This window comes from Adelges cooleyi, unplaced genomic scaffold (assembly GCF_023614345.1).
Source record: "Adelges cooleyi isolate 19-005CV unplaced genomic scaffold, UGA_ACOO_1.1 ACOO_flye_CR_arks_rails_tigmint_CR_PRNA_376, whole genome shotgun sequence".
NCBI lineage: Eukaryota > Metazoa > Arthropoda > Insecta > Hemiptera > Adelgidae > Adelges > Adelges cooleyi.
This window is the reverse complement of record NW_026096053.1, coordinates 14,599,335-14,887,692: the sequence shown is the minus strand read 5'-3', so window position 1 is coordinate 14,887,692 and position 288,358 is coordinate 14,599,335. Positions and strand designations below refer to the sequence as shown.

Sequence of the window (288,358 nt, the reverse complement as noted above, 5' to 3'; positions counted from 1 at the left end):
TAATATTGATATTGTCTACAAAAAGTTTAGTCATGTTTGTCTTGTAAATCTATTGTGGTTTATCGTAACATACAAGTTGACACCATATTTTACACTAGTCTACGTATGTAAAGGTGTTTTTAAATATGTATATTATACCAAAGTATTATTATGTACTCAATTGTCAAGAACAAATAAAGAAACAAAAAAACACGGTACCGCCTAGACTACCTACAAAAGCTATGCATGTGAGCACCAAGAAATAATACCCTGTAGAAATAGTGTTACTAAAGCATGACGCAAATGGCAATGTTATTTAAAAATAACAGAACGTGCATGTTTTAAAAAAACACGTGTGCCGGATAAAACATTCGTTAGCAATAAACAATTTTGTTTAGCGTTTCAAGAAATAATTGTCAAATATTCCTGATATTTTTTTAGCACAATAAATCAAAATGTTAAATTTATTATTATACCGAGCTTTAAGTCAGAAAATCATTGATGAATATGTTTTTTATTAAAAGCAACCCGTTCAAATAGTAAAATAAGTTGGACACAAGATGGACTGTGTGCTACCTATAAATTAAGATGATAAGTGACTTTCCCAAACATACAAAGTAGGTACAACGAAAACCATGGTTTATGTACGGGTACAATACATTTCTAGTTGGGCTGAGTTATTAAAAATTGTATCAAATTTTTTTCCAGTATTTTAAATATTAATTACTGAACATTAATTATTTTTAACACGTTATAAGGTACATTTCCATTAGGTTTTTTAGTAACGCTTTCGATTTTTTTGGATGTATGCCAAAGCAGACAAAAAAAATTAAATTAAAAACCAAAAATGACACCTACTTGAGTATGAAAACTTAATAGTGTCATTCTGATTGAAATCTCAATGTGTACAAAAAGATTAAGAAAAAATAAAAGTTAATTTCTTATTAAACCCTATGAGATATTGAGTTTTACACGATAAAATTAATATCCTGTATATGTATATACTCGGAACATCAAAGGCCATTAGGTGACGTTTAACACATTAGTGTCATATTTAAAGGCTTTAATTATTAAGTTTCGTACTATTTTTGTGCCATTTAAATAAAATATTTAATTTTTATTTTTATTACTTGTTTAAAAATGATTCTATACTATTAATCAAGCTTAATCATTTCCACAATCTATGTTATGATATTAAAAAAATTATGATTTTTGGAGTTAAATCCAATTATTATGTTATTTTTGCTTAGAAAATATGTTATTAGGGTTTTATAAAAGTAAGAGATATACTATTTTTTCAATATTATATCAATTATAGAAAATATGAGGTTTGATTAAAACCAAATTTAAAAAAGTTTTTCATCTAGTATGTTATGTCAATGTTATGGTATGAATCATAAAAACATATTCTGTTTTCAGCTTTGATGAGGAGCAAAAAGTTAGGTATTAGATTTACGATGATGTACTTTATTTGCTTCGTATCTGTACCCACGATAAACTACTCATTTATAATTTCGAAGCAGCATATTAAATCAATGTAAATTAAGATAAAATACATAAAAAGGAATTTCGCAGCCAAATCCAACACGATATGTTATTTTTTAAAAATAAATTCAATTTTAATACGAATTTTCAAAACATATTTTTTCTCGTAGCCTACGTGCATAGCTCGTGTAGGTACAAAAACACCAAAGGTTGTTATGTACATATGTAGGTTATTGTAAATATTGTCCACCTTTATACTATTATAAGCCACAATAGCTTTACAAGTAAAGCATGATTTTGTAGATAATATCTAGATTATATTACTATTGAAATGTATACTTGCTAAATGATTTGTTCTTAATATGGTATAAACAAAAACTACTTCACCCTCAAAATCGGAAAACCCCAAAAAATTTGATAACAGCTGTGAACACATTAGCATAATAGCTAATGCTTGATAAATATCTAAATAAACAATTGACACAACAATATATTTTGTTATTATAGTTTTGATGATTGTCCTATTCTATGAAAAATGTTCTACTATTTACCTTAAAAAATATGTTATTATAATAAAACATGTTTTTTATCAAAACACTTATTCGCCATAAAAATATGTATTACTTTACTTTACGCCAAAGTATTGTTTCAAAATAGCAAAAGCGTTCTAAAGCAAACTAAAACTTTTAATAACATACTGTTGTTTGATAAAATATTATTTACATTATTAGCATGTTATTCTTCGAGAATGCACTATAAATATAACTTACCAATCGATAATAAAATTACTTTTAGCTTTTTTAACTGAAATTTAAACACGTACTTTAAAATACTTACGAAGATTAAAAAAAACAGAATATGAATATAAAATACATTTTGGTTTTGTGTTTTACTATACATTTCTTGGGTCAAACTGTTGCGTACATGCGCACAGTTCAAGAAGCGGTAAGAATCATGCAAACTGAATAAACGGTTAGGTTATTATCTTCTTATAAATTGTATTTTTTTTTTTAATTAAAAATATGGTTAGGTTAGATTTTTTTCGTTAAGTTTCCTTTGTATGTAGATTATTAGCTTCGATGCAAAGCGAGAAGGTATTTTAAATTTTACCTAGAATTGCGTTGTATGTTTTATTATTGTAAGCAAAGTTGTGCATCATTCAAATAAAATGTTCTCTAAATAATCATCTAGATAACAAATAAATATAAACATATTAAAAGTTATTCGAAACATTTTTATTATATTTATAACAATTGTAGCGTTTAAATTTACTTACCTTTTAAGACTTTGGGTTATACCCAGCTATAATTTTTAATGATGTGTTTCAATGTTTTTCAGCTTAGAGACGATTCAGCAAGAGACCGTTTTGTAATAAGTAGTAACGATAATTCAAGCCAGAGAACTCCTCTTACTGTGGCTCAATTATTGGAAATTCTGGGAGAGACAAATCATGTGGATGAATATCTCAGAGAAAATGAAACGCCAAGGACCGCGTTAGGTAACCATTTAATTTACTACATTTAGCATATAATAAAAGCTTTCTCTAGAATTTATGCAAAGCTGTGGGGCAGGAGATTTTAGGAAGTATTTTCATTCGAAAAAAAAAAAATGAAACATACATTTTACTTTTTTTTTATATAAAACTTGATAAATATTATTCTAAGACAAAATTTTATCACTGTAGGCCGGAAAATGTAAAAAGTAGTAGAACGATTCATATTTGAAAACTGACTTTTGTCAACATTTTTCTTGGGAAACTACTTACGAGTTTGCTTATTAATACATTATGAACAGACATTCAAAAGTTACGCAGCTAAATTTTACATTATTTGTTGTAATAACTATGGTTATCTTAACTGGATTTTAACTTGTTATAAAAAAGGCCAACAGCAATCATTTTAATTTAGTTTATGCCTTTTTCCGACATAAAACATTGTTTTTAAAAATAAACGTTGTATCTATGGAGAACGTTAACATAGTCATATCAGAAAATCCAAATATTGCTAATTAAATAATCGTTACTCAAACAACATTCCACAGCTTTTATCTGTCAAAAAATATTTTTATTAACTATTTCTCAAATAAGTTGGTTTTATTTTTAATTACAATTTGGGTGTTAAAAGTTACTCTGGCCAAGTGTAAAAGAGAAAAAATGTGTTATGTAGATAGTTAATAAAGTAACTCTCACTCTAATGTTTAAGGCCAATGTATGGTGGGTAGTGTAACTATGGTTCTTTAATCATTTTCCTGGATACTGGATACATTGTAATGACTCAACAACAATAGTGTTACCTATTCATTGTTTGTTTTAGATACTGTAAATAATAAAATATTCGGGAATATCCTGTTTTACATTTGCGGCAAAAAGAGAACGACAATAAGAGAATATTTTAAACTTTTTTATTAACGCATAATTTTGTAAGTATAATTTTAGAAATATTATTCGAATAAGGTTTTACACAATTCTAAATGTAGGCAAACCATGAAATAGGCAATTTGCTATTAAATAATAATAATAAGTAATGCATTGTTAATAATAAATAGTATAGTATAGGATATATCTCTGTATATCAAATAGTATAGTAAATTCATCTTTGTGTCTTAAGTATTTTATTTTTTTAAATAAATTAAATAATGATTATTAAATTAATTTTGAATAAGTTACTTTGGTTAATTTTCTATTTTCGATTAACTTATTCGCAAAAAACATACTTAGGCCATGAACCTAGCATAGATTATAACACCTAACATCTATAATATTATTCATTCGTGGTTTTAGATCAATTAAATAAAGTAAGGGCGTGTCAGTAGAAGATTTTTTAGGACCGAGACAATGATTCAATACGTTGTGTTGGGCTATTATTTTTGTTGCTACTGTTATTATAAAATATTAATTTTTAAATCGTTTAAGAAATTATAAAATGTAATGTACTAATAAAATATAATAAATATGGGTTGAAAATATAAAATTGTTTTTTGTAATTATTTGAAATACAACCGGGATGGTTACTTTTCCTCTTATAAATATCTTCGGGTTTTTTTAAATCCGGTAGCCCATAAAATTAATATTTATGTTCGCATTGCTCGATAGGTGAGTACACCGACAACTAGGCACAATGACATGTTTTGAGATAATAAGAAAAGACCGGCTTTTATAACCTAAACACTAATGAATCCCTCAAAAATATATAGAACAAAATACTAGTCTGTTTTGTTATAAAGGGCTGTCGCCAAATTTTTACCGAGCCTACAGAAATAATCGGAAAAATAAGTGACTATTTGAATACAACCAGTAGAAACTCAAGCTTGGATCTAAAGTTTCTCATTTACAAAAGGCTAAAATGGTATGCTAGTAAGTATAAACTATTAGGCAAAAACCATTCAACAACACGATATGGTATTTTTTTTAAATAAATTCAATTGTAATAAACATTTTCAAAACATATTTTTTCTCGTAGCATATATGCAAACCTTGTGTAGTTAGTACATGCGATTTAACAGGTTTTTTTGTTTGTTGTTTGTTTCGGACCACTGAGTAGATGTTAATACTTTAACAAAACATACACATAAAAAAACACTTTAACATACGTAGACAATTGTAAATATTGTCAACTTTATATTATTATAAACCACGCAATAGCGTTACAAGTAAAACATGATATTGTAGTTAATATCTACAATCTGGATATGTCTGGATAATATTACTATTGAAATGTTTACTTGCTAAATGATTTGTCCTTGTGGTATAAACAAAAACCACTTCTTCAATCTTAAAATCGGAAAACCCCAAAAAATTCGATAATAGTTGGATAGAGTCGAAATTAATGAGCATAGGAAATTCGTTTTTATAACAGCAATTTTTATTTGGATTGCAATGGATTGCTAACAGGATACCAATCGAAATTCTTTAATTTTTAAAAAAATAATCTAGCTTTTACAATAAGGCGGTTAATATGAGCTAACATCTATTGAGAATGCACTATAAATATAACTTACTAATAGATAAGAAAATCACTTTTATCTTTTTAAACTAAATTTTAAACACGTATTTTAAACTACTCAAGAAGATTAAAAAAACAGAGTATGAATGTAAAATACATTTTGGTTTTGTGTTTTACTATATATTTCTTGGTTCTAACTGTTGCTTTCAATAGTGGTACAGCTGATAAAGTGGTAAGAATCATACAAACAGAAAAAACGGTTATCAACTTGTAAATTGTATTTTCTTTTTGTTTTTAATTAAAAATATGGCTAATAGATTTTTATCTATAAAGTTCCTCTTGTATGTAATTTTTTTAAATTTTACCTAGCATTGGGTAGTATGTTTTGTTATTGTAAGCAGAGGTGTGCTAAAATATAACAAAGCTCCGGGCGAAGACATGATAGGAGCCGAACTATTAAAAAAAGGAGGGGAACTAATTATTAATGATAAGAAAAAACTAAATATATGGTGTAACGAGAGGTAATCAATGAGATCAAAACAGAAGTTTAGAGATCTAAATAATCATCTAGATAACATATACGTTCTACAGCAAGCTAAAATGCTTAAAAACATACTGTTGTATGATAAACATTTATTTTCATTATTAGCATGTTATTCTTCGAGAATGCACTATAAATATAACTACCAATCCATAAAAAAATAACTTTTATCTTGTTTAATTGAAATTTGAACACGTATTTTAAATCGCTAAAGAAGATTAAAAAAAAAGAATATGAGTTTAAAATACATTTTGGTTTTGTGTTTTATAAATTTCTAGGTTCAAACTGTTGCGTTCGGAACTCCTTCAGCCGATGAATTGGTAAGAATCATGTAAATTGATCAAACGGTTACTTATCATCGTGTAAATTGTATTTTCTTTTTTTTTTTTAAATTAAAAATATGGTTAATATGTATTTTTTTTTTATTAAGTTGTATGTAAATTTTTGAAATTTTACCTAGAATTGAGTAGTATGTTTTGTTTTTGAAAGCAGAGTTGTGCATCATTCAAATGGAATGTTATCTATATAATCATCTAGATAACATATAAATATAAACTTATTAAAAGTTACTTGAACAATTCATATTATAGCGCTTAAATTTACCTACCTCTTAAGACGTTAGGTTATATCCGGCTATAATTTTTAATGATGCGTTTCAATGGATTTCAGGCTATAAACAATTTTGTAGCACAAAGTAACCAACATTCAGGCCTGATAAATGCTCTTACTACGGCTGAATTATTGAATATTGTGGGCGAGAAATATAAAAATTATGTGCATATTTATCTCGGAGCAAACCATAAGACAAGAGACGACTTAAGTAACCATTTGATTTACTACATTTATCATATAATAAAAGACTTCTCTAGAATTAATGCAAAGCTGCCAAGCAGGAGATTAAGGAAGTATTTTCATTCGCAAAAAAAAAAAAATTAAACGTATACATTTTTAAAAAAATTATTAAAACTTGAATGAAGTATTATATTTACAATATTTTTAATTATTCTTCTTGGCATAGAGATTAAATTTTCACAAAAAACATACTTAGGTTATAAACCTAGCATAATAGATTATGACATCTAACATCTATAATATTTATCAATGATGGTTTTAGATCAAATAAATGATGAGCTATTCTCGAATATGGTGAGATTCATTTGCTACCATAAAGCCATGCCAGTAAAAGACTTTTTATGTACGAGACAATGATTCAGTACGTTATGTAATGGGATATTATTCTTGTTTCTAATAGTATTTTAAAAAACTTATTTTTAAATCGTTTGTGAAATTAAAAAATGTAATGTATTAATAAAATATAATAAATATGGTTTGAAAATATAAAATCGTTATTTTGATTTATTTGAAATATAACAGAAATGGTTACTTTTCCTTTTATAAATGCCATATGTGTTCCAGGTTTTTTAATTCCGGTAGTCCATAAAATGTATATTTATGTTTGCATTGCTGTATAGGTGATTACATCTACAACTAGATACGATGAAATATTTTGAGATAATAAGAAATGTGCGGCCTATATAACCTTAGCACTAAGGAATCTCTCAAAAATATTTTAAACAAAATACAAATTATTAAAGGGCTGTTGTCAAATTTTTACCAAGCCTAAAGAAATATTAGGAAACATAAATGCCTATTTGAATACGACCAGTAGAAACACAAGTTTAGATCTAAAGTTTCTCATTTAGAAAAGACTAAAATGGTATGCTAGTAAGTAATCAACTACTTACACTGTGTCATGATGATTTTAAGCAGAAACCATTTAACCATGAACGACAATTTAAAAAATAGAAACTAAAATATTAGAATGTTTTTTATTTATTTTCAACTGGACAGAAAAGAAAGAAGTTCCAGCCCGCCTCTCAAAAAAATCATCCTATCAAAGTGAATATATCTATACACTGTGGCTAAGTGTGTTTTATGGCTCATACAGTAACTGTTCAAGGGTTAAGCAATATAAAAAAAACAGATGTATGAATATATTTTTTTTATTAAAAACAAACCCAAAAAAGTGTCATACTATTAAAATTACTTAAAATTTTTATTTCACCTAAATTATTCAGTTTTAAGATTTAAACTGCGCTAAAAGTATAGGATGCATAAAGGTGATAGTCATTTATTTACATTGCAATAGTCATTGTAAGAAACAACAAGTTTTTAATAAAAAGTTAACAATATATAACTATACAAATTGTGGGAAAATATTGTGTTCAGTTTTAAAAATTGTATCGTTAATCGTTTTGTGCAATTAAGACATTTAAGCTAAATAAGTTGAATACATAAAATATTAATGATCAGAAATAAAATAGTTCAAAGGTTAAATTCCAAAAAGAAACCACAAAACAAAATACGTTAAGATTAATAACTTGTTTTTGAAAAAAAAACAATAAGTTATTTGAATAAAAAAAAAATAAAAATAAGAACTGTTTTTGAAAATTATGCAGATTTTTATGATTTTAAAGTATGTGATATCCACAGGAATTAATCATTTGTTTTCATTACACCAGTCGCTGTAAAAATCATTTGCTTATTATTTCAAGATGTTTAAGAAAAAGTATTATGTTCGCAATTTATAATAAGTATAATAGCAAATTAAAAAATATATTTTTAATTATTGTAATATCAGTGTTCTAAAACGCGAGAGAATAAATGGTATAAACATTTAGGTACAAAAATGATAAAACAAAATATTTTTTTTTTATAACGTTTTTATGAACTCACAATCTTGTTTGTCGTTCCGGGTGGAATCTTGCAACTCAAATTTCGAGCACTTCCCGATTAGCTATCCGGCTGAAACTTCCAGGGTAGCTCACAATTCGATGACAATGCATTATTAATCCACAAGAAAATTCCACTCCTAAGGGGGTTAAAATGGGGTCGATTTCTTATCCGTCGTTCCGGGGGAATCTTGCAATTCAAAAAGACTTATTTCTCACCTGTCAGCAAAAATTATGCGTGGTGCGTTTGGGCGTGAACGGTGCTCGGATATGAGCGGTACCAGGTTCAAACCCGTTCCCATCATTAAACTTTTTTGCATTTTCTTACAACTTTTATTCAACTTTTATGATAATTTATATAGTAATTACTACTTAATTTCAACTTTTATGATAATTTATACAGTAATAAATTTAAAATTATAAGCTTTTAAATTGATTACTAATTCTTATGATAATCCTTCTGACCATGCAGCAATAACATTGTACATTTAAATGTTTAGATACGTACGTACGAAAACGAAAAAGAACAAAATAATTGAAGTAGATTAAAAAATTAATCTAAAAATAACGTTTTTATGCGCCTTTAAAAGTATAAAATAACCCTCCGGGGGTCTTGATAACCAAATAGGACAGATGAACTAGAAAAACGTGGGGCGCATCTTTACTACTTTACACGTCTGAGTATATAACAACATTCTCTTCTCATTAATAACTACCTTAACTCATAATTCATGCACAATCATCTTTTCTCTTCTAAATAAAATAATACTTAATGACATGTCATGTAAAATTGAGCACCACATTACTTTAAATGTTAAGCAAGTAGGTAGTTAACTAAAAATTGAAGAAACCTACATAAAACAAACTTTGGAGAGAATAGCAATTAAGTCTTTTCAATTTGCAATGAAATTTAAGGCAAGTGGCACGGAAATCCATTAAATTTCATTCCCAAAAAAAGTCATACTATCACTTTCTGATCCGTTCGGTTAGAGAGACAACTTAATGCATTAGCATGAAAGCTTAGGTTTTAATATCTAAGTAGAAAGATGCGCCCCACGTTTTTCTAGTTCACCTGTCCTATTTGGTTATCAAGACCCCCGGAGGGTTATTTTATACTTTTAAAGGCGCATAAAAACGTTATTTTTAGATTAATTTTTTAATCTTCTTTAGTTATTACTTTAATAAAATAATATACTTAATTTTTTTGAAACAAATTTTATTTTGATGCTTGTGTTTGAATGCATTTTAGAATGTCATTGTTATAATATTTGTGGCGAGTACCTATTTTTTTTTTTAATTCACATACAGTTAATGTATTGCGTTTTCGAAAATGTCTTATAATTATAACTTATTACAAGAAGTTTTTGTAAAATCATTTATCGTCTAAATTGTAATCCAATATTGTATTATTATTTTTTTTATCAAAACTAAGCTGCTTTTTACAGCGATTGTTGTAATGTAAACAAATGGTAAGTTCTTATAGGTATCACAAACTTTGAATATTATAAGAATCTTCGTATTCTATAAATACAATTTGTATAGTTTTATTACTTATTTTTTACCGAAAATCAGTTGTTTTTCTTAAAATATTTTGTTTTGCAGTTGTTTTTGTATTGAAATGTATGACCCATTTTATTTCTTGCACGGTAGCATCTTGATGTTTCAATAATCATACAAAGTACACAACAGACTGTTGAAATGTAAACAAATGACTGATAACTGTTGGCCTACATTTTTAAGTTTTTACATAATAAGAACAGTTATGTGTATACTATACAGTAAAACATTTTATAGATTTTATTCTGTTGTTTGGGAAAAATAAGTTTTTTGTTTGAACGTATATTATATTTCCATTTTAGATAATAAAGGAATCTCTGAATGTACCAACACAATAATTATAAAATGTGTTAATTAGAAAAACAAGATGTCCATAGTGATGTAATTTGGATTAGATTACATAATTTTTAAACATTCGAATATTCGAATAATTGTATAATAATATACATTTCGAATAAAATTGTAATTCCTACTTTTATTGATATTCAATAATGTACAAAACCTAAATTATAACTATTTTTATAATATAACTGGGTGCTGTGATATTTTAGCTTTGTATTTTCAATTTTTTTTTTGGTATTTCGAATGTTTTACTATATTACATGGTGCAATGGAAGAAAAATTATAGTTTAAACATTTAAGTACACAAATAACAAAACAAAATACTTTTAAAACCAGCTTGTTTACGAAAAAAAAACTATATCATTTCTGTAATAGTAGTTTTTGAAATGTTAAAACTTAATAATGTACGAGTATGATACCTACAGTTGGTTGTCATTATTTATACTACAACAGTTTTTGTGAAAAACAACTAGTTTTCGAAAAGTTAGAAAATAAAATTATAGAAATAGTTGAAAATGTATTGTATAATGTAAGAAAATAAATCGTTAAAAATTTGTGTGAACATACGGATAAAATAAACTTCATAACTCATGTTGAACGCATATTATATTAATGATTAAACTTATAAGGGTTCTGCATGTATTTTTATGACTAAAAGGGTGAAATAACATCATTTATATTATTATGTTATGTGGTTATACCTTATCCTCAATTGCTCAATAATCTACTGAGTTAATTAAGAAATTTTATTTTTATTTTACATAAGGTTTTTATGCAATAGAATCTTAATATTTCATCATTTTTTTTTTACACCCCCCCCCCCAACATGGGTTTTTTGTGAATAACTCTGTATATATAAAATTATTGAAAATGATGTGCTTTAAGAATTAGCGGATAATTACATTATAATGTATAATTATAAAATCATCTAATAATTAGGAAAGGTGCAGTTTAGTATTTACATTTTTATCTGCGCGCACTTCCCTTCTTATCCTACCTTTTGAAATCTTATAACACTAAAAATAGTTGTTAAAAACTGGTCATACAAATTTAGTACATTAGTGTGATGTTTAGATGCTTTAATTATATATTTTTGTACTATTTTTTTGCCATTCAAATAAAAAATGTAATTTGTATTTTGATTATTTGTTTAAAACATTTTCAATACCATTAAACAAGCTTAATCATTTCGATGACCTATGTCGTGATACAAAAAAAGAATGTTTTTCAGAGTAAAATTATCATGATAGTTTTAGCTCAGAAAATATGTTATTAGGGTTTTGTAAAAGTAAAAGATGTACTATTTTTTCAATATAAAATATAAATTATAGAAAATAAGTGGTTAGTTAACAACCAATCTAAAAAAATTAGTTATCTGGGGTGTTTTGTCAATATTATGGTTTTGTCAACCATACAAACATATTCTGTTTTTTAGCTTGGATGAGGAGCAAAAAATTAGGTATTAGATTTACGAAGATGTACTTTATTTGCTTCATATCTGTACCCACAATAAACTACTTATTTATAATTTCTACATTGGACAATGCCGCACCATACGCGTAGCTGTACAACGAACTCTTTACCGACAACATTTGATAGCTAGGCTAAGCTAGCCTTTTTGACAACTACGAGCCACGCTGCACCGCCCGTGGTTGATCGCTGTGTATCATAAATATTCTATCCGCGCATCTTACCCTAGTACCAACAAGTTACAATCTGTATATTACCCTGACGGAAACAACACAGATATTGATGTGACAGGTTGTGAAGAAATGACTATGTAAAATATACTAAAAAATTACGCTGAACCAATTTTGACGGTACCTCTGTATTTTTCATAAGATGGGCTTCAGTCTATGTCAATACAATTTTGTTATTTATATTGTCATCACCTAACAAGACAAGGGTTAAGTTTAAAGTTGTTTTATCTAATAATTTTATTACTATTAAAATGCAAAAATAATAATTATATTATATAAGTAAAATTATAATGTACAAGTAAGTATTTTATTAATTAAATAAAGTAAATAAGTAAAATAGAATAGAAAATTAGAATTAGGTAATATACTTAATATAATATTTTATAATATGTATATTGTACATTTTGTAGACCGTAACAAAAAATGATTAGGTAATTATTTAATAAAAAATTATAAATGAAATTTGAATAAACAGTGATGGTATAAAAAGATAAAAAAAATAGAACAAAACCAAAAAAAATTGTTTTCGTTGATTTTAATTGTTACATTGTGCTTAAGAAATAAAATTGTATCCATTTAACTAAATTAGATGACAAGTGCACGACATCGACAAGTGAGTAACGCAGTACAGTAAGAGACGCTTACAAACTGGAGTTCCAATCCGTTTAATCCGAAAACTTTTTTTTAGTTTTTTCTCTCTTTCCTTTCATGTTATTTCTTTGTGTGGTTAAATTTAAATAATTAACAACTACATATCATTGCTATTACAAAAAAAAAAAAATAGGTATATTTATATGTTTAGGCCGTAACGTAAAATAAATAAACTGTGTTCGATTCCGATTCACCTTAAACATATTTTTGTAACATTTAAGCTATGCCTAACACATACGCGGAACAACAAAACAAATACGAAGAGCGCCATAAGGCCAGAAAAATAAGACTGGAATCAGCTTATACCATCTTGTACCAAGTACCATCTACGAGTGCAGTGTTCATACAACATGATTCTCAAGAGAGTAGTAAGAAAAAACATTTTTTAATTATCTAGTATAAATTTCATATTTTATGCAATAAGTAAATAAGTTGATTAGAAAACCAAACATTGGAAAACTAGATCGTTACATGAATAAATAATAAATAACTTGGATTTCGATCCCGTTTCACACAAAAAAACAACTTTTGTAACATTTTAGCTATGCCTAAGACAAACGCGGAGAGACAAAAAGAATTCAAAGAGCACCAAAAATCTATTTTCAGAACTTCTCAAGTAGCATCTACTAGTACTTCAACTACATTGTCAATAATGTATCCTCCAGATATATCCCATTCGCCTTGATAAATGTTATCAACTTCACCAGAACTTGAACAATCATTAGAAGATAGAACTACTATTGAAACTTCAGAATATATCACTGTCGCCTCATATGATGAACATTATATACATTTCAAAGCTCACGCTCAATTTAAATCGAGGTTCTTAAACAATAACTTTGGTGCTGTATGTAGTGTATGTGATAGATTGTGGTATGATAACGATTTAAAAAAACCTCCACTGCTCCACATTGTTCAAAATATATTCTTTTATGTGAATTTCCTGGTATTAACATCGAATCATCTCTTGTATGTAGTACTTATTATGCCACACTTAAAAACTAAAAATGTTTACACATAACTATTGTGAGTAATAACCACGGCTCACTCGGTTTTTTTTATGATAATAAAAGAATTGAGAACTTCTAGAATATACCGGCCGATTCTTTACACCAGTTTTCTCTTAAAATTGTTGAAATTTAGTGAAGTTTTTATTTTTAAAACAATTTTTTAATATTCAAATTTTTATACTTGCAGTATTTTTTTAGAGCTTTATCGAAATTTGAAACTTAAATGGCAACACAAACATTTCATTAACTTTTTAAATTGAGAATAATGTACTACAAATTTTAGGATAAGAGTTGATTAATCTTAAAAACTTAAGAACTTTAAAATGATTATTCAAAATTGATTATCGAACAATGTTTTTAGTAAATTATTCTTAATTTAAAATTTGAATTAAACACTTATATAGTTAACTAAATAAATATATAGTTTTAAAGGTCGATAAAGCTCTAGAAAATTTCAAAAAAAAAAAAGATAAAAATTTAAACATTGTTCAATATTGTAGTAAAAAATGTTTTCAAAAATAAAAACTAAAAAATTACAATTATTTTGAGAGTGAACTAATGCAGGGCTCACCCGATAAAATAATAAATACATTTTCCTACAATATACCTAACTATATTTATAAGGAATTGGTGTAAAATAATATTTTATAAAATAAAACACAATTTTTTTCATAAAATTTATGGGTTGGAAATTAATCTTAGAAGATAAGTTTAACATATACGAATACGGCACTCAAAAAAGAAAAAGTAACACATATGTTAGTTAAAAACATATTATATACTTATTTATATGCTGGCTAATACTCTAAATATAGGTACATATGTATTAAAAACGGCTTGTTTATATCGTAACTGTTATTATTGATGTTAATATTACATTTGTATCTCCGCACCATTTCAGTGTAAAACAACATATTTCTCCGAACCGTTTTTTCTAATTTTTTCTGTTTCGAAGGATTTCTAACAACTAATACAATATGTATAAACTGTATTCTACGGTTTTTGTGTTGATGGTCGTTGTGTTGGTTGGAACAATGAGCCAATCAGGACTACATAAAGTCATTTGGAATTTGACGTTGGACAGCCGCCATTTGCACTGCAGTGTAGGTATGATTTCCTACCCGGGTTTTGACATGGTGTTGCCTGCAGTCAAAAACCTTGACAGAACTTCACTTATTGAATTTGGAAAACCAAATTTGCCGATCCTGCAGGTCGACACACAGGTAATAAACTTCTCATAGAAATTTAAATATTTTACGCTTAAAAGTTTCTCCGAAATCTATTAAAATATAAAATACCTCTCTTAAAAAGTTATATAAGGAAGAACAAGTCAATTGTAATTTGACGATGGACAGCCGCCATTTGCACTGCAGTGTAGATATGATTTCCTACCCGGGTTTTGGCATGGTGTTGCCCGAAGTCAAAAACCTTGACAGAACTTCACTTATTGAATTTGGAAAACCAAATTTGCCGATCCTGCAGGTCGACACACAGGTAATAAACTTATCATAGCAATTTAAATATTTTGCGCTTAAAAGTTTCTCCGAAATCTATTAAAATATAAAATACCTCTCTCAAAAAGTTATATAAGGAAGAACAAGTCAGTTGGAATTTGACGATGGACAGCCGCCATTTACACTGCAGTGTAGATATGATTTCCTACCCGGGTTTTGGCATGGTGTTGTCCGAAGTCAAAAACCTTGACAGAACTTCACTTATTGAATTTGGAAAACCAAATTTGCCGATCCTGCAGGTCGACACACAGGTAATAAACTTCTCATAGAAATTTAAATATTTTGTGCTTAAAAGTTTCTCCGAAATCTATTAAAATATAAAATACCTCTCTCAAAAAGTTATATAAGGAAGAACAAGTCAATTGGAATTTGACGATGGACAGCCGCCATTTGCACTGCAGTGTAGATATGATTTCCTACCCGGGTTTTGGCATGGTGTTGCCCGAAGTCAAAAACCTTGACAGAACTTCACTTATTGAATTTGGAAAACCAAATTTTCCGATCCTGCAGGTCGACACACAGGTAATAAACTTATCATAGCAATTTAAATATTTTGCGCTTAAAAGTTTCTCCGAAATCTATTAAAATATAAAATACCTCTCTCAAAAAGTTATATAAGGAAGAACAAGTCAATTGGAATTTGACGATGGACAGCCGCCATTTGCACTGCAGTGTAGATATGATTTCCTACCCGGGTTTTGGCATGGTGTTGCCCGAAGTCAAAAACCTTGACAGAACTTCACTTATTGAATTTGGAAAACCAAATTTTCCGATCCTGCAGGTCGACACACAGGTAATAAACTTCTCATAGAAATTTACATATTATTTTGTTTTTAACAGTTATATACCTACCCCACCGACCAGAACTTTTAAGTTTAAAATTAATTTTTGAGTTTAACTCTATCGCTGTATTCTTCAAATGTATTTAACAGGTTGTTGGAACGACCTTTCTGACTGGCATCCGAGAAATGGGCAAAGGCCTATTCGTGAAGGTGTGTTACGCAATTGTGGTCAGTGTAGTAGCTATTTTGCTGCTTTTGGCTAGTATTGTCATACTGGTACTCTTACTCACGGCTATTGCACCTTTGCTACTTGTATTGACTTCTTATGCACTGTTGCTGAAACTTCTGACTATCATGGTATTTCTGCCGATGTTTCTAGTATGGATAATCGTCAGTGTCATTGTAATTTATATTGTTATTCATTTGAAACGTTCACATATCATATAATGTTATCATACATTAACAATTTTCACATAACTTATATTATTATTGTATAAACTAATTGTATATACTCCAAGCAGCTGTACGCCACAGCCATGGTGCGTAACCCGTCTTATACCAACTTGGAACACAAACTACATAATATTGTAAAATAATATGATTTTGTATTTCACAAGTTTACTGGTTTGTTTTTTTTATGCAAATATAATTTGTAGCAATATCGCATGTTATCGGATCGTTTTTATTAATACCGTTATACAACAGAACACATGTAGTGAACCTATTTTTAGATACCGTCGACAATTACTTTTAGCTTTAACTCAATACTTTTACTGACATTTGAAAAAAACGCTTTTACATTCGTCCCGCTTAACCCTACCTGTACCACGTGGTGGCGGTTAGGTTAGTATTAATACCGTACAATAAAAAACATCTTGCCCTGTTTATAATGCTACGGACAGTAATGTGGCAGACCGTATTTTTACGGAATCCATAAACACTCGGACCGTATTGTTACAGACCGTACTAACGCGGAAAAAACAAAACCGTAAAACCACGGGCCGTACTTCTACGGAATCTGAAATGACACTGACCGTATTAGCACGGACCGTACGAATTCGGAATCTACAGGGTGTAGCACATTGGCGCTTCTTCACTTTCTTTAAAGAAGCACTCAACACAAAAAAACAATTGTTTTAAATTATTATTAAATGTTAAATTATTGTAGTCAGAACTATTAAAAACGATTTGTTCAAAATCCGATGCAAAAAAAATTATTATTTAAGGACATATTAGGATATTTAGAATAGCCTCGTGACGTCATTGGGCCGAGCTCGCCATAATTGCCTATCTTACACGTGTAAAGTAGCTCGCTTTACACAATGATTCGCTAACCTATACATTTTATTATTGATATTTCATTTACACATAGAGCTCATACTGATTATTGCTCATTATTTTCATATTGAGCTCGGCCCAATGACGCCACGCGAATTAAACGTTCTTTTAAATTTGAAAAACTTATTTTTTGTATTTTGTGTTTTATTTGATTTGCAATATTTTCTATTTTTTTTATGGATGGAACTAAATTAGACACTTATTAATATTGACTTATTTTTTTTTAATATGGTGTGATTTTAGACATTGGGCATTATTAAAACATAAAAAATAAAATATTATTATTATTATTAAAATATTATCATTTTTATTGAAACTAATTTTGCATTTAATAAATTATTAATATTATAATATCTGAAGCACTGAATATAAATAGCAAAAATAAGAATAATACATTTTTTAATTTATACTGAAATTCAACATCAAAATTTAATTTATTATTTTATTATTTATAGAAGTATAATATAAGTATTCGCTCCACCCTAAAAAAGTTAAAACTCTATAGTTTTGCTATATTTTTTAAAATTAATACTACATGATGAATAATAAAATTATTTTAAAATTTTTAATTATGATCATTTAGTAGGATGAACTGTTGGTTAGCCATCTAAAAAAATATCAATTTATGGATTTAAATATATGGATCAAAAAAATATGAATATATTATTAATTTATCTATTAAATATAAAATATGTCACTACACCATGGCCGGCGTAGCCGGGCACCCCCCTCAGAACCGCCGTGTACTGACATATAACATACTACGAACAAATTTTGTTTCACAAAGGTAAACCATAACAGACATTTAGCCGACTGACCTCTAGACATTCTTGTTACGCTGTTGTCTGATGAGAGATAAGGAGATAAGAGATAAAGGACAAGTATTATTACGTCAGACAATAAATACTTAATAAAAAAATGATCGGTAATTGCAACTGACACATGGGTGACACAACATTGGATATTTAAACATTGTTTTACACAATCTTTAAACATTAAAACACAAAATGTTAACAAATGGCTAACGAAACACCTTCACTCAATGGCACCTCATTATGAAGCGGAAGAACTATCAATAATTTTAAATGCTTTAACATTTACAACCATATATGGACTACAGAAAAAAGATATTTTACATGAGTTTATCACATATTAACATAATTAACCTTGAAGATATTGTCTGTCCTCGCATAGATCAATTACACTCTGATGATGGATACCCAACGTGTTTATTTCACATGAATTTAAGCCCTAAACAACACTGTACTTTTTATAAAATGTTTACATTACGCAATTGGTTTTAAACAATGCATTACCTTGTATATTATTATCAATGTATTTTAGTTAAATAAAAAACATTTTTTTTTGTTTAGCAATTAGTACTGTATTTATTAACATTACGGTTATTGTATCTTATTATACACACATATTATCAAGAATAATATGATTTTAACCAGATGGTTTTACATAATATTTTTTTTTACATTAGATATTATAACAATTTTTATAAAAAAAAAATGTATAATGTTAACTTTGAAGTTATTACAATGCAATGGGGTGGAGTTTGTATTTAAATGGCTTTTATTCATCTATTTACACCACATCACATCAGAAGTGGGAGGGTTCGCCTGCGCAAAACTGAAGGTGTGGTGCAATAGGTACGACAATACAAAAATGCTTAAAGGGACAAAAAAAAAGAATACATGTATATTGTAGTATGATATTGGCAGTAATGCCCTTCAAACGGCAGTGTTGGGCGTAACCGATTAATTTATTATTGGATTACGTAATCGATTACAACATTGTAATCATGATTAAATTAATCATTAATCATTTTATCATTTTGTAAAAGTAATCAGTAATCATGATTATATTTTCAATTGTAATCATGAAAACATTACAGAAAAAAATTGTTTAACCGCCCCAGGCTTATTACAAAATAATAATAATTGTCTAGATGATATTGCAAAGGTCAAATCGTCTTAGACATCCCATATATTTTTTTTTATATATGTATTATGTAATACATAAAACCTATGGCGGTTAAAAAAATATAATCATTAATCATTTCATGATCACATTTGAAAGATTAATGTAATCATGATTACATTTATATGATTGTATTAATCTAACACTATGATTACTGATTACTATTATTAATCGTAATAATTAAACAGATTACATTTGCCCAACACTGTCAAACGGTAGTCGGTAGCCGAAATGTCGCCGGCTTTTCCCACTGGCCCGGCCAGTGACATGCGAGTAAGGTTCATGAGCAACTTGTGGAATGGAGCGAGGTTGATAGGAGATCGCCACAAGAGTGTCTGCGCCACCTCTCAATGCGCCAACAAGAGGCGGCCGGAGGAGAGTGACGACGGATGAGCTAAAGGGTCAAGTACCCAGGACATAAGGAGTGGTGGTTGGACCGATAAAACCGGAGAACTGGAGATTAAAAGCATTTGGCGGACTAGAGGTAGAGTGGTAGGAGGTATCGAAGTCGGAGAAGATGCGGCTAGAGTGGGAACCCCGGCGACCAAAATAAGGGCCTAGTCGGCTTTGATGTGCCGGTATCAAAGCCAGGCCAAAAAGTACATGCACCATTTTATACCCTGTTCGCTAAGAGAGCATGCTGGGTTGGCACGTGTAGACTGAAGACTAAGCCTGGCAGACAGGGCGGACTTCGGGGGAAACGTTAGTCACACTTGGTGCCACGGGGGGGGGGGGTGCGCAGAACGGCCAATTTTCGTTGGGTTGCGGCATGTGACTAACGTTCCCCCGTAAGTCCGCTCTGTCTGCCTGCCTTAGTCTTGCTACTTAGTCTTCAGTCTACACGCGCAAACCCGGCATCAGTGTTGGGCGTAATCGTAATCACACCTTAAAATTTTCATGATTATAAACGTAATGGTAATTATGATTACGATTTTGCCCAACACTGCCCGGCATGCTCTCTTAGCGAACAGGGTATAGAACGGTGCATGTACTGAGATCACTAGAGTGATCTCTAACGCCTACGGCGCCCCCTGGTTCTTCTTGCATAATGTTCGGGACTTTCTTTGGACTCCACCCAGGGCAGATGGCACTGGTGCCCGAGGTGCCCGAACTCCTTGCACCTCATACAAGCATGCATCCTCCTCTGAAAATTATCAAAAAATTGTTTTATTAACAACTTTCCAGGGTGTAATCAACTCTTAAAACTCAGGTTCCATGTATAAATATTTGATAAACTTTTTAAATAAGCGATAACTTGATTAAAAATTTTTGAAATAACAATAAATATTTAATAAATATGGAGAGGGGAAGGAGAATTTTACAACTTTACCGCACTTAACTAATTAAAAGAGCCAATAAAATATACATAGATGTTACCATTTAAGTTTAAAAAGTTGATAGAGCTCTGAGAGAAAATCAGAAAGATACATATTTGAATACGACCTCATATTGTAAAATAACATAAACAAAAGTTTTCAATTGAAAAACTACAAAATTCGAAATAGTTTAATAGAAATTGATTGTCTTATCCATAATGAATCTTCCAGTATAGTCGATTAAATGTCCATGCATTCTAGGGTCGTATTCCCATAGTATCTCATTAAACGACAAATTTTTATTTTTGGTACTTACCTCTTCTCTAACCAACATTTCCATATAACGTCGCTGAAAAAACAAAATAAAGAAAAAATTGATATAATTGTATATTTTAAATTTACCTGTGGTCTAATTTTCAGATTTTTTAAACCCCAAAAACTTCAATTAAAAAACAAAATAAAGAAAAATTATCCAACCCTTTTAAGGAAATTAGTTAATAAGCATTTATGGATTGTAAAAAGAGGGGAAAAAAATTGGCCATAGTAAACTTCTAGTATATTAGACTTACCAAATCCGGCCTTGGTCCTTGTGGGACCTCTTCGTCCTCTATGTCAACTCTTCTCTGTTCTTCTCCCTAAACGCAAACAAAGCTATAATTAATACATTATTTAAATATATGCAAAAAAAACACAAGGTAATAATATTTCTCTACTCCAGTTTTGGCATATTTATTTTTATATTACAACTGTAATACAGTACCCAGCTGTGAGTACCACAGCTTATAAGGCGAACAGTCGCCAAAAGTTTATATTCCACGTAGGGATGCAATCGATAAGGCTTTAAGTTCATACAATATATTTCTAGTATTTCAGACTTACTGTAATAGGTTTTGGTTCATTTGGGTGCGGTTCCAAATTATGTTCCTCTCCCTAAACGCAAACAAAACTAATTAATACAATATTTAAATATATGTAAAAAAACCACAAGGTATTAATATTTCTCTACTCCAGTTTTGGCATATTTAGTTATTTTTTATCACAACTGTAATAGACTACCACAGCTTATGGGGCGCACAATCGTAAAAAATTGTATTTCACGTAGGGAAGTGATTGATAAGGCTACTAGACTGTAACCTGTAAATTTAGGATATTGTTAGTTCAATGGAACGAAGTGTGGTAACAGGAAAGCAAGTGCAAGAAAAAGTATCCGACCCTTTTAAGGAAATTAGTTTATAAGTGTATGGGCTGGGCGTACCTTGGCTTTTGTGGTTCTCCCCAAAGGTGGTCCCTTACGACCACGGACCGACTAGTATCACTGAGCGCTAATTGCGTAATAAGCATATATGGATTGTAAAAAAAGGCAAAAAAAAAAATTTGGCCATAGTCAATTTCTAGTATTTTAAACTTACCAAATCCGGCCTTGGTCCACGTGCGACCTCTTCGACCTCCTCGTCTACTCTGTGTTCTGTTATTGATATCGTTACTCTGTTATTCATATAACGTGGCTGAAAAAACAAAGTAAAGAAAAAGTTGATATAATTGTATATTTTAAATTTACCTATGGTCTAATTTTCAGACTTTTTAAACCCCAAAAACTTCAATTAAAAAACAAAATAAAGAAAAAGTATCCAACCCTTTTAAGGAAACTAGTTAATAAGCATTTATGGATTGTAAAAAAGAGGGGGAAAAATTTGGCCATAGTCAATTTCTAGTATTTTAGACTTACCAAATCCGGCCTTGGCCCACGTGCGACCTCTTCGACCTCCTCGTCTACTCTGTGTTCTGTTATTAATATCGTTACTCTGTTATTCATATAACGTTGCTGAAAAACAAAATAAAGAAAAAGTTTATATAATTGTATATTTTAAATTTACCTATGGTCTAATTTTCAGATTTTTTAAACCCCAAAAACTTCAATTAAAAAACAAAATAAAAAAAAATTATCCAACCCTTTTAAGGAAATTAGTCTATAAGCATTTATGGATTGTAAAAAAGGGGGAATAAAATTTGGCCATAGTCAATTTCTAGTATTTTAGACTTACCAAAGCCGGCCTTGGTCCACGTGGGACCTCTTCGACCTCCTCGTCTACTCTGTGTTCTGTTATGAATATCGGTTCATTTGGGCGCGGTTCCACATTATGTTCCTCTCCCTAAACGCAAACAAAGCTAATTAATACAATATTTAAATATATGTAAAAAAAAAACCCAATGTATTTATAATTTTCTTCTCCAGTTTGGGCATTTTTAGTTATTTTTTATCACAACTGTAATAGGCTACCACAGCTCATGGGGAGTACAATCGTAAAAAATTGTATTTCACGTAGGGAAGCGATTGATAAGGCTACTAGTCTGTAACCTGTAAATTTAGGATATTTTTAGTTCAATGGAACGAAGTGTGGTACCAGGAAAGCCAGTGGGAAGAAAAATGATCCAACCCTTTTAAGGAAATTAGTCTATAAGCATTGATGGATTGTAAAAAAGGGGGAATAAAATTTGGCCATAGTCAATTTCTAGTATTTTAGACTTACCAAATCCGGCTTTGGTCCACGTGGGACCTCCTCGACTTCCTCGTCTACTCTGTGTTCTGTTGTTAATATAGGTTCATTTGGGTGCGGTTCTACATTATGTTCCTCTCCCTAAACGCAAACAAAACTAATTAATACAATATTTAAATATATGTAAAAAAAAAACCCAATGTATTCATATTTCTCTACTCTAGATTTGGCATATTAAGTTATTTTTTATCACAACTGTAATAGACTACCACAGCTTATAGGGCGTACAATTGTCAACAAATTTTATTTCACGTAGGGAAGTGATAGATAAAGCTACTAAACTGTAACCTGGAAATTTAGGATATTTTTAGTTCAATGTAACGCCAGCACTGTGCTATTACTGCCCTCATTATTTTTATAATGTATGACTGATTTCTGTACACAACTAATTTTTATGTCGACTAATAATAATACTAAGGACGAAGAAGGTTGATAGTTTTCTGTTGAGTCTTTAACTAGGGATTGTGTTGGTTTCTCTTTAGGTTGAACATTTGATGTTCGCTTAATTGCATCATAATGCAGCAAAGTATGATGGCGAGCTGAACAAGTGCGACAGTTGCTTGACGAACAACCCTTTGTATTGTGGTTAGGTGACAAACAATTAAAACAGATGCGCGATCCCTTTGCTACTTCATATCTTTCAGAAACCTTTATACTCCGGAACTTGTAACATCGATGAAACAAGTGATCACCGCGACATAATGGACATTGTGAGGGAGAACTTTGAGTAATAAACACAATTTATTCTTTGAGCCGGTAGATTTGTGCTCGTCGGATTTCTGTTAAACACAACAAGTCCTCGCTGACCACTTTCAAACGCGTCAAGTAACCTAATACGAGAGTTGAGAAAAATTTCAAACTGGGAAAATGGAACTACATCAGTTGTGCCCAACGACAGTTCCCATTGTTGTAGAGTCAACCTGTCCAATTTGCTTAACGCTAGCTCAATCAATATTGCATGCCATTTATCTACTGCCTGACCAAGGTTGTTTAATGCTTGTCGATGCTTAATAGAGATGTTATAAAACAGTTTAGCGACACAGAACAGGAAGTATTGAACACAGGTGCCTTAACGGCTGTAAAATAGGCAATTTTATGTGCTCCGTGTAGCCTATTTTAAACGCCTTGAATAAACAAAAAAGAACCAAAGAATGTAATTTTTGTTAGGTTGAAGTAAAAAAAAAAGCAGAAGTACAATTAATAATTTTTATTGTTTACCAGTGCCGAAACTACCGGGGGGCGGGCAGGGCGACGCCCTGCTAAATGGGCACTATAAGATGAATTTTGGGGCACAATTTCTAACTTAGATACCTTCAGTCTAGGTCCTGATTAAAGAACAAAAGCAGTTATAAAAATAAATTTTTTTAAATATTTATCTATTTGTCAAACAGTTCTTATCGATTTTAAAATAGTAGATATTTATAGTAGTTCTCTGAAAATCGATATGCAGCCTAATAACACTGATATTAGTGATTGCTCTGTAGTTAAACCATGGTTACAGTATTTAAAACTGTTAAGACTAACTGAGAAAGTGATAGTAAATTACTAGCAGATTTTGATCCAGTTCTACACCAGTTGTTAAATGAAGACAGGTATAAAATAAATAATAATATATACCTTTCAGGATACGCACAGTATTAGCTTAGTTCTACCCACGCGACCACTCTGAGGCCTGTAAGTTATAGGGACTACAATTTTTGGGGTGAACAGCAGTGTAGCGACTCAATACTGTGCATACCTGTTTTTCTCCGCAAGGAACAATTATTACAAACGCTAATGGCCGGCACGACAATCCTCAAACAATGAATCAACAACATTTGAAACCGACACGAATCTAACGACTAACCTAAAAATCAACAAACCAATTTAATATAATTTTACTGTACCCTGCTAGAACGACACCAACTTAACGTTCCCCGGACTCACTAACGCGTTGTTAGAGTTCAGCGTCTGATGATGAAAATTTATTTTAAACGTATTGGCGCGAGGGTAACTTTTAAGGGTAAAAATGTACTCTGTAGTAGTAAAATATAATTATTTTATAAGTGCTTAGACTTCTTGCAATATAAATTACCATAAGAGTTGAAAAAAAGTTGTAAAAAAATGCAAAAAGTCTTGGGGAGTGGAACCGGATTTGAACCCAGTACCCCTCACTCCCGGGACCGATCACGCCCAACCGCACCACATATAGATTTGCTGGAGGCTAGAAAATAGGTCGATTTAAGATATATGAAAAAATGTGTACATTTCAAAGTAATTCTCCTTGTTAGAAAATGGCTGCTGTTTTTCGTTTACACAATCAGCCAATCAGAAAGTGCCATTTGAGCGCACGCACGTGATAGACGGGCGCGCGCCATTTTGTACGACAACATCAATTAATGTTAGGTATAATAAAATACGTTTAGATTTTTTTATTATTTCTGCACGGCATTTCTGCTAATAAAATAAAATGTAATAAACTCTAAATGTTAAACTTAATATTTGTACTACCTATTATTTTATTATACCAAATAGTAGATACATTTTTTGTAATTAGATCCGAAAAATAAATCTATAATAATATGTTCTTATGTATAATTATCTCTCTTATCTCTTGCAGATTAAAAGTTCTCAACCCGACCTAAAACGCTCGTAAATATATGATATATATATATATATATATATATTCGTACATTCGTACCTAAATACAGGGGCGAAGGTGGTTCAGTAATATTTCCACTTAAGCATTGAACTAATCCCCCCTCCCTTTTTAATATCACTGTTTATAAGTTATAGTCAATACTCGAGCCATTTTGTTGGATATGTCTAATCCACGATTGCGTTAAATGAAAGCGACGTCCGTTTATCTTCATCCGAGGCCAAATATTAATATTTCTGCGATTGTATTGATTCGGGCGCTGTTTGCATTTCATACCGACGATAAGAAGCTGGGCGCAGCTTGTAACATGTAACCTTTTTTAAACCAAATTATAAACGGGGCGCAGTTTACCTAAAGCAAGGTAATTTGGGCGCAGTGGCGCAAAAACTCAATGGATAATCGTTTTCTTGCACCCGGACAGATCCCGGCTCGGACCCGACCTTAACACGTAAAGATTGTCAAGCGGAGTTGTGTGTGCGACCGTTTCCTTAAGTATGACAGTGAAATATTTTTTTAATTCATACGTACCGTCAATCGTGAGCTGCGCCACCAACCCACCGCATATTGCACCAGGCCGTAAGTTCCAGCTCCTGCCACGAACCCTCCGGCCACTAGCGCTGAATTTAACACCATCTTTTCCATATTTTCGCAAAATCAGTTGGATTCTTCAAGTCGATCAAACGGATAAGTTCTTGAGACTTGCTGACAAAAAATAACTGAATACTGTTATAAATAATAGATAACAACAATACCTAATAATAAACAATGATTTCTAAAAGCCAATTTAATTATTTATTCTATTCGGATAGCTTATAAATCGTCTGGTAAAATTCCGAGCTTTTTAAATATCCAAAAATGTTTTTTTTTTAATAGATTTCGTCTATTAACGAGAGTAATTGAGTCAACGGGTCGCAATAGAAGATGCCGTGTTAGACTACAAGACCGAAAAAGGCCGATGGATAAATTAAAAAAATGGCCTCCTGCGAGATAGTGTCGTCGAACCAATACTCTTTAATGTGTCTATACAAATGACCAGCCCATTATGGAAACTACTCGCCGTTTCCTGTATGCCGACGATTTAGCGATAACTGCGCAGGGCAAAACTTTCAGTGAAGTGGAACAGACACTCACACATGCGCTGGAGAACTTGGACAGATTCTATACACAGAACTCACTAAAACCCAACCCAGCGAAAACGGAAGTAAGTGTATTCCACCACAAACAAAACAGGCAAAACAAAATTTTATTTTACTCGTTTAGTTTTGTATCGAAATTTCTGTAAAAATTCAAATTATTCCATGGTACTATTTAACGTCAAAAAAAAACATTGGTTTAAATCATACGATATTGAAAAAGAAAGTAAAAAAACTATGTCATAAGTACTATACTCGTCACTTTTATATAAAAAAAAACTGGTTCGTGTCGCGCGAGACACGCGTTTGGAACGAAGTCCCTTTCGTATGCAGGCTTGGCATATTTAATCATTAACGTGTATTAATAGACCTACAACTTTACAGGTTGAATTCTAAAATAGTGAAAATATACAAAAAAATATACCAAAAGATATGTAAATTTGAAAGTTGATTATCTCTGGAATTAGGACGCATTGGCACAAACGCTCAAATAAGGGTGTTTTTATTTCTCAAAAATAACATTTATTCGCAATTTGAAGAAAATCCGTCACGCCTTTACTGTGACCTCCCCTTCGCAAACTTGTCAAACCGTGTGCCGTGCACAAGCACGGTTGAGTGTACCTACACTTCTCTAAAAATATTGTTGTGTTACTTACGTTTTGTCGACCTGTATTTGTTTCAAATCACTGTCGCTCGCATCACTCTCCATAGTTTTTTTATATTACAATAACACACTGGTACATATACCTATTTAAACTGAACTGAAAATACAGATTGCAAATTTAATGGCCGAGAGCGTTAGCGTCAGAGAGTCAGTGTTTCAAGCATCTCAGTAGATAATTGTAAAATAATTTTGAAATAATTTATTATTAATTAATTAATTTAAATAATTTGGGAATAGATTCTAAATGTATATAATAATTTTCTTATTATGCTATATGTTTTTCTCCGATGGTTTAACAAACATATATCAATAATTACATAGTATTGAAGTTATGGTGTCACGTACGGATAATGTAGGAATAAAAAATAAATATATATATCGACTGTCCCAACGAAAAGGGTCGCATCTCGTTTTTTGCAAACAAACATTCAAATTTAAATTCTTATTCTGTTTTAACACATTTTTGTTGTGTTTTAGGATTTTTTTCAAGATTCTATCGTTGCAAAAACATTGCAGATGTATCCCGATACTTTTCTGGGCAAGTTTTTTCATTCTTAGTATTATGTTTACTTATTATTAGTTGTTACAGCTTGGACAACAATATGATGAGTACTTTAGCTAGATTAAACAGCATTTAATTGAATTTCTTCACATTAAGCTTACAGCTCAAACAAAAATATATAACATGCGATCTGACGAACTACGGAAAACACAGTTACACAACATAATAATGCACAACAATATGTTAATTATACATACTAAATAAATATATTTAAAATCGGTATGTAACATAGCTGTAATGATATGTGTTTTTTTTTAAATATGAAATCGCGAAAAAATGCATGAACGAAATAAAAAAAAATTCTACGATTTCACTCAAATTTCACTCTATTAGGAATCTTTTTTTTTTAAGCAGAATTGATTAGATGATTTAATTAAAAGTGTTGATCAGCTACGAGTGACATTCTTTTTTTTTAAAACTTATCGTTGTAAAGCCAACAGAAGAAAGGTAAAATATAATAATATGTAAACATGACATATTTATTGTACACAAATATGTTTAACCGACAACCGGTTATGCTGAAAATCGGTACCGACTCAATTATTGTGGATTCATCATCGGCTCTTACCGCAAGTTAAGTACACGTAGGTCGTCGTCGTCGAATAAACAAAATGGCGTCAATTAAAACCCTTATGTGTAGTAGTTTCAGAGTTTAGTTATTATCGAAGACACGGTTGTTCTTATTAATGATCTTACACCGCTATCAATAAATCGTGATAGTATTATTTAAACTGGTATAATATTCTATCTTTAATATTGCGCATCTTGCCAGATACAGGCAATATTGGTTCTTATACAAAAGCTCAGTAAAGACTGGAAAACATGAGAGCTAATTTGAGAATCTAAGATTTTCAAAGCCTCCTCAACTCACACAAGTTATTCGACCCATATTTATAGCATTTGTTTCAATTCAATACCGGACGATACACGTTACATTTTTTATACTAAGAAAACACCATTTTTTTTTTATTTGTTCTTTTTATTAAGTTCTTTCCAATACATTGTGAAAATCTACTGTTAATACTGGCCTCACATACTTGTTCATTTGCAAAGCAGTTTTGATGGGAAAACATTTGTAATTTTCCTAAAGAAATGACTGTGATAGTCTAAAAATAAAAAAATGGCAATCACTATGGTTGAAGCTATAAATTAAGATTTTTATGAAAAATTGCTTATACTTTACTATTACCTATTGTGTACAGAGATGATAATATTGTTCGGTTTGTACATTGTTGGAAGTCAATATTTGCATTTTTTTTTTATGATTAATTTTATTCCAGGCAACTTTTGATTCGGTTATGACTTTTTCACAATTATTCAGGCCGGGCACTATTGACTGATATGACTATGACTGCCTGTAACCTAACCGTACCGTAAAGCGCCCGATACCGGTCTTGGCTTATACTCGCGTTTACCATAGTAAATCATCGACGACCCGTCAATCACGGATGGGCCACGTGTCATACGGTTTTATCATCCGAGTTATCTTTATACGTCTTATTCCAGTGTGCAATGTACAGATCAAGTTGGATACACCGTAGAAAATATATAATAATACATCTTCATGTTAGATTAGACTTGGAGCCTGACAGTTCATACACTGTACACGAACGACATAATATGCATAATAATGCACTTAACAATATTCTTAAAAAAAATGTTAACATTGTACCTAAAGTGCAGTAGAATATACACTTATAAATGTGTTTTCATTAATGCTGCGTTTTATATATAAATACTTAGTATACTAATTTGGTTAGGTTAGATTTAAACAAGTATATCATAATATATTAGACCTATGAAAAAAAAAAAATATATTATTATTGTTAATAATAATTAAGAATTTCGACTTTAATGTATACTTAATAAATATGTGTACAGTAATGAGGATGTAATGATACTTTTTTGATTGTCAGACTATCACAGTGATTTCTATAGATTTTATAAGTCTGAAGATAGGTCTAACATATTATACCTACAACAAGTGTAAAATACACTTCGAAACTATTCGCGGTAAAAAGTAGAACAGATGTTATTTAAAATAAAACATTCTATATATTTATATATGCTGGCAAATACTACTAATATAGGTACATGTGTATTAAAAACGGCTTGTTTATAACGTAACTGTTATTACATTTGTATCACCGCACCATTTCAGTGTTAAACAACATATTTCTCCGAACCGTTTTTGCTAATTTTTCCTGTTTCGAAGGATTTCTTACAGCTAATACAATATGTATAACCTGTATTTTACGGTTTTTGTGTTGATGGTCGTTGTGTTGGTTGGAACAATGAGCCAATCAGGACTACAGAAAGTCATTTGGAACTTGACGATGGACAGCCGCCATTTGCACTGCAGTGTAGATATAATTTCCTACCCGGGTTTTGGCATGGTGTTGCCCGAAGTCAAAAACCTTGACAGAACTTCACTTATTGAATTTGGAAAACCAAATTTGCCGATCCTGCAGGTCGACACACAGGTAATAACTTCTCATAGAAATTTAAATATTTTACGCTTAAAAGTTTCTCCGAAATCTATTAAAATATAAAATACCTCTCTCAAAAAGTTATATAAGGAAGAACAAGTCAGTTGGAATTTGACGATGGACAGCCGCCATTTGCACTTCAGTGTAGATATGATTTCCTACCCGGGTCTTGGCATGGTGTTGCCTGAAGTCAAAAACCTTGACAGAACTTCACTTATTGAATTTGGAAAACCAAATTTGCCGATCCTGCAGGTCGACACACAGGTAATAACTTCTCATAGAAATTTAAATATTTTACGCTTAAAAGTTTCTCCGAAATCTATTAAAATATAAAATACCTCTCTCAAAAAGTTATATAAGGAAGAACAAGTCAGTTGGAATTTGACGATGGACAGCCGCCATTTGCACTGCAGTGTAGATATGATTTCCTACCCGGGTTTTGGCATAGTGTTGCCCGAAGTCAAAAACCTTGACAGAACTTCACTTATTGAATTTGGAAAACCAAATTTGCCGATCCTGCAGGTCGACACACAGGTAATAAACTTATCCTAGAAATTTACATATTATTTTGTTTTTAACAGTTATATACCTACCCCACTAACCAGAACTTGTAAGTTTAAAATTAATTGTTGAATTTAACTCTATCGCTGTATTCTTCATATGTATTTAACAGGTTGTTGGAACGACCTTTCTGACTGGCATCCGAGAAATGGGCAAAGGCCTATTCGTGAAGGTGTGTTACGGAGTTGTGGTCAGTGCAGTAGCTATTATGCTGCTTTTTTCTAGTATTGTCATACTGGTACTCTTACTCACGGCTATTGCACCTTTGCTACTTGTATTGACTTCTTATGCACTGTTGCTGAAACTTCTGACTATTATGGTATTTCTGCCGCTGTTTCTAGTATGGATAATCGTCAGTGTCATTGTAATTTATATCGTTATTCATTTGAAACGTTCACATATCATATAATGTTATCATACATTAACAATTTTCACATAACTTATATTATTTTTGTATAAAATAATTGTATATACTCCAAGCAGCTGTACGCCACAGCCATGGCGAGTAACCCGTCTTATACAACTTGGAACACAAACTACACAATATTGTAAAATAAAATGATTTTGTATTTCACAAGTTTACTGGTTTGTTTTTTTATGAAAATATATTTTTTAGTAATATCGCATGTTATGCTTTTGCAGTGTGTGTCACAATATTCTTTCAGCTGTGCGGTGGTACGCGACGGCTCATGATCTTAAGATTGTCTTAAGATACGTCATAGTAATATTATTATAAGGAAATATTGTTTAGAGGAGTTTTCGCTATCATCGCCGACACGACGACGACATGGTGTTTTTTTTTTCATGTCCTGATCGATTTTTCAAAAACAAATCGTTGTATACGTTAACCCGTCACCGGTCTTGTGCAAGTACTTATATACTTGGAAATATATACACAGGTCTACATACAAGTCTGCGCGGTGTCTGGCTGACAAAATATATTATGTATTATTGGATCACGTGTGCCGCGGTGTGCTCATCCGCCGTCAATCGTCGGTCAAGTCAATTATTTTTAAGACGGTATACTTACAAGTCAATCCGTCAAACGTCTTGCTGGAGGTCTCCGGTTTCGGTAAACGTCACTATATTGCCAACACGTGTTGTGATTCACAACCGCCTTGGGTAAACCGAAAAGTAGTGAGACCGGTGCCCTTTGGTAGTTTTAGTCGGTGCTGTAGTTTATTGAGGTACTGGTGTTTATTTTTTTTAATTTAACTCAATTATTCCAAAATTAGTTGACGACAGGCGAATTTTTTTTCATTTTTTCCCCTCAAAATGTCTACATAATAAGTAGTGTGACCGGTCGGAGTCCTATTTTGGTTTTGGCGCCCAATTTCGAAACACAAACGCAATAATCATAATAATTATCACTGTAGTGCACCGGTCGGATGACCGCGTACAAAACACCGTAAACGACCAACGTTTGTAACGGAAAACTAGGAGTAGGTTTTAATAAGTTGAACACTTTTTAGTTAATTGTAATATATATATATATAATAATAAATAAGAAAAGTATTATAGAGTAATTGGTTAATATTACAATAAGTAATCCAATACGTTAGCAATATAATAATGTTTAATAAATTTGAAGTTAATATAATAATAACTGCGTAGTGCAATCACTACTATTGGTAATCGACTATTGACTACTCGACGCCGTCACTCTACTCGAATATAATAAAATAATGCAATTAAAACAAAAGTATAATTAAATTATTCGAAGGGGACACCCATCGGTCACGTCTTAGTAACAATGCATAGACGCAAAGGAGGACATGCCCTTTTAGAGACACATGTGCAATACGTGGGTTTACTACATCACCGTCATTATATCACAATAGTAATTTCCACGGCTCACTCGGTTTTTTCTCTAATTAGCTGTACATTATGATTTAAATAAAAATTAACTTTTCTGGAACATAGAAAAACAAAACTTTAATAAACTTTTTTTCTATAGAAATTATTAAAGTGCTTTTTTAACTGAAAATGGTCGATAACCAAATGTTAATGACTACTTGTTAAGTTATTAAGTATTATTTTACACTCGGTGTAAAAATGTTTACAATAACAATTTGTCGTTTGTGTCTTTTTGTTGTTTATTTTGAGTGAGCATCACGAGAGAAATGTACGGCACAAATAATATCAGAAATGACGGATCGTTATCCGTGGTCGTTGTTTTTGCCATATGGCTTAAAAGTAAATCGAATGCTTTCGACATTAGCCAGTAAACTCACGTATACGTTATATGGAACAAAAGTTAACAATCGAGCAAACGAGACAAGTTCTATTGATCGATTGACAATATGGTATTGTACAACATAGCACTATGTTGTATAAACAGGAATTAAAATCAAATTGGAGGTTGTCATAATACGCAACTATTATCACTCGATAAATGTTAAATGTCATCACTATTACATTTGTAGTAGTGTAGTATCATAAAATGGCACATCGGTGATTGGTTGTTACAACATCTTGCAATAAAAAAAGGATCACAGCCAAAAAGGTTTAAACAATTTTTTTAAAGGACTTAAGCGAATCAACTAATTTAGAACTGGCATGAAAAATAAAAATAATCATATTAAACTGGCTAATTGTATTTATAAAAGTTAAGTTAAGATACAGCAAGGTCGAATTTAATAATTACTATTGTTAAAATGATCTCTTTTATTAATTCAAGATATAAAAAACTGTATCTTCACATCTGGCAATCTCATTGGTATACGTAGAATAAGAAATGGACTTAAATAAGAAACAATTGTAAGTTTTTACCACTACATTAATTGTCGTTTATGTTTACTTATAATTAGTGAGTGGCTCTTTTCCATAACGTACCATTGTTAAAATTTAAAAAGTCCACACGTGTTCTTATTGTAAAAATAGTGGGAAAATAAAAATAAAATATCTATCTGAAGATACTCTGGAAAATTGAATGGGTTAAATAAGAATGAAAATGTGCTTATTTTCCAAAATATATCATTACCAAGCCCAAAGCTAAACGTGCCAATGTCATTACAGTTCAAAACGTGTTATTGCCCATGTTGAAGGTATATCAAGAAAAAATATTTAAAATGACACGTGGCTTCATATGTAATCTTCAAATCGTTATTGCCATTTTAGGTCAAAATGTTTTGTTGTTCATGTTATGTAGCTAAGGGGAGAAAAAAATGAAACCAAAATGTCGTTTTACTCCCATAAAAAATATTGTACAAAAATTGTATAAAAATGTATGTACAAAATAAAATGCAACTAAAAAAACCTTTTCATAGATCCGTTTTACTGCCCCACCCTGTATATTAATTTCTTGTTATTTTCTAAAGAAAAATTGAGTTTCTTACATTTAAATTAAAATTAAATCATATACTGATGGAGAAAACAATAAATTTCACCTACATATTTACTTATTAGTTAAATATTACCATTGATTATAAATATTATAGATAGCCCACCGAGACAAATTTCAGTTCTGGACGTCGATACGGGTTGGGCGCTAGTAGTATCGTTTTCAATGAAATTGATACAACTAGAGCTAATCCCGTGTTGACGTCCAGAACTTAAATTTGTCTCAGTGGGTTATCTATAATATTAATAATCAAAGATATTACTAACGTTTATAGCAATTGGCGGCCGGCTGTTGCCTGTTATTTAACAATAACATTTTATGGAGATTTTAAAAAATTGTGTTTTTTTAATAATAGTATAGGAGCAGTATCATAATGTTAAATGTTCACGAGATTTGATCTAGTCATAAAATAAAGTATTATCATGCATGACTTAATTATTATTAAAATATATCTTAATTTGAACATAGTAATAAAATAATGAAATATTTTATACAAAATTAGAGCTACAAGTTCATAAACTAAAAAACTAAAATTAGCACGAAGCAGATTATCTTATATAAGATAATTTCACATTAGTGCATTAGTGTTAAAAAAAGTGTGTAATATAAAATACAATTTGGGGCGGTATACTGCATAAAAACCAACACTTAATCTGAATCCAAAAAACAACAGTCCTCTTCATAATTTGCAGGTAGTTGGACCTTATATACTCATAGTTGACCTTCGGTAAGGTTATATAACGCAGGCTATAAAATAACGAGATAACGACAATGGTTTTGTCGTATCAGAATCATTAAGTGTCTTAATAAGTACACGGATAGGTTTTTTTCCCAATAAATCGATTGTCTACTATAATCAGCTGCACGATTTAGTCGTCTGTGATATCATGTAATAAACACAATATTATGATACCGATCATTGGGCCCTAACCTAATCTAACACGGATAGGCGTTACCAACTGATAGTTTTTAGTGTCTGTTCGTTTCTCCCATCTGGTACACCGGGTTTTTAGTTAAAAAAAAAAAAAAAAAATTGAATTTGTGTAAACTTTAAGTCAAAAGTGGTACTTGAGCACAAAACCTAATAGTATCTAATAGTAATTGTGTTTGATTTGAATGATTTGATCAATTTTTTTTAAAGATTTTAGGTGTTTTTGTTAAAATATACGAAACCTGCGAAAACACAGTTTCCCGGCAATTAAAAAAAAACTGTAGTGCCGAATTTTTTTTCGTTTTATATGTTATAGATACATATGAGTTCCAACTACTGGCAAATTTTCAACCCAAAAGTTTTAAAATTACGGCTAAAAACCCCGAAAAACAAAAAAACTTGTACCCCCCCTAGGGGGGTGGAAAATGAGTATAGTTTAAATTTGACACAACTGACGTGTGCGGGCATACCAAATAATTATTTCTTATACATTTCAACTTAATCTGACTCTTTTTCTTGGAACTATAGCCAGTAAAAGTTCTAACTTAAAAACTCGAACGGTTTTTTTTTTGTTTTTTCAACTTCTGTGAAGAATTAAACTTTTTCAACTTTTACTTCCCCAAAGTACAAACTAGACATAATTTGTGATTTATAGAGTTCCTATTCGAAGGAATTGGTCTAGTTTTAAATAAGTTACAGTGTATACAGCAAAAAAAAAAGCCCACAATTGAAAATATGAATTACAAATCATAAAAACATAAGATATTATTTATAGTACAGGTTTACAACAAGATTGACATTCAAAATATTAAGTACAAATTAAACAATTGAAAATATTAAATACAAATCATACAAAATATTATTTATAGTACGAGCCATTATACAAAGTTAACATGGGTATAAGAAAATAAAGACACGCCAATGTCGATCCGGGAACACTTAAGTTCAACTTAATATGTAGTATTAAGTTAATCTTAAGTCCTAGTTTGTAGGACTAGGACATCCGGATATCGACAGCTTGGGCGGCCACGTAACAGACTGCGGTGGACTTATGCATCCAATGTCGACCCGGAAACACTTAAGTTTAACTTAATACTACATACTAGGACATCCGGATATCGACAGCTTGGGCGGCCACGTAACAGACTATGGTGGACTTGTACATCTAAGTAGAAAACAATATAACGTTGGTAGACACTATAAAATAGGGTACTACCTTAATAGTACAACTCATAGTAACCTACTATGGAATTTATTTCGCCTTATCGCCGGACTTTGCAGCAGCATTCCGCTTGCGACATAGCTTTGACAAAGCGTCAACTTCCTTTTGTAGTGTTTGGACTTTACTCGTCAACATTTCCACATGCCTATTGTAGCCTTTTTTATCAGAGTCCATCTTTTTGCGCAGCTCAGTTTCGGCGGCGAAACGTTTTTCTCTCAGATCAAAAATCTATCAACAAAAAAAAATTCAGGGTATTTCACAAAAGAATCTCCCTCGTTCGTTCGAGCCCTAACCGGAGCGCTGTAAATTTCTACTTACCAATTTGTTTTTGGTCAAAATTTGCGCATCTTTTTGCTTTGATGACTGTTGCATCTTAGCTAATTGTTCTCTTAGTTCAGCAATGGTAGCCGTGCAAGAGGCATGTGGGTCGACGGGTTTGTGCATTTTAAACGGCGGCGGAAGCGAATAATCCGGTCCACCGTCGTCGGATCTGCAAACATATGAGAAAAACCAAATTAAATTTTTTTCATTATTTTCAGAGTTAATCATCAACCGACCTTCCACGTTTTCCAGACAACGCTGGCTTCGCTTCAGCGAGGTGTCCCTCGAAAAACTTGATGTCACTCATTTTTATTATAGGTAAAAATGAAAAAACAAAGGATACACAATTTATATATTATGCGAACAATTTATAATATGTGAAAACACAACCAAGAATAACGGAGTTGCTTAATATGTAACAAACCGTGGTTCCTAAGACACCGGCGCCTTGGCGATCCGAATAATGACAATAATTCGATTACAATAATTATCAATATATACAAAATATACATCTAATCGTAGGTCTTTGGATATTTCACACAAACTATTTAAATGTAGTACTATTTTATTTAAATTAAAGCTGTCATCAATAGTCGAACGTGAAAATAAATCAATATGAAATGTATCGACTAATTCCATACCTCTAATCATAGGAGAATTTCGAATAGTACATATTAAAGTATTTTGTTGTCTAAATATACTTGGCATTACTTCTGGGCCAGGACACATCATGTTTTACAACTTAAGGGGTTTAGATCTTTTAATATTTGATCATTTAAAGTTAGTATACATTTATTAAAATCCACAGAGAGCATGTTGATTGTTATTAAAATTGCTGAACATACCATTCCGGTCTAATGTTGCAACATGTGTGATCTTATATTATAGTAATTATAATGCATAAAGTCATACATTTGTTTCTTTATAATTTAGATGTTGAGATAATAAAACTATAATAATAGACTAAATAGGTAGCAAAGATGAGTATCAGTGATCCCTGGATCCAGAGTGACGTACAATCTCAATAAAGACTTTAGCCAAGTTACACTTAGCCTAAGTAACAGCATCATATCTTGATTTACAAATCGATTAAGTAGTGACAGTATGTGTATAAATAAACACAGTTACTTTATTTAACCCTTTTTTTTAATGACCAAAGTGGTACACTCTGTAACTGAAAATATAACACCTAAATTATTCCATTTGAACGGCGCAATTTTTAGTGTTAATTACACATTTGAGATCATTTCGTCGATGATCTTTTCAATTGCAAAAACATGTTGATAAATGTACCCCTTTCAAATAAGTTGGTTAATAGATGTAGTATTATACCTTGCCTGTCAAAGTGATTTTAAAACGCCTACAATAAAAAAGATAAAGGACAATATTACTTGTGAATAACTAGGCGTTGTTGTTATATTTTGGTGAGTTTTGTGCAAACGATGAATCACCAACATTGTCCGATAGATTTTTTTTTCGCGAGCAATCCAAATGTGTGTTTAAAATATTGTCATAGCACATCAAGTTTTTGAGAAAATAAATTTTAAAATCGACAAAAACCCCTAAAAACCCGCTATTTCAAAAATGAAAATTGTTCTCATCAATTTAAACCGCTATAAAAAAAACATGAGATAATAAACACCCCATAAAACTACAGCATAGATCCTTAACGGGGCTTACAACCCTGAAGATACTAAAAAAAAAAAATATAAAATAAAATACATTGACCAAAAGTAAAAATTTTTTGGTTTTTTGAGTTGAGCCTTCAGTCTATTAGCGTTATCCAGGAGACACCACATGGAGTTTGACTGATTAGTCTCCCAAAAAATGTGTGCTTGTGTACACTGTTTATAAATGGTTAAAAAAATTTTTTTTCAATTTTAATAATTTTTAAAAATAATTAAAATAATGTCAAAATTTAAATAGTTGCTGGTAAAAATTAAAATTAAACCGATTTCACATAGTCAAATCTACTAATTGTTTTTGTTGATGTTTGATAATCTGCTCCCGTAAAAAATGGTTCTTTTTCCAATGTTTTTTTTACATGGTTTTGTTGCATTGCTTCGTATTTTTATGTAGGTATCTGACTGTATGCCCAGAAGAGTGCCAACAAGAATAAAAAAAATTTCGGATGTCCCCAGTGAAACAATGCATTTAACTTTGTATGAAAACGTTCACAACTGTTAGTTGTCCGATTAGTGCTTGCTGAAAAATCACACCGAATTTTTAAGGGGAAACTGTCCAACTTCATTGTCAATGTAATCATCTAAAATGTAATCTGTGAAACTGTCAATTCAAATCACATCACATGGTTCACCATCAAATCTTCCGTGAAACATTCAACTACGTCATTTTCGTTTGAAAATGGCAATCCGAAAAAGTACTTGAGATATCTACTTTTCTCCGAATTAGACTTATATTCCTTAGACAGACCCAACTTCTGAATTTTTCGCCACCAGCTTTACTTTACCAACACCATTTTTCGGGACTTAATTCAATATAGTCCGTCCAAATTCCCTACTAATAATAGCAAAGGAGACTACGCTTACGATCTTATCTACGTAATAAAATCAAACATATTAAGATAATAAACTGGACTCAATTCAAATAACTAAAAGTAGGATGGATTCAATTCGATGTTATCCGTTTAGACGATCGTTTGTTCTCAAAAAAAAAATTGTTTTCCAAAGTTTTTTTTTTAAGGTAAATAACGGCTATCACAGTGTGTCCGTTTTACAAATAATTTTCAATAATATACGGTAATTTTGCGTTCCCATAGGCGGCGGCACGTGGCGGGACGCCCGGCTGGGACAACGCGACGGGGCAGGCGGTCGGCGCGACCAGGCCGCGGCGCGCGCGGAAAGCTCACCAGCCCGTCGCGGCGGCAATATACTATTATCAAAAGATTTCATCGATTATTTAAAAAAAAAAATGATCTATACTTATTCTCCTAAGATATCTAATAGCGACCGAAAAATAACTTTCATTTTCAAATCACATAATTTATTTTTTTACACAGCATGACAATATTAGATAGGTTATAACAATACAAATTCATTTAATACATATTAATAAATTTTACATTTTAACAAAGTTTGAAGTACAACATCACACAGTCACAAGTACAACATAATTAAATAATTGAAAATAATTATATACAAAACATAAAAACACAAAATTATTTATATCACAAAATATTATACAAGGTTAACATGTGTACAAGAAAAAGGATTACACATTGAATTTATATTCAAAGTGTAATCCTTTTTACGATATTTACATATTAGTATATATAAATATCACTACAAAATAAATACATGGTTACCAAATATTTTACGTTTACCACCACGCCGTAAACAAATATAAAGTTGGTAGTAGCTACCCATATGGAATTTATTTCGCCTTGCCGCCACACTTTCCACTCAGTTTGTGGTTGCTTTTGGTCAAAGCGTCAACTTCGTTTTGTAGTGTTTGGACTTTATTCGTTAACATTTCCGCTTTCCTGTTATGAACTTTTTTTTCGGAGTCCATCTTTTTGCGAAGCTCAGTTTCGGCGGCGAAACGTTTTGCTTTCAGAACGAAAATCTATCAAAGAAAAGAAAAATTCAGGATGGAATCTCCTTCGTTCGTTCGAGCCCTACCGGAGCCGGTGTAAATTTCTACTTACCAATTTATCTTTCATAAAAATTTGCGCATCTTTTTGCTTCGACGTTTGTTGCATCTTAGCTATTTGTTCTCTGAGTTCAGCAATGGTAGCCGTGCAAGAAGCATGCGGGTCTTCAATTTTTTGCATTTTAAACGGCGGCGGAAGCGAAAAGTCCGGTACACTGTCGTCGTTGGATCTGCAAACATATAAGAAAAACCAAAACATTTGTTTTCATAATTTTCAGAGTTAATCATCAACCGACCTTCCACGTTTTCCAGACAACGCTGGCTTCTTTTCGGCGAGGTGTCCCTCGAAAGACTTGATGTCACTCATTTTTATTACAGGTAAAAATGAATAAAAACAAAGAATAAACAATTTATTTATTATGAGAATAATTTATGATATGTGAAAACACAACTAAGACAAACTATGTTGCATAATGAAACAAACCATGGTTTCTATGATACCGGCGCCTTGACGATCCGAATAATGACAATAATTTGATTACAATAATTAATACATATATACAATATATACATCTAATCGTAGGTCTTTGGATATTTCACACAAACTAGTTAACTGTAGTACTGTTTTATTTAAATTAAAACTGTTATCAATAATTGAACGAGAAAATAAATCAATATGAAATGTATTGATACTAATTCCATACCTTTAATCATAGGAGAATTTCGAATAGTACATATTAAAAAGTATTTTGTTGTCTAAATATTGTACTTGGCGTTGCCCTGGCCCAGTATTCTTCAGTCTGTACAATTAAACATAAGTATAAAAATATCTGAAAAAATATAAGAACGTCTGATAATCGAGAATTCAAACAAAAAATTGTTTTTTTTACTGTTTATACAATAATAAAATATTTATTTATACACAAAAAACATAGGGGAGTATGTTTTAAAGCCAGTTGTGCCAATGAACTACTATGTACAACAATAATAAATACCTTACAGATATAATTTTGATCTTATCACACACATTACACATAAAAAAAAAAAAATATATATATATATAAATGTTTTATAACGGAAGAATAAAAGTAAAAATATATTATAAATTTAATACAAGAAACAATAATTGATTAAAAATAAACAGTTAAATGATCGTCCCTTCTGGTTTCTTCGGCTGGTGTGACACTGACGCTGGGATCAATTTCTCGCTAAAAAATGTTTTATTCATAATTAGCTGAAAAATGTATACACATATATTATATCTAGTCAGTTTGAAAATAAAGAAAACATTAGTTTTCCAAATTACTAAAATTAATGCCAGACTATATTTCAAAGTTCAACGTTAAGCTAAAGTGGCGAGAATGGTCATTATTGACTAATACTGTCGTTTGGGATATTATTATATTTGTTTTGCATGCTATCTCATTGAGTATTATAATCAATATTGGATTAGGGATAAGGAGTTATGTACTTAGGCAACATATACTGACATGTAAATAAAAATGATTGGTTCCCAAAATATGTATATAACTGAATTGGCTGCTAATAACAAATGGCTTTCAAAATATACATCATAGCATTATGAAAGTTAAAAATGCATGTGATATTAATGCGACATACAAGCACACAGTGCTAAATTAAATTTGAAACAATTATAAATAATCTTTGCCTAAATGTACTATATTGTGGTCAGACTTATACTATTATCACTCTAAGAAGTTCGAATATAAAGAAAGTCACCACAGAAAAATATTCGAGACAAAATAAATTTTTTTTTTTTTTTGGATAATGTGTAATTACAAAAGCAATTACTTAAAAAAAATTGCTACCTTCGTACCAATCATATTGAAATATTATTCTAATACCGTCGTTTTGTGTGAATAAAATAAATAATTCTCAAAACTGCCAAATGTCAATATTAAAAAATTTCATCATGGAAATTTAAAACATACATGTCTAATCAACACCAATCAACTAAGTGTTGTTAAAAACATCTAACTTGAATAATTTGACTATCACAATAGTTATTCATAAACAACAATGGATTAAAATGAAACAGTCACACATTTTGTATAAATGGCGATTTTAAACTGTTGAACGCTCATACTTCTATGTGCAATTTTCAATCAAAATTTATTTTGTAGATGTAATTTTACAAAAGTGGTCTTCCTCAATGTGTGCTGTATCACTTTGTCTAATCTATTGTAACACAATTAAGCTTATCTACTAGCACGCATACTCGCTTATCGACATTATTGTAATATTTGCCAATAAAATTATTTAAATACATTTTACCACAGAGGTCTTTATCATAATGCACTAACAACTCTAATGTATACATCATTATGTTTGTTTAATATTTAATTATTTACTACATTTGTTTTAGCTTTGCTACCAAGGCAGGAGGATATTTTTTTATTTTAAGGTAAATCTTCCGTAACTGTTTTTTTTTATAATAAGCGTACTTTAAGTCTAAATTTGGAATAAACGGAGAAGTTATCTTTAAGAAGACATGACGAGGAGTTAAAACGTGTTTTGTATCCCTATCCCGTTTTCGGACCAATAGATATGTGTGAAGAGAAATAAGTCATCAACTTAAAAAAAAAAAAAAAAAAATATTGTAACTGGCTCAACTACTTTTGGAATAATTGGGTTAAATTAAAAAAAAATAAACACTAGTACCTCAATAAACTACAGCACCGACTCTAAAACGACCAAAGGGCACCGGTCTCACTACTTTTTGGTTTACCCAAGGCGGTTGTGAATCACAACACGTGTTGGCAATATAGTAACGTTTACCGAAACCGGAGGCCTCCGGCAAGACGTTTGACGGATTGACTTGTAAGTATACCGTCTTGAAAAACAATTGACTTGAGCGACGATTGACGGCGGATGAGCACACCGCGGCACACGTGATCCAATAATACATAATATATTTTGTCAGCCAGACACCGCGCAGACTTGTACGTAGACCTGTGTATATATTTTCAAGTATATAAGTACTTGCACAAGACCGGTGACGAGTTAACGTATACAACGATTTGTTTTTGAAAAATCGATCAGCTATTTTAGCTGGTCAAAATTCGTTATATAATGTTTATAATATATTATTTTTCTAATGTTCATAATATTTCTTTTTTTAAAGTTAAATTCTAGTTCCAACCACTCTTATTATTTAAAAAAGTTTTTAAGGTACGATTAGATGCATTCCATTTTGATTTTACCGTGCTACAAAATCCTAAGAGCTTTTGCTCAAGATATCTTTCAAAATTATCTGCTATCTGGTCCCATTGCAGTTTTATATTGTTACAACCGTACAGATTATTTTTTATGTATTGACAGAGAATATTTTGTAATTCGTTAACTAATGTTAAGGTACCTCGAACCCGCAAAACATCAAACAAATCTCCATTTTTTATTAAGGACTTCTTTTGATTACATTCATCTAATATTACAGAAAAAATTTAAAATTACTATCACATTTCATTTATTTATGTCATTATTTTCCAAAAGCGGCGAGATGCGGCATTTCTAATTTAGTAGATTTTATAGAGGAGAAAATTTAGAACATGACCATATTAAGTTACAACCTCTAATAATCCCTAATTTTTTTTGCCATGCTATTTGATTTAAGAAACATAGGTTTTAATACTGCGTTTTACATTATATAAACAATTACCCTTTCATAAATAACACTAATATATGCACCGCGTCGCTCAAAATCGTAATTTTAGTCAACGCTTTACCAATTTTATTGATCTCCATTTTTTGAAAAATAAAAAAAAATTCTAGTACGGTAAATAAAAATAATAATCTCACAACGTCTAATGAGTATTTCCAAAAAAGTGATAAACGATTTCTACATTTTTGTGATATAGTTATGCAGTATACGCGTAGTATAAAAGTCAATAAAACGTTATCAAGTGGTAATTTCGATTTCTAAAACTTATGAAGTGTACAATAATTATACTTAAAAATAATATCAAATTATAGTAAAATTCTATTTTTGGCCAGCTACGATAAGATTGAAAACACTGTGCGTCGTCCTCTAAACAATATTTCCTTATAATAATATTACTATGACGTATCTTAAGACAATCTTAAGATCATGGGCCGTCGCGTACTACCGCACAGCTGAAAGAATATTGTGACATACACTGCAAAAGCAATTACTTTGGGTAAACAACGATTTAAAAAAGTTGTTGTAACAAATCGAGTTTCGTTTGCTTAGAGTTGTTTTCTACTCAAATCTTTAATATAAACACGGCAAGATGTTTTTTAATTTACGGTTTTAATACTAACCTAACCGCCACCACGTGATACAGGGTTAAGCGGGGCGAATGTAAAAGCGTTTTTTTCAAATGTCAGTAAAAGTATTGAGTTGAAGTTAAAAGTAATTGTCGACGGTACCTAAAAATAGCTTCACTGCATATGTTCTGTTGTATAGCGGTATTAATAAAAACGATCCGATAACATGCGATATTACTAAAAAATATATTTGCATAAAAAAACAAACCAGTAAACTTGTGAAATACAAAATCAAACTATAAATATTTACAAAATTATATAGTTTGTGTTCCAAGTTGTATAAGACGGGTTACGCACCATGGCTGTGGTGTACCGCTGCTTGGAGTATATACAATTAGTTTATACCATAATAATATAAGTTATGTGAAAATTGTTAATGTATGAAAACATCATATGATATGTGAACGTTTCAAATGAATAACAATATAAATTACAATGACACTGACGATTATCCATACTAGAAACATCGGCAGAAATACCATGGTAGTCAGAAGTTTCAGCAACAGTGCATAAGAAGTCAATACAAGTAGCAAAGGTGCAATAGCCGTGAGTAAGAGTACCAGTATGACAATACTAGCAAAAATCAGCACAATAGCTACTGCACTGACTACAACTCCGTAACACACCTTTGCGAATAGGCCTTTGCCCATTTCTCGGATGCCAGTCAGAAAGGTCGTTCCAACAACCTGTTAAATACATTTAAAGAATACAGCGATAGAGTTAAATTCAACAATTAGTTTTAAACTTACAAGTTCTGGTCGGTGGGGTAGGTATATAACTGTTAAAAACAAAATAATATGTAAATTTCTATGAGAAGTTTATTACCCGTGTGTCGACCTGCAGGATCGGCAAATTTGATTTTCCAAATTCAATAAGTGAAGTTCTGTCAAGGTTTTTGACTTCGGGCAACACCATGCCAAAACCAGGGTAGGAAATCATATCTACACTGCAGTGCAAATGGCGGCTGTCCATCGTCCAATTCCAACTGACTTGTTCTTCCTTATATAACTTTTTGAGAGAAGTATTTTATATTTTAATAGATTTCGGAGAAACTTTTAAGCGAAAAATATTTAAATTTCTATGAGAAGTTTATTACCTGTGTGTCGACCTGCAGGATCGGCAAATTTGGTTTTCCAAATTCAATAAGTGAAGTTCTGTCAAGGTTTTTGACTTCGGGCAACACCATGCCAAAACCCGGGTAGGAAATCATATCTACACTGCAGTGCAAATGGCGGCTGTCCATCGTCCAATTCCAACTGACTTGTTCTTCCTTATATAACTTTTTGAGAGAGGTATTTTATATTTTAATAGATATCGGAGAAACTTTTAAGCACAAAATATTTAAATTTCTATGAGAAGTTTATTACCTGTGTGTCGACCTGCAGGATCGGCAAATTTGGTTTTCCAAGTTCAATAAGTGAAGTTCTGTCAAGGTTTTTGACTTCGGGCAACACCGTGCCAAAACCCGGGTAGGAAATTATATCTACACTGCAGTGTAAATGGCGGCTGTCCATCGTCAAATTCCAAATGACTTTATGTAGTCCTGATTGGCTCATTGTTCCAATCAACACAACGATCATCAACACAATAACCGTAAAATACAGTTCATACATATTGTATTAGCTGTAAGAAATCCTTCGAAACAGGAAAAATTAGCAAAAACGGTTCGGAGAAATATGTTGTTTTACACTGAAATGGTGCGGTGATACAAATGTAATAACAGTTACGTTATAAACAAGCCGTTTTTAATACACATGTTACCTATATTAGTAGTATTTGCCAGCATATATAAATATATAGAATGGTTTTTTTAAATCACATATGTTCTACTTTTTACCGTTAAAAGTTCCGAAGTGTATTTTACACTTGTTGTAGGTATAATATGTTAGACCTATCTTCAGACTTATAAGAAAGCCAACGCTCGGTTGAGGCTGTACATAAAAAATCTATTACAATTTTGAAATCCCCAAAAAAAAATGTTAATCATTGTCAATGGTGATTTGAAATAATCTATTGGTATGATAGAAGCCCAGTGACACTCAAGTTTATTTTAGTAATATCCTACGGCCGGGGAAATCATCGGTTCAGAAACAATGATTTTTATAAATAAATGTGTGATAATTATTCTAAAAAAAAACCTTTTTGAAGAATGTGCATAATATTCTATTTTTGGACTTTGGTAAGTACAAAGTTGATCGTCTGTCTACAATAGTAACAAGTCACTTTATTTCTAGGAAAATATTAATATTTTGAAAAACCTTGATTTCGTATTCTTTTTGGTTCATATTTTACTATATTTTTCAATACTGTGAAAATTCTTAACTTCATCCCTTATACGTTAAAAGATTAGTGACTTCATTTTTCCAAATGAGAACAACTATTTTTAACTCGATACAAAAGCAGTAAAAAATTTAATTTTACTATCGTCGTTAGATTTTTAATTTTCATTAATCGGGTCGTTACTTATAACGTTTTTAAGTCTTGAAGTTTTGATCAATATTCCTTTGGGATTTCAACACAGGTAGCATTTTACTTGCTGTTAAATAATATTATCAACCCCGTCGTCCGTCGTTAAAACCGATAACCAGACACTAAACACTCACTACATATTTTTGAGATTTGAGATAATAATATGCCCTGGCTACTAAAGATTTGGAAATGTTACCATCATCAATGAACATAATAATATTATTTTTCCAACCAAAAAAATCCATAATCAATGCCAATAAAACCCATATCGTTATTATACATTAAAAACCAAACGAATAGATTACAAAATATGTTATTTTATAAGGTTTGAAATGTTGTATATGTTGTATACTTAACTGTAGAAGAATACAACTCAACTTTAGGATTAATAAAAGACGTTTATTATGAAACGCTATAACAGCAATGACAAGTAATTATTTTCAATATTAGCGTACGCCGTGAACAGTCCCCACTGCGTACACATTAATTAGTGTTATCTGAATAACCATATTATAAATATAACAATATAACAATATACAGTATAACAATATACAACACCTCTCCCCTTACATTTAATTACAAATTATTTACAATTATTTATAAGACATTTTAATCATGATTGAGAAGGTGTGCGAATAAAATGAACAAAGATACAACTAAAAACAATGCTATCTCTTTGTATAGTAATTTACACATAGTTTATACCTAAGAATAACAAGGCTCGTGCTTATAACTAATTTAAACAAAAAAATAACGATAATCGTCTTATTTTCTAAAATCTAACGACTTATAGCGATCAGGCGATCTCCTGACTCTAACCGGGCGAGAATGTCCAGTCGAGCTAGTCATAATTCCCCCGTCTACGTCATCCTCGACCACCTCCTGATCTTGTACCTCCCTTGGTTCGAACGAACTATCATGACCTTCGTCTTCGGGTACCCCCAGGTCCCTATTTGGTATTTTAATGGTTTGGTCTATGTGTCGCTTCCACGTGCCCGCCTCGGTATCTACCTCGAACGCGTGTTTACCCATGGTGTTTGATACTGTCCCCATTGACCACTTGTTATCCCCCCTTCGGTAATCACGCACGGCCACTGTGTCTCCCTGCCTAATTTCGAGCTGCCGTTTGCCGTGACGTTTCACTTGGGTATTCTGGTGATCACTAACCACGTCCTTTGTACTCGGGATTAAGGTATCGAATTGTGTTCGAATATTACGACCTAGTAATAATTTCGCCGGTGTCTGGCGTGTGGCCGAGTGCGGTGTATTGCGATAAAATAATAGACATTTTTGCAATAGTGTAGTACTGGTGGTTTTATTTTTCTTAAAAAAAAGTTTAACTAATTTGACCCCTGATTCGGCTGATCCGTTCGTTTGTGGATGGAACGGGGCCCCTACCAAATGCTTAATGCCGCCGTTGGCGCAAAACGTACTGAATTCCGTTCCTGTGAAACACTTAGCTCCATCGGAAGTAATAACCTTAGGGACTCCAAAACGTGCAAAAAGTTCTTGCATTTTTAAAATGACAATTGTCGCCGTACATGCGCTTACCTCGAACACTTCGAGCCATTTCGAAGTCGCGTCTACTATGACTAAAAAAAATTTATTTTTGTAAGGTCCTAAAAAGTCTACATGTAGGCGCGTCCACACGTGTTCCGGCCACTTCCATGGCGTTAGCACTGCCTTCGGCGGTGCGGGTCTAACCTGCATACAACTTTCGCAATTGCGTGCCATATTCTCGATGTCGCTGTCGATCTTAGGCCACCAAAAATAAGAACGCGCGATCGCCTTCATACAACTCATCCCCGCATGCGTAGAGTGCAATTCTGCTAATAGGGTCACCCGAAATTTGCTTGGTATAATTACCCTGTACCCCCACATCAAACAGTCCTGTTCGGTCGAGATTTCGTGACGACGCGTGTAATACGGTTTAAGCAGCTCGTTTTTATCCGCGTGTATGGGCCACTCACCAATGTTGATAGCCTTAATTACCTGAGATAAGGTTTTATCCACTCGTGTTTGTGTTTTTATTTTGATCCAATTAACGTTAAACGGGCAATCGTCATAAATAAAATTAAGACACCGCGGCGTCGTTAATTCTTTATCTGCCGTGCCTATTCTAATGCGCGATAAGTAATCCGCCGCGTTTTTCTCAGATTTAACGTACGAAATGTCATAATCGAATGCTGTTAGTACATAAGCCCACCTTTGGAGTCTATTTGCCGCGTAAACCGGTATACCTTTCTTTTCCCCAAAAATGTGGTAGAGCGGTTTGTGATCGGTAACTAGGGTAAATCTGCGTGCGTACAAGTAGTCGTAAAACTTTTGAACGCCGTATATAATCGCTAATCCCTCTTTTTCGATTTGCGGGTATTTACGTTCCGCTTCTGACAACACACGCGAAGCATAAGCTACTGGTTTTTCAGCGTTGCCGTATACCTGTGAGATTACCGCGCCGACCGCAATCGAACTTGCGTCCACCATTAATTTAATTGGTACCGACGGATCGTAGTGGTCAAGTACGGGTTTAGACGACAATATTGATTTGATATTATCAAACGCGTCGCCCGCTTCTTTGGACCAAGACCATTTTGCCCCCGCTTTTAAAAGGTCGTACAATGGTTTTAGAATCCGTGCCGCGTTTTTAACGAATTTAGTATAATATGTTACCAACCCGAGGAAGCTTTTTAATTCGGACCGGTTCTGAGGCGCCGCTGCCTCCTTAATCGCGGTTGTGTGTTTATCTAAGGTATGCAAACCTTGTCTGTCTATTTTATGACCTAGATATTCCACCGCTGTCTGCAAAAAACTACACTTACGCTCTCTTACTTTTAGCCCTGCTGAGCCGAGTGCTTTTAAAAGTTGGTCCAAACGTGCATTATGTTCAGGCACCGTTTTACCCGATACAATGATATCATCAATGAACACTTCCACTCCCTCTATTTTTTTTGTGATACTTTCAATTGCTTTCTGAAATTCACCCGCCGATGATTTTAAACCGAACGGAACGCGTGTGTACCTAAATAAACCTTTAATCGTATTTATGGTCGTTAACGCGCGTGAATTATCGTCGAGTACCAACTGCTGATAAGCGTCCTTCAAGTCTATTTTAGAAAAATATCTCGCGCCCGCTATTCTGGCGTAAAGGTGTTCTATCTTGGGCAGGGGATATTCCGTACTGACTAACACGGGATTTATGGTAATTTTAAAGTCTCCGCACAGCCTGACACTACCGTCCCCTTTCAATATTGGTACTACGGGAGTTGCCCATTCACTGTGGTCGACGGGTATCAGAGCGTTGATAGACAACAGTCGATCTATCTCGGTCTCAACTTTTCCCCTTAATGCTAAAGGAACTGGACGATGTTTAAAAAACTTTGGCGTGATCCCCGGTTTTACTTTTAGTGATATTTTGTATCCATTAAAAGTCCCCAGCTCCTCACTGAACACGTTTGGATACTTTTTTAAAACCGTTTCAACGCTATCCTCTGCGCCGGTAAAATTACACTTTAAGTTTAACACGTTATTAATACCGAGCGTTGATAAATCATTTCTACCGAGTAACGGTGGTCCCCCGTTTTGAACAATATACACCCATATGTCGGCTGTTTTATTGTTATACGTGACGGTGAGCGCGACTTTACCTATCGGTGTGATTCTATTGCCGACGTAATCTGACAACTCGACGTCGTTAGTGACAATAACCTTCGGACCTATTAATGATTTAAACATCGATTCGGAAATAATACTGTGCACAGAACCGGTATCAATTTCAAAGGTTATAGGTTTACCTTCGACAGCTAAATTAATTCGATACGGGGCTACTTTAAGCTTATCGTGGGAAATATCATTAAGTGCAAAAAAAGAATCGATTAAATCTACGCAAGAATCGTGATCGCCTGACCGCTCCTTTACCGTTAAAAACTTATTTTGCGCCTTATACTTAGTACCTTTATTTTGTGTACCCCTAGCTTTGCACATAGGGGCCAAATGACCTACTACCCCGCACCCATTACAAGAATAATTTTTAAACCTGCATGATCCGGTGTCGTGGTTGGAACGGCCGCATACTTGGCACTTCCCTTTCCCGTTGGCTTGGTTACTCGTGGCCGCATTCTGGTGAAGTCCACTTGACCGCTTAACTCCATTTCGCTTCGGTGTCGTGTATACTTGACTCCCTTTCTGTTTGGTGAAGTGGAGCGCACTGGTCGTTTCCCTTGACCACTCTTTACTCGCGTTGATGTTTGCCTCCTTCGTGGTCGCCACCTCCATCAGCTTAACCAGCGTGGTTGATGCTACTGACGCATCCTCTTCCAGTAATCGATCCTGGATCTTGCCGGATCCCATTCCAACAACGAATACGTCCCGCACTACTACCTCCAGCTCTGGCCCAAAACCGCATTTAGACGCAAGTTCGCGTACGCGAGCGCCCCACTGGACCACACTTTCATCGTGGTTTTTACGAGCTAGGTAAAACTGGTGGCGGGCGGCAAAATACGATTTTTTTTGCCTCATAGTGATTTTGCAGTATGACCGATAACGACTCAAAAGTCTTACCGTCGGGGTCCTCGGGCAAACACAGACTGAACAGAATTTTATGCACTTCCTCCGAAATCGAGGATAGCAAAATTGCCCTCTTCTTACTCTCCTCCGTGATGCCGTTGGCGGCGAAAAAGTTCTTTAGCCGAGCGAAATATATCTTTACATTCGTCTCTTGATCGAAAATTCCCGGAGTGCCGATGACTTGCGAGTAGATGGTCCTTACTGACGCCGATGATGCTCCGTCGTTGCGTGATGATTGTGTCATGTTAAACGAGTTCGGTTTTTTTTTTTTTTAAATATTTTTTACTAACAATATGTATATAAAATATGTTATATACTAGCAAAGAACAAAAAAAAAAATTTTAAATCTTCGTCGCCAATTTGTTGTATACTTAACTGTAGAAGAATACAACTCAACTTTAGGATTAATAAAAGACGTTTATTATGAAACGCTATAACAGCAATGACAAGTAATTATTTTCAATATTAGCGTACGCCGTGAACAGTCCCCACTGCGTACACATTAATTAGTGTTATCTGAATAACCATATTATAAATATAACAATATAACAATATACAACATTTATAGCAGATTTAAATCCGGCGTTCTTTTTGAGACACCCTATTTATTAAAACTAAAAACGTGTTTGCAGGGCAGCGGCGACAACGCAACTGGATGCAGTAGGCCATGTGGAAATGGAACACGTTATTTGAAAAAAAAAATTTAAAACAAATATCAGACCATTGGACGGATGTGCATTGGTGTGTTAGTTTTTTTATTTGATTGATGAAATTTTTTTTGTTTATAATTTCTGTTATATGACTCGCATGTTAATTATCTAAAACCCATTTGCAATAGTTTACTTATAAAATTGTTTACCTGTGTCACAATAAAATGAAGTATATACCTTTTAGAAAAAAAAAAAAGTGTTTTAGTTACCTTTATCCATTGACCGTCTGATTGATATAATATAGTATCACTATATAAACATACTTCAACCACGCAAATGCGTACACTGTACTTGTCTACACACAACCCAATAAGAAAAGGTGAAAAAAAAGAAAATATAAAAATGATTAGAATAAGAGGTTATAATAATAATAATAATTAGTTTATAAAAAAAAATGAGAGTATTTAGTGTGCAAAATTGAAAATATGATTATGGTCAGCGGTGCAAGTTATTCTGTGGATGGGTGCTGTCTGGTTCGCCTTGTGCCTGTGTCGAGTGGACGCCCCAATCGACTTGAACCAAAGCCGGTATCTCCTATGTATAGCATAGAATAAAAATTAATTACTGTTTATAAAAAAATAAAAAAAATTGACTTACCGCCCAGTTTTGCGTTTCTTGCTTAGCTTTTACACTATTTATGAGTTCACTTGATACTAATACCAACGACGTTTCTGTTACTGAACATCATACTTAAATCCAATTTTGAATTTTATTTCAATAATAATTTTAATTTATTTACTTAATCTCAGTTAAAATAAAAATGTCTATTGACAAATATCAAAACTATCTTGCCACCGAAAAACTTTCAAACTTCAATGAAGTAAAACCAAATAAAGGTTCAAAAATGTATGTGGAAATTACATACAAATCGAAATATATTATAAATATTTTTTTTTTATACAGAAACACTTAAGTAAGATAAAAAAAAATATATATTGTATGGTTTTTGTCAGTACACACGTTAGATGGCAGATGAAAATCAAAATACTGTATTTTGTGCAACCTGCCAGCACTTCGACCGCCGGACAAGGTTGGTAACTTATTCTAGGTTAAGTTGGTATGTGTAGTGACCTAGTCTGTAATTACAATTAGTAGACAACCGTTGCACAGTGGACTCAAGTCGTGGACGTGGATCGAAGAGGTCATGTGAAGGCGATCATCAGCCGGCGTCCAAGCGAGTTAGGTAACCCCAAATAGCTATCAATGAACGATTTTACCTGAAAAAAATTAGGAAAGTTTTGAAACTTGTCAGAAATTTTCTTTGTGATCTTCTGAATGACCGAAAAAAATTCCCCACTCCTCCGAAGACCGAAAGTGTCCGCCATTTTGTTTTTTTCAATTATCATCAAAAATATTAATTTTACAACAAAAATACTTCTATTCAGCATTATCTCCAATAATTGAACTGTAGGGATTTTTGATTTTTATGTTTTTCACCATAAAATTATTATTTTTACTCACTAATTTTTGCATTAATTATTAGTCATAGGCATCCTTAATTTTTCGAAAGATTTTTTTGGTACTTTGGTTTACTATTTTGCTTTTTTTAATTTTTAAGGAGATACTGAATTATTTTCTAGTATTATTGTGTATTAAAAACAAAATAAACTTAACAAAATGCAGTATCTCCATAAAGATATTTTTTAGTATAATAATTTAGTAGAATGATAAACACATAATGGTTATAGTTAGTACCAAGGTATCTGAAAAATCTCAATAAATGTTTTGGTACATATTGTCGTGTCTGACTAGTACCACGACCATTTCTAGATCAAATATAGTGTACATACTGCAAAGCCGTTTTAGCTAAGATTACTTGGTAAATATGCAGTATATGCATTGAGAAATTTAATTACTAATGAAATAAGCAGTATCTCCATTGTATATAGTGCTTTATTCCCTAGGACATGCTACATAAATGTACATACTGTGTTTTTCACTAGTATTTGACAATATTTTGGTCGATGCGACATTTTATAATGCATTTCAAAGGAATTTTTGATGGAGATACGGTGTTTTTTCTAAGCATAAAAAAATACGCAGAATTATCCAAGTATCCATGCATATAATATTTGTAACCTACTGTACATAGCAATATTCAACATACTTTTTTAATACATTTCTTTTACAATAGATGGGATTTTTGGTTAATAAAGTTCTATTCGAAATAAACTAGTAAATGATTTTAATTAATAATTATCACAAAACATTTTTATATATTAAACAATACTTCATACACATTTTTATTATTAATTAATTTTTATAAACTAAATTCTACGTTTAGTTGGATGCTTAGTTATTTCGTTTACTTATCTTCTAAGCAGTCTTCGTCCGAATCACATTGTTCAATGTAGCATGTTTTACACTTTAAACCCTGTTTTCGACAGCTGCATGCTGGTCCATAAGTTTTCATGCACGCACATGATTTTTTTTCCAAAATCATTACACATTTTCACCTAATATTGTGCCCACCATTAAGCATTATAATATACCTAGTTTGCGATATTATGCTAGTGTGGGACAGGAAGTTATTGTTAATATTGTAAATCGAGTAAATAAATAAACAGAATATCGTCTATTAATCCTAATAAGATGTTTATAATTTTACAAATAGTGATGGTACGTCGGAAAACGAAAACGAAGCGCCTAGTACGGTTATCGTCGATCAATCGTTAATCCCAATTGATGAAAATATCATCGATTTCAACAAGTGTTCAATTAATATAATTTCCTAGGGGGGGGGGGGCTGTATGAAATATAAAACCCGTTCAAATACACCTATACACCATTCCCATCCCTCTCATCCCCTCTTATTTATGAACAGTAACGGCAGTGTCGACGATGTAATTAACCGATCAGAGAATTAATGAAGACGATAGTGACGATGACGATAAGTATATTCAGTACCTGCGCTGATAAACTACGTTTAAAAATAATTTCACATAAACTACATTGTTGTTAGTGTAACGTATGCTGTTTAATGTTTATAATGTTTTTGTAATGTACCTAATGTATTCTTGTATTCTTTGTTTTGTTGTGTATTATTTCTTCTATCTTTTCGTACAGTATGTGTTCATGTGTATTGTGTACCTAATACTGTGTTATAAAAAATATTTTTTTGTAAATTAATTGTAATTTGTGTAAAATCATGTAATTATTGTACCCGAATTAAATACTTATTAATTAAAATTGTACGTTGTGTTTACTAGATTTGTTTTTACAATGATGGCTTTTAATTTTTTAGCAGCTCTCTAGTACAAAAATCGTACCTGAAATGGTAACTATATTGGGGAAAAAATATATCAAAAAAAATTTACCCCTTAAAAATCGAGAAAAACAATTTTAAAAAACGTACGTATTTTCCAACTTAATTTTTTTTAAATAGTCGAATTAGTTAGAAATATTTATGGAATATTCTCTAAACACAGTGGACAGTACCTTATCGGTACATTGGCAAGCCAAAAAACAATATCATGAACCCTTTCCCTGGAAGAGATAGAAATGTTTTCTTTATTTCAATTGGATGGAGCCACAGCTCATACGCCCCGTCGTTCTCGGGCTGTTTTGCAAGAAATGTTTCCTGGTCGTCTGATCTCCTATTTCTTATGGGGATACTTCAAAGCTGAAGTTTTCTAACATCGACCCAGAACCATTGAAGAACTAAAGAGGAGGCCATCCGATATGCTGGCGAAAGTGATAGAAAACTTTCGAGAATGGCTCCAAAATGTGCGTCGCTCGTCAAGGCAATCATTTGGACGATATAATTTTAAAAAAAACCTTATATAATGTAGTTTCTATAATACAAATTTTTTTCCCCCATCTTGTATCTTTTTTTTAAAATTCACCTCGGAAATGTGGGAGTCCATTACGCCGCACACTGTATATTTTACAACAATCGACCGTTTTTCGGTTGCGTGCCCGACAAGTACATATTGTTATAGGTATGTATCAGAAAAAAAAATGTCTGGAAGAGCACGTGCCCTTGGTACTCACTACCCACCTGCTACAGCTCTTAAAAATTAAAATAAATAAGTAATAACAATAATAATAATAATAATAATAGTTGAAGCATGAAGACGCCGGGAAACTTAATACGATAACGGCAGATGGATGCGACCACAGTCCATACGTTGAAAATGGCGCCAAATGTTTTTGTTTTGATTAACAGCTGTTGGTGTAAGTAGCGAGCTGTATCCACAGCCATAGGTATACCAAAAATTAAAAATTGTCACATTATTTTCATTATTTTATCAATTATGAAAACTAAATTTATATCCATATCGTTGAGTACTCAACGAGTATTTTTTTTTTAATTCATTTGAAATTCGCAACAGTTATTAACAAGTGACAACCGTTTTTAAAGGTTGTTTAGAACGAGATAAGATAAGATGGAATAATGTAAGCAAAGTCAAATTTAAATTTTCAACTTCCTTAAAAAATGTTTAGACGTCTTTTGGAACACGTCATTTAATTTAATTAGTTTTAACGTTTATAAAATAATAACAATCTGAAATATGGTTTTTGTTTTAGACAATTTCATACCATTGAGACGCGACGCGTATCGCCATTTCTGAACCCGAATTACTGATAACAGGTAACCAAACAAATAGTATTATCTTGTGTGCCAACGGAGAAATGATAATTTTATATTCTAAAATGTTGTTTTGAAAATATTAATTTTATTAATTCGATTGTTTATAAATAGTGTTTTAATAACTCGTAAGTACTTTATATACTATATGTTCATAGTAATTAAGATAGGACTTGTCTTCACAACGCCGTAATTTGATTTTTTGAGTATGTCGTATGGCTGTCGACCGAGTTTATTTATTAAAATTTTAACGAACCAAAACATTAGTAACCCAATTATAAACATTTTTACATATTATAACCATTTCAGGATAAATTTTGAAGTGTAAGTCGTGGATTTTTTTAAGGATTATCACAGTAGTTCAGTTCTTACAAATTAAGCGCAACTGATTTAGATTTATGTGCGACAACTCGAATACGACTTTTTTAATTTAATAAGTATAAATGACAAACAATTATGAACTTATTAGTTAAAAGAGTGTACGACTGTTTGGCATATTCATATAAGCAGTTTTAAGTATTATAACTTATTCTTATTTTTCATTAAAGAACTGAAATTATAATGTTTTTAAAATTGATTAGCTCTAATTAATTTTCAATAATATATATTGGCTCCAAATATTAACCATTTTTGGATGTTTTAAAGCTATTAATTTTTAAACATGTATTTGCCTACTACTGATCTATCTACTTGCTGACAACAAGAATTTTAAAAATGACTTACAGAATTCAAAAATTTGGTTCGGAGAAAAGTTACACTGTGAAATTATTGTGCAATTATGTTCTGAGAAAAAGAGCAGATCACTAAATTGACTATTTTTCTTACCAGAAGCTTAATTTGATTTTTATTACATAAACTAAACTGATTGTCATAACTCAGTTTGATTTATTTATATTTTGTTGTTATTTGTTTTGCAATCAATTTTAAGTTTAAATGTTTTTTTTAGGTTATGCTGAGATTGTGATTGTCGACTGAAATTATGTATTAAGACAACACTGAAGCAGTAAGTTCATCAAAAGCATTTTTTGTAACCAAAATTTCATATATTTTTGTGCCATTTATCAATTTTAATAAATTATTGGTTATTATAAGAACACATAATATATTTAAACAAACCTTATAGATTGTATTGTAAATTATGATTGTACTATGATTTTGTTAAACAACCCAACAACAATGAACAGTTCCGGTCAAAGTAACGAGTCCGTAAGTAAAGTGTGTGGCGATCTTCTAAGTAGTTCGGCATGGAGTGCAGTTATACATCAACCCGCACATGATTCGGACTTGGAAGACTTACCGTCCACGGTAGATATGGACGCTATTAAAAATCCGATATCAACACCACACAATACAATAAGTAGCCAAGTCGCTGATTCTTCTGAGTCGGACTCAGAGTCTGAATCTGAATCGGAAAAAGAAGAAAAATATTGCACTAAAAAATTTGGATATTCGTCTGTGGATGATGATAATATTGACGATTCGTCAGATACTTCGTTGTCATCATATATGCCTTGGTCGAAAAGAAAAGCTTTAGATAAACAAAAAAAAAGTAAAGATTCCCATGATTCAAGTTCGAGTTCTAGTGACGAATCGAGTTCATCATCGAAATCAACAAATTTTCCAATCAAACAGTCGGTGGTCTATGAACGCACATCTAGTGAAGCATCGAAAAAGAAAGACTATTGGCAAGATGAAACGAAAAAAACATATTCTTCCAGTTCAGATCTTGATAAACTAGAAAGCATAGATTCTGAACATTTACAAGTTATCAATCAAGAAGATTTAGCAGAAATATTATCTGATGTTGAAAACCAAAATTTTTCTAATTGTTTTGATGATGTCCAGCCAAAAAATTTAAGTGACAGTAGTGATTCTAGTGACACTGATATTAAAGATCAAGTAGTGAACGACGCAATTATTCGTTTAGATAATACATCAGAAGATGAAACTGAAAAACCTCCTTATTCATCGAAGTTGTTAGAAGAATTTGTTGAAAAGACCGAAGGTATGACACAACGACCAAATCCTAAAACACGTGCGAGTTTATCAGAAAAAAAAGTTACAATTGAAAAACAAAAAGAAAATTTAGTTAAAAGAGGCAGAGGTAGGCCAAAAGGTTCAAGCAAAGGACGAGTGAATTCGCAAATTATATTACCCAAATTGTCGGCCAATTTCAAGCGTGGACCCGGTAGACCGAAAAAAATGCCTCCTCTGTTAGAACCAAACAGTCCAACGGTTAAAATTATAGAAACTGAAACTCCAAAAAAAATTGTAATTGATATTGAAAAGAAAAAGAAAAAACATAAAAAGAAAAAGAAGAAGAAGAAGAAACACAAGAAACCAGCGAGTCCTAAATTTATTGCAGAAATGGAAAATCTCGTTGCCTTATGTATTCAGTGTTTAAACATTTCCAAAATACCTGATAGTATTAGAGGAAAATCCAGTTCATTAAAATCTAAGCAAAGGGACAGATCTAGTAAAAAAAGAAAACTGGAAAAGACAAGTTATAGCGATAACGATATTGACAAAAAAAGAAAAAAAGGTGGATCCCCGGACACGTCGAGAGATTCGGAAACCACTAACGATCAAAGGTTGCCTTTAAAAAAGCGTCATTATCATATAACATCGTCGACTGGTATTGAAGTAGCATATTTGGATGATGTATCTAGAGATGAAAATTCAGGAAGTAGTGAACTAGATAATAAGAGAGTAAAACCGCTGAAAGTAAAATCAGAAACTAAGAAAAAATCTGGCTTACGGAGTAACTCTGCTATACCTGAAGTGAAAACTAAAGAAAATGAAAAAAAGGAAGAACCCAAACCTAAGAAGAAACCGCCTGCAGGAATATTTGTACCGACCGTTGAAATGCCGAGTTTACAATTAAAGAAAAAAGTAGACGATAAAAAATTAAACGACAGTGTTAAAAAGTTGAAGACTATTAAGTCTGGAAAAGAAAGTCCACTTGGAAAGTTGAAGAAGAGGAAAAAGTGTATTAACCGTACTGGTTTTCCGATGAAAAAAAAGAAAAAAAAGCGCATAGAAAATGCAGCAGTTTCCGAAGACGTACACACCAAACTAAAAGTTATCGATACTCATCCAACAAAAAGTGAATTAACCGAACCCGAAAGAAGAAGTAGTCGAGCAGTCGTTCTCAACAAATTAAAAGTAAAAAAGAAAGACGAGAAAGAAGACAGCGACGCGTCCAATGTTAGTATACCAAAAAAGGTAAAATTAGATCAACAAGATGTCAAGCCACAGAAAAAAAAGCTGGATAAAAAACACACTATCCAATCTTGGAACTACAGGAAGTTAAAAACAAATGTGTACTATGATTTTAAGCCAGTTTGCACTTACGAAGCACAAACCTGTAACTGTAAAGTTCCAACAGAAGGTAAAGGGTGCACCGATGACTGTTTAAATAGAATGATATTTGCCGAGTGTTCACAGGATCTTTGTCCATGTAAAGAAAAATGTTCAAATCAACGTCTTCAAAAGCATGAATGGGCGCCTGGTTTGGTTAAATTCATGACAGAAGAAAAAGGATGGGGTATTAAAACTACCCAAGAAGTTAAAAATGGTGAACTTCTATTGGAGTATGTCGGTGAAGTGGTCAGTGAACAAACGTTTAAAGACCGCATGACTTCGATTTATAAGAGCGACGTCCATCATTATTGTTTAAAACTAGACGGAGGATCTGTAATCGACGGCCATAGAATGGGAGGCGAAGCGAGATTTGTTAATCATTCTTGTGAGCCCAATTGCGAAATGCAAAAATGGAGTGTAAATGGACTATTTCGCATGGCATTGTTCGCTCTCCGTGACATACAACCTGACGAAGAGCTGTGCTATGATTATAACTTTTCGTTATTTAATCCCGATGAAGGACAGTCATGTAAGTGTAACTCTCCTAATTGTAGAGGCGTCATCGGGGGAAAATCTCAAAGAATATTGTTACGATCCCCTAGTATCATGACAAATTTACCGTCAAATAGAAATCGTTCTAGGAAAGCGGCTCCAAACACAAATACATCACCGAAAAAATCTACTTCTATTGTTAGTATTCAGCAAAAACTTGTTTCTAACGCTCCTATAGTAATTAATCAAGAAGAAAAGGAATTGATTTTCCTGTATAAAGTATGTTTGTACAGAAATATTATGAAAATAGATAAAATACGAGCAAAACGGAGAGGTAAAGAAAATAAACCCAAACATCCTGAAGTTTTTAGAGCGCAAATGAACGCTCTCACTAATAGTTATTCGGTTAGAACTAGAAGATTAGCAACCGCTCAAAATGATCCGGAGATGGAGAAAAAAGCAAAACTAGCTACTATTTTTAAACAGTTATACGATAAAATTAGTAACTCCAAAGAGGAAACCGGTGAGTTACTTGCCACGCCGTTTGTGGTATTACCATCAAAACGCAAATTTCCAAGTTATTATCAAAAAGTCCAAGAGCCTATTGATTTGATGACTATCGGTAATAATATTGAGAGTGGTGCTTATGATACAGTTATGAGTTTTGATTCAGATATTTTAAAATTGCTTACAAATAATATCAAATATTATGGACGAACTTCGGATTTAGGAGTTCTGTCTACACGATTAAGAAAAATTTATAATTTAGCAAAAGTCGAGTTTGTACCGAAAATCGAAGAAATATTAGAGAAACCAGTTCCAGAAGCATTCATAGCAGAAAAAAATAATCCCGGAGGAGACCAAGACGACGTGGTGAGGTGTATTTGTGGTTTGCACGAAGAAGAAGGTCTCATGATTCAGTGTGAACGTTGTCTAGTATGGCAGCATTGTGACTGTATAAAGGCCGATCCAGGCAAAGTCGATAATTACTTATGTGAGCGATGCGATCATCGTCAAGTCGATTATGAAATACCGTTGCCGACTCCACCAAGCTACGCAGAATCAAATGAAGCACACTACTTAACATTAATGCGAGAAGATTTACAAGTCCGTGTGAACGACACAGTTTATGTTCTTAGAGACATAGTAAATCCTGAAACCGGTAAATCACATTCTTTCAAAACGATTAAACACTTTAAATATTCAGATTGTGATATATTTAGAGTCGAAAAACTTTGGAAAAACGAAGGGGGCGAACGCTTTTCTTTTGGTCATCATTACTTGAGACCACACGAAACTTACCACGAGCCTACTAGAAAATTTTATCCTAATGAAGTCGTCAGAGTTCCTATTTATGAAAAGATCTCTTTGGATCTTATCATGGGAAGATGCTGGGTTCTCGATCCGTCAACGTACAGTAAGGGCTATCCTATTGGTGCCGACCATGAACACTTATACATATGCGAGTATAGAGTCGATAAAGGAGCACGGATGTTTGCCAAAATGAACAAATCGAAAAATCCACCAATTTGTACAAAGAGTTATGCTTTTGAAAAGTATGACCAAAAATTAAAACTATCCAGAACTTTTGCTCCTCATGGTCTTATGGTGAAAGTATCAAACAGTACAGTGACAGCTCGGCCTAAACACTCTGAGGCCATTCAAACAGCTAAAAAATTATCAAAGGCCCAAGTTTCAATTAAGAAACAAAGGTTAGACACGCTTTTGTTAAAACTATTGAGTTCGCTGCCTGAAGAAGATAAAGTTGATATGACATATTTATTAGAACCCGGAAGGAGACATCGGAAAAAGCCTTCATTTCTGGAACTTTGATATTGAGTATTATTATATTGTTAAAATATTTGTTTTGATTAATTGTAACGACAAATTGTAAAGTATGTTAAATTTTAAACTGTTCAGTTCACTTTTTATTTTGTATATATTTCTACATGTATAATGAAGTTACTAATGTTTTATCTTGAGCACTCTTTACATCTTTATTATGACATTAATTATTAGCCTTAGCTTATGTGTATTTTTCTAGTTTATTTGTTAAGCTTAAATATATTACATAAAATTTGTTTTAAATATATTTTTATTATTAATTTAAAATATTGTTCACATCCATCATTCGATTCCATTGTTTTTTTAAACACAAACTTTTTTTGTTAAGTTGTAAGTTATTAAAAAGTAAATAAAATAGTATTTACAAAACTGTATTATTAAAATTAAATATTTTAACTAATAAGTATTACATTTTTTATCATCTTAGATGTTGGCATTTTAACCTAATAGTAAAAATTATCATTAGACTTAAATAAAAATTGTTAGGCTTTTTTTTTATTTCTCATACTGTGCACTCTGCGCACATATTGATTAGGTTAGATGAAGTAAAAATTGAATTTTAAACACAACATTGGGAACCACAAACTAACATTATAATGTATTGAATAAAATATAATGATAGGGATTTCTATTTTCTTGTTATGTATGTTTTGTACAGACTAGTATTGAATGAAGATCCGACATCGTGGGTAATAGGTACAATAATAGCCAGCCAATGGAAACATGTGCAATGTCAATGTTGTCGGATATAGGTCCCAGACCTATTAGTAGTTAAGAAAATGAAAACTCAACTTCCAATGCACTACAAAGAAAATGTTTTAAAGAATGTCGTTGTGAAACTAAATCCGAAGAAAGATGTTGAAGAAGCTGTATTGTTAAATTTTCATTTTGATTCAGTGCCTGCCGGAACCGGTGTTAGCGACTGGGGTGTTCAATGCGCGGTTATGATGGAACTTCTTTGAGTCTTAGCCAAATGCCACAATTTGAGGATACCGATAATATTTTTATTCAATGGTGGGGAAGAAATAGGCTTACAAGTATCGCATGGTTTTATTACTCAACATCCGTGGACTAAATACATAAAATATTTCATTAACCTAGATAGTTGTGGAGCAGGCGGCAAGGAAATTATGTTCCAGACCACTAAGTCGAATTCATATTTGGTGGATTTATATGCTCACTTGGTACGCAGCCGCAAGGCCAAGTTATAGGTGAACAAATCTTCCAGACGGAAATCCTTCCATCGAATACGGATTTTAGATTATTCAGAGATTTAGGAAACTCATCGGGTCTAGATTTGGCTCACTACAAAAATGGATAAGTTTACCATACTAAATATGATGACTTGAATCAAATTGTACCAGCAGTGCTACAAAATACCTATTAGCGCTGAGTATACATTTCTCGTATACAGAACTATCGGGAGTGCTATATAATTTCACAGTTGCTCTGGTATCATTTATTTCTATATTTTTGTCGTTGCGCCAAACAACAATTACAATGAATCATAAAATATACAACTTGCATTTTTAACTATCTTAGCAGGGTCACTTTGTACGATTTTACTTTCTTCTTTATCGAGCGTCTTAGTGGCATATATTCTGGACATGCTGGGATGTTCTACGAGTTAGTATAACAACAATATCAATTTAATTGTCAATTTTGAAATTTCAATATTAACCATATTGTTAGTTACAGTTTTAAATACAGTTACTGTTAAGTGAATATGGTTTTAATAAATCCACAGTAAATATTACAGCATCTTGTGAATGGGTTGTACACAAAAATATCATACTTGACAATGAATTCCAAGAATTAATAAATGATTCTCCATTGTGGGTCCATGTAAATTATGCTGTATCTGTCTAAGGTGTTTATGTATTTGTTAATTGAATAAAGGTTTAAATTATTGTAGATCTACCTATATAAGTAATATTGCTCAATTTTAATTTTGTAAATCTGTTATACATTTTTATATATTTTATTTATAAGAAATGAAAATATATCTTTAAAATTTATCATTAAAACCAAATTGTAAACTGTAAACAAGTACTTGCTCATTATTTTTATTTATCAATACTTAATTATTTATGTTATTAGTATTGTATGTATACCAATTATTCAAACTAGGTAATTTTATATAAAATTTAATTGTATTCATTTTAAGAAAACAATAACCGTTTTTTTCAAAAATTGTAAACAGAACGAAATGTTGTTAACAGTTATATAAATAATGTATATTAAAGTTAAAATTTAATTTTTGCTATTTTATTAATATAGTTTTAATTAAAATAGATAATTTTAAAATTATATTTTATTTTTAGAATCCACATTGTACCTATGAAATATTTATTATTATACACCTTGTCTAGGACATAGGACACAGTTGGCTTCTTCATGGGTGAGGTCTTAGCTCTAGCTATTGCTGATGACGTGATCTAAGTGGCAGAAACGCCAGCGGGTCTCAGTTAGGTTGACGGATCGTATGAAAGAATCAGGCACGAGGTTGAATCTTTCAAAGAGCTAAACTCTTACCATGATACCTTCGGGGAGTGATCATCGAGTGAATGTTACCCAGGAAATGTACTCCGTTTAGGGGTCATTGCAAACATAATAATAACCGCTTCGTTGTAAACTACAAAAATAAAAGAAGACTAATAAGTAATATGCTAACGTTTGGACATAATGACTTTCTAGTGAGCCTAAAATAGATTGTAAATTCATTCGATTGACCAGTCATCTGTATTCTTTCTCAATTGGAAGTCTGAACATTTTATAAAAGACAAATACTATTAATCACAATTCACATCAAAGTAAAGCTTGGAAATTATTTGTATGCAAGAGAAGTCAATTCTACTATGTGACTCATGTTTACGGTTTACAAAGATATAATAAATAATAATTTTGAGTAATCACTAATCTCAATCGAGAAGTTAAATTTTAAACATTTATCCACGGTTAGAAAATATAGGTATGCCAGCAACTCGTGATAACCACAAAATGGCTTCAAGGGTTCTCGCGCTACCGGCGAACGCCACGTTAGAAAATGTTATCACGCAAGTTCCTGACATACCTCTTTACTATGCCTTTATCACGATGAACACTGATCGTGTTATCACTTAACTTTTTTTTGTTACAGATTTTAGATTAGCTGATAACACATTGGTTTAGCAATTTCATGTTTTAATTTATCCATATTGAGTCATAACAGCTCATAGAACTGTATTGTTTTTTTGTAAATCGTATTAAAGTCTTACATATTTACCTATTATATTGTACATTATTACCTAGTTTTAGTTTTAGTTCGTGTTGATTGGAATGGCAGCAATGGATAGTATCCTTTTTATTTACACACAGTCATACATTGATCATTATTATTCAAATGTATAATTATATTATTTAGGATAATTTAAACATACGAATACGGTTCATCGTGTACTTTATCTTTAGGTTCAATAAAAAATTGTTTTTTTCCTATTCACCCAAATAGATCATTTGTTTAACTTGAAATTTGCTGTTAAAGAATTGGAAAGAAATTCAAAGAAATGCGAAAAAGAAGAAAAGGCAGAAAAATTAAAAACAAAAAAAGCTATTCAAAAAGGCCAGATGGAGGTATGTCAACTAACAATTTATAGTTTACTTTATTAGTAAGTTAACCTCCGAGCATTCGTGCTGCGATGTTTAAACCGAAATTTAATTTCTGTATTTCAGTCACGGTGTTAAAACCGCGTATGAGAGCACTTGGAGGTTAACAGACTAGAAAAATTATAAATGTTTATTAAATATAGAAGAATATTGATCTAGCAAAAACTGTACAAAACCCTGTGATTGATAAAAGTTTTGAATTTATACGTAAAAACTAACAAAAAAATTAAAATATTATTTTTAAAGCTAAAACTAAAGTAAAATATAGTGTAGTTTCTTATGGACTTGATAAGCAAATATTATGTCATCATTTTTTGAAATTATTCAATTGCCCCATAATTCACCAACAGCTGCTATGAATATTCGGTGTGTAGTTGTAACTGGGCGTTTTCTTATTTTTGAAGAAGTTATGTAGTTTTTTCTACACATAATTTTTCCATTAAGATATATCAGTTAGAAGTAACAGATTACCTTTTATTCTGCCAATTTTTTTTATAATTAAATAATTTTTTCTTTGAAGGCAAGAGTTGGGAAGTGTGTCAAGAGGGTGTATATGTTATACACAACCTTAGACAGCAAACAATTTAAAAATCATTTTAAAACTAATACCTTTAAGTTTTGCATTGAAGATATAATAACAGCGTTTCTTATTTTTCTATGTATTCGTTTATTCAGAAAAATATAATATTTTTAATTTATAAACTATAATTAAATGAATTAGGATTTAGAAACCGTAATTTCCCTAGCAGTTACATCAATTGATAAATCCTTATTCTAGGTAGGTAGAGTAGCTTTTTAAAAACTTAATTTAAACAAAAACAAATGAGTTGCCCAAAAATAACATCGCATTAATATGTAGGGTACATTTTGTTTTTTTATAGGTTGCACGCATACATGCTGAAAATGCAATAAGGCAAAAAAATCAATCCATTAATTACTTAAGAATGAGTGCAAGAGTAGATGCCGTTGCTTCCAGAGTTCAAGGAGCTCTGACAACCAGAAAAGTATGTTTTATTTTAACATTGTAATTCCTAACCTAACGTAACTTTGTATCGACACTCATTGTGTAAACTAACAGTATTCACTTCTAAACGAACAACAATTCTTCTGCTCATTGTTCATCCGAGCTGAAATTACATTGGCAATTTGAGGATTCTTAGTTTTCATATGGAGAGTTGATACTAAGTACCGATTTTATGTACATATTTATTTTTTTATAATTATTTTTCAAGGATTTGTTTGAAAATTTAAACAATCAATTTATTATAACATACTGAATATACATTTAATTTTAGGTTACCCAAAGCATGGGTGGTGTCGTAAAAGCAATGGATGCGGCTATGAAATCAATGAATCTTGAAAAAATTTCATCTTTAATGGATAAATTTGAAAATCAGTTTGAGGATTTGGACGTGCAAAGTTCTTACATGGATAACACAATGTCTCAAAGTACTACAACTGCTGTACCACAAGGTGATGTTGAAAATCTTTTGCAACAAGTTGCCGATGAAGCTGGGTACGTACAACATTATATTTTTTTGATCATGAACAAATGCGTGTCCAAAAACAAAAATCTTTCAATAATTTTTCATTTATTTATGTTTTAAAGTTTGGAATTGAAAATGGAATTGCCGTCCAATCCAACAAGTGTCAGTTCGCTCTCCACTACAACTACAGAGCAAGATGAACTTACACAACGTTTAGCACGCCTCAGACAAGCGGAGTAACATTATTAAATGATTACTTACAATACTCTTGTTGGAATATTTTTTTATTTTAATATTTATCGTGGTTGTTGAATACAATACATAAGATATTACTATAACGAAACTATATGTACCCATTATTTGTTTATTTTTTATGTATTAATTCATTTTTATTTTTAGTACAACACTATAGTATAATATGAACATTACACCGAAAATAGATTATAAATATTCATAAAGACATTGTTATTAGTTCATACGTGAACCCTGTCGCTTGTTATACATAAGTAATAATTAATAATAACATTGTAAGAACAAGCATAATAATAAAATTAAATAGATATTTATAAACCTAAAGAAATATTACTATTTCCTAATTTCAGTTGACAAAGTCAAAATTGTTGTCAATAATTATATTCGATCAGTTTTGTTTTAGTACTGAGAAAAATTTTAATATTCGCCTACAGCTAAACAAATCTGTGATTGTGCCAAAAGAAAGTAAGAGATGTCAGTATTTATGTTATTACAAGAAAGTAATATTACATTGAATCATTACTTTGACCGCACTGTAGAAATATACACAAAATAATGTTACATTTATGAATTTGTTAAATTTCACATTGGTTTAGTAGTTAAATTATTAAGATTTTTGATAACGAAAAAGTGTGGCCGAGTTGGTAAAATATCATTTGAGCTTTATGACTATTGCTTATATATATATATTTGAAGTGAATTTTTTTTTATAAATAAATGTTTGAAACAAATAAATATTAGTAAATTGGCAAACTAGTTATATTGTCCACAATACATTTTTAACAAAACATAGTTAAACTTATTAGTTTTCAAACGATAGTCAAACAATTGTATTATTATGTCCATATTACATTCATGAAAATACAAAATTTAAAACACAAAAAGAGGTATTATAAATATATTTTTTGCTTTGAATATGTTTTGTACCAACAAATTAGTTTTTTTAAAGTAGTATTAAAATTATTTGTTTAATGTTCAATAACTATTTGTCTTTATAAAAGTTACTAAGTTTAAAAAATTAAATTAAAAAAATCTGATTGTTTCATAAGAAAATAAGTAAAAACCACTTTTTTACAACTAAAAATGATGAATACGATTGTCAATAGATAAAAATTTAACTCACGATCAGACTATTTCAAAATATAACATTCTTCAAATATTTTGAAAAAAAAAATGATTATATACATTGTAAAGTACACGACTAAACTCGTTTAATAAAAAAAAACTAAGTGAAATATTAAAAACTAATTAATTTCTTTACTACAGAAAAAAGTGGGTTTTTTAGTGGTAGGAAAGGAGGGTGCGACACTTTTGCGAAGAGGTTGTTTCTAAACATTGTTTTTTTGCACGAAATTACTGCGCACGCCTATGGAATGATTTTTATTTATTTATAAAATGTTATAATTGTAAAATTTAAAAAGTGAGGGAGTTATTATAAGTTGGGACAAGAAAAATCGATTTCATTGGGTCCACAAATCAATTTTGCATCCCTTTAATTTATTTTACCTAAGAAGGTTTATTGAGCACTAACATACAGTGATTTACTATTTCTCCCTCCTCTGAATAATATTTCTGCACGCGCATATATATTATAAAATACAATTTTCTCAGAGGATAATAATAACTATTGAAAATGTTGTACACCTATAATATTACCATATATGTATCTTAAGATTACTTAGAATATTACATAATTTATGAAGATTACCAGAGATTTTCAAAAATTATATAGATTCCACCCCTTGTTAGCTCTCTGACTTTTCTTATTATATTGTTCCTCTGAAAACTTTTTTATAAATTATTTGTAACTTTAAAATTTTAGTTCTCGACACCCAACTACTGTTGTTTCAAAATAATTTTATATAAATTATAACTTAAAAGCAATAAAAAAATATACACAAATTTTCACACAATTACATTTAAATTTAAAAAAAATATATATATATATATTATAAATATATACAGTATAATTGTTAAATGATTATCGTTTTAATTCGGTTTATTAGATTTTTTTTTTGTAATTAAGTGATCTAGTTGTTTGAAGGGCGACCTCTTTTAGGACAACGAATTGTGGGCAGGTTAAGTAAGTTGAAATGTTGCGTTCCTTGTTGGTTACCTAGTAACTTTATGGGTATTTATGGAATGAATTTTAGTGGCGGTGTATTAATTCCGTTACTGTGCATTTTTCCGGATAAGCTAACTCGAGTTTTAAACAATACGTTTCGTTTGTTTTTAATACGAATGTAATGAATTCTTATCCAAATCTTGAAGCTTCTATACATGCATTTGTAACAAGAACACTGGCAAGTATTAAGTGTATGCCCATTGATTGGCGCGGCCACACGCGGTTGGGAATCGTTACACGTATGACGGGTAACATAATAATAAATGTCAAAAAATGAAAGAATAAAAAGTTAAAAATAAAATACCAAGTAAAGAAATTGAACTCGAGCCACCCCCATACCGAATAGAAACGCTACCGACTCCACCCATTAGAAAAACGCCAAAGTTGAGCAGTCCTGCGCCTCTTAAAATGTGGTACAAACATCCGTGTAAGCATTATTTAGTGCTCTTCAGTGTCTCCGAGCACAACGTTTATTAATTATAAATATATATTATCCAACGCCTAACGCCTTTGATTATAGTAATAATACTTATAGTCAAATGTTATTTATGAATGAAACGTTGAAAATATCTGTAGTTTATTTGGATATTGGGTTCCAAGAGACGCCATGGAGGAAAATAACGGACGTAAATGGTTGCAACACAATAATATTGTAATGATTTTCCTCTCGTTTGGTTCGTGTGCGGTACTTTAGACAGCCCTGCATTTAGGTTTGTTGACAAACGCAGCTGTATTTTACTTTAACAACAACAACAACAACCCAATGTATTGAACGTGCGTCGTAAAAGTAATACAGCACGGTCATAAAATTACAATTTTCATGGTCATTGCCAATTTATTTGTTATACATTCTCTTGTGCATTCACTTTCTTAATCGGGAAAACTCATCAAACGCACAAAATGTTTACGAAATCGATGGCAATGGTACAGTTAAAATATAAAACCGCACCGGTGTTAATGCCGAAGTCAAAAAAAATAATGATTACACTTAACAGAAACATCGCTTCTCTGAAAACCTGGTAAGTACCTACTAAACATTTCTAGTAAATATCATGGGTTTTGTCTAGTCGGTATAACACATTTTAGTGTCAGATAAATCTAAAACAAGTCTAAAAAGAACGATTTAAATTTTAAAGTACCTATATATTTTTAATTTAAAAAAATATATATATTTATAGTAGGGGAGACGGGGGGGGGGCGCGCGTGTAAACTAAAATGTTTATTGTAAACATAATTTTACTTAAATCGTGATTTGTTTTTGGCCCATGTAAAATTAATATACTGGCTATCGGATTAGTGTTCATTATTCGATAATTAATTTTTTAGTTTTCGAATTAAATTGATTATTTTTTAAAATGCCCGACTCCTTGAAAATACCGCGCATCGTTTTTTTTTTTTTTTTAATTATTTTTTAGAACTGGTTAATTAATTATCGAATAATTTACACTAATCTGATGGCCAGTATATTTTTACACCAAACAAAAAAATAAACATCACGATTTGGGTAAATTAAGTTTACAATATACAATTTATTAGTTTACACGCACATCCCCCCCCCCTGTCACCCCTGCTCATTTGCGCGCCATTAGCCAAAATCAATGAGTGGTATTACCCCATTCGATTTTTTCATTAGAATACAAGTGTAGTGAGGATTCAAAATATATACATCATTTGACTATGTATTTAAATTAAACCTGAGATAATGCTCAACTTAATTTGTTCGTGTTGCAACTTGCAATTAAAAATCATGTAACATAATTTAACTTACCTCGTTAAACACCACTATTTTTTTTAGCACATACGCCTTCCCTGACGTTTGGGCTTGTATCCCAGAAAATTATGTTATCAATGTTAACATTATTTTGACTGTTGATAAGTTGTATCAGCTGATCGTTTTTATCTACTATCTAGTATCTAGTAACCAAACGATATTATTGTCATATACGAGATATAGCAATGCGTGTTATTCCCCCAGTCTCCCTATAAAGATGGAAAAACCCATGGGATTTGGGAATAAATAATTGTATCTTGAAATTTAGTTTGTATTAAAAAAGTTATTTGAATAAAATTCAACTAACGATATTTCTTTAATACTATTACTATTGAACACTCGTTGACAATGTGATGTAAGGTCATTAACTCCGATCAAGGTATCGAATAGGTAATGAAAATAACACACAAAGTGAATTAAAATATTATAAACGGTATATCTAGAGAGGGGGCATAATAAAATTGTTTCCAGTGCAAAACTGTGTAATTAATTAGTATTTACACTGTAAATATAATACCCCATTCAAGTTTTAATAATTTTTTAATTAGTATTTAGTTTTTTTTAAATTCAACTTTTGAAAGTTAATAAAGAATCAAGAAACCAATAGGTTAATACTTAAAAAATCAAACTATTGTTTTTCATTAAAAATGATAATATACTTTTGTGATCAAATTTATCGAGAAATAGCGGTCGTTCGCATGAATTGTGATTATAATTTCGTAAAAAATAGTTTATTATATTTATTTACCGTTTATATTTTATAAATGGTACTTGTAATGCGATGACTATCGAGTAAAAAACAGAGAGTTCTGTAAATAAATGTTTTATAGTTTTTTTAACGGTTAGATAACATAATATTTAGAGTGGTCTAAAAAAAATAATGATAACAAATTTGATCTCATACTTCCCTAAAGTTATTCTCTAAAAATTTCTCGTGAATGCATGGAAAACATCAGATCAAATTTGTTGATATTTTTTACACATACGAAGAATATATAAATACAGGGTGATTCACAAAGATTTGACAATTTAATTATTTTTTGTTCTAGTGAATATTTTTAAGATTTTTTAAATTATTATATATTGAGCTATAAACATTACGTTTTCTATGGCACTTAACTGTTTTACTCTTTTAAATTATTTTTTTGTTACATTTTTTAAAAAAAATTCAAGATTTTCTATTAAAACTAATTTGCTGAGAATTTTGAATGGGCCATGGCCAGTTTTGGATAATTACTTTTTAAGTTAGGTTAAAATATAAGACGGGAGGTGGAGTGCGGTAGAGTAAGCCCGTAGAGTTATTTTTAACTGCTCACATTACTCTACCGCACTACACCTCCCATTTTACACTTTGAACTTCAATAACTTTAAAAAATATAATTTTAAATTATCCAAAATTTGTTGTCGATCGGTCAAAATTGTGGGACATCCTTTATATAAATATTATGATTTATAGTTTAAGCTCGTATTATGTGTACAATGTGATTCATTATCCTATTTTATCTAATACGGAATACCGTATGTATAGAAATATTAATATAATACAATTTAATCATGTTATTGACGTGCGGGTCGTAAATTATTATTGTTTTTGATTAGCCACGAAAATAATTATTGTAGAACATAAATAATAATTAATGTTGTAATCACAGTTAATAATAATTGGGATAGAAGGTTGATATTCGATCTTACTTCATTGAACCAAGTCGCATCGCATCCATTATAGTATCAGGAAAAGGTGTAGAGAATTTACTCAGTGTTGAGAAACTAATATCATCATAGCTCGGTAAAATAGAAACCAAAGCAGTTTTTAATTATCAAAGTGTGTCGAAGAATGGAATAATCACCAAAACGATACCTTTTTGACTAATGGGGGATTAATAATGTGTTCTCTTAGAAATGAAATTTGAAAAAAAAATCTAACTGAGAATGAGACGTCTTAGAGATTTGTATTTTTATTCGTTGTAGTCCTCAGAACCACTGGCCACAATATGTGCTCTTAACCATTATTTACAGCATAATTAAATTGTTATCATTAAAGTTATTGAAGTTTCAAGTTTAGGGCAGGTGGAAAGGTGGAGTGTAGTATTATTTTTATCTACGCGCATTACCCAACCGCACTTCCCCTTTTTTTAAAACTCTTATAACAATAAAAATAGCTATCATAAACTGGTTATCGACCAGTCAAAATGTTTAGTACATTATTCTCAATTTAAAAACGTAATGAAATGTATGCGTTACCATTTAAGTTTCAATAGTTTCTATCGAAAAATTTAAGTGGGGGGGGGAGGGAGGAAACAAAAAAAAATGGTTAACATTTTTTTTGGACGAAATCAAATATACTTATCTTGTAAATTGTAAGATAGATTATTATAGGATAATTTACGACATGTTATATTTTGTAAAATTCGTGTTTACTTTCAAGGGGTGTTTCCGGCATGATTTACGGCGTGACTGGTTTTGTCTTGTTATGCTACATGACAGAATGGCGGGCTGTTCTGCAGTACGTGCCCTATTACAACGGCAAGTACGGCGATTTGGTAGAAGAAGAAAGAATTGAAGCTATTAAGTCGAAAGCCGAAGACATAGAACGCCATGATAATGCTGCAAAGGGCTATGCGAATTCGAAAACGGACAAACCGCAATCAGAAAATGACGCCAAGTAGTAATAGGACATATTATTACATACATTTATTATATGTATTTTACATAGTTTGAAAATAACTTAATTGGTCTCTTTCTCATTTAGTATCTAGAACGTAAAATATGTTTATACTAACTCAGTTTTTTATTTTGTTTTAAAATTTAATTTATACTGTTGTATTTAATAATAAATACTGCTTATGTTATTGATAAACTAGTCTAAAATCCGAATGATCCAAATTGATCCGATTTTTTTAAAATTCCCAAGTTTCTAGGTATTCGCTTAACTCGATGTATAACCTTTTTTTTCGTTAAGAGACTGTCTTTTGGTCATGTTTGCCAAATTCTTGGGACCCGTCGATATCCAATCTACTCCAGGACTTAGCTCATCCTAGACTCGTCGTCAAACATATACTGAGTCTGAGTACTGTTTTTAAGAAGCCAAACTTCTTAAGTACTTAGTTCAACATAGAGTACACTTGTGTTGGGTGTGTCACTCAAACTCGTACACTGCAAACGGTAAAAAAAGTTCCAATATAGTATTGAAAATACCACCTTCTTTGGTACATTTTTTCGGTAAAAAAGATATGAGCTTGATTAAATATATTCTACTCCTTTTGGTCGATAATGTTTTCTAATTCTTTCGTGCTAAAGTCCGAAAAATTTTAAAAGGTTTCAAATGGCAACCAATAAAATTAGGTAAAAAACTCTTAATTAATCTATTGTACAAAATGTGTATAGATAATAAATAAAATTAAGTCTACAAAATAAAAAATACATTTATTAGAGAATTGGCTCGCGAAAATACAATATAAATCGACGTGTCCAAAATAAAATTAGAACGACCAAATGAAAAAAAAAAACATGCCAACAATCAACTTGTGTCATCTACCACACATAATTGCACCTGGTTAGGTGTTTAAGGTGTGTTGGTATTTTAAAACTATGCTAAAAAAAATAATTTAACTTTACAAATACAAGGTAGTTTGTAACATAGCCGAATTGTCTATGTTTTACTCGGGTAACCCGTTTTCAAGATGTGCAGCTATGAAGTAATAACAAGGTTTACCTATTTGAAGGTTCATATTATATTTTAGCTTCCTGACCTTTTAGCTAACCTAAGAAGGTGTTTTTCGAGTTAATACACACACGCCTACGGACAGTGATTCGACTTTATTTATTTTAATTTTTAACCTTGACTGAATGGATTGAGTATAATACTTAATAATAATAAAATTTAAAACTTTTTTAAAATTATATCACAAAATTGTGAATTTAAAAATAAAGTATTAATATTTTTTTGAGTTTGACTTGGGAAAAAAATACAAAAAAACATATTTAATTATTAAAAATACTTCTTGAGATTCTAACAACTGTCATATTCAGAAAATATCGAATAGTTGTTTTAGACGAATTAATGAAAAACACTTTTAATTTATATTAAATCGCGTTGAGCGACCTGTTAAACTTACCGAATGACTTCAAATTTTGTTCATCTATTTTTCCCCTTAAAATATTCATTTTTAGAGCACCACCCTAATGAGCATTAGTGATGGAGTTCAAAAATCCGAAATTTTCCCAAAAACGCTATTTAAGCCATTTAAAAATCATGTAAGTATTAAATATTATTACAATGTAGGTAAAGCCGTGTAGCTAAGTATTGAAGTAAAATATGTTTGATTAATTTTTACTGATTATTAAATTACTATTTGGTATGTTTTATATTTTTAATAAAGAGATATTAAAAATTATAATTGGCGTTAGGTTAAAATCGCAAAGGTCGTCTCGGTATTTTTTTAAAATATATATTTGTATTTATAATCGCGAAAAAAAAAGGAAAATTTGATAATAAAGTTGAAATTCCGGAACATTAAATAAAAAAAATATATAAACATAATAAAAAAAGGTATTTAAATTAAGAAAAATAAAACGAGTATTTTCTGATTTTAAATGTTAATTAACATGCGACCTTTGCGATTTATTCCGAAAATAATATGAATGTATCTATCTGTAATTATTACCATTGATTATAAATAGTAATATTTATATAATATAAATTATATTAACTATCATACCTTAAACACAGACATTTTTCATTTAATCTGCGACACAATTGTGTGTTTATATTGGTATAACATAGCTTAATGAATAATGGATACGATTATTAGATGTACATTGAGATTCGAGTTAGCAAATATTTTGGCTAACAAACAACAAATTACCATAATTTATTATTATGAGCCGCAATAACACTTGTATCGCCATCGGTTTTAGGATATACAGATGAGCGGTGCCATACTAAAAAACGGCGACCGATTGTTTGTGGGATTCCCGCTGGCAACGGAGGTACCTTCGTCATAGTTTATCGACGGGGGGATGGTAAACTATGGCAAGGGTACCTCCAATGCCAGCGGGAATCCCACATAAAATAGGTTGCCGGTTTTGTGTATATGACCGCTTACCTGTATAATATTTTAAAATCATAGGTAGGTATCGCCCGCCACCACAGATTAGATAACAACAGCTGTATACACCGCATTATCTACAACGTTCATGGGTGTATAAATGAATAATTACTAATATTGTCTGTTTATACTGTGTATTTAAGAAAAATTAAATCATAAAAAAAATAATATTTCTACTTGTGTCATGCGTGTCGGTACATTAATTATTGACTTGTACTCTGTAGCGTTTTATTTAAATAGGTTCCGTTTATAAATTAAATCTGTTTTTAAATCGAATATGGAAAATCGGATAATATACTACTATAATTTACAACTACATATACCGTTTTGGACGAGGCTTTAATTTCCTTAATGAATCATACGAACAATACCGATTCGTTCCATACGGTGAGTGATTTTTTTTTCTATATTTTATCATTTAACAATATAATAACTAAAAAAATGGTAAAAAGTAACAAAAACAAATCGGTTTCAACCGAAATAAATAAGTAGTGCAATTCTAAAACCATCGATAGATATTTTTTTAACTTGTATCAGAAAAATATGACATTTATCGCATAACAGACAACATTGTTTATGAGTCATTCAGTCATGTGTTTCCATTTTTTCAGATGATAATAAGCTATGTGCCCACCAGCAATATGATAAATCATATTGTACATTGAACAATGAATAGTTGATAACATTTATTTTACTGCCAAGTTGACGTATTACATAATGTATGTTGTGTTTTAGACTAAGTACGGGACAATGTCGCAACATCGAAAGTACGAACCGTACTCGGATAAAGAGGATTCTATACCGATTGGATCACTTAATGTATTATCAGCTAAATACGAGGTAATTAAATAGTTTTACCACTTTTGAGTTGCACACTGTTAATCGTATCGATTCGTAATTTTAATAGCTTTGTATTATTATTATTAAAATTTGTCTTTTAGAGTTTGGATTATGAAGTCGTCGAAAACTACATCTATCGAGATGAAGAACGAAAAAAAGGTTATAAATTTGTCGTTAAGAAAAATTTTGCTCGGTGGGTCACATTCTTTTGGATTGGGTTGTTTACGGCTACCATCGGAATTATCATCGATATATCTATCGAAGTGATTTCCACTTTCAAGTTTGATCATGTCAAAAAAAGTATCCTTTTACTAATACACTGCCAATTTAACTTAAAAACTGTGAAATTTATTTAAGCAGTAGTTGAACAATTTTATTATTTTATGTTTCTGACAATATTTTAGAATTATAAATACAACAAAAATATATTGGCTGTATAATATTATGTAAACCATTTTTAAAATAATATTTCAACTTTAAAACTTAATAATTTAAAACAAATATGTACATTTTTGTTGAATAATTATTTATATTAATTAATTATTGTATACTTCCTTGACTTGGAATTATTAAGGTATCGACAATTGTAGCCAAAATAATTGCCTATGGCGGCCATACCTTATGTTGTTGGCTTTTAATATTGTTCCAGTTTTCATCGGATCAATATTGGTTGCTTATGTTGAAGTAAGCTAAAACTTCATTTAATGTTTTATTTGATTCAATGTTAACTTTAATAATGTATTGTTTTATATTTTCTAGCCCGTCGCATTGGGATCTGGTATTCCTCAAGTTAAATGCTATCTGAATGGTGTGAAAATACCGCGATTAGTGAGAATCAAGACTTTGTTTGTGAAAGTTATCGGTGTCATCACTACGGTGGTTGGTGGAATGTGTGGCGGAAAGGTGAATTTCATTTCTGATATAATTTACCTTGTTTCGTTAATTTTTCATGCTTCCATATATTCACAACAAATTTACTATACTGGCTCTTGTTTTTATTTAAAAGAATATTGAATTTTATTTGACTTGAAAAATTTAAATCCTTACTGTTGAATTGTAAAAATTGTAAAGAAAAATCAGGAAAATTCGAGAGTCCAAATCGGTCAAATGGGATAATATATGGAGCGGAATGTCCCAAAAAACTTTGTTTTTTGTCATTGGATGATTTCGTTAAGGTTTTTTTTTTTTCTTAGGAAGGTCCGATGATTCATGCGGGAGCTGTTGTGGCAGCTGGCATTTCTCAAGGAAAAAGTACAACTTTCAATGTTGACTTTGGAGCGTTTAGTTATTTCAGAGAAGACCACGAAAAGAGGGATTTTGTATCTGGGGGAGCGGCAGCGGGTGTCGCGGCTGCTTTTGGTTCACCAGTCGGTAAGTCTTTTCCTATCAAGATAGTAAGCTAACCTGAACAAGTGCTTATAATAAATTAATATAGACATTTACCTATTGAAATATTGACAAATAAACTTTTCAAGGTGGTGTATTGTTCAGTTTGGAAGAAGGAGCTAGTTTTTGGAATCAAGGGCTTACGTCGAGAATTTTTTTCGCTTCGATGATATCTACTTTTACGCTCAATTCCGTCTTAAGCGCATATCATGGACATCCGGGTAGAAATTTGTATTTGATGACGCCATTTTATTTATTTATTAGCAATAGCTATTGACATTTTTGTTTTTTTAATTTTATTAGGTGAATTAACTTTCTGGGGATTGTTGAATTTTGGGAAATTTACCGATTTTGCATTATCGTATACAATGTTTGAGCTGCCGATTTTTGTTTGCATGGGAATTTTCGGCGGACTGACCGGAGCGTTGTTCTGTCATCTTAATTATAGGTTGACTGTTTTTAGAATGAGGTAAATTATTTCATAATAATTATATACATGTTTTGGCTGTATTTTAACATTTATAAATGTGGTACAAACACTACAGAAGTAAAATGTTTTTTTAATGCATTTATAGGACATTAATCAGTCCTTGGAAAAAAGTATTAGAAGCGGTTTTCGTTTGTGCGTTTACAGCGACCATAGGTTTCTCGCTATCTTTATGGCAAAATGACTGCAAACCGATAGGACTCGATCCAACAAGAGTTCCCGTTCAGGTATTAATGTAATTCTACGTTTTTTTAAATATTTTTATATATGCGAACAGTTCTTGACAAAATCTTCTAGTTAAACTGTAACGATGGAGAATATAGTTCTATGGCGTCGCTGTGGCTTCAAATCCCTGAAGCATCTGTCAGATCCTTTTTCCACGATCCAGCGGGTAAAACAAATGTTAATATAAGGAAATTAAATTTAAAAAAAAAATAAAATTTTTTTGATATGAATGTAGGATCATTTGATATATCTACATTGGTTTTGTTCGCTCTTACATACTATTTCCTATCGATTTGGAGTTACGGACTAAGTGTGAGCGCAGGTTTGTTTATACCTATGTTGGTCACAGGAGCAGCATGGGGACGACTTATCGGAATTGCCGTCCAAAGTATTTATCCGGATTTGGTACGTAACCGTTTTTAGTTAAAATTACGTATTTTATATTCATATATTCATTTTAGGACGTCGGAAGATACGCACTAATTGGTGCTGCGTGCCAACTAGGTGGTGTTGTTCGTATGACGATTAGCCTTACGATTATTCTGATTGAAGCAACGGGCGATATAACATTTGGTCTGCCGCTTATGATTTGCCTGCTTACAGCCAAATGGATTGGTGATTATTTTACCGAGGTAAAATACTATTATTTATTAACAATAGTTATTAAAAATTATTCCTTATTAAATTTGGAAGTTTTGTAGTTCGTTATTTTTTAAATAAATAGTATTTTCAGTTCACATCTTATTGGCAATCAAACTGTAAATGACACATTTGATATGACACCTATGTTAGGTTTAAATATCAAATAGGATACTTGTTAACATATATAATGTATGTATATTTTTTTTTAGAGTATTTACGACATTCACATTCAATTGAGTGGAATACCGTTGATGGCTTGGGATCCACCGCCGTTATCTTCAAATATTTATGCTAGTGAAGTGATGTCTCATCCTGCGACGGTGTTTAAATCAAAAGAAACTGTTGGCAAGATAGTTGATACTCTTAAAAAATATACCTATAACGGATTTCCGGTAGTCGACGATATCTATGTTACTGAATCGGTAGTTGTTTTATACTTAATGTTAAAATTTAATTCAAAAGTTTTTGATCTGTAATTTATAATATATGAAAACGTAGGAAGAAGGTAATTATAAACCAAATGGTCGTTTGCGTGGTTTGATACTTCGATCTCAGCTCATCGTCCTGTTACAAAACAAAGTATTCAACGAGGCACTAGATGCTTGGGACAACGTAACTCCAACGACGTTCAGACACGACTACCCCAGATATTCAAAAATAGAGGTAATTGAAATAAATGACCTATTGTACGTTGACATTTCCAAGGCCGTAAATAACAAACATTATCACATTGGCGTAAATCAAATCTGGACATTGTTTATTTAAATAACAATTCAAATAATAATAATAATAAAAAAAAAAAGTATTTTTAATTAAACAAATACCCAAATATTAAGAACTATTTTTAAGAATTAACTATTTGCAGTAGTTTGAATATTTTTGGGTTAAGATTTGGGTAAATTTTTTGTTTTAAATTCTTTATATGTTACACATTAATTAATTGCTTATTAATTTGTTATTGTTTTTTAGAATATTGAGGTCTTAGACAGTGAGCGAAACTATACGGTTGATCTGTTAAGATTTATGAATCCGTCCCCATACGTTGTGCAGCATGTAAGTTGAATACAAACAACAACTTAATATTATAATCTAACAATTGTCTTAAAAACGAGGCCAATAGTTTATATTGAAACTTTGAAAACATCAGCATATAAACCTTGTATTTATTTTGCCCAATTTAGATGGCGTCTTTACCAAGGATATTCCGCCTATTTAGAGCGATGGGATTAAGGCACATTGTCGTGGTAAACGACTCAAACGAGGTTTGTCTAATTTACTTTTACCATTCCGTCATCATATAATATAGTTTATACGGGTCTCGAAGGCCCAAAGCGGCCGTCATGAGACTATTTCTGTACGAATTCACTTTCGGAGCATGTCATCAGTCTGTCATTATAGAGTCTGTTTGGCGGCTCCTTTTCTCTAGACGGCCAGCAAACAGATAAGAACTGTTTGATCGACTGTCAAACCAGTAGCAGACAGCTAACACACTGCCTACCTTATCCATTCTCTTTCTGCCATAAATATTATTATATAAGATAGAAAATGTTAAGTCTAATATTGGTTATAAATGTTTCTTCATTTTAATTATAGGTTGTCGGGGTCGTTACTCGTAAAGACTTGACTCGTTACAGAGAATGGAGACATCGAGGTCAAATCGGAGTAGTGGAACTTAAAGTGTCTGCTAAATTGTAGAAGTAGTTGTTTATGTCGATAAAACATGTATTTATTCAAAAACATTGACCTAAAGTTAAAATTGTTACCAATTCAATTATCATATATATTATTATTTTATAGTTATCGTATTCTTATATACATTATCAGAAAACTAAATTATTATTCTTTTACATATAAATATAATTATTCCTACTGTGATAATTTTGTTTGTTTCTTTTTAGCTTTAGATAATATTATAAATATATATATATATATATATTTTTATATTCATAGTTATTCACATTCTTATATTTATACTTTGTTGTAAATAATGACTATAATAAAAATAAAAATAAAGTTGTTTTATGATAAATGTTCAACAATTGCTTATTATTAATATTGGCAGTGAATTTTATAATCGATAAAAAATAAAATAAAAGTGTAGATGTTTTTATAGTAAGAGATGACTTGTGCTAACAACATTACTATTGTCATATTATGTAGTGTGACATGGGAATTAAAGTTGTACCAGCCAGTTGTAATTCATTAAGAGTGTTAACACTTCAATAAATACTTATATTAAAATGTATTATCATTTTACATGATTTGCCAAGTTAAGCTCACTATATTGAATGTTCAAGAAAAATTAAATATAATAAGTTGTGGTAAAATTGAGGTGTTAAATGTTAAGATCATTGCTAATTGATGATATATTTGAAATTAAAAATCAATACATAAGTATACATTTAGGGATACAATTTTAATTAAAAATTTGTTATTTTGCTCTCAATAAATAAACGTACCAAAAATTATACATAAATATATATATATATATATATATATATATATATATATTTATAATAAAAAATAAAACAGTTGAACATTAGCTAGAAAATAACGTAAAAGTTATATTATATTCTAAATAATATTAAATTTGTGACGAGTATCACGCCGTTATGAATATGAGTATCATAAAATTGTACAATTAATATTGTAAACTTAATTTAGTATTTTATCGATAATTTAGTTACAATAAATTTTTGTCTAATATATATAATATATTAGGTTAAAAAACATGTTGGGCACATCAAGCCTATCCCACAGTAATGATTTTATTTAACTAATGACAAATACAAATTAAGTATTAATGAATATTTTAAAATTTAGGCAAATCAACTTCAATTATTTTAATAGGAAATAATATGAAGAAAAACAATGACACAAATCATTATTATTTTACCTTTTTAAAAGCGCTTATAAAGACCAAAATTGAAATAATAAAATTAAAGTTACCTAGCAATCTGGTCTTAACAGAATTTCCACCGGTTACCACATTCGTTGCACATTACAAACGTCGTCATAGGTTCATCAGCACTTCTCGTTTGGATTTGATTGTAGGTGCAATTTCGTTTTTTACATTTACCGCATTTCAGCAAGTCAGTTGTCGTTCCTTGAACAGTGGCCAGCTGAGCGTCGTCGATGGTCTCTTTGATGAGTTTGTTTCTTAATGTTTTCATCTCGTCACTGGCCATTTCTTCGGAAGTCATTTTGGCCAACTGAGCAGCTGTAATGGCACCGACAATGAAGTTGTTTCTTAATTGCGGGTTTTTAGCGTCTTTCAAGTTGGAATATCTACTCCTCACTCTGTTCTTATAACGGGCGTCAGTATTTTTGAACTCTAAGAAAATGGCGTCTTCTAATTCGTCTGCAAGTTCTTCAACCGACGCGCAACCACTATTTTCATCCTCCGTTCTTAACGCCGAAACAAGTAGTTCGCGGCATTTTAAACGCACAGCATCCGTCGTCGATGGAGTAGGAAAGACTACCGGCTTTGGGGTGTCTTTCTTTGAATCGATTTTTTGTTCTTTTTCTTCGGATTTTTTTCTCTCTTTCTTTTCCTTTTTGGGTTCTTGCGCTGCCGTTTTGTCACCGCTAAGTAACTTTTTCCAATTTTTAATTAATGCTTTCGAAAAAGTGATTACTTCCTCGTCTTTACAACTCTTCCGAAAAGAATTCACCGTCATTCCCACTCGAGTTTTGGTAAGAATGTCCAAAGTTATAGGCAAATCTTTAAGGGCCTTTAGCAAATCGAGCGCTTGGGTTTGGTCGGCGTTTTCGTCCGACATATTCTGTAGTTTTTGTTGTATTTTTATTATGTCTTTTTCCACCGACATCGTTGTACTTATGTTGTATTCTCAATACAAGTGTGGATTAAAATATCGACCTTACTGATTCCGATAATAGTATCCCGCGTGAAATTAAAATTTAAGTATTTCTACAGTCAAAACATAAGACGGTATGAACGACTTTAGTACGTTGAAAAGAAAAAGCAATCGTGCAACTTCACTTAAAGCTATGGATTTAAATCGAATTGCTTTTCTAAGGTATTTATGTCAAAACAAAAATACGTGATTTGTAAAAAAACAAAGTGGATAAATTAAAAATTAAAATCGAAAAGTTGTTGTCGGTCGTCTTAGGTCCGTGCAGTTCTGTTGATAAAAACTAGGCTTTAGCTCGAAGCCTCTAGATAGTGCTACCAACGTGAAGTCCGGCGATTCCCGACTCTTGGCTACACTGTGTAATGTTACCGGCAAAATGATAATTTTTGTACTCTTATCAGTTTTAACATGGACATCCGACATGATAAATTTTTATAAAAAATTATTTAATTTTCATTTTGATTTAGTTGTAATAGTAATTTTTTTATATTATACCTTATTGGCTTTCCCCTACGACGACGATCTAAGTCCTAAATAAGGCTGTCTTTGTTTTTTAGAACTTTTAATTTACTTCACCTACCTTACACTTATTATTTATTAGAAATCAGTCATTAATGCCGAGCTTCCTTGAAGTCGCAAGTTTTTAAAATTCATCATTAATGAATAGAATTAATAAACATTTAAAATTGTCACATTTAATGGCATTGAAACATTGTTTATTTAGCACTTATAAATTATGTCGTTCGTGTCATACAAAAGTGAGTCTTTTATTATCATAGTAATTTTTTTTTAATAAAGTTTATTTTTTTGTTATTTACAATTAATATACAATGCAATCATTTATCAGGTCAATTGGCATGATAGAATATTTTCGGGTATTCAACCGACAGGCACGTTGCATTTGGGTAACTATTTTGGCGCTGTGTCCAAATGGGTGCAGCTGCAGAATGAAAACAGAGATGTTATATTTAGTATCGTCGACTTGCATTCAATCACCTTACCCTATGTCAGTTCTTAAGTGAACAGTACTTATTTTAACTATTTGGCTATTATGATTAGACAAATTTTGATTATTTTTTAGGACGCTAAAAAACTGGAAAAAAATGTATTGCTTATGACGGCCAGTTTAATCGCATGTGGTATTGACCCCAACAAAAGTGTTCTCTTTTTGCAGTCTCGGGTATGTAAGCATATAAAACTATTTCAGTAACTTTTTTTTCTCTTATTTAATTTTACTATTTGTATTTAGGTACCTGAACATACACTTTTAAGTTGGGTCCTGGGATGTTTGACTACTATGCCTAGATTAGGCCAGTTGCCTCAGTTTAAAGATAAGTCGTCAACATTAAAAGATGTACCACTTGGTCTATATTTGTATCCCATTTTACAAGCTGCAGATATATTATTATACAAGTATTAAAATCATTAGGTTAGTCATTTAAACTACTATACTAAACTTGTATTTGTTTAAGGGCTACTAAAGTACCTGTTGGGGAAGATCAGGTACAACATTTGCAATTAGCTCATTTTTTAGCTCGTACGTTCAACAAACGTTATGGCGTTACTTTTCCTGTACCGGAAATTATTTTACAAAGTAAAATAACTAATAGATTATTATTTTCCAAATAACATTTTTAAAATTTTTTGTTGAATTGTTTAGAGGACATTTCTTCAAGAATACGAAATTTACGCGATCCTACCAAAAAAATGTCAAAATCCCATCCTGACCCACGAAGTCGAATTGAAATCACTGATGCGCCTGATGTAATTAGGGAGAAAATAAAAAAAGCTGTTACCGATTGTACTTCAGAAGTCACTTTCGATCCAGTCAATCGACCAGGAGTTTCAGCACTAATAGCTATGCATTCCCTTGTCACTGAATCTTTGCCTGAAGAAATATGTGAGGAGAATACGTTGTTGGATACCGGACGGTAAATTCTATTAACTCGTTCCCTTGTCATAAACTCTAAGCTTATAATCAATTCAGTACTTGTTATAATATTTTAATAACTGTTTGAATTGATTATGTTAATTTTATATGATTTCAAAGGTACAAACAAGTAGTAACTGAAATATTGGTGGAAAAGTTTTCACCTATTCAGAACGAAATAGTTAAATTGATGGATTCCCCCGACTATTTATGTAATGTGCTTCAAGACGGACAACAGAGGGCTAGTTTAATCGCCGAAGAGACATGGTACGAAGTAGCATCCAAAATAGGCACTCTACCTAGAAGTTCAAACGAAAGTTTAAATTTATTTAATAACAAAAATGTTGATAGATAGTACACAATTTTTTGAATTTTTATTAGTTTTAAAAATACAATACTCCGAAATTAGTTGTTTTAGAACGCTACAACTATATATTCATAAATATAATATGATTGTTATATTATTGTAACATCTGATATAGGAACCGAAATCCAACTATATAAATTCACTTAGTATTTAAATTTTAATGTTTTGTTTTTTTAATTTTTATTAAAATAAGTGTTATTTAAACTGTACGGCGTTTGTAATGTAATTCATAGTAAACTGAAAGGTATTGCATTATTGCAATTATTACTAATTTGTAGTGTAAATTGTTATCAGTAATATTTTGTATACACGCCATTTATCGTTATCAGTTATCTCGTAGCTGCTGGTCGCGAGTTGGACGTAAAACGGCCTTATCAGCTTTCGCGACGTCTTTGGCGTATAAACGTAGGTATTACAGGAATTTCGGAAAAAATTGTTTTTCTGCGTACAATAATAAGTATAAAGGCCAAGTTGTACACATGATATGTGTATTGGTTAAATAAAGAAAACGGTGAATTCGTATTGGTTTTGTTTTTAATTTTGTTTACCGTCTTTTTGCGCTCCCGTACGGTGTGCTTTTGCAACGTCTTTGGACCGGGCAGTGTTTATATTCTCACTGGCGACGTACACCATACGTGTCGCCGACTCATCGACAAAAATCGTTGCATGTGTGTTCGTGTTGATGTTGTACAAGCCGCTACGTGGTTGTGTTCGGCACAAGTGAGAACTGTACGTTATTGCCGTGTCGTCCACCTAAGCCGATTATTCGTTTCGTATGGTTCCTTACGTTAAGTACCTGTCGTTTTCTTGTCACTGATGTACTGTAATTGAACCTGTCCGTTTGTCGTACCGAGCTATTCACCATGGGTTGTAAGTATAATATATTGAAATATTGAAGCGTTATTTTGTTTTGTATATTTGTATTTCGACTTGCCGTAAAATATTCCACTTGATGGTGTACTTTCGCCACTCGTTCAAGTCGCTATAATTATATTTCACTCGAACCGTGTAAACTTCCTTTCGAAAATGTACTCGTGGCCTTTTTTTTCCTACGCCAGAACCGTGTTTTCCGTGTAGGTGTCGATCGTTTTCAGGCATTTTCGGTCGACTAAATACTTGACATCTTTCAAAGTGGGTCAGTCTGTGATCGGAAAACCGTTATTCCCCACAAACGTGTTACGGGAATCTTGGTGTTTAACTGTACTTGCCGTACTTTTAATTAGCGAACCTAATTGGCCAGCCATGTTATATGCTAGAGCCATACTTCAAAGACATTCGTGGAGTCCAATTATTAAATGTTTAATGGTTTTGTTTGTACCCGAGCCAAGTTGTAGAAAATTGTTTCAATTTTATATTTCGTTTCTACTTGTATTAAATGTCACATTTGGCTTATGAGTTACCTACTTGGCCTCGATTGTTAATCTGGACGTTAAAATTTTAATTCACCAAAAACTTTTCAAAATTTTATTTATATTACATATTGATGTGATATGTCTGGTCAATACCAAATACCTAAGTGTTATGTGGCATCAAATTTTGTTTTGTTTGTTCCTTGAAAAAATTACAAACGACCATTTTCAAGATCGTCTGTTAAGAATTCTATCGTTGAAATTCAGTAGTAAAAGTTAGATTTTCATATCACTACCTACTGTTGTGGAGAAATTATTAACCGATGAAAGACTTCCTAATAAAGTTTGACGTTCTGATGTATTGAGATGTTATTTATATCTTATTATATTGAGTGTAAGGCATATTGGGTTTGATTTAGAAGGAATTTTGAGTAAAAGAAAGCGTTAAAAACGGTACACGTATGTAGAAGAGTTGGCTTGCCTAAGTGTAATGCTTGAACTATTATGTAGGTGTTAAAAAGTAGAAAAAAATTGGCAAACTAACCAATTTTATTGCTTTTAAAACGGTGTCTATGAACATAAAATTTCCTTTGTCAATTTATATTCAATGAAACAAACACTCTACAGTATAATCCTATTCGTATGTACGTTTAATTCAATGAATTTTTTTTCGTGACTCGTACTATAATTGTTTTTAGTAACTATTGTATGTTAGGCATATTATATGATTATAAATTAATTCATTGTTTTGAAATAGATATTATTTTTAGTATTCTTTAAAATGAAAATATTAACAAATAACATAATTTGTGTTTCAGTTAAATTTTTAGAAGTAATTAAGCCGTTCTGTAGTATACTACCGGAAATAGCCAAACCAGAAAGAAAAGTAAGTAAAGTATTCAAGTTTTGTTTGTGACATTAATGAAATTACATTTTAATCTTATTTAATTAGTACCTGAATTCCCTTATTAGAATACACAAATAATGAAAAATAGTTAACCCTTCATAACTGCAGTCATTAACTATTGTTAGGCAAATTAATGGAATAACATATTCTTTTCTGATTCTATACTAAATTATTGTAAAATAGACATTTTATATTTTATTTTTTCTTCATTGATTCTGTATTTGTCTACCTAATTTAAAAAATACATTTTGCATGTACATTATCAGAAATTTCTGTGTAACAACTGAGATTTTTATTTGAATAATCTTATTAAAAAGATTTTAAAATGAGAAATTTGATTTTTTCAAATGAAATCTGCTTAATATTAATATTATTTTGTTTTGTTCTAATAGATTCAATTCAGAGAGAAAGTATTGTGGACAGCTATCACTTTATTTATTTTTCTAGTATGCTGTCAAGTAAGTCATTTGGTATTAATGTTATATTTTCTAAATTACATACTAAATATGGTTGTTTTTTTTTTCTAGATACCTTTATTCGGTATTATGAGTTCCGACTCGGCCGATCCTTTTTACTGGATTCGTGTGATTTTGGCTTCCAATCGAGGTACACTTATGGAACTTGGAATATCGCCTATTGTCACTTCAGGTCTAATCATGCAATTGTTGGCTGGGGCCAAAATCATCGAAGTCGGTGACACTCCCAAGGACCGTGCATTGTTCAATGGCGCTCAAAAGTGTACGTTGACATATTAATAATCGTAGACTATTTTTGTTATTGTAGCATTTTAAGATTTGTGTTTTATTATTGTCTAGTGTTTGGAATGGTCATAACTGTCGGTCAAGCTATTGTTTATGTCATGACTGGCATGTACGGCGATCCAAGTGAGATCGGAGCCGGTGTCTGTTTGTTGATCATTATTCAACTGTTTGTGGCCGGTCTCATTGTTTTGTTGTTGGACGAGCTTTTACAGAAAGGATACGGTCTCGGTTCGGGAATATCTCTTTTCATCGCCACAAACATTTGTGAAACGATCGTCTGGAAGGCCTTTAGTCCCACCACAGTAAATACTGGTAAGTTGATCGAGAACATTTCAGTGTCCCGTTGTAAATAACTGTTAAGTCTGTTAAATATTATTTAATAACAAAGAGTTAGCATAATTTACCTTCCTATTAAGAGGAAGTTGTACACCTAAATTTCTAGCGTTAAAACATACGCAGAATGCTTTTTAATCGCTCCATGATGATTTTAGAGCTAAAATACTTAGAAAAAAATGAAAGATGACAAGATTTTGGAAACAATGTTATGTTATTTTTTTTTGATAAACCCAACACATTTATAATCACATTTTTTTACTTTTTTAAAACCACAATAACTTTCTTTTACGTTATTATATTCAAAATCGGATATGACATTGTCTGCAAAATGTTGTTATCATTCAATTTTATAGATGTTTTTTCTCTAAAACCACTATTGACTGAGTAAAAAGCATTCTGCGTAACTATATTTAGATGAAATTTTTTTTTTAAATCACTATCAAGGATGCTGTAATAGTCCGAAAAATAAATAACTACCAAAAGAGATATCTAATTACTGAACTAATGATTGCTATCACAGTTCAAATAAAGATTTTGCAAAAATTGCCTGTACCCTACTCTTTAATAAATATGGGCTTTAACGTCCTCTTAAAATTTGTCAATCAAATTAGAATTTTATATAACTAATTTTCTTTGTTTATCATTTATTTAGGACGAGGAACAGAATTCGAAGGTGCCGTAATAGCCTTGTTCCATCTGTTGGCCACTAGACAAGACAAAGTGAGAGCATTGAGAGAAGCATTCTACAGACAGAATTTACCGAATTTGATGAATTTATTGGCTACGGTTTTAGTGTTTGCCATCGTTATCTATTTCCAAGTAATATAAATCACAAGAGTCATTATACAAAGAATGTGTACTTATAAATGTAATGCTTTACAAATGTTTAGGGTTTCCGTGTTGATTTACCTATTAAATCGGCAAGATACCGCGGACAATACAGTAGCTATCCTATCAAATTGTTTTACACTTCAAACATACCCATTATTTTGCAGTCGGCTTTAGTATCCAATTTATACGTCATATCTCAGGTATATAATATTTGAAATTTGTTCTTATTTATACACTGGTGTAGTCGTAAGTGTGTAAGCTGTGTGTGCGCTAGCCTTCCACTTTTCTATGTATGCGTGTACATATTTAGAAAAGTGACGGTGGGTATGCACAGCATTTACCCCCTACGATTACGCCGCTGCGCAGTACAAATAATTTTTTTTCTTTTACTAACATACCAAAATTATATTTTCAGATGTTGGCTGTGAAATTCCATGGGAACATATTAGTAAATCTGTTGGGCGTTTGGGCAGATGTGGGCGGAGGCGGACCGGCTCGAGCTTATCCTGTTGGCGGTCTCTGTTACTATCTGTCGCCGCCGGAGAATCTTTCTCATATTGCCGAAGACCCGATTCACGCTATACTGTACATTGTTTTCATGTTAGGATCGTGTGCCTTCTTCTCGAAGACGTGGATTGAAGTATCTGGATCATCCGCCAAAGACGTAATACAACATTTTACATTGCGATTAAATTAGGTATTGGTGTGTTAATTCGAATACATTTATATTTATATAGGTCGCTAAACAACTGAAAGAACAACAGATGGTTATGCGAGGTCACAGGGACAATTCTATGATCCACGAGTTGAACCGGTATATTCCTACTGCCGCGGCATTCGGAGGTCTTTGTATTGGCGCATTGTCGGTATTGGCTGATTTTATGGGTGCCATCGGATCGGGAACTGGTATATTGTTGGCCGTCACAATCATTTACCAGTATTTCGAAATATTTGTTAAAGAGCAAAGCGAAATGGGAGGCATGAGTACTTTATTGTTTTAAGACGGCTAGCTCATCGATTGAAGTTCATGAACTTGTCATTTGTTCATCAAGTCCCTGTGGGACAAGACTGTTGTCATAGTCCATGCATGACGAAAACTTCAGAAACAATGAAAATTATTTTGTACATTCAAAATCCAAAACAAAATTATCAATTAATGACTTTCGGCATTTCAAATTAACAGCGTTTCAAAATTTTCTCAACAAAATTACCCCCATACGACAAATTTATATCTTTTTGTTATCATTATTATTATTTTTATTTTATTATTATAATTTTTTTTTTTTTTATGTAAATTATATAAATGTTAGAAAATAGGCAAATTATTATTTATAACGTTTTTTTTCTCAAAGCTAATATATTAATGGTTGCGTTCGCAACATTTTTTTCCTAATTTTTGTAATGTAAATACTTACAGTAAGTTAATTTTCTTAGCAGTAAAAAAAAAGATTTTAAGAATATTTTGAGTAAAATAGTATATATATTTTTTTTATACTCAAAGCCTAACGCGTGACACGTTAAATTATCGTCCTGCCATTTTATTTCTATAATTTAACGGTTCACGATTGTTGTTGTTGTTGTTTAATACAAACAAATTTGTATACTTTTACACCAACTTTCTTTTCTAAGGTACAGTAGAAACACGAATTTGTCTGGTGCGTTTGCCCCTTGTTGCAATGATAATAAATAATTAATAATCATCAAACGTATCTATTATTTACTATCAATTCATTGCCCTAAACGCCAATAATGGTTTTAACTAGTAAAAGGTTTTCAATATATATGATGTGTACCAGTATCGAAAAGGGCCATTTTCCCGATACTCTGGTACACACGTGTGTATAATGAAATACATTTTTTATGTTACAATTATTTTTTATTTGAGAAACTGTACTTGTACGTTTTTATATATATTTTGAGAATATATTTTGTTTATTATGGATTCGTGTTTGGTTTCGTACGAGCTCCGGTAAAGGTATATTACATATCTCGTATGGTTTTCGGTAAAAGCAAGTGTAGAATTGAGGCTATGAGTGCAAACGCGGCCTAACCCATAAATTAAAATTAACCTAAGTACAATTAACAACTTGTTATATACATATATGTATTTAAACAAACAAATTGTGTAAATAAATTAAATACAATTTTTTCAAATAATTTTTAATTTATCAAGTTGGTTAATCGTGTTAACTAATCAATTTTAATTTATGGGTTAGGCCACTTTTGCACTCACGGCCTCAATTATAAACGTGTGTGCAGTGTGGTTTCGAATTGGACGACGTTTTTATTGCAAGTCGAGAAAAGTACACGGTTTTTTGTTTTATTCTAAATGGCCCACTCTCTCCGCGCCCTATCTTGTGGTGATAGGGGATTGACGGACGGTTTCGGTGACACGAGGTCAAGTGTGCCATCTCTGGCGCGTACCATGGCAGTTAGTTGGCCCAGTTACTACGCGGGGCTGACGCGTCCACGCGTGCCGGCAATGGCTAGATGGCGCAATGCATCCGCCGCAGCGCGACGCACCGTCCGTCCTATCTCTCGGTCGGGCGTGGCACACTTTGCGCCTTTCGTTTTTCCGCATCTCGCCGTTGTCATGGGTACCGCATCTACTCGCCCTCGCGTCCCGAATCGATAATAAAAACCGTGTGAACGCCGTCGCCGGACCGGACCGGCAACGTCGCACGCGGAGGGTGAGCCTGTGTGTGTGTGTGTGTGTCCAGCGTATGCTGTGACGGCGGGCCTGTTTGCAGGCACCGCGAGGCGGCCGGCGGTCGCTGCGCGCGGCACCGGACAACAAAACCATGACCTCGTCGGCCGGACGGTCAGCGACAACGCACACGGCAGACGCCGCGGCCGTGTTTGTTAGTCATGTTGTGTATGACGCGCGTGACGGCCGTCGTCGTCGTCGCCGCAGCCGCATTAATTATTGCCACGGCCGGACAGCCGCGGCGCTTTTGCGCGACTTCACGGCGCGGCGCGCCGGGGCACTGTAGGAAGTCGCAGGCGGGACCATCGGAAATCGAGTTGAATCGTCGGCAGCGTTGCTTACGCTTTGGTTGCGGATTTTCGAGTGTTCCCCCGGCACTTTACAGGCAGGGCGAGGAGGAGGAGGAGGTCGTTTTCCGTCGCGGATCTGCAAAGAGAAAAAGAAAAAAACGCGCATTGAGCGCGCTCGATGACACTCGAATAGTGTCGACGTTCGAGTGTTCGGAGTCAATACGGCGAACGACGTCCGGAAAACCTATACCGAGGGACGACTCCGAGGAGTAGTAGTCGGTTAGAGGGACGGAAAAAAAACAACTTTGTCTCGTTACACCAAATTTCGATGAAAATTGCGTTTTCGACGACCGCCGTCACGCGTTGTGGCCGTCGCGTCCCGTCTCGCGCGCGCCGGCCGGCGCTCGAACGCAAGGGCCAGTGGCGTAACTACAGAGGTTACAATGTGTTAACCGTACAAAAACGCCCTAAATTGGAATCGGCCAGTGGCAGCCTCCCCTCCTGCACACACGGTAGCTACGCCACTGGCAAGGGGAGAGGAGACAATGATCGTGTATGATCTAATGAAATTATGATAAATTGAACTTGTAAAAATCTTTATCAAAAATAGTTAGATAATAGTGATTATTCTTATGTATATATACTTGCATTATTCCAGGCAAGTCGAGACCCCCCCCCCCCCCCGAGAGCGCCCACGTTGGCGTTTGTGCAAGTTTGTGGTTGCTATGAACTGCTATTTATCATTTGGTATAGGCGATTTTTCACAAAATCATAGTCTCGACTAAAGTATAAATTAATGCACAGCCAGGGCCGTATTTAGGAGTTTGTCATCCTGGGGCAAAAAAAACGCCCTATTATAATAAAGTAAACATTTAATGCAACATAAAAAAATTTAGCTGCCCCCTTATAATCAGCCGCCCGGGGCAACTATTAAAATGGAGATATAATAAATATAGTGTGTGGGTGACTATGTAATAATGAGTATAAATGACTGTTCATTATAAACAAAGTGTCTTTTAAAATATTTAAACAAACAGCGACCAAGTCGGTCTATTGGTGTCATTTTACTCAATCATTATTAACAAGTCTGTTTTTACATAAATAATTGAGTTTAACGTCCTCTTTAGGGGTAAAAATAAAGGTAAGATTTGTTTTTTGACAAGTTTTAGCTATGGCAATTCGTTAAAAGGAAAAGTCGAACTCGGGGGGTGTTTGAAATGGGCGAAGTCTCCTTCGAGGCCAAAACATATTAATATTACACAGGGACTATAAACCCAAGTAAGCGCTCATGTTAAAGGGTTGTATATTAGTTCTTATAAACAACTTGTCTCTGAGCTATTCGTATATAGTGATTTTTCTATGAAAAGGACATGGCGGGAAAAACGCATGGTTCAATATTCAATATTTTTTTTTAATCATGCGGTTATTTCATTGCATAAAAGATGAGTGTTTTAAGCTTTAGCGCGAAAATAGTTTAGTATCTTTTAACACTTTAAATAGTATCAAAGAAAAATTAATAACCAATTCTACGTATATCTACTACCCATGTCTTGTGATTGTCACATCAGGGGCCTGTTTCACGAAAAAAAAAAAACAATTTTGAAAATTACAAGTGACAAGTAAGTAAGTGTTTTTATGAAACAGGCTCCATGTCAGGTTTACCTAGGGACTGTTGTTTTAGCCTAGTAATTTCATGGGTTCTTAGGGTTGTTAAATAAGGTAGGTATACAATTTTTACATTTTTGGAGTAAACCCGTCGGGTTTGTTTTTGAGGAGGGGAGGTTTTGTGGGTATTGTAAATTTACTACCTATGGAAATAACCGATTAGAAAAATATATTCAAAATTCAAACCGCTAGTCTCCCCCCCCTCCCAAAAAAAAAAGCCTACCTTTTTAACATAGTTTTACCATGATGCCCCCCTCAAACGTTTTTGGGCAGGTTTAGGGAGTGACGGCACCGGCGGCGTTTCGCAGCGTATCCTGCAGAGTTCGCCAACGGTCAGACGCCGCCGTGCGCAACGGCTGCGGGGACGAGATGGCCCCGATTTCCCGACAGGCCGTCCGGTCGGGAGGGGCGAGGCGGGAACAAGGGGAGGAGGAATGCGGCCGCGTAAAATGCTGGGGCACGCCGTCGAGGAAATCCCCGGATTACTTTACGGACTGTCGTCGCGCGCCGTGATAGCGCGAACGTGCCACCGTCGTGTTCGCTCCGGCAAGGAGGAGACGTGTGTCTGGCGCGCGCGTTCGGATCCGCACGATTTCACGAACAACACTGGTGTTCGGTGCGCGGGTTTTATCGGTTCCTCCGTTACTGGACATTTTTTTTTTTTTTTTTTGGATAAAAAAACCGTCGTTGTCGGCCGGTCCGCATGCTGCTGGTGTCCGCCGACGACCGCCGACCCTCGCCGATACCTGCAGTCCACGGTACAACTGCATCCGATTATGTCGCGTGACGCAGACACGCGTCGCACGAGACCGCGGTTGTCGCGACACGGAACGTCGCATCCTCGATCGCCCTGAACTCGCTTCCCCGCCGACCAGTCGAGTAAGTCACGTACGCATTTTTTATGTACCTTTTTTGGCAAGGCCAATTTTAGGGAGGGGCATTACCTCTGGACGGAATAATACAGTTTACACAACTCGTGTATCTTTGGGGGTAGTATCATCCCCAATTTTAAAACGAGCACCCTCTAATGTTTATGTATTTTAAAGCTCTGCTTATGAAATTATTTGTAATATCAAAAAAAAAAAAACAAAAATTGTTGTACAGAGTTTATTACAGTATTATTATTATTATTTATCAATGTTTAGATGGCTATTGCACTTAACATTAGTTCTCTTGTCTTATACGAGACAGGACAGACTTAGAGATTTGCCAACATTATAATATACAGAAAAATATACATAATTAACGTAAACAAAGTCAATGTGACACGTTTGCGGGACATGAAATACCTTTGAATTGTAATATTGCGTACATTTTTTACTATTTTTTTTTTTTATACATATACAATTAAAATAAACAAAAGTGTTGAATCGATACACAACATCCAATTTCGGCTGAACGCTTTTGATTATAAGATGTTAATGTATCATCTACCTATCTAGTACTCGGTTTAAATCAAATTCGAACGATTATAATACTTACATTTGCTCCGTTCGTTGACAATTATTACCTACCGGGGCCGGCTCGGATTTAGCTTTAGCCTGTACACATAGAGAGTCGTGTAGCGGCAAAGTATAATAATATGCCGATAATGTATGTATATACAAGTCTAATAATAATAGTAATAACAATATTCGAGTCGGGCAAACGGACGAAGGGTCCCGGGTTTAATTATACGCCGCACGTGGTCCGCCGCTTGTGTGTAGTCGAGAAACGGTTGTTTTTTTTATTATTACAACTCGCTATGCACAAAACGACAGACGTTATTTGTAGCGTTAACAGAAATTGAATACGGTTGGCAATTTTTGGAGAGTCTAGGTACGGCTCGAGAGGACAAATGTTAAAGAAAAGAAAAAAAAAAACCTCCAATTAACGACAAAAACAACTCGAGTGTGTATCGAAGACGGTTGAAAAACGGAACGTCATCGGAAAAGACACTTGCAAACAAGCTTTTTTCCCTTAGTCGGCCCTTTTCTTGCTAACCAATTGAGAGTCGATCTGTAGTGGGTTTTCGCGTCTTGAAACGACAACGTCTCTCTCTTGTAGAGTCGAGGCAGCCCCGTTCAATGGAGTTTTTTTTTCAAAATATGATGAAAAATTTGTTTCAATCGAACTTTACCTCATAGCTCATAGTACATCGTAATGCGTATTATTTTCTAGACAGGCGGCGACCCCCCCCCCCCCCCAAAAAAAATCTCTTTCCCCGGGACTTAATCTCGTTTGGTCAGTATTTATTGTTTGGCCGGCCTTTAATCCCAACCCGTCAAATCGAAATCCCGTCCGGCTTGGATTAAATATAATACACAGCGGCAAAAATGATACAGCACATCTCGGAATATCTTTGAAAACGTCCCATCTTCAATTATAAAAGTTTAATTCGCATAAAAACAACACTATATATATATATATATGAAGCGGTGGGAACCAACTTTGTTTTCAATATTTGAAGAAAAAAACAAACTCCCACGAGAACACACGTTGAAAATACAAGTTTTTTTTTTATGTAGTTAAATTATATAAAAACCGCACGTACGGCCCCGTTTGATGTGTCACCACTTGATGTATAATACACATGTAGGTACAATTTGAATGTATGGTTCAAACGGAATAATAACACATACTTGTGTATTTTTTTTTTTTTTTTGTTAAACATTTCGATCAACAAGGAAAGGCCAAGACGGAAATACAGAGAAAACGGTCTGATTTTGGTCATAATATTATATTTTCTGTGGCGGCCGCCACGAGTGGGTTGAATACCTTCTCCGTAAGAGAAGTTTGCCACTTTCATCAAGTCGTCTATTTATTTTATATATATATATATATATATTTGTACTTGAACAAATGGTCGTAGAGACCTATTGTAAAGTCGAGAGGTCACCTATTGTTAATTTTACCTTTAAAAATACTCTATATTCAATCGAATTTTTAAGATGTAAACAATTTTTTTTTAAGAAAAGTTATGTACGTCTCATTGTAGCGTATTATCCAATGTTTAATTATAATATATTGTTACCCCCTTTTTTTTTCTAGTAAAAAATACATTTTTAAACAATCATTACTAATCATGGGTTTTCTACGAAATTCAACTGTACAAAAAAAGAGTATTAAATGTTATTCGCCAAACCGACATAAAATAATTCGACTTTAATTTAATGTCATTGGTTATAGTTTTATTATTTTTATATAATAAATTTAAATTAGTTATTTTTATTAGTTTACCAATTTATGTTAAAATTATTCATACGTGTTTATTAAAGTTTCTTTTTGTTCGTTGGCCACTATTGTGTTTATAGTCTATTTCTAGAAAGTTCATTATATCAGATAAGATGCCTATACAGAAAATTTACTATACCTATACTATATACATGTAATATGTTATACTGACATAATAAATTATTATTTTGATATATTGCCTTATCTTATTGGAGTTATCTTTACTCCACCGGTTTGGTAATCATGTACAATTATAGGACATATTTTTTAAATTAAAAAAAAATCCCCCCTTACCCCCCTAAGTAGGGGGAAAATTTTAAAAATTATTTCAAATCTGAATTCAGCGTCCCCAAAAACATATAATTTGATATGTCGTTTTGCTTTTTAATCAAAAGTTTAGGAGCTATTAGTTTCGATCGTCTTTTTTTGGATTCTACACCACTGTGCGACGGTATTGTATATTATTATTACCTATCATTTATATTATATTATGAAATTGTAACGCAATTGTATTGAATTTAACGCGTTAATCAGTTGGTCGTGTGAAACGTGAAAAGACACAAGCTCAAGCATAGGTTCGAAAATACCAACCGTGTGTATATATAATTTTTTTTTTTTTTGCTTATTTACTCGAGAGCGAAATGTACAATAATATGCTGCACATAGCAGTGTAAAAGCGGTGTTTTGTATTTTTTTTAACGCCTCAATAGGTACTCGTACACGTGTATTGCACATATATAGTACATTGCACAGTGCACGTCCGTTGCAACCTATATGCGCATAAGATAATATGATACTTCACTGTAAATAATGCATTTGCCGAGATGGTAATATAACGTCAAGGAGATAACGCACAACGTTCGCTTTTGTAGAAACAATACATGGACATTTTAAAAATATTTTGAAAAAAGTTGTGAAAGCCGATTTGAAGAAAGTTCACGCCTTTAAGTGTTTTCGAGTACTTCTCCTGCCGGCCGACACGAACGAGTCTGTCGAGTTTATTGAATACAGTATTTCATACTTTGATGTCGACTGTATAGGTGTACTTGATGAATCTGACATAATTACAAAGATGTCGCACTCGTCGTTGTCTTTTGCATTGGTACCTGACCTAAATAATTCGAGCACTTCATACTTAGTATACTTGGCAAAACGTGTTGTGACTTCAGATGATATTACTATAACAACAGGACAACCGGTGGTTTTAGTGGAAAATTACATACTCAACCTGTGGTTACATATGTTATTAATTAATTATTTTGGATTTCGGTAAACGGCCAAAGGTTAGCCCTGCCCGAAATCAAATCCTGGCCACGCCACTGAAATTGTTTGTTATTGGAGTGATATTTTTTGTATTTTACATAATATTATACACCTGGAAGAAACTCGGTGCACTTTTCTTAGGGAATTATGCCATCACATGAAATTATCATAACTGAAAGTCATGTCACTTTCCAAAAAACATAAATAACACTTTGTCAGCGTGTATTTATATTTATGTATTTATGTTGTTTAAAACATCCACACGATCAATTAATAATACTATTACAACGCTATTACGATGGTGTACTATAATTACGACGGCGGCGGCGTAAGTAGAATTATCGTAAGGCTACGCGGGGTATACGCGGCGCGTGACGTCCAGGGCGTGTGATGGCCTCAGGTCGGGCGGGCGGGCGGGCGGCGGCGGCGGCAAACGGAGGTTCCGGGACACACGCCCTAGTAGGTAGTATTCATTGACTGGACCCCGCCACCGCAGCAGCCGCCGCCGCCGCCGTCGCCGGTCCGCCGGACCGGCGGGCGGCGGGCACGGGCCGACGGACTTTGTCAGCTGTGTGGCGTTCAGCATCTTGTACCCCAAGCATGTGGAGCGCTCTGCCGACGGCCGCGGGACCGGTGGCGCGCGCGTCCTGGTTTGTTGCCGCCGCCGCCGCCGCCACGCCGTGCCGCATCTACACGGTCCTCCGACACGACGCCGAGGTGGCCCCACTCGAGAGTTGTCGCGCGTTCACGTTCGACACACCCTGCGCGTCCTCCGGTCGACCAACTTGGGGCGTGGACAGTGCAAGTGTGTGCGTGTGTGCGTCGTGTGCGTCGTGTATAAGCCTTGCCTAGAGCGTTTATGCGAACAGCGTGTGCGGTGTTCCGGCGTAGTGGCGTGTCACCGTGTCCGTCGACTTCTACAACCGTTACGCGATGGGCATACACCCGAGCACCATGCGGACGTCGCACAGCGGCGGCGGCGGCGGCGGCGGCGGCAGCGGCAGCGACAGGCAGATGTTCGTCAGGTCCAGGAGGTCGCAGGTACGTCAGGTGTCGCAGGTGTGAGCGGGTGTTGGACGTACACGTTGGACCCGGGGTAGACTGGGCGGCGACAATCAATCCTCGAGTCGTTGTACCGTCGTCAGAGACGGTATCAGTTCGAATTGAATGATGTTAATACGGTTGAAAAAGAAAAAAGAAATTTGAGTACACAGTTTGACACACTTGTAGGTGCATTATACACGGGGGTATGGTATCGCTATTGTATGTATTATTATAGTATCTTGTACCGATGACCACCGCCGGAGCGGGTCTCGTGCGGGAACGCTGAGCGAAGGTGCCCTTTGAAACGGTTTTTAATTTACAGTTTTCCGGTGTCGGGTCAATCCCGGCTAATATAACTTACAATCGACCCGCGTCGTCCCCGTTTCGTCCCGCGGACGAGTACCGTTGCGCCCAATCCGGCTGCCCGACCGGCTAATATTATACGGCGTCCCGTATAGGCAAATCTGGTACATGCACGTCCGACCGTTTTGGAATACTTAAAATTAGTGCTTTTCAAAATAACTTCACTTGATTTATATTTTAAGGTTTCTAAAATCCCAAGCTAAGGGGGGGGGAGGGGGGTCTCTGCTAATGTGAGCGTTATAACGTTTGTGCACTTCAAGTGTTACACTACTGGAAGAGTACGGAGTTTGGAGGTGTGCGTCGAGGTTAATTATTCACCCAAGTAACACGTGCAATATTATTAGAACATCCATAATATGCACTGATTATCCACTGATTATTACTCTACAAACGCTCTGATAATCTGCCGAAAATCTGAATATATTCGCACGTTCATAGACAATAGGAAACATATATATATATATATATATATAACCGACATTTGTTAAACTGGTAAAAAAATCAAAAGACTACTGCCACCGTGTCTACAGAATTAGCGTTGTCGTTTTCAATCGTTAATTTCACCGATTTTTCTCCGTTATCATTGGACGGGTTTGTTATTAGTAAAAATTATCAGGTTTAGTGCCATTTCTAAAGCAAAAATATTGTCATCGTTTCAAATAATGCGCACGTTAAACTATGTTCTGTGTTGCAAATCATTGGCAAATGATGTTTCGGTCCAAAGTAGACTAGTCACCGTGACTTTGTTGTCTTACAAACAGTGAAATCCGATTGAGTCGAAAGTAGTAATATAAGTCGGCGGCGGTGGATTGGCTTCGGAGAATCCATTGTAGTCAAGTTCAGGGGAAGAATATATTATGACGGGTTATTATTATTATTATTATTATTAATACCGAGTTTTCGTCGACGAAACGGCAAAACAATTAACCATTGTCGCCCCCGCAAAGGTACGACCCTAAAATGCTGGTGTGAATTCATTTTTTTTTTTTTTTTTTTTTTAATTCAAACCGTTACCGACCGGACAAAGTGACAGATTTAATTAAATCTGCTTTCTGTTACATTTTTTCGGGGTAAACAATAAACTAGTTGTAATTAAGATTAAACGAAGGCAAATCTTCTTTGTGGGTAGGTAATATAATAATATAATATGTTAAACGGCAATATATATATATATTTTTTATTTTTGTAACCGCATATTGTACTGGCGCTGATGGTATTAATGTCGACCGGTGGTGTACTCGACCGAAACGATAATATCCAATCAGCGATACTTACCACCGCCGGGGGTTAAGTTGGATAGGGGATGGGGAGGTTTTAAAAGCTTTGGCAAGGCCACTATTGCATATTATCATAATAGCGTTACGCAACCGACAGTCGAACGGATTTTCTAATCCCATTGACGGCACAGCTGATCGTTGCCAGTGGCATAAAACAAAAAAAAGACACTGTATTTTTAGTTTTCTACATGTAAACCACCTTTTTTTTTTTTTGCACGATAATATATAGCTTCTGTTTGCTGCCACGATTTCTGTAGAAAATAATATGTCGCTGCAACGTTATATAATATATCTGATATTGAATCAAAAACCACACAATGACAACAAGCGAGCGGGTCACTGTTTTCAGCATTATTCCAAAAGAGCATATAATATGTACTCAAGTATAGTCCTACTATTATTATATACGATAAAACAAGTGATTAAAATATTTATAAATTATCAATCAGTGTTAATTTTGTTAAAAAGATAACAACCATATTTCCCTGGGCTGCAAACCAGAAATTCCCACAATACACTATTGTCAACGGTTTCGACGGTTAATGATTACATTTATAATGTACTTTATTTCATAACAAACTGTCCGCTCAGAGGCACCTGTAAATCAGAAGACACCTATAAATCTGGCCTTTGGTCCGAACCGGATAAATTAATTTTCTAACTTTGTCAATGGGGTATTTACGGAGGGGAGCGGGCAGGTATAGATGGAGATAGATTATATAGGCTTGGGATTCTAAAAACCTTATTTTTATCACAATGAATCTCTCATTAAAAATATTAATTTTTTTAAAAAACGCTAATTTAAGTATAGTTAAATATATGTATATATACTATTTCGGTGTTTTCTATATAAAATTACTTTCGTGTCCACCTGTTTTCTAATTTCGGACATTCTAAATTGTTAAAAATAACTATCACTTGCCATTCGCTACTGTACTTGTGGATATATGATGATGATGATTCAAAATTTAAAAAAAAATACCTCCTCCCAAGGAGCTTCGCGTTAAACAGCAATAAAGGCCTCGTTGTGCACAATAACGGGACCGCGGCCAATGAAAGCAACACACAAGGCGCTAATTACAACGCAACAAGTTTTAACAAGTATTTATACACATATAGTGTCACCTAGGTACGTGATTTTCTCCTCGTTAGGTGGTGCCCATCACGGTATGTTGTAAGTGTATATCCGTATTATGTTTTTCATTATTCCAAAAATAAAAAAAATAATTACAAAAACCGCGGTCGCGTTACCACTCGATGGTTGTTCTCAAAACCACTCTACTCAGGATTGCCATCCGGCCATACTCTTTGAAGCGGTTATTGTACGACCTTTGTGCACATAGTGTGTTTTTCATATTTATATATATATATATATATATATACTATTTTTAAGTATACAGGATACAGGACACAGTCCTGTATCCGCAGTCAAACGGCACAGAATACACCGGAAAGAAGTCACAGAACAACCGCACAGCAGGGATATTATATATTGTGTATTGCGATTTCCAAACGTTTTCCAGTGGCGGGTTTTGTGTGTAAATATTATATATTTTCCAATAGTGTACACACACACACCTTGGTCTTTGAAAGTTTTTTTCGTGTGCAAGTTTAACCAGAGAATGTTATTATGCTATTATGTCGAATGGCAACGACGTAACGGGCACGTTTATATTTGTACACATAAAAGCCAACGGCATGTCGAATGCACAATGGGGATGTATATAGGACAGGGTATAAGTGGTAAATGTATAACATATTGTCGCGGGTGTGATAAATCCAATTATATTGAATAATACAATAAAAGCTCTCTCTCTCTCTCTCTCCCAAGGAAGTCGGTGTGTACTCTGCTCTGTCCTATCTACACCTATGACCGTATCAATTACTTAGGAGGGGGGGGGGTGGCTCAAGTCAAAAACTATACAAACCAATAAAACGTTCAATTATGACAATGTAATTAGTAGTGTGAATCGGTTATAATATTGTTTATCGTCAAATTTAATCATTATATAATATACACGTTTTTAATAATTGGAGAAAAATTACCTTTATCAAATTATTCGATTACCGACGACGCTCGAGCGACCTTTCGAAGGAACCGATTAAATTATTTAAATTATTTTCTCTGATCGTTATTATAAATTAAAAGTCAATAAAAAAAAAAAAAAAACAAAAGTGAGGGGAGAGTAGTAATTAAGAGGTCAAAAGTATTTATGCCGAATTAAAATTGGCTGTTGCTTCATTCATATAATACAAATATCATAAAACGACAATGTAATGTAGAAACAGAATCTATAATTTATTTCACAATAAGGTATATAATATATAAAAGTACAAATATATTATTGTAACATATTTGTATAAAACATAACAAAGTGAAAATTATAGTAGAGGCAACGATTCATTAAAAAAAGTATGAAAAAATAAAAAGGAAGGCAATTAATTAAACGCAAAAAGTTAAAAATATTACATTGTAAGATAATTACACTGTATTAACCTAATCAATCATTTATTATTTTCTAACAAAAGAAAAACGCTTAATTATTGTTGTAAAATTGTATTTGTCGTTTTCAGTATAATCGCATTAGACCGTTGAAATTGTATGAATAAAAGGTGAAAGGGCGAGACACTAATAGTGTTATCTTGTTGTCTTATTGTATTAAAGACAAGGAGGGGTAGGTGCTTGTAAACAAGTAGGGTAAATGATAATGTGATTTATTTAAAAAAATAATCACTTCCTTTTTTTTTTTTATTGAAATAATCTAATTAAAAGACGAGAATGTATCAAACGCACTTGTTGATATTTTTGTCTACAAAACGATGGTAATAAATGCTTGAAATTTCATAAATCATAACTAGTTGTTTTAAACTTAACTTTATACAATTAGATAATTAAAAAAATTACCATAAAAGCTTTATGACTTTATTAAAATAGTTTTGTGTATCTGTAATCGAACAAGTGTTTTAAATTAAACAACTGCGATAGTAAATACATTACACATCATGGCATTAAATTAAAGAGTAAATTAATATTTTTAACAATTATTGACAATTTACGGATGGACTTTAGAAATTGAAAACAAAAATAAATGACAGTAGAAAGTACTAGAAGAAGTACAATTATTTAGCACAGTCGTTTTTTTTCTAAAGTTTATGTATGTACCACAACTGTATGATCTATGTGTTCAATTTTCATGACAAGTAAAAAATAAATATTTTATGTGTGTAGTACAGTAGCTATGTGTACATGTAGGTACTATCGGTAGTGATATTAATCCGACTTTTTTTCTTTCTTAATACTTTGTTTGCACCTGGACTTGTAAGTGTTACGGGAACGATGGAACGGCGGCGACGGCGTTTTAGGCTCGTGCTTGAAAATACTATAAACCGTCAAAGGGGTCCAATGTTTAGTAGCCCTGACCGTGATGTGTTCCCGTGACGTCACGGGAACCGTATACACTGCCATCGATCGTGGGCGTTGTTAAAACAGCCACACGGATCAGCGGGGTTGCGGTTTTATTAACATACAGCACTATACCACTGGGTCAGTCCTCTCCTGGAGAAACTACTCATCTCACCGTGTGCCGTTGTAATGGGGAAACTTATTTTTTAAACACCCACTCAAACAAACAATGTCTCCCTGGACCCAAATGGGTCTTGACCGAGAAACGAAAATGTATTCTATAGAAAAGCCCAAGGTGGGGGGGGGGAGGAGGGAACGGTTGAACAGACGGGGTCATAATATCAAACGCCTAAACGGTGAACTGGGAACTACTATTAAAAAAAAAAAAAAACGGTTCCTAATAAATGCTAAGATAATGAGATAATTTTGAATATGTAGTTTAGATAACAATATGTCATTGTGATTTTCCCGTTTGTAAGGACAGACATATCGGTTCAGATGGAAACCAACGTTTTATGATTAATTCCAATTGAACCCGCTGAACAAGATCAAGATGTTAACAACATGTATTCTGTCAAAGTTAAATAGACCCAAAAAAAATTGCATGCAAATAAATCCGACCGGGTCATAATTCTATATTTCTGTATAACATATTTTTTTGTTTTTTATGATCGGATAATTTAATTAACTAAAACGTTTATTCAATTTGAATGTAAACATTAGGGGAAATTAACGGGGCAAGTAGCGTGTTTGCGTGCCAATCAATCACAACGGTTTATAATAATCCAACAGCTGCGAGGATATCGAGTTAGTTAATCTTAATGAGTGGATGCCGTGTGTCTTTTCGATCGGACAGTACTTTAACCGTGTACATTATTATATTACAAGCTATTTATCATATATTTTGAGCTTCCAGAACTTGCAAACCTGTGTGGAACGGTGTGGATTGTTAACGTGTTCCGGACGGGTGACCTAGCATTTAAATTTTTTTTTTTTTAAATAAAATTCCTGGGGTTAATTTTATTTTTAAATTAATTGTTGTATTTGTCGTCGACCTCTGGGGGGGATAAGGCGTTGAACTTATTGGTCCGTGTACGCCTACGGCCAAACGGAGGTTATCCACCCACGTCTGGCAAACGTCTTGCTCACTCGTCGAGATAACGTTTTATAACGATAAATTGGGAAGTACTTAATAATAATATAACCCTACGGAAAATTATTATAATAACAATTTTTAACAGAAACTATTTTCAAACGGGGTTAGGTTAGGCAATAAGTCGATTTTTTTAACAAATTGTATTTATTTATTGTTAAGTTGTATATATACAGGGTGTTTCAGCAAGTAATAGGTGATTCGACATCTGGGAAACCCACAAATAAGTCCCTCGTTTTCATTTTTTCAATAAGTCAAAAATTGAAGGTTTTTTCGACGGTTAAGTAAAAAAATAATGACTTAAAAAAAAAATTAATTCCACACATCATTTGCAGTCCCTTTCGGCCCCTTACTCTTCTCTTATCACTTATCATACCTTCTTTTGTTACCTCTAGTCTCTAATCATTTATTTCTAATCTCTCATCGTTTATCTCCTACCAACTATTTCTAAATCATTTATCTCTCATCATTTATCTCTAACCTCTCATCGTTTATCTCTTATCAATTACCTCTTAGAATTTATCTTTTATCACTTATCATTTACTTCTTATTGCTTGTCTCTAATTATTTTTTTGAGTTAGGGACTGAAAGAGAGTAAAAATGATGTGACTCTTCTTTTAAGGTGAGATTTTTGCACTGAATAACAGGGAATAATTTTTTTTTTTAAGTCATATTTTTTTTACTTAACTGTCGAAACTTTTAATTTTTGACTTATCGAAAAAATTAAAACGGGGGGCTTATTTGAGGGTCCCCCAGATATCGAATCACCTATTAATTACCTTTCATGCTGTAACACCCTGTATATATGTGTATATATCATGTAAAAAATGGCATTTTCGCGACAATAATTGAAAAAGTTGCTACAAGAAATTTGTTAAAGCTTTGTGGTTTTAAACCTGTTAACTTTATGTTTTAAGTGTTTTGTTTAAAAATGAATATTAAACAATGTACGTTGGTTGTATGGCCGTTAAATTAAAAATTTGTTTTTTTTTGTCAACAGAGAATGGGGGAGGACGGAGGAGGGTGGTGACCAGAGCAGACGCAGGGGTTGGACATGGGCAACAAACTGAGCTCCTGCGGACCTCTAATAAAAAAATCGTACAGGTACGACGACGTTGCCGGACCATTCCAAAGCTCATCCAGAAGAAGAGACGGCCATCTTCTAAGGTACGGTAGAAGCGGTTTATATAACTAAGATTACAACTGGCCAAAAGCACTAGCCAGGGATCAGACATTTGGGCGTGTAGCTGTTGAAATCCGGTTAGGCCGTTTTATTGTGCAATAAACGCGATGTAGATATTATAATATTATTTGAAAAACATTGTACTTAACCCGCTGCGCAGTGTGTGGGTGTGTGTGTTCTAGATGTGTTTCGATGGTGAATAATTATAAACGAGGGGAACAACCGCGGCGGGTTTAGCTTTTCGACTTTCATTAGCCATTAAAGAAGATGATTACTATTCGAGGCCCGGCGCGTCCCCGAAGGGTTTAATTGTTCGGAAAAGCTCAACTATTCATAATGTGTGTTTGTGTATAGAATAAATATGCGATGCGACGACACGAGAGAGGCATAAAATAAAGCATAATAATATTATTCCACATTAGATTCGGGCAGAATGTAATTTCGCCAAAGCGTTGGAACTTATTGAGATGAAAGAATTTATAAATGTATATACAATATTGTGTTGCTGGCGACCAAAGTACCGAGCCCGGTGTTATACATAATATTATACTCATTATGTCGTAAAAAAATATAATCGTAAATACTTGTATAGGTTATGGGCCGAAGTGTTCCACGTGAGCGCCAAAGGAGAGGAAATAAAATGGCAGCAAATATCCGAAGACCTCGTTCCTGTGAATATTACATGCGTACAAGACGCGCCCGATTATATTTTCCACATAACCGCGTACAACAGTCAGGTGGAGAAAATTATGGACATCCGCCTGGTGCAGCCCGGTATGATTGCAAATATAATAATAATAATAAAAAAAAAATGCCACTAAATTTTTACACGTTCCACTTACTTGTGTTCAATGTTTGTTTTCAGGCACAAAAATAGGTTTAGCTTCGGAATGCTTCGCCTATTGGAAAGAACCGCACACCAACGACACGTGGGGACTTAACTTCACGTCGCCGATCGACGCCAAACAGTTCAAAGAATGTTGTGTAAGTATCTGTAAGACGATAATAATAATAATGATTTATATAGGTACACCGACCGCGGTCTGTTGTTTGGCGGCCATTTTGTGATTTATCAAATATATGATAAGAGTTATCATTATCGTGTTATCATCACCCAACACAAATATATATATATATATATAATATTTATATATATTATTTTACATACACACATAAATCCCACAAAAATGGCGGACGTCGACTTCCATTCTTATCATTGGTTAGCAATCAAGTTTGGTTCGCCTAACATTTTTATGATTTATCAAATTTGTGACTGCGTTACAGGCGGTGGCCATATGATAATATATTTGAAGTGCTATTATAGGTTGACACGCTGTGTTGCCATATTACTAATAATTTACTATTGTACACAGATTTTAATGGTTTAATATGGTCGTACCTAATCAGTAAATAATATCGCATATTAAATTATTCTCGTCGTGTTATACTATGCTGCCATCTAGTTTATTGTTTTCGACTAAAGGTTGTAGGATTGCCGCCATTAAATTATTGGTTGATTCATATCAAATTATACGCTAGTAGGTATCGACAATGGCCTGTCCTTATATTACTTACTCTATGCGGTGTTATCATCGCCTAACCTAACATTTTAATATGTATCATGGAAAAGTAACTGAGCATTTTTACTTTCCATGAAATCGGTACACAAAATGGCTGCAGGTCGCAGGTCGGGATATTTTTTAATCTGAGCACCCGTTTCATATAATATCGAGCTCAGTGATTGTAATGTATAATATGTTTTTACCGCCGCAGACTCCATCGATGAAATTGTCCCGCAAGTCGTCGTCGTCGTATTCACTGAAATTGGACACGTCCAAGAGGCAAAGCACGAAAGTCCGGAGGAAACCGTTGTCGACCCCGACGTCGCCGAGCCGGTCGAGAGAGCCTCAGTGCACTTGCATGACGGCCGACCAGTTCAACAGGCTGAGGGCTCAAGATCCGCGGTACAACAAGGAACGATGTAAGTCGATGGCCCGACAATGAAGCAAGCGTAAGTACAATAATTTTTTTTTTTTTTTTCAGCATCGACCTTACCGCGTTCCCACACCAGACAATTGTCTCTCGGCGACGGACCTTCAGACCCGGACAAAAAGCTGTCGGCCGAGGACACGACCAAACAGACCACCATATCCCGAAGCTCAACCACGAGAGACAGAGAAACTGCCACGCCCGGTGGGAAATTAAACATCACCGGAACTGGGTCACAAACGGAACAGGTAAGCGGATGATGATGTCAATCGATATGCGACTTCATAATATATCGATTACAGGGTCAACAACAGGACAGTTGCAAAAGCGAGGCGGTTCAAACGGTCGGCGCCAAGACCACGACCACCACCGGCACGTGCACCCCGCGGATGTTGTCTAAAGACTATTCCGAAGGTTACGGAGTTAGGATTTTGGAGACGGACTTGTTCAAGCCCATCAACGTCCCGAAGAGTTCGAGAAATCAAAACAAAGCGTACAGAGATGATTATCGGTACAGAGACGGTGAGTTGCTGTCACTATGCCGCTATCTCTTTGAACGAACAAACAAATAAATTAATATCAAGACCTCTGCAATAATGTCATACAGAACAACGATAGGCAAACGTAGCAAATCAGATTTGACGTTATTGCTCCCAAATTGAGGGTTATGGTTTTGCTTTTTATGCTAGACCAGTGTATTAAATTTTACTTTTCGTTTGTTTTCAGGCATGGGCACAATGAAACGCACGTTAAAGCCGATGCCGTCGTTGGAAAGTCCTGCCACCTCACCTGAAATGACCAGGAGACGTGGATACAGTTATTACCATCAGGCGCCGCCGGCCTCGACAATGAATCTGCCTATGCCACATTGTTCAAGGCAAGCGCAATCCGAATCCGAGTCTTCGGCCAAACACAGAAATTCGCGCTTTGGCACTTTGGGTACGTTCATTTATTATTATTTCACCGTCATTTCGTCAAAGGTATTTTACGGTTTGTGTTTGTAATCTAGGTTCCCGGTCGTCGTATGACATCGGCCGAGCCGAACAAAGCATGAGGGATCATCCCAGAGGACTTTACTTGGAGCTAGACCGCAACGGTCGGCCTACACAGCCGGCGGACGGTTCTCCGCTCTCTGACACCGTAATGTTTGACAACCAGTGTTACGCGACGACGCCCAGCTCGAGCAATGGTAATTCTGACCAGGACCAATCTAGCAATAATGAAAACTCAGGTCCGTAAGGGCATGGTCGATAGAGTATTGATAAGCATGTCTGCCCAAGACACGTGGTCTTAGTAGGTAGAAACGCGTAACGAAAATTACGGGGACGGGGGATTCATAGCTATCACGTTTTGACCAAACTCTAGAATCGCTTCATACCTAGTTATCAGAATAATGATATGTAGTCAAACGCTATAACGATTAGTCGAACAACCGTAGTGTGGTATTGTATAATGTTATTTAGTGGCTCAACCAGTGGAAGGGGGTTTATTGTTTTGCCTGCTTAAAATTGAACAGAGGATGTGTGTAGTGGAGATGAGAATGTTCAGATGGATAAGTGGAGTGACTAAGGTGGAATAGAAAGTGATATGAAGATAGCTGGGATGATTGAACGAGTTGTAGAAGATCGAGCTCTATGGGGGGTGTGGGACTAGGGTAGCCGATCCCATGTAGTTGGGAGTGTAAGGCGAAGATGAAGAAGAAGACTGTTTTACCTGCTCCTGAATGCAAATGTTGGTTGTGCCACTGACGAATGAATGTTTAGAGCGGTTGTCGTTGGCTAACCACGGTGCATTGTATTTTTGGACAAATATTGTATTTTAGCGACTAGACTATGTTATCTCGTCCGCACCTAGCTACAATAGTTGACTTTGCAATGTAGGCCGTGGCTATCAGAAACACGATAACCAAGCTACCAGCACCCCGGGCTCACCGACCAGCCGCTTGTTGCTCGAATACGAAATGCACTTGCGGAATACCTTGGCCCGAGGCATGGACGCCGAAAGCTATAGTCTGCACACCTTCGAAGCACTGCTGACACAGAGCATGGAAAATTTAGGTGAGCACAGCGACCCAAAGAGCCTCGGACTGGCTAATGTTTATTGAGTATTTGTGTTTCTATTTGCAGAAATGGCGGAACAACTACCTCCGTTGAATTCTAGAAGTCCGTACCCGACGAGAAGGCGTAAGTCCGGTCGAATCACATTGTCGACGACAGCAAACTAAACTGTGTCTGTGTTGTATTGTTTTCTTAGGCCCGATGAGCGCCGGAGGAAGCTTCAACAGATCTTCCACGCTACCGCATCGTGTGGAGAGATCGTCCAGTGCTACCAGAGAAGGTTACTATAGCGATCGGCAAGATGCCGCTAGGGAACGTGACCGGGAACGAGGATATTTGTCCGACCACGCTCCGTCCAGGTAAACATTATTCATCTAAATGACACTCGTTCAATGCAGTTCAAATCACTAAGCTACCGCCTAAGAACAAATAAAGTTGACTAGTTTTTTTTTACTTCTAACAAAGTCAAACACCTGCATTTAGGTATGCAAAAAGTCTCCTAAAGTCAGTACACTGTAGAGTAGGAGATTTTACAAATTTCATTTCGCAATAGACCCATAACTATTGTAACCCAGCAAAGGCATCATTTGCCATTAATGTATAACTGAAAATTTACCAGATCCTAGTTTTTAGCAGACGAAAGAGCAATATTTTGTAGATTTTGCGTAGTCGTTTAAACTACTAAGGACCTGTGTTTTTGTTTACAGCAATCGCTGTGCTAATTGTTGGAATGAGTCTGCACGTGCCCATTGGTTTAGGCATAGTGATGGATGGCGTTGCGGTTCATCAACAATGGGAAGTGGTACATCAAGTATCAACTGCGTACCACCACACAGCTCATTCGACTATGTACATCACCATACGCCACCAGGAAAGCAATCGAAGAGATCAGCTTGGGAGTCTTTACCGTCTCTCCGTCACGAAAACAGCCTTGCAGCTGATAATGCCTGCAAATATAATAGAAATGATTCTTTTGAGCAAAGGTAGTATCAGGAACTAGTATATAATTATTATTATTATTATTATTATTATAACTATAATCGCTTTAAAAATAAGAGTCATTAGGTTAGGTGTTTGTTATGATGGGTTTTTATGCTAAAAAGGTTGATACAGGTTATTGATTTATAATATCTTATGATATTATTAGGAATTTGTATAGAAATATACAAAACATTTATGTGGTAATAGTAGACATAAATGTATATGACATACATGAAAGTTAATTTATAGTACAAACTGTAAAAATGAACAGGTTAACACATTTAACGGTTATATGAGAACCGTTGGTTGTCTGAACAACACAATGCGGTAAAGTGCATTGTGGTCTTAGACTTGTGATTGTCATAATACGTGGAAAGCTCATAATTATTATGTATTACATTTAAAAACGGTTTTTTTACCTACCACCTAAATCTGTGGTACGTCACATCAGAACCAAGGGCAGAAGAAGAAGAAGAAGAAGGAACATGAAGACATATTCATGGTCCAATGTATTTCCTTCAAAGGAAAAACTAACGATTTTTTTTTTTATTCCTGTGACTATGATCTACACAGAACATGTCTTATCATTCCTATCGCCATCTCTTTATGAAATTTCTTCTAGAAATGGTTTCCTCAACCTTGACTGATGTTTCTGGCTTTAGTCGCACATCAGTCCTCATTTCTTATTCTTTCCAACCAGACAATTCTCTATACTCATTTCCTAAAGCCCCATTTCGTGGAAAGAATATTTTTTCCACTTATTTGGCGATCCAAAAACACTTATACTTCAAGTTTTAAGAATCCTTTATTTTTTTTAAAAATCCTGTCCTTTTAGTTAAAAGGACAGGATTTAAATTTTAAAATATTATATTTTAATAATATTTACTGCTTATTTTTATTTATATAATTTTATTTATATTAAGTTATTTTACCAAAGTAGATTATCTTTTAGTTCCTCCATTACTGTATGATTTTAACCTTAATAATATTTTTATATTTATTTATATTTATATTTTCATATTTTTATTCTTATATTTAGTTATATTAGGTTTTTTTTCCAACATTGATCATCTGTTATTTTCTCCATTACTGTATAATTTTTTTTGGCCTTAACATTTTTCTACGTTAATGTTGGTTTGCAAGAAATTTTATTGGTTTCGTTCAAGCCAGCATAAATGTATTATTATTTTATTTTGGTTTTTTTATGTATTATTTAAACAATTTGAAGAGTTTTGTTGGAATTCCAATGAAACGTGTGGATTTTCGAAATCCTTATTACACAAATTTCAGACAGAGAGAAGAAGAGAGAGAGAGAGAGAGGCGCACTTCCTAGGAAAGTAATAACAATTTTAAAATTTTTTATTTATGTTATTTTACAATATCGTTTAAAAATAAATTTAGCAGTTTTATAATAATGTACAAAAAAATAATCCAATTCCTCAACTTCTACAATTGTTATTACTTTCTAAAAAATGAGTGTCTTTGATTAAATCGACTACACTGTATTTGTTCAAATCGGTTTGATGCGATTTTGGACTAATATTAAATTGAACAAATCGAAGGCATCTCAACTTTATAAATAGATCAGGCGAACAACAGACGATATTTCTCAACAGATTGTATGCCATTTGATAGACAAAGAAAGGACTTGTTCGGGGTAGTAGGAAAAAAGTCAAAAGCAACACGAACATCATAGATGTACTAGACAGTGAAGACATTTTGACGGATTTACAAACTATACAGTCTACAAATGACTTTGCAACAGGCGTTGATGAAACAAAGGCAATTTTGGCAGATTTAAAAATAACGTGTAATTTGAAACAATAAGTAATAATGTATTTCAAATAAAAATTTACCTGATACAGTTTATACACAAATAATTAAAATAACGTGGTTTTTACAACTAAATTTTTGAAATCAAAAATAAAACACCGTTTCTATAAACACTTAAAAATGATAAAGATTTTTGTAAAAATAGAACCTCATAGATAATGAAAACTGTATAAGCTTATTTTCCAGAAGCAGCTTACTCCACTTAACTTAGTACCGTATATGCCTTAGTCGATTTTATTTTTAACACAAGTATATTTAAAAATGATGTTAAAGTTTTAAATTTAAGGCGGGAGGTAGGGTAGAATTATTAGTTTTATCTGCGCGCATTACTCAACCGCACTCTACATCCCGGCTTAAATTATAATCTTAATAAATGGAAAAGTAATTATCCTAAACTGGTTATCGACCAGTCAACGATTTCAACAAATTAAAAAAGTTAATTAAATATATATATATATACGTTACTATTTAAGTTACAAAAGTTGATAGAGCTCTGGAAAATAATAAAAAAGTAATAAATATTGTCATTTTTGCCTATTTTGAGTAGTTCATTGAATTTCACATGAAATGACCCTGTTTATGAAATGTTTTAAATTTTTATAAAATAAATAATAGATCAAAAATAAAATAATGTAGAAGTCTGAATAATTGTTTATTCAGACAAAAAATTGAAATATTATTACTATAAATAAAAATAAATGTATTTTTAAAAAAAGTATTATAAACATTTATAAATAAATATATAAAAAATGTAACTATAGCAAAAATACAATTTTTTTTTATGTGCTAAGTAAAAATGTAGGTATTTCATTTATCTCATAATTTACACGGTTTTACATTATTTGGGTTAGTTTTATCCAAAAGTTAAAACTGCCACAGCTGCCTGGTAGATTTTTACACAAATATGTGTTTTGGCCGATTAAAACATTGTTTCCAAACGCCTAATCGTATACGAAGATGGATCAACAATAAGATTAAAATCCAGAATATAAATTAAGATTTTGGACACTCTGGAGCAACATAAATACTTAAGCCTGGAAGACCACCAAATACTGCTCAAGACAATTTCGTGCGGATATTTCGACAGAACATTTAATTTTCTTTTAAGTTAAGTTAAGTCAAAATTCTGTAAGGAAAGGCGTGGATCCAGAAAATGGACTACGCGGCCTTCACCTTTTCCATTAAATTTTTTTTTATTCAATACCAATCACATTTACACTTAGAATGAAATAATAACTTTACTTTGAAATCAATTATAGCTTAACATATTCACATTTGACAAAAAATATACATTTTTCAGCCGATTTCGTTTATAACAGATTTCTATCGGTTTCGTTAATTTTTTTTTTTTTTTTAATTACTGGATCCTCGTCTAACCTAATAGATTTCCACAGTCATCATTTGATTCGGCAAGTAACTATATCGAAACAACCGGTGTCAATACTAAGACAAATTACTAATGCTAATGACTGGAAATCGTTTTTGTAAACGTTTTTTGAGATCATACGTAAGTATTCAACAGGATGTTCGAACGACAAGACAGTGGCAGACTGGATTACATGAATGAAAGAGCGGCCAGGCACAGTTTCAGTGGAATCACACAACAAGCTTCAGTCGAAAGCACCGATTCCCGTCTGTGCTATTTAACGTCGTCCGAGGTGAGTTCAAACCGATCAAACCATATAAGTAGTCTGCAAAATATAGACAGTGCAATAAAATAACGAACAAAAAAAAAAAAAATTGTCCATTTGTTTGTCGTTTTGTTGTGCTCGTCGAGTAGTGCCGTTAGAGTACACGTATAGCTGCTCAATTAATTTCAATAGAAAACCTCTGTAAGACCCCACTAATGGGGTTGTTTTTGTTGGAGACAAATTTCATACACAAATTACAACAAAGAATTCGAATGTTGTACGTTCAGCAGCCGTACTCGATTGTACAGCGTGTAAGAATAATCATATTTTTTTTTTTACCAATTATGTCATAGTTTGTAGCCACGTAATAATTACTACTTGACATCAGCTTATACAGGGTGATTTTAACGCATAGAGCGCGAACTAAATGTTCACAAACTTTTAACCTAACCCTCCCGAGGTTACATGTCGATAACCAGTTTTTGAATAATTTTTTTTTTTTTTTTGATGTTATTAAAGATTAAAGTTGCGGACGGGAATAAGGGGGGAGCATTTTCTTATATGCGCGCATTACTCAACCGCACCCGTCCTAAATTTTAACTCTAATAACACATTATAAAAATATATAAAAACACTAAGGAAAATACAAATTACTTAGACCCCAGATATCGAGTGGATAACTTTAAATAAGTCACCCTGTATATCACTATATATTAGAATAGCGATGTAAGGGATAAAAATAATAATAGGAACAATTTGTTAAACTAGAACATCATTTTCGGTATGACGTTGCTGTATAGGTATAAAACGAGGTGATTTGCCGTTAGGGTGTATATTATTAGGTAATGATACATTTATAAGGTTGTTAAAGACAAAAATTTGGTGTATATAATAATATGGTACATGGTAATATTCTGGTGATTTTTATATCCATAAATATTTGGGTCCGGTTTGAACAATTATGTAAACCAGGATGGACTCTAACGAGGTTAAAATGTACAAAAAAAAATTTTGTTATTTATTTTTTTGGTATAACGTGATGTATTGTGGACCTTAGGAAGTTAACTGTGTAAATTATTGTGAGTTATTTTTCAAAGTGTGAAGTGTTTATCTCGTTTATTTATAGTGAAAATAATTATTTTCGTTATGACAGTACAAAACAACTAATATTCGTTTAACTGTTGTACTTTAAAATTTCTTAACGGTTGAGTGGAGTACCTAATTCAATTCAACAATACAGTGCATAAGAGGAAAATATGTTGTTTCTCTAGAGAAGAGAGAGTCAATCAGAAACAAAATGTTGGTTTGTAAAACAGTACATTTACACAAACACATTACTAAAAGTTTTTATTAATGTAGTAATAATAATTGGTAATTTCTCAATAGTAATATTTTTTAATAATCCCTTTATTAACTGTAAACTGAAATAGAATTTTCCATTTTAACTTAACTACGATACTGTTTTATTTTTAATTTTAAAAATAACTGATCCAAGTTAATAGATATTTTTCTTTTAGTGAACTTAATTATATTGTTTTGTATTAACTGCAAATAATTTGATAATTGTTATATTTTTTATACTTTATGTTTGAATATAAAACCGAACAGTTCAAATTTAATTATTTTTAAAAATTATTTTCATATTGATTGTGTTCACATTATTCAAGACAGGTAAACCATCTCTAACGTCGTGGTCACATTGGCAATGTCTGAGAAGTTACTTCGGCCAGCGGTAAGTCACAATGCTTGGGGACGAGCCAATTAAACTTTTAAATTAGTCTGCCTGCCAATTAATAAAGGGAAAAAGAGAGCGAACAATTTTTCTGATAGACATTTTAATATTCAGACTAGGTACAGGGTCCCTCGAGTTTTACCGTCTTTAAGGTGATAATGATATTCTTAGGACGTGCCTTCTTTTATAAAGACCTTCACTGGGGTTTGTCTACTGTTTCATATTATTCATATTAGCACTGAAATAAATGAAAATATTTTAAAATGTATTTAATTCAATAAAGGAAATTATTAATAACGAGATGGTAGAAATGGAGTGATCTATTGCTATAGTTATTAACCGTAATACTTTAGGTACTTAAAATAAAAATACATTCTTTCTTACCCAATTACTGACTTAAAGTCGAGTAGTTAATTACTTTACTATATGCAATTACTATAAACACAAAAGCACATTTATTTTTTAATTTATTGTTATTATATAAAAACAGAATCTCTAAGAAATATTAATTACATGTTTAAAGAATAGATAACCTTTTTGGTAGACCATTGTGCATTGTTTAATACAATTTTTACAAATCAAAACATGTGTTATTTTTTTAAAATAGGTGTTTAGCTATAAGTTGATGTAGAATACCTTAAAAAATTTTCGACTAGACTTGTATATTGTTGTAAAGGAAGTTATCTTGAGTTACGGACGTTCCAGGGAGAGAGTTGAGGGACGTGTTTTTGATATCTAGCTTTGCATTTACATTTTTACAACCAAAACAAAGTGGGGAAATGCACTTGTAAGGAGTTCCGGTAATCAAAGCGGAGGAAGTAAAAAAGGAAGTGAAGAAATCAAGAAATTGAAAATATATTCAAATTATCGAATATATTAAGAAATTCTATTAAGAACATTACTTGGAATGAAATAGGAATTTTCCATTGAACATGTCTCGCTGATCCCCGACTTGGTCTTTTTCGTTTTGTAACATTAAATATGTACTAACTTACATTTTGAATTTTATTACTTAATATTTAAAATCATTTATTGTTTGTATAAAATAGGATTTCAGATTAATCAGCTGTCATTGGTTTCATGTCTTAATTATTTTAAATGAACAGGTGAAAAAAAACTATGAAACGGTTTTCTACTCTTCATAGGCCTTTTGCACACAACCGGAAGTTATCAACGCTGTCAATTGTGTGAGTATCAAATTATACATTATTTACAATTAAAAAATTGGCTTAAAAAAAATACCCATTCTGTTTTTTATAACTTGACGTTTATGACACTTTGAAAATGTGTTTACAGTGACATTATTATACAGTTATATTATATGCACTAACAACTAATATACATTTTATTTATTTTTCATTTTTGGAACAAATTGTTTTGGTTTTTTTTCATTATTTCTTTATTAATTAATTTTTCAAGTACTTTGTTTACACACATGTTTTATTTGATTACACACATTGAAAATTAGTTGGAATTCCAACGGTTACCACCAAATGTTGTATCCAGACATGACAAATGAAGGCCACAAAGTTTCCAGCAAATATTTACACACCGTTTTAATTCTTTCACAGTTTCAAACAAACTTATAACTTGTACACAATACATACAACTTCTAACTGTGTAATTATAAAACGCAACGCAATTACTCGGTGTTGTTTTTTTTTTATTTTGAACCTTTAAAACTCGTTATACGAACAACTGCTCGTAAATTTGCCCATTATTGTTTTGAATGGTGTGAACAAATTCTATCTATTTAATAAGAATAACAACGACACGCGTTAACCCTGCTGGATCCGTTTGAACACAGATTTATTGATCCAGCATTGGCATTCAACTAGGCAACGGCGAGGATCTAAGACTGATGGATCACTATGCCAATGACGTCAAGAATAAAGCCGAACGGGCGAGCAAACGTTTATTGATTGTTTTGAAGTTAAAAAACATCATTGTAACTCTATATGATGAACCAAGGTCGTGTGGTTGGCGGTAAACGAGAATCAGAAATAGAAAACCACAATGTAATGCAGACGTTATGATGTATTATTTTCAACCGCACCACAAAATCGACGGCTATTGAATTTTGGGGAAAACATTGTAGAAGAAAAAGAAAACCGCATTTTCCAGTCATCATCGTTTATACAAATGCCTGACGTTCCTGACAAAAGCCAGCACCGCCGCATTGTTTTTTGGGATTTAGCACAAAGGCCGCGCACAAAGGTTGTAATATTATAAATGATATTAATTTAATCATATCAAATGTCTGCGGTTCCAGGTTTGGCTTGCCGTGAATTATTATCCAAGTTGCAGATATATACTTTGGAACAATTTAAGTAACGCTATTACTTCTTACATACATGCTTGGAAGTTAACATTTTATGTTTTTGCTTTGGCACACAACCGGAAAAACCAACAGTTTTTGTTATCATAACGAAAAATATCAGCTGATTTATCTGATAAGATAAGAGATAAGAGATAAGTTTTCTTTGTGAGGGCCGCCCGACCCGTCCGTCCCTTTGGACGCGGTCACGCGGTTTTCATACATCAACGCCGCGTATGGACGAAGCCATTAAACATACATATATATATCCCGCGTCGTGTCGGCCGCTTGGCCGCTCGTCCCGGCAGAGGGCGCGATCGGGGCGCCGGGACGCTGCGGACGCTCGAATACCTACGCCCTCGTGATACACACCCTCGTCGTCCCGCGAGGGTAGTCTGCCGACGGAAGCTGAACGATCGTCGCGCGTCGACCTCTCAGGCAGTGTTCGCTCTCGCCGTTACCGTCCGGTCAAACGCGTTCGGCCAGCCCGTTTTTTTTTTTTTTTTTTTTTTTTGGAAGATAATATACACACACTTTTTCCCGCGTCCCGCGGTTGATACATGTGCCGGTCGCGGTCGGAATCGGCGGCGGCCGCCAACGGCCGGACGGCCGCGTCGCGTCGGCATAACGACGACGGGCCGCCGACGGGTACGGTCCGCCGATGAAAATGGTCGAAGGCAAAACGCGGTCCTCGTCCGCCGTCACGGCCGCCGCCACCGCGCAACAGCAGCAACCGCGGCACACCAAAACCGTACACTTCGGCCTGGACGTGCCGGCGTGCGACGACGGCGAAGACGACCATGTGGTCGACGACAACGGCTGTAGCGATAACACTGCGACCACGTTCGACGGACGGCAGTACGACAGGCGCGTGCTGCGGCTGTTCGCGTTCATCGAGAACGCGTTGAGCGCCCGGGACGACGACGCCGACCGCTTTGGGTACGGCGTGGCCGGCCAAGACGACGACGCGAGGTCGTTGAGCGACGACGAGACGGCCAGGCGCAGGCCGGCGACGGACCGGTGGCGGCGGTCGAGCAGGAAGTTCTTGTACGGCGCGCGGGCCAGTTTCGAGGACGGCGTGGACCGGGGAAACGCGTCGTTCCGGCACGGCCACTGGAAGACGACGGCCGGCACGTGCAACAGAGTTTTCCTGAAAAAGGTACCACGAGAGGACGGAGGGGAGGGGGGGGGGTAGGGTGAGAATTGTTGTCGTTGTAACGCCGCTTTTAGCCCCGCGGTAAAGTTACCTTGTAATTTGTAACGAGCAAAGTTTTTACCGTTTCGTCAGCGAAAACTTGCCCGGGACGTCGATTCGTTCGGGCGAACGTCTGTAGCAATATATACAGGGTGATCCGTCTGACGTGAGACATTCATTTTGAAATTTTCATAAACGTTGTTAAGTATCGGTACAAATATAATAAACCGTGTACACCTAAGTGTGTGGGGAAAAAAGTAATTTTCAAAATACTAATTTTTTCCAAAAAAAAATGAACGTCTTAAATCATATGGAAGACCCTGTGTGTTGTTAATGGTAGCGCAGTGTAGCATTATAGCGTGCAAGGGTGCAGTCTGCAGACGGCAATACTATTAATGTGGCATTTTGTCCGGAAATTAAAAACGTTGTCTTTGTTTTTTTTTTTTTTTTTTAAATCGTTTACACTGCAGAGTCGGAATCAAACTGACGTTTGTTTGTTTTAAAGATTCTTAGGGTTTTTTTAAAAAATTTTTTGTTAAAAGCCGTGGCGACCACGGTGTGTGTGTTGGCCTTGGCTTTATATGCGATTGTTTACCCGCGTTGACGGTCTCTCGTTAAGCCTGGTCGGATTTCTTTTTGTATCCAAGAAACTCTCATTCATTACTCGGTCGGGTCGCAAACGCCGGTGTTGGCAAAAACAAAAGGCAACACACAGCATACGAGTCAACGTGTGCACAAAAGTCAGTACAATACAATAGAAAAATATATTCAAAACGGTAAGAAAACGGAAAACAAATGTTTAATGCGGGTCTGGTTACCGTACAGAAAATGAAGGTATTTTTTATACATGAAAAAATTCAATTTTATTAAATAACATCCGACTGTTGTTTTAGTGGGCGGTGCCATTGGTAAAAAAAAATACACCGACAATGTGTAAATTAAACCCACGCAGGCTTTGGGAGATGTATAATTTTGTATACACATAAACGTTTGTTGTTATTCAGCAGTGTCTGTGCATAAACGTACATTGCTGCAGATTTTCCAAGACGTTTTGCTGGCAATGTTGCGGGGGCAAACAGCGCTTTTCTTGTACGGATAATTTATTCAAACACCGGCTCTGTGCAAAATCGTGGGATCCAGTTTATCCGGCTGTGTGTATTTGCCCAAAGTAAACCCAAAAGATCAATACACGAGCCTGTCGTTACATAGTATGTACTATGCACATTACATGCTAATCGCGCCAGGTTTCCAACAGCCGTGCGACCAGACGTTTGTGGAGGACAGCCAAATGGTTTGTTGAATTGATTTCGGATATTCTCACCAATAGGCGCAAACACGGGTGCCTGGACCTATGGCAATGTTATTGGCAGTGTCTACTGCAATAGTAAAATTGTGCTAATTATGTTACCCGAAACGTGGCTGTAATACAACGACCGAACCGACCGACTCAAAGGGGTTGTCTTAAAAAAAAAAAAAATAATAATTGTTTTTTTCTAAAAATAACGAGTTACCTATCCTGTTGTGTTGTGCTTTCTTAAGATTTTTCGAAAAACCTTTACCGTCTTTGAGAGTTCTATTAGTCACACAAATGTAACACCACCAATTGGCGTGCTTAACTTGCCATAAAAAATAAAACTTCCATTTAAGTTTAACAACTTAACAAGCTGACGGCTATAAACGTTAAATTTAATTTGCCATCTAAAACTTTTTAAATACAGCAAACGGCTGGATAATAAATAATGTTCAACGCTGACATGTTTAATACCGATATTAAGCAATAACACACAATTAGAAGTTTTAATACATTTAAAATGTTTGCTCGACAAAAATATAATCAAAATATAAACTTTGTGAATTATATAACGCGATGGAGACCGTCCGTCTTGAACAAACTAATCTTCAGTTCATCATTAATATATTGTGTTCAAGAAGTAATAAAAAAAAAAATATATATGTATATATATATTTGGTGTATTACACTTTCCGAGGAAGTCTGGCCCTTTTACAGAACAGGATAATAACTCAATTATTATTTGTCTATATATATATATACATAATTGGCGCACAAGCGAGTAATATTAAAGTACAAACTAAAGATACTGTCAAAAAATATTTCATCATCAGTTTAATTTCAAATACAGCGACTTACAATGTTGCATTAAGAAAATAATCTTTGTTTCAATTTTCTCATAATCTTGTTTAATTATAACAGCAATATATATATATATGAATGGTGATCCATTAAGGGTAAGACATTGGTTTTTTTTTTCAATAACTGCAATGTTTCTTTTTGAACACATTTTTTTCATGTTTTTTTTACAATATTAAAAAGTTATTAAATATTTACCTTTTTTTATTTTAGTATATTTCTGAGCTCTGTCAAACTCTTCAAACTTAAACGGTAAAGTATATGTTTTGTTGAATTTTTTTTTTTAATTAAGAATAATTTGCTGGAAATGTTTGCCTGGTCGATAATCTGTTTTGGATTACTTACTTTTAAAGTACTGTAAACTTTAATGACTAAGTAAATAAGTAAGTTAATAAGTAGCTATTTGTTCGTGGGATGGTTGAGCATATAATTTCATGGAATTTTTTTGGGACACCAATTTTTAAGACTCTTTACTTCTTGTATTTCGGAGGGTAGTATTGTGGAGCTAATTTTTCACAATAATTAAATTATAAAAAGTCTTTTTGTTTTGTTTTAAGAATAATTAATATTAATAAAAGACTGCGTTTCGTTAAATTATATCAATAGTTTACTATAGCTGTAACAACTGAATTGGATTAATCAACGATAGCTTTAGTAGAGGGAAATGAAAGAACTTTAGAAAGAGAACACAAACCCGGTTTATTGATTTTACTCACAATGTATTCTGTTTCATTTTTTTTTTGTGTTTACTCCTTATTGAAAATGTTACCGAATCCGATGTATATTATAACTAAAAAACTATAAGATCTGAAATTTGGATTTAACGTTTTAAAACCAGTGACTGGTTTGATTGTCAAGTTAAATATTATGAAGCTGCAGCATCTCATCACGGGAAGGTATTAGTTTTGGGTGGAGGAGGAGGGCAATTGTCTGTACGATTACATAGCAGACTGACTTTGGTCCTGTGGACTTTGCATCTGTTAGAATAATACTGAATACAAACACACACTGTAGATTATTTACATTTCAGGTCAGGTCTTGTGGTACACTGCGACACAGGTGTTTGCAAAACCGTATACGGTCATATTATAATAATTATATATATATACACTATTGTATTAATATTTATATAGGTATGAGGAGTACCTGTTTTGGATAATTGGGTGGTAGGTCGGCTCGAGAAAAAAATTCCCCCCAAAAAAAAACATGTGAACAGTGTAAACCAACCGAAAAGGTGTTGGCAGCTTATACCGTCGCTTCGGGGTATTATAAATTATTATGGTTTTTTTTTTTATCAGTATATTGAAAATACACACGGGAACGGTAAGTTTATAAATATATATATATATATATATAATAAAACGAACCCAAATATTGTGCCCCAGTGACCTAAACGGTGAATGAGGTTGAGTGTATATTATACAAAAAAATATCGCTTTGGTGGTAAAAAAAACACAGTATTATTACATTGATCGGTTAGGCGTTCGTATCCAAAGTTACAAAGCCAAATTGCAAAATATAGGATTCCACCATAAGATATGTGTATAACATATGAATATATTACTGTGAATCATAAACATACCTATTAAACCGTGAGATTTCCTCCAGTTCCAGTAACTATGAAATTGGTAATCATCATTACATTACTACAACAATAAGCCCCATAAACAATAATGATAAAACATTATCGCTTTGGCGTTAACAATATTCTATTTTAACTTAATAATGATTATCGATTCGGAGTACATTAATTAGCTTGTCGAATAATAATAATAATAATATAAAGTAATAAAGGAAATAAAAGAACAATAAAAAACGTCTGTGAAAAATAATTTTTGTATTATTTTAATTTCTATTTTTTTTTAATTTTGATAATTTAAACTGCTATTTTTCATATCTTAAAAATTGTTTTTTTTTTGTATTAAAATAAAACAAAATCAAAAAGTTTTATGTCTTTTCAAGTTTGGTATTTTCATTTATTGTTTTATCATTCGAATGACTTTTGTCTTATGTCTACCAATAAAGGTTTTTAATACTGTTTTTAATAATTTTTATTATAAATATTCTGTGGAAGCAAGTAAGCATTAATTATAAACAATTTTATAGACTTCTAGAATTAGCCATTTTAATTCATTATTGTCTAATTATTATAATATTCTCAATTTTTTATGTTTAAAAAAAAATATATTTTTCATTTAACATAACGTTATTCACGAACGACTCTTTTTAGTTAAAATATTATTATTTTTTTAATTCAAAATTTACATCAACTATGTTCTGTTTGACATTAAATTGTTAAATTTTACCGAACTGTGAAAATGAGTAATGTATTTTGGGTATACTATGAACGTTTAAGGTGTAGATATGAAACTAAATCGGATATTTCAAAACCGTGTAATGGAAATTGAGTGTAAAAAAAGCATACTCTTATTAAAACAAATCAATATTTGTTTTGTTTATGCGTACAAAACGTTGCACAGTTGTTAAGTTTTTATTTCTCAAGCAGCTTAAATAATTATGTATATTTACAACGCCAACAGATCTAAATACTTTTTAATATTCCTAGACTAATGAGATAATATGATAATACATAAGTGTTCACTTCCTATATAGATCCGATAGCGATTACTTAATCAAGTAAACAAGTAAGTATATACTTTAGTCGGTCTACGGTGAACTGTAAACATGGAAGTGCGTTACCGGAGCATGTAAGTACCTCTAGAAGTTTATTCCATAATACGGTTTTCGGTATCGCATATAAATTTAATAAGATTTTATAAGACTATACTCGAGGAAATTAACAGATAAATTAATTATTCCAAGTTTTAGTAGTTCAACACGGTTTTAATTAAAATTGTAAATAAATCATTTCGGCGTTACAAAGTGTTGTTACAAGAACAAAATAGGTATTGTGTTATATGATTCGCTTGGCCTGTTTTGCTTTATATTATATTGTGTATAAGACATTGCATGAACTATACCAAAGCGTGGCAAAAACATGTACGAAATGAAATAAATAATAACGTCATTATTTCATCTTGCACACTTAACTGTTGTGAAAACTTATGGAGCGGTAAAGTTGCAATGTCGACTTTTGGTTACCATGGAAAAAACAAAAATAAATTAAAAAACATTCGTTATTTATAATGGACCCAAATAAATTGCGGATAATATATTCTGTACTGTAAAAGTTCGGTCGAGTGTTGGCCCAAAGACAAAAACAAATTACTACATGCAATAATATTTTACCCCAATCTTCACGCCCAAAATAATAAATTGTACTTTTAATCGTGTATTAGGTTGAATTATTGTTTTTATTTTTTTTTACATACTGTCGAGGTCGTTTGAAAAACTTGCATAAGTTATTTAAATCCGTTTTGTGTCCACTAGTCCCTCATAATACATATTATATGTACATGCACGTTTTGTTTTCTAGCGCTATACTGTAATGTCCGGTTGCACTAAACTTGTCCTTATCTATTAGTAAATTATTTAATAAACTAACTTTTGTTAAAATTTATCTTTTGTTTAATTAACACGTGTTGCTCAACCGTTGTTTTATATTCAGGTTATTACCAGTGTACTGGTTATCGAATAAATAGTATCAACAGTAGGAGTTAATATTATTATCATAAGGGGTCTAATCAATGATAAACTGATAACGCACAATTCTATTATTACCACTTAACGCAAAACATTGATAACAACTACACATACATTTTTACACAGCGCTAAATGACCCTGTAAATATTTCACTCGTGATAAAATAAATGTTTAACAACAGATAAAGTTTAAAACATGGTTTATGCAACAGAATTTATTTCAACTCCAGTTAACCGAGTTTATGTCTGTGTAAATATTTGGTGCAACCCGGCATTAGTGTATTATTTTAATTAAATTAATATCGCATAGTTAGATTACAACCGGTGTACACATATGATATTTTTATTGAAATATATTAACTATACGGATGATGGAATCAAACCGAGTTCGGTGTCTTTTTTTTTTTTACATGTATTTCAAACATTTGGTTCTAACCGTTCATTATTTGCAAAAAAAAAAATAATATGTATAATTGAAATAATTTAGTTTGTGTGTTTTTTTTACGATTATATCATTTCTAAATGATTGTATTTTTTAGCGTTTTCCACAGCAATCAACTTGGAACTTAAACGGTAACATTTTTATTTTGTTATATATTTTTTAATGGAAATGGTGTGCTATAAGTGTAAATTATGATTATATATATTTTTTTAAATAATTGTTACTTCTTTTAACCCTTCAATGCCCAATTTTTTAATTTTATGATGTACAATTCTAGTTTTGCAGATTAAATTAACAGCAATTTGGGACAAATAAGTAAAAAAGTATATATTTTAAAACAAATTAACTTTAGAGCTCCACCTAAATTAAATTAATTTTTTCTAACAAAACAAAAATTATATAACAAGCATGTCACGTTTCTGTTACAATGAGCACTGAAGGGTTAATTAAATTGAACGCCGCAGAAACTGCAGCCATCCCGCAAATCTTGGTTTTGGAACAATTCGATATCTTACAAAACGATTTTTTTTTTGTTTTTTTAAATTTCTTCCATTCTGTTAGTCATAGAATATATCGTTTAAGTAAACGGTCAGACAGATAACAATATAAGGACGGTTGGTTTTTACAGCTGTACGTTGCTGCGCTGTACCGTATTCGATATTGGTTTTGTTGTTGTAATTTGTGCGGGCGGTCCGACTTGTAAATGAACAAACGCTGCTCTGTATTATACTGTGCACGGATAGCCCTATATAGTTTGCTCGGGTGATAATGTGTACCGATTAATTATTGCATTGGCTCATTATGGTTCTGCTTTTGTTGTTCGCAGATATCCGACGACGACCGCATGTCTTTGACAACCGCCATCAGCGACGAAGACGACGGCGAGAGCAATCAAAATTCGCCGTATCGCGGCAAACAAACAGGGAGCGCAGCCGCCTCGTTTAATTGCACGGGAGCTGTCAGAAAAGCAGGGTAAGTGCCACGTTAGATATAGATAATAGTATGCATTTAAAACACCACCTCTGTTTGCTTCCGCGCCGACCCTTGACCGTGTACAAACAAAAAACAAGGGCAAACGATATACCTATATATTGACTTACTATAACGGTTCCTATAGCCACAGACTACACGCGGAAACAGATAGAGTGCACTCCGTAGGAAAACAATAGATTTTCAAATAGCGACTTTTAGATTGGTTTTTCAACTTAACGCGGTAGTGGCAAATAATTATAATGCCCGGAAAATATTGTACACACTGTTTACAGTTGAAACGAAAAATGATAAGAATTACTGATAACAAGTCACAGTCAATAAACGGTGGTTGATGGTGATAACGGCATAATAGATGATTGGTAACATTTTTTTGACCACACTGTACAACAGAAGAATTATTTTTTTCATTTTTCGGTCACACTGACCTGAGTTTATTAAAGTTTGTTTAAGAGTGCACTATCTGATTTTATTTAACCTTTGTTACTACGATATAGCCACAGACTATATGAAAACTGATAGCTTATTCGGCATGTAAACAACAAAAACCATGACGCCACATGACTCAAAATGAAATCAGTGTGACCGCAGGTTTGAGCATAAAATTTCATAATAATATCACGGATTAGATAAAGAGAAATTACATAATCTGTGATAATCACAAATATAAGTATACAGTAAACTAGATACGTAGCTAAGTGTACATGCCGCTAATAGAGATAATTGAAGTTTTACTATTTTCCGCCATCTTTGTGGGAATTAGAACCTTATCACATGTTTATAACTGTTATCGCTGCTTATAACAATTACAAGTTAAGCTGATCACAGATATATATATACTCGTATATTATTTTATAGTTTACACACACATAAATCCCACAAAAATGGCCGAAGTCGACCTTCATGCTTATCACTAGATGGCAATCTAGTTTATTATATATATCTGTGATGATAATATTATCAGTTATCATTTAAATCTTCTGTTTGATAAGGAGTTTGTACAATAATATTCATGCGGCTACACTGATATCTTCGCGGGTCCTTAATAAGTCTTTTTAAAAAATGTATTTGTTTTCGTCCGAATGAGCTGTCTGTTTTCATAATATAATCTTACGGTGTAGCTATTACACAACGGCCCGGACAAACGCAAAGTCATTAAAGACGGTTTTCTTGGTCCCAAGCTTAACAAAGAAAATATGGGTTCGTTTATTCGACTTGCGGACAATAGGCACTACTAGCTGCTGGCACATATAATATAATAATAATGTATTAGGTGTTGGAGCTAAAGTCGTGGCCGCATAATGGAAAATCGTTCCCAAATTCCGGTTGGCCCTTTTAGTTTTTCTATACAGAGTGATTCGTTAAGGGGCGTTATATATACTATTTATCGAGGAGTTTGGTGTAAGAAATTGGTCGCAAAATCTCAATTAAAAGGTTAAACTGTGATGTGTAATTATATGGTTTTGTTAAAAAAAAAAAACCAACTCGACTTGTGCCTCCCACTAGTCGGTCTCGTGTAGTACTCATAAGTAGCTTAGGGCTCTTTTTGTGTTGCACATTTGATAAATTAAAAAAAATTGAGGCAAGGGGTTTACCTATCCCCGGTCGTCGAAGTTCTTCATTCTATTTTTCCCTGTAATTCTCTAAGAATTACAGGTTTCCTACCTCTTACTAAGCTTACTACTGACCCAATTATTCTGAAGCCGTTAAATTTAATTCCAAACACATCTTGTGTGGTAGAATCTCATTTACTCAAACTACATCATTCACAAACATTAGACATTAAAGTGCTTCGCCCTGTAATCTGTATTGTCTATAGTAAGTTCGTCCATTACTAACGCGGTACGGGCTTAATTCTCAGCACGTTGCACACTTGGATTTATTACTCTTCTGTTCAATCATTGTTGTTATGTATAACTCCGAAGAATTCTTTTCTTCCTCGAAACCCCGTACAATACTTCCATAAAATAAGTGTTAATAAATTAACCGAAGAACGATTAATTGATTTTTAAATTACATTTTAAACCTATTGCTAGTGAAATCAATTTTAGACTTCTTCCAGTATAGTGTTGTTTTTTGAAATAAGTATTATATACAGTGTGCATAGAAAGAAAATATATAATGGCTTCAGACTTATTTCTCTTTTTGTCACAGTGTCTTATTAATATGAATAGTGGCAGGTTTTGGTTTATTCAGACGAGGGACACCAATAATAGTGTAAACGTGGATGAGCAATTACATAAACAGCGGATTCGTTATAAAAAACACTATGTAGGTATGCCTACAGTGTTGTTAAAGGGAATACATTTAAAATATCGTTACTAAGCGATATTCTCTATGACGCCATTGTTGCCATAGTAACACTGGGCACAATATGCAGCCGACAGATCCTAATAATATGAATAAAAAACGAAATTAAAGCATTATTATCATTGTAATATATTCCGACTGAATAAATATCGCAAAGGAAATGTTTAAATTAAATGCCTCTCGCTGAAAAAGCTCGTTGAAAACTAAATGTTTGTTCAATAAAAAAATGTACAGAATGTAATACATTGGTGTGTTCCATTTGACACTCGTATGGAGTTGATACAATAATAATATTGTCCCTCGAGTTGTGTCGGAACTAGATTGTATACGATTTAAATAGATCCGTAAATACTTATTTGAACATATTGCTTTTTGTAGTTGCAAAAACATTCTTTAACAAGTAAAAAAAGCTTAAGAAATATTCAGTTAGTGAAAAATATTGTGCTTTCTTGCATTGAATACAGATAAACAGTACCTATATAATTATTATTGACAGTGGTTAAAGCTGTCAGTTTTCCTCGAGGGGACAAATTAATGTTGAATTGAGAATGGAGAAATAAAATCGTCCGCTTAAGCTATACTACAGGAATGCGTTGGTGACAGTTGTATAATATCATAATAGCTGATAGTGAAGAGGGTTAGCGCGTTTTAGACAAGGCGGTACCGCTATGACTTGCCTCGCCCCCAACCCTTTGAAAACTTCCAATCGTACAACTCCAGTTAAACATTGTATAAATTATTCATTGCGTGATAATTGTATTTTATATTAGCATAATATATTATTAAACATGCATAACACAATACACCTAACGCAGTTTTTATTCACTTTGTATGCGATTAAATGTAGCAATAATTATAACACTATCAGCCGGTTTCATAAACTATTATCAAATACACTCTTAACATAATGTTAGTTAACAATTCATTTAAATTTAACATCTAGTTAAATTAAGTAAGTGTTCATCATAACAATTTTGTTATTAAATTCTATTTGTTAAGTTAACAAAATGTTAGCTGGGTTACCAAAGCGGTTACCTTGATTCCAACGTTCTCATTGGTTATCACGAAATGTGATAACTAATAAGTGATATTATAAAATATTATATTTCTTAATCAAATCTCAATTAGTAATGTGTAATTAGATCTATGTCACTTTAACATGCCAATTAACTTTTTAACAAGCTGATTAACTTAACAATCATTATTTTTTTCTCGACAAAGTTTACCAAAGAACTTCACCGGATCGATCTTGTTATAATGTTAATAATTAAGGTATGCTTGTTGAAAAAAACTTTTCGAGAATATTCATAATGACAATTATGCAAATAAGTTTTACATTCGAAGAGCACATTGTTATTGTTCAGGCGGCAACTTTGGTCGTTGTATAGTACATGTATAGCAGTTGAGTTGTGAACTCTGACGGTAATATTTTAAAGGTAATAATAATAATAATAATAAGAAGAAAACCAGCGCCTAATTTTCCAGAGACGTTTTTTTCCCCCAACGATACGTTTCGTCGTCTTCGAATTTGGCGACTTTATGTAATTGAAGTTTTATTTTTGCACTGTCAGTGTTTTAAGGACAGCCTTTGCGGTTTATCCCTTCGGGTGAAATTAAAGTCTACCTGTCGACGAGGCCTCGGACCACAATAGAGAGGATTTGCACCGTGTCCGCAATGTATTATCCAGATGAAATGGGGATATAATAATATAGTCCGTCTCTGTTGTACGTCACTGGTTAGGTCCCTAAGTACACAATTTACTCGAGTTGGCATTTGTCCGTATTATATATATTTTATGCGCGGTTTAAACAACACCGAAAAAACACATTTGTTAAATTATTATCCTGAGTATGCGCCATGTCGTCGTGCAGCTAAATCATATACTATGCTGTGAAGCACTCAAAAATAGTATTTTTAAGAAATTGATTTCGATAAATATTATTTGGTTGCCGTCTTATGTATTATATTATATTGCTGTCGCCTATTGGCAAAGAAACACATAGTTTATGGCCCGTAATGTATAACAAGTCGTGAACACGGTTTTTTTTTTTTTAAATATTATGTTGATTTATATTTCACAAGACCTCCTGAATCTTGTGCGGCCACCCAACCGTTTTGGGGGTCGTGCAAGGGAAATACTATAGCAAAACTTCCAAGATGACTGAACTTCTTATTGTGCGTACATGGGCAATAAACAAGCTGGTCGGGACATTTTTTTGCGGGTCGTTTGAAGAGATTTTTTTTTTTTTATTATGAAAATTAACTTGCTCTTCAAGTCGAGTGTTTACCGTTTATACTGTGCGGCGGCGGCGGCTGTGACCAAAAGTGTTTACATATATATATATATGTATGTTTTCACTGCAAGAAAAATAATAAAAGTCGAGTCTAGTCGAGTTTTTCGTTAAGCAAAGTAAAGAGCATAAGCCGGCAGGAAAATAAAGTCCCTGAAACGGAACGGGGTCAGAGCAATAAAACAGTTTCTTTCACCGGTGCTCATAAATAACGGATAAGACGCCGGTCTCGACCGACGACAGACGTGGGGCTTAAGTACAAGGTGCGTTTACTGTAAGGTATTTTTTTTCCCCTTCATTTTGGAACAACACCAAATATGAAACGTGTTAGCGGTGGCCGACCGGTATTGATTATACACAGACACACGGCCAAAGGTGGTTTTAATTACTTGCAATCATCATCATAGTAATAATTATCGTTGGTCGTTTAATTTACCAAAAACGATTTCCGTCGACGAGTACATGTAAAGCCTTTGTTTTTAATACTAAAATCGATTAATTTTTTATAATTCAACTTCACGCCTTGTACACTGTACATTATCCATAGAGTATTAATATAAAAAAGCGAACTAACATAACATAGCATGCAGCATGTGCGCGATAGTCAAGTGAACAAAAGGACTAAACCCAGTATGACCACACAAAAGAAAAAAGTCTCCATTGTCGAGCGGTTGGTACTCTATATGATAAAATAGGCTTTTAACCCACCTTATCATTAAATGTTATTGTTTTTCTTTCAAGCTACTGTTATCATTGATATCTTATCATGGCGGTATATTGAACGACTATAGCCACCCCCTGATTTAATACACTCAGTTATTAGTTATTACTGTTTAAGAATTCAGTTTGTACAAGATGACAATATAGTTTTGGTGATTTTAAATAATTACTCAACGGTTAAGTTGATTTCCGACAGCAGGTAATTACTAATTAACAACACCCGGACTGTAAAAATTAATCATTTGTCGTTATTAATGAGCCCAGAAAAACAAGATGATTTTGATGAAAGTACAAGTCAAATTTTACAAAAAAAAACTACAACTTTGTGTACTATTACGTGTTTTGCTTACTGAATTCAATATTACCAACAGCCGCTATACTTTGATTATAATATATGTCTTTAAAAAGTATTTGACCTAACACAAACAAAAACTAATTGCGCTTTTTTTTTGGTACAAATATTATTGTATATGTTTAGCTTAAATAAATCAAAGTGCGCATTTTCCGTTTTCGTCGTCATCCTGAAAATTGTAATTTATGACTAGTATATAATATATATGTATTTTTTTACCGAAACCGTCCAATCAAGATACTTTGATATTCGCATCATGTTTGTGCTTTGGGGAAAAAAAAGTATTAACCACGAAAAATCTAAATAAATATTTTTTGCAAACCTAATAAAACAGTCAACCTCGGGCAAAATAATAAATATTATGAATCGTTGTATGTTTTTTTTTAATCTTTTGTCAATGATTTAATCGCGACAATCAACCGGGTGATGTATTATTCTGAATAAAAAGCGACTCTTGCGGCGCTGAATTATAAAAACTGCGAAATTGGCCGTTGTTTGTTGAATTCGAAATTATCAAATATGAGAGAGGCGAAAAAAGGAGTGTTTTTTTTAAAATGTTTTTCTCGTGACAATGAATGATATTCAAACTTCATTTATACAATTGTCCAATACTAAATAACACTGTAGACAAGGTCGGGAATAAATATGAATAATTTTCAGTGAAACGTTTGAACCCAAAAACTTGATGTAAGTACTATGGCTTCTTTTTTTGTTTTTACATATTTTAATACTTAAATTTCCAGTTATAAATTGTACTTTTTCATACACTCTATTTGTAGAGTATTTTTAAAAAAATGTTTTAGCTGCGATGCCAATTTGCGGAGGTATTGGTTGTATAACAATGTGTTTTTATTATTATTATTTATATTCTTTTTTTTTTATATACAATTGGACCCACTACAACTTTTTAACCGACCGACTGATTTCTCTTTATGTTATATATATATATATATATATATGTAGCTGGTGTATAAATCAGACAATTCGTTCCCCGAGGGCCCTTGAAATACGGACGAAAATTGAAAACCTTCTCTTCATAATCGAAAAGTGCTCTGAAAATGACAAGTTTTAATTTTCCCCGAAAATAATCCTAACACTACCGAAATTCGTTCAGGGTCTTTCTTTAGCTATATAAATGTACTTTACAATGAAGTGGGTAACACCCGTCACACCACTTTTTTGAGTATGTAAAGCATGTCTTGGGCTGTGAACTCTTCTGGGAAACTGAGCAGTTACAGCGCATACTTAACTTTGAATTTTAACTTGAACAATATAGTTTATTTTTAAATAGTGAAATTTCGCATTTTTCAAAAGCTTTCATTGAAAGTGTCTGTGTAAAAATGTATACAAACAATTAAGTTTGTTCATAGATACCTATTTCCAAAACTAATTACCAACATTTTTTTAAACATTTTGGGAAATCAGAAAAAAATTGTTTAAAATAATCATTGGCAACATGTATTTGTTTTTAAATTCTCTATATTTTAAGTTATAATTATGTATATATATATATGTATAATATTATGTAGATAATAAGTTTTGATTCAACAAACGTTTAATATTTTATGTTTACTATTGCTGAAGAAAACTTTTGGAAACTTATACATTAATATTATCAGTTTATGAGAAATAAATTACCGTCAAATCCGCTAGAAGAACGTTTTGGAAATACGGCTACATATTTTATAAAGAATATTTTTATCAGAGTAACAATGCGTTTTGGAAAACTATGGTTTGTGTGGTATCACAAGACTTTGAAATAATAATATCAATATTAACTTTGTTGGAACATAATTGGTTTTGGTAATAGGAGCTACTCATTTTTGGTATGAAAAAAGTGGCCGTATGCGGTTGTAAAAAGCAAAAATAAAGACCAAATTGACTCCTTTTTCCTATGCGTTAATATATTATGAGTCTTACGGTAAACTTTTTAATAAATAATTGGGTTTGGTGCCTTATCTAAACGTTCAAGCCCTAAAGTCCTGATAAACTTTTTCCCTAAACCAACTTTTTTTAAAAATATTTATAAATCTTATTTTCTTGTACATATACCGATTAAATTATTTATACTTAATAATTTTATCACTTTCATTTTTCACAATAATTCCTCCGTCCATTAAGTAAAATATTTTGAAGTAAGCGAAAATACGAGCTGCAGTGTAGCCACAATGACGAAATTGCACATTTCTCTGGTACACGTTTTTAATTCGTTTCGCTACTTTAACCATGTGATACAAGACATGTGACTTGTCGGTTATAATATATTATCACATCATCGTATGGAATTTGAATTTTACCGGTATTGATCTGTATAGGCGATAATGGTTGCGATACTGCGCAGTGTGTAACGACATACGGAAAAAAAAAAATGTATTTTATTTTCATTTTAAGCGGTCAGGACGTTATAATATTATTATCATCAAATCCTTTTGGTGGTATAAAAAAAAAAAAAAATCAACTTCTCTGCTAAATCTCTGCGCGTGTATACGAATATATTACAACATGTAATGTATCTCATGTAGTTTGCGCGAACTTAAAACGCATACGGTCACACTGGAATAACAGTATTTCAATGCGACATCGTCATGGTCGATAGAACTTATATTGAATAACGCCGAACGCCGTGGGAAGAGACGTTGCTGCCGTCTTATGATACAAATCGGCTGTGCTTTCAAAACTCTGACGTGACCCCCTCTCCTCCCATTCCCCTCCCCTACACTTTATGGTCGACGCTGAGGTAAATCACGTACTTGGATCCGACTTGGAACTGCGACGTTTGACTTATTACGGTCCAATTGCCTTCCCTCCCCCCCCCCCCAACAGCCCACAAATAGTTTTCGTATCTAATTTTGACAGTAAGACATAGAATTTTTTCCGAGTTTCTTTGCCGGAGCTCGACTGTCAATTACAAAAAAAAAAAAAAAAACGTTTCCATGATGTATTTCGCGCAATGTCGGAATCGTCAAAACCGGCAAAGTATAAAATTGAGTTTTTTTTCCGCTCTCTTTTCCGCAGTTCCACACACACACACACACAATACTATATATAACATAGCAGCAGCTACACACAACGAATACTTACATATAATATATATATTCTGTGATTTTAGGTCAGACGACGTGGCAGATTATTTTTCTTCCCCTTTGCCGCCAGCTAACATTGTAATATTATGCCACCGTATATATATATATATATATTTTTTTTTATTCCCGCAGTTTAATACCGTCGACTTTCCGCCTTCTTAACGGCTTGTACATATTGTATTTATACATTACAAACATTATCATATTCAACCGTGGTGACGCACGTTACCAGTTCAAATATATAATATTACTCTATCGTCGATCGACTCTACTAAAGGGTCTCTACACAATAAAAAAAAAAAAAAAAAAATGAAACGGTGTCGCAAAGGGATATAACAGAGCGATATTTACATATTTTTTTATTATTCGTTCGCTCTCTCTCTTGAGAGAGAGAGAGAGAGAGAATTCGTATTTCTTATTCACGGCGCGAATGCAATACAAATGTCGCGAAATAATATGAATATTTTTCACTTGACCGTTGCGAAAGAAAAAAACCGACTACCTTAATGCAAACATAAAAATCCGTGTAAATAATATGTTTTTTCGAAATTCAAATGGTTCGAGAAAAAAAAATATAACCATTGATATTTCTTATCACTTATCGCACACCTCTAATCTCTTATCTCTCAAAGTAAAAGCGTAACGCGAGAATGGTGACATGAAATTTCATATATCCACCCCAATAAAATATCCATGTTAATAAAATATAATTTATTCTTACAAGTAATATATATATATAGAGAGAGAGAGAGAGATACAATCTTTGTTAATCAAATATTGGCGAGCTACCCAATCCGTGGGTTGCCACAAGCACACAGTCTGTTTCTCAGTATATAGTTTTTTTAGTTGATAATAAAATAGTTTGAAAATTTACAAGTACTTTTTCGACCAGAGTAGGGAAAAATAACACAATAAATTGTGGATAATTTTTTTCTTCGAATAATATTGTTTGTAACTCGTTAAATAACAAATAGTTGGCTTATTCTTTATATTTCATAAAACAAAAAATACCTTATCAGCTCCGCATTGAAGCTTAAACATCCCCGGATAATTTCTTATGAATTTGATATTATATTCATTCTTAAAAAAAAAATAATCATAATTTTTATTTTTAAGGAAAACGTCGTCTAAATTTAAAATTAAATACAATTTTCAAATAATAGCCAACTCTCTACTCGGCTTCTATTTTCTAAATTCCGTAAAAAACTTGACTCGCACTGTTTAAAAAACAATACACTGCACTGAAGTATTCTTTACTCAATGACACATTCTCTCTTTGCCATTCCACCACCTTTGTTAAAATTTTACATAACAATATAGTCTTTTTTTTAAAGTGGAGTATTATAAGACTCGGAAAAAGTTTTACAACAAAAAAGTATACTATATTGTAATTTAAAGAGGTACGAAATTACTAGCGGACAAAAATTACTATTATTTTTTTTCTTCCTCAATGAAAAACAATTACTTACAAAAGAGTCTCGGTGGCATTTAAAGATTGCAAACGTGTATAAAAAAAAGTTTAAGTTTAACTCTGTGCAAAAAAAAAGGAATACAATAAATTTCAACACTCGAGAACAGAATTTAATCAACGGGAAACAATCATTTTTGGTATACATTTGATTTTGATTTGGTTGTTTTAGGTTTTTGAGCGTTAAAAAATGGCTGTTGCGCAAAAAGCACCAAATCGAATTGGCCAGGAAAAGGGGATGGAAAGGATATTGGGTGTGTCTGAAGGGCACTACGTTACTCTTCTATCCCTGCGATTCCAGAGAAGGTCGCAGTGTCGAAGCAGCGCCCAGACACCTGATCATTGTCGACGGTGCCATCATGCAGCCTATCCCGGAGCATCCGAAGAGGGACTACATATTTTGCTTGAGCACTGCTTTCGGAGACGCTTATCTGTTTCAAGTAAGTTGAAAAAAAACACCGTTTTTTTCTTTGCATAATCCCTTAAAATAATTTGTATTATGTAAATACGGTACTATCGCCGTACCGCAGTCGAGTTGGACAAAGGCGGTGTAGTCTAGCAGCACCAAAAAATAACTGTATAAACGTCAGCAATGCAGTTTACAGAATATGCAAATTGTATATATTTTCCATTTGGAAAGAGTTCAATAAATGAAATGAAATAATTTCACGGAACGTTTCATAAACGGTAGATGTATTTTTACTGCTTTGCAGGCACCTTGTCAAGTGGAATTGGAAAATTGGGTGAACAGTATACATTCGGCGTGCGGAGCGGCTTTTGCCAGACACAGAGGGAAAATAGGAACACTGCATTTGCTCCAAGAAGAAATTTACAGAATCGAGAAACAAGTGGAAGCGGTAAGTGCATTTCAAAAATAGTTGTATAAACATTTTTAACTTGGTTATCTAGTGACAAGCATGTCGTCTGAACACAATTTTGTTTAGGATCAAAAACTCAAACACATGGCTGAAATACAAGTGGAAATGCTTTCGGATCCTGACACTAAAGAACAAATATTGAAACAAGTTTTAACTTGGGAAGAGAATTTGGAACGACTACACTGTGAACAGTTTAGGCTCAAGTGCTATATGGCAAGTTTACAAAACGGGGAACTTCCTAATCCAAAGGTAGAGTAAAATATATTTAATATTTATACTATTTTGTATTGTATATTTTTTCCCACGTTAAGTCCTTTTAATACTTATGATGATCCGTTACCTTTTAGATTCTCTTAACGCGAGTGTCTAGAGCTACTAAAATTACTTTGAACAAGCTGGGTGTATTCACTGTGTCCTCACTGCACGCATTCATTTGCGCCCGTTCGCCGTCTTTGCTCAACAATCTTTTGGCTGGACGAGGTGCTACCAAGAGAAAAACTCCAATTCTATCTCGATCAAACAGCGGTTCTGGTAGGAGGTCACTGCAGACATCCACGTCACGAGAAGAACAAGAGAGAACTGTCAAAGTGTCATTGCCCGATAATCAGGTAAATTACTTGTACACAAATGCACCATAAACGACTTAAACGAAGCATTTTAAATGTTCAGTCCCGAAGTATCTAATTAGGAATTTATAATCTCTTTATCTTGACAGCTTCTTCTTGACCTCACAATAGAATAACAGAGCGCACCAAAAATATGAAAACTGTATTTGACCCTATAATCGTTGATTTTTCTTGTTCATGTTTGTTTGGCATCGTCAAGTGCCTTGTGTCCTACGTTTAAGCCTGATGTGTATTGAGCTTTGTCCCACATTATTAGTAGCGACTGTGAAAACCCAAAAAAGGCTTCAAAGAATGTGAAATGAGTCGAGGGGGGAATGAAACCTACACCAGCCAGAAAAAAACTATTAGCCGGGCTCTTATTACCAAATCAATGACTACTATTATATGTATATAATATTTATCTTATTATGAAAATTGGTCGATTTTTAAAAACCGTTCATGTTAAGTATATTTATATACATTCATTTGTATTCCTGCAGTCAGTTCAGATTCATCTACGCGAAGGAATGACCGTAGAAGAGTACTTGGCGTTCTCGTGTTCGAGGAAAGGACTCAATCCAATGGAACACTTTGTCAGGGTCAAAAAGAGGAGAGATATGGAAGACCATAATTATTTTGTGCCCCCTCGAACCGATAGCATCGAAACCTATGTAAGTGAAATTTAAGTCAATATTGAATGTAGTCATTACGTATGAAACGGTCCGGTCCATTTGTTTAGCTGCACACCCACGAAGTCGTTGAAGTAAGGGCGAAAATTCTCTATCAGGTTGAACTGGAGAGAAATACTTTAGACCATATGTGGGGATTTTCGGTAGAAGCCGAGCTCATTGAAAACTCTGACAGGCAAGACGAGCTGTGCTGTTACGTTAGCCGCGTCGAAGACAAAGGAATAGCTATACAAAACGGTAATCAAATGTACAGCTGTGGATTTATTATATGCTTAGTTTGTGTTGAGGGAAATTCGTTCAAGCACAACAAGTAGTAGCAACTATTATACGTTTTAAAAAAATTATTGTATTAATGGTCACAGGGATAATTAAAGGTGATGAAATAATGGTAATCAACAGCGCTATCGTGAGCGATTTGGATATGATGTACTTGGAATCGGCTCTCCAGGAGGAGTTATCCTTGAGTATGATGATGAGGTCGTCCAGGACGGAACCGCCACAACTGCCGCCGGGTTCCAGAATTGTGTCCAAGACCACCGATGATATTATTCAATCGTTGGTTTGTCCTCCGCCGCCAACAGACCCGCCTATGATCTCGGAAGAGATGATCTCCGGCTTAATTGTGCCTGCGCCCAATTGGAGTAAGTGATAAATGCACGCACATGCAATCATATTATGATGTACTTGGCTTAAATTGAAATTCGCGTTATCTTGCTATTATTAGACAGAGAAGGGCATTACGATATGGACACGACCAGTGCAATGCAAGATTGCAAACTCGCATCCAGAGGAAATTCATTCGAAATCGAAAACCTGATTAAAGTAAGCGATACACCAAAACATGTCTTTTCCCGAATGGACAGCAGCAATGACAATATGCATTATGTTACATCGTTTCCAGAGTGCCGGAGAAGTGACCGGGTTCTGCAGGTCACCGGAACCGGCCAGAAGGATCAGCCCAACTATAATACCTGCAACTCACAATCCAATCTTGACCATCGGTCGTCAGCTGACAGATGCAGAAAAACTGAGAAAAGTTATTTGTGAACTAGTAGACACCGAAAAGTCGTATATTAAGGTAAGCGTGCATAAATCTAGTACTTATGTAGATTTCAAATGTATAATTTTAAGCAAAAATGCTAACTCCACAGCATCTGAACAATCTGTTGGAAAACTACTTGGAACCGCTTAAACAAGAAACGTTTTTGAGTGGCGTGGAAATAGCCGTCCTGTTCGGCAACATTCAAGAAATAGTGCAGTTCCAACACCAGTTCTTGCAAAATCTCGAAGAACCCATACGCCAAGAACCGAATTTTTACAAATTTGATCAACCGGAACAGTTTAAGGTGAGGGATTTTAAAACAGTATACTATAGACGGCTATAAAACTGTAATGTTTGACTTAATATTATTTCTTTATAGAATATTCTATTTTCAATCGGGAGCGCCTTTTTGTACTACGTGAATCATTTTAAATTGTACAGTTCATTTTGCGCCAGCCATTCGAAAGCTCAAAAAATTCTCAATCCGAGTAAGTGCTACAATGGTATTTTTTAAAATCCAATACCCTAACACTGGGAACGTTTCTTGTTTTTTTTATATAAACAGACGAAGGTAATCAAGCATTACAGGAATTTCTTTGCGCAAGAAATCCTCGTCAGCAGCACTCCTGTTCGTTAGAATCGTATTTAATAAAACCCATACAGAGGATACTGAAGTATCCATTGCTTTTGCAGCAGCTAAGGAACCTTACAGATCCCACTTCGGACCAACATCTTCATCTCGTTGGTAAGTTTCGCTATGTGTTTAACTACATTGTACTACACAGTCTATGTGTGATGTAATTGTTAACCTAATATTTTATGTGTGTTCGCCGCAGAGGCTTTGAAAGGGATGGAAAATGTTGCTGAACATATCAACGAAATGCAACGAATACACGAAGAGTACGGAACGATATTTGATCACTTGTTTAGACAACACCAAAAGTCGTGCAAACAGGTAAAGTATAATTTGTAATAATATCTAACATATTATAATTGTTTTACAGTTAAATGATATGGAGTTTTCATTGAAAGCAATGCGTTTATATGATGTTTTCCAGGCTATTGATTTGTCGCCCGGCGATTTACTCTATTACGGCGGCGTCGAGTGGCTGAACATCTCGGACTTTCTTGGTAAAATCAAAAAGGGCGTAGAGCTACACGCCATGTGTTTTGTTTTTAAATCAGCAGTGGTGTTCCTATGCAAAGAACGCCTGAGACAGAAGAAAAAATTAATGGTCAGTATACTCGAAACGGTATTGTTACAAGCGCAACTAAGACAACATTTCCGTATTCCGGAATTTAGAAATCTCTCTTTTTTAAATATAATCTCAAAGGTACTTGGAAAAATGTCGATTTAGTTGCGCTTACGGTCATGACGTTAATGTAGTAAAATTTTAATAAACGGTTCCACTGCTGTTTGATGTACAGAGCGCGTCCGGCAAAAATGAGATGGAGGTAATTAGATATCAGGTTTTGGTTCCTGTAACCGAAGTACAAGTTCGGGCGAGCTCGGCCAAGGACATGGAAACTCATTTCTTGTGGGAGCTCATACACTTGAGGAGTCAGGCGGCCAGGAGACCCGAGAAGATTTACGTGCTATCAAATAGGTGAGCTATAGTAGAGCTGGATTTAAGCTAAATGTCGAGTAGTAGTATATTTCGATCGATTAATTGCTATTTATCATTTTGTTCAGTACTACCGAGTTTAGGAATGCGTTTTTGAAAACTATACGCCAAATAATCCGCGAAAGCGTCCGGAACATGAGCATCCCCACTGCCAAACCCACGACCAATTCAGCGTCACAACTAGTTAGCAATACGGCGACGTTGGGAAGACAAACCATCAGTGCCGGAAGTGAGTGACAAAATTCTCGGAGCTTGCTCAATGGCGTTCTTTTTTTTTTGAGGGGGGGGGGGGTTGGGCTAAAGGAGTTTTGGCGGATCAGATCTATAAGTTTTGTTTGTGCATTTAGCTTCGCAGCACAACAAAATGGAATCTTCGAAACCGCCCACCACGCCCAGCGTACCTCAAGGGTCTCAGACCCTGGGAAAACCCAAGAAAATTCCTCCAAAACCACCTCAGCGACACTCGTCCGGTAGCACCACGGTGACCAAGGTCGAGTTGCAAAGCCAAGGGACGTCGTCTACCGACTCGACGACGGACACGGGGGCAACGCAAACGGTTTTGCCGAATTACAGATCCCGGATTAAAGGTCGGTGTGGATAAATAATTACTGCTCCGAGTATAACAGCGGGGATGAATGACACCACTCTCTTAATGCGTGTCCGTAGACGACAAAAGAGACAGTCAAAAGTCCGAAGGGGAGGATGACAGCGGCAGTCATCCGGGCCCGGCCAAGAGTGTTCAATCGCGCGGCAGTCTGGGCAAGACGCCCAACTACTTAATGCTGAGCACCACGTCCACGTTGTCGGCCAGCAGTACGGGAAGCCAAGCAGCCAGGCTGGTGGAAAGATCACAACAGCCAGAAAACTATCAGCCGCCTCAGGTGCAGGACCTCGGTAAGACGGATCTGCACCAGGATTACTAAAAAAAAAAATATTCGTGCAACCCACTGACGACATAGGAGGTTAGACCCGTTATAGTGTTAGCCCAGGCACAGAGAGGGTCGAACGTGGCAGAGTGAACTCTGCAAGAACTCACGCGACCGGCAGAGTTCACTCCGCCAAGGGGCCGCACCGTCGTTTTGTATTGCATGTCGACATGGATATGTTTTAGGGCTGATTACGGATGTTGATAAGAGTCTTGTGATGAGAAACCGTTGATTATGAGCGCTGACGATGGCTGCTGATAAGAGACCAGTTGGGATTAGGATGGATTTAGAAATAATTTTTTTGGGGTTAGATAGGTGAGGTTAGCGGGTTAGGTCAGGAAGGACGAGGTAAAACATATCCATGGTTCTAGGTTTTTCCGTGTAGCGGACAAATCTTTGCTATTTTTATTGATAAGGGCTTGTCGAAGGTGTAGTGTTAAATTCTCAAATATAGCAGCCGCTCACTCGTTCCTTGTTATTTTTTTTCTACACAGGATCTCCAGTGTGGAAACCCAGGGAACCAGGCGAATCGTTAACGTTGCCGAGAAAAAAGAAACCGGCTCAAGATAAATTCGAAACCAGGACAATGGTGAGAAAATGCGACTCCAAGAAAGACAAGAAGTGAACACACACGTGTACGGGTCTTTTTTTTTTTAATAATCCTCTAGCGTGGACGTTTGTACGCTGTATTTATTGTGAGCAGACGGTTGGGGTATGATCTGCGGACCGGGGCAGTCGAAGGAACATCATTATACTACTGATGTTGTTTCGAATCGACAAAGTTTAATTGTTATTCTTAAATACTATTTTCATTGCGCTAAGTTCCTACTTTATATTCGTTAGGCATTTTATTTCGTTCATTTGTGTACATAATAATAATTTAATATAATATATAAATTAATAACGTCCAGGCGTTGTGTGTGTGCCAAAAGGAAGCAATAGGGATTGCTCACTTGTTACACACACACACACATGGCCTGGATTGTCTAAAAACAAGAGTAGATCATACTCGGGTCGTTCTGTACCTCTGTCGAATGCGATCACTTCGACATTATGAATATCTTTAAGTATGTGTACTACTTTGCTTGATTTCGGTATTGTATCCAAAAGTTAATAAGATACTCGGTTATAAGACATTGGTGGCATACTATCCATTCAAGTGAACCCAAAGACACCACTTTTGACCACCCGAACAGCTTTGAAGTAATTATTTTGAATAATAATAATAGAATATGTAACATTATAACATTTTTAAAACACTATTCCAATTTCGATTAGGTGTGTGTTGGGCGCAGAGTAAAATAACATAATAATATGGCTGAAAAAACGCTTTAAAATATCAATAACTTTCAATCGAGTCAATGCTTTTATAGCTGTTATTAGTTGGGACAAATTTAATATATTATAACCCCATCCCTTGTGTGTCGTTAAAACTCTTAAAGTTGATCAAGTTTAAAGTTTAGGACGGTAGAAGGGTGTTTTTTTCTCTTAAATTTTAAACAGCGCGCATTACTCAACCGCACACCCCCAACCGTCCTAAATTTTACATCAATAACTGGTCCAAAAAACTGGTTAAAAATGTTCAGCAAATTATTCTCGATCAAATTGATCCACATTGAATGTATTAAATTTTGCCAACTAATAACTTAACCGCAATTAATCAGTCAAGCCACCATTTGATCTCATTAGTAATATTTTTAATCGGTATACAACCATGATATTCTAACCAAAACAGCATACAGAATGATGATCCCTATCAATACATAAAAAACATCAATGTACAGTACAATATTATTATACGCCTTATTTTATTTAGCGCCAAGCTCAGCTTAAGTCGGTCAAACGATATTATCCACGTTGAAGTGTCTCAATAGATCAAAATTAATCGAACCAAATTAACGATAATGTATAATATTTAACACCTGATAATCTCACATCTCGTCAGCTTTTTTTCTTGTATGTTATGTGCTCATCGTCTTGGGGTCTTGGTGCAAGGAATTGATAAATCAACGTGGGTTGACGATCGATGGATTTGACGGGCCAACGATCGACAATTCACCACATTGACATAATGTCAATGTAACAATAATAATATTGTTACTGGCTATTTTTTAAATGATTACACTTTTTCCCACCCAACTCTGCTCGTATGCGACACACACAAACGCTCACAGAGGGGCCAAGGGGAGGGGGGGGGTTTGAAAAAAGCTTCTTTTTTTTTTTAAAAGTGCACCAAATTCAGCCGATTACCTCTCTGAATAGTCCATAAGCAAACAAAACTGTTGTTGTTGTTGCTTGAAAACAAATGTTCTAATTAAAATATGTACACTGCTTTACACTTACTAAGTATAAAAGAGTTGGTATATGGTTAATGTCTAAAAAAAAAAATATCAAACAATTTTTTTTCCCCACAAAAGGTTAGGTTTAGGATATGATAATATAAGCTTGTTGTATATTGTTATACTTTTAAGTCATATAATGGAATAAACTAAAATATACCAAAGCCCCATCCAAAAAAAAAATAAAAACTCACTGTACCGTTATTATTATTATTAATTCAAAGTTCATTAAAAAAAGAAAATTGTTCCAGCAATAATTTTTTTTTAATTTTGGCCCCTACTCTTATACTTACATACAAAACCCAGTTACATCATTGCAAAACACACCGTGTTAAATGTATTGTAAAAAAAAAAAGAAAACGGTTATAACCGTTTGTATGTTTGCTCTTTTTTTTCTCTCTTTTTTTCCACCAAAACGAGTAAAATAATTATTGTAATAGTTTCAAAAAAAATAAGAAATTAGCTCATAAATTCCATTTTTTCAAGTTATTCTTAAATATAATAATAATTATACCTACCAAAAAAAAAAAAAAACTATATTATATTGTACATAACACTATATTGTTGAACACGGTATGTGTTGTATATGTGCCGCCGCATTAGGCCGACAACCTAATGTACGTATTTTTTGGGTTTTTTTTTTGTTTTTAGTACATCTGTTTCATTTTGTAATAGTTTTTATCTCGCTGAAAAAATCAAATAGCCTATTTTAACCTACATAATATTGTACACATTTTATAAACGGCATATAAAATTGTTATTATTTTAACATTATACTATAAATTATAATTATAAATCTCCAATTCAGACGTGAGACGTTATTCTGTGTTGTATTCTGTTTTTCTGGCACCAAAAAATAATCACAGTTAATATTGTCACAATATACACAATTATTATTATAATTGTTATTTAAATTTAAACTGCTAATTTATTAGGTTGGTACACCTTGTAAACGTTTGTAATTAATATGTCCCGCTCACGTGTAAGAGGTAGGTGTAATATTATGTATCTTAGTTGTATCTTATATTAGAGAGTAAGTCTTTTTGTTTTTTTTTTAATGTTGATTAAAAAAAAACCACCCGGTTATGTTTTCAATTTAGTACAATCGTTATCATTAATTAATTTTTAAAAAAAATATTACTAATTATATTATAATATAAAATAATATTATTATTATTATTATTGTATGAATTTAACGAACGTTTTTTTTTTTTATTTCGTTACTATTACAATATTATAATACGTACGTTTATCATACAACATTATAAACTTATAGTACGAATATTATACGTAGAATATTACATATTGTATGATTATTTTACTTTAGACCCACCGCACAACGTAAAAAATAAAATAAATATATATTATAAATAATATAATACAATACGATATTATCGAAATTTTATTGTTTTTTTATTAGTTTTTCCGTCAAAACAATATAAATGTATAAAAAAAAACAAAAATTATTCAAATAAAAAATATGTTGAGATATTATTGTTGTGTTATTGTATTTGTAAATAAAAATATAAAAAAATAATAAAAAATAATAAACGTATTTTTGTTTTTTTGTACACGCTATTCTATTGATACATTTTCCATGTCTGTCGCGTAAATACGTAAGCGCGTTTACAAAACGTAATTGACGGCCGAGTGTTGGACGTACGACGGTGCGGCCGGGTGGTAGATGGCGGCCGGCTGCGGATAGGCGTAGTGCGCGGCGGGTACGTAAGGCGCCGGCAGGTGCACGTAGGCCGGTTCCGACGGGTAGTACACGTGCTTGAACACGGGCTCGTGTTGCTGTATCACGTACGGTTGCTTGATCAGGGTGACGTCGGGCGAGGCCAAGTGCACTCTTGGAAGCAACACCGGCGTGACGTCCGGGGCGGGTGCGGCGTACGCGGCCGAAGCCATCAGCACAACAATTGCCTGGAATAAAGCAAATATAATATAATATTATTTGATTAAACAACACACTTGTTACGCTGGGTGTCGAATGGCTTTTCAAACAACCAATATCTCCTAACAACTTATCATATCTTATTGTAAATAAGATTATAATATATTAAATTGTATCTTATAATAAATCTAACTGCTCATTCTACTTATCTAAATGTACTTAAACGATTTTTACATGGGTGTATTCCTTATTTATTCGAGCAACCTGACGTCGAATCAGCAAGTGAGAGTTGTAAAAAATAATGCAAGCAGTTTCTGTTATGAATCCGAGTAAAAAAACTTACTACCAACTTACTACACTGACCTTGATGTTATAATAAAATAAATACACATTAAAGCTAGCTGTAAATATCATAATAATGTATAGCCAATATAACCTCGTAGCTACCGGTTTATTCCTAAATGCCTAAATTACATGTATTCATATTGACAACGAATCTGACTTGCCTAAAAACAAATGTATCAGTTTATTAAGAAAAAGTAACTATTCAAACGACACCTTCTTGATACATTTTATCTAAATTAAATGACAAATACATATTTTATTTAATACCTTATTATCCGAAATTTATCACAAATTAATTGGTCATTTTTTATACGTTTAATACAGTGATTATTATTTGTTACTCACTGATTGTTTTTATTAGTTTCAATAGGTTTGAAGGATTTTTAATACTTTGATGTATAAATAATAATAAAAAAAGAGTATTAAAAATAATTGTTTAATTAGAAGAAAAAGTATATTGTTTATTTATTTTATTATTATAAACTGTATTTATTAATTAAAAATAAAACATTTTAACAATTTTTTTTTTATACTAATAAGTTTGAACTTATCTAAGTTAATATTTTAATAATATTGTTAGTTTTAAATAATAAATATAAAACAATTATCTTTAAAGTTATATACCGTGTTATTCTTTTAACGCCTGTTTTCTTTTAAAATGATTGATATTTTGTATTTTTTCGGTTTGAAAAAACTTTTCACTATATTACAATATTCAAATTTAGTATCATCTAGAACTTTTGAAACTTTTGAAACTTAAATAAAAAATAATTTGCTGAAAATAGTGATGACCAATTTTAGATAAACGAGTTTAAACTTAAATAACATTAAAAAAATGATTCAAAACCGAATACTGACCGGTCAAAATTTTCAGTACATTATTCTCAATTTGAAAATTCAATTAATATATATATATGTTCCCATTTGGGTAGATTAGATGTTTTTAGTATAATCTTAACAAGTAAAATTATGAGAAAACCCTACAAATCCCCACAAATCTATCACATTTGCATTGTCAAATAAAATAAATTTGTACTCACCAGAAATTTCATTGTCGGACTCAACTCAAACTTGGACTGCACAATTTGAACGTGAAAACCACTGTAGACCATCAAACGCTAAGGAATCTATCTTTTATATGCCCCACACACATAATATTCGTACCCCTTGTTTCTCAGGTATATTAACCTCTTGGCCACTCCTCCTTTCACAGCGGACATCCTGGCAACGACCTCAAGATATTTCCAATCAAATATAATATATACATTTTTTTCTTTTTATCCGTTTGTGCGATTGAAGATGCGTTATTTGCGATTGGATTGTAAATGAAAAAAAAAAAAACAACAACAACAGTAATAATAAAAATAGTTCAGTCTGTCGAATAAACAATTAATAGTGCATAATGTAAGACACAACCACATTTGTATTGTTTCAGTAATCATAATGGCCGTATGATGATCAAAACATAATATCAATTCTAATGTACATTTCTTCGAGGTCAACAGGCGTGTGTTTTTAAGATTAGGTGATTCACCTTTAAACGCCATCTACTGTCTGCGCTAGCACAGAGATTTATAGTTCCCATTTAAACCCTGGGAATGTGTCATATATAACCTTTGTGTAGAATTACAATTTCCAATGGGTATGGCCAAAAAAGTTATACTTACTCTCAAGTTCCACCGAATTGTCAAAGGGCAAAGATGGGACACTAAAATCTGACTCTGGGAATGTACAGACAAGGTAAAATACATTTTCAACAAAGATAAACTCAAATGTACTCAATTAAAACGTCTAGTTACATTGGTTGACAGTTTAAAAAATATCTTTGACTACATCATATTGGTTTGGAGACACTTGCATTAGGTAAATGCACCTAGCGGTTGCTGTATCCACCGCACTGTTGTCGATGATGTTCCTGTTGTACACGTCCCATGTACGTGTGACGTTTGAATAGACAAATATTGATGTATTCAAAAGAACAGCCGAAGCGATTATCTCTATTTTGGTGGCCCAATCTAGAACGATTAAAAAAAAAAAAATGGATTTTTTGAACAATAAAGACGAGATTAGGACGTTCCGTTTAACAAGTAACGATTAATAAATACTATTTTACTCACTAATGTTGATCGTGGAAAAGCTAATGAACTCGTTTGTTTCGTACAGTTTTTGAATAGCACGATTAAAAAAAATTTCCTGAAATTAAATAAAACCGACAAGAATATTCTGAAACGGCGTGAGATTTGAATAACCTTAAAATATATTTGCAAAGATAAAAACCTTTATCATATTATTATTAAACTATCGAGCACTGTGTTCAAATAATTTCCTACACAAATTTGGAAATCAATTTATACTGTAACTTTAATATTTAACTTAAAAGAATCTGTTTTTTTTTTTTTTTTTTTAGGGTACATTCCTATTAATTCTAAAGTCAATTGTGGGACGACTGAAGCTAGATGATTATTCGATTAAACGGTTCTAGTATTTACCATGGCTACATATTTTCGCATGAGTTGATGATGGTGTTCTGTGCCGGTCACACAGTAAGAAAGTGCTCTGAAGAAACAATTCTTGCCTTTTTGTATTTCGACACATTCCTTCGGAGTACTGAGAATTGTCGGTGATCGATTAAACTGGAAAGGCTTTTCTAGTGACAATTTCCATTTGTTACACATATTGAATTGCCAATGTTCTTCGACAGGATAAAAGAATCTGATTTCTGCCGGTTGACATCTTACTATTGGCAAGGTGTTTTGTACGACTATTCACACAAAGAGGTAATTTATATACAGAATTATTTGAATTTTTAGAATATTAGGATCGGCATTTTAGAGCAATAAAATCAATTGTAGAAAAAAATTATTTTGTAAATCTTTGTAGGTTGAGGGAAATTAGAGGTTTTCAAACGGCCTAATGAACTTTAAGAGATAGACAGCCGGTTTCAGCAACATTTGTTAAGAATTTAACTTATTGTCAGTTATATTTAACAACTAATGAATTACACATTTGATGAGGAACTTCTTTAAATTGTGTGTTTAGAAAACAATAGAAATGACAACTTCGATAACCCTTTATAGGGGTAAGTAGAAGATGTTTTATGTAAGTAGATCAGGTAAAAAGGAACGGCACAGACTTGCATTATAGGATCAAATATCATAATTTATTGTATTTATTATGCCTTGCCTGTCCTGAGTAAATTGAAATAATTCTTATCACTAGCTACTTTTTTTTTTTTAGGCTTTCGAAATAAAAACAATTATTTTAATGACAAACTATTTTTAGAAAGGTGTATACTATCTAAACAGTGTGTGTTAAAAAATGATGTATAAATTATTATTTATATAAACCGAAACGTTAAAACTTAAAAGAAAGTAAAATAAAATATCAAATAATAACAAACTGAAAAATTAAATAACACAATCACTTATCAGTTATCACATATCTCGATAACCAATGATAACGTTGGAATCGAGGTAACCGCTTTGGTAACCCAACTAACGTTTTGTGAACTTAACAAAATATAGAATTTAACAATAATAACGTCACGGTGAAACTTATTTCATTTGACCAGATGTTAAATGTAAAATGAATTTTGTTAACTAACATTGTGTTAAAAGTGTATTTAGCAGTGTATTTAGTTGGTGTAAAAGTAATTTATTTATAAAGAAAAGTAATTTCCACATCACAGTGTTATCATATTGTGTTATGTATACAAATAACAGGATAGCAACTTTAATTACCAATAAATTGTTACCAAATGATAAACTAGGATTAAGTACTTAATATAGTGATATTTACCTTGATCGGATTTCACGTCCGTCACTAAATTATAATGTATTTCCGAAACATGCTGAAGATAAATGAACTTATCGGTTTTCTTCAGTGGACCTCTGTGTGTTCTGTTCTGGTCAAATAAGACCCAAGCCTGTTTAAGGTTTTCATACACATATATCGGTGTGTCCAGAAGAAAAGTGGACGCGATAATTTCTACTTCTGTTGCCCAAGCTAAAACACGATTTAATGATATTTAAAAATCTTCACGAGTTCAAGTTCAATGTTCACGATAATTGTACACAATTAAATATATGACCTACTGTCATATGATAACCAAATTAGGTGTTGGCGATGATAAATGTCTTCTAGATAATTCTTAATACGTACATCCTTCTTCACTATCTGTAAAAAAAAAAATTATTATTATTTTAGGAAATCAATAATTGTGTCTGTGCGTGTGTCAAGTCTTTGAAGAATAATTGATAATGGCTGTATACTTAATGCCCAATAGAAAATAACATTATATTTTATGCCACGCATTAATATTATGCGTTTTAAATTGTGTTGTGATAATAGATACTTTATATATTTATTTTTATGTTAATTTCAATATTCTAGTTATTACATCTTCTACACGTTGTCGAATGGTCTGATGGTGTTTGTCCGTGCCAGACATCCATTGAGACAGCGCTCTGTAAAAACCGTGTCTGTCTGGTGTAATTTGAACCCACTGCGATGGAGAATTGAGAATTTTCACCGTTTGATTAAATTGGAAATAATTCTCGAGTTTCACTCCCTCGAATTGCCTACACTTTACGTACTGCCAAAATTGATCGACAGGATTAAAATATAGATCTCCATCTGGTGTTCTTGGTCCCACAATCGCTAGTTGGTTATTACTTCCACTGCTACTACTTTCGGCTACATCGTTTTGAGAATAAATTCGTTGAAACTCTTTCCTCATCCTCGAGTCCATGGCCTTTGAATTTTCGTCAACTGCATTTACCAACAGCATTGCAGGAATATGAAAATACCCTAAACAAAGTAATACTATACAACTGCTTGGATACATCTTAAAAATTTAACGTTAAACAGTAAAATATGCACTAGACAACTTGAAAGTTTCCAAACGCGTTAAGAAACAATGTATTTGTATTTATATCAACTATAAAGTATCCTTGCGTTTGGTTAGTTTGTATAAGCTAAAATCAACAAAAAAACACTGTGCACACATTTTTTTGGCACTGTTCTAAAGTATAGAGCTGTTTTTTTTCTGCTAAGGTCGGCGCAAACTAAATAATAACGATAAAATCACATTTTCTATTACACACCAAACGAATGAATACGAATTTAACACATAGTGTGGTGCGATTCTTTTAAAATATTCTACAATATTAATTTTTCAGAACACCTATTATTGTTTTTAGAAATACTCGAATTATTTACATCTGCGGTTTTACCGCTTAATTCATTCGGTCGTTATAATTTTCTTGTTAGTTGACTTTTGTAGAAAAAATACTTTAAGAAAACTACAAAAATATGTACAATATGCTTGATCATTTTAGCAACGCTATAGTGGACTTATATTTAAATCCAACAAAAATCCATATCTCCAAATCTTACTTAACCGTTGAATTCTTAAATTTAACTATAAAAGACTGTACGACTAATATGCCAAACATAGTATATTGCTGATTTATAATTAAATAATAGAATTAGTGATGATTAATAGGCATTGAAATTGACTGTGTCAAATACAGGCATATTATTAAAAAAAGATAATTAAAGACAATGTCAATTATCATACTTCTCTAGTTTCATGTGTAGTGTAATATACTAAATGATCAAAAATAGTTTGATAGACTTATTTTAATAGTCTAACAACTTTTTAATAGTCAAATAGCAGTTAAGATAATTTTTTAATTGATAGACATGAGTGAGCACTGTGCAAAATAACTTATTATATATTTAATTTTATAAAAAGAAACGAAAGCTGACCTAAGAATATAATATGATGGCCTTTCTTTAATAAATGCTATTTGTTATTCATTTATAACAAGTCCAACTTATTTCATCTCATAATCAAATCAATCTATTTTGAACTAAAATTTGTGGTCATTTATTAAACAATAAACGTGCTTAAAAAATATGAATCTATAAAAAAATGTATAAACATCAAAAGTCGTTCAAAGCTAGGCGGGTTATAGCCATACTCATATCAAAATATTTACATATATTAAACAATACTTAATTTTCAAGCTGAAGCCACGAGAATGGTCATTAGTTATATTTGAATAAATTAACTGTTATTTATAATTTTCAATTTTTAACATTATTGTTTGTCAGTAAACAGGATTTTAGTTATATACATTTTGAAATATTGTTATTTTATTTTCTAGATCTTATGAATAAATTAAATTTAATGTAGCATTCAACCTATCAATATTTAACAATGATATGACGTACAACAAAATATGTTCTCATTTACAACATCTAGTTATAATAATTGGCAGCATCAACAAAGTCCAGTACTTCTTCAACTACATCATATTCATTTGGAGACTTTTGCCTTAGGTAAATGCACTTATCATTCATTATATCCATTGGAACATTGTCTATAATGTTCTTGTTGTATACATCCCAAGTTTTTGTATCGGGTGAATAGACAAATATAGATGTATTCAAGAGCACAGCCGAAGCAATTATTTCTATTTTAGTTGCCCAATCTGAAAAAATGAATAACAATTAGTGATTTGATCCTTGAACATCAAAAATATGTTTGGGAGATTCCATTTATCAAGTAACGACTACGGTTGATACTATTTTACTCACTAAGCCTTATCGGATGAAAGCTTATGAATTCATTTCTTTTGTACAATTTTTGAATGGCACGATTAAAAAGAATTTCCTGAAAACACACTAAATATAATAAAACCGTCTGAAATATTCCAAAATGGCATACGGTTTGAATAACCTTAAAATATATTTTCTTAAATAAAAATGGTTATCATATTAAACTAGCAGCCCGGCCAGTTTATGACTTGCTAAACCCAAGTTAAATGAATAATACTAATATTTCCTTGGTTTTTGTTGGGATCGGGACGTACCAAGTTGCAATTTTGTAGTCTACCTTATTGACGGAATTGGGATGATATTAATTTGCATAAGTAATATTATGCATTTTGCAACAAAAAAAAAAAAAAATTATTTTATTTTCCAGATAGGTGTCTGCTTTTGAATCTTATTTTATCAAATTGTTACAATAAAAATAAATATGTTGAATGATCGATAACCTGTTTTAAATAAATACTTTTATAAAGCGTTTAACGTTTACAGTTATAGCTAGAAGGAATAATATATAAGTCCTTCATGCCTACATAATATATTGTTGAAAAGATACAGAACGTAAATTATCTCAGATGTAAACTGTAAGCTAGATGATTATTCAATTATCTATCCAAATGGTTCTAATTTTTACTTCAGCTACATATTTTCGCATGATTTGATGATGTTTTTCTGTGCCGGTCGCACAGTAGGAAAGCGCTCTGAAGAAACAATTCTTGTCTTTTTGTATCTCGACACATTTCTTCGGTGTATTGAGAAGTGTTGGTATCCGGTTATAATCGAACCGCTTTTCGAGTGACAATTTCCATTTATTACACTTATCGAATTGCCAAAGTTTGTCGACAGGACAAAAGAATCTGATTTCTCCCGGTTGACTTCTTCCTATTGGCAAGACGTTTTGTACGACTATTCATACAAAGAGTAATTAATATACACATTTATTTAAATTTTTAGCATATCAGGATCAACATTTCAGAGTAATAAAATCAATTATAAAAGAAAAAAAAATATTTTGCGAATCTTTGAAGGCTGGTGGAAATTGGGGGGTTTCAAACGGTTTAGAGAATTTTAAGAGATAGAGCATGGGTTATAAGAAATGTAATATTTAAAAAAAAAAAATAAGTAATTAAATTAGGTAGACTGAGAATAGGTTAGTAAATTTATGTATAAAGTAAAGTAATTTGCTCAACACAGTGTTAACATATGTTATTGGTAGGTATACAAATAACACGATAGCAACTTTAATCATCAATAAAGTATTCAAATGATTAATTAGGTTTAAGTACTTATAGTGATTTTACCTGGGTCTCGGTGGGATTTCACGTCCGTCACTAAATTATAATGTATTTCCGAAACATGCTGAAGATAAATGAACTTATCGGTTTTCTTCAGTGGGCCTCTGTGTGTTCTGTTCTGGTCAAATAAGACCCAAGCCCGTTTAAGGTTTTCATACACATATATGGATGTGTTTAGGAGAATAGTGGACGCGACAATTTCTATTTCTGTTGCCCAAGCTAAAACATTAATGTTTAATGATGTTTGAAAATCTTAACAAGTTCAAGTAATATTCACAATAATTGTACAAAATTAAATATTATTTATTCTTATCTTTCGACCTACTGTCTTGTGATATCCAAAATAAGTGTGAACGATGCTTTATTTCTCCTAGAAAATTCAAAATTCGTTGATCAGTCCTTACTATCTGTAAAAATATATATTATTATTTTAGGCAATCAATAATTGTTTTTGTGCGTGTGTCAAGTCTTTGAAGAATTGCTAATGGCCATATGTTTAATACCCAATAGAAAATAACATTACATTTTATGCCACACATTAACATTATGCGTTTTTAAATGTGTTGTGTTAGATACTTTTTAATTTAATTTTTGTTTATTTCAATATTCTAGTTATTACATCTTGTACACGTTGTCGAATGGTCTGATGGTGTTTGTCCGTGCCAGACATCCATTGAGACAGCGCTCTGTAAAAACCGTGTCTGTCTGGTGTAATTTGAACCCACTGCGATGGAGAATTGAGAATTTTCACCGTTTGATTAAATTGAAAATAATTCTCGAGTTGCACTCCCTCGAATTGCCTACACTTTTCGTACTGCCAAAATTGATCGACAGGATTAAAATATAGATCTCCATCTGGTGTTCTTGGTCCGACAATCACTAGCTGATTATTACTTCCACTGCTACTACTTTCGGCTACATCGTTTTGAGGATAAATTCGTTGAAACTCTTTCCTCATCCTCGAGTCCATGGCCTGTGAATTTTCGCCAGATGCATTAACCAACAGCATTGCAGAAATATGAAAATACCCTAAACATAGTAATATTATACAACTGCCTAAATACATCTAAAAATTGTTATTTTAAACAGAAAAATATGTTCTATTTAATAGTGCCCTAGACAACTTCAACGTTTCAAAACGCGTTAAGAAATAATGTTTTTTTATTATAGCTATGATATATCTCTGCGTTTGGTGTGTTTGTATAACCTAAAATTTAGAAAAAAAAAACACTATTTACACATGTTTTTCGGGTTGTACTAAATTGTAGAGACGCCATTTTTGTATGTCTGCGCCAACTAAATAAAAAACAAAAATCAAAGGCCATAATAGGTATTATTTCATTGTTCATCCATCAATATCATACACTGTATTTTTAATAAAATCACTAGTAAACAATGTCCATGTGTGAGTAGTTTTATTGACAATGGTATTTCTGAATGTAGTCCGTTTTGCCCAGTTGGCTCTCTTATTGTTGAGTTATTGCCTACACTCCATATAATACGGGCATAAACAAAAATTAAAAAGTGTTTATTTGAATTGATATTGAAACAATCTGTTATAGGAAAGTTAACACATTTTTATCAAAATATAACACTTATATTAGCGTGTAAGCGTTTTACAATATTGCAAAAACTCCGTATTGAAAAATCAAGGTAGGTATAATATTATGTACTCGTGTTCCATGTTGGTCTGTAATATACCATTTGTGTATACAAGCGTCCCGCAGATTTCAACGTTTTCCAAATGTAACTAACAGCTTAAAGTAAAAATGTTTGAAAAGAAAAATGGTCGTGCCTCCAATAAATAATAAATGAACACTTATGCACTGTACAAATAGTAGAAACAGAGTGCTTGACTTTTAAACGGCATTTATCAAAACCGAAGGTCTTTCGAACAAGTCAATTGTTAACATTCACATATTATTTATAACAGGGTTTTCTTTTTGAAATTTTGAACCATTTATGTTTGATTTTTTTATTGCGTTAAAAGGAAACAATAGTTATGAACAGATTTTTAAGAAAACCGTACATCATAGTATAGTCTTATTTTAAATTAACATTCGGTCTAATTTTTAAAACTTAATTAAAACTCGCGTTTAAACTCGCGAATAATTAAAATAATATTGTTTTAAACAAAAACACGCCGTATTGTTGTTAATTATTAATAAAAAAATATGCTGTATCGTTGTTAGATATGAATACCTCATTCTCTCATGACCAAATCACAGGAAATTTTAAGCTATTTCTTTTACAAAATGTACAAATTTGCATCAACATTTCCTTAGTTCCGCATGAACGCTTAGAATCGTGTAATAGATGTTTCTAAGATATTCTTTAATTGTTAGGAAATATATTAGTTAACGTATAACAGATAATTTTTATATAAAACGACAAATAGCGTAACATGCTTGAAGTTAAAAAATACGTGTATTATTAGGAAAATGTCTGTATTTTAGTGGGAAAGGTAAACTTGTTTAAATTTGTCTATAGATTTATGATTCTTATTTATAATACACTGAAAAATTAGTTAAACTAAATTGAATCAAAAACCAAAACGAAAATCGGGAACAAGTTTTTAGATATTTATTTTGTGTTTTTGTCGTTCTCGACGGTGTTTCCTAAAATCTATTTAAAAAAAAAAATATCGGGCTGTAATTGCTTAATACTAAAGTTTACTCACAACATTATTGTTAATCGGTAAACTAGATTTTAATAAATACATTTAATTTTAATACAATAAAATGTAGATACATACATCCTATCAATTTCTAAAAACGATAAACACAAAATTGTTTTCAATTACAACCTCTAGATATAATAATTGGCAGCATATTCATTCAGAGACATTTGCCTTAGGTAAATGCACTGGTTACCTACTGGTTTGTGTATCCACTGGACCATTTTCTATAATGTTCTTGTTGTAAGCATCCCAAGTCTCTATGTCGTATGAATAGACAAATATAGATGTGTCCAAAAAACAGCCGAAGTGAATATTTCTATTTTTGTTGCCCAATTTAAACAAAAATATCAAACCGGATTTTTTTGAGTTATCTATCTTGTATAACACAGCTGTTTTGTTTATATACTTATGTCCGAGTATACTCTTGGCCTCTAAAACAGTGGTTTACAAAATGAAAATAAATACGACTTTACCCCAAACCCACTGTGCTGGCTGCATTATACTTAATTTGTCCTCGAAGTTGTTCATGCCTTTATTGATGAAAAATAACTGAATATAAAACAAAAATGTTTACCTTTATTTTTAACCTAAGACTTTACCCATCCGTTGCAATAGCATTCGTTTTGTAGATGTTCAAATGTGTTATTGATATATTATGACATGTAGATACGTTTTATTAATTTTCTTTACCTGTTTTTTTGCTTTTAAAGAAAATTTCAAATTATATTAAACGCAATGATATAATACGACCTTGTGGCACCGCAACTGGTAGAAAATAAGGCGCCTGTAATGTACTATGTAAATGAGTGCATTCGTTAAAAGGTATAATAGGTTTTTCAGAAAAACTACTGGAATGCAAATGTTTTGACAAAGATAAATAAAAACTAGACAGTTGCGTTTTTTGAAGGGAGAGTTCTACAGCTAGAACTTTCTTTTACTTGGAATTACTGAAGCAGATCCAGTATACAGTATACAGAATACAGTAGAGTTTAAGCTATAATTTTAGTACTGCTTAGTTTTTAAGCTAAAGCTATGAGAATGGTAGTTAATTTTTATTTGTTATAATTGTTTAAACACATTTTCGTTAATAGGTAAACAGGATTTTAATAAATATATTTAATTTTAATACGATAAAATGTAGCATACAGCTTATCAGTACAACTTAACGATTTCTAACAACGATAAAGACAAAATCGTTCTCAATATACAACCTCTAGGTACGTTAATTGCCAGCATTAAAAATTCGGCTATGCTCTACATCTTGAACTCATCATATACATTGGAGACTTTTGCCTTAGGTAAATGCACTGGTTACCTACTGGTTTGTGTATCCACTGGACCATTGTCTATAATGTTCTTGTTGTATAGCGTCCCATGTCTGTGTGTCGTGTGAATAGACAAATATCGACGTGTCCAAAAAACAGCCGAAGCGAATTATTTCTATTTTTGTTGCCCAATTTAAACAAAAATATCAAACCGGATTTTTTGAGTTATCTATCTTGTATAACACAGCTGTTTTGTTTATATACTTATGTCTGAGTATACTCTTGGCCTCTAAAACAGTGGTTTACAAAATGAAAATAAATACGACTTTACCCCAAACCCACTGCGCTGGCTGCATTATACTTAATTTGTCCTCGAAGTTGTTCATGCCTTTATTGATGAAAAATAACTGAATATAAAACAAAAATGTTTACCTTTATTTTTAACCTAAGACTTTACCCATCCGTTGCAATAGCATTCGTTTTGTAGATGTTCAAATGTGTTATTGATATATTATGACATGTAGGTACGTTTTATTAATTTTCTTTACCTGTTTTTTTGCTTTTAAAGAAAATTTCAAATTATATTAAACGCAATGATATAATACGACCTTGTGGCACCGCAACTGGTAGAAAATAAGGCGCCTGTAATGTAATATGTAAATGTGTGCATTCGTTAAAAGGTATAATAGGTTTTTCAGAAAAACTACTGAAATGCAAATGTTTTGACAAAGATAAACAAAAACTAGACAGTTGCGTTTCTTGAAGGGAGAGTCCTACAGCTAGAACTTTCTTTTACTTGGAATTACTGAAGCAGATCCAGTATACAGTATACAGAATACAGTAGAGTTTAAGCTATAATTTTAGTACTGCTTAGTTTTTAAGCTAAAGCTATGAGAATGGTAGTTAATTTTTATTTGTTATAATTGTTTAAACACATTATTGTTAATAGGTAAACAGGATTTTAATAAATATATTTAATTTTAATACGTAATGTAGCATACAGCTTATTAGTACAACTTAACGATTTTAACAATGATAAAGACAAATCTTCTCAATATAAACCTCTAGGTACGTTAATTGCCAGCATTAAAAATATCCTCTATGCTCTACATCTTGAACTAAATCATATACATTTGGAGACTTTTGCCTTAGGTAAATGCACTTCTCAAATGAAGTGTCCACTGGAACATTGTCTATAATGTTCTTGTTGTATACGTCCCATGTCTGTGTGTCGTGTGAATAGATAAATATCGACGTATCCAAAAGAACAGCCGAAGCAATTATTTCTATTTTAGTCGCCCAAGCTAAAACAAATTGATAAAACTTAATCCTTGAACAATGAAGACGATTCGGACATTTCGTTTAAGTAAGTATACAATTAACGTAGAGTATCGACTTGTATACTATTTTTTTACTCACTATTTTGTATATTACAGCTTATGAACTCGTTTTCTTTGTATAGTTTTTGAATAGCACGATTAAAAAGGATTTCCTAAAAAAAAAAAAAAAACACTGAAATTACTAAACCGACTAGAATATTCTATAGAATGGCATACAATTGGAAAAACCGTTAATCTTACTCGAGCTACATATTTTCGAAAGATTTGATGATTGATTTCTGTACCGGTCACACAATAAGAAATTGCTCTGAAAAAACTATTTTTGTCTCTCTGCATTTTAACACATTTCTTCGGAGTATTGAGAAATGTTGGCATTTGGATATACTTGAAAGGCTTTTCCAGTGTCAAATCCCATTTGAAACACTTGTCGTATTGCCAAGCCTCGTCGACAGGGTAAAACATTCTGAATTCTTCCTGTTGACTTCTTTCGATTGACACAGGGTTTTCTATACCACCATCAGGCGCTGCTACACTCTCAGGATTCGACATATATCCTTAATAAAATAGTTTAAAGCAAATAAACATACACCTACCTAAATAGAAAAACGGGTAAATCTGTACAGGATGATTTTACCTTGGTCCTGATCGGACACCACATCCGTCACTAGATTATAATGTATTCCAGAAATATGCTGAATATAAATGCACTTGTCCGTTTTCGTCAGCGGGCTTTTGTATTTTTTATTCTGGTCATATAAGTCCCAAGTGCGATTTTGTTGTGAATAAACATATATCGGTGTGTTTAGGAGAAGAGTGGCCGCGACAATTTCCACTTCTGTTGCCCAAGCTAAAACATAGTTCGTTGTATTCAAACTTGTTTTCTGTTCAAATAATGTTCATAATAATAATTTTGCAAATATTTTTTAACCTACAGTTTTGTGATAACCAAATTAAGTGTGCACGGTAATTTTCTTCTCCTAGGTATTCCATAATACGTTGATCGGTCCTTACTATCTGGAAAAATATATACTATTATTTAAAACGGCATATTATGTACAAAGTGATTTATTTAAAGTGGTCCACTCTTAAGTCCTCGAAGAACTGTTAATAGTAACACAGTATACTTAATAGAAATTAATGTTTTATTTTATGCCACACTAGTATAGCGTGTTTAAAGCGTGGTGTGTGTTGGATAGATATGTTTTAATAACATTTATTAATTTCAATGTTCTAATTATTACTTCTAATACACGTAGTCGAACGATAAGATGATTATCCTCGGTGCCAGACACCCAAAAAGACAATGCTCTGTAAAAACAGTTTTGGTCTGGTGTGACCGCGACCCATTGCAACGGAAAATTGAGAATTTTCACCACTTGATTGAATTGGAAATAATTCTCGAGATCCATTTTTAATTGTCTACACATTTGGTACTGCCAAAACTGATCGACAGGATTAAAATAACCGACTTCATCTGATGTACTCGACCCGACCATCGATAGTCGGTCATCGGGGTCGTTAATTTTACTACCAGTGCTTTCGCCAGCGAATCCTGCTTGGTTGTGCAGATAAGTCCTTCGATACTCATCCCACATCCTTGAGTTTATGGCATCTGGATCATCGCCAGCTGCATTTATTATTGGAACATGAAAAAGCCATAAACATAGTAATATTAAACAGTAAAATTTATGTTCAATTTAATAACGCCCCGCAACTCTGTAACGACCAAGGTACTTATAATCTAACGTTACCTAGGTCCTGATCGGATATCACGTCCGTCACCAAATTATAATGTACTCCCAAAATATGCTGAATGTAAATGCACTTGTCCGTTTTCGTCAGCGGTCCTTTGGATTTTTTATTCTGGTCAAATAAGTCCCAGGTGCGATTTCGTTGCGAATACACATATATCGGTGTGTCTAGGAGAAGAGTGGCTGCGACAATTTCCACTTCTGTTGCCCAAGCTAAAACATAGTTCATTGTATTTAAACGTGGTTTCTATGTTCAAACGATGTTCAAAAAAATTGTGCGCGTTTTTTGACTTACAGTTTTGTGATAACCAAATTAAGTGTTCACGATAATTTTCTTCTCCTTGAAATTCCAAAATACGTTGATCGGTCCTTACTATCTGGAATAATATATACGCTATTATTATTCAAAGCGACACATATTCGGTCCTCGAGGAATATGTGTTTCACGGCGTGGTGTGTTAGAAAGCTGATACATTTTAATGACATTTATTTATTTCAACGTTCGAGCAATTACTTCCAATACACGTAGTCGAATGGCAAGATGATTGTCCTCCGTGCCAGACACCCAATACGACAACGCTCTGTAAAAACAATTCCCGTCTGGAACAACGTCAATCCATTGCAACGGTGAATTGAGAATTTTCACCGGTCGATTAAATTGGAAATAAACCTCTGGTTGCAAGTTCAATTGCCTACACTTTTCGTGCTGCCAAAATTCGTCGACAGGATTGAAATATCTGATTTCATCCGATTTACTTGACCCGACAATCACAAGTTCGTCGTCGGGGTCGTTACTTCTGCTTGAACTTCCACAGTAGTAGTTACTTTGGCCCGCTGTGAATGCTGCTTCGTGGCTTCTTTGAAACTCATCCCACGTCTCTGAGTCCCTGGACTGCGAATCGTCGTCGGCTGTATCTACTAACAGCATTGTTGGAACATAAACATGTCCCAAACATAGTAGTATTGTACAACTTCCCAGATGCATCTAGAAATTCAATATTAATGAATGAAATTTGTTTAATTTTATAATCGTGCACTCGACAACTTCTGAATTTCTATGCGCGTTAAGAAATAACGTTTTTTTTTTTGTTTGTTAATTATAAAGCATTCTTTTGTTTGATGTATAAGCTAAAATGAACAACGAAAAAAAAAAACTCTATTTGCGCATGTTTTTAGGATAGTTCTGAGCTGTCGTCAACCATGCCTAATAATATGTCTGTGCAAACTAAATAAAAAAATAACCCTTTTTTTCCATCAGACACCAAACGAATAATATTAATATGATGTATTGGATTCTTTCAGACAATTAGTGTGATTATACAAACAATTTGGTTTGCTACATTGTCAGATAATTGATGATACATTTTAAAATAGTTTTTTGTTCTTTCTGAAAAACGCCATTTATTGGAGTTGTCTCGTTGTTGCCCACAGGTCTTCAAATATCCATTGCTCATTTGAAATAGATGTAATTTTTAAATTTTTCTATGTACAAAACCATAGCTCATAATGGCTTTTTTATGGGGGGAGGGGGTTGGACATTTTTGCTTTATATAGTTTTTTTTTTTTTTGGTTTAGTGTAGGTAAACATTTTCAAAAGTCTTCGTCTTCAGGTACAATGTTTTTTTCGATAATGACATATATATCTACCATCACAGATTTTTTTTTTTTGTTAACATATTGTTATAACACATGTTTTTAGATATAACAAATTAAATTATTTTGCGACATTTTTTTTTTTTGTCACGAGCTCAAAGTAAGTGCTTGAACACTATTTACCGTCTTTTCAATTTACTGCGCCGCCACATTTTTATCGAATAAATAATATTATAATAAAAATGTCAATAAAACCATATTTTTGTATGAAAAAAAAAACGTAATAAGCAAAATCGCGATAAATTGTATTGAACTAATTTAAGCTACTAATAAAACATTAATTGCACAGTTGGCTCTTATTGTTGAGATATTGCCTACGCTCGATTTTATAATATGGCTACAAACAAGCATTACAAAGTGTTTATTTGAATTGATATTGGAATAATCGATTAAATATGAATTGTCGAATATTATGTAGAAGTCTCATAAGAATATACAAGATATACATTTCTATGTATTTCTTAGTAACTGAGCAACCTAATCTTTGAGTTGTATTATTAAACGAGTGGCCTTTAACTTTACTATCTCATAATAGTTGTTTGGCGTTATAAAATACACATTACTTCGAAATATAATATTTATTAGTGTGTAAGCGTTTTACAATATTGCAAAAACGTCAATTGACTATTTTTTTAAACGTATTTAAAAATCAAGGTATCATCATTTATCCAAATGTACTTGTGATTCATGTTGATATTTAATATCACTTTGGGTATACAAGTGTTCCACAATCTATAACTTTTTTTTCAAATGTAACAACTTAAATTACAATTATTAAAAAGAAAAACAATCGTACCGAGTACTTACAAATAATAAACGAACACGTATTCACTAAAAAAATATTAAACAAAAAATTGCTAGACTTCTTAACAGCATAATATGTAGTATTATATATATAATATAATACAGTATGACAAATGAATCTCTCATAGAAACGTTTAATGTTATAAAAATGTCCATATTTATCCTATTTTATTCGTACATTAAAGGGAAACATTTGTTTAAAAAATCATGTTTTTCTTAAATTGCTGTAAAAAAAAGGCAGAATAATGAAGTTTCTTAGTTCTGGAGCTTATACAAATGTTTATCAACAGATATTTAAGAAAATTGTATATTATGTTGTAGCCTCACTCTAGATCTACCTCCGGTCTAATTTTTAGAACTTAAGCTCTAAAACAGTACATGTATTGACGTTATGAACTTGTAATTGCTAATCTATTCTAAAACATAACCGATCACATTTATATTTGTTCTAGAAGTAAACATACATTTAATATTGTCAACTAACAATAATTATTATATTAATTTAAATTTAATCTTTTAACTTGTTCATCATTTTAAAAACATAACTTATTTTAAAATATTATCTATATGTGAAATGTGGTAGAGATAATATCACAGTAAAAAGTGATTGATTTAAGAGGTCAATAATTATTGTAGTTTTTAATTATATTATGCCTTGAAATTGTCGGTATATTTTTTATTATCGCAGACAGACACCGTATAAGCAAAGAATAATATACTAAGGATAAGAAAAATATGAATGTTACTTAATACCAAAAGAAATATAAGTTTATTGCAACTTTATGTTTTAAAGCTTACAATAAAACGGTTAATTTATATTTAAAACAAAAATTTATGAATATAAAATCCGTATTGTATAAAAAATGAACACAACAAAAGTATAGTTTAAAATGCTAAAAATAGTCAACACAATTTGAAAATATATAGTTGACAAAATAATATAAAAGTAACCAAACAAAATAAACATAAGGTAATTAAATTTAAAAAAAAAAAGTATGTTCTATCTAATAGGAAAATGAATTAGACAATATTGGTCGACAAAAATGTTGTGTACTTAAACCACCGTTTTGAAAGAAAACGCGATGGCCACTCAAACTTGGCATAAATCTTGAACTAAATAGTCACTTTCTCGAAGGTTTTTCGTATTCATTTGTCTTTGTCAAATGGATCTGTGAATAACATCAATCAGCTATTAAAAAAGAGAGTTTTTTTTTGCTTTAGACCTCATAAACGTTTGACTCTGTTTGTACATAATATGTCATTTAAATAAAAAACTTAGGTATTCTAGTATTATTTTATTCTAGTACCTTATTATACAAATAGTTAAATATAAAAAAAGATTTTTTGGACTATATCGACGTTTATTTGAATTATTTTCTTATAAATATATGCTGAATAAAGGAAACTTAACTAACGCAAATATCTCAATGTTTTCGTTAAAATTTAAAAATCATATATAGTTTTGTACTTTTTTTTTATATATGTGATTCGGTGAAATGATAATAATAAAAAAACACATCGTTCTAAAAAAACAACACCTTCTCAGGTACGCATCTATAGGTAAAAAAAAATGTTTAAATGTCTTAAATAAATAAATATAAATTCGTAAGTATAAGTCAACATAATCTTTTTAATCACGTTTTAATTAATTAAAAAAATCACCGAATTTTATCAGGAGAAAAATTATTTGAGTTGACGTTACAAGTAAAATATTATTATCGCTTAGGTGATTTTGTTTTAAACCGTTGCTAAGTGTGCATAGTATTATTTGTGTATGACGACCTAATAGTATTATTATTATTATTAGGACATTATAATTATTTTTAGCCAATAGAAATAATAAAACTTACTATGATAATATAACTTACGTATGTCATTTGATTGATTATTTTATGCTGTGTTGTATTGGCAAACCAAATTATTGGGCAGCTCACTTTATGTTATTTTATTAATAAAGTTGTTTTTGTATAATTTTGAGAACTCACATAGTCTAATATAATAATAACAACATTGAGACATAATATTATATTTGTTTAACCAAAAAAGAAACAAAAAAAACATAAACGAATAATAGGTAACGGCTGTTATTTTGTAAGGGTTTGAAATTGCTTGAAAATTACAACTATTTGAGCTATTCGTGTATTAGTATTTATTTATTTAACTATTATACAAATTAACTATTAAATACTTTAGAAAAAACATTTTTATTTTCAAATTTAATTCATATTCAATGTTTAAAGTCTGAACCTAAAAGGAATACATAAACGAGATGATTAAAAAAACCGAGGTGGTGTAAGTCACATTTTTGTAAAAGTTGTTAACTCAACTATTATATTAGTATTGTAGTTATGTCTGGAAAAGCCAATTTATCTAAAGGCAAAGTTAAATAAGTCCTAACTCATAACCTCTACCACCAGATGAAACCACAATACAAGAGTTTTTATTATATACTCTTATATACTCTCATACTATTCAACTTAAAAGTGTACAACAGTAAAATTATGATTTTTTCCTTAGTGAAACAAAAAGCTTGACTACAAAATGTTGAGAAAATTGTCTAAAAATGTTTTCACCCTATCTAAGAGAAAAACTTGGAGGTATTTTTTTTTAAATGTTTATTTTTTTAAATTTTATATACAATTATTTTGTGTTTATATAACAGATATAGTCATATACTAAATTTCAAGTCTGAAAACCCATAATAGTCATTCAATCATCCAAGAAGAAGATAGTTTTGCTTAACAGTAAAATAAAGTTTAACAGGCGATTTTAGAACTGTTAAACAACACTTCAACTTCAAGCTGAAGCCATGAAAACGGTCATTAGTTTATTTAAATTAATTACTATTTATTATTATTAATTTTGTTTTTTATTGTTAGTAGGTGAACAGGGTTTTAATAAATATCATTTATACTGTCGCCTTATAAATAAGTGGAATTTTAATACATATTGTAACATACAACTTATCAATTTTAACAAAGAAAAACAAATGTTCTCAATTATTACAACATCTAGTTATAATAATTGGCAGCCTTATAAAAAGGTCTCTACTTCTTGCACTACATCATACTCATTTGGAGACTTTTGCCTTAGGTAAATGCACTTTTCAGTGAATGAATTCACTGGAACCAAATTGTCTTCAATGTTCTTGTTGTATAAATCCCATGCCTGTCTGTCGTGTGAGTAGATAAATATCGATGTGTTCAAAAGAACAGCCGAAGCAAGTATTTCTATTTTAGTTGCCCAATCTAAAAAAAATTGATAACATTTAATGATCTTATCATTGAACATTGAAAATGTTTGGGACAATATTTTTTTTTCAGTACACAAAATATAACAAGTAAAGACTTGTAAAATAATATTTTACTCACCATTGAGTACTATAAAGCTTATGAACTCATTTTCTGTGTACAATCCTTTAAGAGCACGATTAAAAAGAATTTCCTAAAAAATACACTGAAATTAATTTAACCGGCTAGTATAATCTAAAACGGCATTCAATTTGAAAAACCATAATTTGTTACTAAATTAAAGTTTAGTTTTTCTCACTGACGACTTTTGAGATCATATTATTATGCATATGTGATCATTTATTTTACAAATATATATTTATTTTATTACTTTTTAGATTGCTATCATCTTTTAAAAATGTATTTATCTTGAAAATAACCTACTAAATATGTTGACCGGTCGATAACTAGTTTTAAGGGGACTGCTGCGGTTGGTTTTTAAGGAGTTTTGTATAGGCAATATTTAAAAAAAAAGTGGTTTTAATAAATGTTGATCATGTCGATTAATTTACCGGTTAATTTTTAAAAGCATCGTGGTATTATTTTTAATTTAAATAATTTTGTCTATGAGTAAAAGCCATTTTAGTTAATATAGTAGTACATTTTTTGTCCATCGCACAGGCTGAACCAGTGATCCGATAAGTTATCTGAAAACAGATTTGAATCTGTCATGAAGTTAACTTGAGAACGGTCAGGGTACTTTTTTGATGTCTTATTCCTACTATGTATAAAACACGTTTGAATATTATATAAAATTTCTGATTTTAAAATCAAATTTGGAAAAGGTTAAAATTAAAAATTGAAAAAAGTACTCTGACCGATCATAAGTAAACTTCATGGCAAATTCAAATCTGTTTTTAGATTGCTTATCGGATCACTGGTTCGGTCTGTGTAATGGAATACAAATGATGTGTTTTGACTGAAAAACCGACCGCATGCAATCCCCTTAAATAAAGACTTTTGGAGTAATTGACTTTTTAAGTTTTTAAGACAAGGTCTAATATATAAGTCCTACGTGCCTACATGTATTTCATGTGTTTAAAGAATATAGAGTCTCAATTATTAGCTATGCAAATAGATTCTTGTTAAATATTTTTTACAAATGGTTCTAGTTATTTACTTCAGCCACACGGTTTCGGATGAATTGATGGTGTTTCTCTGTGCCGGTCAAACAATAAGAAAGTGCTCTGAAGAAGCAATTTTTGTCTTTTTGTATTTCCACACATTTCTTCGGAGACCTGTTGGTGAGAATTGTTGGTGAAAGGTCATACTGGGATGGCTCTTCGCACGCCAAATTCCATTTATTACACTTGCCGTGTTGCCAAGCTGCGCCGACAGGATTAAAGTATCGGATTGCTTCTTCTCGAATTTTTACAATTTCACTCTCAGGATTCAACATAATAGGGCCTTAATAAAAAACCATATAAAACTTTTCGATTATTAATATAGTTATCGCAATTAGGTAATGTATTGGTTATAATAATAATTATGCTAAGTATTTAGTTGTTTAAATAGACATTAGTACCAGTAGGTACTAAAAAGTGTAGCGCCTAGGTACTACAGCAACTTTAACAACCAATAATATATTCAAATGATAAATTAGGCTTCAGTATTTAGGTACTTATTGTGGTGTTACCTTGGTCTTGATCAGATACCACATCCGCCACTAAATTATAATGGTTTTCTGAAACATGGTGAATATAAATGCACTTCTCCGTTTTCTTCGGTGGGGTTTTGGACTTTATGTTCCGGTCGAATAAGTCCCAAGTCTGTTTATGTTGTGCATAAACATATATCGGTGTATCTAGGAAAAGAGTGGACGCGACGATTTCTACTTCTGTTGCCCAAGCTAAAACACATTTAGTGATGTTTAAAAAAATGTTTTCTATACGAGTAATGTTCACAACAGTTGTACACAGATTTTGCAAAATTAATACACATATTTTGACCTACAGTTTTCTGATAACCTATTTAAGTGTTCTCTATGTTTTTCTTCTCCTAGTAAACCCACAATACGTGGATCCGTCTTTACTATCTGTAAAAATATATATTATTATTTAAAGCGATATACTATACAGAGTGATTTTTTTAAAGTGATCGACTAAATACATTTTTCTTAGTGTTTGTCACAAACTTTTATGTTTTTAACCTTCTTCTAAATTATTTATTTTCTTATCAACTTTAAAAAAAATGGTTAGCATTATTATTTTATTAGCTTCTGAAATAAGAACAATTTTCAGAATATTTTGACTGGTCGATAACCAGTTTTGGAAAATGATTTTTAAGGTTATTAAACTGTATACGTTTAGGTACTATTTAAGTTTCAAAAGTTGATCTACAAATAATTATTTTGAGAGGTGGTAAAAGCAAAAAAGTTTGTCATCTCATTTTATCTTAAGCCACAGTATTATGAGTATTTAAAAGCCTGGTGTGTTAGATAGCTATACTTCTTAATTTTATTTATTCATTTCAATATTCCAGTTATTACTTGTAATACATAATGTCGAATGATATAATAGTATTCCTCCGTGCCGGACATCCAAAAAGACAATACTCTGTAAAAACAATTTCCGTCTGGCTTAACTTCAACCCACCGCAACGGAGAATTGAGGATTTTCACCACTTGATTAAAACGGAAATAATTCACTAGTGGCAATTTCAATTGTCTACACATTGTGTACTGCCAGATTAGATCGACAGGATTAAAATATCTGGGTTCGTCTGATCTACTTGACCCCACAATCACTACTTCATCTTCATCGGGGTCGTTAATTTTGCTTGAACTTCCACGGCAGTAGGTACTTTGGCCTGCTGTGATTTCGGCTTTGTGGCGATGATAAATTTGTTCAAACTCATCGCACATCTTTGAGTCCGTGGACTCTGAACCGTCGTCGGCCGCATTTATTAACAGCGTTGTTGGAATATGAAAATGCCCTAAACACAGTAATAGCATACAACTTTTCAGATACATCTAGAGTTGTAATATTAAACACTGAAATATATGTTCCAGTTTTTATAATGCAGTCGACAGCTTCTAACTTTCTATACGTGATAAAAACGAATGTACGAATTTTTGCGTTCGGTTAGTTTGCCAAAGCTAAAACCAACAAAAAAACACTATTTACACATGTTTTTAAGATTGTACTAAAGCATAGATACGTCGGCATTCGTATGTATGTCTGCCAAAACTGAGAACCCGAAAAATAAATTACTTTTTTCACTGCACGCTAAACGAATTAATCATACAGCTATATTGAATCGTTTTTCTTTTGTTCAAAGTTTCACACTTATTATACTCTGTATGACTGTATGCATGTTATCCCACGCCAGTAAAACACTAGTACAGTATAAACCCGCAGCCGTATACCGTACACCTGTTAAACTAATGCTTTTTAAGTTTTTCAAATCTTATTAATTCGATAATCGATTTAAATGAGTTGATTACAAATGGAAACAGTAAGCTGAAGTACGGTTTTTACGGTACCCGGTCTGATTCAAATACTTGCCCAAAAAGTAACCTAACAACAATCGTACATTGTTAACGATAAGTAAAGGTCCGAATTGGTTTGTAATTGAAGGCTATCAATGAAAACTTATCACAGACACATATTAGTAGAGTTACAGTGTGTATATTAGCTTTAAAATTCACAAAACGCACTCATGATTTTTATCGACCAATACTGACAGTTAAAAATGACAGACTGATTTTCAGCCAAACAAATTCAAAACAAAAAACCAAAGTAGCGTTCAAATTGTGTATTTATCGTGGGGTATGCTTGGCTGGCCATCCAAGCATTGTAAGGGCTGGTCGTGGAGGGATGGTAGGGTAGTTATTAAATTTAGATTATATTTCGAAAATAGTTTGTCTTGAACTCAGTGACTCCATAGACTTCTGTTGTACAATAATTTTTAACTGAATGCCGTTTGCATGTCTTAAATACAACGAATATTACGTACAGTTAAACACATTACAAATGTATTAGTTGCAGTGTTTTGAAATTCTATGTTTTTGACATTATTTTGTATATCCTTTATATTTTTATTCAAACAATTTTGAACGTACATAGAAAAATAGTATTACTTATTAATGATTAATATGTAATAGGTACCAATTAAAATACTGTTTGTTTTTAATAAAGTTTTACTCATAAGTAAGGTTAAATTGCATTTAAATATTATATGTACTTTATTTTAATAGACAGGGTTAATAATAAAAATAAGAGAGCCAGTACAGTGGAGTCAGTGCGTAGTGGGGAAGGAGCGTATTGGCACCATTATTTTAGTTAACTATACATAAGATATTCCACGGTAAATTTTACACTATTTTACTTTTACATTTTGGATTTTGTTAATTTTTTTTTGTCCATATTATGTACCCACGCACAAGAGATTGAATATTAGAGATTTATCTACATAAGTAATTTTCGATCATCGAAAAAATTGGTATACAAACAAGAAAGAGACCAATTTTATATTGTGATCTTGTCTGTGTTACTATACCGCTATTATAGCTCAAGTTACCATAATAATATATACGTATAAATAACCCAAAATCCAAAAGTCAATTCCTAAGGTCATAGTACTTTTATCGACAATTTTGATTTAAGGCCCCTGGATACCGACCATTTTCCAGGAGTTTTGTATAGGCAATATTTAAGAAAAAAATGGTTTACATACAGGGTCTAATCAATGATAAATTTTGTTATCAACGAAAGAACATTAACAACAAAATGAAACTGCATATACATTTTTACACAGTGATAAATGACCCTGTAATTTAACTTGTGATAAAGTACATTTTTAACAACAGATCAAATTTCAAACATGGTTTATGCAACAGAATTTTTTTTTAACTCCAGTTAAACGAGTTTATCTCTGTGTAAGTATTTGGTGCAACCCGGCATTAGTATTCAAATTGAAATAAGATTTTATTTAATGTAATGTATGTTTACTTAAATGATTCAATGTACAAGTAACGACGCGTTGTTTTATTAAATCATTTTTATTTAGGATAATACATAAAATAATATGATCTTTGTTAATTTATTGGTCTAATCATAAATTAATAACTCAGTAATCCCTCCGTATTAATATTAAAAAAAAATATATATGTACTTAGTATTTTGGCATTTTACCCCTCAAGTCGCCCTCTATAACTAACAAGAAAATATATACCCACTATAATGTTTGTAATTAAAAACCAATATTGACTTTATACCGAATATATATTTTTAGTAAAACGTGGAAACCAGCGGTAGATCGATGAAAAAGAAGACCAAATTAGTATGGTATAAATTGTTTGGCAATAGCGCGCATTAGCTATTAAGAAATGTATTTTATGTTTTATATATAATGAATACAATTGTTATCTACATTTTATTTATAAGAGGGTTGGTGCAGAGTTTGATTAATGATTATTTATTATACAGTCTGATGGATCTGATAAAATTACTTTTACAAAGAATAAATAAAATCTTGTAACATGAGAAAAACATACTACCAAGTTCCGGATTATTTCCTGTAAGAAAAAAATGTAATCGTTACTGTAAAAATAGTAAGTACAATGCTAATTTATTAATAATAAGACAATTAATGTATACCACGAATTTTCACACAATTTATCCGGACTGAAATAAATAACAACAAAACAATTTCAACACCAAAATTTAAAAATATATTTGAAACTAAATATAGAAAATATTAAATTAAAAACAAAGATATTGTTGGGGTTGTCTTATTGTAAAATTAAAATACAACATAACACGAAGAATATTTATATATTTTTGATTGTGTAATATTTACCTACACAGTGCTAGTTTATAGTTTGTAAAATTTGTAAAATACTTACATGGATTATAGGCATAGAAAATAGCAATGTCACCTTCCTCTAGTTTCATTACACAATGGCTAGTACCTGTAAAATTAATTGCATAACGCGTCAATAGTTTTAATCTAAAGACTGGCCTTACTACTATGTTTTTCTTATAGTTTATGTTGTTCATAGTTCATATTATAGCATTAAAAACAATTTATAAATAATGCGTTTTACCAAAAAAATACCGACAACAGTAATCTTGTAGCGAAAATTATTTGAACAGTCATCATTATGATACTTAATTTGTACAAAATACTTCGGGTCTTTTGCCTTTTGTCTTATGCCTAAACGATAAAATGTCTTAAGTGAGTTGTCATGTAGATATTTTCGGTTGACGGATTGTTTTACACATATGCCTACCTACAAAAATGCTGAATCTCAAAATGAGTACCAAAAGTACATAATATTCATTCAGGTGTTTAAAATGCACGTTGTAAAATCGATTCAAACTCCGCTTTAAAAGTCATTACATTCTAAGAGGTGCGTACGAGTCATATACAGGGTGATTCAAATGTGGTCAAACACAAAACGCAGAGCACGTACTATCGGGTACACCTAAACTAAACTTAATAAACGTGATTACACATCTTAAGGCTTTCCAGTATTAATAATATTATGATGCTTATGTTAATAGTGATAGGAAAATAATATTTGGAATAATACAAACATAATAAGATCATTGATAATAGTACAATACAATAATTGTGGTTTATTATTTTTGATTACATAAAATACAATAACAATGAATAATAATTAAATGTGTGTAGAATATTGGAATCAAAGTGCATGTTATGATATAATATTGAGTCGTAAAATAATATTATTTTATGATGAGGGGAAAAAATAATGATGTGTAGTAATTGTCAATGATGCGCCATATTTCGTCTGAGTCTGCATTACTATACGTCCCGTCTGGCTTAGCTTTACCTACAAATTGTCTGTAGTCCGGGTGCCTGGTACAAGTGCAAAACATATTAGACAGTTTATATTAAGGTCATTCAAAACTTATTTTAAGGTAGCAAATTGATGGCTTAATCTTATAGCTTAATATGTTCATATTCACTTGCTACATACAACCCCTATTGCTATACACTAGTATTGGTTATAATATTTAAAAAAATATATAAGAACTTACCCCGGTGACATTTTTTCTACCAATTGGCCCACTATAAGTAACAAGAAAATATATGCCGACTATGATGTTTGCAATTAACAATGTTTATTGTACACCTAATATGTAATTGTACACACCAACTAACAACATCTGAATAACTGAATAATATATATATATATATATTAAATATTTTTCATACAATAACAAAATGTATGTGCGGTATAATTAGGTTTAGGTAATTCAAATTACAAGTTAAGCGTGCACACACTTTTTCCCCGTTTTTATTACATAATTATTTTTTAAACCTAGTATTCAAAATAATTTTTTTTAAGAAATTAAAAAAAAAATAACATTTCTTTTAAACCGTTAAATGCTGAATTAGGAAATGTGTTTTTATTGTTATCTAGAATTCAGAAAAAGCAAATATCTTAATAGTTTAACATTTAATAATTAACTATTCATGTCAAAAATAATTTTGTCTTTTTAGAATTGTTTAGAATGTATAAAATAATTGTCCCCAAATTTTATGTTTATTGCTATTGTTGTTTTGTTACATGTTACAAAATATACTCAATTTATAACAGGTACTTTATAACGATTTACATAGGACCGATGAATTAAATTTGTACACGTTGTCTTTTAGTTGAGTTAAAAAAGATAGTTTTTTTGTGTATACAAGTTGCGCACAATCTATAACGTTTTAAAATGTAACGACCTTAAGTTGAAATTACTAAAAAAAAAAAAGTGCCATTCTTACAAATAATAAATGAACACGTTTGCACTATACAAGCAAATACGGTAAAATGACCAACTTAAAGAATAAATAAAATCTTGTAACATGAGAAAAACATACCCCCGAGGTTCCGATTATTTCCTGTGAAAAAAAAAACAAATTAGGTAACTGTTTTTGGAAAGAATAGTAAATACTATATTTATTTTTAAATAATAAGACTAATGTATACCATGAATCTTCACACAATTCATCCGTGCTAAAATTAATAATATAACAAAGTCAGTTTAACGTAAAAATATTTAAGATTACATCAACTTGTTAGCAATAATTTTTGAAACTCAATTTCGAATACATTAAATTAAAAAAATATATATATATTGTTAGTTATATTGTTGTAAAAATAAAATATAGAAGTTCTGTAGGTACGGAACCTTTACGATTTTTGGGTTGTATGATATATTTATATAGTGCTGGGTAATAGTTAATACATTGTATGGTAAAGCAACCAAATAAAACTTGAACGAAGGACCAGTCGAAATGTTTCGACACGAGAAAAAGACTGAAGCCGAAATTGCGTCGTTACGCCTTATCAATTTTGGGTAGGCAACCTAACGCACACTATAACTGTTCGCTGTTCAGATGGCAGACGGGAAAGTTGGATAATAACAACACGGCGATCGACGCGGGTTTCAAAGGAAGGAAGCAGTGTATATTTACAACGGATTGCAGGAAACAGAAATTATATAAGTGGCTTTATATGGCCGGTTCCGTTTGGTGCAACGGCACCAAATTTTATTAATTTCTAATAAGAAACACAATAGATACGAAAGAGAAAAAAAAAGATTGTGATACAAGAAAAAGACCACCGACGATAATGACGACAAAACGGTAATTACAATGAGCAACAACAACAGGTTAGATTATTTTTAATTACAGAGGACGGTCACAACAACATAAACATACATATTATAAAACATTTTTACTTTGTTCGGGGTCAAAAAACACAGCAATGTCACCTTCCTCTAGTTTCATTTCACAATCGCTAGTACCTGTAAAATGAATTGCATAACGCGTCAATAGCTTTAATCGAAAGTCTTACCTTACTACTATGTTAATTCATATTATACAATATTGCAAAATGTATAATTTAATGCCGTTTACCAAAAAATACGGATAGCAGTAAACTTGAAACGAAAAGAACTTGAACGGACATCATCATAACAGCTAATTTGTACAGAGGACTTTGGGTCTAAATGCCTAAACGAGATAAAATGACTTTAGTGAGTTGGCATGTAGATATTTTCAGTTGGCGGATTGTCTTAACACATATATGCCTACCAACAAAACGTGCAAAAATGCTGAGTCTCAAAATAGATAATTAAAGTGCATAAAATTTATTTAGATGTTTATAATGCAAGTTTTTAAATCTATTCAAACGCCGCTTTATAAGTACCAATTTCTTTTGAAATTGAAAAAATTTGACAATGAACACCTAAGTTAGCGTTATATTTCAGGGTCAAAGAAAATCATATCATTGCCACACGGAGAACTATTTAAAATTGTACTTACTTTTTTTTTTATGTTTGATAATCTTAAAGCGAAGAAACTCAAAAATCACTAATACTGTTTATGTTCAGGATGCCTTTTTATAGTTAATTTTACGCACACCCACACGTGCATTTTCTTAAATTGTGTGTCACGTTCATTTTGTGAATTAATGTGTTTACATGGTAAACACAATTGTTGACAAATGGGTTTTTTTTCCCAGACGAACCAATGTTTACCAACATATTATGTTTTCTTAATCGCGGTTAAAACTTTTTATTTTCAAATACAATAAATTAATTGACAACTTTGTTATTAGGAGGTATGCAAAAATATAATAATAACAATAATAGTACTTTAAAAAAATTGGTTCTTGTAATTTCTGACACAAATCATTGTACTTATGAGAAAAGTAACTCCATTGGAGTACCGTCGAGGCTGTATTCCCAAATGCTGTCTTCAATATTATAGTATCTGCTAGCTTTGCCGTTCATATCCAATAGTTCACAAACTCTTGAGTCTCTTTCATCGAGACCAGCAAGTACTATAAATGCATCTGGGTGTTTTATACTTCTCAATAAGCCAATTAAACGACACAAATCACAAAAACGATTGAAGTTTTTATTATTTCCATCTAAAAAAAAAAAGTTATCAAATTTAGTTCAGTTGATATTACATTTCTTTATTTATGAGACACAACTACAAGTGCATAATAAAATGTAAGAAAAATAATGAAATGTACAGGGTGTCCGTGTAGCATAGACATTCTACTCTCAGCAAATAACATTTTATTGCATTAACACGGTCCAACATCATACTGTAAATCATAACAGCTATTATTTATGAAAATTGTAGAAAAATATTAATATACCAAACGAAACGCCATAGTTTGTTTCATAGTTTCTTTTACTACAAACTTTTAAAATAAAACAAAATTAGAAATGTAAGTTTTACATAGTTTAATATATCTTTGTAGTTGATCTTTAAATAATAGTATTTGTTTGTAATGACTAAATATTATTATATGTATACAATTTTACTCGAGTTATAATAGGTAATTGTTAAATAAATAAAGTAGTTCATAATGAATTAAAATTATAACCAAAAGAGTCCAAAAATTATAACAAGACATACCAAAAACTAGGACTAAATTGAAAAGTTTTTACTAAATGTATCTTAAGAATAGACTGTAGTCTTTAACCATGTTGTGTGAGTAGTATATATATACTACTTGTGTGAGCTCTATACTTCCATTGTTTATAAAAATAAACATTTTGTGTTATCGTGACAATAATGAATGTCTATAGATTAATATTATTTTTTGTTTTGTATAATGATTATTATTTAAATATTATCTTTGAGGAAGCTATTTGTTTATAAGATAATATAACTAGTACAGTTAAAATTATTACAATTAGTATATGTTACAATGTATTTGAATATTTACCTAAAACATCACGGATTAATCTTTCAACAGCTTCTAAAGTTATTAATCTTCTACTTTTTCCCAAATCTTTTAGATTAGGGTTTCCAAATTCAACTAAACAAATTAGAAAATCAATAATTAGTTGCTGGTGTTAGAGTTGCATTACATTTTAAAGAACTGTAATGTTGCCAATTATTTGTACAATCTACCATTAGACCTTTGAAAAATAATGATCTCTGGAAAAACTACATTTTTGAGAGCTATTTCGTGCACAACCACCCCACCTCTCAAACAGTGTGCTCAGTTTTACAATTCGCAAAGTGCCTTGGTAACATGGTTTGGAGGAAAAGTAGACTAATCATCGGCCAAACGCAAGGTTACGTTTTTCCCCTCTTTTGTTGAACTTGTACATTAGCAATTTACTAAGGTATACCTATGAGAAATCATAAACGATTGTGATTACCTGTGTTTGTCGGAATTAGATCGGTTACTGTAACCAAAATAGAGAATATTATAACAATTGTATGGTTAAAAAAAATACTTTTACATAAATACTTTTCATACATAACATTCGTGCTATATATAATTGGGTATATAGACAAATAAATCAAAGTAAAATAATGTCAAAACTTTTAGTAGCCATGTTTGAATTAACGTTTATAATTAAATCTTGAACGATTATTGAAACCTTAAGTAAAAAACATATAGGAATATCACTTTGAACTTCTATGGAATATTATTAGTTTTTATTCAGAACTATAATAGGTATTAAAACAATCAGATTTCATAACTGTAAAAAAAAAGTTTAATTTTATATTTACATGAAAAACGCCATATTTTTTCTAGCACAATTTCTTGGTATTCTATCTTCTCTAATATTTAAAACAAAATACATTTTAATGTACATAATTTCATATAATAGAAGTCCATCATAGGGTTACTATGATTATTATCAATTTATATAATAATTTATTCAATATTTATGTATTATATACTTCCATTAAAGCAATCTCACACAAACTATTTATACTTCACAGATTATATTATTTCAAAGCTATATTATACTTCTATTTTACTAGATTGACAATGTACAAAATAAAATGCAACTAAAAAAACCTTTTCATAGATCCTTAAAATGTAAAGGGTGGGATAGTGAAACGGGTTTTACCATTTAAATACATAAGAAAATCGCCGTTTTACTGCCTCATCCTGTATATTAATTTCTTGTTATTTTCTAAAGAAAAATCGATTTTCTTACATTTAAATTAAAATAAATCGTATACTGGTACTGTGATGGAGAAAACAATAAATTTTACCTACATATATTAGTTATTAGTTAAATATTACTAACGTGTATAGCCACTAGCTGTCGGCTGTTGCCTGTTATTTAACAATAACCTTTTATGGAGATTTTAAAAATTGTGTTTTTTTAATAATATCATAGGAGCAGTATCATGATGTTAAATGTTCACGAGATTTGATCTAGTCATAAAATAAAGTATTATCATTTATGACTTAATTATTATTAAAATTTATCTTAATCTGTACATAGTAATAAAATAATGAAATATTTTATACAAAATTAGAGCTACAAGTTGATAAACTAAAAAATTAAAATTAGCACGAAGCAGATTATCTAATATTAGACAATTTAAACAATCAAGCGTGAATCTCTTTAAATGAATAACAGTATAACAATATGCAAAACATAAGTTTTCCTTTAAAAAAATTGTGTAATAAAAAATACATTTTGAGGCGGTATACTGCATAAAAACCAACACTTAATCCGAATCCAAAAAACAACAGTCCTCTTCATAATTTGCAGGTAGTTGGACCTTATATACTCATAATTGACCTTGGGTAAGGTTATATAACGCAGTCTATAAAATAACGACATAACGACAGTGGTTTTGTCGTATCAGAATCATTAAGTGTCTTAATAAGTACACGGATAGGTTTTTTTCCCAATAAATCGAGTGTCTACTACAATCAGTTACACGATTTAGTCGCCTGTGATATCATGTAATAAACACAATATTATGATACCGATCATTGGGCCCTAACCTAATCTAACACGGATAGACGTTACCAACTGATAGTTTTTAGTGTCTGTTCGTTTCTCACATCTGGTACACCGGGTTTTTAGTTAAAAAAAAAAAAAAAAAAATTGAATTTGTGTAAACTTTAAGTCAAAAGTGGTACTTGAGCACAAAACCTAATAGTATCATTCTGCAAAGATATACATAAAATTGTTTTAATGATTTGATCAATTTTTTTTAAAGATTTTAGGTGTTTTTGTTCAAATATACGAAATCTGCGAAAACACAGTTTCCCGGCAATTAAAAAAAAACTTTAGTGCCGAATTTTTTTCCCGTTTAATATGTTATGGGTACATATGAGTTCCAACTACTGGCAAATTTTCAACCCAAAAGTTTTAAAATTACCGCTAAAAACCCCGAAAAACAAAAAAACTTGTACCCCCCCTAGGGGGGTGGGAAATGGGTATAGTTTAAGTTTGACACAACTGACGTGTGCGGGCATACCAAATAATTATTTCTTATACATTTCAACTTGATCTGACTCTTTATCTCAAAATTATAGCCAGTAAAAGTTCTAACTTAAAAACTCGTACGTTTTTTTTTGTTTTTTTCAACTTTCGTCTGTGAAGAATTAAACTTTTTCAACTTTTACTCCTCCAAAGTACCAACTAGATTAAATTTGCGATTTATAGAGTTGCTACTCGAAGGAATTGGTCCAGTATTAAAAAAGTTACAGTCTATACAGATAAAAAAAAAACACACATCAGAGTAAAACCAATACCATCTCGCTTTGCATCGAAGCTAAAAGTAAGTCTTAGTTGCAAAAAGAATATTATACAGGGTTTAAGAAATTATAATACCTGTAGATGGTACAAATATAAAATGTTGCTAAACTCATTGTAAAGGCCACAATGTACTTCAAATTGTATTTTTAGTATTAGGGTTGCTACGGTAGGGTTAGTCGTCTCTTAATGACAATTTGTCGTTGTTATTTCTATGGATATTGGTGATGTAAATATTTGTCTACACTATCTTGACTGTTGAATCATTTATACAAAGAGCAACCAGGAAATGAAAAACATCAAAAATACAATTTTCCTTTTTTTGGTTTTTTTTTACTGAAAAAAATTTGACTAGATTAGATTATTTTGAGAAAAATGTAGATGTTATGTTAAAATTCCCAAATTTAGGTACCATTTCGACTTTTTTTTTAAAAGTAAGGGTATACCTTAGTTTTAAGTGAAATATTATTCACATACTTTTGGGTGTTTCATTGGATTTTGTAGGGAAAATAAGTAAGCTTTTGAAATATTTGGTCCAATAAATTACCTCATAGTTACGATTGCCCATTTTTTTGTTTGTCACCTGAGCAAATGGGTATAGCGGTGTTAAGTGTTCATTTGTATAATAATGTCCTTAAACTTACTTAACTCATTAAAAATGGGCGGAGTGGCGTCCAATAGGTTATCAAAAAAGTAGAAATGCTACCCCGTAGATAAAATTCTTCTCTATCCATTGTGAAAATTTACACCTGTGTACTTGACACATTACCCGGTACTGCAAACATTAAACCTTATTCAACTAAAAATAACATAAAATATATGTATTATTCAATGACATTATATTTGATATTTTCTACTAAAATAAATAAAAACACGAAAGTCGAGTAGAATTATATGTTTTATGACTTCGGGAAAAATGTGTTGGGAATTATTACAATAAATTGAGTGAAGACTGTGTAAATAAAATAGCTGAATTAACATAGATGATTATTTTAAATATTTTTGTTAGTTTTAGAAGGTTTGTCGCCTGAACAAATTGGGTACATAGGTTTTGGAGACATATGGATCAAATATAAAAAAGATAAATAAGTTATTAAAAAATAAAACAAGAACAAACGAAAATGATATTAAAATAATACATAAAAGTTTCATTTTTATCTGCAAAAATAATAATAAACATTTTTATGTTTAAAAATTACTTGTTGAATTTCGAGGTGATTTTATTTTATTTTTATTTAGAAAAACTAATTTTTTTTTACTTTTGGTTCTATAAAATAACATATACGGTAACTATTGATACAGTTATGTAACAGTACTGTTTCAGTAAAAGCTATTGCTAGCAGTTACTAAAATAATTAATTTTGTAAAACTTAACAAAATGTATAAAAAAAATGTACCTACGATCTTGGACGTGTGTTTCTATTACTTAATAATAATACAGTTATCTATATTAGCTAATAATACAGCAAACCATTCAATCAGATTTTGAAACTTTTTCAAATTGATTTTCATACGATCTTTGAATGGGTTTTTATGTCGACTGAAACAGTAAAATCTAAACGTTTTTTAATGGGTGCATATGTTAATTAATTTACACAGCTGTTTTTTTTAATATGATAAAATATTTACATTACCCTATTAGACTATTTTATTCTAAGTATTTAGTTTTAATAGCACTTGTACAAATTGACGTTTACATAAGATTTGTTAAATGCTTATAAGCATATTATTTGATTGTGCATGGTATTCTGATATTGTGTGAAATAATATAATTATTGTAACAACCAACCCCTTCACAAACAAGCTCAGAGATGCCCAGCCCAGGGTCCAAAAATTGTTGTATCACCACAATACCAAAATAAAAGAGGAAATAATAACTACACATACAAGAATATGCCCATCTTGTATTCCACTAATCTAACCCACCTACACCTCAATACTAAGAACCGTAAAAAAATAAGTATAAATATTTTTTTGCGGTTATGGACATAAACATCTGTTGACTTTTTTATTGCTAAGGAAAAACAAAAACAGACTAAAACACTGATTCGCCACAAGATGTTAGGTATACATTTTAATACAGTCTGTTTGTTACTTGTTCTTTTTAACTGGTGTATTATAAATGTAGGCTTTACCTGGCCTTGGAATGTTACTAACATGCACAGCTTTGTTAAAATTACTGCACACGTGTAACAATTAAAATATAATAATAACTTAGCAGCTGTGCGTGAACAATCTATATCGTAACAAAAAAAAAAAGCAATAAGTAGTTGCAAGACGAATATTATACCGTTAAAAATCCACACAGAGTAAATAAAACTAAAATAATAGACACCAGTATAATATTATTATACTATAATACTGCAATGTGTAGGTCACAGGGTTTTTCAGGAATAATTATAACTGAAATCATTATATCTGTAGATGGTACAAATATTAAATATTGTTAAATCCATTGTAAAAGCAATAACGTGCTTAACATTATATAATAACTATGGATACCATTTCGATTCTTTAAAAAGAAGTTAGATCACGACTTAGAGAAGAAATGTGTAAACAGTTTTGGGTGTTTCACTTGTTTTTGTAGGGAAAGTTGTGAGCCTTTTAAATGTTTGATCCAATAAATTACATCTTGGACACGATTTCCGATTATTAACATAACAACTAGTTTATCTGTGTAAACCTCGATCCCAAATGCTCTGTCACCACGTAGGTTAAGTTGCCTATCTATTTTTTCAGGCGCTTGAGCGTTCCTGGTCTACTTATTCTCTTACTAGCTGTTCGGTAATGTTGTGGACTGTATTGGTTTCAAATATATATACAAAAAAAAACAAATGATAATTAAAGCATGCAGACTACTATTAAACCAAAGTTAAGTATACAAATGTCTTACCGGCTGGCCAGCGCACTACAACAACAATTACTAAGGACTTAAAACTAAAACTATACAATAAGCAAATATTTACAACTTGAAAATACGAGAACGGTGACGGTCGGTAGTGGTGGTATTGCAAGACGGTACGGTCGTCTGAACGGTGGTGAAAGCCCGCAAACTGTTGATTACTTTACGAGAACAAGACTAATTCTTCGAACGTCGCACAAGTACACGAGCTCATCACAGCAGGCGGTTGATATGTAATTAATAATTAAAAAACAACAACAAATAACGAAAAACGGTGTAAAGTTTCTTTTACGCGTGCGGTTAACGGTGCGGTCGGTACGATGCGGTAAACAACAACAAAAAACGGATAGTAAGTGATATGGTGCGGTGGTGGTCGGTGCAGTCGGTGGTGGTGGGACGGTGCCCGGCTTGATAACGCTTGAACATACCGCCCACCTTGAAGAACCGTAGGTCTTCAAACGTTTGACGGTAGCGGACAAAGCTTCACCGCCGGGCGGCGGAGGATCTTGCCCGCGGAGGTGCGTATTTGTGCAACTCGGACGACTCCATCAGTTCCAGAAACCGTATCAACCACTCGAGCTGTACTCCATGTGAGTGGAGGGGTCGGTTCTTGGAGAATGACTAAATCGCCAATTTTTAGATTTGAAACTTGACGATTCCATTTGGTTTTCTCCTGCAGTTTGTGTAAATACTCATGTTTCCACCGAGACCAGAAATGTTGATGTATCTGCTGTATTAAAGACCAACGCTTGTGGGTACTGATATGGGTTTGACTAATTTCATCCTGAGGAGATGGAACAGCGACTAGAGGCTCCATAGTAAGAAAATGTCCTGCGGTTAAGGTCGTGAAGTCGTTAGGGTCGGATGACATGGTACATAAAGGCCTCGAGTTAAGAACGGCTTCTACCTGGTGTAGAACGGTATTGAGCTCTTCGTAGGTTAGAATCCTATCTTGAACCACACGGTGAAGTAATGTCTTAGCAGACTTGACGGCTGCCTCCCACAGACCTCCCATGTGTGGTGCTGCGGGCGGGTTAAAATGCCAGTGAATCTGCGTACTGATGACGTGATGAACGAATTTTGATTCTCTAATTATGGTATCTACCTCCTTTAGGTATCGCTGACTGCCCACAAAATTCGTGCCACAGTCACTGTAAATATCTGTGCAACGACCCCGTCTGCTAATAAACCGGTTTAGGGCGGCAATAAAAAGAGGCGTGGACATGTCTGACACGAGCTCGATATGAACTGCTGTGGTAACCATGCAAACAAAGATGCAAAGGTAAGCTTTGGTAACTTTAATTTTCCGTAACATTGCGGCCTTCACTTGAAAAGGACCGGCAAAATCTACACCAGCGCGACTGAACGGTTTGACCTGGGTAACTCGAAACACTGGAAGATTTCCCATCAAGGGCGGGTTTGGTCGTGGTTTTACTCGAAAACATGGGATACATTGGTGTATTCGCTTCCTGATGATGCTACGAGCCGAAAGAATCCAGTAGTTTTGGCGTAAAATGTTGTGTGTAGTTTGAGCTCCCGGATGACTCTTAGTACGATGCACAAAATCTATCAGCAATTCAGTCAATTTAGAATTTTTCGGTAGCAAGATGGGGTACTTTTCGTCGTAAGGAATTGGTGAGTTTTTCAAGCGACCACCTACTCTGATTAACGATTTCTCATCTAAGAAAGGTGATAACTTACGTACGGATGCAGGTACTTGTTTGTCTGTAGCAATAGCTTTTTTGATGTCTGCAAAAAATACTCGCTGCGTCCATCGTATTAACGATCGTAAAGATCTCTCGGTTTCGGCCACTGTCGGAGGGAAAATACAAGCCGAAGGTTTTCCCAATAAATGATCTCCAACACGCAACCAGTAAGCCGTAAGTCTCAAAATTTTTTGCAGATTATCAGATTGATATAAAAGGCGGCTCTCTTCTTCTTTTACCTGAGATATAAGCGTGATTGGCTTCTCTTCCGCCTCTTCTTCCAAACGGCTGTCTGGACTGTCAGCGTTTTGAGCTGGCCAAGTATTTTTAGGTTGACACAAAAATGTAGGACCTTTCCACCATAAGTCATGGTTAGTAAGTTGTTGAGGACTTAGACCCCGTGAAGCGCAATCAGCAGGGTTCTCCTCGGTTGGAACGTGACGCCACGTGTACCCTTTAGTCAACAGCTGAATCTGGGCGACTCGGTTGGCAACAAACGTTTTTAACCTACTAGTAGGGGATTTAATCCATGCCAGCGCAACAGTGGAATCGGTCCAGGCGGTTACGGTGCCAATGGATAAAGATTTTAGGTTTTTGGAGACGTAATCCAAAAGGTGTGCTAATAACCACGCACCGCACAGCTCTAACCGCGGGATGGACATTTTTGTGGTTGGAGAAATTTTTGCCTTACCCATTAAGAGATGACAACCTATTCTATCACTTGTACATACCCGCAAATACACTACTGCTGCGTACGCGGCTTCCGAACTATCGCTGAAACCGTGTAGTTCATAGAGTGCGTTTGGACTGGTTACTAATCGGGGTACACGCAAGGTTGCCAGGATTGGTAACTCTTGATGATATTGCTGCCACGCATATTTAGCATCTTCGGGTATAATGTCATCCCAGTCAACTTTCAAGACCCATAGATATTTTATCAAACGTTTTAGAACCGTGGTTACTGGTGCCAATAGACCTAGAGGGTCATAGATTCTAGCGATCTCGGATAAAATAGCTCGCTTGCTGTATTTAACCGGATTGGGTTGATATTTGTAGCTTAGTGAATCAACCTTCGGATCCCAATTTAGTCCCAAGACTTTGGTATATGTCAACTCATGTTCTTCAAACGTCACTGGTAGTGTTTGTTGGTGATCGAGTGGAATGTTACTCAGTAATTTGTCGGAATTACTTGACCATTTGCGTAACTCAAAGTGACCTTTTGCAAACGTGTTTTCGAGTTTTTTCTGCAGATCTATTGCAGCTTCTTCGCTTTCGGCTCCGGTTGCTATGTCATCTACATACAAATCACGTTTAACAACTGTTTGTACAAGTGGTTCATTTACTGCTTCATCAGTTGCCAACTGATGCAGAGTGCGGATGGCGAGAAATGGAGATGACTTTTGTCCAAAAGTTACCGTGTTCATTTGATATTCTTGAACTGGTTCATCCAAAGAGAACCGGTAAAGCAAGCGTTGGTACGGTCGGTGAGCTTCGGTCACAACAATTTGTCTGAACATTTGTTTTACGTCAGCGGTAAAAACAACAGAATGAAGTCGGAAACGTAAAACAATTCCCGGTAAGTCCTGCTGTAATCTTTGACCGCAATAAAGATTGTCGTTCAATGAGTGACCCGAAGAAGTTTTTGCGGACGCATCAAACACGACCCGCAATTTAGTAGTAGTACTTTCCGGACGTAATACAGCTTGGTGTGGGATATAATACATATTTTCTTCACCGTCGGATTTTTTCACTACAGCGGACATGTGACCTGTTTCTAAGTAGTCATACATTGCCATATTGTACTCTTTATGAAGTTCTGGTGATTTTTTGAACTTATTTTCCAAACTTCGTAAGCGATGCAGCGCTACGTCTCTGGATTTCCCAAGTAGAGGGGGATTTCGTGTGAACGGAAGATGCACTATGTATCGTCCATCTTGTTGTCGTGTTGTGGTTGTTTGATAAATTTGCTCACACTCTAAATCGGCTGGGTTATTTTTCTCAACTTTTGGAACTTCTTCGATCTCGAAAAATTGTTGTAACGTATGATTTACGGATTCAGACGAACATAAGGTGATAATTTGTTGTTTTGGACCGTTGGTCGTTTTACCCATCAAAACCCAGCCAAACACCGTAGATAGCGCTATCGGTTCATCTACCTCACCTTCTTCCTTGTCGCCTAAGAGAAGCTGTGGAAAGACATCAGCGCCGAGCAAGACATCAACTGGTAACGCTTCGGCAAACGATGGATCGGCTAACTTCAAACCTTTGATGTGTGGCCATGAATGATTCCACACTCTTTTCGACGGAACTGGTCCAGTAATACGCGTTAGAATTAAAACGTCAATGCTGAACATGGGACTTTGTTGGTCGACCGGTCGTACTTCGACATTAGCTCTTCCTCTTACCGCTGGGACTTCAGCTCCGGACAACGCTTGAACGGTTACATCACACTTTTCTCTTTTTAAGCCTAAAAGCTGGACACAACGTTCAGTGACAAAGCTACTTTGACTTGCGCTGTCAAGTAGTGCTCTTACTGTAACCGATTGACCATTTTTGTTTTGCAGAACTACAGAGGCTGTCGCTAATAAAACGGACGTATGATAACCTTTTGTTTCTGCAGCCGCAACGGTTAAATGGGTCGTGGTAACGTTCGGTTCGGTTTTTTCCAAATGCAGTAGAGTATGGTGCTTACCCCCACACGTAGAACAGTTTCGTTGGTTTTTACATTCACTGGCCATGTGCGCACTGAAACAGATAAAACATCTTTTCAATTCCTTGATTGTTTGATGCCGTTCGGTTGGTGTTTTATCTTTGAACGATTGACAGTTTATCAGCAAGTGACCCGGTTGTGTATTACAGACAGGACAGGAAAATGACTTATTCTTCCTTCCCTGTTCAAGCTTTCGTTCTGGTTGGCTGCTGAATAATGTGATAGATTTGTTTGGTTTGAGTCCTTTTGTGGTTACCTTGACACTTCCTTGCGATACGGTAGCTGATTTGCAGTATTTTGTTAAGAACGTGGTAAACTCCTTCATAGATGGGTCCTCGGAGGTATCTACTAGTAGTTCCCATTGCGCTCTTAAATAATTGTCTAATTTCTTTTGTAATAGATGTAGTAGAATGGGGTCCCATTGATCTACTGCATACGATAGATTTTGGAGAGCACCCGTTGATTCTAAAATTACATTTAGTAGTTTTCTTATAGAACTACCATCACCGAAGGTTGCTCTTGGCGCGTTAAATAGAGCTTCAATGTGACTATCCGCGATAACACGGCGGTTTGAATAACGATCAGTTAACTGCGCCAAAGCTAGTTCGTAGTTGCTATCAGTCAACATGAGATTAGATACCAAACTTAATGGTTCTCCCACCAAATAAGATTTCAAGTAACCAAACTTCACCACTGGCGACATATTAGATTCACCAACTAATTTGTCAAACATATTCCTAAAACTGGTATATTCCATAGGGTTTCCACCAAATTTAGGTACTGCTAATTTTTCGATCGGGTGATAGGGTTGTGAGGCGCTGAGAGCTTTTGATTCAAAAAATGTTTTGTTGAGCGAATCGTCGACAACTGCCTCCGGTAAGTATTCGTCCGCAAATATTTTACATCCGATATACTTCTCCTCAAAAAGAGCACGCACACTATCGGTGTCGATAGCATCTACCACGGGTGTACTTTTACATTGGTGACGTATTATTACCATTAATTGCGTTTCAAAATCCGAATATAAATTTTCTATTGTCGCAAACATAATTTTAAATTTAGTTTTGGCCAACTTGTTTGAAGAATCATTTCCCAATGCTTCCCCGGCCTCGTATACGCGCTGTACTCGACACTGAAGACTTGTTATGCGCGCCTTTGCTTCCTCGTAAACTCCCATTGTGTAATTTATAAAGCACAGGAACAGAAAAATAAAAAAAATAAAAATAAAAAATGAAAAATTAGAAATACAATTTTTTTTTTTTTTTTATACTTGGGGTCACGCTGTATACACGCACACAAGACGTGGCGGCGCGCGGTGTTATGCAGCGAGCGGCCGCGAGCTTTGGCAACGCGGTGCGGTGTCCGTTGCCTTCGCGGCGCGGGGTGGCTACGTCCACTTATCGCGTGTATACTCGCGTCGTACTATACCGACGGCAGGGTCCAAAGTCCAACTTTGCACACGCGCAACAAGTGTATTATTATACGCCAACTTAAAAACTTAAAACTTAAAACCGGTGGTTCAACCACTTAGGAAAACTTAATACTAAAATACATAAATAATCCTAGGCTCGAAGGACCAATAATGTTCGGTAATGTTGTGGACTGTATTGGTTTCAAATATATATACAAAAAAAAAACAAATGATAATTAAAGCATGCAGACTACTATTAAACCAAAGTTAAGTATACAAATGTCTTACCGGCTGGCCAGCGCACTACAACAACAATTACTAAGGACTTAAAACTAAAACTATACAATAAGCAAATATTTACAACTTGAAAATACGAGAACGGTGACGGTCGGTAGTGGTGGTATTGCAAGACGGTACGGTCGTCTGAACGGTGGTGAAAGCCCGCAAACTGTTGATTACTTTACGAGAACAAGACTAATTCTTCGAACGTCGCACAAGTACACGAGCTCATCACAGCAGGCGGTTGATATGTAATTAATAATTAAAAAACAACAACAAATAACGAAAAACGGTGTAAAGTTTCTTTTACGCGTGCGGTTAACGGTGCGGTCGGTACGATGCGGTAAACAACAACAAAAAACGGATAGTAAGTGATATGGTGCGGTGGTGGTCGGTGCAGTCGGTGGTGGTGGGACGGTGCCCGGCTTGATAACGCTTGAACACTAGCTATACTCAAAGCGTGAAATAAACCCTATGTCCTAATAATAAAACAAAATGTGTATTGTTTTTTTAATTCGCTATATTAAAAGTCGCCTTGTCGCTGGCATTTCCATTTAAGTTAATTTGTTATGTGCATAACCGATATACTTATTTTAATGTTTCGGTTTATATTTTAAGTTTGTTTTAACATAAAACTTTATAGTAATATTAGTTTAACAGGGAACAGCTGAGCCATAATGTTGTTTAACAAAGGCTAATAAAATAAACGTATAAACATTTAATAACACATTTTTTTTTAAGCATATTTATTTTTAGTTCGGTTTTGCTTGACAATAAAGTAAAGTCAAACCTACAGTTTTAGTACTGTAAAACTATACTTAATTTATAGGCTAAAGCTATGGGAACAATAATTAGTTATTTTAATTTATTATTATTAATTTTAACATTATGGTTATTTTACCTTATTTTAACAATGATAAACACGAGTAAATATCAACAAAAACATCCAGTTCATTTTATTTTTTATTTAATGCTATTGAACAATAATTATGTTTGGTATACTATCTATCCATAAGTATTTTTAAGGTTTAAAACTGCCTACTACGTCTTGAACTACATCATAAAGATTGGGATTCAATTGCCTTAGGTAAATGCACTTCTCTATTGATGTGTCCACTGGAGCATTGTCTATAACGTTCTTGTTGTATAAATCCCACTTCTGCGTGTGGGGTGAATATACAAATATAGATGTATTCAAAACAACAGCCGAGGCAATTATTTCTATTTTAGTTGCCCAATCTAGAACAAATTAATAAAATGTAATCCCTGAACAGTAAAGACGGTTAGGACGTTCCATCAAAAGTATACAATTTACGAGTAAAGACTTGTAAAAATGTTTTACTCACTATTTTCTACACTACAGCTTATAAACTCATTTTCTTTGTATAATTTTTTAATAGCAATATTCGTAAAAATTTCCTAAAAACACAATACAATTAATTAAACCAAGTATCACACGTTGGGTTAGGTTAGGTTAATAATTCTAGTATTTTCTTGGTTTCTAATTGTAAATAGGACTTATCATGTACTGTATTTAAAGAATATTCTACACAAATGTTATAGCTTACATTAATTTAATTTTTAATTGCAAAATAATTTGTACATTTTTAGGGTATTTTCCTCAAATTATAGGTAAAGGAGGGAATATTTCTAACTTATGGTCTTACAGAGGGCCTTTTGAGTACGATTTCTAATCGACAGGTGATTAATGTTAGCCGCTCACACTCTTGAAAAATAAGAATTTCAATTCAGTAGTATTCCTAATTGACGAAATTGGGATCATATTTTCAGATATCATAAATAATAATGTATTTCACAAAAATGTATGTATTCCATTATTTTTTTAGAATGCTATCTGCTTTTGAATCTTATCATATTAAAAATAATCCGCAAAATATGTTGACTGGTCGATAACCAGTTACAAATAAATGCTTTTGGAGAAACAATTAACGTTTAAGGCTATAACCAGATGGAATAATATAAAAGTCCCCTACACGCCTACATATAATATTATATTGTCGAATAAATATTGAACCTAAATGAGCTGAGTTATAAATTCAAAGCTAGATGATTATTCTGAATGATTTATACGAATGGTTGTAGTTAATTACTTTAGCTACACGATTTCGGATCATTCGATGGTGGATCTCTGTGCCGGCCAGACAATAAGAAAGTGCTCTGAAAAAACTGTTTCTGTCTCTTGCCATTTCGACAATTTTGGTCGGAGCATTGAGATATACTGGATATTGGATAAACCGGAAAGGCTTTGCCAGTGAAAGAAGCCATTTTAAACACTTGTCGTATTGCCACTCTTCGTCGACAGGATAAAAGAATTCCGGTTGACGTCTTTCGATTGGCAACGCGTTTTGCATGGCTATTAATACAAAAAGTTAAATACAATTTTTTTTTTTTACAGCCTTTGTTGGAAAATATAATAGCTTAACATGGCTTACAGGGATAGCACATTTCGGTAACAATCAAAAGGGTATTCAAATAAGATAAATTAGGCTTAAGTATTAGTAGGTACTTATTATTGTTTTTACCTGAGCCTTGATCGGACAGCACATCCGTCACTAAATTATAATGTATTCCCGTAGTGTGCTGAAGATAAATGCACTTGTCCGCTTGAGTCGGTGAATCTTTGGAAGTTTGGTTCTGGTTAAACAATCCCCAACTCCCTTTTCGGTGTGAATACAAATATATAGATGTATTCAGAAGAAGAGTGGCCGCGGCAATTTCCACTTCTGTTGCCCAAACTATAACGCGTTAATTAATATTTAAATGTTTTCTGGTCAAGTAATGTTCACAATAATAATAAAATACACATCTTTCGACCTACAGTGTTTCTCTGTCCATTCCAAGTGCGCATCATAGTTTTTCTGTCCTAGCATAAACTTAATACGTTTATCATTCTTTACTTTCTGTAAAAAATGAATATTATTATTATTTTAAGCGACCGATAAATGTGTGTGTGTGTGTGTGTGTAGATAGATACATTTTAATTTTATTTATTTATTCCAATAGTCTAGTTATTACATGTAATATAAGTTGTCGTAAGGTAGGATGGTATTCTTCCGTGCCGGTCATCCAAAGAGACAATGCTCTGTAAAGACAATTGACGTCTGCTGTGACTTCGACCCACCGTGACGGAGTGTTGAGAACTTTCACCACTTGGTTAAATTGGAAATACCTGTAGAGTTCCAAGTTGAATTGTCTGCACGTGTCGAACTGCCAAACTGGTTCGACCGGATTAAAATATCCCACTTCGTCTGATGTGCTTGTCCCGACATGCAGTTCTTCGTCGTCCGGGTAGTTGCTTCCACTTTTGCTACTTTCGCCCACGAATCCCGTCGACTCTGAATTGTCAGCTGCATTTATTAACATCATAGTTGGAACATTATTGAAATGCCCCAAACACAGTAATACCATGCAACTTCTTAAGTACATGTTGAATTGTGATTCCAAACAGTGAATTATATGTATATTTTAACAATAATATGCGCTCGACAACTTCAAACTTTCCACGCGCGTCAAGAACTAATGTATTTTTTTTTTAACAGCTATAAGGTATCCTCGCGTTTGGTTAGTTTGTATAAGCCTACATCAACAAGAAAACACTGAGCACACATTTTTTTCTCTCGGATTGTTCTAAAATATAGTGTTGTCGCCTATTTATGCATGTGTCTGCAAACGAATGAAAACCAATTAATCATGCAACTACAATATATTATAGTGTGTTTCTTATGTACAAAGTTTCACACTCGACACTTCGTATGCATATTATAGTAATCCATAATGGTCGCATGTAAAAACTAACAAATTTTGCAAAAACACCTAAATTTTCATGGTTGGGTTGGGATTTGGTGAAATTTTATTGTTAATAAACGATCATGATTTTTTTCAGTTTTATACTTAAAATATAGACATAAAATATTATGTATTTGATCCTTTCAGACAATTAGCGTGATTAACAAAACATTCGGTTCGCCACATTATCAGATAATTACGATAATTCATACAAATCAAGAATTTTAACGAATATTTTACTTCAAATTGTGCGAGCTATTCTCCGACCCCACTGAGACGGCCATTTAAACCTATCAATAGGTACTGTCCAAACATTAGAGTTTAGACCACCATAAATAGACCATAAACCATTTACTGTTACTTATTTGTAATAAATGTCGTTTTAGAATTTTCACTATACACAACCATAGCCCAAAACTTTTTTATATTTGCTTAAGCGTGTGCGCTTATTAAGTATAGTTTGATATGTTGAAAAAAAATCAAAGGTTATAATAAATCATTTCAATTGTCAACGTTCTCGAAACAGACACACTGCTTTAGAATTTTTTCGCACTGGCGTTTCGACAAAACTATTTGAAACTGCTGTGTAGGTATTATTTCAATATTCGTCCGACAAAATGTATTACATTTTTAATCAAATCAAGTGTAAAAAATACATACAATGACTATGTGTACATGTGCATGCAATTTGTACGCGTTGTCTTTTAATTTAAGATTTTGTTTTATGACTCTTTTAAAATTCTAACAATTTTTGGTTATAAGTAAATGTAATATTTTATCCGTTCAACAGCAAAATGCGCGTTGAAAACAATTTTAAAAGTTAAGCCCAATAAAAATACCAGTACAGTGGAAAAGGGGGAGGCCACGGGGCTATAAAGATTTACCCCTTCTAGGGGAAAGGGTTAATGATATATTTTTTGGTTTGTTAACTTATATTGATAATACTATTAGTAACGAATATTCCCCACAAATTTGGAAATAATAAGATTATTTTTAAAGTTTAATGAAGCGACTTAGTTATAAGTTAAAAATAATCATTTAAATATTACAAAAGAATCTAAACGATTAATTAATGATTTTCTCTCTTTAGGCATTTCAAATTAAATTTTAGCTTCAAAGAATCTTCAATGTGGAGCCACGATATCTTCACAACTGCTTCGTGCTGTAACCCTATAGATAGGAAATCGTACCTGAAACATACTTAAAAGGCCCAAAAATTTTAAAAAGTTTACCCGTTCCACATTAAAAGCAAGAAGAACACCCAAAAAATATATATTTTTTTCTACTTAAAATTACGGCGCTCTATAGCTTTTTAAAAACAGTCAAACTAGTTCCAAAATTTGTATGGGAAATACTTTAAAAATACTACTACCGATAAACGTTGACAAATCAAAAAAATGTCATAAATCCTTTTCCTAGGAGGGAGGAGGATTTTTCTTATTAGCACTTTTCAAGATGAAGTTTTATGCTTGAAAATTAAACAGAATGTAGAATAGGGCTATAACATTTTCTCAAAAACCTGAAGTAAATTTTTTTTTAAGAAAACATATTATATGAAAATGTTTTTATTATATATTGTTAATTACGGTGTATGGATAAATAGGTATGACAATAAATTATTATAGACAGATGATCAACCCTATAACTGTACCTCCACCCTCATACCAAAAATACATGTTTAGTGTTTATTCACATCATTGTCATTATGTACAATGGTTTTATCGTTAATAGTTTTTTTACCATTACAGATTTTATTTATTTTTTGTCACGAGCTTAAAGAAAGTATCTAAACCCTATTTACTGTATTTTCAGTTTATTATAAATATACTATAAAGAATAAATGTTTTAGTGACCCTTTTTTTGTCAGTTCTGACCAACCCTACTGAGGTTTAAAACCTACGTTCAGACAAACCCTCACTGAGACTCTTTTGAAGTTAATTATTTTTCTATTATTGTATGTAGGCCAAGCTCAACATTTTGTTTGTCACAGTTCCTAAATCTTTGTGTAGGTGTGGCTCGTTTGATGGCAACTATTTATAAGTAATTCGAGGGGCACTGATTCCAAATAATAATTCCCGTTTTATCCATTTAACATTAATTGTTGAGTTATTGCCTGCACTCTATCAAATATGGCCACAAACAAGAATTAAAAATTATTCATTTAAATTGATATTGTAAAATTGGATTATAGATGAATTGTCGAAAATTGTGTAGAAGTAAGAATACAAGATATACATTTCATAAAAGACTTTCCTCTCGTGAATAAACCATTTAAATTAATTCCACCGGATACAATAGATGTTCAAAATTTTTGTCTAAAGAGAGGTCACATATATTTGTAAAAACATTTTATGTAGTTGGAAATTTTTATTAAAAAGCAATCCATAATGGCAGGATTTCTATTTTTGGTGTGTTAGCCAACAAGCGAGACCAGTTGAAGTAATAACTGAGGAACCTATCCTTTGAAATGTGTTATTAAACAAAGCCAAACTAACCTAACTTTACACTCCCATAATAATGGGCGTTTGGCATTATAAAATACCCATTGTTTCAAAATATAATATTTATTAGTGTGTGAGCGTTTTACAATATTGCAAAAACTTCAAAAGCAAATTTTTTTAAACGTATTCAAAAATCAAGGTATCATCATTTGTTCAAATGTACTTGTGATTCACGTTGGTATTTGAATATATTTTTGTGTATACAAGTGTCCGACAAGCAATAACGTTTTTTAATGCAACAATCTAAATTAAAATTATTAAAAATAAAAACGGTCGTAATTACAAATAATAAATGAACACGTATGCACTAAACAAATTGCCAATACTTCAAAACAGCAAATATAACATTAAAACCGAATATCATACAGAATTAAATGTTAATATTGTTAAAATTTACATATATTTATGCAGGGGGGATATTTATTTCCTAAAGTAAATGGTTTTATTCATACATTAAAAGGAAATATTTTTTTGGAAAATCACCTTAAATTAGTGTGAAAAAATAGGGGAACTCATTTTCTTAGGTTTAAGGGCAAAGCAATTCATACATGTCAATTTGCTAAAAAAATAAACCACATAATTAACTTTAAAATATTCTAATATAAATAGATAAACACTTTGCTATGACAATGATGTGCTTAAAATTGTATTTTAAGTATTAGGGTTCTTACGATTGGGATAGATTATAATAATTTGTTTTCAATTTATCATTATTAACAACATATAATAAAACTATTGGTCAGTTACATGTTGACTGTTGATCTATTCGCAACTAGCTATTTAAAAATTTGCTGTAGTCAAAGTGAAAATGTCTTCATTTTTTGGGGGGAAATTGTATATTGTGTCTCACTGTAGATCTATTTTTTAGAACTTTTTAGCTCTACTGAACTAAAAATACCTAAAAATTGAATAAACATAAAAAGTTGACCAATGTTGAAACACGAACTTTGTTAAAATCTTAATTAAAAGAAAAAAAATATGATTGTGTAAAATTTACCAAATTTATACAAGGTGATAACAATTTTACTATTAATAGCAATTTCTCTATGAAATAATTATTTTGGTCAAAGAGGTTTCTCGTGTAGTGTAATATACCAAATTATCAAAAATAGTTTGATTATAAATATCACAACTGATAATCTCAACTATGGGATCTTTTCAATGAAGATGTTTAAAAATGCAAAATGATTATTTAATTTACATGTTTAAAAATAACTTTATAATTGTATTGTATATTTCACAGTTGGTGTTGAAAAACATAAGTTATACCTGAATAATTATAGTATTATTTTGTTATAACTTATAATACGTGTTTAATGGTTTTGTATTAATACTTCTTAGGGGACCGCAAAGAAGGGTGGGGGGCTACTTATTTAAAAGTAGCTAGAGTACATATACTGCTTTTTCCCAACAAGTCAAGCACTGTTGTTTTGATCATTTAAAACACGTCCAATTGATTTCATATAATAATCCCATAAATCCATTATGGGCTAAAATTTGTGATCGTTTTTTAAACAAAACAGTGATTCAAAATGAAAATACATAAACTTCAACAATCTTCCAAAGCTAGGCGCAAGTTATGGTCGTTCTCTTAGGGTTTACTTAACGTTAAAGTGAAGTTTGACCAGTAATTTTAATACTATACTTCATTTTCAAACTAAAGCCATAAAACGGTTATTCGTTATTTAAATTAACTATTATTTATTATTATTGTTAGTCAGCATACAGAATTTTAATAAATACATTTTTAACTATTGTTTTTTTTTCTTGATCCTACGAATAAACTTAAATTAAATACGTAATGTAACATATACATTTTTAACAATGATAAACGCAAATATTCTCAATTAAAACATATAGTTAAACAAATTGGCAGTCTTAAAAAAGTCCTCTGCTTTTTAAAAAAAAAAAAAATTGTATTATCTAATTAGCATCGACTGCTTGGCCATTGGCTATAACTGTTTTAATATAGTAAGGTTTAGTTGCCAGACGAAGTTAGAGATTGATTTAAATTAAATTGAATAACATAGTCCTCTACTTCTTGAACTACGTCGTATTCATTTGGAGCACTTTGCATTAGGTAAATGCACTTATCAGTTGATGTATTCACTGGAACATAGTCTATAATGTTCTTGTTGTATAGATCCCATGTCTTTGTGTCGTGTGAATAGATAAATATCGATGTGTTCAAAAGAACAGCCGAGGCAATTATTTCTATTTTAGTTGCCCAATCTAAAAAACATTAATAACATTTAATGATTTGATCACTGAACATTGAAAATGTATGGGACATTATTTTTTTTTTTTTTTTTTATTACATATAGCTAACAAGTAACGACTTCTTAAAATATTATTTTACTCACTATTTTGTACTTCAAAGCTTATGAACTCATATCCATTGTACAATTCTTGAATGGCACGATTAAAAATAATTTCCTAAAACACACTGAAATCAATTTAACCGTCTAGAATATTCCAATAAGTTTTAATAATATATTTTTTTATTAGAATGCTATCTGCTTTTGAAAGTTATTTTATTAAATTTATATATTAAAATGATCTACTAAATCTACCGGTCGATAACCAATTTAAAATAAATACATTTGGAGTGATGAACTAAATGACCTAAATCAAAACCTAAATTAACTGAGTTCTAAACTGTGCGCTAGATGATTATTTAATTCTGTATACGATAATGGTTCTAGTTTTTACTTGAGCTACACGATTTCGGATGATTCGGTGATTGAGCTCTATACCGGACAGCCAATATGAAAGCCCTCTGAAGAAACTGTTTTTGTCTTTTTCCATTTCAACACATTTCTTCGGAGACTTGAGAATTTTTGGTGGAAGGTCATACTTGAAAGGCTTTTCAAGTATCAATTCCCATTTATTACACATTTCTTGTTGCCAAGCTACGTTTATAGGATTAAAGTATCGGATTTCTTCCTCTTGATATCTTATAATTGCCCTCTCAGGATTCAACCTAATAGATCCTAAATAAAAACGAGATATTTACAATAGGGTAATATTTATATCGCCATTCCATAAATATAAATTATTTTCTTGTGTTTTTTTTTTTGTAAAAAGTATTCACGTGACACTATTGTAGCTATTTTAGTAATGATAAAAAGGGTTTAAAAAAGGCATTGTTCGAAAAAAATGTCGAACATTTATAAAAGAAGTTAATTTATGCACACAACGAAGATTATTAGGACAGCAGAATGGACATTTTAGAGTAATAGAATCAATTAATAGAAAAAGTATCTGTAAATATATGTACCATGGTAAAACTTCAAACGGACTAAAGACGGCGGAGAATAAGCAAAGAATTACATCCAAAGATTGATTACTAAATTAAAAAACAATGTTAAAAAGGAAAACATAATAGTGCCTATTTAGGTTTTACTATGTTTTGATATTTATTGTGTACATATAACAAAAGCTAAGGTACGTTGTTTTCTGCCGTCTGCTTGGCGTTAAATACATTCTATGGAAATTGATATAGCAGTTAGGCAATTTATACTGTACGAGTGATTTATTTGGAAATAAAATGATTTTACCTAAAGCACACAGTACAAAGGGTAAAGTAACTACATAATATAGGTAGGTACTTATAAGGTACCTTACCTCCGTTTCGACCGGCTTTCACATCCGTCACTAAATTATAATGGTTTCTTGAAACATGCTGAATATAAATGCACTTGTCCTCTTTCGTCAGTGGGCTTTGTCGGGTTTGTCTGTTCTGGTCAAATAAGTCCCAAGTGCGTTTATGATGTGAATACACATATATCGGTGTATTTAGGAGAAGAGTGGCAGCGACAATTTCTGTTTCTGTCGCCCAAGCTAGAACACATTTAAACTGATGTTTAAACACATGTTTGGTTGAACCGATGTTTGCGAAATTAAATACACTTATTTTGACCTACTGTTTTGCGATAACCAAATTAAGTGTTCACGATAATTTTCTGCTCCAAGAAATTCCACAATACGTTGATCTGTCCTTACTATCTGTAAAAATCAATATTATATAATTATGTGTTTGAAATCGCGGTGTGTCGGATGGTGGACGCTTTTTATTAATTTATTTATTTCAACATTCGAGTTATTACTTCTAGCACGTGCAGTCGGAGGATAAGATGATTGTTCTCCGTGCCGGACACCCAATAAGACAATGTTCTGTAAAAACAACCGCCGTCTGCTTGAACTTCGACCGACCGCGACGGAGAACGGAGAATTTTCGCCGTTTGATTACACGGTAAATACTTCACGAGTTGCAACTTCAACTGTCTACACTTTTCGTACTGCCAAAATTGATCGACGGGATAAAAATATCTGGCTACGCGCGATTTCCTTGACCCGACAATCATTACGTCGTCATCAGAGTCGTTAGCATTGCTTGTGCTTCCACGTCTACTACTTTGGCCTTCTGTTTCGGGGCGAACATAAATCCTCTGAAACTCGTCCCTCATCCTCGAGTCGATGGACCCGGCAGAACTATCGTCTTCCGAATTTGTCAACAGCACAGTATGAAAATGCCACAAACATAGAAATATCGTGCAAATTCCTAAATACATCTCGAATTATTGTGATGTTAAAGAGTAAAATATAGACTTAAAACAACGATGCTGTCGACCACTTCTAACTTTCTATAAGCGTAAAGAAATATTAATTTTTTTAATTTTTATGTATTCTTGCGCTTTTTGGTGAGTTTGTATAAGCTAAAATCAACAAAAAAAAAAAAAACACTATTTACACATGTTTTTGTTCATGTATGTCTGTGCAAATTAATAATACAAAAATAAATCAATTTTTTTTAATTACATGCCAAACGAATGAAAACGAATTAACCACACAACTGTACTGTGCCGCGCGTCTTTTATCTAAAGTCTCAGCAAATATTCTCAATTACAACATCTATTTATGATTAGTGTTTATATAACTATGGTCGTATGCAATATTTCAAGTCTGAAAACCCATAATTGTCTTCGTAGCCCACTTTTATAATGAGTCACTTTACGAGTTTTTTCATTTTAAAAAATATTTTTTTTACACCTGTATTATAGTAATAGTTAAGACTAATTTTTATCTTTTAAATCTTAAAATTGCACAAATTTCCATGTGAGATAACTGTAATTTATAGCCAATAGTCTTTGCTACCGAAGCTTTTGATCAATAAAAAAAATGTACAATTAGGTCTCGATATCAGCGAAATAATTTTGTTTTACTTTTTATTTAGGTTCAAATGACATAATATCCAACACAACATTTTAATTTAAATCACTGATTAGGTGAACAGGATTTTAATAAATACAATTTATTCAGTCGCCTTATAAATAAGTGGAATTGTATTTACATAATGTAACATACAACTTAACGATTTCAACAATGATAAACACAAATTTTCTCAATTACAACTTCTAGTTTAAATAATTAGAAGCATTATAAAAAGGTCTCTACTTCTTGAACTACATCATACTCGTTTGGAGACTTTTGCCTTAGGTAAATGCACTTTTCAGTTAATGTATTCAGCGGAACCGAATGATCTTCAATGTTCTTGTTGTATAAATCCCATGTCTGTGTGTCGTGTGAGTAGATAAATATCGATGTATTCAATAGAACTGCCGAAGCAATTATTTCTTCTTTAGTTGCCCAATCTAAAAAAAATTAACAACATTTAATGATCTAATCATTGAACAATAAAAATGTATGGGACATTATTTTTTTTTATTACACAAATAACAAGTAAATACTTGTAAAATATTATTTTATTCACCATTGTGTATAAAGCTTATGAACTTATTTCCTGGGTACAATCCTTGAATAGCACGATTAAAAATAATTTCCTAAAAAACACACTGAAATTAATTTAACCGTCTAGAATAGTGAAAAACGGCATACAATTTGCAAAACCATAATTTGTTTCTAAATTAAAATTTATTTTTTCTCATTGTCTCATTGTCATTATTATTTTGCATAGGTAATAATTTATTTTACAAATACATATTTATTTTATTATTTTTTAGATTGCTATCATCTTTTGAAAATGTATTTTATTAACTTTTTATATTGAAAATAACCTACTAAATATGTTGACCGGTCAACATAACAAAACAGTTTTCAATAAAGACTTTTGGAGTAATTAACGTGTAAAGTTTTAAAGAGAAGGTATAATATATAAGTCACACATGCCTACATGTATTTCATGTGTTTAAACAATATAGAATCTCAATCAGCTACGCTAGATTCATGTTAAATATTTTTTTACAAATGGTTTTAGTTATTTACTTCAGCTACACGATTTCGGATAATTTTATGATGTCTCTCGGCACCGGTCAAACAATAAGAAATTGCTCTGAAGAAACTTTTTTTGTCTTTTTGTATTTCTACACATTTCTTCGGGGACTTGAGAACTGTTGTTGGAACGTCATACTGGGAAAGCTGTTCGATTATGAATTCCCATTTTTTACACATTTCTTGTTGCCAAGCTTCGTCGATAGGATTGAAGTATCGGATTTTTTCCTCTTGATATCTTATAGTTGCCCTCTCAGGATTCAAACTAATTGATCCTGAATAAAAACGAGATATTTTACATAATGTAATTTATTTCGCCATTCCATAAACATATATTATTTACTTGTGTTTTTTTTTTGTAAGAAGTATTTACGGGAACACCTCTCAAATATTCGTATACCTCATCCTAACATTATTCCAAATACCATACATTTAGAAAAATTAAGTAACTTCCTTGACGCTCCATTACCTATGTCTCTTCCTACTAAACATGTTTCCCCAAATGAAATTGTAAATGTGATTCAAAGATTAAAGCCTAATAAATCCCCCAGTCATGACTTGATAACGAACAAGATTCTAAAACATCTTCCTAAAAAAACAAATGTCCTCCTAACTTTTATTTTCAACTCAATGTTGAGATTGTCTTATTTCCCCGCCGTATGGAAATTATCCATAATCATTCTCATACTCAAACCAGGTAAACCCTCCAATCTAGCAACCTCATATAGACCCATTAGTCTACTACCAGTGCTCGGAAAACTATTCGAAAAAATCGTCCTGAAAAGATTAAGACCAATTATCGGAACACAAAATGTAATACCCAATGCACAATTTGGAATTCGTGCAAAACATTCCACCATACAACAAGTGCCAAGGCTAGTCGATGTAATTTCTTCTTCTTTTGCGAACAAAAAGTATTGTCCGGGTGTCTTCCTGGATGTAGCGCAAGCCTTTGACAGAGTTTGGCACACCGGATTGTTGTATAAAATCAAATTATCTAATAGTCAAATATCTAGGTATTATTTTAGATAAAAGACTAACCTGGGGCCCCCACCTAAAATCGAAAAGGAAGTCTCTAAATACTCGTTCGCACTTACTACGTCCTATACCCAAATCCAAACTCCCGCTTCATAACAAAATTCGTATTTATAAGTCAATGTTAAGACCAATTTGGTCATACGGAGCTCAAAAATGGAGTTGTGCTAAACCATCCCAACCAAAAAGAATAGAAGCTTTCCAATCGATTTCCCTCCGTACAATCACGTCCGCTCCTTGGTATGTTTCCAACCTCACCCTTCACAATGACTTACACATCGAATCAGTTGAAAATTTAGTTAAGACTCATTATAAAAAATTCCACTTGAATCCATTAATAGCAAGCCAGCACACAGCTACTATCCCGGACAACCCCCCACGTCGTCTTAAAAGACGTTGGTGTCGAGACCTCCTAAATTGTAATGCTGCCGTTTAATTTCTAGCCTAAACATGTCATAGGGTCCTATCGCTGGATAGTTTCCCTACCCAAAATCTTCAAGTCACATATTTACATTGTTAACATATTTGCTTATTGTATACTTTTTTTTATGTACAGATTGTAAATCTTTTTAAAAAAATTAAAAAAAAGAAGTACTTACGTGACACTATTGTAGCTATTTTAGTAATAATAAAAAGGTTTTGAAAAAGCATTGTTCCAATAAAATGTCGACTATTCTTATAAAAAGTTAATTTATGCACACAACAAAGATTGTTAGGACAGTAGGATGGACATTTTAGTGTAATAGAATCAATTAATAGAAAAAGTATCTGTAAATATATGTAGGATAGTGGAACTTAGGGGTTTTTAAACGGACTAAAGACAGCGAAGCATAGCACCCGAAAATTGATTACAGAAGTATAAATCAACGTTATAGAGAAACATATGATGGTAATTATTTAGATTTTACTATGTTTTGATATATATTTTATTGTGTACGTGTAACAACAGCTAAGGTAAGGTGTTTTCTGCCGTCTGCTTGGCGTTATAAATGCATTATATGGAAATTGATGCAGTTAGGCAATTTGTACTGTACGAGTGATTTATTTTGAAATAAAATGAATTTACCTCAAGTACACAGTACAAAGGGTAAAGTAACTACATAATATAGGTAGGTACATATAATGACTTTACCTGGGCTTTGATCGGAGTTCACATCTGTCACTAAATTATAAGTGTTTCTTGATTTATACTGAAGATAAATGCACTTGTCCTCTTTCGTCAGTGGGCTTTTGGATTTTCCGTTCTGGTCAAATAAATACCAAGTCTCTTCATAGTATGAATACACATATATCGGTGTATTCAGGAGAATAGAGGCCGCGACAATTTCTGTTTCTGTCGTACAAACTAGAACACATGAACTGACGTTTAAACACATGTTTGGTTGAACCGACGTTCGCAAAATTGAATACACTTATTTCGACCTACCGTTTTGCGATGTCCAAATCAAGTGTGCGGCATAATTTTCTTCTCCGAGAAATGTCTTAATGCGTTGATCGAACTTGACTATCTGTAAAAATCAATATTATCATTGTCATTGCTTTTTAATTAAATTTATATATTTCAATATTGCAATAATCGTTACTTCTAGCACATGTAGTTGAAACATATGATGATAGTCCGACGTGCCGGACACCCAACAAGACAATGCTCTGTAAAAACAATATTCGTCTGCTCTAACTTCGACCGTCAGCGACGGATAATGGAGAATTTTCGCCGTTTGATTGCACGGTAGATATTTCACGAGTTTCCACTTCAACTGTCTACACTTTTCGTACTGCCAAAATTGATCGACGGGATTGAAATATCCGACTTGGCGTGTATTACTCGACCCGGCGGCAACCACTACATCGTCGTTAGCATTACTCGTGCTTGCGCCTGTACTACTTTGGCCTGCTTCGTGGCGAACATAAATTCGTTGAAACTCATTCCACATCCTAAAATCAAGGGATTCAGCAAAAATTTCGCCAGCAGCATTTGTCAACGGCACGGCATGAAAATGCCATAGACACAGTGATATCATGCAAATTCCCGAATACATCTAGAACTGTTGTGATTGTAAAGAGTAAAATATCAATTTCAAAACAACTCGATGCACCCGACAACTTCAAAACTAAAGTGTCGGGTATTCTCGCGCGTTTAGCGAGTTTGCGTAAGCTAAAAGCAAAAAACAAGACCACTGTTTACACATGTTTTTGAGATTGTTGTTATATGCCTGCGCAAACTAGAAGTACAAAAATCAATTACTTTTTTTCACTACAAGCCGAACGAATGAAAACCAATTAAACGCACAACTGAAGTCTCACACTTGAAACTTTGTTTCCATATTATCCCACGGTAACAATATGCACAGCTAGCACGACATACATCAGCAGCTGTATACTGCGCGTTACCTGTGAAACTAATGCCTGTTGTTTTTTTTTTTTTTTTGAAATTCTAACAATTGAAACGCTAAGGGCCGAATTTCGAATTTTGGGTTTTCTCGAGAGACCCAAAAACCAATTTTAACACTCATTAGGCCACTTTTATAGTAAAATAAAATTATGTTTCCTTATTACAATACGTTCCGGTGTGCAATATTCTAACATAATATCAAATATAAAAAAAAAATCATTCGATCCAAATTGTTATATTTCTCAGCCATTGACTATAGTTGAAAACTGAGTTTGTTATTTTTCAATACACCCAATTGATTTAAGATGAACACATGTAATTAGTTGTAGAAAACTATGTGTTGTACCCATATGTATGCTGATGCGATAAGATAGACATGTTATCTCATTTTGAAACGAATATTTTCTAATGTGTTCTCATCTGTACAGTCCCACGATTCTCTCATTCGACCGACAAAACACTAGTAATGGTCGAATAAAATATAGGTATAAATATATATTTTTTTTAAAGGTGAATAATTTGATTTAAAACCATACAACTTATTTTTCACATTTAAACAAGTGTTTCAGAAACACGTGTTCCATTTCTAGTTTCTTCCCATTTAATTATTTTACCAATATTAATACAATTATTTCACGATGATGATAATTATAAAAACGATTACTCTTCGAAAAATTCAATTTTTATAGTCAAGTTAATTGTAATCACTGTCAAGCATTAACGATATTGAACGTGACGCTACCGAGTCTATCTGATTGATTGTAATAAGCCTTAAAAATCTTAACATTTGAACCAAACCACGTTTTAAAGCGACCAAATAGATGTTCAAACCGTCGAAATCAATATATTCTGGTATTGTAATAATTGTTGTAAGCAGAGTGTAACCATAGGAGTAGCTATTATTGCGACTGAGCTCTGAGAATAATCAGCCAATTGTCGTTACAGAAAATATGATAAATCAAATTGCTACCGTTTTGTTTGTTAATTTTTAACCGGATTTAAAAATACTATACACCGACGAAGGATAATAATCGCCATCGTGTTTACTATACACTTGTAAATCGGCTGATTCAATATTTCAATAATAGTGCTTGATGGTGTTTATCACGGTGTAAAATGTAGTATGTTTTGGACCGATTGCGGACAATGATAACCGACTGAAGTTTAAGCCAGTCAAGTAGCATCAGCTCGTGTTGTCGAGTGGTGACGTAATATGTGTCAATTCGGATTTAAATATCCGACAATGGAAATCTAGTTGTAGCATTAACTTTACTTGCCTACGTTTGTACAGTGAACACATTCAGTATTAATATTTAAAACAAGCGTGCAAATATATGGGGTGAACAAGGGCAATGCTGGTCATAGAACCATCATTATTCCAGACCTTTAACTTGCAAATGATAAGAAATGATTCGGCTGGAAGTGGTTTTTCCAAAAATAATTGTGTATTTTCTTTACAAGTCGCTACATCAGACCCTGACAAAAATACACGACTTGGTCAAGCTTTTTTAACATAAATTCTATTATAACGAAAAGTATTTTTTTTTTTTTTTTTATAATTCATATATTAAAATGTTTATAATATATGCGTTATGCAATGTTTAACAATTAAACAGTATACTCAACGCGTGTTGTTATTTTTATTACTCGGGGCATTGATATCCGAATTACATTTCATCAAACCGTGGAAATCAAATACTTATATCAGATTAGTGAGTATTGTTTATATTATTTTATTATTAATAAGTCCTAACAAAGTAGTAGGTTTAATTGACACGTTAAAACAGGTGCTTACAAATGCTCGAGGAGGCGTTTAGTTTCAGCTATAGCAATTTTTTGACAATTTTCACAAACAACATAATATATATATAATTTTTTTGGACGACCGAGATTTTCCCCAAGTATAAAAAACCGTTTTACACCATACGTATACTATACATAAACCTATATATATATACATGTTTAACCTAACCTATGTATAATATATTTTATAGGTAAACAATATAGACAAATATTAGAGTTGATAATGATGACTCTACGACTAGAGTCTCTATAAACACCATTAGCACATCTAGGATATAGGTGTTAATCGTACTAATTGCTAGGACGAATTGTAAAATTCTCCTTCTTATGTGTACGTCATAGTTGAACAACCTGTTTTATGTAACTTGGCTAGTAACCTTTGTTTTCGAAGCCTTGTTATTTCAAATAATATTTTTAAAAAAACATGACTTTTGCGACCACTCGACTTGCGCTAATTTTCCTGTAAACGGCCAAACCAGACTCGAGGTTTTGACATTTTTCACCTCTAAGCACTAAGTGTACAATATCTGTTTATTCAGACTTCATCAATTTTGTCGGTTATTGGCTGTAGGTACGATAAATAATTAATTTTTTTTATTTATTTCAACAACTAGAAATAATATATATATATTGCAATTTTCTATTATGTTTACACAGCATTTGTATTTCATTATTATGTATTGTATATTTGCGCTAGGTTTTCGTTACAGTGTCATCGTGTTGAGATTCTCCATAATTATTTAGGTGTACTTTCGCTTGTACACTATTTCATAGCTTTTGTCTTGGCCGTAGGCATTACAAAATAATTAAATTTCTATTCAGGTTGGAGTAAATATCCCTTTGAATTTGGTTTCATCCTCATTTAGGTACAATACATTAACCAAAGGTGGTGTACGGAGTCAGTTCAAAATATTTGTTTAAAAGGGTAAGATAAAGGTAAAGGTAAAATTAAAATAGAAGCCTTTAGGTACACTGTCTAATTATTATACCTACTAGCCGATAATCGTTTTTGATAACGTTTAAACTTATATTTTTTTTTTTTAATGAGCAATACTAATTATACCAAAAACCTAATTATAGTATTTTTTTTTTTAAAGGCCTATAAGCCAGTGGAACTCCGAGAAACTTATGAAAACTATACTAAATTATGTTAAATTACGTTGTTAACAATATTAAACAGGTTTCAGATGCCGAAACTTGCCGAACACGAAGATATATTAATTTAAAAACTAATTAAGTAGTCTAAAATCCTAAAAAGACGATAAAATGTGATTTACGCTGGTTTTTATTTTCAAATAGTAAGAAGGCAGTCGATTTATAAGTTTTTGAGGCCACAGAGTTCAAATTTGACCTCAGATATTCATTAAACATACAATTTGATGTGCAACTTTAAAATTTTCTAAATTCAAAAAAAAATCCCCCTAAGTAGGGAGATGATTTCAAATTTGAATTTAGCGACCCCAAAAACATATAATTTGACCTTCTTTAATGTTTTTAAACCATAAATTTAGGAGATAATTTTTTTGGATCGCGTTTTTTAGATTTCACACCACATAGCCGTCATAGCGTGCCTGGAAATCGGCCAACAATCAAAACAGCCTCGCCAACAATCAAAATGTTAAAGTTACTTACACCGAACAAGCAAATAGAAGCCAATCATAAGATTCATCATTATTTTTTTACATTCTTTTTGCAGCAAATCGAATTTACGGTGAAATTTTCTAGTCCACGTTAATGTATATTGTAAATATAATATAGTAAAAATCTAAGTTTTTCGGTTGGAAATCCACATGCAAACAATAATATTATAATATCGTATCGCATAAGAAAAAGTAGGACACTTACAAACGATACGTCGTGATCGTTAGTGCATTTTTTTAGATAATTCACATACGCAGTTGTAAATTATAGACTTATATTGTAACGGTTTTGTGACAATATTTTTGGCTCAATATTAATATTAACTAACGCGCAAAATAATATATATTTTATACGAATTGTTTTTTTGTAAATACAGCTGAAAGTTAAACGAACGGCGTTTCCAAACGATTTCTTGGCAATACTTTCTTGGTATCCAAAAAACCAAACGACTAACTACATATATTTTGAAATGTTTTATAAAACAGAAAAAAAATAAGCCAAGACAATTAAATGTATACGTCCATGACTAGGTCGCAACGAAATGGCCGTTTTAAATGACTTGACAGAAACGCAAAATTCAACAAAAGTATTAATCCTAACACGACTTTGAAGATATAAATCATTTTCAAAATAGGTTATTATCTTATTTATGTAATATTTTTTTCAGTTTAGTTCATTCCCGTGTAGCAATATTTTAATTTGAATTAGTCTTGTTTACTCCAACACAGTAAGACGGTATGCCATTTTTTATAGATTCTCAGAAGTCGATTATTGGCACGCGCTGATATTGTTGTCTGGCAGTTAACATAACGTATAACATTTTTTTTTTTTAACGACAGCTGTGTTTCACGAGTCCTATTGACGTTATTGAGACAATGGTGTTTTTTTCGGTTTTCTGTGTTCGACATAATCCGCCGAGTGACGATATTATAGTTGAAAATTAATCAACACTATCGTCAGATCTGTAATAATAACAAATAAGAATTACATAAGAGTCTAGAATATAATATTAACAAAAGGAGCACTCGAACGAATGGAAAACACTTTTGATGTAATTCATATATATATATATATATATATAGCTGATATAGCTTGTGCCATACTTGAAAGCACAATCGAATTAAATTGCTTGTTATCGTGTTCAGGCCTATGTTGGTGACGTAAAACCGAAGTACTCGAATGTATTTGTATTTGTAAGTTAGGCGGTGTGTGCAATTATTTAGAAATTGGAACAATACTTCCAAGACAGATGCGTTGAATGGAGAGAGAGACTTGACAGCGCCATTTAAACACAAGCAGAACCGTCAAAAACGGGTTTTGATGGATGGAAATATTACTACAACTATATTTCTCTCTCGAGGTGACCACGTTTCACCTGTTCATTACACTGTATCTATTAACGATGCAACCCCGTCAATAAAACACTCAGAAATGCTCGAGACGATTAATATTTAAACCACTGACACGGTTGCCCTTAAATGCTTTTATATATATACTTATCCAGTAGGCTCCCTAATCGAGTATGCTTCAATTAGCTAGGAGACCTATAATATAGATCGTTCAAAACATATTGAAGGAGTACAAAACATAATGGTTTAATTCATAGGTTTTGAATTCGGGTCATATTATAAAATAGTCGAGAGAGAACAATCAAGTTGTATTTCATTTTTACATAAGCTATTAAACAATAAAGTAGACGACCCAAATACTGGAAACAAAAAATTATTTTATATCCCTCCTGAACAATACTGGAAAAATTATATTATGTTACATTCCCCCCAATGGAACATCTCAATGTCAAGTGGAAACTCTGTGAGAGCACTAGTACAGATTTCTTTCCTTATAATGTAAACCCTTTGTGAAATTTATTGTTATAAATAGTTGATATCAATATATTATTATTTTAATATACTATTGGTATATAATTATTAACGTGATGTGTTCGGTATTGTTTATTATATATTATTGTTATGTGTTGTTGTATTATTACATTATCATTTTAATTAGATCATAAGTAAATTACACCGTTAGCTTGCTCATAATAATACATTAGATATTGTGAATGGATTTTATAACCGTGATAAAAAATAAATAAACAACAAATATTGATATCTGTATATTATTTTATGTACATACCTACATCTAAGATGAATTAAGAAGCGAATTGTGCGAAAGGGGCAATTGTATAAGTCATAATTTCAAAAATTTGGCACCGGTCAGGTTAGATATTTTACAAGAGCACTATTAGTAAGTATAAGAGACAACATACATTTACCTATAAGGATTTTGATAAAAAATATATTTGCATTACACAGAGAAAAAGTTTACCTGTGCCGTGGCGTTTTTATTGTTTTCTGATAACTTAAATCCAAATCCAAAATCGTTGATTCGAAAAGTTCCATTTTATTTTCAAATGTTATTCCTCTGTGAAAACAATTAAAACAGTATTGATATGGGAAAAAACGCTATAGCACAACTGATAAATTTCTTCTGTAAGTACTGCTCTCACAAGTTTGTCCCTTGCAAAGCAACTTCGATGAAACAAATTTTATTTAACCTTTTAGAAATGACTGTGATGGTTTGACAAAAACCGTATACTATAAACTATTTAGTTAAAACTCTTAATTGAAATTTTTCGATAAATTGCCCGTACACAACTCCTTAATAAATGACCGACGATGTGAATTAACTAAAATTAGTTTCCAACTAATATTATATTATTATTATTATTATTACTATTATTAATACTATTTTTATAAAACACAATATCTTTGTCTAGAGTGCGCAATTATGCCCTATAATAATTCGCTCTGGACTAAACAAGGGGCCTCCTAACGGTCAACTATTTAATATTCACAGATAACAGGTTCGTTTACATTCAAATTTGATCACGGCCCACGTGAATGTACTATACGTGAAAACATTTTAGATAAAAAAAAAAAAAATTGTTTATACTGACATTATTTATATTGTTATCAAAAAAAAAAACACGAAGAAACAATAATGTCTGTATTTTATAATTAACCAAATTGTGTAAATTAACTGTATTATTAACTGAAAATGTTCAGTTCGAATTTTTAATAAATTATCAAAGTTAATATGTTCAATGTTATTATTTAAACAGTCGACAACTCGCGTATACACAAAGCGATATCTTTCTTATGGCATACATTATAAGTAGATAGGTGTTGGCGAACGATTTTTTAATTATTATTATATATATATATATATTTTTTTTTTTTTTTGCCATACTATTAATTTCGCGATAAGTACCACTCGCGCGCATTACCGCGGGTTTCGAGAGATAAATACTTAATATTTAATTAATTAAAAATAACAAAAGATTAATTCGATATTCTTATCGTTCATCTCTACACACCCATTAAAAAGGGACGTCCAGTTAGGACAGGCATGTTGTAATACACAGAGACTCCGTCGCGACCGGTCCGCGTGCAATAATAATTATTATTATAATACTTTTTTTTTATTTTGCTCCATTCGGTTAAATAAATATATTAGTAAACCGTTGTTGTCATTATCATTACCACCTCAACCGTCGACATGTTTTTGACCAACAATTTTTGGATATGTTTCAAAGTGGTAAGTTGTATTTCAATCACTTTTTATTTTTAATCCCTAAAAATGATTATTCCGTAAACTATACAGTCGCGTATTGATGAATATTTTGGTATTTTTTTTTTTTAGTTTATGACCAGCAGCGTCATGGCTTTCCAACAGTTGATCGTGGGCAGCACCATTGGGTTTTCCGCTATTCTATTGGCTCAACTTCATCTACCGGGATCGCACTTTACCGTCAACTACGACGAGGCTTCGTGGATAGGTATTTTTTATCAAATTAAAAAAAAAAAAAACATAAAAAATATATCTATAGTTTCATAGACTCAGACTCGGATTATTGAAAATAATACTATTGTATTACACGGTAGGGAAAAAAAAGAATAAGACCAAGTGGTGTAAGTTGTAACAGTGTTCTTTTTTTGGAAAAATCCAGTGTAGCGGTATGCTAAAACTGGCAATGAAGTTCTTGAGGTATGGAAAGGTATATGTTAGTAATCGAATCAACAAAAAAAAAAAAAATTTGGAGAGCTTGCATCATTTTACATATTATGTTGAGCTTAAACACTTGACATGATGAAACTGTATGGAAATTTGTGTTGTTTATTTACCTGTGTAAAATGAATATAGTTATTTTAAAACATTTCCACGCAATACTTAAAACAAAAGTATGTAAATAATCTGTATGGTGTAATCATACTAATATTAAAGGTAATATTCATAGTCAATTGGTAAACAAACTGTATGATCGTTGAGATGTTATAATAGCTTATAATAATAATATATATATATACATATAAAAACTGAAGAAAAATAAAATAAATATCTACAGTACAATTATAGAAACGATTACTGATTAAACATTTTGATTAGATTTAAACCTAAAAATGTTTAATATGATACGCGGTTATTTTTAATTTTAAATGTCCAATTACTTTTTAAACATAATTTGTTTAAAAAGTAATTGGACATTTAACGGATAAAGAATACAGCTATTACGATAATTGTTTTTAAATGATAATATAATTGATTTATAAAATTTTGCAATTTTGGCATTTAACAGCTTAAAATGAAAATTAGTCGAGACGATTGTTTGTAAAATAATATTTATAATGGCTATACGAAACTAAACTTATCTAACGAATTTAATAATGTCCAATCGCTAAATAAGCTTCGAATAATCATTGCATACAAGTCGTGGGATATAATATACAGAATGATTATTTTAGCACTAGTTTACACTTAAAACAATTACAATTTTCTAGTGTTTTTATAGTAGTAGCGTTGTTCTATTCCATAGTGTAGTACATTGTTAGACAATATTCAAATTTGTACCTTGTTTATTATTGGCTATAGAGCTTTTGAAACTTTTGAAACTTGAAAATGGTAACGTATAAACATTTAATTGAATTTTTAAACTAAGAATAATTCGCTGAACAAATACCGACTGAAAGAATCATCCGGTGTAATATAACATTATTGCTTTGTAGATATAATAATATGTAGTTGACAAATATATTCGAACCGCATGTTTGAGAAATTCGAGACGCTCGACTGGTATAAGATTGCCAAAGTCAATAATTGCCTTGCGAATAAAACTACACCTTGTTATAACACTGTTTTTTTTTTGCACTTACAGCCAGCCTTTCCATACTACCGTGTCCCGTGGGTTCGTTGATTTGCGGCTACTTGACCGACAAAATAGGTCGAAAGCACGCATTACAGCTGGCCTATATACCGTTGCTCGTAAGCACCGTGATCCTCTACAACGCCGAGACCGTGACGGCCGTCTACGTCGGTAGGATATTTGCCGGACTATCTGTCGGTAAGCATATCGGTGATATAAATAACAAATTTGGCTTCTTAAGGTATTCCTGTGAAAATTGTGCGAAATATCCATATCCATATGGGCGAACACAATCATACGGGTAGGTGCAAAAATGCACCTATTTCTATTCGGTTTATTGGTTGTGCCGTTAGCTGCTGTGTCGAGTGTGGAAATTTGTGATTTCCGATGGAAAAATATAACAATAATAATTGTTAGACACTATAATATACTTTATAGCCACGCGCCAACGGTGATTCAACACTTGTGACAATAATTGAGATTCCTAATCCCTCGGTTAACGCTCAGATAGCGCGTTGCGTGCGATACGATAGTTTAACATACCTATAATAATAATAAAATTTTAACTTTTGTGTACCATACTGATTAAGTGACGGCGGCGTTCATATGTTGAGATTTTTGTTCAAGTAATACACACACACACACACACCTATACATTGTCGAATTATAAGATTAAAAACGTCGGACGTTGTACGCGTTATTAGTATAATAATTATAACAGCCGGGTAAATAAGTGCTCGACTTACGGCGTAAACACTCGAGATGACCGAACCAAACGTCACTGAATGTTTTTCGCCTGGTGCTGATAACATTCAACTGTCGTGTAGGTTTTCACACAATAATCCACAACATTTTCTGTTGTAGTGTTGAATTATTTTAACAAGAAAAAGCAAACTGCCACATTTTCAATTTTTGTTTGGTTCGAAATGGTAAAAGTGGCAGTTTACTTTTTCGTAAGCCTTTTGCTACTAAATCGCCATAACATCAATTGTATGTGTCTGGTAAATATTTTAACTGAGTAGCTTGAAATTAAAACAACAAGCATCGGTTAATATAAATAATTGCAAACATATTAAAACTAAATCTTTAACATAATAATGTTAAAACTAATCATTTTGGGAGCGGCTTCAATCTTCAAATCGAAAACATTTCCTCAAAACTATGTTGAAAATGAAATTGAATCGTTTAAATTTGGCACCCGTCTTCCAATTTATATGAGACTTAGGACGCTCAAAGCATCTCTCCGAGCTACATATTTGAGATTATTATTTGTTAAAAACTTTCGACGCATACGTGTATTCATTTGTACGTATTGTCTGTTATCAGGCACCGGAGCACCGACGTACGCGTACATAGCGGAAACGAGTCCGACCAAATGGCGACCGCTGTTCTTGTCGCTGTTGGCTTTCTACGTGGGATTGGGCATGACCCTGTCGGCTGCGCTCGGCGTGTTCTTCCACTGGCAGACGGTGTCCGGCATTTTCGCCGTGCTCAGCCTGGTCGGGTTCGCGCTGCCGTTCGCCATACCGGAGACGCCCGCGTACCTGCGGTCCCGCGGCTGGGAACAGGAGGCACGCCTGTCCGAACAGTGGTTCGGTTTCGTGTTGCCCAGCAATCGCGAGGAGCAACAGTCCGCCAACGACGATCGGAAGGACGCCGTCCCGTTGTGGAAACAGATGACCCAGCCCACCGTGTGGAAACCCACGTTGGTGGCGTTGCTGTTTTTCGTGTGCCAACAGAGTTGCGGGTTCTACGTGGTGGTGTTCTACTCGGTGGACGTGCTCAAGGACTGCCGGGTGCCGATCGACGGCATGACGGCCAACGTGTTCCTGTCGGCCGCCCGGACCATGGGCAGCGTGTTCAACCTGCTGTTGCAGACCATGCCCAAGAAAACGTTGACCGTCATCTCGGGGCTGGGCATGTTCACAATGCTGTCGGCCATCACCGTCTACCTGCACGTGTTCGAAGACACGGACGACCCGCCGTTCGCGGGCCTGCTCATCTACGCGTTCCTGTTCTACGTGTTCTTCGCCATGTTCTCCGTGTTGCCGCTGCCGTGGAGCCTGTGCAGCGAGATATTCCCCATGTCCGTCAAGGGCACCATGAGCGGACTGCTGTACTCGGTCGGGTACGAGCTCATGTTCGTCGCCATCAAGATATACCCGGCCATGGTGTCCGCGTTGGGCATCGAATGGGTGTGGACCATTTTCAACGGGTTCTGCATAACCATCGTGCTGTTCGGCGCGTTCGTCCTGCCCGAGACCACCGGAAAGTCGCTCGACCAAATCCTCGAGAAATTCGAACACCGTCCCAGGCTCGACACCAACCGCAAACAAAGGGAAATTCCTTGAGCTTGTTTCCGCAGCAGCGGTAATGGCATTTTACCGTATCACCATTTTGCAAAGTTTACTTGCACGGCCGCGAGCCCAACGTAAGATACGCGACATCTGTCCCCGCGCCTGTTGCAATACCGACGGTTAGGTGTACATTGATTTTTTTTTTTTAAGTACTTAGCAGATAAAAATATTAATATGTAAGTTTTAAAGTCAAACTTGTTTTGTTTTGTGCATCTAAATCGTTAACACGTATAGATTAGTGTATACTCTAATTAGTTAGACTTACAAGAGTACGACATTACTTAGTTTTAAGACCAACTACGAAACGATACAAGTGCTTTTTTTTTTTGTTTTTACCGTATAAAGTATTTTTTGTTTAGACATTTAAGTATTTATAACTGGTTGTTTTTAAATTCTCATCATAAACGTACGCGCTAATAGCGCTAATTTTGTCATAATGTCATTAGACTATTATCGGATTTATGATGATTTTTATATCTTTATTTTTTTGCCAGAAGGGAGAATGCACGTTATATTATTATTTTATGTAACGATTATTGTTATTAGACTTGGAAAACAAGTATTTACACTGTGATAATGTAAGTTTAATGAGGGTTGACCGGTAGACGTGCAATTATCGCCTACATGTTAGCTATATGTAAATAGATATATATGTAAATAATATTAAATTTTTCTTTTTACATTAAAAAGTCAAATTGTATGGATAATTGAATGATTATATTGTTCGGATCCACGAGTATAGTAGTTATTAGAACAAACTTTGCGTTACTTAAGTTTGTTGTTTATATTATTTTGTTAATAATTTGTATCTTTAGTTATTGTCAAAAACCACCAATTTTGTACCTACACGTCATAAGAATATTGTACATTTTATACCGATTTTATTATTATTGCGTAATAAATAAATGAAACCTAATACTCATATTTCGTATGTTTACCTAGAGTCATATTATTATACTATATTGCTTAGTTTGGTAGCAAATACAGAGGGAATAATATTCAGGTAAAATCATTTCAGTTTTTGGTAAACAGTTTTTTTTTTAAACACGCTTTTCATTATAATGTACACAGTGAAAATATATGTATAGTTTATAAAACCCTTAAGAATATCCACTAGACTTATGTAAACATGCTATAACAAAAAAAAAAAAAACAATTTTAATACAAACAATAACTATAATAACGCATGAACAAAATCAAGAGTACAATCATTTCACCAATTTTTTTTTTTTTTACAGGACTTGTTTTAAATTATACATATCATCCCGTTTAAAAATTTGAAAGTTGTTAGCTAGATTATATTCCATCTGGAAGGGAGTGTGCAGTATAGGAAGGCAAGTGGAAAATTAAGGTAAATTTGTATGAGAATGTTTTTAAACAAATCAATATATATATTATATATTTGTAATTACATTTTATATTAAACAGATAAACGGGCGTTTTAGATATGCAATATCAATACGTTCGCGTAGGTTAAGTTAGGTTAGATGAAAGAATATGAAAGAAATACGGTAAATTGATATATCTATAAAATATATAAAATATTTGCTCGAGATTGATTTATTTAGTAAACATTACGGTGGGAACAAGAAAATACATTTTCGGTTACTTTTAGTTAGGTTTAAATATTATTTCTGGACACAAATCATTGACGACGTTATTACTTTTTCCACATCAACAAGAATGATAATTTTATCAACACAAACATTGAGTGACACATTTTAATTATTTTGAATAGGATCTGAACGACGGGGTTAAGCACAAACACGTGTTAACTTTACATTTGTCTGGTAAAAATAGCATTTCAACACATGCGAGCACTTGTTCGAATGATTTTTTTTTTTTTACAGACTAGGGACATTAGTGTACTCTCTAAATTCCTCGGTGTAAACGTGAAAAATGAATATTAATTATCGGATAAACGTTATATACTTACTGGAAAACATTGTGTCTATGATGTTTTACGTACATATGAAACGGAAGTTATAATAATAAAAGAAAAATCAATAGAAAAGTGTTTTTTTTTTTATTTATAACATTTTATTTAACTTTTTTTTTTTAAATACATAATTACTTACAAAAAAACCTTAGTCTATATATTACTATATGTATGTATATTATGTAAAAAAAAAAAAATACAAGTAAATTAATAAAAAAAAAAGGAACTTAGGGCTGTTAAACACGTTGACAAATACTTCGGGGATATTATAATAAATATTTTTTTAATGGCTTAAAGTCGGATCTCGTGTGTGTGTGTGTAACTGAACTGTTTAAACGGTGGATTTTGAAAACAAAAAAAAATAAGGGTAAACACCATTTTTACAAGTAATTAAAACAAGTTTACAAGTAAATCAAACTTCAGTCGTTGAATAATAAAAAAAAAATAAATTATACCGCGCTGGTACTTATCGTTTTGGCCGGAAAAGACACGGCCGAAAGAAGGGAAGGTAAGATGGTTTTGTACAAACTGACGGTGACAATTATACATAATAATATACTAATAATAATGACATAGTTCAAACTTAAATTAAAAAAAAAAAATAATAATAATAATAAGAAAAATGACCGTGTCTTGTCCGGTTAAAACGATAATAAAAACGGACGGCGAAACATCTCAATAATAAATTAAATAGCTAAAATTAATAATTCAAATTACAACAGCGCTGCTAAACGATATAGTAGTCGTAATGGTGATAATGGTGGTGTTCGTGTATGTGATGGTGGATCTTCTTGGACGCCAGTTTGGCGCGTTTGTACCGCTGTTGGTTGTTTTTGGTGTTCTGCTGCTGCTCTTCTTCCTGGGTCGTCGTCGTCGTCGTCGCGCCGTTCTTGACCGGCGGGGTAGCGGCGGCGTGCTGGTTCAACCACTTGACCACATGCTCCTCGACGGTGGCCGGTCCGCCGCCGCCGCCGCCGCCGCCGACCACGTTGCCGTACAGAAGCTGGTGCTGCTTCTTGAGTTCGTGGAGCGTGGGCGGCGCGTGCGTGACCGGCTCGAAGTCGTACGGGCTCCAAGCCACTTTGGACGGCTTGGCGGCGGCGGGCTTGGTCGAAGACGGCGGCGGCGGTTGCGGCACGACGGCGGTATTATCCGCGTTGGGACGACGCTTCGTCCTGGTCCGGTGGTACGATTCTGGCTTGTTTGATTTCCTGAACAATCGAAAAATAATAAATAAAATAATTAGAAAATGTAATTAAAAAAAAAATAATAATAATAATAATAATAACAATAACGTCTTGGAGACGGTCCAAAAAACGACGAGGGAAACGCGTTTGTTCTAAACGTGTGTGTGTAGTAATATTATTAGAGCCGGTGTCCGGGGCACACATGGAATTCCTCTCTTCACGGTCTAATGGTCTAATAAAGTGTCGTGTTTATCACTCTGCCGTAGACGACAACCGTCGCACTTGGGCCTTATTTACGGTTATTAAATAATAATAATAATACGATATTATTATGATGTTATTTGAACGATAATAAAACATTTTAAAAACCGTACTGTCATCACCGCGTGTAGCCCACACAATGTACGTCGTCGATACACAATATTATATTCTAGGAATATCTTAGACAACATATATATATATATATATGCCTCACCTTTGATTTTGGAAACTCAAGTTTTCCGCCAGACTCCTGGACACCATCTCGACCAGTTGGTCGCGCCTGTACCGCTGCGCTCCCTGTTTGACCCGGTGGCTAGCCGACGATCCTCCTTGGACGTACACCGGAGGAGGCGTACACGGCTGGTCGACCGCGGCCGGTCTGCGGTGTTTCTGGTGGTGGTCAGACTTGCTCCTGCGTTCGCCCCTTTGCGGGGTTTTCTGCTGCTGGTGGTGGCTGCCCCACGACGGAGGAGGAACAGGGCGGCAGCCGTCGACGACGTCCGTGGCCGACTGCCGGACGTTCAACGTCACTTTGACCGTCCGGCGTCCCGGTGCCGAAAACTTCATGGTCGTACCGTACATGGACTCCAAAATTTTCGAAGCGAGCCCCTCGATGTCCTGCGTGAAAAACAAACGAGAAAAAAAACTTAAGTAAAACCAACGTCGCAACAACAGTAACAACGACAATAAGAAGAGCACAATTGTCGCAAATGTATTATAATATGTTGACGGCGTGCCAACGAGCCAATTCCGTAGAACACCGCACGCCGCTATTAACCGACGACAACGCTCGTCTTAATTGGAAACATCAAAAGACTTACGACGGCGGCTGTCGCGTTCAGTCTCGCTTTGATTGCGCTGCCAAACGTCAGAAGCGGCAAATCGTCGTTATTATTTTTAAAAGCGACTTGTCCGAAAGCCGGCGACGTACTTAAGCTCCTAGCACGGCGGTCGCCGAAAACCCGACGGTTTTCTGTTAACTATTTTAAATTGCATCCGGCCGTTCTCCCCCCCCCCCCCCACCCGTTCCCGTTCCCGGTTAGGTACACAGGCGAGGTTATGTACTCACGTGTTTGGTGATTTTTCCACAACCGTCGGTGTCGGCGGACAGGGTGTATTGGAATTCCTGTTTGATGGGTATTCCGTCCAGAGATATGTAACAGTCGTAGTCCTGGGAAAACGAGTACAACGACGGTTATTATAATAACTATTAATAATCAAAAATTTCCAAATCGAAAATTTCTACTTACGTCGTTGGGTAGCGATTGGGGAGGTGGTGTTGGGGTGGACGGCGGCGATTCGCCACTCGAAACTGGCGGCGGCAACATGGGCCGTTGTTTCGGGACAACTGCCGCCGCAGCCGCCGTCGTCTTCGTTGCGGTTGAGTCGTGCCGGCGGCTGCGGCTGCGGCTGATAACGCATTCGTCGTCGGCGGTCACCGAAGACGCGTAAGCGTAATTGCTGTTGACCGTTTTCGAACTGGCCGAATCGATTAACGTTTCCATGCTACCTGTTTTCGTGTCCAGGATGCCTAAAAAAAAAAAAAAAAAAATAATAAAACAGTGTCAATTAAAATCCACTTAAAGACATTAACATAATTTACACATTTAAAATATACATATTATTTTTTTTTTTTTTTGTCGACCAGACCAGAATCTGCGGCTTTGGTATAGACATTTTTCGTTTTAAATTAATTAATTTTTTTTTTTTTTATCTTGGTGTGGCACCGCGCGGCAAAACACACCCAAAGGACCAGCAGCTGCTGCTGCTGCTGGGTACCAGTTACGCGCGTCGGCCGCGCTTTGTTTTTTTTTTTTCTTATTCTTTTTCTTTCATCGTGGTTGTCGAGTATTATTCGGGGTTGTTGGACATTAGGAAAAAAAAAACACAAAAACAACAGAACCAGTTTGTCGCGTTACGCGCGCGGCAGCAACACACACACAAAACACAATAATAATAATAATAATAATATTTATAATGCGTGCCCGACAACAAGCGACGTACCAACGGCCGAACAATACCACTTTAATGAACGTAACGCGATTATACACATGCACTACAACGTGTGTGTGTGTGTGTGTGGAGGTGTATGAGAAGTGGAGGAGGACGCTAGAGGGGTCACGCAACGGTTTTCCGTGATGGCATATTATTTTTCATCCTTGCGCGGTACGCGCAATGGCTGGGGACTATCCCCGAGCCGGGTATGTATATATATATTTTTTTCTTATCATTCGACATGGGCGCGTATAGAGGTCGGTCCGTCGTCATCCTTATTATTTACGGTGCGTTACATTTCTTCTATATTATATTATATTATATTATTATTATTATTATTATTGTAATCGTCCGAGCACGAAAATCTCCCCAATGTTTTTTTATTTTTTATACACATATACCATTCCGCCATCCATAACAACCAAAGCGGTACTTCGCACCGTACAAACGTACATACACGTGTATGGTATATATATATATATACACGGTGCTGCTGTAGTTTTCATCGAGAGCGAACAGGACGGGTATAATATATTATTATTATACATATTATATATATATATATGTATACGTAGTGAGTGAAGGAGCGAGCGAGACCACGACGGACTGAGAGAACACGCTGGAACACTAAACAACAACACACACACACACGGTCGAGGAAACGAAACCGGTTTCGGTTGTCGGCGACGTAGACCGGAGGAGGTGAGAGCGGCCAACGTTTGATACTTACCGCCGAGCACATCCATCCGTCCGTCCGTCCATCCATCTTCTCGCTCCCTCCGGCCAACCTCCCTCCTCGTCCCGGCCCCGCGCCTCTTGCCCAAGTCACCGCCGCCGCCGATTCAAGTCTCATTATATTATACCGTATACGTGCGCATTCTCCTTGCCGAAGAAAAACAATAAGAACGGCCTTAAGAAAATAGAAATAAAACCACGTGCTATTTCCACGCAAAGCTTTTTCTCGCCAATTTTGTCTTGCCATTCGATTGCGATTGTCATCCGATCAAGTATTATACTTTTTATTATCTATATTATTATTATAATATAATATACATATGTATTCGGTTTGGAACCGAATTCGTATGTTAATAACACGTTTTCGTCAAGAGTATTGTTCTGGCCCGCCCGCCGCCCTCGTTTACAATCATCTGCGGGCAACGGACCGAGAGAGAGAGAGAGAGAGAGAGAAATAACGAGCGGCAACACACAACCAACGTTTCAGAAGAGATCCTTGGTTGAGATATATAATCTTGGCCTTGACTCTTGGCTACAAAGAGTACCGACAAGGCGGAGCCGCCGACATAACATTAGTCGCCGGCCGGCCGGTCGGTAATATTCTTTCTTTTTCTTTTTTTTTTCTTATACACATCATATATGTATATACATTTTTTCCCTCCTCTATAATCGAGCAGCGAGCGGCACATAACACATGACACGTCATTATTTTATATTATATAAAATAAAATACAAACGTATAATATAAATATATACATATATATATAAACGCGCGCGCGCTCTCGTTCATTCCTTAGGAGTTTAAACAATTTTTTTAATTTTTTTATTTAAATCGCTTCGGCTTATCATTAATCCGGCTCGTATTGTTGTACATAACGCGCCAGCGTCATAATAATAACACAGTGCCGACGACAGCTGCCGATTAAAAAAAAAAAAAGGATATTTTTTACAAAAACAAAACACACACACACACACACAATCCGAGTATTACACACCCTAACCTAACCGGACGCGTATACTTTCTTGGGGGGGGGGGGGGTGCTCGTGTAAACGTTATCAATAACGGCGGCGGCTATTTAATTATTATCAATATTGTAGCGTTGCCGGCGGCCGAACAACAACAACACACGTGTAATATTGGCACCGAACCTACTTACCTTGAACTAGTATAGCGCGAAAAAGGTTTCCCCGTCGGTATATATATATATATATAAATGTGATAACATAGTGAAAACATAATGATAATAAAAAAAACCAATTGGGGGGGCGAAGAATGTTCGGAATTTGCAAAACAAAAAAAAAATGAATATCGGTTACCAACGACCGGCCGTTGTTGTAATGTGGTTTATTGGGCCGGTTCTCGGAATGTCGGCAGATAAAAACGGAGCACGCGAGAGCCCATCATACGAGTTCCACGAAGTTCCACTGATGATGACCGGTGCGGTATTAGGTGTATATACCAACTACACTACTACCCGTTGGCACCCTCTCTTTTTTGCTCAAATATCCTCGGTCTACTCTATAATTATTATTACAAACCGAACGCGTTTAACGAATAATAAATATAATACACGGCGGTAAAATGAAATAATAATAATAATAATAATAATTATTATTATTATACCAAAACGAAAGCGACCGACCGACGAAGACACTTCCGGGGGAGAAAGAGAGAGAAAACTCCAAAAACATGTAAACAAAAAGGCGTGGGTTTGCCCGGTACACACAAGGAGACTCCGCCGCCGATATACATACAACCACCACCCACAAACATTCCGTGTTTTTTCCTATCTCATGCCGATTCACGGGAGACCCGTGCACAATAGGGCCAGCTGGATACTGCACATAGTGGTGCATATAATACAATGTGTACCTACTATACGGGGAGGTGAGCGCTGGCGACGACGATGAAAAACATTATTATTGTTGATGTTGTTGTTGTTGCCTGGGAAAGAAAAGAAAAGAGCAGAACAGAAAAAAATCCCATTTCCAAGGAAACGCGCGGGACCCTCGAATTCCTTTTGACGACGGCCGTACACAAAAAACCGCAGGTCCTCGGTGCGTGTATAATATCCCAACGTATACGGCCCACAAAAAGGACACGGCGAAGAACACACGGGAATCGATAACCGTTTGATTTGTTGCAAGTGCACAAAAGAAGAAAAAAAATGGTCCACATGTAATGTGCGTGTGCGACCGTTCCTTTTTTTCCCTCCCTCCCCCCCGCTCCGAAATACCTTAATCGTCGTAATAATGATAAAATAATATTATAACAACGCGTTATGATATTATTATTATTATTATTGGACCTAAACAAGTCGTGTTATTATTTTATGCGTTGGCGCAAAGGGTTAAGCGGCGAGGGAGTCCGTCGACCTCGAGGGAATACATGCTAAAAACGATGATGCTTAAATCAAGTACACACACACGGACGGTGTATGTATTGTTTACTAGGTATATTATTATTATTATTATTACTTTCGTTTTGCGGAGATAACCTCGCCGCCGCCGCCGTCGCCACCGTCGGCACAATCCTATTATATTATTATTATTATTTTAGTAGGCGGTACACACGACGGACTAGAAACGCGCCGCATTCCGCCGTGTCGAGCGAGATAATCGCCGACCGAAACAACCGTTAACGAGAGTCATAAAAAAAAGTAAAATAAAAAACCACCAACAAGTGTCGGTGTACAAGAGAGAATTTTACTGCCTAGGCCGCGGCGCCACACGCATACCGTGAAAGTCCCTTACAACGTTTTGGCGTACGGCGCGCGCTTTGGCCGACAAGAAGATATTCCCCGTAAATACCAGCTATAATATGGCAATGGATGATGTCGTTCCGGGTTACAAAATGTCGAGCCCTTATAGGAGACGAAACAGATTGATCTACTAATTATTGCGACATGTTATCCATAATAATAATAATATACGGTTTTTACCTGTGGAATATTTTCGTATCCACTTGAGCCATTCCATTTTTTTCGCGATGCCCATGAATCGAACGTCGGCCCGACGTACGGAATGACATATATCAAAAAAAAAATAAATAAACTAGTAAACTATTAAAAACTGATCAGTCGATTCGCGGTCACTTTGGTGTCTGGCGGACATCGGTAAGAGTTAAAAAAAAAAAAAAAAAAACACTGTCAATAACGCGTACTCGCGTCTCGGTTAGTGATTATATTTTAGCAGTGATAATGATATCCACAATTGTATACACTCAACACTCTTCTAAAAAAACGACCGGACGAGGTAAGACGCGTTCGACGCGTTCGAATGCTGACGGGCAACTGAGGTGGACTGGCGGCGGCGGCGTCGGCATCGGCATCGGCAAGGCGACCGCCTAGTATGGCATGACACTCGTTCATCCTTGGGGCTCATAATAACACATATGTATGTACGTATATATACAGAATGCCTGCTGTATGGCGGCTGCTCGCTGTTCCGGGCCAGGTCTTTGAAACGATACCGCTCGTTCTTTTCATCCGCCCCGGCCGGCCGGCCGTCGTCTCCGTATGTTATTTTCTCGGTCCATTATTACCCGGCACGTTTTGTACCATTCTTTCTTTTTTTTTTTCTTTTTTTCTTCTACTCCATTATTATTATTATACGTTACGCCAGCTTCGGCGAGCACACATACACACACACACACACACGGCCCATAGTATACCGCTGGGCATTGACGGTCGGCGTGTAACACACGGGTTCGCGCGCCGCAAGACCAAAAAAAAAAAGAAAACCCCTAAAGCAAAAAAAAAAGGAGAAAAATTTGCCCGTACAGCCACCGACGACACGACACCGAACGACGCGACGTGTAATTAGGCGTGTACAGCGTATTGTACGTATAGTAGGTAGGCCGCCCAAGGTGTACGCGCGCGCGCGCTTACCTACTACGCTTACCTTTGGACTTTGCATGCACACGACATCTTCGCAGGACCGCCGTCAACGGACGGACGGCGGACGTGGGATATTTATTTACTCTGCGGAAATAATACTATATCGTATATGGCCCACGAGGCATTGATACTGCGGCGCGTACGTGGGTACCTGTTTGTAACGTGCGTAAGAATTCGAGATAAGCGAAAATGGAAATCGAACGAAACCGATGAAACCCACGCAAAATACTTACATTTCTGTGGCCAGATACCTGTTGATTGTTGATTCATTCACTGATGACAATTGACTGCGGACAAGTGTAATTTTCCCTATTTTTGGGGGGGAGGTTTTTCTTAATAAGTTGGACTACAGATTTTTGAGAAAACTGTATAATGTTATAGTTCCATTCTAGACCTAACTTTGGACTAATTTTCACACTTTTAACCCTAAAACTTCACCTAAATAAGCGAAATTATAGCAAAGATACCACCCTTTCTAAGGGAAACAGGTATATGGTTATTTTTTTTTTGTTTTGTCAACGTTTATCGGTCGGTACTACACTATGCGTCTAAAAAATATTCTATATAAATTTACAACTAATTGTCGTTCATGCCAATCAAGTCTGACGAAGACAATTTTATTTTAGGCCACGTTTTACAAGTCGATCCGGCCACCCCGTCAAATTAATGGTTTCTTCATTCGCCCTACGTCCATAATATATTATAATTTAATATTATGTTACAGGCGTTCAATCTCGTACTTACTTGTATACTATTTTATCGTTATGCGAGCGTACCCCCCCCCCCCCCAAAAAAAAAATACTTTATATACGTACCACATACGAAAACTATAATTTTGCTTTTATATTATATATTTATTATCTTTTCTGTTGTCGTCGTCTTAATTCGATTTAAGATTACGAAATTAACGGGTGCGGTGTTGCTCAGGGGCCGAACCGACTGGTTTATGTGAGTGGTGTGTGTTCGGGAAGAAATAAAATTTAAAAAAAAAGGACGACGGAGGCTGGCTATATTATTGAACGAAATCATTGGCAGGCCGGGCTCGAGTTTAGTATATAGTGGTAGTAGCTAATTCAAAAAAAAAAAAAGGGTTAGCGACGGAGTCTTAAATTATAGGTTGTACCTATCTCTGCCGCCTTACCTATGTGTATATATATATATATATATGCACGCGTAAGTATGTATATTACAAGCATACCGGGTTCAATTATAATAATAACGTGACAGACGGATATACGTGATTCATGTGTGTAATAATATTATTATTATTATAACGAAATTTCGTGTCGGGTCTTGGACGGGGGGGGGAGGCGGGGAAGAGGGGGAGGGATGGGAGGGCATCGTAGAAGAAATATAGAAGATTGACCGTGTTATTATTACCGTCTTCTCCAAAGCCGGCCGACTCCTAATGAGTTTTTTTTTTTAGTTTTAGGTATCGTCCACTTATATTGTACCTATACAGGTATACCGCTTTAGCTGTCGCATCACATTAATTTTTTCATAGATAGGTAACACTCGTTTATTTTTATAATGTACTTACCTTATGTATGAATATCAAAAGACAATGCCGTTATATTGAACACTAGGAAGAGTAGGTGTATGGTTTTGTATATTTTGTCAAAATATCAAAACTAGCAAGGTTGGATTGACTCTAACGGGCCACTATATAAGGCATATAAAATCACAGTGACTACGAGTGGTCTAAGTAAAAGCATACAAGGACCTACGACTCAAGTCAGTACTTGTGGCCAATACAAACTCAATATTTATGCCGTTTCAAGTTGAGAGCTTATTTTTTTTTACCTATGTAAAACATTATGACAGTGCCCCGTTGCCTATGAATAACTTAATCCGACCCGGAAATCAATACCTATATTATAGATTATATCTATGTAGAATAATCTTAGCTATTTCTTTTTATTATTGAATACAATTACCGACTGTATTATTTTTAAAACGAACCGTACATGCAATATTATAATGGCTAAATATAGAATTTGCAGTCGATTTTATAACGCACTACAAGCGTCGTTAAAATGCAATTAGTTATAGATATAGCTGCTTCCAATTCAACGATGACTGTGCAGACTTAATTTATATTAAAGCCGTGTCATCGTTTATACCACGTACACGGCACACGAATATAAATTGTACAATTAACCTGTTATTATAATATTTATATTCACGGTGTCCGACCTTCAATGACATATATATATATATATATATATATAAATAATATTAATATTATATGGACCTGGTTATACATTGTGTTTTACACCATTTAACGAATAATATGCTTTCCTTTTTTAGATTTTCACGGGTCAGATTCAGCGAATCTTGTACGATGTCGTTGTACAGTGTATATGTAATTAGTTAAAGTAACGCACTATCTGGTTTTGTGTAATCTGTGATGGATACAACCATAATATATCGTGATCCGTTCTCCTCGGTTTTCGAGTGTCAGGGGAAAAAATGATCCTAAGACGTACACCGGCACCGTGGGTGTACTTAATTTTCCAACAAGTTAATCGGGCGGCTAAGGGTAAGTGCAATTCGGTCGGTGTTGTGTAAGTATAATAGTATACGTATTATCCCAAGTATATAATTAAAGGCGAAAATATGTTTTGCGCCCACCGATGTGATTCCTCAGAACGGTCAGACCCCGCGGTGGGGCGTTTCGCGTTAAGGGTTTTGTTGTCCTACAGAAACCTTTAAGGTTTGTAAGACATATTATTATTATTGTACATTGGGACCAACTTCGTGGGGCGTTTCTATCCCGACGATCCCGTGTAACGTTCCGGGAATCTTTTTCATAAACATTTCCATCAGCGCTTTTCGCGTGGATGCACATATTATAAGACCTATTAATCGATTTCGGGCGATTCTTTGCCGAGATGTGTGTTTTCGTTCCTCCGAAATATAACGGCTACGCTGAGAAAAACCAGTCGGCGAAAATTGCCGTCTTACAACAATAGCTGTCTTTTGTGATAACTATATTATTGAAATGTGTAAATTACAACACACCAATCAATGGTTCACGGTTGTGTGAAAACTATCAAAGACAATGTCATTGTGTAATTTCGTTTCCTAGACAATCGCTATCGAGCAGGGTTTAGTTGAAAAAAAAAAAAAAGAAGAAAATACTAGTTAACAAACTGTTGGTACACTGCTATACATTAAGTAGTATATATATATATATATATATATTACTACTTTAATGTTTCTATTGACATAAATGTATATTTCCTAAAAAAATGAATTACGACTCACGTGGTGTGAGTTTCGTGTAGGTAATTTATTTTAATAAAAATGATAATTAAACAATGAATGAAGTACTTATAGTGTAAAAGCATGGGCTTTATCGGGTTTTATCAGTGTATAATACAAAAAAACCGAGCTCTTGACATTTAACTCTGCATCAAAGGAAACTGTTATGGCGGTACCGCGTTTCGATTATGATAATTATCGTTATTTTCGCAAAACCATGTAGAAATCATAATGGTTTATATAATTGGACGTTTATAGTCCAACAAGTCACAGATATCAAAAAAAAAAAAAAAAATATTACAATTTGCAGAGGTTTCATTTCGCTATGAAAACGCGTTAATGATAATTTTTTTATAATTGCAATAATATTTTGCCAACCGGCGTTTTAAACCAACGACTATCTTATTTATTTATAGTAATAATTATCTTATTTATATATATATACATACAACACACACACATTTAAATATATTATATGTTTAATTGAGGTTAGCGTTAAATTATTTCTGTGAATCTGTAGAATGGTTTTTTGCTTATTTATTTTTAAATAAAATAATAAGCTATAAATAGATTAAAAATGTCTATAATTAAGTAAAAAACACAATTTACATAATGTAAAATCTATAATTGATTAGATACGCGAGCTGTTCGTCTATTAACAGCAAAACCTTTTAGTGACGTCAACGTTCTACGGATTAAGACTAGGTATAATGGCTTAAGTAATTTTTTTTTTTTTTAGAATATATTATAATAAGTTTCACAGTAAAACATACATCTCGTCTCGTATGTATTATTAGTTTACAGTTTGTGGCAACTGCTAGTTAATAATATTAATTTTTAATGGATATCATTTAAATCCAATTGGTATTAGGTAACCAAGTTCTTGAGATTTTTAATATTGTACTTTTATTGCTAGTTGCGACATGTAATAATACCATTTTTGTAATTATTGGTTTTTTCTAATATATTTTAGTTTTAATTGTGCCCTAAACCAGTACCTAGTTACCTTATATTTTTCATTAATAATACACTGGCTGTAGTTTTTATTATTAATTGTTTGATCAAACACGATGTAACTGGATGTATAAGATAATTAAAAATAAACAACTACAAATAGATATAATGATAACGTCGAGTTTACATTTCACTAAAATACAATTTTATCTCATCTAAAAAATAGCAATCACCGATTCCACTCAACCGGATGTATTAAATGTTATAATTTTTATAAGTTATTCCACAAGATTTGCCCGGTGTAATATACATTGTAAACAGAGTTGTGCAAATTTTTATCACTACTTACTATCTAATACAAATTTATTCGAATAAAACGTTATTCGTGTTTTCCCAAACATGTATTAAACTTATACATTTATTAGACATGTAGACATTTTGTTTACATTTCTATATTTAGTAAATGTAGCATATATTATTATATTTTATACGAAATAATGTTTTAAAAATAATTACTTAAAAAAAAACACTTCCAGACTACCTATAAAAATAATATGTTTGGGAATTATTCGAATGATTAAATTGGAAATTAATCGACTAATTTGCCATTTGAATAAAATATCATTTGAATAATTATATTTGGAATTTTTCGAATCGTTATTTAATTATTCGAATAAAAAAATGATTTGAATAATTATTTTCGAAATTATTCGAATAAAAAAGTATTTCAATAACTTTTACTTTGAATAATGTGTTATTTGGATGATTTTAATAGATTACGTTTTAATCGAACGATGCATCGGTTTGTAATAAATTAACTATCATATTTTCAGCTTCGGATCGAAACCAATATCTTCGGTTCATTTAGATTATCTTTATCGCTATGTAGATAATTTTTTTTTTTTTTTTTTTTACCCAGACCAGGCTAACTGTTTAGCGTCTATCCGAGGCGGTGCTTGTAAATGTAGTATTTTGACTTGTTATAATATAATTATTTTTATTTGCTTTTTATACTATGCGATAGTATTCTACTTGGAATCTTTAAACGTCTTTGGACGTTGTCCATCTTACACAGTGCGTTTCGCGCGGTTCATACACACTCTGTCTATCCGCAACCTTCAATAATTGAAATTATCCATACCCGCATAGGTAATATTGTACTGGTAGTACACACACACACACACATATTATTTTATGTATATATTATCTACTCTCATATTTTCTTACATTACCTAGCTGATACAGGTGCCCGTTTGTCGGTGGCGGCGCATATCCACGACAAGAACCACACACACTTAAGACGACTGCCCCCGCCGGTTGGGGCCATTACACACGAACGAGTAGGTCGACCAGCTGCAGCAGAGTTGGGCTTTTTACTTATGTGTGTGTGTGTGTGATGTTTTCATTATTGTCGATAATTACAGAGCGGCTCGTAGCACAAACGACGCCGCCGCCTCTACGCGTTAATACTCTTTCACACTTCCCAACACCGTGTGCCGGGTGTACCCATTATACATATATCATTGTACATATATATATATATATATATAATAGTATGTATACTGGTAGATATAACTTACCTACCTAAGAGCATACAGGGCAAGATGTCGAGCATCTTACGGTTAGCCTTAGAGCTTTTACACAATAACAAAACCCCATATGCTCTCGTAGGCCACGTTAAAAGTCGATTGGTTTTCAGCACTTTTTCTGATTCCGGAGATGAACAAACGAGATGCTTTTCTATTTTTCGGGTGTATTTGAAATAGAAAAAACATACATGCGTCTGTGAAATGGTTACATCGCTCATACGTCCAAGTATAAAATACAAAATATTTTAATAGATACAGTTCCAACATAATATTTGTATGCATAACATTCATAGTCAAACTTACCAAAAGTCGTACAGTTTAATTACATATTTGACAAGTATAAATTTAAATTACTTACATTTTTATAAGTCAAACAAAAACTAAATAAATTAACGTTTTATACCTATTTAATATTTGTATTACAGTAAGCTTTTAAGAGGGCCGTTGTAGGGCAAATTTGACTAGCTTTCTTTTTAACAATTGTTTAAAGTTCAATTTTGTTCTGTTTTTAATTACTTTAATAAAACCTTATTTGATTACAGCAAAAAAAAAACCGACAATATCCGTCGTATTATTTTTTTTTTTTCAATTTTAACAAAATTATAAGATTACTACAGATAAAATAGGTTTGACCGAATATAATATTGAAGTAAAATAGTGAGAGAAAAAAAATTGACACTATAATTAATAATATAGTGTGATAAATAAGTTTAATTGCCTATAAAGACTCCTCATTAATGTAGCAATAATAAATGTACGGTTAGGTTTTATTCGAAAAAAATATGTCAACAAAAATTGCCTATACTATGCCCCTTAATAATTAGGGATTATGAGGTATTTTCTTACTATACGATTTCCGGCCACTTGATGGTTAATATTTTTTTAGTTTTCTTTAAAAAACGCATTAGCACGCCGTCCTATGTACCTGGCCCGTTATAAGGTAGAAACTATAAAAAATATTATTATACAAGATATTCTACCCTGGACCTCGGCGACATCTTCTATGTGACCTTTGCAACTGTCATATTTTTTTATCTCGTGCCCGGATCACCCTTCCGGGCCGGACCGTATTATGATAGTGTAAAAAAAAAACGTTATTATTAAAAACGTATATAAAATAATATAATATGAACAACGGAAGGAACGTAATAATATATATATATATATATACCTATAATATATTGTGACGCCCAAATGTGTATAATAATAATATAGCTGCCGCCGCTTCTGTGGACCGTTTGCTGTAACAACAACAACAAGAGATTTCGGTAAACGTCAAAAGAACAAAAAAACCGAACCTAACCGAAGATAGGTGTGTGTGTGTGTGTTTTTTTTTCTCGAATAATAATCGTTTTGCCACGTGTTAGGCCAATGTCAAAGTGGCCGCCGCCGACGATTATTACTATCCGATTGTGACACGGCGTGGTCGGCTCTCCCTTTGATGTTTGTCCGGTCGCGCAGCTGATTTTTTTATCATTACACCTATTATAAACGTTTTAAGCGCGCACACGGTAGGTATATAATACGGTTATATGTATACATTTTTTTCCCCGCCGTTAAGATTTCGTATGAAAGAACAAAAAGAAAATTTTTTGTAAAAAAATACCGGTGGCACGCGCTCCTTGCAACTGCAGCTCTTGCCGTCGTCGCCCGAAAGAAAGGCCGCACCCGTTAAGTGCTAATAATTATTATTACCGTCTACGTTCGCCGACACAAAGTAGGTAGGTAGGTAGGTAGGTACCCAATTATTTTTCCAAAGATAAATTCAAACAGATATTTTCAAAAAAGGATAACGATTCTGGTCTGAAAACGTTCAGAATTTGGAATAACCGATAGCTCAAAATTTGATTTTTTGCTACAAGCGGTCCCTTTTCCATTTCCGCCTCACGTATCATAATATGATGACTGATGTTGATGTTCATTTATTGGAGTATCGTAACACAGATAAAAGTCTAGAAAAAATATAATATTCTATACTTGCACTGGCGACGGCAGAACTTTTGCAATAGGTGGGCCAGACCAGGTCGAAACAATTATAAGGAGGGTCAATACTTCTACAATAATACTTGACAAAAAGTCCAGAAAAATAGGTGCGGATAACACATTGAAAATAGGGAAAAAAATATGAATATAATATAATTTATTACTTACAAAAATTAATAATTAAAAAATGTATATAAATGTTAGGTCAATTAATAATGTATTTTTCGACTGTTGATCTTTGTAATCTATTGGATAATACAACTATATTTATATAGTGATTAAACATTTTAAGTGCTTAGATTAAACTTGCCACTTGATATTAGAAAACCGCTGCACTGGGAATTTTTCTTATATATTGTTTTGTGTGAGCGTTTCCATAGCATAGAAGAAACAAGTCTATGTTTTATAGTGTAGATATAATTAATTAATTAATTAAAAATTAATTATTGCGCACAATTTTTTTCAGTCTTATAAAATACACTATACACAGTGTACTAAAAATTGTTCACATATTATGTAGATATTCGGGAATGCCTACAGGCTTCACTAATGAAGTGAACAAAGATAACTTGTTCAATAAAGTAAACACAGTTTTCAACTGAAAATAATAAAATAACCGAACATATTTCTTACACTATACAAAATTGTATGATAGAATTACATTTGAACCTTTTGTCCGTTTTTTTTTTAGCGGACCTTTGTCCTTTTTACCCAGGACTTTTGTACCGTTTACCACTTGACACATTGTATTATAGTAGGACCAGGGTCGGTGCAAAAACCAAGAACCGTTAAAAACATTACCGGACGCTATTATCGCCCATGTAAATAATCTATGTACGATTAATATTTACACTCATTGTCTACTATACAATGTGTTTAACATTGTACATTTGAGCTATACAATGAATAGTGTTTATACGGATAACAGTGTCCGATACAAGCATTATAGTGCGGGCGTTGTGTTAACAGTAAATTTTGAAATGCGAATTAAATCAACAGAGAAATTATTGTTCTACGAAGTTTGAACTTTGTAGTTTATTATTTAAAACTTATCAGAAAATAAATTTGTTTGCAAGACGTATTGTATAATCATTAGACATCGAGTTAACAATAAACAACGTTTTATTTCAAAACCATTTTAGCGTTTTGAGCAGATAAAATCCTGTAGAAAACTCAAAAAACGAAAAAAAATTAATTTTTTATGATTAAAACTAAATTTATATATTGATAAAGACTAAACTCATCAACCGAAACTAATTGGTTGTCTGTAAGAACTAGATTAATCCTAGCAAGTATTATTTATACTTGGTTATAGTTGGATCGTTGGATATATCAGTTGTTAACTAAACGATAATATAATTTGTGTAAATACCAATGATGGTTTATATATATTTTTTTAATTACAGACTATTTTATTGAACTGATAATTACTCTAACGCGATTTGATAACAACAATAACGTTTATCGTTTTTTTTTATCATATAACACGCCGTATTATATATTATTATACTATTATGTATAAAAATAAAACAAATCCGGTCTCGACCTTTTTACACGCTTTTGTTAATTCTATCCGATAACTGGTGAATAATCAACAAAATTAAGTATTTATCTAGTAGCGGTATGAGATCAAAGATGTCATAGAACATCTGTTGTGATGTTTCATAACAATATAACTAACCAGATTTGTCGGCTCCTACAATTATCACATCCCACATATCAATATTTTACAAACTTAACGCATCATTGCATAATCCAGTCTAGACTATTGGCCTGATCTGAAAAGTTCATGTTTGTATTGGATGAAATATAATGTTGTAGTCTTGTATAATTAGATCTAAATTAACACGATTAAGTCTAGTACAAAAATACATTGTAAACAAAGTTTTGTGCTTGTGGGGTCAACCTCAATGCTTTAACAATAGCGCAATACCAACAATAATCATTAAAGTTATAAAATAACAAATCTCTCTGCAGCATCAATACTGTAATCAGGGTTTTCTTTTTTTTTTTATGAAATGGTTTAGCAATTAGCTGAACACCATTTCTAGAACTATTCCAAGACAATGAAATGACCTTTGAACACTTCTACTTATGACCTATACTTCTCCTAAACTTAATAGTGTTATTTATTAATTAAAATAATTTTTAATTACCTTTATTAGAAATCGCCACTTCCATTATAAACATGATTACGCGGAACAAAAATGTTACAATGTAATATACTACTTTATACTTCTTATACTTATACTTCTCTACGCTATTTAAGCAACTTAAAAATCGTAAAAGTATTAAATATTTTTACAGTTTAAAATCGTGTACCCAAGTAAAATATTTTTGATGAAAATGTAAAAATAAAATACAACACCAAAAAGATTAACTACTTTTGGATTTCGGATTTGTTGAAATCCGAAAATCCGAAATCAATTTATATTTAAAGTTAAGCGTTTTTTTTAAACATTTTTATTGAAATATTTTACTAAGTACACAGCTTTTTATTGTAATAATATTTAATACTTCTAAGACTTGTTAGTGGCTTAGTGTTTTTATTAAACACGGATTTTAGTATTCCCCTCACTAAGGTTAATCCAACGGCGTTTTGAGTCTAAACAACAATAGTATGTTTTTCTATTTATCTATTTATTTTTCTTAGGTCGGGTAAATATTGCTATTGGCGGTATTCAATTTTTAAATACGCCGAGGTACGATTGAAATTAAAAATATACTTTCCAGTGAAATATTATTGTATTTTACATACACCGTTGAAAGTTATGCTTGTATTTAATATTGCAACGTTCCACGGCGTACCTGCCTATAATTATCGAGGGAAACGTTTATACATGAAAAACATGTTATTAAATAGATATTTGCCTACCACTTACCTACCACCTACCAATACCTACCTACCCATGTACCTTAAGGTATAGGTATATGTTTCACGGGCAGAAACAGGTGGTACATTGGCACTCGCTCGACGACGACCCACGGTGGTGTTGTCTATTATACAAGTGCGGTTTATGTTTCTTTGATCGCGTTTCACACTTCTTGTACCTACCTATTATACCTTGTTGTATACATCATAACTTGTAAAGTGCCCCATGGCTATAGCGTGTGTTAGTCCTACCTACACCGTTGTGTGTGTGTGTTATATGTACCGCATTTGTGCGCGTAGCCGGATCACGGTTCGTAATAAAGAAAAAAAGAGCGAATCGAATACAAAAAAAAAAAATATATATATATATATATATACTTAGAAAAACGAAGGGGAAAAAAATTCCTCGGATTTGGTTGTACCTAATAATTTATATTATTCCCCGTTATACATATTTCTAGTATTATCCACCGCCGAAATAATAATAATAATAATAATAATTAGGCAGGTTTAAAATATGCAAGAGGCAACATTTGAAGAGAAAAAAAACTAATAACCATAAATCGTACTTAATTTGTCGTAAATAACATAATTTTACTTAGTGTATTCGAAATCTGGTTTAAGAAATAGGCATAACTGCAGTTTAAGTAGTACAAGTCGTTATGTTTTTATGTTCGTATAATTAGCTTGAAGTTAAAATAGTTTTTAATGTAAATGTTGTGTTAACGCGTTTTTTTTTTTTATTAATCTTCCCTATCCTCTAACGAGTTCGTTTACATTTCTCAAATAGCATATTAAATAATTTTTATTTCTATAATACCTAAGTATGCGAGTATGAAACAAATACCATAATATCATTAGACATTTATAGTCTTGTGTTGAATTTAAGTGTCTTTGCTCACAATATTTTTAAATTTTAAATGACAACGTATATAATTAGCTTTTTAATTTAAGAATGATTTACTGACAAATTTAACCAGTTTTGAATAATTATTATTTTTGAAGTTGAGAAATGCTCGCAGATAAAACTAACTCTATACTCTCCACCCTTCTTATACCGGCCTAAATTTTAAACTATTAGTTCAAACCTGGTTACCGACAAATCAACATTTTCGGCAAATTATTCTTAATTTAAAATCTCAACGAAATATGTACGTCTACGTTACCGTTTAAGTAGTCAAAAGTTCAATAAAGAAACACCACAAAATTGCAATTATTTCAAGAGTAAACTAGTAGGGCGTTAAAAAAGAGACTTCTTCGACCACGTGCGGTATACCTAGAGCGTGTCGCTTCTTCTTTGGATTGTCATTTGTCAACTGTTCTTATTTTTTTTTTGTCAATGAAAATTCGTCTGAAACACACATGTGTGTCGTCGTCGGCGTTGACTGTAAGACGTTCGAATTGGACGTGGCCGACATGTTGTCGCATTATAAATCGTGTACCGGTGAAAATCAATTATCTGGATAATCGTTTTTGTGTGGAAGATCTTCTTCTTCTTTTTGGGTTACCGAAGAAACGGGCCGTGTTTCCGTAAAATAGAAATCGACTACCGCCAAGCCGTGTGCGGCTTAATCTTTAAGGTGTGTCAGGCGGCGACGGCGGCGGCGGCGGCGGCCACTGTGCGCATTCAATACTATTCCCAGCCATATCTATCTATGTATTGTATATAATATAATATTATATTTATATATTATAGTCGTGCACTATATTATTTTGTATTGTGACCGGCACGTAACGACACCGGGTGACATAAGGATAGTAATGATGTAGTCCGGTTGGGCGCCTAAAGAAAAGCCCCGAACCGAATGATTAATATTGTCTTTGGCGGCTTGACAAACGCATTAATGGAAACAGGAACTGTGTAATCCAAAAAGGGTCCTTGTATTCCTACTGCGCGGCTAAACCACTTCTGGAGTAAGCTCTTCGCGCTGTTTGACGCCCATATTATATACATACACATGTGATATATTATTACAGTACAGACTCTGTGGGATTTCAATTTCGGTCGGCAACGTTTTACAGAGACAATCGATAAGGTATGAGTAAGAGGTTCAGCAGGACATAGACCTATCGCTAGTAAACGATACTATATATATACATTGTACAAAAATGACCCTGCAAATGGAAAACCTGACTGGTTTAGATAAAACTTGGAATGAGCCTATAAGATTGTACCTACTTTGGGAGTTGAATGGACGGAACGAGATAGTTTGGTCACACGTTGAGTGTAGCCTGTAGGCTGGTGAGTAAATAAGAATAACAAAATATAAAAGAAATAGAGTTGAGGGGTTAGCCAAAGAAGAAATAGTTGGACGAGATAACTAAAGATATGGTTAGGCTCTGATTGTGGCCGGTCGACTCCGTTTGTATGGAATAAGAAACTTTTAAAAATGTTTGTACCTAGAGGAACTTAAATACTTATATTTACCTCAACATTTTTTATCGAATATTGCCTATCCTTTGGCCCTTTCCCTCGAGACAAGAAGATAATGTTAGATTTTGAAATTCGTGTAATTATTTTGTTCAACATCAATCGTATCATTTTTTACCTTAAAGAGGTTAAACCGTATGTGTAATTATTGGCATATAATTCGGCAATTTGCCTGTTAACCGGACAAGAGGACAATAACCCTATTTTAACTTTACCACATAGGTGCTTTTGCTGTAACATCAAAATTAAGCTAGTCACACCGGTAATCGCCGTTACGACGCCATATGACTTAAGATTAGAGGATTTACACACATTAAGCGGAGACGCCAACATGTACTTGTATCGATTACCGTTTTATATCACTTGTATATAGGTATACTTAAAACTGTCCGACAGAGAGACACGGGGCGTACTACCGGTTACAAGACGAGGCAACGTCTATTAATGCCACCGCCGCCTTTGTAATTATTATTATCATTATTATTATACCTATGTCTTATACGGTATACCTATCTACTTCCTTTACTTTGGTGTTTACACCACGACGATCAGCTGCCACTGCCGCCGATTTCATTGGAGACGCCACCGCCCGTCGCTATCAGATAGAGCGGTTATCTGATAGACCCGGCCAAGCCTATATTATGTGTGTATACATACACAGAAAGTATACATATTATTTGAGAACTGCGACGACCCTTTTCCGCTTCTCGCCACGGGCTAGTCACTCGAGATTTGTTTTATTATTATTTTTTTTTTTATCAAAAAACAATAATAATTTTAAGAAAAAAAAAAAACACCAAGTAGACCCGGCTCAATGGGCCGAAACTAATAACACTTAACAGGACGACCAGACGGCGGCGGCGGCGGCGGCCGTGGGGAACGCACAAAGGAACTGCCGGCACCAGTTTGACATTTTTCCGGTACTAGTCTCAAAGAGATCCGATGTCGCCACAACAACCTTTGTTGATGGTTTGTGTTTTTTTTTGTTTGGAATTTTACAATTTTTTTACAGTTTTTCTTTTCCCGGTCGCCGGTTAAATAATAAATTCTGACAAACATATTTTTTGAAATACTTAGGTTGTTATTTAATTGTCTGTTTCCGGCCGGAGGCAAGAACAACGCGAACATATTTTAAATACAATTATAATATTATTCATTTATCGTTTTCATATTTTATTTGCTATAAGTTTTCAACAGAGATGTACTTACTAAAATTGTTTTGACTTTTAAAAGCAGAACGAATAATTTCCGACCACAGCTGTCTGCAAACTCTTCAGCATTGCGCATTAATAATTTATTCACATAGGTACACTTTAATTATTGTTATGTTAAAATCTCTATTTTAAGGTGAGCAAAAGTAATCAGTTACCACTATTACATTTTAAAAATGAAACTGTATGTCTGAATTAATAAATAAATAAAAATTCGTTTTTATTATTAACTATTTTTTTAAATTAAAATCGCTCATTATTATTAAACTCTTTTTAGGAGTGTTTTTTTTGGTATTTTTAGTTAACTGTCCTGAACACTTAAATGAACCACGATAAACATTTGTTGTATAATACAAGAATTTTAATTTTTACATGCGTGCATTGTTGAATGAAATGATTTCAGAGTTGGTTGGTTAATCTAACCTACCCTTGTACACCAAATAAGGTTTATTTAACTGAAAAAAAATGTCAGTCGGTTCCTACATCTACATATTATGAATTTATACATATATTTATTTACATATTTATTAAATATCATGTTCTGTGTAGAGACGTATATGAGTTTTTAAAGCTAGTTAATTTCTTATTTTAATTACAGTATATTTATTGACCTTAACAATGCCAATAAATACTTGCTTACGAAGCCACACAATATAACTTAATATTTATAATTTTGTATATTTAAAATCATTTGCTGTGTTGCAAAAATCTGTATTGGTTCCATAAATCGTGTTCGGACCAATCACAGTGCTCTAATTAATTAATTTAATAAAAACAGCCTATTGGGACCAATAAAGTTGTGTGCATTACAGCAAATATGCGTAGTAAGTTTTGGCCGTATGTCCTCCTGTTATCACTGATAAGAATGGGTCATTTTTTATCACAACTCCTGATCACCAATATAATTTCTTATCACTAACCTAACGCCATATCTACACCCCCTTATCACTGATAAGAGAAGCTAATCACTGATAAGAAGGTGTTGTTTGCATGCTGTCTGATTTTAAGGAGTTTTGTATGGGCAATATTTAAGAAAAAAGAGGTTTTAATACAATTCGACGATGTCAATCAATTTACCGGTTAATTTGTATAAGCTTCCAAGGTATTTTTTTAAATTTTAATCATTTTTCCTATGAGTAGAAGCCGTTTTGGTTTGTTTTAGAGCAAAAAGCCAGACAAAATTTCGACTATATAGAATGGTCCAATTTAAATTTTGCAAAGAGATTTGAGTTCTTCGGTTACATTCTGAATTGTATTTAAATGTTTCACTTTCTTGTAATTAAATTAATGAAATTTGCAATTTTTCCAATATTAAATCCCGATTTTTTACACAAATTAAAAATCTGTTTCTTATATAACCTAGTAAATTTGCACAAAGAATTTACAATCAAACCTGTCTTGTATACGTGTTATACCTTTGTAATATTTCATTGGCTCATAAGTGAAATACATTAAGTCAATAATTCAAGTTTTAAGAAATTTGTAGATAACATTATTTTTTTTAGTGTTATGGAAATAATAGTTTTTGTTTTTTAACAGATTTTTATGTTATTAATAAATTCTTTGGAGTTTAAAATTTTTGTTTCGAATTTTTTTTTACATTAAAATTAAATTTAAAACACTAAAATAATTAAAAATGTTAATTAAAATGGTGACCATTAGTGGATTTCACTTTGAGCCAACGATTTTTTTATCTTCAACCGAGTGACCGATAAAAAACTAAGAATTTGAAAACACTAAAGTACGTTGACTTCTTAAACAAAAACTTGGACTAACTAGTCGATGACAGCACAATCACGAGGCGTTTAATAGGTATAGGTATTAAAACTGACATTTATTTGTCATTTGAAAATACAAATTATAACAATATTATTTACTTATTTCGTCGCTGATAAACTGTATAAGGTTTTTGAAACGCTCCTGGATCTCCTCGTCCAGACTTTGTCTTTCCATCATCGGCGGACTCTCGTTGTGGTCGTCTAATTGGGTTTTTCCTTCTTCTTCTTCTTCTTCTCCACCTCCTCCTCCTCCTCCACCACATTCTTGTGGGTTTTCCATGCTAGGTTCGTCGTGGTCGCTGCTCCGGACGTCCGGGTCCGACGGTTCTACTTCCGCCTTGTGCAGGGACTTGAGCTTTTTTCTTTTTTTCATTTTTCTTTCCAGCTTTTGCACTTTGAATTTCACGTCGGCGATGCCTCGGACCACGTCTTTGAGTACAACGTTTAACGTTAATATTTTGTCGGTCAATGCTAAATATTCCAAACCGTTCGAATGGGACATCTCAATACCGGCGACGAATGTCGTTATCATAATAACTGTCTGCGACCAAAGCCACTTGGTTGTGTGTGTGTGTGTGTTTTATAATGAGTGTTCAGCAATTTCGGTATTAACAAGAATGACATTAGAGAATAGCCGTTAGTCTTGAATGTGCAGGTATTGCGCCACGTTAAGAAATGCACGGTTTACTATTTATAATATATATATATATATAAAAAAAGTGTTTTTCAAATGCTGCGTTGACATATTAGATTACACGAGACTTCAGCTCCTTCCTTTTTTCTTTTTTTATTAATTAAGCCGCGTCAATAAACGTTAGATTCTTGGTCGTATAATAATAAAAATTATAAAAAATAATAACGAGCCATCCCCATGTCTATTTTTTGCCTCGGTGTACAATATTTTGCAAGAAGCATACATATAATATACTAGGTAAGTACAATATATGATATTGGATTAGGCAAATCGTAGAGGGACACAACCTGCCATATTAGTACCCCAGAATAAGCGTACAGTAATAGCAGAGCTGATAAAGTATTGTTTTTACAATAATGTTTTTTTATTTTTCGCTTTTTGTGTCTGGACCGATTTCCTGCCGGTTTATACTGTGCTTTAGTCATTTTTTTTTTTTAAATCACGGCGCTTTGGATAGGCAAAAATCATAAAGCTATACAATAATATTATTATTGTACCACAGCGACGACCGTCGATATCATAACGGCAGCGCTCTCTGCTGGTCGTCGGCGGTACCTCGGGCGGTCTTGGAGAAACGCAACAAACACTGGCCCCGAAAAAAATTAAAACGGTTCGCGTTTAGGTTCGGTTCAGAAATATTATAATATTATATCGCGTATTTTAAACGAAAATAATTTTTTATTTAAATAATTAAATTTGATTGATTATCGGCCACGCCGCGCACGGCGGCCAACCCGGCAGCTGCTGCCGCGTTATCAGTTCAGTGTTGTAACGGACATTTTTGTTTACGTGTCTTCGTTCCGGTGACGTGAATGGTTTGAAAAGTTAACAACAAAGCGGTTAGGCAACGAAAGCAATTTTTCCGTCCCCAATACTTTTTCCATCCAACGCACAGTCACTGCCAACGAGTAGGTATCGTGTTCCGAGTAGTAAATTATTATTGCTCCTGTCGTGTAACTCGATTTTCATATTTGTACATTTATCCGTAATACTGTTTAATTATTACCGTTCGTTAGCTCGTACACAAAAACAAAGTACGTTGTGTGTGTGTATGTGTGTGTGTGTGTGTGTGTACACTTGTCGTATAGATAATCTAGGTAAGTGTTGTATTTTCAGCTAATATGCTCCTCTGGGGGACTGTGTGATAATTATTTGTAAGGTAACAATGATATTCTTATTTTCCTTGCCTAACCGCTCTACGTTTTGTTTTGTCTGGTGCTTTCCGAGATTTTACATTGTACACCTCAGGGAAATAGCGCCGTAGTGGTGTGTGTGTGCGTGGACACGGCCGTTAGAATGTCGCGTTACCCTACGCTGTGCAACAACGGTTACGAGCTGGGCCGTACGATCGGCACCGGCGGCTTCGGTAAGGTAAAATTGGCCACGCACACTCTGACCGGCGAAAAGGTGGCCGTCAAGATCATGGACAAGACCAAGCTGGGCAAGGACTTGCCGCGCGTCAAGCTCGAAATCAGTGCGCTCAAGACGCTGTCGCACCCCAACATCTGCAAACTGTACCAGGTGATCGAGACCGAAACTCATTGTTACGTCGTCATGGAATACTGTTCGGGCGGCGAACTGTTCGATCACATCGTCGAGAAGAGCCGGCTGAGCGAAATGGAATCCAGACGGTTTTTCAGGCAAATCATATCGGCCGTATCGTATTTGCACGACAAAGGCTATGCCCACAGAGATTTGAAACCGGAAAACGTGCTTTTGGACAAAGACCAAAATCTGAAACTCATCGATTTCGGCCTTTGTGCAAAACCACAAGGCGGTATGGAAAGTCTGTTGTTGACGTCTTGTGGATCGCCGACGTATGCCGCCCCCGAACTCATTAAAGGTGTAAAGTATCATGGATCCGAAGTGGACATTTGGAGTATGGGTGTCATACTGTATGCTTTGTTATGTGGATGTTTACCATTCGAAAGTGATAACATCGATGAACTCTTTAGGAAAATCATGAAAGGTAAATATGGCGAGCCAGGCTGGCTGTCGTTGGGTAGTAAGCGTTTACTAAGACGAATGTTGTGTGTAGATCCATTACACCGTATACGAATTAAAGAGTTAATTAATGACCCGTGGGTCAAACTGGGATTCGGCTGTCCGCCACAGACTTCTTCTTTGAACGGTGATCAAATAAAAGACAACGAATGTCTGGATGTCATGAGTCAATATTACAATATTGACAGGGACGTCTTGTGGGAACGCCTGTCCAAATGGAAATACGACAGCGATAGTGCCACTTATTTATTGTTAATGAATCAGAAAAAGTCTGGCGATCCAATACGTTTAAAGAAAAAAGAATTGCCCAAGCCTCAAGAATATGTTATAAGGAGACCCGTGGCTTTGCACACTCCTAGTCAAGAAAACCGAAGGGTTGTTGGCCGTGCAGTCCGAAGAAAGTTGGAAGAAGCGAATCCGACTATACCTACAAAAATCAAACGAAATTCCAACATTGAAACTCCACAGCAAAGCACCTCGACACAAAGTAGCCCGGGCGGTAAGATACTTGATTCGCTCGAAAAGAAATTGGGTTTTGATCGGGTTAGAAAAGCTCTTACTCCACGGCGTCGAAATGTTGCTCAGCCGCAGAGAAAACCTGAAGTATTGAATTTAAAAAAAGACTTGTGTAACATATCGACAACGGTGTGTAAGGATCCGGAAAAAGTGTTGGACCAACTAGAAGACGCGTTGGTTAAGAAGAATGTAATTTGCACAAGAAAGGGCTTTGTGCTCAGAGGCAAACTGAAAAGCGACATGGATGAAAAGTTAAAATTATCCTTCGAACTAGAGATCTGTATGGTGCCTTCAATGAACAAAGATAATGGATGTGTTGTAGCCATCCAAAGAAAGCGTCTTAAAGGCGATTCGTGGATGTACAAAAAAATATGCGAAGAAATTCTAAATTTTACTGCAAAATGTGATACAATTCAAGAATAAACAAATATTCGTTTATATCTAACTGTAGAATTATTTTTATTACTATTATTTTTTTTTTTGACAATATAATATCTTTAAGTTGTGCTTAAATCTAAATATTGAATTCAACAGAGTTGTGATCGATTAAGTTATAAAGTTTAAAACTATAATTTGGCTATTTCAAGTTGACAAAATTAATTTTTCGATATTTATTATACTGTATTCTGTTATGTGAAATATTTAATTATTTTGAAAGTTGACTAACGTGTAAATATTAAAATAAATTTTACGCTTAAATTAATATTTACTAAAACATAAACCAGGGTTGCTATTTGTTAGTATACACTCTTCGTTGTTATGCTATGCCTAAATTATAATACAAAAATTTTTCTAAAAAAAATTAATTTCTATACAATTATTATGATAGTATTTAACTTATATATTCCAAGCATAGTTCTTTTTTTTTTTTTTTTCATTAAATTTACATTTATTAAGTACAAATCAAAAGTATTGTTTTTTTTTTCTGTTACCGTTGTATACGTTATAATTAATATCAGTATTTATCTGTAGCTTGTTATATATATATATTACAATAAAATATAATTTGTGTACATAATAACGTCGTCAATAGTTTTTCGTTATTAATATATCACCCTTCGAAACGCAATATTCAATTTAATATGGATAACGCTCACTATTAATTGCTCTTGCTACGCTAAAAGTAATCTTTACAAATCGGGTTTGATTGTAACAAGCAAATTTTTCAATAGTTTGTAAGAGTTGGTTTGCGTTTGAAGTGTTTTGCTAATTTACTAGAAAAAATCATGCTTTTTTTTATGTTTTGTCTTACAAATTTATAAAATGTAAAAAACAATGGGTGTGTTATATTATTTATATTGTACTATGTTTAACAATTTTTGCTGTATTGTTGATTTGACAATATTGTCACAACAAATTGTTTGGACGCTAAGAAATTGTTGGTATTTTAAGGTTATGTTTTTAATTTGAAAATAATGATAACATTATCAGCCGTTTTCAATCATTAATTGTTTTGTTTCTCTTCTGTTTTTCAGGATGTATTCGTTAAGGTCGTTTTTAGTTGTTGCGTTTATGCTTTGCGCTTCAATCGAGGTGTTTTCCCAAAATGCTGCAGACCAACGAGCTAGACTGTTGGTGTCCAAACAAGTACTAAACAAATTACTAGTCCAGGAATCCGATATCTTAGTCAAAGTACGTATACCGGTGTTGTACAATTATTACGATAATTTATTCATCGTGTTTTACAACGTTTTCAGTATACAATTTACAATGTGGGTAGTGTGCCGGCAACAAATGTCGTATTGCAAGATAACGGTTTCCCCGCAGAAGCGTTCGCCACGGTCAAGGGAAATCTGAACATTAGATTCAACAGGATACCGGCCGGCGCTAACGTGACCCACGCTGTTGTTGTCAAACCTCTTACGTACGGCCGATTCAACTTCACTTCTGCATTGGTTCAGTACAAGCCATTCGAAAGCGCCGAAGAACCTCAATTCGCCATTAGCAGTGAACCCGGTGAAGGATACATCATCAGCTATGCCGAATACGATAAAAAATTCTCTCCTCACGTGGTAAATAATATTTTTAATCGCTACGAGTCTTAAATTTATAATGCTAAAAACGTGTATAATATGTATATGCAAAAAGTGACCAAGTGTAAATTTTCTAGTCGCTGTCGTTGTCGATAGAAATGTCACCAAGTGTAAATTGATATACTCAAAGTAACCCCAAGAGAAAATTTAAAATGTTATTTAGGTTTAAAAAAATTATTTAAAAATCTATTTTTCTTGCCGTAAGATGATTAAAATGTGATTAACTAAAAAAGTAATAATTTCTCTGACACTTTCAGCACGATGGCGACAATAAAGAGTGTAGTAAGGAAGTTATCTAAAAGAAAAATTGTTATATTTTTTTTCGATAAACAAAAGAAAAAAGTGGTCTATGGTTTTTTTTTATTTTTGTTATTTTGATGTAACAAATAACGACAAAAAAAAAACATAGTTTCGCGAAGCAAGCCGCCCAAGCTTGCTGACATTTACTATAACACTGATTCTACACAAAGCTGGCCGAAAATTTATATAGCGACAATACGACTTTTTCAAACAAATAAACACTTATAGAAATATTTTGTTTGTGATGCAGTTTTTACGCAAAACATATTTCTACTCAAAACTTTATAAAAGATGAAAAATATATATTACATTTTACGCAACTTCCCTATTGTTAATGAAATATGTTTAGTTATACAATTTGAGGTACAACATTGTATGTACTCCTTTGAGTATTTAATTGTTTTTAACAAGTAAAAGTGTTAATTAATTTAAAAGAACAAGTAGAGAAAAATCAATTTTTTTCTTTTTTTTTTTATTATTACGCAGTTACTAATATTTTTTGCATTATTGCATTATTTTTAATTGTTTCATCATTAAAATTGTATTTATTAATTAAAACTAAACGATATACTAAAGCTGTTATTTCAAACATAATGTAAAAAAAGATATAACAGTGTAAACGTGTTGTCTAAGTATGTAATACGCAGAATATACAAAACAGCTTCACTTACAGTAACAATGATAAGGTTAGGTTAATTGGTGTTGCCACAGAACAACGTTTTATAAGTTTTTTTAATTTTAAGGTAGTTCTAACAGAAAATCCATTAACAATTATTATTGTTTTGTTCTATTACACTTTTATCATTAACCTTAAATAAATAAAAAAATCTCTTACATACATTAATAAAGTAACATAGAGATCATGTTGTCTACTATTAGTAACCGCAATATATTTACGTAAGGAGTTTTGTATTAACATTTGATGTTTTTTTTTATTTTTAGATGGATTGGTTGGCATTTGCTATTATGTCCTTGCCGGCAGTGGCAGCTCCGTTTGTGTTGTGGTGGTTCAGCAAGAGCAAATACGAATTAATTTTGAAACAAAAACGTGAAAAAGTGTCCAAAGATTGAATGAAAACCCAATAAATAAAAAAATTTGTAAATTAATATTGCCTAATTATAATAATAAGTTGAATTTTGTGTTTAATGATTTTTTTATACGATTGTTCATGTTTTGTAAAAAATCGCTAAGGATTTTTCACTAATTTAATTAATTAGAAATAGTTATATATATATATTCACAAATCTTTATTCATTAATATTATAAAAATGAAATCTAACATTTATTTCCTGTAAGATAATATACTATGTATGATCTCCTTGATTTTAATATTTTGGAATTTAATAATAATTCAGTTCTCTGATGCGCCTCGTAGCTTGTAACTGTCAAACTCGATGTTAGGATTCAAAATTATAAAACCTAATTTGACTTTATATGTATAAGCAAAAAATACATAGACAAATTTGATTTCGGTTGAATGGCCAACTTAACTGAAATTAATAAGAAAAAATTAAACTTTAGAATTATATATTTTTTAGTTGCTTCAAATTACAAGACAACAATTTGGGTTGTAAATAATTTTTACATTTATGTTATTTGTATTTTATCTTTATTTTTTTTTTTAATTTGGTCAATAGCTGTTTAGAGTAATAATTAAAAACGATTGTTATTTTTAACAATTTTTAGACATAAGGTTGTTCCTGAAAAAATGTTTTTCTAAAAATTATAATAAATAAACGTCTTTATTTCACTTATATAAACACATTACAAAACGCTTTTCGGTTATGTATAAAATTCATTATTCATAATAATATAATATAATATAGTTATTATTATAAACTTTACAATATTACACTTTGGTAACAATAAAATATGTTAAAAAAAAAAAATAAACAAAATACTTAAAATCAAAAAAGTAGGTACTACGCGTAACACAGTATAACATTGTCCGTTGAATGAGAATCGTAGTTGATATTCTTCCTGTGACAAAACAAAGCGAAATGTAACTGCCAATTATTGTGCATATTTTAATATTATTACAACGCAGTTATTAAGTGGAGGATGTAGTAATTTCAACAATTTGTTAGAACAACTATTGTGTTTTTTAATATTTTTTTTATACAAGCAACAGAGCTGTTATTTCTACAGCGATTTGATCAGTAATCATTCCAAGTATAGGTACACACTCACGTTCAAGGACTGCTAATGGCTTTGCACGTTTCGCGAATTTTCTTGGGCACCCTTCTGCCTATGTGCAACGCCACTTCGCCCAGTTTGATCTCTTTGAACACGGCGATCGCTTCTCGGTGACTTAGCCCGTGCAAAGGTTTATCGTTTACCGCTAAGATTTCATCGCCTGAAACGGAAATTGAAAATCAATCAAAACGTGTACAATTATTATTACTACAAACACGGCACAGGGATCCCGTCTCTGAGTAGGCGTTGAACGCATGATTTTGCAAAAAAAAATTGCCTATACTCTACTCCTTAGAAACAGCTGCGGTGTCTGATGAGAAGACGGAGATTGCAGTAGAGTATTAAGGGGCAGAAGATAGGCAAAAATTGAACTAGTAGCCGTTTTCGACGTGCCTACTAATTTTAAGGGAACATACATTGAGTTTTCCCGGTTATAATATTTCTTCCAGTTGTTTTGCCCAGAGTTAAGGCGAGAGTGTTAAATCAAGAGTTCGAGTTTGCCAGAGAAGATGTTAAACACCTACAAAAGGTCAATGGGGAGGTTTTGTTGTCGGTCAAAGCTCTCAAGGTGGTGTCTCTGTGATCAAGTGCATCATCGATGCAACCGTTTTTCATAAATAATATGTCACGTTTAGAATAACAATATATTATAACAGCAGCGCTGTTGTGTGTGTTAAAAAAAAAAAATCGTCGATTGTGCATCTCCGAATAATTACTATCTATACCGTGGCGGTGCCCATAATTGTTATTGACCTTTTTTTTTTTTTTGTGTATATTAATATGGACGTGCGAGCCGCCAAGATAACTGACTACTACGGGTTCGAGTGCATGAATAATTCATATTGCGCAGATAACGTGTGTGCATTCACAATTATTATTATTATATATTGTATTGTACACCAAGATAGGCGGTATTGTTGTTTTTTCGTGACTCATATTTTTTTTTTTTTGGACGCCAGTCGTCGACCGGGCAAGACGAGACGTGCAAGTAGTAGGTATCTATTAATATTTACTATAATGGTGTATTTATCATAATATGTATACGGTGGCAGAATGGCCCAACACCGCAGGCAATGCACCTACTGCCGCCGGACGTTGGGCATGTCATAACGGTTGTTGTAAGTGCATACACGGCACTGATATTGTGCGTATACCATTATATATGTATGTCTAGGGACCGAACTTTGCACTTTTACCCTATTTGTTTGTGTGTCGAGTACTTGGTGTAACATAATTTTCCCCGCAATCAGCCTCCTCACCTTCTTTTAACGACTGCAAGTCGGCGGCCTGTCCGTTGGGAAATATCGTCTTCACGTAGATGCCCATGGTTCCTTTGGGCGAGTCCGTACCTCCCACGATGCTGAAACCCAGGCATTTGTGCCCCGGACCTTTGTGGAACTTGACCGTCATGATTGTGAAACAAGCGTCCTTGCCGCCACCCCGGGGCAACGTGTAGAAACAACTGTTGTCGTTGTTGTTTTCCTGATTGGAAAAACAAAAAATCAACGATAATAATTATTATAATTGTATAAATCGCGTGTGGGTTTACATGAGAAAAACAGGCCAAGTTGGACGAGGTTTGGTTAGGTTAGGTAGGTTAGGTTTGGTAGGTTGGTTAGGTTTGGTTGGGTTTGGTTTGGTTAGGTTAGGTTTGGTAAGGTTTGCTTCGTGACGCAAATTTTCCTAAGAGTTGAGTAGGTATAATAGTATATCTATATTAGAAAAAATATATAATATATTTTTCCCCTCGAACAACTTACATAGGAAGGAATTTTTGTACTACAGATAAACCGCGCCCTGTCACTTCAATTAGTATTATGTTTTCATGTTCATTTCCCCCGCTCTTCCCTCTATCTACAATCTTCTCCCCTAACCACCCCTCTATTTGTCATTGATATCTTATCGCCTGTTTCTTATCGGTAGCCTTTATCAGCTGCTGCTGTCACACACCACTGTTCTCTTGTCGCTTATCCTTTATCAGCCGACTTCATATCAGCACTCGTAATCAGCTGTTTCTTATCATTATCGAGGAGGTCATGTTAGGTTAGGTTAGGTTTGGTAGGGTTTGTTAGGTTGGGTTTGGTGGTTTGGTTAGGTTAGGTTAGGTTTGGTAAGGTTTGCTTCGTGACGCAAATTTTCGATAGGCCCCCCCCCAGACATCAGACATAATATACTCATGACTTGAAATGAAAATCATCAAACATCATGACTACCAAACGATATTAAGATTAGGAGGTAAAAACTTATTTAGTTACAAACGAGACCCCCCCCCCCAAGACCTGCAGAATGAAAAGCGTGGCATCTCTCACTCTCTCAAAACACATAAGATCGCTTCCCCTCACGATTTCCGCTCCTCGTTCGGTCTGGTTAGGTCAAGTCTTCGACGGGCACTTCTGGCAGAGGAAAAGATCAATAACCGCCAAATGTGTGTACACAGTCAGGTACACCATTCACGGGGGAGCCGTCAGTCCAGAACATGGTGCTACAGTCTACACATGTAAGAAAGTCAAGAGAAATGGCAACTATTGGCAGACTTCACGGGAGTCTAAAGTCAAAGGGAAGTGTCATTCTGTGTGGATTCAGACAAATACACAGACGACCCAAAGCCAAGACTGGATAACGGAAAGTATGGCATCATACATGTTGCTTCCTCTGGCCGAACCTTTGGAATTTGAGCCAGGTAAGAACAATTCTCATCGGCTGAGAACGTCGATGCATTGTGAAAACGCTTGATTTGCATGACAATTCGGATGCTTTGGAAATTGCAAATGACAGCACACAATGTGTACACAACATTAAAATACAATATAGGATGCGTGTGACCGGGGCAAAGGGCGATTCGTCTGCCGAATTGGGTGCGAGGACACGCTCCAAGACGGGAAACGCGAAGGTCGACCCGACCTGTGTACTATATTATTAATATAATACCATCCTATACAATGCCCACTAATAAAATAATAATTGTGCACACCACACAGGTATTCGCACCGTGCGAATAACCCAATTATAATATCAGACTTTGTGCGAGTCCAACACAGACAAGTGGAGGCACCGTGTAAATAAAATACACACTCTCGTGCATATTAATATCGTTCCCTGTACACCGATAGAGTCTGTGTGCTAACCCGACGAATAGTAGATATTATTATAATAATAATAAATAATATGCAGTGCGTTGCGCAAAGTGTAAAATCGCAGACAAAAATAAAAAAAAAACCAGATAGTGCATTACTTAAGAACAAATTGGGAAAACAAACTTTAATAACCTCAAATCAGTGTGGTCAAAGAAATGTTATCAAGCGCCTGTTATCACCATCGACCTTCGTTAATCCACACAGATATATATATATAATACAGGGTGATCATTTTATCGCGAACCACTCAATATCTCATGGGGTTTAATAAGACATTTTTTTTTCCTTCGTATTGTTTTTATACGATGTGATCTCAATTTTTCACAATTTTTTTGGTTTTTACCCAACTTCCAACTTAGTTTTTTTTGGGTAAAATTATGTTTTTTTTTTTTTTTTTAATGATCACCCTGTATTATTAAACTAGATTGCAAACTCGTGATAAGAACTGAAGTCGACGTCTGCCATTTTTGTGGGATTTATGTGTGTGTGTATAAAATAGTATAGAATAATATAATCAAACACAAAAATAATATAAAATAATACTATATATTATTACTGTGATTTTGTGCTATCGACTTAACTTGTAATTGTTATACACAGTGATAACAGTTATCAACATGTGATAAGGTTTGAATTATATGTATAATATATCTATGTTAACTACTTGTTATCAGTAATTCTTATCAGCTTAAGTTATTATTGTAAACAGTGTATACAATATTTTCGACACTATAATATTATTTGCCCCCGCTGCGTTAAGTTTGAACCAGTTAAAAATCGTTTTTTGAAAATCTATATTATTTCACCGTGGAGTGTGCTATGTGGTTTTATATTTTATTCTGTGATCATAACAGATGTATATAGGCTGTCAGTAAATAACCATTATGAAGAAAAGGATCCGGACTCGGAACGGAGGTGAAACGATTTACATAATTTTTTATGTTTTTTATTAGGTATATTTTTTTAAAAATATTACAACACTATTAAATTGCACTGTTTAATATGCGCACATACTCTCCGACGTGAAAATATCATTTCAAAAATTAAGAATCCAGTACACATTTCTAAGTTTAGATAAGATAAGTACTGTCGCTAAAGTTTGGACGGGGAGAAAATGAATTTGAATAAAGCGCACCGGGGACCGTTTTTTTTGGACGACACCTTGTGCGTGTGTCGGACGTTTGTATAATATTGTATTATACCTATTCTTTTTATAAATATACATTTTATATATATTAAGGCAAGCATTGTTGTTCATAACGCGACGCTTTGCTTTTCCATCTACACACACACACACACACTGTCCACGCACGATTTATAATATTGTTATGATTTAATTTCCGTTTATACGCCATTATCAGCCGCACGAGTTTTGTTTATGGTCTTTTTGACGTTGTAAAATTGTAATGTGATATGTAATAAAATAAAAAAACACATCATTATTTAAAACCAAAAGCTAAAAAAGACCTTTGGCGGTACCGTTGGCACGGGGTCAACAAATTAACGTCATCTCAAGACCATCTAATTGGTGGCCAACAAGGTTTGAAAAAAAAAAATAAGTTATTAAACGTTTTTTGGAAAAAAGAGAACGCAGAGTTTATTTTGACAAAAAAATACAAAATATGAAAATTTATATTGAATTAGAAAAATAAGACATGACCGACATGGAATTTGCCTTTTTAGTGATTTATTTAAATGTCTATAAATAGTAGTTATTTTTCATATACATTGGCCCTAATTAATTTTGTTGAATAAATATTAATTTTCAAAGTTGTGGTGTTCTTTTGTGAACACCCTGAGTTAACACCTAACCTAACCCCTAACCTGTATTTTGTCTAAAAGGCGACAGAAAACGTTTATTAGAACTATATTTCGATACAACGTGAGACGCTCTTTTTCTCCAGAAAATAATTGCAATTTTAATTCAATCGAATACAAAGTAGGTAACTTGTTTAAGTTTAGAATAATTAGCTGACGATGATAGTGTTAAAAAACAAAAACTCAATTTATACTAAAAGTTGATAAATTTGCTACACGAGTATTCACCTCAGTCCTCACCTAACCAGCTGCTGCTGTTGTGGTTAGTACCTAACCACTCCTTTGACAATGCATAATAATAACGACATTATAGATTCCCACGCAGCTCTGCGGCGTGGCTGTTACAGAGAATTATTCCATAATGAAATTTTAATCAAATTTTAACACCGCCGGTCTGACCTTGGACAGAGTTGTGCAAAGTCTTATTCGAATGACTTTTACTTGACTTATTATAATGTCTTGGCCAGATGATTATATCTTAGATAATGTTTCATTCGAATGATCACACAACTTGTACACGTGATTAATCCAACAATCGAATGCGTGAAAAATGTGTACTTGGACAAGTGATAATAATTTGATATCGTTCTGGGAATTCGACCCAAAACCACTTCCAAAGACGGAAACGTATGGGAAAGAGTAAAGACCGACGATAAATGATACTACTAATATGGGAACGGCGATTGCGCCGCGGTGATTACCTGGTCGTCGCGTCGGTGACCGTTGGCGCTGTTTGGGCCGCCCGTGACCTTTTTGTCGATGGTCCGATAACCGTTTCGGCTGACCCTGTTCGGACCGTTTCTGTCCAGGGCTGCGGCGACGGCGGCGGTCGGCGGCGTCCGGGTCCATTGTGACGATTCCGGTATGGCGGGCAGGTCGTCGGCGACGGCGGTCCGGTAGGGCGGCGTCCGCTGTTTGGCGTCCGGCGGGTCGGCCGCGACCGGGGTGAACGTCAGCGACGTCGGGCCGTAACGCGCGAAATCGTGCGGCACGGCCGGAGGATGCGGCACGGCGGCGGACACCGGGCCGCCGATGCGGAACGAACCGCCGGGGCCGTTGCGGACGACGGGAGTGGACGACGGTACGCCGCAGACGGACGGCGAGTCCAGGGCCAGCGAATCGGCCAGCGACCACCGGCGGCACGACCGCATCTTGGGTTTGTTCTGCAACAAAAGGCTACAGTTGACGTACTCGTCGTCGTCCTCGTCGTTGTACCCGTCGTCCGTTTCGTCGTCGTCGCCGCCGCCGCCGCTCGCGTAACCGCCGCGAACGTTGTTCAACGACAGCCTGTCGGCGCGGTGTCTGAGGTTAACGGCCGGGTAGGACCTGCAACAATACAATTATTTTTTTTTTCATTAACGGAGTCGCTCGTACCGCGAAACACGTGCTAAATTTAAATTTCGCATCACACACACGTTGTCGCCGCCGTTGAACACATGTTGAACATACACGTGTGGCTTTCCGGTTTAAAGGTTAAATTGGCCAACGCGTGTCACGTTTTCGACCAATTCTATTTTGGCACACGTCCACGGAGGGTTAGGTTAGGTTAAATTATTCACAAGTAAAAATGCATCGCACTGATGCAATTTTTGAAGTTTTAATCATACAAGTTTGTTTTAGTTTTCAAAATGAAAATACCGTCCATGGCCACTCAATTGAATGTATTGTGTAATTAGTAAACGATACATTGAATAAGGGTTGAATATGGTTTTGTTCAGATACATACTCGAAACAATTCGTTAAACGTTAAATAGTTGAATGAAAAACGATGCAGCCATAGATGAGGACAATGCAAGTGTTTGAATGTGTTTGAAGACAGTAACAGGCATAATATAATAAGCGTAAATGGCTTAATTTTGAACTGAAGGCAGAAAAAACGCAAATTTATATCAAAAAAAAAAAATGTCCAATAACCGGATTAATACGACGGATATAATATTATATTATATTATTATTACTCAGATAGCAGTGGAAACGAGGAAGTGTTTTTACCATATACTCGGTATTACAGATAATACATAATGTTATAATATGTATGAAGTGGTATGGAAAAATCAAATAAGTCGCGGTAATTGTATTGTCTTCGGACGACCTCGTCCTTAATATTTTTTCCCAAAACGACCGCGCCTATCCTAGTTCGCCATATACACACATTACACACCGTCATCAAGTATAATATCCTATTATTATGGTTTTATATATATATATATATATATTTATATTTTGTTTAGTAGCCATAGGTACAACACAATAGCGATACGGTATACCGTGCACGCGTGCAGCGTACATATAAAAGACCACCACAAAAAGTCGTGCATCACAAGTACCTAAGTTTCCTAAGAGTTGAGATTAGGTGTAATAGTATATCTATATTAGAAAAAAATATATAATATATTTTTTCCCTCGAACAACTTGCATAGGAAGGAATTTTTGTACTACAGATAAACCGCGCCCTGTCACTTCAATTAGTATTATGTTTTCATGTTCATTTCCCCCGCTCTTCCCTCTATCTATACAATCTTCTCCCCTAACCACCCCTCTATTTGTCATTGATATCTTATCGCCTGTCTCTTATCGGTAGCCTTTATCAGCTGCTGCTGTCACACATCACTGTTCTCTTGTCGCTTATCCTTTATCAGCCGTCTTCATATCAGCACTCGTAATCGGCTGTTTCTAACATTATCGAGGTTAGGTTTGGTTAGGTTTAGGTTAGGTTTGGTTGGGTTTGGTTGGGTTTGGTTGGGTTTGGTTAGGTTAGGTTGGGTTTGGTTGGGTTTGGTTAGGTTTGGTTAGGTTAGGTTAGGTTAGGTTTGCTTCGTGACGCAAATTTGCGATAAACCCCCAGGCATCAGACATAATATGCTCATGCCGAAATCAATAAACATCAAGACTTTATCTCACAATTGTAACATGAGCGAGATTTTTGAAAACCGCCAATGTCAACATTTAGATAATGGCTCGAACTCGTTCATTCATAAAAAAAAAAAACTATAAAGCACTACGATAATTGTTCATACATACATACATACAATTATGTTTTTTTTTATGGATATTATATATTGTATTGATCGAGTTAATGCTCGCCGAAAGAGCTATTCTAACCCGGTCAAGGAATTATTGAAGGCCCGCTCGGTTTTCATAATAATTGGGATAGTTTTCTCGTTGAAGCCCACACCGGACTCGCCTAATGAATATTATATAGTTTGCATACAATATACTATATAATATTATGTGCATTGTATAAAAAAGATATCACATTATCTGATAGCGGTATAGTATACAAGGGTCATCGTCGTCGTCCGGTTGTATACGGGCATTTAAATTAGTGCATTAATTAGTTTATGGTCTTGGGCCGTCTCGCGGAGTCACTCTGGTAAATTAATAGAGCGATATTCCTTATTGTTACCAGTTGCTTTTTGACGTGGACCCCCCCCCCCTCCCCCTATAGGCGAGTCAAGTAATTTTTCACGATGAGTGTGACTTTTCTACTATACAATATATACTTAGGCTATTATATGCGTTTAAAGCGCAGGTGTTTTGGCCAAGGGGAGGGTTCATAATATACAACATTTTTGTGCAGCAATTACTCACACAAGCGCCGGGTATACATTTTCCTGGCTTTTATCACAAACGTCATCATCACAATATACTGTATATATATATATATATATATATATTGTGTTGATTACAATCGGTTAAGTACACACAGCGCGCAAGTATTTATGGCGATGAACTGCTCGAATTTCGCTGGTGTCGCATATATAATTGAATAGTAGTATAAAAAATAAAAATAAAACAATTGTAATTATACGGCGCCGTCGACGAAGACAAACGTCTCGCGATATCCCGAACGTTTCCCACGGGAACGCCAAGCTGTCGCCACCTATATATATATATATATATACATTTAAGTATTACCTATAATCGAACGAAGGGTCGAATGTACATAAATATATAAACCCAACACACGTGTGGGAAAATACCGTTGAAATAAAAGCCAGTGCACAAAGAGGCAGATCTTCCAAGCGAGTCGCACAGGTCTTACATTAGCCGAAATCAATTTCGAATAAACGCTTCGGTGCGAATCTGTAATGGTCGGAATACAAATATCGATAAAATTGAATAGCCTCACACTAGATTTGCCTTTAGTCTAATTTGTTAGATCTTAAGCCCCAAAACTTCACCTAACAATTATTAATGATCATCAACGCGGTTTGCAATAAAATGGTCAAATATAATACCCACACAGATTAGATTAGGTTAGTTTCAAAAAATCACATTCTCATTTGGACAGGTTAGATTAGGTTAGGTTAGGTTAGGTTAGGTTAGGTTAGGTTAGGTTGGGTTAGGTTAGGTTAGGTTAGGTTGGGTTAGGTTAGGTTGGGTTGGACACTTTTCAGCGTCACTTAAAGTTTGTCATAAAAAAAATCGTCCCATTTGATTTTCCCACAGAATTGCTATAGCGGTTATGTATTTTTCTAAATGTCATATTTTGGTTAACTACTTGAAATAACCAGTTGAAAGTCATGTTATCGTCTTACGCACGAGATAGGTCATCGCTTGTCATCTAAGAAGAAGAACATGAATTCGGGCCTGGGACAAAAAACATACCGGTTGTTATGGCGGGCTTCGGGGTCGAATCCGTGTGGAGGGTTGTTGTGTGTTGTTGTTGTTGTTGTTGTTGATGTTGTTGGCGACGGCGATGTTGTTGAACACGTCGTTGCAGAACGACACGGACGACCGGTCGCTGCCGGCACTGTCGTCCGTCCCGCGGCCCGACGAACACGACGACGGCGTCTCGACGATGCGGCACCGGGACGCCAGGTGGACGCTGAGGTTGTCGAACGCGGCCGGCAGCGAGCACGGGCCGTTGCGGTCGTCGTCGCCGTCGTCGTCGTCGGTGTCGGCGGCGTCTTCTCGTTGGGCGGACGGCAACCGCGGAGACGGCACGTAAAACGTGGACGAATCCGTCGGCGTACCGGGCGGACGCCGTTTCCGCATGCGGTTCAACCGGGAACGGAACATCTCTTGGATGGTGACGGACGGCGGCTGCGGCTGCGGCGGCGGGTCGTCGTGACGCGGTATCAGGAGTCCGCGGTCTCGGTGTCCGCAGCGGCCGCCGCCGCCGCCGTCGTCGTCGTCGCTCTTGATGACGTCGCCTTTGCCGCCCGCGTTGAACGACGAACACCGCCGGCGGATGTTGCGCCACTTTTGGCCCATGTTCTTGTTCCAAAGGCCCACGTCTGTTGAACACACGATAAACATATTTTGTTATTATTTGAACAAAAACCGATTATTTATACCTACAGTTTATTTTTTAAGATTTTATATTTTGTTTATTATGGAAAAAATGTAAGTACAAGTACACTAGTAGTACAAGTATAAGCATAATAATGTAAGTAATATTTGAAACAAACGGGCGACAGCGCGGCCAAACGCACAATGAACCGCTTAAATGCGATCAGCTGTAATTTATAAAAGCATTACATTATTGCAAAACAGTAATATATATTATCAAAATCGTCGCAGTGGGCGAACGATTTTTATTTAATTATTATTATCACTATTTCGTTGTCAATCGACCCTTCTTTAATTCTATTACCGGACTATTACCCGAACCGCCTTATCAGCATCTTAAACGATTAGTATATGTTCGGATACAATTAATTCTATTATTACTACCATTATTATATTTATAATAATATCATTATCTAACCACTATTGGTTATTAAAATCTCTATCGATTGCCATATATATTCTATATTATTGTGACAAGATGAACCAGACCTTGTGAAAGAGAAAACGGTAACGTTTATACTGAACTATTTGCGCTTTGTCGCTGAAAATCAAATATTGTACTGATAAAACGAAATCGTCGAGTTGTTTCGGTGAAAATTTACAATTACAATAATACAATGTGTAAAACAAACAACGATAAAAAAAACATTAACATCATTACCGGTTGCCTAAGGTCAAAGAGATACTGTAATAGCCAAATGGATTACGCCATTGTTAGTAGTTAGTGCGAAGACTTCAAGGCGATTGCCCGTTAACGGATAGCTTCCTTTAAAAAAAAAATGGTGTATTACAGTGTTGTGTTTATAAGGAAGGGGGGGAGGAGATCCTCCCCTTGGATTTTTTAGAACAGTTAGAAAACAGATATACTTAAAAGTAATATTATATTAAGAAATACGGAAAAACTTAACTACCCAAAAGAAAGAAATTTTCGATTTAAAAGTTCATTGTTAGCTAAAAATATTAAATTGCCGAATGGTGTCTCTATTTTTGTTTTATTAATTATAATGTCATTTTACTTGTATTTTGTTTAGTTATATTTTTAATATTGTCTTTGTATACTATTGTAGACGATTCGAAGCGTAAAAAAAACACTGTCATTTAGCTAAAACGAGGCCGCACAACATGACATATTAATAGACAATATTTTATGGTCGAACAAATATTTGAGTACAATCATCATTATAATATATGACAATTAGTGATCGCCACGGTCGTTGTGGCGACGCTATTTATATTGATATGATTATTGCACTTGTGTGAACAAAAAACGATTTTTGATTGCACTTAAAAACATCACTACCGGATTTGTGGGCACAAAAATCCAATCCCGGCGCTCAGGTGTACATATTAATATTATTCAAACTGGCGTGGGAAACGATTTACAGATTCACATACTTGAACACGTGCCCTCTCTATAAGATATGGAAATAAATCTTTTGCGGGGCACTTGTGTACTTTTCGCAGCCACTTACAAGACGACGGAGACACGTTAGATAATATTAGTAGCTATCTAAAATAAACCAATAAGCGCAACAATGCCAAATCATACAGGCGACCACCGCCTTTATCAGCATTCGTAATCAGCTGTTTGGTTAGGTTAGGTTTTGGTTGGATTTGGTTGGGTTTGGTTGGGTTTGGTTAGGTTAGGTTTGGTTAGGTTTGGTTAGGTTTGGTTAGGTTTGGTTGGGTTTGGTTAGGTTTGGTTAGGTTAGGTTTGCTTCGTGACGCCTATTTTCGATAGGCCTCCCCCAGGCATCAGACATAATATAGGTACTCATGTCAAAATCAACAAACATCAAGACTTTATCTCAATATTGTAACATAAGCGATTTTTGAAATTCGCCAATGTCAACATTTAGATAATGTTGGTGGTGATAAGATAATATGGCAACGATAATTCGGTATGTTGAAAAAAAAAACAATACAATTTTAAAATAAGAGGTAAAAACTTATCATATTATAGAAAACCAATCGCTTGACAAGGAGCGGCAGTTATTTTCCTTCTGTAAATTTCACTAATCACCAACGCATAAATCTAGTATAATAATATATTAGTTCATCTCTCTATATTATTAGTGCTCTACGGTTCAAGTCCATCAGACTGATAAAAAAGAAAACACTAGGGAATGAACGCTATTTGCTATATGCCTATATCTCTAAGTTCACAGTTTAAGCCGTACCCTTTTTTTTTTTTTAAGAAACTATCTGAGCAAGAAATGAATTCAATAAAATTCATACCCACACAAATATTATTAAAAACCAACGTCAACCTGAATGATTTTTTTTTTTAATAAAAAATAAAGTATATGCTCGTTAGTGTAGCCACACACCTACATAATATGTAATGTTATTGTTTTTTTTTTTCAATTAATAAATATTGCGTTATAAGCCACAACTAACTAACGTGGTGGCTTAGGTAAACCTTAAGTGCTGTAAAAACCTCCAGTCGCGGATAGATAAGGTTATCGACGGTAGAGCAATTTAAGACAAAATATATCAAGGAAAAAAAATAACATTAACTATGTTTAGCGGCGGCCGACGACCCGAACGAACGGATATGAACTATAATACTATTATTGCAACATGTAGAAATATGTAAATTATTTTTTTTTTTTTTTTACTTGTCGTTTACACCCATTTGGATTTGGACTTGGCGAAATACTTGTTTCTGCCTACACGAGGATACAATATGTAATAATAAGTTGAAATTATATTAATTTCAAACGAGCCATAATAATATGTACATATAAATAATTGCACCCCCATGGTCGACAAAATATAGCAATATATTATAATGTAAATTGCACGGGTTTTTTTTTTTTTGTATATTTGTTTATGGCCGAAATGTATGGTTTTTTTTTTTTTTTTGGAACACATGTTGGCTAATTATAATAATAATCGCACACACACACACTATGATATATGAATGATATTATATACATTTATAATATTACACATGCCCGTATGCGGTACCGCCGGATCGGTGTCTTCTCTTTATCTCTCTCTCTCTCTCCTGTCTCAGATTCTGTCCAAGACGAAGATGACTCAGCCAGTAGACTAGTGTTGGCAAACGCAATATATTACACCATTAGGTTTACTATTAAATTCCACAGAACAAACAAACGCAGCGTGGTCCTTATGGGTCAAGTCCATTTTGACTGGTCCATAATCGGTTTTGGATGATTACTACTTAAGTTTAGAATTTTGGGACGGGATATCGAATGTCGATTTTGTTTCTCGTCGTTTTTTTTTGTTGTCCATCCCAAACCCGTTACGGTAGATGAAAGAGAGATATAGTGAAATATTGATATCAAACAAAGTAGTATAGGCATTGATCAATTATTGTCAGTTGGACGGGTCAATTTATGTGTTTATGCAGACACTGTATTATGCACCTAACCGACTACAGCGTGCACCGAAGACACTCCTCGGGATCGACAATCCTTTGAGATAGCGCATAATGATAATGAGATGATGACCCTAAGACATCTATGGCCGCCGTGCAAACTGTCGCCATCCCGTCGGGCGATTTTCAATTCCTCGCCTGATGGCCGCCACGACACAATCAAAATACAGTATACACATGTGTGTATCTTCTTGGACGTTGTTAGTTAGCGGTTTATTCATGTTTGCCAACTACCACTCTATGAATAGCCAATAATGATTACATAATACACCGTTTGATGTATTATAACACGGGGAGGGTTTGTTTTTTTTTTTTTTTTGATACATCAACCCCCCAAAGCGTAGTGGAACCGGGATTTTTTTTCTCCTGAACCTCATCAACCGCGGCTTGTTATCGTGTACCGACCGTGTATTATAATATTACCCTTTGACGACGACAACTGCCCTGTAATAATTATTAAACCAATCGGTTTTGCAAAAAAAAAAAAAAAAAAACTCCACGAGTTCTACCGATCGGATGGTTTACACTTAATGACAAAACTCAAATGCCAGCCACATTATTGCTTGGCGACCGCGTTAACTGGGGTTAGGTGTGTATATATATATATATATATACAGATATACTTGAAATATTACACTGATTTGCATGGAGCCCATGGACAGTGTGCTTGATCGTCTGGAAAGTCATTTGAACGGACTTGGAAGGCGATCATCCGTCGGCTGTGCTCACGCTTGGAATGCTCGTCTGACAATAACACGGTAATTCGGTCAAAACACCATGGACTTAGGGCGCAGGTATAGTGTTTTCTTGAAAAACCGACCAAGCCCACCCCCCCCCCCCCACAGTTTGAGCGGTAAGACAAAATAATTACAAACACTAGCAGCCAGCAGCGACGGTCTCAAACCGGAAGAGAAATGATACATTCAGAGTATTGAGAACAATTTTTTTTTTTTTTTTAGTTAATTTATGTGGGTTTCAAATTCGCAGAGGTGCGCTGCTCTCTCACGCTTTCGCTATGCATTTGTATAGATGGCGAATAAAATGTTTAAAAAATAAAAAACTATGACTGAAAATCCAACTATAAGTGAGAAAATTTATGTTAATTTTCACACCAAATCCAGTCGACGATTGAAGTTTGTAAACATCATATTTTTTATACTCAAGCCCAGACACGGGGCGATACGTTAATCCGATAAGATTTATTTTTCTTATAATTATGTCCGGATAATCTGGCCCGGGTCGTTGTATATTTAAATAATATTGAATTTTTTAATAATAACGGGCGCCGTGGAAGCGACGGTGTATCGTTTGTACAGCATAATAATAATAATTAACATATCAAATAACAACCACAATTTTTGCTACTTAACCGCCCAAACATAGCAGCTATATAGCTATGTGCGTGGGCGTTATGTCAGTGGCAGTGCCCCGGGCTATTATTTACCTTGTGCACGTTTCATACGCACATTATATTATGGTCTATTGAAAATAATTTCATTTTACACGCGGAAAGGGTGTTGTGGTGGAGACAGATCCTTTCCTGATAATCCAAACGATCGAAAATCTTTTACCTAATCTAGTTCAAAAGGATAGACCGCGCATTAGACCGTCGTAAACGAGCCAAGCCGAAGAGGCGTCGGACAAGATTGTAGCTGTTTTCCCCATTAGTGAGTGTTACAACATAATAAAATATACAAAAATACATTTAAATCATAGATAATACCGTCGTGGTCGGCGAGGTCTTCTATCGGCTTACACGTGTATATTTATTATGGAATTAGTGATTTCGGTTTTACATATTATATTATTATTATTATCATCACTGCACTGGATTAGGGATGCCTGGTTTTTTTTTCATATATATATATATATTCTAAATAAATATTTTGTTGTCGAGCGATTAGTTTAAAAAGTATAGAAAAATGTGTGTTTTTTAAGATATAACACACTTTGAAACTCTGTAGTGAATGTCGAACTGTACAAGTTCAAGTTATGAAACTCTTCACTGCAACACTTGCAGTACATGCCAATGTGATTAGACCACAGATTAATTAATTACACCGGATAGTGCACTCGATAGAAAAACAATAGACCATCATGTTTTATTGGTTTTTAAAATTGAACGCAGTAGGGCCAAATTATAGTGTCGAAAATATTGTACACGCTATTTACAATGATAACGGAAACTGATAAGAATTACTGATAACAAGTAGATTGATAAGGATAGATTGTCGACAACAATAATATACATTTTTTTTTATTGTAAAAAACTTAAATAATTTGTTTTTAATTCATATTTTGTGCTGTTAACTTTCAACGGTTCTCGCCAGAACCAAATCCAACACAATAATGTATTATATAATAAATTGTTATTCTTATATGTATGCTATTCACCGCCATTGATCGCCACACAACCGTCGATCCCGTCACGAACACTCGTCTCGGATAAGCGTATAATATCCATACAATAATGATGATAATAGGTATGTTGTATTTTTTTTTTTAGCTATTTTTAAATGGTAATTATTCGATCCGGGTCACGAGCATTCCCCCCGTAGGTACAATACAGTTACTTAGTAAAAACAAAAAAAAATATTCGACGGTTTAACGAGCTGTAGTGTGTTGCTTGATTATTTGCAATCTCCACTGTATACATATAAGAATATATTATAAAAATAGCTGTTCTTATCGTGACTCTAAAGACCATCGTCCGTTCTCATAATCAAATTATGCAACAATGATAAAAAAAAAAAAAAAATTAAACCGTACCGACGGTACGCATACTATTATATTTTATATACTATTAATTGTGTGTAATATTTGTTTTTTATTTTGCGGTTTACCGTTGTACCGAGTCCGGTACAAATGTGTGTGTGTGTTGTGATTTGTGTCTAGTAAAGGAGAATTAAAAAGAAATTATAAAGAAATTGTATATGCTTAACCAACCAGTGACTGTACTTGGTATTTTCCACCGATGGGGGGGGGGGAGACTATTTTTATAATTTTGTTTCTAATAAATCCGACTAATTCTCCAATCGCTAAATCAATAATCGGCCTCATAGAAAAAATAGTAAGCTCACGTGAAAAAAAAAAATTGAAATCCGTCCAATAGACACTTTTACGGAGTCAATTTTTTGTTTTCCAAACTCTCGCCATAGCTATGTGAAAAATAAACTTTAAAAGTATTTTAACCAAAAAAAAATTCAATATTCGTACACCTTAAAATAAATTAGTCGGCATATAAGTGGCTACCAGATGGAAAAAATGTTCTTGGCAAATACGGCCTATCCTTTGCCCATTAATAAATAGCATTTGTTTCAATTGGTTCTTATTGCCGTTATCCCGCCGTTTGTTTATTGTTGTATATTTTCTTAAATTTGTATCCAACCGAAAGACACCCTAAAAACGCTTAAAGGATTTCCGTGGGAAAATCTGGAGGGCTGCTGTGTGTGTGTGTGTGTGTTTGTATATAAGTCGTTGTCGCGCATTCTCCTTTTCTTATGGTTTAATTGTTTAATTTTTTTCTCTTGTTTTTTTTTTTTTTTTTTACAACAACACTTGTACGGTAATAAATTCCGGTGGGATTTTGAAGGGAAAACAAATAAAAAAAAAAAAAAAAGGTCATAAACAACGAAATACACTCGCGTTTGGTCCCGTGTATTCTTTAGAAAATTAGAAACAGAAACAATAATATTATATAGACGGGATGATCCCTCTCCGACATATGGCCCACTCGACCTAATGATATGTATATATATATATATAGAGAGAGAGAGAGAGAGATAATACATACACACACACACACACATGATATATTTTCTCCCTCGCATAGTTTGCACTTGTAGACGGCGGTGTGTGTAAGAGGGTGAGTGCATACTTACCACGGGGGTGCCGTGCATATAATTGAAGGATATGACGTTTATAGTGTGTATACATTATATGTATATACATATATACACGAGGAATGCCAAGCGTCGCAGGGGTCTTCAAACCTGTTGAGCGCGAAGCCTTATGTGATATTTGTGTAGCACACAATAAGTATGTGCTGTATACAATACCAACAGTAATTATTATTATGACCGCGGTTTATCGCTTGGAACAGGGCAGGTGCAGTACACAATTGTACTGCGGTAGGTAATTGTAGGTATTGCATAATATTATTATTTTTGGCCGTTATCACTATACCGGATTTTAGGTTTTCATCGCGTAATCTATTATTGTAATTTTTCTCTCTCCGTACCGAAATAATGCGCAAAATATAACGTACTATTGGTATATCCGGAGGCGTGCCTTTGGACGACCGTTAAGGGATGTTTCATTGAATTCAATGGAGAATCCTTTCTTCGAGTACCGCCCCCCCCCCCCGTGTGTATCGTGTTACGGTTTTTATTTTTAGTTCTTTCTTTTCAGAGCACAAAACGCCAAAGACGGTTAGACGAACACAAGACGGATACCTACCCGAAGTGCGTGCAAGTATACAATAATAATAATAATAATAATAATAATAATATTATTTGGGTCGGTAAAACTTGCAACGCACAGTGTCCGGTCACCGGCGACCGCCATATCCGTTTTAGACCGCAGATTTTCGTCGGTTCGTCAAGCACCGGATAAACTTGGACGAATCGCACCACATAGACAGTAGGTATATTATAATAGGATATGTATATATATATATGTGTGTGTGTGTGTGTGTGTGAGTGTTAACGACCGTGAACTACCATAGGCGAGTACTTATTACACTTATACTAGCGCGATACCGACTGTATGTTGTGAATAAACGAGCGGTAGCTGATAAACTACAATATCATATATTATATTGTAATGCCCGGATTGTGCCGCCACCGGTATTGATCGGTATAATTGATCCGACAATTAATCCAATACATTATAAACGGTGGATCGAGAGCGCATCGGCTGTGATCAAGCCGTACGATAATCTTTTTAATGTCCGGCAAGGCCACGCGTGAGTCAAGTAGGTTGTTGTGTCATCGTGCCTCGTGGAATGGAAAATAAATCATTACATTTTTCATAGTGCGTTGGAGAGTGAAAAAACCCGTCAACGATACTTCTAAACTTGCCTGTGCTTGCGAACTCGGCCAAACTTGGTCAATCGCCGATTTGTGGATTCGGACAACACTTTTGCCATCACTGGACTACACTTGCGGCCGCCGGAAGTTAATTTTATATAGGGGACACGCGATTGTATTGTTTCTGTTTTGTGAGCGCACTCATCCTGCAATAGTAATAATTACCGTTGGTTTTTTAACATGGTTTTTTTTTGTTATTCCCCGTGTCCGTCTACTAAATGTATATTATATTCACTGTGCGTGCAGTGTATAGATCATACATTGGGTATATGTTTTATAATAATAATAATAATAATATGTGTACATACATAATAGTGTTCCGTTTGGACCACTAATCGCAAGTATAGGTACAGGTACCTCGTAAGGAACGCGGCGACGGTAGCGCCCCAAAATGGACATAATTATAATAATGAAAAAAACCGCAAAAAAGTTACCTAAAAAAACCAGGTCGTGTTTGGCTCGCCAAAATGTATTAAAAAATACCATAACATTACTGGATACCGTCATCGTTGGTTAGATGGCCAACTAGGCAAAATGTTGTCTATAGAGTTGACAAATGTACATAAATTTGTGCACGGTAATCTTTAAGGGAATGTCTTTATGCTCTGAAGGTGCCCAGGGCTTGCAAACGGTTAGATCCGGCCCTGGGAGTTGAAGAAAAAAAACACCCATACAAAAGTACAAATAGTTTTCTTGCGTTTTGCCAAGTACGCTGAATTTCCGTCTTTGAGGGGTAACTTCCCCATTAATTTCAAAAATTCTAGTTGTAAGTACCTGTGTGTTGTTTGCGCGAGGGGTGTGTACATACATAATATATGTATACAGGTATAATATCGAAACTCGCATTGCGCTTGGCCGGCCAAACGGAACGGCAAGATGGGTTGTCGGACGACCGGCTTAAGGAAATTGTGTAATTGCTCGGTAATTATTGTTATATTATTGCGTTGTGTGGACCTGTGCGCGCAGGGCATCCCAAACGCATTATAATGATATATTATAAACGTCCAGCTGGAAACCATCCTAGGTATATATATACTTACATGCTATAGTTAATACCGTTTACGGAACAGATTAGTGTGTAATCATCATATTGTACCCCGAATGATTTTAAACACCCTATTAAACAGGTAGGTAGGTACTCGAGACAACTCGAGCAAATATAATATGTTTGTCCCCAGAGCAAACTGTACGTTTTGTAGATAGTTATCTTGCTAAAAACCACCAAAAAAAAAAAAAATTAAAAATGTAATTTAGCACCGAGCTTAGACGACCTCGAGTCACGAAAACTTGAATAATAAATAAATAAATTAAAAAAAACAAAAACATTACTATTATTGTTAGGTTGACGTTTGTCTGGGAAAATATCCGACTTCCGGAGGGCAAATATCGATGGAAAATTTTGTTCACAAATCACAACACGGTTAGGTTGACACAGTCCATCTATCTATCTATATTTATATATTAAATATGTATACACATAAGATAATAATATGATTCCATTCCGTTTGGTTATTATTGTTTTGTTTACGTTGGAATTTCATCAGACAAATAAATGCATTATAATATAACCTCGGTAATGTTCTGTACTCGACTGTATACTTTATAATGATAATATTCTTAAATATTATATGATTAATACCAATAATATTCAGTTACTCACCGAAATCACAGGCCACGCACAACATGATCGGCCGTAGAATAAATTTTAAAACATTTTTTTTTTTTTTTTTGTTCAAAATTAAAAAAAAAACGACTAGTGAATACTGATTATGAAAAAATACAAATAAAAAAATAACGAAATTCCTAGTACAGTAGCTAAGGCGGCGGCGGCGGCGCGTAGGCGAGTCGACAGCACGCGGGCAAGTACACATACATAATAATACTCGACTGTTCGGTAGACTGACAAGAATAAGAATATAAAAAACACACACACATTAAAAAAATGGGATGGGTTGTGGAATGGGAGTGGAGCGGCCCGCGTGGTTGACTGGTTCGGTCGTCTATTATATTATTGTTATGCGTTGCTTTATGCACAACCCACTCTGGTGGTTTATTATTTTCGATTTTCATTTTCCTTTTTTTTTTTTTTTTTTACACACACTTCTACTTAGCCGTACTCGACACACGCACACACACGTGTTGTGCACCCGTTTATTTCTATGTTTTACATAATAGTATACGATATACATGTATAAAAAAAATTAATATTGTAAATTCTACGCTTATTCTTATGCTTTATATACATATATAATTTATAATTGAAACCGAATAGTGTTTTTTTTTTCATATAATATAAAAACACTATTATAATCCAACGTCTTAGGTAATATTATTAATTGAACACAATTGAGACGTCTAGTTTCCGGCTAAAAGACATTTTTATAACGTTTTTATGAACTCACAATCTTGTTTTTAAAATGTTCACAAATAAAAAAATGATTTATTTAAAATTGTTTTTTTTTTTTAAACAAACCGAGATTTTTCCAACACGGTTTGGTAATCTTTATTTGATTTTCAACAATAGATTTACATACAAAAAAATATGTTTTTAAAATGTCTTTTAGCTGGTTTTGAAACTAGACGCCTTAATTATGGTAGTAATATGATGTTGTAATAATATTTTATATAGTCTTATTGGTAGGAAATAACAAAAACGCGCTTGAATAATATCTTCCAAATTTTATAAATTAAAAAAATATATTTATATAAAAAAGATCTTTGTACATATTTTATAAATTGCACGTGCAATATGCAAATCCATACAAAGAGCATGTTCAGTTTTAACTAACAAATTGTGCACAAATTGCATGTCCAAAGAGTAGGAATGACTTTTGTTGATTTCAAGAGTCCTCGTGTGGTTTCTATGAAATAAATATGGACATTTAGTGGGATTGAAAACAAAATCAATTTTCAAAAATAAACCGTACAACCATATCATTTTTTCATATGTTTGGCTGCTCTTAAACAGCAAAATTAAATTAAATGGATGACGGGGGAGCCGATTAATAGTATTTTACCCTTGTAGTTCAAAATTAATATTGTAGTTTTAATTATTTACATTTCATGTACTATAACTTTAGGGGAGGGAGGAAGCTATGGTAAATTGAAGCTCCCCCCTTTTTATGTTTATTTTTTTTATAATATAATATGTTTTTTTATGTATTTTATTTTTACTGCATAAACTAACTCAATGACTATTGCTTATATATTGTGCGTTAGAAGTGAATTATTTTTCCATTTCCCCTTTTTCCGTTCCTAGACCCGCCCCTGCTATACATTTAAAAACACTTTAAGAATGTGATAAAAAAAAGTCTTCAGGACATCAGTGTTTTTGAGCGATTTCGAAACGCTTCAATTGACCATTTTATCGGAACTAATTAGTTCAGTGTAATTTAAAGTTAAAAAATCAAAAGAATAATACGTCTATTCAATCTTTAGTACCAAAATTATTGTTTTAATTATAACATAAGGTTTGTCTGTGTACATTTGGAGTTAGGCGATTCCTAGATAACAATTATTATTATTGTTGTGTGTTGTGTGATTTGATTAAAATTCAAATTGGACTTGGGTTCATAAAATCATTTTTTACAAGGCTCAGTCCAACCAAAGTATATAACTGAGCTGTAATATAATAATCAGCACTATTTCTAAGAAGTGTAAAATTGTGTCAGAATCTTAGATATTTAAGTTTGGGCGTGTAAACTATACCAAAGTGCTTGTCGCTCATCATATACTAAAATTTACATTTTACACTGAAACTAAAAAAACAAAAATATTATATAGGTCAATATAATATACATATTTACACATCTCAAAATAAAGTTGACTGACGAATAGATTTTTTCCCAAACAGAACTTTACTTTTTTCGAGTTTTAGTTTAAAATGTAAATTTTCTTGTTTTTCTTAAAGTCGATAGGATACTATAAAAAAACGTACCTATGTACAATCACAGCGTTAATAATTCAAAAATGTGGTGGAAACTAAAAAATATAAAAATACCACTTGCGCACTAATTAAACCGCAATTAAAAAAAAGTAATCTGATTACACGAAAACGTTTGACGATATTTCCATTGTTATTTACACGGAAAAAAGGACTTTTTGGAGAAAATCATTCGAAAGGGAGGGTGTGTAGGGGTAGGGTTAGTCGAGGGTTGATTATTTAGGTCGATCCGGCGCCACCGCGCGTTCAAAACTTCAAAGTAGTTATTAATAATTTCCAATTAATTTGCTTGTTTGACGAATACGATATTAATTAAACGGGTAGGTATAAAGCGAATTGTATTTACTATACAAAATACCGTGCAAATCGTGTACCACCGCACAGTTGTAATGTTTTTTTTATTGTGTATAAATTATATTTTATATTGACAGTTTTCCAACTGCGGTGCGATTAGTACAAGCAGTAATATCTGTCTCTGCTCTGTGCACGTAGAAAATATATTAACAGTTAGCGTTCAAATTGTGTGCGTTCTCTCGGCAAATACACCGACACAAACATAATAATGTAATAGCTGAGCTTATGCGTGTGTGTGTGTGTGTTATAAAGGACAATATAATATAATACACTGCTAATAATAATTTCATATTCAAACACAGGGTCTCCTCCTACTACTGCTGCTCCTGTGGGGCGCACGTGGCACTTGGCTCTTTATAATATTCCAAAGGCTGAAAGCTCACATGTGCAACAGCAGCAGCAGCTCCCGGGAACCCGAGTAACCTGTTAGGTAATAATATTACTATTATTATTATTATTATTATTATTATATTTGAACAGTACCGTGTTACATTATAAACACACTGGGAGAGAGGTGGCGAGGTAGATCCGTGGGGGTAGCGAAGAGCATTCCTCTGTGTGTAGCTGTGCATTTTGTATTATGCCAAACGTGATGTGTGTCTCTTTTTTATTATTTATTTTTTTTTTTGACGTTGACACGAATAAAAAAAAAACCGTAAAACGAACGAGGAAATATTAATTTTTTACCCTCGAGCGAGGTACGAAAAAAAAAAAAATGTTGATACATCAACAGAATTGGCGCCTTAAATGGTTTTTTTTTTTTTTATATACTCAGCGCAGCAAATACAAAAAGGTCGCGTGTCCGCCGCATTGCTTTTCTCCGGAAGCTTTTTAATATACATTTTTATTATTATTAAATTCATATTTTTTTTATACTATTGTTGTCCGTGGCGGTTAGATCGTTGCACTTAGGCACTGAATCTTTGATTCATGCGCTCGCCAGAAAAAAAAAATCAACCGCCTTCGCCCAATTAATGGCCGACAAAATACGTGCTTACCGTTTTTTAGTCCAAATTATTATTTTGTTATATAGCCAAAAAAAAAAAAATAAAACAACAAATTATTTGTACAACCGACAAATGAAATAATAATAATAATTTGTACGAATTAAGAACAATTATTAGCGGTGAATTGTTTTTTTTTTTTTAGTACGACGTTTACTTATCTTAAACGACTGTTTACTTAAAAAAAAAAAAAAAATACTTAATTTTTTTTTAACTAGCAATTATTCAGGTTACGCCTAAACGCCGAGCAATTGAATTGTTGTATTTAATAATTATTGTAACAATAAGAAATTCAATACAAGGCCGTCGGTAGTAGTGCAATAACGACTGGCGTTGTATTTAATTAGATAAACGGTGTAACATCATATTATTATGCTGCAGTACAATTAACTATTAAAATATAATTGAACATTAACAGCGAATTTATATAGAGTAAATAAGTATGATACATAGATTTTATGTATTGCAAAAATAATTTTAAAAATCAGCTGTATTTCCATATAATATTCTAAATATAGTTTTCACTGTTTCTATAGTTTTTACTATGATACACATGCGTTGAGGAATTAATTAATTAAATTAAAAAGCCCATCGGTAATTATTCCAATTTCTCGTTATCGTTTCATGTGTATTCAATTTTGCACTACAACACTATTATTCAACGATCACATTTACATTTTGTAAAAAGATTTGAGTAGTTCGTGTGAGGATATTTTATGATATTATTAACTGTTGAACTATCCTATACCACAACCAACACTCATTGTATAATTATATCTTAATCTGTACAATTCTATCTGTACTATTTTATAGTGGATGTGGATGTGGTATAGGATAATTCGAGAATTGACAATATTATAAAAGATCAAATAATATGTTTATTACATTTACTACGGGCTATGTAGGAAACCGATTTGCATTTGAAAAAGAGGACCTAAGTAGTCGAAATTGTATCAGGCGTTAAATTGGTCTTAAACGTCAAAATAGCAGACCGCTTTCAATCATTTAAAATGTTGTGTTACCTAAAGAATTTTCTAAGAAATAGGTAAAAATATCCAATTATAAATATGTGTGTTTATATTTCGTTATATTATTCAGTATTAACTTTTTTTCAGTATTTTCCAGAGCTGTTATCGACTTTTGAAACTTAAACATACGGTAATACAATTAACTTGTTGACTTGAGAATAATTTGCTGATAATGTTTCGACTGGTCGATGACCGGTTTTGGATTATTATTATTATTTTAGAAGTTACCAGAGTTGAAAATAATTTAGGAAGGAAGGAAGGAAGTTTGGAGTGTAGTTTTATTTGTTTATATGGCGCGCATTACCTTGCCGCTCCCCACGTCCCGTCCTGACGTTTGGCACTTGAACAACTTTAATTATCAAAAACCGGACTTACTTGTCAAGTAATGGTACACTCACCGTTTTGCTCGTCGAACAGGCCGGCACGGTATTTGTCTCCTATCCGGAACTGTTCCACCCGCATGCTATTTCTTATGGCCGTCATCCTAAGGAGTCTGGGCGCCGAAATATCCGGTATGACGTCTTCGTTGCGGATCGAGTTCCGGCTCCGGAACAGTACCATGTTGTGGAAATGCTAAATGGGGGGGGAAAAAAAAAAAACAAACCGTTATATTATATATATATATATTATTTCACCGGCGACAGTTAGTGTATGCGAGCTTTGTAAAACGAAACTAGCGTCGGACAATTATCGAACAAACAAATGTTTTAATTTGCATTTTAAACGCAATACCTACGGCCGACCTGTGTACAGTGTATTTTTGGATATGTACTAGTTTTTCGTTGAAAATTACAATATTAACTATTTATCTACCACCGACGTCGCTCGCTCGGCACTTTGGTACTGTCGAAGTTTTCCATTTGCCTCGACAATAATTCTAAAGCCGGCTCTGAATTTCGAAGAAGTGACAATCTGAGTATTTAATCTCACCTTGTGCCATCGGATATGATCGTCGATGGACGGCTGGCTCTCTTGAGAGAGTGTATAATATTCGCCTTATAAGTCAAATACGTCGCGAACGGGTTATTGGAGAGAAAAAAAATAAAATTAATATTTCACAAAATAATACCTTGCGGCTTAACGTGACGGACATAATATTTAAATCTTGTCACGGTTTATGCAACACACAATATGACGTACAACTTCACTATGACATCTCGGCTTACTAAAAGTATGGTTTTTTTTTAAAGTCTAGTCGTTTCTTGGCCGTTTATACATCGCTTGTATACACTCTTAGAAAGGCAATTTTAATTACCGAGTTAATCATCGCTGTATGTTGTTGTCGCTGTACAATTTATTCAATTGCGGTTAATTACCGACAGGCAAACATATAGGTATACATTTAATTAAATGCACTTTAATAGGAATATATAACGAAATAGATTCGACCTACCTATACTAAGTTTGCATTTATTTTTGTCGCGTTTTAATTGCATCGAATTGAAGACAAACGATATAATATATATATATATATATATATATATATATATTAATTATGTTAATATAAAACCAAATCATTTAATCCAGGTCGGTTCTCTTTCGGTGAATTGTGTGTGTGCACTTGGCTTTCTTTTTTAATACGGTTTGATGGACAAACTTATTTTTATTTTGGTATAAATTAACTTGACAAATTATTTGGAAATTTTTTTTTTTTATAAATAAAATTCATATATTTTAGTTGAAAAATTTGAAATTTTACACGTGGCTCACGTTGAAATAATATTCGCTATAATTTCTTCATCGTTCAGATTGAGCGACAAAAAAAAAATTGTTTAGGTCAATACACTCCTCCATAGATAAACCATTAGACATTAAAAAATGCCAAATGTTTATCTACTAGAAAATATGGCCAATTATCGTTTGAATGGAAAGTATGTATACAAAAAAATATATATAATTTGTAAAAAGTGTCTTCTCGCAATGATTGGAATAATTAACCGTTTTGGGGCCTGGCCATGGCAAAAGTTTCAACATTAGTCAAAGTTAGTGGCAGCATTGCTTAAGTGTGCTAATAGAATTAGTTGCACGTTGTTGCGACGGCCCTATATAATAATATATTCTACTTTATGAGGCGCACACATTAATTATACTATTAAGATGTTGACATAATCATATCATTATTATTGAACCGTTAATCGGTGGTAATTAAAAAAAAAAAAAAAAATACTCGACTTGTAAGCCGACCGACCGGGTTTTTTTTTTTTTTTGGCCAACTCGACGTCTTTATTTTTTATTTGATTGAAATAAGTTTTTTTAAGAACACGCGTGTTGTAATATACTTTGGGGTCGAGTGTTTCGTGAAACGACGACAACAACAACAACGACAACTGGTAATCAAGTGATTGGACACCGTTTTTACACGGTGTAGGTACAACACCGGGGCGGTTTTTTCGTAGAGGATTTGCTGGAAATGGAATTTCTGCGATTTTTCAAAAAAAAAAAGCCGGCTTACCTGGTGGGCTTTGGCAAAAAAAAAAAAAATGCTCCTCCCCGTTAGTCCGGCGGTGGCGGCGGCGGTGGCATAAGATAACAGCAGCAGAAGCACCTAAGACCGACACCCGGTTGACTTGCCAACACAATCATGGTACATGTCTGAGTGGAACACACACACGCGTTGGGTATATGGAATAATAATGATAATATAATGGGAAAAAAAAACACACACACACACAACAGCTATATAATAATTTATAATTTTATGCAGCCGCGTACCTACGGTCTCCGCGACGCGATATCCACTGATCGACGGCTGTATTGCATTTTGTACGATGTTGGATTTTTTTTTCCGGCCTGCCCACACTATTTCCCACCGCCATCAATCCTGTACATAATATAGTAGTAGTAGTAGTAGTAGTAGTAGTACCTATTTGTAAAATAACACTATTTACAGTAGGTTATACAATTATTTATACAATACCCAGCTATACTGTGATCACCGACGGCGGAGGTGACTAGACGAGACAGTGGTAGAGGAACAACACTGTATTATTATCTTATTGAATCTTATATTTTACACAAATCGCTAAGTATGTTCCAAGCACCTTAAACGTACTGGCGTGTGACGAGCCAACGCTCTGGGCGCTATAATAGTGATAATAATAACGATGGGTCTCGGTGGTGCACACTTGTTGTTGTAAGTACATATTTTTTTCGAAAATACAATTTTTTCATACCAACAGTGGTGCCAGCGATTGGCATTGTCTCAATTTTTGGCTATGTAGTGGTTTTTTTTATACATCAGATAGAAGATATTTCATACCGTTGAGATACAATTTTTTATACAAAATTCATTGGAAAAAAAAAAACACTGCACTGCCGAAGACTTGATTATAGTCACTGGTATCGTTACCCTAAACAGAAAAGCATTATTGAATGCGCTTTATTTTTTCCACTATAAAAGTTCTTTAAATCTCAAATTTATATTTGTTGTGATACTTAGATTTACAATGAAAACTTTGTAATGCAATATTATTAAAACAATTTAATTTGCTCTCCTGAACAATTTTAATTTTGTGACTTATAATAAGTGTGCATTAATAGCTAGTGTCGAGGCCAGATTTGTTTGGAAAACAAAACCGATGAATTGTATGTTCATTGTAAGTATGTACATGTTATTGTATGACTATTGTGAAGTCGGGAAAAAAAGTTGATACTATAATGATTCATACAAAATATATTCTTATAGACATTTATTATTAAAAGTCATAATAAAACATAATGTTGATCAAGTAGTTGTGGTTTACATCGCCTACATGGCACACACAATCCCGTTTACGGTTTAGTAATTGTATTTATGAAAAGAGTTGAAGAACTCATTTGTTTATGAAAAGGGTTTGTGCATTAGTTCAATTCAAAAACTATTACTATTATTGGTTAAAATAAAATAAATTGGAAAAATTGTTATTCACAAATTTAAACTTGCGCGCAGTGCGATTTTTTTCAAGTAAAATTGTATTTTTCGACTAAACCTCTTTCATAAATAATCGATTCAGTTACACGCTTTACAAGCACATCTACAACTTAAAACACGGAATATACAACTTAAGGAAAAATGTAATATTTATGTCCAACTATAAATAATGCTGTTCAACTTGTATTATTCGTGCTCGCGAATACGGTTTTATTTAAACACTTCAAGATATAGATATGTAATAAACTTGTAAACTTTAGGGTAGTGTTGTTAGTGAATTACTATTTTTTTTTTTTTTTTTTGTACAACAGTGCTTTTGTGCTCCGCCGCATAGTTTTACTCATGGAACTATTTTAATCCATACAAGTTAGACACACAAATCTGAAATTCATTTAAATTGGGTATGCTCTGCTGACACTTGTTAACCGTGTGCACTTTATTTATTAAACCATTTCACACAATGTTGGCGGTGTACTTACTAATTTGTAAGTTTTCGGTTACAAACACAAATTTTCTCCATTGAGTTTCTTTGTCGCTTTGTCGAGTTCTCTGCCGATTCGGTTCGGGTGCAACCTATTATGGGCATAGCGATAATTATACATACCTATTATGCTACTTAGGGCGAATGCGGTGATTTAATCAACAACTTCCATTCTGATATAAATTTACTTACCTCGAGGCGCCGGCATACCTATTATCAGCAGCGCCACCGACCTCGACGGCCTGAAGCCAAGGCCGAACCGTGTATTTTGTACCGCTCACAAAGTAATAAAATGTTTTTTTTTTTTATATTGGATAAAACTATTTCGTTCTTCTAACGGAAATTTCCTAACGAAAATTAAGCGCTAGAACGTTTCTGTTTTCACAATAATTTCTGTAGCCACCAAGTGCACTGTACAGTACACGTTAAAAAACAAGGGTGGACCAATGAGGGGATGAGGCTATGAAGGCTGAAGCCCCATCCCTTAAGTACTTAAACCGTGTAAACGTTAACTCTATCACTTACAAATATCACCACCGTGTTTTAATCATATCGCGCTTTTCGTGATAAATTATTATTATTAGTGTTATTACTGAACAACGTCGATAACGTTCGACAAAATGTTATGTATTTTATTCGACGATTTATTACTTTATCATTGATCGGTCGCCCAAACGGTATCGGTTGTGTTAAGAGAGTCATCGATCGCTGCCAGACGCAGATCTCGGTTGGTGATAATAGGATTTTCTTGTTGGCTTCGGGCCAAATAAATATGTCGTTATCGACACGAGTATGAAAATATGCGTACTTGTCGTTATTTGCGGTGAGATTTCTGAAAGAAAAAAAAATCCATACGAACATTATAATACATCATGTTACAATTATTATTATTATTTGTTTATCATCTGTTCGAGTACAACCTACGCGTTTGATTATCCGCCACGGGAGAGAGGTCATATTTTATACGTATAGTAGACTTTAATCGCCTTACCATATTTTGTTTATTGGAGTATTTTTTTTTAATATTTCTTTTCCAGACCGCTAAGGTTGTCTAGGAGTGTCCCCCCTTTCCCCCGGTAAACATATTAATATGTCGGTGCAGTGTCGGTTGAAAAGGTTATTGGACGGGGTTCATTAATCGATCAAAAATATAAAAAAAAAACAAAAGGCGGAAGTCAAATCACACAGACGTGACGGACGCACACGATAGTCGAATCCGTAACACCTGCGGGCCACAATAGCTTGTGTACATGTGTCTGTCAATCGCTCTGTATAATAATATAATATTATTATACCCGTAGGTTCCCCGTTTACCGGTACCTATACTACAGAGCTGTACAGCTTTAGTCTACGGGTGCTACATGATAATAATATCGTCCCATAGGTCACTATTGTATTTTAGTATTAAATCGGTTGGCTACCGTTATGTTGGCGTTTGCAATGCAACTACAGACGTCATAACAGTCCTAACGAGTCAGTTCAAGTGTAAACTACACTTAAAAAATCTACAAATTGGTATTGAAAAAAAATAAAGAACGTTATCTCTAATCTCTTAACATTTATCACTCTTCTCTTATCTCTTATCGCGTGAAAGTGTAACGCACAGATATATATATATATAATAACTAGATTGCTATCTATTGATAAGAATTAAAGTCGACGTCGGCCATTTTTGTGGGATTTATGTGTGTGTATAAAATTAATATTTATGTATGTATATCTGCGATTCTGTGCTATCGATTTAACTTGTAATAATTGTTATAAACAGTGAAAACAGCTGTTATAAACATGTGATAAGGTTTTAATTCCCACACAGATGGTGGAAAGTGGAACTTCAATTATCTCTATTGGCGGCATGGACACTAGTGTTTATCACTGATCTCTTATCACTCTTCTCTTATCTCTTATCACATGACATTTTTTGTATTCAGTCCAATAACATGTCCACGTTGAAAACAAGTGAAGCAATCGGGCCGGCCCATTTGGCACTCTGAAAACAAAAATAAATTACACGTTCAAGAATATTATCTTCTATAATAAAAATAAAATATATTATAATATACACAAAGGCTACTATTAGTTATGGTCCTTTGGGCACGGTATAGCCTTGGAGCGACGGGATTGAGTTTAAGATAAAACTAGAATTTAATCTTAAGCACACCGCTCGAACCGAGTGTGTATTTTGTAAATAGGTACATTTTTTTTAACCTTTATAGTACAACCGAAATCTAGTTATACCCATAGTAACTAGGGTCGTCGAATGTTTGTACTTAGGTTAGAGGATATAATTTAATTATAAATGTTAGAAAAGCGTTTCAGTAAAATTTTTAAACAATACAAATTAAAAAAGTATTTTTTTTAAAAGCGTGCACAAGACAAAATATTGTGCGTAGCTAAATATTTATTATTTCCAATACTTCCCAAATTGTTTTCAAGTTTTTTACAACGGTTTTATTTCATAAACTAATTATATACATATATATATAGTTATTGTTCTCCGATAAGCCGAAGGTTAATGGCATCGATTAAGGCAATAAATAATTATAATTTGTATTTCTTTAGCCAGATTAAAAATGTTTTAAAGAATGTTGTTTACCGATTTATGCACAATTTTTCTTTTAATAGTATTGTAATTATTTTTAATTAATTTTTGTAAGATTATTTATCCTATTTTGATTGGTGCAAATAGGTTAGAAATTTAAGATACCGTCAGCGTGGGTTATTTTTTACAGAAATTCTATTTATTTTGTACTCCAAGACTTTCTTTTTTTCGTTTTGTTTAGCTTCTATTGTGGTTACTGATCTGCAATCAGTGTGTTGCCGATCAAAAAAAATCGGTCTAGTTGTTACGAAAAATAAAAAAATCGTGCGAACAGACACCCAAAAAGAAAAGGTACATTACTATTGTAAAACCACCAAACCTCAATTACTTGCACCAAAATACACAACTGCCTAAACCGTTTAGCATACAAAATCCGCCCAAGACGGACGGTATTGTTGTTACCATATTATTCTTTGACCAAAAAAGCGTTAAACACACTTACACGGATACATATATACTATTAGATATATCATATATAACCATCGCAAGGTCATTTTGATAAAAGTCACAAAAACCAAACCGGGTTAAGTTAGCTTAATCCATCCACCGACACAATTGGGTCGCTTATTGCAAAAGTGGTGTAACTCCAAATATGTACATATTTTTGCTTAATGGAGTCACATTCAGTCATATCTTTCATTGTAGAAATATCGAAGCAACTCGAATAATTACAAAAGTAAATAAAAAATAGATAACACTGAATGAATACATTTTGTTTTGCTACACAATTAATTTCCTCTTGATAAAAATACAATATGTTATATTATGGTGACAATTAAAACAATAATTATTCTTAACATGGACTCGCAACCAAATGTCAAAAATTATAGTAGTGGGTTTTTACATTAAGCTAAATCCTAATTTGTAAATCATACTGTTTTCGGGCCGTTTTGTCCTCGTTGTAAAATAATATAATTCCAGCCTTAAAAAAAAAAAATGGGCGCTACTTTTTGGGAAATTCGCTTGGAGATTCAAAGCGACCGGATTTTCCGTACAAATTATTATCTATGTTTGTATACCGAAGGAGAAATTGTTGACTTAGGATCCTAAAGCGTGTACACGACCATTATAACCGTGTAAGTGGACCGAAATCGATTTACCATTATAATATATATATATATATATTATTATAATGGAACGATGCCGTGCCGAGTGGTTTATTCGAATACCTACTTTATCTGTTCTGTATCACCGTTAATTTGCCACAAATCGGACTAAATAGCATAGAAAAAGTGGTATACTAAAAAAAAAAATTGGTCGGTACAACAGCTGAGACCTGAGTGTATGGTCAGTAGGCTAATGCACGGTGCATGATCGTTATGCGTTCATTGTGTGTGGTGTTATGATTGTTTCCGGTATGATGATATGGCCAGACACGGTACGTTATAAAAAAAAACCGGAACAGCCGACAAAAAAAAAAAGTGCTATGCCCATAATATTATTGTATTTGTTTTGTCTGAACATAATATAATATATATATATATATATATTATAATAATAATACATAAACACACACACACACGGCTCCTCCGTCCAAACTACACCGTGTAAAATATAATATTATACCGTCTCAC

General features: G+C 33.4%; 25 protein-coding genes across 37 annotated transcripts; 10 read left to right on the top strand and 15 right to left on the bottom strand.

Annotated features, from left to right (window-relative positions):
- Positions 1-40,689: 40,689 nt before the first annotated feature.
- Positions 40,690-41,278, bottom strand: LOC126840813 (uncharacterized). The gene is made up of 3 exons (XM_050576768.1): positions 41,205-41,278; positions 40,964-41,138; positions 40,690-40,881 (listed from the first exon to the last, which is right to left on the bottom strand). The coding sequence occupies exons 1-3, from the start codon at positions 41,273-41,275 to the stop codon at positions 40,690-40,692; spliced, it is 438 nt and encodes a 145-aa protein (XP_050432725.1). The 5' UTR covers positions 41,276-41,278.
- Positions 41,279-49,970: 8,692 nt separating this feature from the next.
- Positions 49,971-52,492, bottom strand: LOC126840812 (uncharacterized protein K02A2.6-like). The gene is made up of 3 exons (XM_050576767.1): positions 52,196-52,492; positions 50,064-52,119; positions 49,971-49,981 (listed from the first exon to the last, which is right to left on the bottom strand). The coding sequence occupies exons 1-3, from the start codon at positions 52,490-52,492 to the stop codon at positions 49,971-49,973; spliced, it is 2,364 nt and encodes a 787-aa protein (XP_050432724.1).
- Positions 52,493-57,179: 4,687 nt separating this feature from the next.
- Positions 57,180-63,494, top strand: LOC126840319 (histone-lysine N-methyltransferase ASH1L). Of its 3 annotated transcripts, XM_050575975.1 has the most exons (3): positions 57,180-57,356; positions 57,489-57,552; positions 58,496-63,494. In XM_050575975.1, exon 3 carries the CDS (start codon positions 58,699-58,701, stop codon positions 63,235-63,237), a length of 4,539 nt encoding a protein of 1,512 aa, XP_050431932.1. In that variant the 5' UTR covers positions 57,180-57,356; positions 57,489-57,552; positions 58,496-58,698; the 3' UTR covers positions 63,238-63,494. The 3 variants fall into 3 exon arrangements, with proteins under 3 accessions (XP_050431932.1, XP_050431933.1, XP_050431930.1); XM_050575976.1 differs by lacking the exon at positions 57,180-57,356 and having other exon boundaries at positions 57,390-57,552; XM_050575973.1 differs by lacking the exons at positions 57,180-57,356; positions 57,489-57,552 and adding an exon at positions 57,584-57,677.
- A 2,923-nt stretch (positions 63,495-66,417) lies between these two features.
- LOC126840320 (charged multivesicular body protein 1b) lies at positions 66,418-68,724 on the top strand. The gene is made up of 5 exons (XM_050575977.1): positions 66,418-66,583; positions 66,740-66,861; positions 67,776-67,898; positions 68,190-68,410; positions 68,504-68,724. Exons 1-5 carry the CDS (start codon positions 66,568-66,570, stop codon positions 68,619-68,621), a joined length of 600 nt encoding a protein of 199 aa, XP_050431934.1. The 5' UTR covers positions 66,418-66,567; the 3' UTR covers positions 68,622-68,724.
- Positions 68,725-71,296: 2,572 nt separating this feature from the next.
- On the top strand, positions 71,297-75,386 carry LOC126840641 (uncharacterized). Its single transcript, XM_050576516.1, has 2 exons — positions 71,297-71,777; positions 74,955-75,386. Exons 1-2 carry the CDS (start codon positions 71,659-71,661, stop codon positions 75,193-75,195), a joined length of 360 nt encoding a protein of 119 aa, XP_050432473.1. The 5' UTR covers positions 71,297-71,658; the 3' UTR covers positions 75,196-75,386.
- Positions 75,387-77,743: 2,357 nt separating this feature from the next.
- On the top strand, positions 77,744-83,095 carry LOC126840640 (H(+)/Cl(-) exchange transporter 7-like). Its single transcript, XM_050576515.1, has 17 exons — positions 77,744-78,024; positions 78,373-78,477; positions 78,579-78,777; positions 79,052-79,161; positions 79,237-79,380; positions 79,671-79,848; positions 79,953-80,084; positions 80,167-80,332; positions 80,439-80,577; positions 80,648-80,741; positions 80,811-80,980; positions 81,037-81,207; positions 81,427-81,639; positions 81,716-81,880; positions 82,187-82,270; positions 82,399-82,479; positions 82,811-83,095. The coding sequence occupies exons 1-17, from the start codon at positions 77,989-77,991 to the stop codon at positions 82,910-82,912; spliced, it is 2,289 nt and encodes a 762-aa protein (XP_050432472.1). The 5' UTR covers positions 77,744-77,988; the 3' UTR covers positions 82,913-83,095.
- A 700-nt stretch (positions 83,096-83,795) lies between these two features.
- LOC126840538 (transcription elongation factor S-II) lies at positions 83,796-85,351 on the bottom strand. The gene has a single exon (XM_050576364.1). It carries the CDS (start codon positions 85,045-85,047, stop codon positions 84,181-84,183), a length of 867 nt encoding a protein of 288 aa, XP_050432321.1. The 5' UTR covers positions 85,048-85,351; the 3' UTR covers positions 83,796-84,180.
- Positions 85,352-85,514: 163 nt separating this feature from the next.
- LOC126840360 (tryptophan--tRNA ligase, mitochondrial) lies at positions 85,515-87,554 on the top strand. The gene is made up of 7 exons (XM_050576037.1): positions 85,515-85,850; positions 85,940-86,098; positions 86,174-86,272; positions 86,342-86,505; positions 86,565-86,686; positions 86,753-87,023; positions 87,143-87,554. Exons 1-7 carry the CDS (start codon positions 85,752-85,754, stop codon positions 87,375-87,377), a joined length of 1,149 nt encoding a protein of 382 aa, XP_050431994.1. The 5' UTR covers positions 85,515-85,751; the 3' UTR covers positions 87,378-87,554.
- A 505-nt stretch (positions 87,555-88,059) lies between these two features.
- On the top strand, positions 88,060-93,278 carry LOC126840359 (protein transport protein Sec61 subunit alpha). The gene is made up of 9 exons (XM_050576036.1): positions 88,060-88,259; positions 89,557-89,624; positions 90,038-90,103; positions 90,173-90,383; positions 90,461-90,718; positions 91,395-91,561; positions 91,633-91,773; positions 91,989-92,237; positions 92,311-93,278. The coding sequence occupies exons 1-9, from the start codon at positions 88,253-88,255 to the stop codon at positions 92,572-92,574; spliced, it is 1,431 nt and encodes a 476-aa protein (XP_050431993.1). The 5' UTR covers positions 88,060-88,252; the 3' UTR covers positions 92,575-93,278.
- Positions 93,279-96,728: 3,450 nt separating this feature from the next.
- LOC126841030 (protein still life, isoforms C/SIF type 2) lies at positions 96,729-149,741 on the top strand. Of its 7 annotated transcripts, none has more exons than XM_050577237.1 (34): positions 96,729-97,114; positions 108,952-109,118; positions 109,727-109,908; positions 110,000-110,118; positions 110,908-111,115; positions 111,178-111,371; positions 111,426-111,645; positions 111,850-112,062; positions 112,133-112,354; positions 113,004-113,180; positions 113,250-113,306; positions 113,377-113,539; positions 113,888-114,163; positions 117,517-117,652; positions 129,889-130,034; positions 140,450-140,717; positions 140,991-141,134; positions 141,222-141,404; positions 141,503-141,763; positions 142,261-142,431; positions 142,500-142,686; positions 142,824-143,090; positions 143,174-143,271; positions 143,351-143,527; positions 143,601-143,795; positions 143,871-143,979; positions 144,057-144,236; positions 144,328-144,446; positions 144,550-144,726; positions 144,920-145,098; positions 145,185-145,345; positions 145,464-145,703; positions 145,783-146,010; positions 146,537-149,741. In XM_050577237.1, exons 2-34 carry the CDS (start codon positions 109,006-109,008, stop codon positions 146,665-146,667), a joined length of 5,901 nt encoding a protein of 1,966 aa, XP_050433194.1. In that variant the 5' UTR covers positions 96,729-97,114; positions 108,952-109,005; the 3' UTR covers positions 146,668-149,741. The 7 variants fall into 7 exon arrangements, with proteins under 7 accessions (XP_050433194.1, XP_050433195.1, XP_050433192.1 ...); XM_050577238.1 differs by having other exon boundaries at positions 112,133-112,312; positions 142,812-143,090; positions 146,537-149,740; XM_050577235.1 differs by having other exon boundaries at positions 142,812-143,090; positions 146,537-149,740.
- Positions 149,742-149,765: 24 nt separating this feature from the next.
- On the bottom strand, positions 149,766-151,803 carry LOC126841032 (uncharacterized). Its single transcript, XM_050577242.1, has 2 exons — positions 151,664-151,803; positions 149,766-150,307 (listed from the first exon to the last, which is right to left on the bottom strand). Exons 1-2 carry the CDS (start codon positions 151,733-151,735, stop codon positions 150,008-150,010), a joined length of 372 nt encoding a protein of 123 aa, XP_050433199.1. The 5' UTR covers positions 151,736-151,803; the 3' UTR covers positions 149,766-150,007.
- Positions 151,804-152,120: 317 nt separating this feature from the next.
- Positions 152,121-159,670, bottom strand: LOC126841004 (uncharacterized). Of its 4 annotated transcripts, XM_050577123.1 has the most exons (7): positions 159,156-159,670; positions 158,862-158,943; positions 154,422-154,628; positions 153,113-153,384; positions 152,741-152,816; positions 152,423-152,638; positions 152,125-152,344 (listed from the first exon to the last, which is right to left on the bottom strand). In XM_050577123.1, exons 1-6 carry the CDS (start codon positions 159,600-159,602, stop codon positions 152,436-152,438), a joined length of 1,287 nt encoding a protein of 428 aa, XP_050433080.1. In that variant the 5' UTR covers positions 159,603-159,670; the 3' UTR covers positions 152,125-152,344; positions 152,423-152,435. The 4 variants fall into 4 exon arrangements, with proteins under 4 accessions (XP_050433079.1, XP_050433078.1, XP_050433080.1 ...); XM_050577122.1 differs by lacking the exons at positions 158,862-158,943; positions 159,156-159,670 and adding exons at positions 154,718-154,799; positions 155,023-155,547 and having other exon boundaries at positions 152,121-152,638; XM_050577121.1 differs by having other exon boundaries at positions 152,124-152,638.
- A 3,758-nt stretch (positions 159,671-163,428) lies between these two features.
- On the bottom strand, positions 163,429-164,329 carry LOC126841005 (uncharacterized). The gene is made up of 3 exons (XM_050577125.1): positions 164,062-164,329; positions 163,901-163,973; positions 163,429-163,785 (listed from the first exon to the last, which is right to left on the bottom strand). Exons 1-3 carry the CDS (start codon positions 164,281-164,283, stop codon positions 163,568-163,570), a joined length of 513 nt encoding a protein of 170 aa, XP_050433082.1. The 5' UTR covers positions 164,284-164,329; the 3' UTR covers positions 163,429-163,567.
- Positions 164,330-164,414: 85 nt separating this feature from the next.
- Positions 164,415-166,704, bottom strand: LOC126840811 (uncharacterized). Its single transcript, XM_050576765.1, has 6 exons — positions 166,087-166,704; positions 165,868-165,949; positions 165,573-165,785; positions 165,063-165,448; positions 164,754-164,835; positions 164,415-164,668 (listed from the first exon to the last, which is right to left on the bottom strand). Exons 1-6 carry the CDS (start codon positions 166,555-166,557, stop codon positions 164,415-164,417), a joined length of 1,488 nt encoding a protein of 495 aa, XP_050432722.1. The 5' UTR covers positions 166,558-166,704.
- A 4,358-nt stretch (positions 166,705-171,062) lies between these two features.
- Positions 171,063-174,182, bottom strand: LOC126840810 (uncharacterized). Its single transcript, XM_050576764.1, has 6 exons — positions 174,060-174,182; positions 173,273-173,354; positions 172,956-173,168; positions 172,440-172,726; positions 171,401-171,473; positions 171,063-171,277 (listed from the first exon to the last, which is right to left on the bottom strand). Exons 1-6 carry the CDS (start codon positions 174,180-174,182, stop codon positions 171,063-171,065), a joined length of 993 nt encoding a protein of 330 aa, XP_050432721.1.
- Positions 174,183-178,001: 3,819 nt separating this feature from the next.
- LOC126840962 (uncharacterized) lies at positions 178,002-180,648 on the bottom strand. The gene is made up of 7 exons (XM_050577068.1): positions 180,611-180,648; positions 180,203-180,298; positions 180,025-180,090; positions 179,271-179,297; positions 179,162-179,182; positions 178,330-178,360; positions 178,002-178,147 (listed from the first exon to the last, which is right to left on the bottom strand). The coding sequence occupies exons 2-7, from the start codon at positions 180,258-180,260 to the stop codon at positions 178,015-178,017; spliced, it is 336 nt and encodes a 111-aa protein (XP_050433025.1). The 5' UTR covers positions 180,261-180,298; positions 180,611-180,648; the 3' UTR covers positions 178,002-178,014.
- A 339-nt stretch (positions 180,649-180,987) lies between these two features.
- Positions 180,988-193,328, bottom strand: LOC126840807 (uncharacterized). The gene is made up of 2 exons (XM_050576762.1): positions 189,437-193,328; positions 180,988-181,220 (listed from the first exon to the last, which is right to left on the bottom strand). Exons 1-2 carry the CDS (start codon positions 193,326-193,328, stop codon positions 180,988-180,990), a joined length of 4,125 nt encoding a protein of 1,374 aa, XP_050432719.1.
- A 1,291-nt stretch (positions 193,329-194,619) lies between these two features.
- Positions 194,620-197,363, bottom strand: LOC126840762 (uncharacterized). The gene is made up of 6 exons (XM_050576696.1): positions 196,878-197,363; positions 196,681-196,762; positions 196,385-196,597; positions 195,953-196,215; positions 195,188-195,260; positions 194,620-195,080 (listed from the first exon to the last, which is right to left on the bottom strand). The coding sequence occupies exons 1-6, from the start codon at positions 197,286-197,288 to the stop codon at positions 194,863-194,865; spliced, it is 1,260 nt and encodes a 419-aa protein (XP_050432653.1). The 5' UTR covers positions 197,289-197,363; the 3' UTR covers positions 194,620-194,862.
- A 4,576-nt stretch (positions 197,364-201,939) lies between these two features.
- On the bottom strand, positions 201,940-204,796 carry LOC126840862 (uncharacterized). The gene is made up of 6 exons (XM_050576842.1): positions 204,259-204,796; positions 204,076-204,157; positions 203,777-203,992; positions 202,862-203,142; positions 202,513-202,585; positions 201,940-202,381 (listed from the first exon to the last, which is right to left on the bottom strand). Exons 1-6 carry the CDS (start codon positions 204,721-204,723, stop codon positions 202,128-202,130), a joined length of 1,371 nt encoding a protein of 456 aa, XP_050432799.1. The 5' UTR covers positions 204,724-204,796; the 3' UTR covers positions 201,940-202,127.
- Positions 204,797-205,476: 680 nt separating this feature from the next.
- LOC126840605 (uncharacterized) lies at positions 205,477-209,791 on the bottom strand. The gene is made up of 6 exons (XM_050576463.1): positions 209,059-209,791; positions 208,902-208,983; positions 208,608-208,820; positions 206,435-206,715; positions 205,923-205,992; positions 205,477-205,803 (listed from the first exon to the last, which is right to left on the bottom strand). The coding sequence occupies exons 1-6, from the start codon at positions 209,512-209,514 to the stop codon at positions 205,589-205,591; spliced, it is 1,317 nt and encodes a 438-aa protein (XP_050432420.1). The 5' UTR covers positions 209,515-209,791; the 3' UTR covers positions 205,477-205,588.
- Positions 209,792-216,725: 6,934 nt separating this feature from the next.
- On the top strand, positions 216,726-221,760 carry LOC126840914 (facilitated trehalose transporter Tret1-like). Its single transcript, XM_050576926.1, has 4 exons — positions 216,726-216,911; positions 217,017-217,152; positions 218,527-218,712; positions 219,841-221,760. Exons 1-4 carry the CDS (start codon positions 216,873-216,875, stop codon positions 220,863-220,865), a joined length of 1,386 nt encoding a protein of 461 aa, XP_050432883.1. The 5' UTR covers positions 216,726-216,872; the 3' UTR covers positions 220,866-221,760.
- Positions 221,761-222,962: 1,202 nt separating this feature from the next.
- LOC126840447 (protein naked cuticle homolog 1-like) lies at positions 222,963-230,267 on the bottom strand. The gene is made up of 5 exons (XM_050576192.1): positions 229,931-230,267; positions 225,509-225,789; positions 225,328-225,429; positions 224,473-224,876; positions 222,963-224,021 (listed from the first exon to the last, which is right to left on the bottom strand). The coding sequence occupies exons 1-5, from the start codon at positions 229,983-229,985 to the stop codon at positions 223,538-223,540; spliced, it is 1,326 nt and encodes a 441-aa protein (XP_050432149.1). The 5' UTR covers positions 229,986-230,267; the 3' UTR covers positions 222,963-223,537.
- An 18,203-nt stretch (positions 230,268-248,470) lies between these two features.
- LOC126841170 (translocon-associated protein subunit beta) lies at positions 248,471-253,654 on the top strand. 2 transcript variants are annotated; one of them, XM_050577508.1, is made up of 4 exons: positions 248,471-248,574; positions 251,662-251,818; positions 251,884-252,198; positions 253,462-253,654. In XM_050577508.1, the coding sequence occupies exons 2-4, from the start codon at positions 251,663-251,665 to the stop codon at positions 253,588-253,590; spliced, it is 600 nt and encodes a 199-aa protein (XP_050433465.1). In that variant the 5' UTR covers positions 248,471-248,574; position 251,662; the 3' UTR covers positions 253,591-253,654. The 2 variants fall into 2 exon arrangements, with proteins under 2 accessions (XP_050433465.1, XP_050433464.1); XM_050577507.1 differs by having other exon boundaries at positions 248,485-248,763.
- Positions 248,770-250,967, top strand: LOC126841169 (maternal embryonic leucine zipper kinase-like). Its single transcript, XM_050577505.1, has one exon. The coding sequence runs from the start codon at positions 248,963-248,965 to the stop codon at positions 250,607-250,609; it is 1,647 nt and encodes a 548-aa protein (XP_050433462.1). The 5' UTR covers positions 248,770-248,962; the 3' UTR covers positions 250,610-250,967.
- Positions 253,655-254,253: 599 nt separating the features above from the next.
- LOC126840806 (uncharacterized) lies at positions 254,254-284,425 on the bottom strand. The gene is made up of 8 exons (XM_050576761.1): positions 284,181-284,425; positions 282,244-282,612; positions 280,190-280,364; positions 264,293-264,911; positions 260,370-260,994; positions 255,976-256,198; positions 254,711-254,876; positions 254,254-254,500 (listed from the first exon to the last, which is right to left on the bottom strand). Exons 3-7 carry the CDS (start codon positions 280,350-280,352, stop codon positions 254,713-254,715), a joined length of 1,794 nt encoding a protein of 597 aa, XP_050432718.1. The 5' UTR covers positions 280,353-280,364; positions 282,244-282,612; positions 284,181-284,425; the 3' UTR covers positions 254,254-254,500; positions 254,711-254,712.
- Positions 284,426-288,358: the final 3,933 nt, after the last annotated feature.

Coding starts and splice junctions, on each gene's coding strand:
- LOC126840813 (XM_050576768.1), bottom strand. CDS start 41,275: ATGAGTGACATCAAGTCTTTCGAGGGACACCTCGCCGAAAAGAAGCCA. Junction 41,139..41,204: donor TTGTCTGGAAAACGTGGAAG/GTCGGTTGATGA, acceptor ATATGTTTGCAG/ATCCAACGACGACAGTGTAC. Junction 40,882..40,963: donor TTTTTATGAAAGATAAATTG/GTAAGTAGAAAT, acceptor TTTCTTTGATAG/ATTTTCGTTCTGAAAGCAAA.
- LOC126840812 (XM_050576767.1), bottom strand. CDS start 52,492: ATGACACAATCATCACGCAACGACGGAGCATCATCGGCGTCAGTAAGG. Junction 52,120..52,195: donor TACTGCAAAATCACTATGAG/GCAAAAAAAATC, acceptor AGTGTGGTCCAG/TGGGGCGCTCGCGTACGCGA.
- LOC126840319 (XM_050575975.1), top strand. CDS start 58,699: ATGATTTTGTTAAACAACCCAACAACAATGAACAGTTCCGGTCAAAGT.
- LOC126840320 (XM_050575977.1), top strand. Junction 66,862..67,775: donor TTCAAAAAGGCCAGATGGAG/GTATGTCAACTA, acceptor GTTTTTTTATAG/GTTGCACGCATACATGCTGA. Junction 67,899..68,189: donor GAGCTCTGACAACCAGAAAA/GTATGTTTTATT, acceptor ATTTAATTTTAG/GTTACCCAAAGCATGGGTGG.
- LOC126840641 (XM_050576516.1), top strand. CDS start 71,659: ATGTTTACGAAATCGATGGCAATGGTACAGTTAAAATATAAAACCGCA. Junction 71,778..74,954: donor ATCGCTTCTCTGAAAACCTG/GTAAGTACCTAC, acceptor TTTACTTTCAAG/GGGTGTTTCCGGCATGATTT.
- LOC126840640 (XM_050576515.1), top strand. CDS start 77,989: ATGAATCATACGAACAATACCGATTCGTTCCATACG. Junction 81,640..81,715: donor ATATCTATGTTACTGAATCG/GTAGTTGTTTTA, acceptor ATGAAAACGTAG/GAAGAAGGTAATTATAAACC. Junction 82,271..82,398: donor CCCCATACGTTGTGCAGCAT/GTAAGTTGAATA, acceptor TGCCCAATTTAG/ATGGCGTCTTTACCAAGGAT.
- LOC126840538 (XM_050576364.1), bottom strand. CDS start 85,047: ATGTCGGTGGAAAAAGACATAATAAAAATACAACAAAAACTACAGAAT.
- LOC126840360 (XM_050576037.1), top strand. CDS start 85,752: ATGAATAGAATTAATAAACATTTAAAATTGTCACATTTAATGGCATTG. Junction 86,099..86,173: donor ATTCAATCACCTTACCCTAT/GTCAGTTCTTAA, acceptor ATTATTTTTTAG/GACGCTAAAAAACTGGAAAA. Junction 86,687..86,752: donor ACCGGAAATTATTTTACAAA/GTAAAATAACTA, acceptor TGAATTGTTTAG/AGGACATTTCTTCAAGAATA.
- LOC126840359 (XM_050576036.1), top strand. Junction 90,104..90,172: donor TTTTTCTAGTATGCTGTCAA/GTAAGTCATTTG, acceptor TTTTTTTTCTAG/ATACCTTTATTCGGTATTAT. Junction 92,238..92,310: donor CTGGATCATCCGCCAAAGAC/GTAATACAACAT, acceptor ATATTTATATAG/GTCGCTAAACAACTGAAAGA.
- LOC126841030 (XM_050577235.1), top strand. CDS start 109,006: ATGGGCAACAAACTGAGCTCCTGCGGACCTCTAATAAAAAAATCGTAC. Junction 143,980..144,056: donor TCAAAAAATTCTCAATCCGA/GTAAGTGCTACA, acceptor TTATATAAACAG/ACGAAGGTAATCAAGCATTA. Junction 146,011..146,536: donor GCCTCAGGTGCAGGACCTCG/GTAAGACGGATC, acceptor TTTTCTACACAG/GATCTCCAGTGTGGAAACCC.
- LOC126841032 (XM_050577242.1), bottom strand. CDS start 151,735: ATGGTCTACAGTGGTTTTCACGTTCAAATTGTGCAGTCCAAGTTTGAG. Junction 150,308..151,663: donor GTCCGACAATGAAATTTCTG/GTGAGTACAAAT, acceptor GCTTTATTCCAG/GCAATTGTTGTGCTGATGGC.
- LOC126841004 (XM_050577120.1), bottom strand. CDS start 159,602: ATGTATTTAGGCAGTTGTATAATATTACTATGTTTAGGGTATTTTCAT. Junction 158,944..159,155: donor TTCGACAACGTGTACAAGAT/GTAATAACTAGA, acceptor ATATTTTTACAG/ATAGTAAGGACTGATCAACG. Junction 157,306..157,875: donor TGCGAAAATATGTAGCTGAA/GTAAAAATTAGA, acceptor GTGTGTTTTCAG/GAAATTCTTTTTAATCGTGC.
- LOC126841005 (XM_050577125.1), bottom strand. CDS start 164,283: ATGTTTTACCCTGTCGACGAGGCTTGGCAATACGACAAGTGTTTCAAA. Junction 163,974..164,061: donor TTCGAAAATATGTAGCTCGA/GTAAGATTAACG, acceptor TTTTTTTTTTAG/GAAATCCTTTTTAATCGTGC. Junction 163,786..163,900: donor AAGCTGTAATATACAAAATA/GTGAGTAAAAAA, acceptor AATTTGTTTTAG/CTTGGGCGACTAAAATAGAA.
- LOC126840811 (XM_050576765.1), bottom strand. CDS start 166,557: ATGCATCTGGGAAGTTGTACAATACTACTATGTTTGGGACATGTTTAT. Junction 164,836..165,062: donor TTCGACTACGTGTATTAGAA/GTAATAATTAGA, acceptor ATATTTTTCCAG/ATAGTAAGGACCGATCAACG. Junction 164,669..164,753: donor AATTTGGTTATCACAAAACT/GTAGGTTAAAAA, acceptor ACTATGTTTTAG/CTTGGGCAACAGAAGTGGAA.
- LOC126840810 (XM_050576764.1), bottom strand. CDS start 174,182: ATGTGCGATGAGTTTGAACAAATTTATCATCGCCACAAAGCCGAAATC. Junction 171,474..172,439: donor TCCGAAACCGTGTGGCTGAA/GTAAATAACTAG, acceptor TGTATTTTTTAG/GAAATTCTTTTTAATCGTGC. Junction 171,278..171,400: donor AAGCTTTATAGTACTCAATG/GTGAGTAAAATA, acceptor AATTTTTTTTAG/ATTGGGCAACTAAAATAGAA.
- LOC126840962 (XM_050577068.1), bottom strand. CDS start 180,260: ATGATGATGTCCGTTCAAGTTCTTTTCGTTTCAAGTTTACTGCTATCC. Junction 178,361..179,161: donor AAATAATCGGAACCTCGGGG/GTATGTTTTTCT, acceptor TGTTACTTATAG/TGGGCCAATTGGTAGAAAAA. Junction 178,148..178,329: donor GTAGAAAAAATGTCACCGGG/GTAAGTTCTTAT, acceptor CACTTGTACCAG/GCACCCGGACTACAGACAAT.
- LOC126840807 (XM_050576762.1), bottom strand. CDS start 193,328: ATGGGAGTTTACGAGGAAGCAAAGGCGCGCATAACAAGTCTTCAGTGT. Junction 181,221..189,436: donor ACAAGTACCTGCATCCGTAC/GTAAGTTATCAC, acceptor TTTTTTTTTTAG/ATGGAAATAATAAAAACTTC.
- LOC126840762 (XM_050576696.1), bottom strand. CDS start 197,288: ATGTACTTAAGAAGTTGCATGGTATTACTGTGTTTGGGGCATTTCAAT. Junction 196,598..196,680: donor GGAATGGACAGAGAAACACT/GTAGGTCGAAAG, acceptor AACGCGTTATAG/TTTGGGCAACAGAAGTGGAA. Junction 196,216..196,384: donor GCTGTCCGATCAAGGCTCAG/GTAAAAACAATA, acceptor TTGTATTAATAG/CCATGCAAAACGCGTTGCCA.
- LOC126840862 (XM_050576842.1), bottom strand. CDS start 204,723: ATGTATTTAGGAATTTGCACGATATTTCTATGTTTGTGGCATTTTCAT. Junction 203,993..204,075: donor AATTTGGTTATCGCAAAACA/GTAGGTCAAAAT, acceptor AATGTGTTCTAG/CTTGGGCGACAGAAACAGAA. Junction 202,586..202,861: donor TCCGAAATCGTGTAGCTCAA/GTAAAAACTAGA, acceptor AGTGTGTTTTAG/GAAATTATTTTTAATCGTGC.
- LOC126840605 (XM_050576463.1), bottom strand. CDS start 209,514: ATGTATTCGGGAATTTGCATGATATCACTGTGTCTATGGCATTTTCAT. Junction 205,993..206,434: donor TCCGAAATCGTGTAGCTGAA/GTAAATAACTAA, acceptor TGTGTTTTTTAG/GAAATTATTTTTAATCGTGC. Junction 205,804..205,922: donor CATAAGCTTTATACACAATG/GTGAATAAAATA, acceptor AATTTTTTTTAG/ATTGGGCAACTAAAGAAGAA.
- LOC126840914 (XM_050576926.1), top strand. CDS start 216,873: ATGTTTTTGACCAACAATTTTTGGATATGTTTCAAAGTG. Junction 216,912..217,016: donor TTTGGATATGTTTCAAAGTG/GTAAGTTGTATT, acceptor TTTTTTTTTTAG/TTTATGACCAGCAGCGTCAT. Junction 218,713..219,840: donor ATTTGCCGGACTATCTGTCG/GTAAGCATATCG, acceptor GTCTGTTATCAG/GCACCGGAGCACCGACGTAC.
- LOC126840447 (XM_050576192.1), bottom strand. CDS start 229,985: ATGGGCATCGCGAAAAAAATGGAATGGCTCAAGTGGATACGAAAATAT. Junction 225,790..229,930: donor GATACGAAAATATTCCACAG/GTAAAAACCGTA, acceptor TTTTTTTTTTAG/GCATCCTGGACACGAAAACA. Junction 225,430..225,508: donor CCCAATCGCTACCCAACGAC/GTAAGTAGAAAT, acceptor TCGTTTTCCCAG/GACTACGACTGTTACATATC.
- LOC126841169 (XM_050577505.1), top strand. CDS start 248,963: ATGTCGCGTTACCCTACGCTGTGCAACAACGGTTACGAGCTGGGCCGT.
- LOC126841170 (XM_050577508.1), top strand. CDS start 251,663: ATGTATTCGTTAAGGTCGTTTTTAGTTGTTGCGTTTATGCTTTGCGCT. Junction 251,819..251,883: donor AATCCGATATCTTAGTCAAA/GTACGTATACCG, acceptor CAACGTTTTCAG/TATACAATTTACAATGTGGG. Junction 252,199..253,461: donor AAAAATTCTCTCCTCACGTG/GTAAATAATATT, acceptor TTTTATTTTTAG/ATGGATTGGTTGGCATTTGC.
- LOC126840806 (XM_050576761.1), bottom strand. CDS start 280,352: ATGGTACTGTTCCGGAGCCGGAACTCGATCCGCAACGAAGACGTCATA. Junction 264,912..280,189: donor CCTGTTCGACGAGCAAAACG/GTGAGTGTACCA, acceptor TGTGTTCAACAG/ACGTGGGCCTTTGGAACAAG. Junction 254,877..255,975: donor CTTGCAGTCGTTAAAAGAAG/GTGAGGAGGCTG, acceptor TTTCCGTTTCAG/GCGATGAAATCTTAGCGGTA.